The sequence below is a fragment of the Cydia splendana genome, chromosome 27 (assembly GCF_910591565.1).
Source record: "Cydia splendana chromosome 27, ilCydSple1.2, whole genome shotgun sequence".
In the NCBI taxonomy this organism is placed as follows: domain Eukaryota; kingdom Metazoa; phylum Arthropoda; class Insecta; order Lepidoptera; family Tortricidae; genus Cydia; species Cydia splendana.
In genome coordinates, this window is record NC_085986.1 from 4080044 (window position 1) to 4350411 (window position 270368).

The 270368-nt window shown below is 38.2% G+C and overlaps 8 protein-coding genes across 19 annotated transcripts; 4 read left to right on the forward strand and 4 right to left on the reverse strand.

The window, feature by feature from the left end:
* The first annotated feature begins 14157 nt into the window (after positions 1–14157).
* Positions 14158–107492, forward strand: LOC134803726 (scavenger receptor class B member 1-like). Of its 2 annotated transcripts, none has more exons than XM_063776539.1 (13): positions 14158–14351; positions 34603–34678; positions 34947–35026; positions 70169–70279; positions 72469–72613; positions 74429–74570; positions 97693–97887; positions 99526–99645; positions 100010–100133; positions 103280–103420; positions 104665–104783; positions 105678–105806; positions 106708–107492. In XM_063776539.1, exons 2-13 carry the CDS (start codon positions 34614–34616, stop codon positions 106963–106965), a joined length of 1629 nt encoding a protein of 542 aa, XP_063632609.1. In that variant the 5' UTR covers positions 14158–14351; positions 34603–34613; the 3' UTR covers positions 106966–107492. The 2 variants fall into 2 exon arrangements, with proteins under 2 accessions (XP_063632609.1, XP_063632610.1); XM_063776540.1 differs by having other exon boundaries at positions 14158–14309.
* LOC134803757 (gamma-glutamyl hydrolase A-like) lies at positions 74793–84506 on the reverse strand. Of its 2 annotated transcripts, none has more exons than XM_063776594.1 (7): positions 84457–84506; positions 80883–81102; positions 80045–80095; positions 78483–78715; positions 76191–76297; positions 75351–75448; positions 74793–75112 (listed from the first exon to the last, which is right to left on the reverse strand). In XM_063776594.1, the coding sequence occupies exons 2-7, from the start codon at positions 81089–81091 to the stop codon at positions 74839–74841; spliced, it is 972 nt and encodes a 323-aa protein (XP_063632664.1). In that variant the 5' UTR covers positions 81092–81102; positions 84457–84506; the 3' UTR covers positions 74793–74838. The 2 variants fall into 2 exon arrangements, with proteins under 2 accessions (XP_063632664.1, XP_063632663.1); XM_063776593.1 differs by lacking the exon at positions 84457–84506 and adding an exon at positions 82139–82205.
* Positions 107493–107724: 232 nt separating the features above from the next.
* On the forward strand, positions 107725–121075 carry LOC134803705 (uncharacterized). Its single transcript, XM_063776506.1, has 10 exons — positions 107725–107941; positions 108581–109328; positions 110163–110296; positions 112594–112693; positions 113957–114088; positions 115389–115474; positions 116044–117833; positions 118274–118393; positions 119728–119826; positions 120622–121075. Exons 1-10 carry the CDS (start codon positions 107792–107794, stop codon positions 120809–120811), a joined length of 3549 nt encoding a protein of 1182 aa, XP_063632576.1. The 5' UTR covers positions 107725–107791; the 3' UTR covers positions 120812–121075.
* Positions 121076–125033: 3958 nt separating this feature from the next.
* On the reverse strand, positions 125034–137199 carry LOC134803889 (coatomer subunit gamma). The gene is made up of 2 exons (XM_063776712.1): positions 136583–137199; positions 125034–127912 (listed from the first exon to the last, which is right to left on the reverse strand). The coding sequence occupies exons 1-2, from the start codon at positions 137126–137128 to the stop codon at positions 125867–125869; spliced, it is 2592 nt and encodes an 863-aa protein (XP_063632782.1). The 5' UTR covers positions 137129–137199; the 3' UTR covers positions 125034–125866.
* Positions 137200–137458: 259 nt separating this feature from the next.
* LOC134803716 (protein suppressor of forked) lies at positions 137459–157824 on the forward strand. The gene is made up of 19 exons (XM_063776523.1): positions 137459–137669; positions 137759–137950; positions 138554–138586; positions 141206–141303; positions 142638–142791; positions 143791–143884; positions 145206–145345; positions 146197–146388; positions 147872–148009; positions 148518–148660; positions 149461–149618; positions 150340–150424; positions 150859–150940; positions 151871–151978; positions 152572–152660; positions 153491–153591; positions 154422–154556; positions 156386–156492; positions 157616–157824. The coding sequence occupies exons 1-19, from the start codon at positions 137622–137624 to the stop codon at positions 157718–157720; spliced, it is 2202 nt and encodes a 733-aa protein (XP_063632593.1). The 5' UTR covers positions 137459–137621; the 3' UTR covers positions 157721–157824.
* A 6006-nt stretch (positions 157825–163830) lies between these two features.
* Positions 163831–173235, reverse strand: LOC134803747 (isocitrate dehydrogenase [NAD] subunit gamma, mitochondrial-like). The gene is made up of 7 exons (XM_063776582.1): positions 172881–173235; positions 172366–172480; positions 171572–171723; positions 170181–170325; positions 169434–169576; positions 168371–168522; positions 163831–166280 (listed from the first exon to the last, which is right to left on the reverse strand). The coding sequence occupies exons 1-7, from the start codon at positions 173117–173119 to the stop codon at positions 166048–166050; spliced, it is 1179 nt and encodes a 392-aa protein (XP_063632652.1). The 5' UTR covers positions 173120–173235; the 3' UTR covers positions 163831–166047.
* Positions 173236–173645: 410 nt separating this feature from the next.
* On the forward strand, positions 173646–191626 carry LOC134803746 (transcriptional repressor protein YY1-like). Of its 10 annotated transcripts, none has more exons than XM_063776574.1 (12): positions 173646–173925; positions 176252–176339; positions 178353–178464; positions 181528–181714; positions 182985–183049; positions 183452–183589; positions 183830–183916; positions 185208–185309; positions 186675–186776; positions 188229–188349; positions 189843–189962; positions 191422–191624. In XM_063776574.1, the coding sequence occupies exons 2-12, from the start codon at positions 176265–176267 to the stop codon at positions 191549–191551; spliced, it is 1239 nt and encodes a 412-aa protein (XP_063632644.1). In that variant the 5' UTR covers positions 173646–173925; positions 176252–176264; the 3' UTR covers positions 191552–191624. The 10 variants fall into 10 exon arrangements, with proteins under 10 accessions (XP_063632644.1, XP_063632641.1, XP_063632642.1 ...); XM_063776571.1 differs by having other exon boundaries at positions 173647–173925; positions 176252–176351; positions 191422–191621; XM_063776572.1 differs by having other exon boundaries at positions 173647–173925; positions 176252–176351; positions 178353–178452; positions 191422–191621.
* A 9378-nt stretch (positions 191627–201004) lies between these two features.
* LOC134803725 (scavenger receptor class B member 1-like) lies at positions 201005–257210 on the reverse strand. The gene is made up of 12 exons (XM_063776538.1): positions 256948–257210; positions 233394–233485; positions 232586–232749; positions 219603–219741; positions 218758–218873; positions 217393–217492; positions 216513–216640; positions 210217–210337; positions 209480–209630; positions 207680–207830; positions 207002–207098; positions 201005–206177 (listed from the first exon to the last, which is right to left on the reverse strand). Exons 1-12 carry the CDS (start codon positions 257195–257197, stop codon positions 205953–205955), a joined length of 1734 nt encoding a protein of 577 aa, XP_063632608.1. The 5' UTR covers positions 257198–257210; the 3' UTR covers positions 201005–205952.
* Positions 257211–270368: the final 13158 nt, after the last annotated feature.

A 270368-nucleotide genomic window follows, 5' to 3' on the forward strand; every position in this document is an offset into this window, starting at 1 on the left:
GAGATATGGAGTAACAAATATAAAAAAAAACCACAATGGAATCTCCTCCTTTTGAGATTTGGAAGTCGGTTAATACCCGGTCGGCGCCACTTTCTAGGTAGCTGTCACATTTTTGACGTAAAATGCTTACACATGGCACATCATGGCAACAATTTATAGTCTGTCCAGTAGAAAAAAGCGGCTAAAAAATGTAGGCGCGAAGGGTTATCGTCCTATAGAAAATTTGAATATCGCGCCTTTTTCTACTGACAAACTTGTTTGACCGACTATAGTAAGGAAATTTTATTATTTTATTTAATTTCTACTATTTTATGTCCCACTATATAGGCGGCAATGAATCAAAAATCGCGTGGATTATTACAAGACAAGGTTTATGGAGCCCTTAACTGATACTGTATATGTGGTAAGCCGAAATATTTCCTGTCAAATGTCAAATACCTATATTATGTTTATTTTTATCTTGCTAATTATTTCAAAATGGTAAATTTAAAAACGATATTATAAAAGTGCAAGCCGAGCACTTTCATTTGATACCAAACTCGACCATACTTTCTTGCAAAAAGATGACCAGAATAGCAAGACCCCTCCCAAATAGCTTTTTAGCCTTCTAAGCTCTTCTAGCTCAATAACCCCTTGATCGAGCCTGCTCATAATTTAATGACTAAAATATAATGCCCTCAACTACACGTTCACCCAATTTAATTTAAATTAGAACAAATTTACTTAAGTTCTTGAGTATCAAACTATCCTCTGATAGTTCAGCTTAAAAACATCGAAATGCTGGGACGTGCCCCTAGCCAACCGCGTGTCCCAAGTCGAATGTAAGAACTTCGTTCGCTTCGCTCGCTCGTTCGATAAGAACTTCGTTCGCTTCGCTCGCTCGTTCGATAAGAACTTCGTTCGCTTCTCTCGCTCGTTCGATAAATTGTTTTATAGTTACAATATTAAACTTTGTGATTATTAGATTCCTCCCTCTTCTCAGTTTACTTTAGAACCTTCTAAAGACTAGGTACAATATGAATATTCATTCAAAAAATAACATTTTTGACAGCTTTAGACTTGGAGTCATGGCCCCATGTTTATTTTTAGGTACCATAGTAGGTACTGCATGGATACGTGTATTGCCTTTATTATGTTATATTGTTTGTAGGTACTTAATAATAACATTGAGACGTTATCATGAGTGAAAAAACAATTAAAAAATCAGTTCCTACTTATTATGTAAATAAAGGGAGAGGGACTACAATTATTTTTTTCACATCACCTAATCGAAAAAGGGCTTTTTCTTCCCCGCTAGGAGGGATCAAAATGGCACTTTTCTTCCCTCCTAGGAGGGATCAAAGTTGTACTTTTCTGTTCTAGGACACGATTTTTACTTTCTTGCATACTATTTTTTTTTTTGTCAAATAATACATATTTTGGGCAACTTCCTCCATTTCCTCATAGTTGATGTGAAAAGCAGTTTACTTATTTGAACAATAAAATAAAAATAAAATAAAATAAATAAGGAAATAGTAGTTTGTGCCACACGGTATCAAAATTATTTCGTCTTAATTGGGCGTTAACACTTGAATCCCTCATTACGCTCAGGATTCTACTTTAGAATCCCTCACTACGTTTGGGATTATATTGTAGAATCCATCGCTTCGTTCAGGATTCAATGTACGCCCTTGACGGAAATATATAATTTTGATCCCTTGTAACACAAACTACTATTTCCTTATTTATTTAATTTTTATTTTATTGTTCAAATAAGTAACACAGCATTACAGTAAAACCAAGGCACTGTGAAACTACACTATGAGACAAAGAAAAACAACTTAACCAGCATAACTATGGTCTAACAGTAAAAGATACAAGTGGAGTGGCAAAAAGTAGGTAGGTTAGGTTCGTTAGGTAGCTTCAGATGCCCGAAGGGCAAACCGCCCAGAAATAGAGGCCCCGCGAAGCGGGGCTCCGTCTAGTTACGTCTAGTTACATAGACAGCCGGTTCCGTATGGACATTTTGACCCCTGCATTTTCCAGCGTTTGAACATTTTTTCACGTTGACTGCCCACTCCCGGAATGGTTATTTCAACGTAACAACGATAAAGTAATGAGATTCCTCCTTATTTACTCTATATTCATATTTATTCTATTCCTTGGCCCGATACCAAACGCACGTGTACAGGCCACCTGCGCTAGTGCGCAACCCTGCCCTTATTGGATGAAGGGCAACTGTCCGCACGTTCTTACGTAATGCTAATGTCACATTCTCGTAATACCTTATCGCGAGTGCAAAAAATTACTAGTTTAACTAATCGTACCTACATTATTTATTTAACCGCTCCGTTAGATACAAAAAATTCTATATAAAAAAAAATGATAGAAACAAAAGACTAATTGGCAACAGGCCAACAACACAAAAAACATAACAAACAAAAACATATTTTTTTTTTAACAAGAAATAAATAAACCTTCCTTCTGTCATGTTTTAATTTATCGCCACTCGTTGCGATTTTCCTATTTTTCGCACTTGTATCGTAATGTATCGTAAAATGGGGTGAGTAGGGTCAAAACTGAAATTCAAACCTCAATAACATTTTATTTTTACATATGAAAACTGAATGGTGTATATAATAAGTGTTCCGGACGTTTGTATTTTAGTTTTTTCCATTTCATAACTTTGACGATAAAGAGGAAAACCCACCTCACCCCGTAGTACCTCGTATTTGGGGTGAGAGGGGTTTTCATATAAAGGTGATTTTGGAAGATTGTTGGATCGATTTTTTTTTATTATGCGTATTACTATAGCTCCATTTTAAATTGGAATACATTATTTTTGTAGCAGTAGCCTTAAGATCCCTTCTCACCCCCCTCTCAAACCTTCTCTCCCCATTCATAACCCACCTCTCCCCGCGAAACCTACTCACCCCGTTTTACGGTACTATTTAATTAACTTAGCCGAATTCAAAATTTCGTAATGTAATAGGTAGGTACGAGGTTTTCAATTCGTAGGGAATTTTTGGTATGGTATGGAAAAAGGGTGACACTTTTTGTATGGAATCCTAATTTAATGGGCCGTACAATAAATTTACACTTATTATCTATATTATTTAGGTACAATTGTTCGGTATTCGAAATAAACTACAAGTAATGAATTGCATAAATACTTCAACATACTTTTTCTAGTCTCACTCTTCAAGATAGACGAATTAAGTAGGTACCTATTAAATATTTCATAATCAATAGTGAATCAATATACCTATCTAAACATTATTGTAGGTCACATAATCATTAATAACACACACATACACCAGCTTAGAAAGATAGTAAATAGATAAACAGGGTATACAATGTGGGTACACACTTGTTGTCAATTAGTAAACAAATTCTAATAGATATGTAAGCACAAACTTTAACTACGAATTTAATTTACACATTTAGTGACTTGGATAATAGCGAGTGTGGAAACCAACTATTATAACGAAAGGGGACGGCCGTCTCGAAACCGGTTTTCCATACAATCGTAGGGTCATTGCGCTAGTTTTCGTCCGGCTCCAGTTTTCGTCCACTTGACGAAATTTGAATATAAACCTTCATTGCTGCACAAATTTGGACTTATTGCAATCCTTAATATCTAAACAATTTATCTATCTACATAAAAAATAAGTATATTTCGCAAGTAGCAAATTAATAATGAAATGTATTATTTGCTAATCCGTCAAGTGGACGGAAACTGACACCGGACGGTAAACTGACGCAATTATTTCCACATTTTTCCCTCTGGATATTAGGTAACGTTATTGAAAATATTTTTACAGTAGGTACATATGGTTCTATTTTCCCGCACTAGTGCGTAAAATAAAGGGCCATATGTACTGTAAAACGTTGTACGATACACGTGCGAATAGGTAATTCGCAACTCGTGTCGATTAAAAACAGTCCCTTCGGTCGTGTTTTAATTTATCGCAACTCGTTTAGAATTTCCTCTTTTCCGCACTTGTATCGTAATAGTACATTTCGATGCTAGTGCGGAAGGTATGTCATTACTTCACGAGTACCGAGATATCTTGCCACGAGCCGCAGGCGAGTGGCAAGACTCGGGACGAGTGAAGAATGACATTTCCGCACGTGTATCGAACGAGGTTTTTTAATACAGTTGCGAAAAAATAAGTAAAACATTGTTAATCGTACACTAAACAAAAGTGGTAACAGTGACAGCTCGCTTAGACGTCGTCTTTAAGTATATTATATCTATGGGCGTTTGGCAGCTATTCCGTTCCATTCAGACAACTTATTAAGAACGGAATTTTCAATATTCAATATTAAAAAATAAACGTGTTATAATGATGAAGAGGTAAGTATTAAAATATGAAATATGTATATTTTTCACATTCTTACAATAACAGTAGGTTTTTATGCTGATTACGACGTTTAAAGGAAACGAATATTAACACTCATCAATAAGTAGTCGTGAATTGGAACAAGTATAAATTTAAAAAAATTGGAAAAGTAAAAAGCACTAGTTCGAGATAACCAACTTTCCGCACGCTAAACAGCTACGTAAAGTAGCACTTTTTGAGCAACTGTATTAAAAATAACTATTACAAAATTTGATGTATTTTAATTTTTGGCATAGGCAATGCCTACCTACTACAAAATACCTACATCAAATTAAGTAAAAATATTTTTCATAATGTCTATATCCAGGCTATCCAGAGAGGAAAATGAGGACTACGTTTGTATGGAGAATCGTCCCCTTATCCTCTTAACAGCGGCGGAGCTTTTGCAGTAACAGAATGTGTTGGAGCTACCTACTAACACTTCAGGGTTTTCACCATTGACATAGATATCTAGGGACTGGCTTTACGGGCAATAATAATGAGGCATGACAGGGGCCAGTACAGCGGTGTGACACCGGTACAACGCGATTGGTCGATGAGTTCGCATCACGCGCGCGATTGGTCGCAACTAGTTGCGTTAGACTGCACGATTGGCTGGAATTCGTGAATCACACCGCTAAACTAGTACCATTTTTATTGCCCGTAAGGCCAGTCCATAGATATATACGTTAATGGTGTTCACAGGAATTCGACGTTATGCCGAGTACAGGCTCCAATTTCACCACGGTGACAGGTGCGACAATTGTAAAACATCACTGTTGCTGACGTCACAGGCATCCATGGGCTACGGTTACCGCTTACCATCGGGCGGGCCGTATTCCTGTTTGCCGCCATCATTGTTTTATTAAAAAAAACTTTATTATATCGGAAAAAAACAGATTTTTCTCTTGCTAAGTTTATGACAATTGTCACAAGAAACACTACAATTGTCACGAAATTCCGACATTAACTCATTACCTGCCAAGAATTACCTACAATTCTTCTAAATCTTGACAATTATCAGAAACTTCGCAAAAGAAATATCTGTTTTTTCCGATATAATAAAGTTTTTTTAAATGATACAATGATGGTGGCAAACAGGAATACGGCCTGCCCGATGGTAAGTGGTAACCGTAGCCCATGGATGCCTGTGACGTCAGCAACAGTGATTTTACAATTGTCGCACCTGTCACCGTGGTGAAATTGGGGCCAGGTAAGGGCTCGGAACCGGTATTTTTTTAAAACCCCGAAATACCCCAATATTTTGAATTATTTTATGCTCTGTAGGTAGGACTGAATCATGTAGGTATTTAAAAAGTTACAACTTCGTATTATTAGATTGTCCCATTAAAAATGAAATAATAAACCAAAGAACGAAAACGAACGTAATAATACCGATATTTTTTAACGGAGCAAATACCGCTTTCCGACCCCTGGTACAGTTAGATGGACCGGTTCTAAATGTATTAGTACGGTCTCTGCTTAATACAGTCGTGCAGAAAGGAAGTAAATTAAAGACATTTTGCTCCGCTTGTTTTCGATCGATAATCAATAAGGTAAACGTACTAGTGCCAATGACCTTTTATTTATGTAGACGTGTGACGTTCATAGTTGACAAAACTAAAATTTGATCCAACGATTTTGACAACTTGACAGGTTGGCGTCACCCATACGACTAACTAAATATAGGTTCCGGAACCTATATTTAATGGCTCCCCAACTAGCAAAAAAGTCTCACATTGCGCACTTTATAAGAGTAGTGAGCTTATAGCGCTCTTATTTTTGTTTTGAACTTATCATCGGTCTTATATTAGTCTTAGACAAGCTAATACGCACTTTAGTAAGTTTAGTCTTATTACCTAGTCTTATATATGTATATAAGAGCATTTTATAATACCATTATAAGCCTCTCGCTCTTACAATAACATTTACTAAGTCTCATTGAACTTGAGAGTACCTGGTCTTATATCCACATTCTCTAAGTTCATTTGATCTTATAATAGACTTTCTAAATGCTATTATAAGAATGTAAGACTAATATCAACATGGCATAATACTATTATGAGCCTCTCGCTCTTACAATAACATTTACTAAGTCTCATTGAACTTGAGAGTACTTGGTCTTATATCCACATTCTCTAAGTTCATTTGATCTTATATTAGACTTTATAATTGCTATTATAAGAATGTAAGACTAATATCAACATATCATAATACTATTATAAGCCTCTTGCTCTTACAACAACATTTACGAAGTCTCATTGAACTTGAGAGTACCTGGTCTTATATCCACAGTCTCTTAGTTCATTTGATCTTATATTAGACTTTCTAAATGCTATTATAAGAATGTAAGACTAATATCAACATAGCATAATACTATTATAAGCCTCTTGCTCTTACAACAACATTTACGAAGTCTCATTGAACTTGAGAGTACCTGGTCTTATATCCTCATTCTCTTAGTTCATTTGATTTTATATTAGATTTCTAAATGCTATTGTAAGAATGTAAGACTAATATCAACATAGCATAAGAACACTGTAAGTACGTACTTTTCTGATCTTACTAAAGCTATAATAAGATCAACAGCAGCACTTTAGTAAGATATTAGAGTGATATAAGATCAAGACACTTATATCACAAAAGAGAAGATCAATATAAGATGGTTTGATCTTAAATCGTTTTTGGGAACACTATTGTTAGTATAAGTAAAGCAAGGAACCGTTATTTATTCAACATGGCCACATCATTTGTATTCAGAATGCTTAAAATACTCTAATAGTGCGCTTGAAAAATACACCTACATCAATGGCTGACTATCAATACAAAATAAAGAAATAAAATAATTATAAAAATATTCAAACACCATATTTGAGTAGGCGCATGAAGTTTGAAGTGTAAAACAGGGTCTACTTTACAATAAATAATATTTTCCCATGTGAATACTTACCCTGAAACATAAACAGACGATGATAAACAGCACGTTATTATATTTAAACATAATTCATAAAAAGTTTGATAAACACTTACACTAATATGTTTTTGTCACGTTGCAGTTAATTTCACCCGTATATTTATACTTCACAAATATAATGTTTCAAACCAAAATAAGCTTATTTTAGGCTTACAAGATTCTAACGTTCGACCAATATAAAGCCTATGTAGGCTTACAAGATACTTACGTTCGACCAATATAAGCCTATGTAGGCTTACAAGATACTTACGTAAAAGCGATATTAGCCTAAAGCAGCTTAATATAGTTTTGAAAAAGATTACTGTGAATGCAAACAACATTCAATTAGACTGATATTAGAGCGATATTAAAATAAATACGCTTATGCTTTGTGCCCAAACCCGGGCTTATACGATGATATAAAATCAATATAAGAGCGACAAAATTGTAGTCTAGAGACTGTTGTTAGCGTGATTTTGCTAGTTGGGTCACGATCGTGCGCCTGGTACCATATCTACCTCAATTTACTTACATCTATGACTAGTGCTCGATGCTAATTTCCAATAGATGACACCCTGCTGTCACCTCTATTGACAATGACGTAAGTTTAAAGGGCTTATTGTGTACAAATCATGCGAGGTTCGTAGAGGGTAGGGGGTTCACGAAAAAATCACGATAGATCAAGTTGGGGGAGGGGGGATTTAAGGAAACCTCACGTGTATTTTTCTACAGTGAACGAAACTAAGAAAAAAAAACCTACCACATGAGTAGATACGTTTTCTCGGTTTCGTTAAGGCGCTCTTATACTCGAGTTTTACGTTTTCAAGGGGGTGAAGCAGACGCGTGGTAGAACGGGCAGGCGGGCGCCCCGCGCGGCGCACCGCACCATTCCCGCGCAGCACGTCTACGTCCTTATTCTGACGACATCGGTATTCTGAATTGTCAGTTCCGGGATTTTTTCCGGCAATTAATATTGAATAAGATTTATTAGCAAATTCGAATTTTGATGAGTACTTAATGAAATTAAAAATGGTGAGTGTAAATAATTATTAATTATATACAATATGAGTGTATACCGCGACAAACTGAGAATCTAATCAAATGATACCAAATTATTATGAGACAAATAATAGTTCTTACTAATAGACATTAAAAATGTAATAGAGCTAGACCAAGAAAAGTCTGCAACGATTTTGATTGCACACGCAGTGCAAGTGTTATTTTAAACGTCAAACTTCTATGAAATTATATATAACACTTGCACTGCCTATGCTATCAAAATCGTTGCAGACTTGGTCTAACTCTAGCAGTCAATTTCGGGCAAGTAGGTAGTGAAAATAAGGAAGAATACTAGCAAAGCTAAGATAATTTAGCTATCTTCACAAAAAGAATTATAACAATTTATAACTCTAACTGTAATTACTTACTATTTTTCTAATTTTGAATTGACGAGTAAAAGTCAAGCATTTAAAGATTGTAATGACAAAAACACTTCTACTTCGACATTCGAGTTAGTTAATAGCTCATGAAAATAAAAAAAATCTGCGGAAATAATTCGTATAATTTTGAAAATTGGCACAGTTATACCTTGTGGTGTCCAGATAACCATACTTAATGTCCTCGAGCTTAGCGGGTGTGCTGAGGGTGTAGGGGGGAGGGGGGTGAAGGTACCTTTTTCATATTTTTGCTCATATCTCGAATATCTGTACGAATAGCATAGGTACAAAACAATAACAAAAGTTTTAACATAAAATTTCCTACAAATTTGGATCTTTTTATTTTTACGTTACGATCAATACTTTAGGGTTGTTAAAGTTAACAAAGAGATAAAAAGTTGATTTAAGAAAACGTTTCGTCGTTTCAAATATTGATCCTAGAGAAAAGTGTTATGTTTTTCGTAGAAAATTGTATGCCGATTATTTATTTACAAGAACATTAAGAACTTATTTTGCTATGAGCCTTATTTTACGAATCATTTACGAAAACCTAAAAATAGGGACCTGGAAATTGATTCTAATTAACTTACCCCCTTTAATACCTCTTTAAATATTGATCGTAGCGCAAAAGTGTAAAGAACCTTTTTTGTGGACAATTTTATGTTCAATATTTATGTATAATATTTTTTTGCAACGGGCCACCGTTTACGAGTTATTTACGAAAAACTAAAAAAAAAGTGACCTGTGAACTGATTGTAATTAACTTTCTTCCTTTAATATCGTTTTAAATTTGATCCTAGAGAAAAAAAGTTCAAGATGTTTTTGGAGAAAATTTTATGTAAATTATTTATTAATTAAAACCTATTTTGCTATGGGACACCGTTTACGAGTTATTTACAAAAAACTAAAAAGGGACTTTAAAGTTGATTATAATTAACTTACCCGCTGCTTTGTCTTTTTTAATATTGATCCTAGCGAAAAGTTCTACATGTTTAGTAGGAAATTTTATGTTTATTATTTATGTATAAGATGCAATGAATTCAAATTAATTCAAATTATTAACGAAAACATACAAACAATGAACCTTAGAATTTATTATAATTAACTTTCCTTCTATATTATCTTTTTGAATATTGATCCCTGCGAAAAGTGTACTGAATCTTTTTGGTACAAAATTTTGTGTAGATTATTAACGTTTTATAACATTTTTTGATATTGGCCACCGTTTACGAGTTATTTACGAAAATCTAAAAAAGGGGACCTTAGAATTGATTATAATTGAATTTCCCGCGTTAATATCTCTTTGAATATTGATCCTAGCAAAAAAATGTACTAAATCTTTCTTGTAGGCAATTTTATGCAGATTACTTATGTAATAGAATATTTTTGCTATGCGCCACCGTTTAAGAGTTATTTACGAAAAACTAAAAAAAGGGTCCTTTAATATCAAATATCTCACTTCCGGTCAAGAATTCGATCAAGCAACCAGCAATTTCGGATTCAGCGGGGTCTAATTAGGTTAAAAAACCCGGTTGCCAAAAAGTAATACGATTTGCCAATTGAAATCGATTTTATGAAAAATATGACCAGTTTAAAAATTATTCAATTTGATTAATTTTATAGCCTTTTAAAATATGTTTACACAATTTATCAATCGTGACTGAAGTCCGGATTGGTTAGATGGGTGTGTGCCTTTGCTGCCCAACTTGCTATAAAATGACAATATGACGGACGAATGTCTGAAATGTCACCGTATTTAAGAATTATTTTGCTTTTCTTCGCAAGTATGTTGAAAAACATTGTGTGTATAACATATTTGCATATTTATACTGTGATTACCCATTTTATGAAACGTCCGCTAAACTAGCATAGGTCCGACGCTGACAGTGGTCACGGGCGTACTGGCGTGAGGAATGGGCGCAAGGTCTTGCCGCGTAGGATGTAATTTAGTAGGCAAAATGTTGAATTCATCAAATGATGAATGAAAAAATTAACGTATCGATAAAAGGACAAGCAATAATGAAGATTTACTTAAAAGCCATCGACTGAAGTAAGTTTCATATACATTTTCGTCGTAGTACTTCTAACATAAGGAAATAAAGACAGTGTTAGGCATGTTTTCAACTTAAGATTCTATCGAGAAAATAATGAGCCGTCGTGTTTCTGACAAGCAATAACGTAGTTCAAGGACTGAAGTTATACATACTAGAAAATAATGCATGAAATCCTTGTAAAAGTCTGTAAATATGGTGACAAAAAAGCGCATTTTACTACACACCGCGCCTTAAACATAAATCTTCACTCTGCAAATATAAAACGAAAATATAAAAATAAACAAGATTTTCTATATACTTACAATACTATTTATGTTAAAATTAGGTCGAATTAAAAAATTTCAAAAAATACACGTGAGGTTGTGTGGGGGTAGGGGGGTAGCCAAAACCTCACCAAATATCACTAGTGGCTCTGTGAGCTGTAGACCTCGCGAGCAGAGCTTGAAATAACATGGTGCTAAGAGCTTTAAATATGTATAGTAAATTAAAGAAAAACAATACGAAATTTATGTGTAAAAAAATACAAAAAGTTATAATATCCCAGCATACAATTACTGGGGATCGAACCCAGACCCTCTGTGCAAACAGAAAAAGCGAACGTTTACAAACTGAGCCAAATAGTTCTTAGATGGGTTGACGAAATTTAGCTACTCCTTCTCAAATTAAAATTAGTTAAAATTAAATATCGAAATACCGCCTAAACCAGCGATATTTTTTTTCTGCATTTTTTGCTATTAACTCTGTAAACATGTCTCAAAAAGAAAAAAGTCTTATGATACCGATACGACTATTTGTTTAGGCGCCAGGTATCAGGTATCACCAGGTATATCTCCGCCATTTTTAAAAATTTCCAAAAACCGGATTGACAAAAAAATTTTATTTAGTCATAAAATTCGGTCACAAAATTTCACGAGAATCGGTTAAGAATTGCGACCTGTAGAGGAGAACATCCGGACATACGAAAGCAAAATGCCCGAGTCAAAACGTAGACCTTCGCTTCGCTTCGGTCAACCAAGGGGGAGGGGGGATCAAAAAGTAGCCGAAAACACCTCGCGTGATTTGGGCACAACTGTACTGGGACAGTAAGACGAGCACTAGTACGTTTACCTTATTTATTACATATTAAATTCGTAACACACATTTGCAACATAAAAAATTACAGGCAATTTTACAGTGATTTTTACTACTGTGAGCTACAATTTGTTAACTCCATGAACAAGAACTTAAAGATAAAGATCATTTATTTGCATTAAACATTACCAGTTACAAAGATGTTCATAATACTTATGGTAGGTTTACATGTTTAACCTCATATGGTATGCAAAATGGTATCTAAAAACTAAAATTTTACAAATTAATTTAACCTGTGTCAAAAAATTCACTCATACTATAAAAGTTTTTGTTGTTAAGTCATTCATGTAATTTCTTTTTAAATAAAATAATATTCATAGTGCGGAACTCGACAGGTATTTTGTTCTAAAATTTCACACTATTAACCAGACAACTTTTTTAATGTTTTGCGAATCGAGAATGGGCATCAGGTAGTAGTCTGTCTGGGTCCCGACAAGACCGAGGATGACTGTCACATGCTTTTTTAAACATGGACTTGTACTCATGGACAAATATGCACATTTCATATACGTAGAGCGCTGGAAGAGGCAAAAGACCGAGTTTCTTAAATAGTGGTCGGCAGGATCTGAGCGAAGCGAAGACCAAAATAGTAGACGAGAGTAAAAATGGACATTTATGCCCTTGTTGTACACTCTGCTTTTCACTTCGATTGCGAGGAAAATATACAAAAAATCAAATACTTTTAGGTTATTTTAACGTATTTATTCAAGACTAAAGAAAATTGTTCTTGGGCCGGTCGGAGGCGCGGGGCACGCCGATCGGGGGCGCGCCGGCAGGGCTGGCAGTTTGTATGGCAGAATTTGGACTTTATTGCTAAGTCAATAAGGGTCGTAATAGATGATTTTACTTTATGAGCATAAAATGCGATTTTATGTCGTCTACGCACGACATAAAGGTGCACTTTTTGAGCATGAGAAGTGAAAAATAATTTATAAACCTCTTTACGATTTACATTCATAAACTACTTTCTTAATGAGACGTTTTTAGTGTTTTTACTAGTCTGATTATCGCCGTTAAAATATACAACTGTTTTGTTAAGTACCTATGCCTAGTTATTGCAAAACTTATCGGCGACTCACCAATATAAATGACTCATGGGTATAAACTATAAATTGACCGACTAGCTTTCCCAATGCGATGTCAATATTTAAAACACTCAGGCCAATTAGAACGTACTTACACATCAGAATTAATTCGAAGTGGCCTTTCTGTTAGTCATACTCATACATAATTGATGTAAAATTCCCTTAGTGAGAAATTCTTTTTACCTTAATACACCTTAATATTAAGCACTAAACATGCATGTAAACATTTACCTTAATATTAAGTAAGAGTTGAGTGCGGCGCGCCAACAAACTGGTTACTCCAGTTTGGCGCATTTGTTGTATATGTGTAACGGTGTAATTGTTTATATGAATAAATGAATTAATAAAATAATAAATAGGTAATAATTTACGTTTTTCATACGAGCCCTACGAGTGGTTTCTCGGATCTAAATCCAGTCCCATTAATACTAGCATGGTGCTTTTCTATAGCGTATTATAGGTAGGTACGATCACCTGCATTAATATCTTACACAACGAAGGCCGCAAAAATATCTGACACGATTTTATTTGTAGAGCCACAAGAGCGTGTCACATATTTTGGCGTCATTCATGGTCATTCGAAGAGTAACATATTATTATTGCAGGTGCAGACACCTGCAAGTCAACTAGATTGAGTCATCTGAGAATCGAGAAAGGCTGATTTTAAAGCATAATATTTTCATCTAATGTTTGTTTAAACTTTGTTCCGTAAAACTATAATTACAAAGATAATTTTTAGCGTTGCTTACCCAAAGGGTAAAAACGGGACCCTACTAAGTACTAAGACTCCGCTGTCCGTCTGTCTGTCTGTCTGTCTGTCACCAGGCTGTATCTCATGAAACGTGATAGCTAATAGGCAGTTGAAATGATATATTTCTGTTGCCGCTATAACAACAAATACTAAAAACAGAATAATAAATATTTAAGTGGGACTCCTATACAACAAACGAGTTTTTTTTGCCGTTTTTTGCGTAATGGTACGGAACCCTTCAAGTCTGACTCTTACTTGGATGGTTTATATTGAATTATGTTAACAACCACCGTCCACTATTATTACGCATCCATAAACCATCACTATTGTTTTTGTTGCTTAATTGTCATTAACTCATTAATGAGTTGGATTATCTATCCTTAAGGCCACGGTCCACGGGTGCTGCGACTGAGCGTCCGCAGTCGCGATCTTGCGTTCTTTCGCAACGGCGCGTGTTTCGAAATTAAAAAAAATAACGTTAGGACGCGTTCAAAATATGACGTTCTGAGTGTTGTGTTTTTTTTTCGTGAAATAGGTCAGTTTAGAGTTTTAAGTTTATGGTTATTGTGAGTGTAAGGTTGGTGTTATTTTTTAATTGGTTTTTAGTATGTAATTATTTTAATTGCATTATAATAATTTACAGCTTAAGTTAAAATAGTGGGTCAGGGATTTTCTTACAATCCTTACATTATAATAATAACTGCTAGAGCGCTTTTCGTTTGACATTTTTGTATAATATAAAGTATTATAAAAACCCATAATTGCTCTCAATAAAAAATATTGTTATTTTTTACATATTACCATAACTTTGAAATAACCGTTATTAAAAAAACAGATGAAAATCAAAAATTAAATATAAATATTACCATAACTTTGAAATAACCGTTATTAAAAAAACAGATGAAAATCAAAAATTAAATTAATAAAATAAAATAAATAGTGTGTCATAAATACCGTAGCAGCATTATTTAATTTTTTGTCTTTTAATAAGTATTTAGAATCGCTGTGTGCCTATACATTTTAACCGGTATTCATGAAAATAATATGTCTTTAAATGTTCTACCCGGATCATCTATTGTTTATTTTTTAAGTAATTTGTGACGTTATCTATGAAAAGGGACCTTATTGTCGATGGCGCTTACGCCATTATTAACGAAGCTCCGATATAAATACCTACTATGCCGCGCGACGCTGTGCGGCGTAAGCGCCATCGACAATAAGGTCCCTTTTCATAGATAATGCCCCATATGTACATTGTACATGATACAGCAACAGTGATTTAATAATGATCTGCGCACGCGCCTTGAAATTACTGAGGTTTGGTTGTCACTTGACATAATGTCATCACTTAATATTCTTGAAGAACTTATGATAATAGTCACGAGAAACACAACAATTTTTAACAAAATTCCGTCAATATTGTCACCTAAAAATTGCCAAAAATTCATTAAATTACACAATGTGTATACTACTATCTGGACGTTGACCGAGATTCCGAGTAGAGTTCATTCTCAGGAATGTTCTAATATGGTAAAATATTTTATCAGATGAACATAAAAAAATATTATAAAAGTAAAATTAATTAATATAAATCATCAATACATAGGAGCATCTTGTATCAGTCTCTCACAATGACTATATAGATTAAAGTGACACTTAGCGCCACTTGTACCATTCTACTAACCCGGGGTAAACCTGTTAAACCTAGAGTTACCATGGTTACCAGTACAATTTGACACTGGGTTAACGGTTTAACCGCTTAGCCCCGGGTTAGTGAGTTGGTGCAAGTGGCGCTTAGTGACATGACATACTCTTTAATTATCGTGTATCTACATACAGGCTGTTCCGAAGTATTAAATCGTAAATCATTAATTTCTCCGTTAATACTGCAGCGTTTGGAATGAGAATTTGTACAGTCAGCGCACAGGATTGTTATGCCATTTATTTAGGGTTTTTGTTAAATTGCTATATTGGAAATTCTATAGCGTAAGTATTTAACAACCAATTTAACTAGGGCCCTAAATGGCGCAACAATCGCGGAGCGTGATGGTACTTACATGTTAGAAATAGTCTAATTGACACGTCCTGTTCATCTACATATGTCCAGAGGGTAGAGACACGTTGTATATTATATCGACATCATCCTCTTGACTCGCGATGATGCTACTCGGTATGGAGATGGAGTAAAACATGTCAATAAATTTTCGACATATAAACACGTGACGTGTATACATAAAACACGTGAGTGACCGTTTGAATGTATTTAAATATTTACGTAATATGTCAGTGTCTTACGGAAGTTCAGTTATTAAAATAACCAAAAAATTGTTGTTGTTCGCATTAAGATTGTGGAGTGTCCATTGTGGAGTCAACGGCCTGTAGTCCACGTGCTACTTGTAAAGTCCAGCTATCGCTTTACAAGAGCTAATAAAATCACCGTACACTGTCTTGTACTAACCGTACATTTTTCGTACCTATTTAAACTTTTAAAGCTCCTGACTTGATACTGCATGGCGAAATGGTCCCACTGGACTGATCTAAGTATGTCCTTTTTTTAGGGTTCCGTACCCAAAGGGTAAAACGGGACCCTATTACTAAGACTTCGCTGTCCGTCCGTCCGTCCGTCCGTCCGTCCGTCCGTCTGTCACCAGGCTGTATCTCACGAACCGTGATAGCTAGACAGTTGAAATTTTCACAGATGATGTATTTCTGTTGCCGCTATAACAACAAATACTAAAAACAGAATAAAATAAAGATTTAAATGGGGCTCGCATACAACAAACGTGATTTTTGACCAAAGTTAAGCAACGTCGGGAGTGGTCAGTATTTGGATGGGTGACGTTTTTTTTTTGCTTTTTTTTTGTTTTTTTTTTGTATTATGGTACGGAACCCTTCGTGCGCGAGTCCGACTCGCACTTGCCCGGTTTTTTCCGTATATTTCTCGCACTCGCTGTTATTTTGCTTATGCAATTCAATTACTGCAAGTTTTTAATTATTTAGTCGTTTTCAGGGTCAGAATTGTCAGAAAAGTTGTCTTAAAATAAATGGCAAACAGGTTAAGTCACTAGACATAAAATGTATGTTCGCTTCCGTGTTTTGATTTATTAAAATATAAAGAATGAATAATAAATGCGCAAAAGCCGATAGAGTTATACCGAGGTACCTAAGTCTGCAACGATTTATTTTACGCAGTGCATGTGTTATTTTAAACGTCATAATTTCATAGAAGTTTGATGTTTAGTTTAAATAACACTTGCACTGCGTGCGCTATCAAAATCGATGCAGACTTTTCCTGGTCTAACTCGTATATAGTCTGTAACTCTGTATCTTTACAAAACAAAAGACCCAAAAGAAAGATGAATTTGGTTTTTTTGTTCTAATTTACTGACAATTTGGGTTTGCCAGACCAAAGGAATTTTGTCATTAGGTAATTGTGACATTGCCACATTTTGTCATTGCAAATGGCACGCAGAGTAGGTTTGGTCCGACCGACTCTAGCTTGCAATAAATAAAACTTGTATAACAATTTATTGTTTATTGATTCCAATAAAAATACAATATTTTTTATCACTGTTGCTGTATCATGTAATTCATGTACAATGTACATATGGGGCATTATCTATGAAAAGGGACCTTATTGTCGATGGCGCTTACGCCACACAGCGTCGCGCGTAGGGTTGCCAGATCGAAAGGCGCTATTATCGGGAAACAATATCAATTATTCGGGATTTTGGAACTTAAGTCGGGAAAAAAAAAACATTCAAATTAAAAACAGTAATTGTATTAAAAACAACGATATTTTACATTATTGGCACTACGTCAGCTCGCTCACTCGACGACAGTTCGGAACTTGAAATTATTGTTTTATAACGTGAAGCTGTTTTCGGGACAATTTTCACTTTGTCGGGAATCGGGAACACATGCTAAAAATCGGGAGAATCCCGCCAAATCCCGACCATCTGGCAACCCTAGTCGCGCGGCATTGTATTTATATCGGAGCATCGTTAACAATGGCGTAAGCGCCATCGACAATAAGGTCCCTTTTCATAGATAACGTCACATATATAAGAATTTAATTTAAAATAAATCAACACAGCGACGAAAATATTCGTCAGGTGAAAAGCAAAATCCATTAATTAAAAAAAATATATTTAACAAAAATCAACCTTATTAGGTATCAATATGGTTCACTATGGCCATTAACTTGTGGTAGTAATTAGTGAGTTTTGGTTGTCACCTGGCTCAACTGGTAAATATCAAATGATATTTCGTACATAAGTTCCGAAAAACTCATTGGTACGGGGTTTGAACCGGCGGCCTCCGGATTGAAAGTCGCTCTTACCGCTAGGTCACCAGCACTTGAACTCTATGATTGTACACCGTAATTAAGTGCACTCAGAACATCTTTTAAGTAGTAAAAAGTAGGCGAAGGATCCACCTCAGCCTTAGTCTAGATACTAGATTTTTTATAGTCAATTAAGAACAACTGTTTTCGTGTTGGCATTTTGCAAATGGTTGAATCAAGTTTTTAATGTCACCTGTTGCCATAGTTACGGTTAGTTGTCCAGGGGAAAAACAACTCAACATCCTGGCGGTCTAGCATAATAAGTTGCTGGACTGGATATCATTCGATACCTCTCTATTAATAGAGAGGTATGGGAGGCCGTGCCCGCCTTTCGGCTGCGACGGCTGTGGCGGGTCGCTCCCCACCGCGTGGGGAGGTCAGTGGACGTCAATTTGAGGACGTCAGTGCTGCTGGTGTAGGCCAGCTTTTTCGCCACCGATCGTTTATCCAACCCCGCGACCCCTAGCCCGGTGATACCGTTTGAGCGGGGCCGGGCATCGGGGACGCAGGGAAGGCGACCGGCAGCTTAGGCTGCTCGTAATAAGTTGCGTTCTCGCGCGCGAGTCCATACTTGAAGTCGCGCTAGATGTATGAAGTCGCGCGCGAGAACACAACTCAAGCTAGCAGGTCTGGTTTTATTGCACAGACCAACCCCTATAGACCGAGCTTATAGGACGACTCGCGGTCACCGCCCGTATGGTGTATAGGTCAAATATAAGATTGTTCGCGCGCCGCTCCGATCAGTTGCGCCCAAGGTTACGACCTGTTAGCAGTGTGCACGAGTCTAAGAAAATAAATCGTAAACTATTGAATTCATTGGGAAATCATGGGATATTGCAGCGTAATATGGTGTGGCAAGTCATCTAAGACATCTACTTACGAAACAGATGGAATAACATCCCACGGGAAAGTCAAATTCATTATTTCATTGAATAATGTTTCTTGTCCGCGGGGTTCATTTTATACTGGTCAGTAAGCAGAGGCGAAGTATGTCCGTCCCTTTTCGTCAACTTGAAAATGCAATGCGCTATCCCTTTCCCTTTCGACTAGTGATGTGACGATGATGGTTTTTCAGTTGCGGAAACTTCGTGCTTCGTCATACCGTATTGTACCATTTTAGACATAATATAGGTAACATGTTGTGTAAGTTTTTTTAGAATCCTATAGGCCAGCGGAGCAGTTAGGCCGCATGTCACGAGGTGGACCTGATGATGAACTTCAAAGAAGTACCTACGAGGGAACTCGGTGTTGGTTTGTGATAGACATATGTTGTATGGGTTATTTAGAATCCTCTAGGTGAGCAGTTAGGCCTCATGTCACGAGATGGACCTGATGATGAACTCCAAAGAAGTGCGAGGGAACTCGGTGTTGGTTTGTGATAGACATATGTTGTATGGGTTTTTTAGAATCCTCTAGGTGAGCAGTTAGGTCTCATGTCACGAGATGGACCTGATGATGAACTCCAAAGAAGTGCGAGGGAACTCGGTGTTGGTTTGTGATAGACATATGTTGTATGGGTTTTTTAGAATCCTCTAGGTGAGCAGTTAGGTCTCATGTCACGAGATGGGCCTGATGATGAACTTTAAAGAAGTGCGAGGGAACTCGGTGTTGGTTTGTGATAGACATATGTTGTATGGGTTTTTAGAATCCTCTAGGTGAGCAGTTAGGTCTCATGTCACGAGATGGACCTGATGATGAACTTCAAAGAAGTGCGAGGGAACTCGGTGTTGGTTTGTGATAGACATATGTTGTATGGGTTTTTTAGAATCCTCTAAGTGAGCAGGTAGGTCTCATGTCACGAGATGGACCTGATGATGAACTTCAAAGAAGTGCGAGAGAAGTCGGAGTTGATTTGTAATAGGCATATGTTATTGGTCCATTTGAATATGTTTTCAATACAACCTTCTATGACCTTAATAAAACGGACAAAAGAAAATAATTGTATGAGATTTTGGCGACACTTTTTTCGCGTATCGAAAGAGATTGCGATTCTGAGTAGAAATAATATAAAAATTCTAAACTTTAAAATTCATGTTCTGGGTACTTTAAACAGAAATGCCCTAATATGTTAAGTAAAAATTTCAGGTACATTGTTAAATTACTTAATGAAATATTAAATTAATCAATATAATTATTAAGTAAGTTTACTCTAAGTATACTAAATTGGTAACAATTTTACCACAATAAATTTCGGTGTCACTGGTAGCAGTACCCACTACCTGTAATGAACATGTCCCATCCCTACGCTTACACGTCTCAGCGCGCCATGTTTGAAACGACCAATCGCAACGCCGTGAGCACCCCTCCCGCACCTCACAGTTTGGTGATTTGCGTCGGGAACAAAATGGCCAATATTAGGTTTCTAGAGGCGGTGTTCTGTGTTTTATTGTAATCTAATTTCCAACATGCATTTTTGTGGTTTTATAAGTCATAAGTAAAAAAATTAAAAAATAACCAATTTCGCCACCTGTCCCCAACTTCGCCAAATAATTTTATTTATTATGAAAATTAAACTAAAACTTATTTCAAATCCTAATGTTGAATTACGAAACGCCCATGTTATAATGAATTTATGATTTATTGTAAGTTAAGGTGAAGTTATGACTACAGGCGAATTTAGGGTACCTACGTATTTGTACCAACCCCTATTTTAAATGAACCGTAACAATGATAGCGAGGTTACATTAACGATAACGATATTAAGTTATGATATTACACTAAATAAATAAAACAAAAATATATTTGTGTAGAATCGCGAATAGGAAGAAACAAGATTGTGAAGAATTAATGACTGTGAAGAATAACGCATACTGAGATAACATTGAACTGTTATTGTGTACAATCGAATAGCAATAAACAATAATGGCATTCATCATCATCATCATCATTATTCTTAAGAGCTCTTGTCGGTGGAGTAATCGCCATTCCGTTCTTCTCTCTGCCACTGCTTTGAGCTCCTGATACGTTACTACGTTAATTTTCTCTTTGCCCTGATCAATATATGCACGTCTCGGTCTTCCTCTGCCTCTCTGTTTTTCTATTCTGCCTTCAATTATAGACTTTATGTAAGTAATAATGGCATTAACATTGAATAATCCATTTATTTACCAACACAAAAAACATTGTTCGTTTATTAGTTACTTAGTTCAAAGTGAAGTTGATATAATTGTGCTAAAAGTTGAAGGCTTTTAGACTTCAAAACAAATCGACCGACAAAATGCAATATAGCAAATTTGCAAACTCGTTTGAAGGATGGCTTGTTATGAAATACCTACCTGAATTTTATGAGAAGATTCACATCTAGGCTACCTTACTACTTGCGACATTTTATTATTAAGAGGAAAGGTGATGGCCGCTTCTCTGTGCCGCTTCTTCATACTAACGTAGCCCCATTTTCCTCCCTGGATAATATTTTGGTCTCTATTGTTTCCCAAAAAGTCTTAAGTCATAATCATAATGTATTGCTTGCCCGCATTTTCGTTAAGTCATAGTTTGTTTTTCTCAGAAACGCGTAACTTTTCAGGATTGCCATAAAACAAACCTAACCTAACGTAACCTATCTATAGGATAACCTTACGAAAATCCTGAAAAGTTAACGGTTTCAGAATTATGACTAATGATAATTAATATGTCAAACAATACATTATGACTTAAAACTTTCCGCAAACAAAGGGATCCCTAATATTTTTACATAATTTGTTGTAGGTATAATAAACATAGCTATGTATGCCCTTACGTTTGAATTTTTTTCATTTTTAGATTATGGTAAAAATTAGGAGCGAAAAACAGATTTCATAAAAAAATTTAAATGCTCCTAATTAATAATTGGAAAAAAAATCAAACGTAATGTGGTTGATATACAACAAACTGTGCCAAAATATTATCAATAAGTAATGTTAATATCCAGAGAGGAAAATGAGGACTACGAGCTACGTTTTAAGAAAATGCGATACGTCCTCCACTTTCGTCTTAAGAGTCGCACGAACTTGCCGCCAAAAAGAAAGTACAGTGAAACCTGGATAAGTGGGATCTCAAGGGACGAGCAAATTTGTCTCACTTAAAGAGGTATTCCACTTACACAGGGTCTCAGTTAGCCAGGTATAAATAAATTTCTGTCTCATTTATAGAGTGTTCCATTAATAGAGGTGAGAAAAGAGGTTATTTCAGTTATAGAGGTGGTAAATAAGGTATTTTGTCAACATTATGCATGAGTTGTAATCATCAACAATAAACAAAGGTAAAATAATCCTTGCTCTTGAATAGTTTTTTTAAGTGTGTTCGAAGTTTAATTAGAATTAACTTTGAATTATTTGTATTTCTACAAAGGATGGATTTTGTTAAATTAAATTTAAAACGGACTTCATTGCGTCTTAGAACTTGAATAAATGAAAATTAATTTGGTTGGTTTTTCGTTTCGATAGTTTTAACTACTTACTCAAACTAACTATAAATAAAAAGTCGTTTAGACACAATTAACCGAATGCGGATTTTTTGGTTAGGTCCAAGATCTTCAATAAAGTCCAAGTTAGAGAGGTCATATATTGACGTTACCTCAGATACAGAGGTCAATTCCTATAACATTCTAAAAAAACAATGATGCAAATGTAATCTTTCAAATATAGTCTCAGTAAAAGAGGTAAAATACCCTCTCTGTCTCAGTAATAGAGGTAAATTTGACTATAAAATCGAAACAACTAATCTCAGTTATAGAGGTCTGTTTTATCTCACTAACAGAGGTAATTCAGTGCCAAAGTGCCGGGACCGCACCATGAGTCCCAGCTATAGAGGTTTCTCACTTATCCAGGTCCCACTTAACCAAGTTTCACTGTACCTATGTAGGTATGTAAAGTATGTTACCATAGTTCAAGATTTTTAAGTATGTTAAGTATGTTCAAATACTTAAATTTGTTCCCATTACAAAAGTCTTCCTCCGCGGAAATAACAAAAATAATCGACAATATAATAAAAATCGGTACAATATAATGTTCTAGAGTTCCGTAGTCAACTAGGAACAGTAGGAACCCTAAAAATATTGCCGTAATAACATGAAGGTTTTTCAAAAACCATGTCGATTTTTTTTACGTTTTCGTTTACACGGGCTCTGTTAGATCCATAAGTATTTATGGGGCTACCCGAGGTTTTCATCGATTTTTGACAAGTTTTGAATCGTACTCCTTTTTTTGCACAACAGATAGAATTATAAGACAAACGGTTATCGGTTCTTCAATCTTTTATCTCCGTTTTGGTCTACCGGGTTTTGAAAGAACTGAATACTTAATTTTTTATGATTTTTTTAAACATTGTCTAAAACTCTGTCTGTGTTTGCTGTGAAGGATCTTACATGTACGAAATCTACATATTTGGGTTCGTCTTTGACGTCTCGAAAAACGTGTCTAGACACACTAAACACTTTTAAACAAACTAATTAACACAAAAGTTATGGCCAGAAAACCAGTTTAAGCCTAAAATTGTTCAACTTTGATGCCAAATTATCTCGAAGACAATGAACTTTGAAGAAATATGGGATACTATATTGCTTAAAGCCGTTGTTTTAATATGATAGATAAGCTACAAAAAACATTATCTAGAAAACTAAGGGATTCAGATCGAAGGTCACTGGCGTGGGGGAGCCCCTTAATTAACACATTAAAATTGACAACTTGATCAGATAAAAGTTACATTTTGTACGGTAACGCAGCAGAAAAAAGCTGTCATACAAAAATCAGGGACACACCATTACCAACACTTGTATAAGTTAATACGAATTGAAAAATCTCCTTCGGAATTTGGAAGTCTATTAAAAATTACTCTCCATACAATGCAATCACTGCAACACTGATGACGTCAATTATAAATGGTGAATCAATTGCTTGGCCTGAATACAGGGTGACCCATATTAGAACTGACACAATTGGAGTGATTGTTTTGCACTATACCAATCTATGATTTGACCTAAGTCTAGTGTGAAATTGGCCTGAAGAAACATTCATATCTAGAGCTGCTGGGAAGGCTTTCAAAGAAGGTTCGGTTTTGGGCCGATTTTTTTTCTTGCGATGTTTTTGTTAGTTTTTGATAAAATTTGAAAATATAATTTGACAAAAGAGTAAGGAGCGAAAAACATATCCCGTACCAATTTTATAATGCTTCTAACTTTAATTATAACAAAAAAACTCAAAAGCTTCTTATAGCTACGGTTAATATACAATAAATTGTGTAAAAATATTCAATAATGTCAATACCAAGAGAGGAAAATGGGGACTACGTTTGTATGAAGCAGCGGTCGTCCACTATACCCTCTTAAGGGCCACTTGCACCATCCCACTAACCCGGGGTTAACCAATTAAATCTGGAGTTACTATGGTTACCAGTACAATTTGATACTGGGTTAACGGTTTAACCGGTTAACCATGGGTTAGTGAGATGATGCAAGTGGCGCTAAGTATCTCAAATAAAGTTAGTCTATTGTACACAATCTTTTCTAAGAAAGCATTCGCGATAAAAAGAATATGTAATTAGATAAACCAAACCAAACCAAACCAAATTTGTCAGTAAATAAGAACAAAAAACTATACTCATCCTTTTTTTTTGGGTGCTATACTCTGTATCTTTAGGTATTTAAGTAAAAGTAAACAAAATCTACCCTCAAATGGCTCCTTAAGCCAGTTGAGGGTAGATGAAAACATTACATGTTCAAATAATGTAGGTTAAAGTCATGTCGTTCAGTGACTGATTCAGGCGGTTTTGTAATTGGTCGGTTAACCAATAAATGTTTTTAACTACCCGAAAATATACAAATTGTTTGTTTACTTTTATTTAAATACCTAAAGATACACACTATAGTGCTACTGTAACATAAAGATAATATGATTCTCTCTATCTATGTTTGAAATGAGACAGTCCTTTGAAAATATGTATGTTTTGCTCATGCGTCTGTTAGATATGTTATTTGCGCATCATATGATGTCAATGGCGGTCGTTGACGAAATAGATAAAGAAATAGACATAACATTGTATTATACTGTCTTCTGATTACGTTAATTGTAGTCATTAAGTACTGGTTATATTAACCAACAATGTTTTTCTTGTTGCAAAGTATAGGTACATATCTTGATAACCATAATATGACAAAACTTCCGTGAGACACAGACATATTAAATATATTAAGAACGGGTCACTCACGTATTACGGGTAGGTACGGAGTGAAACATGTCGAGCGTTTTTCGACTTAAAATACGTGAGTGACTCGTTCTTAATATATTTAAAAAATCCTAATATTATTAAAGTCCTTTTACATATTGTAAGTGATTTTAAGTTAATTACATTGATTTTTAGTATTAACTACCATGTAATTAAGTTTTTAACTTTTTTAAGTATTGCTGTTTAGTTTTTCTACAAGCGTTTCTCTTGCCCCATAGTTTCTCTTACCCCATTTAATCTGAAAATGTTTTACAGTACATCTGGTGCTACATTACGACACCAGTGCTATAATAAGAGCATTACGTAACTATGTCAAAAATTTAAAGGGCCATATGTACTGTAAAACGTTGTACAATACACGTGCGAAAAGGTAATTCGAACTCGTGTCGATTAAAAACACTCCCTTCGGCCGTGTTTTAATTTATCGCCACTCGTTCCGAATTTTTATTCGCACTTGTATCGTAATCAATACACCTTATAAAACAAAGTCCCCCGGCGCGTCTGTTATTTGTGTGTATGTATGTTCGCGATAAACCCAAAAACTACTGAATAGATTTTTTGCGCCGCCAGTGCAGCACAAGGCCGCACTGGCAGGATCGCCATGTGAGGCTGGGCGTTAATGATACAACCGATAGGTTATAAGTACGGCTTTATTGTGGATAATATAACATAGCACTTGTACCTATATATATATATATATAAGGCTACGCTCAGAGAGTGTGAGTGTGGCGTTGCACACACACACCACACGCTTTTCACCTATCATTAGAGTGATTCTTGGGGAAGGTTTAGGTGTATAAATGTTAAGGTTTTGTGTAACACGTGAAGCCGGGGTGGGTCGCACTAGTGTACTATAAACGTAGGTACAGTCAGCAGCAGAAGTTGCTAAGCGGACCAGGGGTTCAAAGTGATCTTGCCGCGACATTATTGTTAAGAGAATAAGAGCGTGTCAAGGTAATTTTGATCACCTCGCCCGCGTAGCAGCTTCTGCTGCTGACTGTACCTACATTTATTCTGTGCGTGTATCACGTGTAAGTTTAGAACTACAAACTGAGTTGTTATCAGAGTTCGAGCGAGGTCAAGATTATCACAGCAATGAACTTGTCCGATAAAGATTTTGTGCGTACATGTATATATGTGGACAGCGAAGTCACTGAAGGTTTTTAGAATATTATAAACCGTAAAAGGATCTATAAGCGTATCCAGATTAATCAATTTTTCGCCAATCTGATTAAATTGCCCGATCGAACGCCAATTTGGCTCGCCGAATTCAACCGCCGCCGATAATGACTGATATTACCAATAAAATGAGGTGCGGACACGGCGGACGCAAGAATACCAATTTGTGACGCCAGTATTTTCGTTCTGGGGCATTTTTTTCAATTTAGAGGGCTCTAATATCACCATAAATCTAAAATTGGTGATTGAATTGGAGATTGACGCCAATTTCATTTCTGAACAATCGACCGATTTGATCAGTCCCGTCTGGATACCGCTTATTATGTAAAGTCAATCTGTTAATATTCAGTCCGGAGCCCATCGGTCTGGCTAGAGAAGACGGCAAGAGGCTCGACTGAATGACACTGGTGCCTTGGAGCATGGGTCGGCCGTTAGTATTGGGACGCTACTTTTGATACCCTGGCAACGTCCCATGTACCAAACACCAAAAATGCTGCTGGCGCTGCGGCTTCCTCGGCCGAAAGACTCAAGCGCCGCAAATATGCAGCCCTAGGAAGGCTAGGAAGAAGCTACATTAGTTTGCGGGGTTTGGCGTTGAAACTTTAGGGCCATGGGGGCCAAGTGCGTATTATTGTCTGTATAAAAAAAATGTCGGTAGAGGGTTGACGAAAAATTTCGCACAGTAAGTATTGCCATTCAGCGAGGAAATACGGCCAGCCTTCTTACGGCACGTTGATGGCGATTTGGGACAAATTTTCTATCTAGGTACTTAAGATGTAGGTACAAACTACATCTTCCTACTTAGTAAATTATGTCCGTTAATAATTTATGTAAAAGATGTTTTATTAAAACCATAAACATAATTAATAACAAAAGATTAGCTAACAAGATTCAAAAGTGCGTAGAAAAATCGTAATGATGTCAAGTTTTTCAATTCCGTTATTCAGATTCAGATGTTAAACACGATTTTTTTAGACTACAAATTTTATACAATCAATAAATCTTCGCTAAAATGTTGCTAAAATGATGTAAATCCGCAATGTCACGCGGCGAATGACCCGCGGGCCAATATCGAGAGGTGAGTGGCAGCCTTGAAGCGGCTGCACCGGTGCAGTGTTATGCAATATGCAATATATCGTATTTGTAGACTATTTGGGATTTGGATGAATAACTGTTCGATTCATATTTATAATAACGAAATGTATTTATTTAAACAAGAATAACAATAATAACTACAATGAAAATAACTAAAACTAAAAATTTCAAATACTTACCTATCAAAATTTGGTCAGGGGTGCGAAACTCCTCCCTTCGGGCAAACTCGGCTCCGTTCGGCTCAGCATTGCTCCGAGCAATTATTAGGGTTGACACAACTGGACGTCCGTCCCTTTGCGTGCACGACCACAGAGATAAGATAATGGCTTGAATTTTGACAACCCTAAATAGCCGAAAGGGATAGTGGTATATATTAGAAACAGACAGCATGATTCGTCCCTGAACCGCTGTCAAACTTCGGTTTTGTAGGAAGTTTCCTTTCTGTACGATAGTACTATTATTTATTCTGTGACTTGGTGCCCTCGGGATATGTTTATATGTAGGTATATTAACTGCCTTGAATAAGGATCCATAAATGCACTACAATTACTACAAAGCACGTCGACACACACGTTGGCACTTAGTATCTTTGTCACAGAAAAATACCTACCTAAGCTATTTTTTATGTTTAGCGTTGAGATAACATTATAGGTAATTTTTAGTTTTGGGTCATTATATTATCATTAGATACAACTAGTTTTAAGAGATTAACGTTTATTTATAAGGTAGATACAAACATTAAAAATAAAATTAACTAACTTATCTATAAAATAAAACTAAATTAAAACTAAAAACTAATACTAAATAAAATAAAATTAAACTACGTCTAAGAAATTGGGCCCCTTTGGCATGCTGCCGAGGACGCTGGCAGCATTTCCCCGCTGTATTGCGAAGCTAATACGTTGAGCGAGAAAGCTGCCAGCTCTTCGGTCACCAGTGAAATCGATAAGCCTTTTTGAAAGGTCTTTAAAAAGTTGTAGGGCATTAGGACCCCACGGGCCAAGGGTCTCAACCCCAAATGGCATAAAAATATACTCGGGGCCGAGACCCCTGTACTTATGGAATTTGAGCTTGTCGGCCGCTTTAGCCGCCGCACCTGCTTGGTGACTGGTTCCCGTGAGGTGGGAAGGGGCCAGAGTGTCAACGCAGGTAGCGTCCCACACTAGCACCCTTCCCAAACTCCAAGGAACCAGGGACATAGCGTTTAGGTGAAATTAAATATTAAATTAATACTTTTAGGTATGTACAGTCACCTGCAATAATATGTTACTCTTCGAACGCCGCAAAAATATGTGACACTCTCTTATGGCTCTACAAATAAGACCGTGTCAGATATTTTTGCGGCCTTCGTTGTGTAACATATTATTGCAGGTGACTGTACCTAATCCAAATACTAAATAAAATTAAAATAAATTTATATTGACAAGTATTCATTTGTTTTAATTAAATGTACTGGTTACCTAAATGTATAAAATCTCCACAATCGTATTAAGCCGGGTTTAAAGGGCTAATTAGGTTTTATTTATCGTTAATGAACGTTTCCTGTCTGTAGATATCGCAACAGGAATTGTAAAGGGCCTTCTAATTTAATCTAAATGTATAAATTCCTTATTTTACTATGGTACAGTACATATTTACGTTTATCAGATTATAAGTAGGTGTTATGTTCCGTAAACACATGGTATAATAATATACTCCGCCTGGTACTCCATTCCCGTCTTTTCTAGGTCACCTAACTGACACGGGCCTACGTCATCATGCGACAGCGCTATATGATAATATGCGATAGCGCTATATATAGCGGCCATGTTGTTGTGACGTAGGCCCGTGTCACTCTGGGAATGGAAGACCATGTTTTATTAGACTATGCGTAAACACAACTGCGGGTGTTAGTTCTACCTATAGGTACATGGTACATATGTTACATAATTATATATTTAAATTATTATTTATTTACTTCGACTTAAGTACTAGCTTATCCGCCAAAAAGCCACTCCCATACAATCGAAATCAGCTTGAATTACATGAAACTTTGCATAAATATTTTCATAACATAATTATTTATATCTATGTGTATGTAAAACTTCTATTCGCTCTAAGGAAAAATCATTTATTTACATACAATATATATACAGTGGTACTACTAAAAGAAATTAATAACTAGCTTAAATCTAAAATATGCCCCTGAGGCACTGTATAGTAGTATACCCTATAATGGACACGGAACCAGTAATGGGACAAAAAAACACAATTCCTCTAAAATAAGTATATAAAAGTAGTTTATAAACACTGGATATATTTTTATCATAAATAAGAGTCCTAGAGCTGATTATGTTTGAATTTTTATTAAATTCGGTTATTTTTTAAGAAATGTGCGTCAACCCAAAAGTTGTCGTGCCACTGAAAAAAAATATCACTAAAAATTCTTAACAACTTCGCTAAGAGAGGTGAGTTAATTTATTAAATTTTAATTAATTAATACTTGATGAAAACTAGAATGTGTTTTGTTAATTGCATTTACCATGAGATAAGGTATACAACACACTATGTTGTGACTCCACAGATGTAAAAAAATAGTGGTATTTGGCCCAATCCCATTATAGGAGCTGTAAAACTGCATACCTCCTATGATGGGACAATTGACATAATGATGCTTGCCATGCCATAATTTCATGTTTTAAACAATACAGAAGTAAAATGTAGTTACGAAATATGTCAACCAGGAGGTATTCTCGGACTTAGGATAAATTAATATCGTTTTTCCAAACTTTTATTTAACTTGCCTTGTTAGTTAGTGTGGGTCAAATCTTGGTAGCTGAATTTGACCCACTTTTCGATTTCCTATTCAGTTGAAATTTTGTGTAAGTACGTAATTAAGTATGCAAATCGGATGATAATGCAATATTATGATAACATGGACTTGATCTGATGATGGAGACAGGAGGTGGCCATGGGAACTCTATCGCAATAAACCCTAACTAATTGTGTTTGGGTATATTAGAATTGTCTCGATGAATCTAATACAATAATAATTGGCTGTGGAAAGAAAAATACATTCAGCGATAAAAGCTTATACCAAAAATTGATTTTTTTGCCATAACTTATTCCCCATTTCAATATTTTATACTGATAGAGCAATGTCCATTATAGGGGGCCCATTACTGGATCCACGTCCATTACCGGGGGCCCATTACTGGAGCTTTGGTGTCCATGACTGGAGAAAAAAAGCATAGTTTTAATTTGATAATTATGTGGAAACTCATTGCAGTATCTTTGATACAACACGCTTAAAACATGAAAGGCGGATAGGACTTTCATCTTTTAACACGCTAAGCGGAGAGAGTTTACATGTACAAGGGAAATATCATAAATACTCCAAATTTCCTCTTAAATGTCCCATGACTGGTGCTGTTACTATACCAAGGATGCTGGCGGCATTTCCTCGCTGTATCGCAATGCTGATACGTTGTGCGAGGTAGCCGCCAGCTCTTCGGCAGGCCTCTGTCACACGCTCAAGGCCACGCGTTATATGCCTACCGCTCGGCGTATCGTCGACGATACAACCGACAGAGGGCCGCCGAACGCCCGCCTGAACGCTCGCACCGCACGTTTCCCGCGCTTACGCTTCGAAATGCCGAAACCACGTAATTATTGTGCAGTAAATGGGTGTAAAAGTCAAAAAACAAAGGAAAAAGCCTATAATAAAGATTTATCTTTTTATGGCGGGCTAAAGGTCCCAACTGAAACGTTTAACCAGTATATTGAAGGGTTAGAAAAAGTATATTTAAATAATTTTGACGACGTAATAATTAATCGGCCTGGTAGCACCGAATTACAACTTTAAAAACCGTTGATTTTCCGTTGCTTTGCTCCTGAGTATTTATTAAAATTATTTACGCAATTTAGAATATTTACAACTATAAAATTTAATAACAGAGAATTCCGAGAAGGGAAAAAAATATAAATCATTATATAAAACTAAAACATATTTGATTGACTAATAAAAATATGGTTGATCCGCAACATTCGTTTTATTACAATAATCATCATAGGTAGATGCCTACAACCCTAGCGCATTCTTACGATGACGCGTTAGCACGTGACTCGCACGGCGGGCAACACAGTCTCGACTCTTTGTGCGCGTACTTATGGTACATTTCTTCTTGTCCTGAGCAGCAGGTATTATTATTAAGGTTTTGTAGGCTATTATAGCGTAGGTATTTTCGCTTTTGTTTGGGAATGAAGTATCTGTTACGTAGTAACTATTTATTAATATCTGTGTCTTCGGTCACCAGTTACGTCAACCAGACGCTTCGCGATTTCTGCAAACAACTTATGCGCGCTGGGACCCCATGGACCTAGAGTTTCAACTCCAAATGGTACAAAATGGTACCTCTACCGAGGCTCTTATATTTGTAACGTTTTAAGATTTCGGCGCTTTCGCTCTTATATATTTGTATTAAATACAATTTCAGCAACGAAAACTAATAGAGTTAGACCAAGTTAACCCTGCAGCGATTATCTAACACGGATCGTGAGTGTCATGATAAACGTGAAATGTCATGAAAATCTCACGCTTTTTATAAAAAAAAAATTTACGCACTTTATTTATCTTCACTGCCCGTATTGTATATGGGGATTTTCAGAAGAAAATGGTACAATTTTGTTTTTTTTTAAACCATCTACTTTTGGGTTATTTAGACTCAGATTCACGAGTAGGTACTATTGAATGAGACAAAGAAAAAAAGTGTCTCCATTTTTTCATATAAATTTTGGGTGTCAGTTTTGTAACGTTCCGTACTAAATGCGTTACAAAACTGTCATTTTTTATGGGACACTTTTTATTTCATTTTAAAGGTAGCCCTCGTGATTCTGAGTAGAAATAATCCAATAAAAGTGTGTACTTATGAAAAATATTTTTGACGGTTACTTGTTTCTACTGACAAAGTTGTTTGACAGACTATAGTACAGTCACGAGCTTTAATTTGGGACCCATTTCCGTTAAATGTTGTTTTAGAACATTCGTATTTCAATAAGGTTGAAACTTCAGTTCGATGGTGTTGAAATGTCAAATTAAAAAGTCATAGCGAATCGACCCTTTAAATATAATAACCCCTTTGCAAAAAGTTATCACTCCGGTTTTATAATCTGTTTAAAGAGACATTTTCAAAAATATTATTTCACAAATTGACGTAATTGAGTGGTTGCCCCTAGAAACGTAAACGTAAGTAAATGTCGATGGTAAACATTATGTCAAGTCATGTCAATCAATTATAACACTGCGTTAAAATATTAGCTCTAAATAGCGTCAGTTTGCTACACGATATTCAACCTTAGGTGGGTCCCAAATTAAAGCTCGTGACTGTTCTTATAGGTACCTACATAGAAAACGTCAATATCTTCGTTTCTTCCTGTATTATATCATATGTTTATTACATGCGTGTGATTACTGATTGTTGTTATTTCAAGTTTTATCTTTAACGAGGTCACGATTTAACAAACAAACAAGTTATCGTGCCCTAAATCTATCTACCACTAAATACAACTATATCCTCTTATACAATTTAATTAGGTAATATTAAATTAAACGATAATTATAGTCATTCATTTACATACAAGATATATACAGTGGTACAACTAAACGAAATTAATAACCAGCTTAAATCTATAGTCTGTTTCTTTAGGTATTTAAATAAAAGTAAACAAACAATTTGTACATTTTCGGGTAGTTATAACATTTATCGGCTAACCAACCAAATACAAAACCGCCTGGATCTGTCACTGAACGACCTGACTTTAACCTATATTATTTGATCGTGTAATATTTTCATCTACCCTCATCTGGCTTAAGGAGCCATTTGAGAATAGATTTTGTTTACTTTTATTTAAATACTTAAAGATACAGACTATAGAATACGCCCCTGAGGCATTGTACCAAGGATGCTGGCAGCATTTCCTCGCTGTATCGCAAATGCTGAATACTGATACGTTGCCCGAGAAAGCCGCCGCTCGTCGGTCACCAGTTACGTCAACAAACTATATATTAAAACTAAATTAGAGCTAGCAGACAAGTAATAGTCAGAGATCGGACAAATTGGCGTCATTGCTCGCAATAATGTGGACATGACTCCAAAATTGAATAAAACATTAATCTTTTAATTAATTTCTTAGGTTTAATTTTGATTGCTAATCAATAAATAACACAAAGAGTTCTTATAATGTAAATTTATTACAGAAAATAATCAGTATTTTTTCCAAATTTTCTGTAGGTACTAGGTACTCATTTTTTTCATAAAAAATATATTTAAGAGCTATTTATTGACTAGGGAACAAAATTAAATCTCAGGTAAAAAAATAATTGAATGATGAATTATTTAATCAAATTTGGAGTCATGTCCACATTGCTAGTAATGACGCCAATTTGTCCGATCTCTGGTAATAGTAGGTACATTACAAATGCGACAAATAAGAAATTCACAACGAGTGGCGATAAATTAAAACACGACCGAAGGGAGTGCTTTAAATCGACACGAGTTGCGCATTACGTTTTCGCACGTGTATTGTACAACGTTTTACAGTACATATGGCCCTTTGAATATTTGACATAGATGCGGATTGTGCTAATTATTGCACTAGTGCGGTAAAGTAGTTCCACATGTACTAAACATATAAAAAGATAATTGACAATAACAATATGACATAATATACATAACAGTTTTCGTCTTTAAAACCTTATTGTAGAGTTGCCCGGAGTTAAGGATGACTCACGTTAGACCGCGCCGTGTCCGGGCTGGAGCTTCCAGCGCATCGTTTTCTATGTATCACGTGATCGCCTGTCATGTCATAGAAAAGTAAAGTAAGCGCCGGAAGCTCCGGCCCGGACACAGCCCGGTCTAACGTGAGTACTCCTTTACTTATTCTTATTAATTCGCGAGTAAGATCATGGTTTATAATGATGCAAAGTAAAGAAAACGTAATATATATTAATTTTAAAATATAATTTTGTTCACAGCAAAACCAAAGATGTCCGAGTCGTCGACTCGGTGTGCGGACGACTCCGATTCGGGCCCTCGGGACTCGCTCAATAGGTAACTATATATTTATTTTTCACTTCTCACTCTTGTAAAATTAAGGGTTAAATAAAGGGTTAAAAGGGGCGAGCAAGCGACACAAAGTTGCTTATTATGCTTCAGAGCAAAAAGTAAGTAAGTTTTCTTTCAAGCGGATGTTACGTAAGCATTTATTTGCTAAAACAAGAGTTCGAATATAAATGGTACCATTTTTTCTGAAAACCCCCTATTTCGAACACAGTGTTTTATATCGACGTTCTTTTTACAATGTATTTTTTTTCAACAGTCTTCTTCAAAACTCCGAAGCCGGCAAAAGTGAGTGCTCAGCACAGTGCGAGCCAGAGAAGCGGAGAGCGTACTGCTGCAGTGAGTTTATATTCTAGACCTAATTCAAGCCTTAACTGAGACCTAAAAAACCGGCCAAGTGCGAGTCGGACTCGCGCACGAAGAGTTACGTATTACGCAAAAAACGGCAAAAAAATCATGTTTGTTGTATGGGAGCCCCACTTAAATAATTATTATATTCTGTTTTTAGTATTTGTAGTTATAGCGGCGACAGAAATACACCATCTGTGAAAATTTCTACTGCCTACTGATCACGGTTCATGAGATACAGCCTGGTGACAGGCAGACAGACGGACAGGGAAGTCTTAGTAATAGGGTCCCGTTTTTTACCCGTTGGGTACGGAACCCTAAAAAAAATTATCCTATTTTCAGACCCGTAAGCATTGCGACTCACAGAATCCTTTCTAAGTGGACTAAAGTGTAGCTCTACATCATTTTATAATATTACAAGAAGAGAAGATACGGTTAAGACTGCTTTTCCACCAGTGATGTGCGAGGATGCGTAGCGAAGGATGTGTTTGTTAAAAACCAATTTTAAATAGAATGTGCTGACTAAAGGGGCCCACTGATTACCAGTCCGCTTACGATATCGGCCTGTCAGTTAAACGCAAAATTTGACAGCTCCAAACAACTGACAGGAGTGACAGGCCGATATCGTCCGGTGGACTGGTAATCACTAATCAGTGGGCCCCTTAAGTAGAGCTGCGCTGAGCGACGATATAGGTAGGTAAATTACCTACGTAGTTCTATTGGTTCCTAACAAACACATACCACGCTACGCATCCTCGCATATCTCTATTGGAAACACAGCCTAATAGTTTTTAATCACTTCGACTTATAGCGAGTCGCGGGCTGAGGCTAATTGACCGAGCGTTAGCGAATGTCTCCTTTTCAGCTTAGGCAACAAAATTGTTTTCGTATATCTGTGTTTGATGTTCTCCTCTACAGGTTGCAATTTTGAACCGATTTTGTGAAATTTTGTTAGCTGGTCAATTTTTTTTTGTCGATTCAGTTTTTGGATTTTTTTTCCATACATTTATTCAGTTTTAAGCTAATAAGCTCGCGAGGTCTGGAATGAAACTTTTTACATTAAATGATAAAAATATATTTCTTAGGCTCAAGAAGGAGTTGTCTACATAAATCAGTCAGAATTTTCGAAGGAATTGTGTCTTCAGGGGATTGCCACCTTACCTTTGTTTAGGCCCTCTGTCCTTATGAGGAGGTCATTCCAAGATGACATGCACATTTGATCTGCCAACCCGCTGGGGACGCTCGCTCGCATGAGCCCTATTTTTTGTAAGACCACGCATACGCCAGCTCAAAGAACCACTTAATAATATCTAAATGACCTCAGCGACCTACTTTTAATCATAATCACTAATCAGATGATCGCTCAAATGAATTATTTATAGAACACCAGGTCTTTTATAGTGCACAATGAACGACCTAGCATAAGCCTTTCAAACGCGAATTGCATACTAAAACGAACCTTTAACTACCAAGACAACTTTGCTGTTCGAGAAATGAAAGTCATTCGAAATTCAATCTTATTGGAAAGGAGTAAAGTTGTTGGGTAGTTTTCTTAGTTTTTTAATGTAGCGATTTATTTGGTTAAGAGACGTCATTGCGTGACTACGTCATAAAAGTGGCACAGGAAAACCTTTGTCATAGATAAAACAGTTGCAAAGCTACACTTTTGATTTCCATACAGGCGGCCTAGCCAAGGTGACAATCGCTTGCGCTTCGCTATCGAATCGCTATGTGTCTCTCTATCACTCTTCCATATTAAGCCCTTGCTACACGGTCGCCGACAAGTCTTCTAATCGTCTGCCTTGGTCTGTCCTTGATCAGTTTTGGTCAAATTTTGTTGGAAACAATTAACTGTCTACACGGTCCTGGGCGGACCAAGGCCACGCGGTCTGGAGGCTTGTCGGCGACCGTGTAGCAAGGGCTTAAGTGTGACAGTGACAGTTGCGTTTCGTTCGCCGTAGCCGTAGAACTATTTCTATGGTAAGTTACGCACTAGATCCGATCTCCGTCATCCGATTTCTTTCCGTCATTCAACGTGTGCGGTGCGTAACTTACCATATAAATAGTTCTACGGCTACTACGGACCATATTTTCTCGGGTTCGGATCGGATTCGAATCGGACGTACTGCGAAACCGCTCTTAGGGGTGAGCCATTAATTACATCACACGAATTTCTTGGTTTTTTGACCCCTCCCCCCCTCATTGTCACACATGGTCTCACTTGGCAAACCCCTCCCCCCTGGTGTGACGTCACATTTTTTCAGCGAAATCGGCAAATCGAGTTAGTAGGTTGTGCCCTATTATTAATATTACTGAAAAAAGAAATATTAGTAAAACTGTTTAGGAAAGGAACGAATAAAAATTATTATCACTGATTTAAACTATCACGATTTTTAAATATTATTAAATTGCACAACGGGACTTAATCGCGTATTTAATTTTCACGATTTACCTCCGACGTTTCGAGGACGGCGTTGTCCCCGTGGTCTTGGACAAAGAGTAAAGTAAGTATATAGGTAAATGGTTTAGCTAGTCTTCTCCAAGATCACGGGGACAACGCCGTCCTCGAAACGTCGGAGGTAAATTGTAAAACTTAAATACGCGATTAAGTCCCGTTGTGCAGTTTAATAATGTAAAAATAATTATCGTTCCAAAAATTTTGTTATTTAACTGTACAGCGAATAAATAAACTAACTGTAAATAAGTTAAAGTGACGTCACAAATGTTTGTGACGCCCCCCTCCCCCCTGTCACAACATGTCACATTTTCTTGACCCCCCCGTTTAGGGAAATACGTGTGATGTAATTAATGGATGACCCCAAGGCTAAATGCTGTATTGTAATAAATCTGAGATGGTTGTTAGGGTTCCGTACCGTACCCAAAGGGTAAAACGGAACCCTATTACTAAGACTCCGCTGTCCGTCCGTCCGTCCGTCCGTCCGTCCGTCTGTCACCAGGCTGTATCTCACGAATCGTGATAGCTAGACAGTTGAAATTTTCACCGATGATGTATTTCTGTTGCCGCCTTCGAGCAACACGGAAGGGAGGCGGCATTCGCACTATTTCCCCTCTGCCGAGGTACAAGATTAGCGCGTCAATCTAATCTAGCGCGGGTAATAAAACTAGTTGCACTTGGATTTTTCACTAGACCGAGTCCAGACGCGCGCGTGAACACTGCTGCACAAAAATGCCTTTTTGCTCGGTTTTTTGTTATAAAAAGAGGTCGGGGACATCAAATTTACAAAAAGAAAGTGTTACATTTCACATGTAATATTTATTTTACATATCATACGTTTAATGACATTCAAACACAATTATTATATTTTAGTCTCATGTAATTGTTGGATTTATCGATTTTGCTCGCTCAGTACAAATTGCGGATCGGTCGAGCGACAAATCCGACTTCTCATCTCTCAGAATACAATAACATATACTTCAACAAAAATGTGTTAGTGTGCGTGTTGTGACACTTGTCACTCGTCCGTACACAAAAAGAGATCGAGGTTTGCAAGATTTGTCTTTGACGTGTGTCATTTTCTATGTATTTGTGTCGTCATTACAGATTGGTTTTGTATGTAAGTGTGTGAGAAGTGCGACTGTGTGCACCTTTCCCCCCGCGAAAAATGGCAGAAAGATTTGTACGGTGAGATATCGCTTGGGCCCCTCCCTTCCGATGTGTCGGAAGCCGGTGTTGCTCGAAGGTTGCCGCTATAACAACAAATACTAAAAACAGAATAAAATAAAGATTTAAGTGGGGCTCCCATACAACAAACGTGATTTTTGACCGAAGTTAAGCAACGTCGGGCGGGGTCAGTACTTGGATGGGTGACCGTTTTTTTTTTGCATTATGGTACGGAACTCTTGGTGCGCGAGTCCGACTCGCACTTGCCCGGTTTTTTAGCGTTTAAAAACCTCCCTATACGGAAATGATTCAACCAACCCGCCCGTTTAATCGTAGGGCTACCAACTACTACCAACTACTACCAACTACTCATCGTCAATTAAACCTTATTGTAAATGACATAAGGCCCACCGAATCCAGTCGACTATAATCGCTGCCCCAATATCACAGGGTTCTATGTTTCACTTTTATCGAACTGAAATTTGAACATTGTCATAGTGACATTAAGTCGAATTTCAACTATCTTGAAAATGTATCATAGAACCCTGTAACATTGGGGCAGCGTATTGCTGTCTGTACTTACTTATTACCAACTACATAATATTAGCTAATAGAAAAACATACGTTTTGTTTCCTCTGATGAATTCCGCAAATAACTGACCTTCTCAATAGAGGTAGGTGAAGGCCAGGCCGGAGCCGAAAAGGATATAGGTGTCTACTGTCTAGACTAGACCACGATTATTGTTTCTTTTTATACCTACATCCTAAATTGAGTCGTTTAAACTTCAAACTCGGGTAAATCTATCTGTCAGATTATAGGTAGGTACAGTCAACAACAGAGCTATGAATACAGGCAAAGTGCCAAAAATATGTATACACGACCTTAATGTACAGGCAATAAAGTACTGTATACATATTTTTGACACTTTGCCTGTATTCATAGCTCTGTTGTTGACTGTACAACCTACTTAATTCGATTTGCCGATTTCGTGGAAAAAATGTGACGTCACACCATGGGGGGAGGGGTTTGCCAAATGTGACCAAGTGTGTAATTAATGGATGGTCCCTTTGAAATGCGATTTTGGTACATATTGTGAAAAGGTAATACTTAGGGTAGATATTTGTTGAGAGGGTATAATTGGATTTAGGTACCCGAGTTTGAAGTTAAGCGATCAATCAATGCATTTTCCATTCCAGCCTATTCTGGGCCTTCGTTTTTAGGGTTCCGTACCCAAAGGGTAAAAACGGGACCCTATTACTAAGACTCCACTATCCGTCTGTCCGTCTGTGTGTCACCAGGCTGTATCTCATGAACCGTGATATGAAATTTTCACAGATGATGTATTTCTGTTTCCGCTATAACAACAAATACTAAAAAGTACGGAACCCTCGGTGGGTGAGTCCCACTCGCACCTGTCCGGTTTTTTTATTTCTTGATATGAGTGGCTACAGCACCATTCTTTTATCTGTGTCATGTATGATATTCTGGGTCTTCCTCTTCCTGTTTTTTCCTCAATTATGCCCTCCAGTATGATTTTATTTAACCCTTCGTGTCGGAGTATGGGACATATACATTTAGCTCTACACGTTGGCGTATATGTCAATGTTGACACAGTCAGTGACTGTGAGTGTGTGAGTGAGTGACTGTGGTGTACGGGTACTGATGATGGGATCTTGGACACATCCATGGTATAATAATATACTCCGCCTGGTACTCTCTACCCGTCTTTTCTAGGTCACCTAACTGACACAAGCCTACGTCATCATGCGACAGCGCTATATGATAATATATGCGATAGCGCTATATATAGCGGCCATGTTATTGTGACGTAGGCCTGTGTCACTCTGGGAAGAGAAGACCATGTTTTATTAGACTATGGACACATCGAGGCAATTCTTCAACATTGACCTTCAAAATGACGTACCTAATTTGAATATTTTAGCAATAACCATTGGTTTTACCGAAGCAAGTAAATTATAATTATGTGAACGATCGTTTATTTATAGATGTACTAATGACCTTCGCTCGGTACGATACCATTTACATACTTTGTAGGCCAATCAAATTAGATTTTTTGCAGGAAGTAATTCCCAGCAAGCTGGAAATCGTCTTAAGAGCCAACGGGAGTGGTCATTTCTCCATACAAACGTACTCCTCGTTTTCCTCCGTGTATTTTGAAGCTAGAGCAATGATTTTTTCAACACAGATTAATATTGTCAATATCTGTGTCGGACCGTTTTGCTTTTTTTGATATTTTTGTTTTTTAAGGCGCTAGAGCCCTTCAAAAATGGCCAAAATGGACTAATTGACTATGCCGCAATGAGAGGCGTGGCATTCAAAACTGATATCAATTAGCCAAAAAAGCAAAATGGTCCGGCCCAGATAATTTCATAATCATTTAGATTTCCAAATTTGGTTACGATTGGTTAAGTTTTGGAGGAGGAAACAGAGACCTCGATTTTTGATATTTTTACGCAGGATTTTTCGCCTTGTCCTTATCGCACTACTTTTAGGTGCCGCTTCCGTTAGCGAGACGGGTATATTTACCTAAGATATTTAAAACTCAGCTCCTGTTTCGTCTTATTTGGTTGCTTCATTCCAGGAGTTGAGGAAATAATTTTGCTCTTTTTCAGTTTTTTGCTTGTAGTTCAAAAACGGTACTTGCGTCCGACGGAAATCTTGCTCTAATCATGATGAAAATTTACATCTTAGGATCCGAAAGATACCTTAATATGAGTTCGTAGTCAAAAATTGAAAAATATGGCTGCCACTTTGAATTTATTTTTTGTCAAATCGTATCTAAATCCGATTTGTTTTTACCAGTGTCTGATCCGCAACAAAACCTTGCTGGTAGTAACATTGATTTTGACGGTGGGTTCCTTCTACATCGAGTGGTTTTGTCAATCCAAGGTAAAATGTATCTCCCAAAACCCCCAAAATGCTGGGATGGAGCAAAGGCGGATTATACGAATTTAGGACCTAATGAAGGCATTAAAATGATTTCTAGCTTGCTGGGAATTAATTCCTCAAAACGTTTTTTTTTTTATCTAATTTGATTGGCATTTAGCCATAGCATAGGTAAAGGTTATGTTATGAAAAGACATCCGTGTGTAGGTACAAAATATTTTTTGATTGTAGGTAGGTATAGGTACTATTATAAAACCAATTTGTGATTCGAATTCGACAGCTAATGTAAATTGGTTCCAATAATATTTCATGTGTTTGCACCTAGTTGCCGCTACCCTAATATAGTTTGTTAGCATTAGATAAAAGGTAAACAATCTTGACGTGTCTTCTTATTGAAAAACACTTTAGAAAAATATTAAGTCACGGCAAATATGTAACAATTATGAATCATATACGATTATTTACATTATTTTGCTTTCATAGTTAGTTACTGATAAGAAAAAACGTTTTTCAATAGTCATAAACATTAATACATAGGTACAAGACCCTTCGGCGAACCCTACACTCAAGATCCATATTGTGATCCGTCAATATAAAGTGTCGGATTACGATATTTATTGACGTGTAGGCACGTGTAGGGTAGTGTATTGACGGATCACAATATTTCGCTGGATTTCTGGAAATGCTTGTGATCTGATCCTAGATCCTGGATCGTGATATTTATCTTGCGTGTAGTGTCGCGATTGATATTTATCGCGTCAGTACGCGTACAAAGAACGCTTCAGTACTGACGCGATCCGTATTGATGGTGTAGGGTGTGCTGTGATCCGGCCTAAGATACATAAGTAAATATCATGATAATTATCACAATACTTATTGACGTGTAGGGTTCGCCTGCGATTTCTTTTAAAAGACACGTCAAGATCGCTTAGTCTTTTTCTAATGCTAAAAAAACGAACTATACCTACCGCATCGCGTATGTGCATTTAACTTTTTAAGAGCAAGGGGCCGATTTTTGAATTTCGAGCGCACGATTTCGTCACTCGAAAATCGGTGGAAAACAGAGAAATGCTAATTTTTGAAATACGAGCGATATAAATTGGGAATCGAGTGGTATTGACCACTCGTTTTCAATTCTATTAGTAGAATTTTAATGCCGGGTACTGGAGAAATTATTGAACGAAATACACGAAATCGACCGGTCGAAATTCAAAAATCGGCCCCCAGGTGTGATGAAAATTAAAATTAAATTAAATTACCACTAATTACAAGTAACAATTTGTCAAAATTAATAATGTCTAGACGGTACTAATGGTAATGACACTCGAGGATGCGATGCAGTTTTGGCTTTTTCTGTAGTAGAGAATTGCAAAAAATTTTTACATAAGTAATAAGCGTATTTAAGAAGCAGTGATTCTGATTAGCCTTAAGTTAATTGATTCATTTGTGTTACGAAAAATAACCATGTAAATTGTAATGTATTGTATTTATTGTACTTAATCCATACACATATAAGTCTATATCATACGCTAACACACTTTCCTGGATATAACCTAAATATAAATGGCTCCAGTGGCGGATTTGCTCTAAGACCCAGTAGGCCTGGACCTAGGGCTGCAAAAAATTTTGAGCGGCAAATTGTGGCAAAAAAATCGCTGCTGATAACGAGAAATAACTTAAAATGTAGTCAATATTATGATAGGTGCGATAGGGGCGGCTACAGGGGCTGGGGCCTAGGGCGAAGACTGCAAATTCTCCACTGAATGGCTCATTTATTTATTTATTTATTTAGAAATTTAATTCAGGCTCTTGTGTCGGATTCGGCAGTTTGCCCCGGAACCTACGAAACAAGACACCTTTCGGCCAGAAGTCGGTGCACTCGATGGTCCCCTGCAGCAGTCGCGGCACGCGCACCACAGAAGAGTTGAAGTGCACGTAGTGGCGCGATCGAAGCTGGAACACCCTCAGCGTGTAGCCGGTCTTCTGGTGTACGTACTCCACCACTTCAGCAGCCGTGGCGGTATAATGCAGGCGCAACACAACACACAAATACAATCACACACACAATGGAATCAATTAACTTTTGACTAATTAGGTAGGTACAGGTCCTGAATTATGTACAATTTTTTGCAATTAACTCATAGATACGTTTTTTGGGTTCAAGTACCTACTAATGATAATGGTCGAGGATGTAATTTTTTAGCATTTTTGTCTTTTTCTATTCGTCACGTTTTTTGAGTTCACGTGTAGGTACCAGAGATTAGTAAATAATACAGACTTGTGTTTGCGAAGTCGTGCTTTTCATCACGCTTGGAACGAGAGATGATTTTCGCATTTATTTAAATAAACAAATATATGAATAAATAAAATACATATACCTATAGTCTGTATCTTTAGGTATTTAAATAAAAGTAAACAAAATTTACCCTCAAATAGCTCCTTATGCCAATTGAGGGTAGATGAAAACATTACACGATCAAATAATGTAGGTTAAAGTCAGGTCGTTCAGTGACTGATCTAGGCCGTTTTGTATTTGGTAGGTTAACCAATAACTGTTATAACTACCCGAAAATGTACAAATTGTTAGTTTACTTTTATTTAAATACCTAAAGATACAGAGTATGATAACCGCAAATATCTTCCTTCCTTCCAATTAATGCTTCATCTGAGAGCCATTGATGGAGTTTAGAGGTTTGGCTACAACATAACAACAGTAAAAGCCGTAACAGACTGGCGTACAAGACCGCGACCTTAGTCCAGTCAGCATATCTTTCGTCCTTAACATCGTACGGCGGACCTTCACACGATCGAACAGTCCTCGGGCCGGACCAAAGTCGGTGTTATACGGCCGTCTGTTACAAGACCGTCTGCCAAGATCTTAGAGCATTTAGTAACTGGAGAAGTCATCGCATAATGGCTCATTTGTCATTTGCCCAAGATATTAAGGCCCCAGTACACAGTGGTGAAGGATGCGCCATGCCACGCCTTCGCCATTGTGTACAGGGGGCAATGGTATACAATGGCGGACGACTGGCCGTCAGTTGTCACCCGTGGTGGGCAATCGGGAAGTTGTCGGTTTTTTTGGCACACTTCAAAGGAATCGTGGCGTACCGTGGCCTGTGGTGTTCATGTCGTAGTCAGATCGTATAATCCGCCGTATTACATTACGGCTAGCCGTTATCAAAAACAGGGGCGTTTTGAAATGCGGCGGTTCGACGATTAGCCGGATTGTCATTGTGATACGTTCTTCAATAAGGCGGCCAACGTTTAGCCGCATCGTACTACTATTTTAGATTGTAGAGTGACCAGTTCTTTCGGTCGCCCACGTAACCGGAGTTTGTTTGGATGTTTGCAATTTAATTTATTTTTACCATGGTCCCACCGCACTACATGTGTTTCTTTTCCAAAACATTTCCTTCACAACTTAAATAGACGGAGCCCCGCAAGCGGGGCTCCTATTTCTGGGCGGTTTGCCCTTCGGGCATCTGAAGCTACCTAACGAACCTAACCTACTTACCTACCTACGCTTTTTTCCCCAAAGTGTAATGTTTTCACGGACGTCTCACTAAATCAATAGGTAGGTAGGTTAGGTTCGTTAGGTAGCTTCAGATGCCCGAAGGGCAAACCGCTCAGAAATAGGAGCCCCGCGAAGCGGGGCTCCGTCTAGTTAAGTTGCGAAAGAAATGTTTTTTGAAAAGAAACAGTCCGACGAACTCCATTTTTGATGGACACCCCAGCGTTTGTCAGGCAGCGCCACGGGTGTTAAAAATGGGAACTAAAAACTGTCAAAGCGGCGGCTAATGACTCGCTGTATTACATTACGGCTAGCCGTGTTGAAGAACGTATGGCGCCGAATACATTCCGGCGGATTTTCATTCAGCCGCATTCAATCCGGCTAATCGTTAAACCGCCGCATTTCAAAACGCCCCTGTTTTTGAAAACGGCTAGCCGTAATGTAATACGGCGGATTATACGATCCGACTGCGACATTCACACAGTCGCCGTTGTTTGTTTAGTTTATTACTGACAGCTTGAATTTTTGACCGCTTGATTAAATGTTGATAGCCCAAAATGTCATTATCGTGGAGCAATGAAGATACTTTTCAGTTTATAGATTTATATCAATAAGAGCCTGCAATTTTGTTTTTTTTTTGATGCCCCATTGTGTGAACATCTACGTGATATAGGCCTACAGTTGCGCATTGCAAAGCATGGCTTAGCATGGACCATCCTTGACCACTGTGTACTGGAGCCTTTACTTACGGGTAAGTGTGGCATAGAGATAGTATGACTGGCCTTCATATTGAGGCCTGTTTACAATTGATTATTGTTTATTGCGAGTTCACACAATAAAATTGCTACTTGCGTTTAGTGTCAACTCGTACTTAATAAACACTAATCAATGTGTAAACCGAGGCCCAATGTGACACTTACCCGTATGCCACACATTTATTGATTTATTATTTATTTAACCTTTATAAATGCACAAAAGAAAACCTTACAGTACAAAAGGCGGACTTAATGCCATGAGGCATCTTATTATTTTTTAGGGTTCCGTACCCAAAGGGTAAAAACGGCACCCTATTACTAAGACTTCGCTGTCCGTCTGTCTGTCTGTCCGTCTGTCTATCTGTCCGTCTGTCTGTCTGTCACTAGACTGTATTTCATGAACTGTGATAGCTAGGCAGTTGAAATTTTCACAGATGATGTATTTCTGCTGCTGCTATAACAACAAATACTAAAAACAAAATATAATAAATATTTAAGTGGGGCTCCCATACAAAAAACGCGAGACCGACTCGCTCTTGGCCGGTATTCATTTTTTTTCTAGGCATTTCTAGGGATTATGGGTTTCTTCTAGGGATAGGATGGTCAGCTACCGAATCTCGCGCTGCATAAAAGAAACAATGCGTTTTGTTTAACAGATTAAAATTCACCTCAGAAAATTTCAACATTTATAGCTGGCTATTTTAAACCTTATTAAAAAGATTTAAGATCCATCAATAATCATGCAGTTACATATGTAGTGCATAATTATTTTCCATCGTATTTTCACGGAAACGTACGAACGTGTCTATTTCTGTCAGTCTCGGCACAAAAAGTACTGACGTTGACTGAAGTAGCATCACAAACAGTACCGTCTTTACCATAAGGGCACACGGGGCCCGTGCCCAGGGCCACCATTCTCATCAGGGGGCCCCGAAGGACAGACAGTAACAGTATATTTGATTACCCATAATAAATACTTAGATCATTAGTATTCGGTTTCTTTACTTTTAAAAAGGGCCCCACATTCTTATGTGCCCCAGGGCCCCAGCATAGTTTAAGACGGCCCTTATGACAAATACGAACGTTTCCGAGAAAATACGATGGAAAACAATTATGTGGCACTAACATCTGTAATTCCGTTGATCAGAGATCATGCAGATACTTATCTCAAACTATCAATAGGTCTGTTAATTTATTAGCATTAATGTAAATGCGTGCACTTGGCCCCGATACCGACTCGGGTTAAAGGGGGTAATGTGTTTTATGCAATATGTCGCGGTTAGCGCATATGTGGCATACATTAACGAAGACATGACGTAGGTATTGTTAAGGCCAGGGTCCCCTATTTCACCACGGTGACAGGTGCGACAATTGTGACAATTGAATTGTCGACATCACTGTACTGACGTCACAGGCCTCCATAGGCTACGGTAACCGCTTACCATCGGACGGGCGATGTGCTTGTTTGCCACCAACATTTTAATTAAAAAAAAACTCCATTATATCGCCAGTAAATAAGTAGTTATTTTGCGAAGCTAATGACAATTGTCACAAGAAACACGACAATTGTCACGCAATTCCGACACAGAACTCATTTCCTGTCAAGAATAGGCCTGGGCCCTATTTCACCAAGCCGACATTTGTTAATGACATATGTCGAGTGACAATTGTCAAGTGACAGGTGACAAGTGACAATTTCGTAAACTGTTTTTGTATAGAAGTGCTTATAAACTTGACAGGCATTTAGTTACAATTGTCAATCTTTCATTTAATGACAATGATTTGGTGAAACAAGAGTAGTTTTTATACGTCGACATGTTTGTCAATTTGTCGGTAATTCTTGACATGAAATCGGAGCTGTGTCAGGCTTAGGTGACAATTGTAGTGTTTTCGTTGTTAGCAAACCCCGTTATTAGCAAACGTTGGCAAAACTTTGTACCCTAAATTCGCCTTTAGGGTACAAATAAAAATCGCTTTAAATCGCTTTTAAATTCTTCTTAACAAGCATGAAATCATAATAACACTATAAATAGTAATTGTTGCCTACGAAGGCGTTTAGTACTTCAACATTTAGGATTTGGATTTGGAATAAGTCTCAGTACCTATAGTTTTGATTACGTTCGGCACCGGTAGCGAAATTAGGTAGGTATTGTTTTTTTTTAATAATTTATTTGGGCGAAGTTGGGCACTAACGGTAAAGTTAGGGTTTTGGTTAGAAAATGAATCTCCGCGAAAACAACTGAGGTGATATATAAAGTAGGTACGAATAGATTTCTACTTTGACGTCACTGCACTTTGCATTTGCAGAAAAAATAACTTAAAAGTAACAAAAAAATAATGCTTTCACGCCTTGTCAACAAATATTTAATGTAGGTATACGCTGCATTAGATGGGGTTGGGATCTCAATCAATATCATGTTAGTGATGACAACATGGCACATTGAAAGCAACTAACGATCTCTTGTCAAGAATTGACAAATATATCGACTAGTAAAAATTACCCTTGTTTCACAAAATAATTGTCATTAAATTTAAGATGGACAATTGTACCAAAATACCTGTCATGTTTATATGAAATTCTATACAAAACAATTTACGAAATTGTCACCTGTCACCTGTTGCAACAGGCCTATTACCGAAAGTTCTTTTAAATCCTGTGACAATTGTCATCATCAATATCATCATCATAAACTTCGCAAGAGAAATAGGTACCTGTTTTTTGCCGATATAATAAAGTTTTTTTTTAATAATACAATGATGGTGGCAAACAGGAATACGGCCCGCCCGATGGTAAGCGGTAACCGTAGCCCATTATTATCTATTATATTATTATTAGCAACAGTGACATTTGTCGAATTGTCACACCTGTCACCTTGGTCGGAGTAACCGGTTAGTGCAGTGGTGGGCAAACTTTCTTCATGAGGGGCGAAAACTTGAAGGAATTTCAGAGGAGGGCCAGATTTACAGCAAAAATGTATTTTTATTATATTGCTGGCCATATTAGGGCGTTTCTCAGAGATGACCTTCGGTGCCTGACTTCGGTGCCAAATTTTTTTTTTAACTTATTTGATATGCGACTTTATTTCCTAAAATCTAGCCTTAATATAAAAAATATTGGTAGTGGAGGCCTCCATTAGAACCTTATAGTTTTTAAGATATTTGAGATTTAAAAAACACCGAAATCATGTGCAGGCACTGAAATCAATTGGCGTCACCGAATTCAATAATGCATACACAAAAATCACATTTCAGTTTTATATCTCAATCATATTACATTTTAATCATATTTTTCATTCTTATTTGATTATAAGCGATGTAATAAGGCTAATGATCTCGAAAGCTTACATAAATTTAATAGATATAGACCCAAGATTTTAAAATAACCTAATTACGGCTTGTAAAACAACATCTCTAGAAGATATATCCCACACTATTTGACTGTCCTCTCATATAATAGGGTGGTGGGCGATGTATGGTCCTGGAACGAGTTTCAGACATGTCGACCACAAATTCGCACATTAGGGGTCATCCATTAATTACGTCACACGTTTAGGGGGAGGGAGGGGGTCCAGAAAATGTGACATATTGTGACATGGGGGAGGGGGGAGACACAAACTTTGTGACGTCACTTTAACTTCATCAGTAACCGAATTTTTTTTTGATTATTTTATTCGCTGTACATTTAAATGACAAGTTTTTAAAACGATAATCGTTTTTATTCTTTTAATTTTCTTTCCTAAGCAGTTTTGGGTTATAAAATTACTAATATTTATATCGTCAAAAATATTTTGATAAAATATTAATAATACTTAGGTACTTACTTAATTCGATTTGGCGATTTCGTAGAAAAAATGTGACATCACACTAGGGGGGAGGGGTTTGCCAAATGTGACCAAATGTGACAAGGGGGGGGGGGGGGGAGGGGTCGAAAAACCTAGAAATCCGTGTGACGTAATTAATGGATGACCCCTTAGTGCCATAAAGGAGAAGATGTTTGTTTCACACAATCCGACCGCACATGCATCAAAAAGAAACTTATGTTACCTACACTCGATAAACAAGAAACTTTTGAGTGGTGTTCAATGCTCAAAAAATATTTAATGCACTTATAACAAAGTTTTAAAGCGTGAACTCCATCAATTTAAAACTATTTGTACTGGTCGACTAATGCTTGAAGATCTAATAACCTGTTAATTATTTGAGGGTGCTGGAGACCTCCAGCATTCTGAAACACTTGAGCTAATTTGTAACTCCTATAATTAGACATAAAGACATAAGACATTGAGGATTGTTAAAACATTTGCTATGTTCAATTTGTGTCTATGGCTATCCTTTAGAAATATCGATCAGTAAGGTACGCTCAGTGCCTTTGAAGCGATCTCGACATTAGAAGGCCACTTTATTTTTAATCCCTTGTTCTGAACATCCTGTCCCTTGGGTGCACCTTGCATAATACTTACATACACAAGTTATTGTAAAAGAAGTGGGATCTGCATTCATTTAACATGGCTATCACGTTTAAAGTTATCGAGGTGTAGGGCCTCAGGTGATACAGAGGACAATTAACATAATTTACTTCATTGGTTTGAAGAGCACATCAAGACAGAGAAAGAAACATTGGGTCTACAAGTTTCAACACACGTCTGGTTTAAAAAACTACTCATAGTAAACTAGTGATTTTTTGTACCTATTATGACTTAATTTACTTACAAACATAATTTTACGTTTATACAACGTATCTTGCACTTTTTAGGTGTGATAAATTAGTACAACAAACTAGTTTACAAAGCAGGATTTGAATTCAGTGATCACTTTTTTGATATCGGTGGTCAAAAAATCCACCGAATCCAAGGAAATCAACACCAGTGATGTCAAAATTAATCGCTTTTTAGCAATTACAGAAATAGCATGAGTGATACAGAGGAGATGTAATAATGATGGATTTACGTACTTTCGAGGATTTCTTAAGCACTTGCATAACGGTAAATGCACTAAAACTTTCGGAGTAAATTGCACCACCGATCTCAAAAAAACATAGAACCAAACCCACCGAAGGACGGTGAAACCTTAAAAAAATCACTTTATTATACTGTGACTGTACCTCTACTCTATTCAACGGTTAAGGCACAACTAAAGCATACTATGTTTGAGACACTGAGTTCCTGGTTTACAACTTTGAAGGAGTACCGACATGTTTTGCAAATTACACCGAAATCAGGCACTAGCCCGGGACACATCGTAAATTTGGTTTTATTCAATGAGTTGAGCAAACACATTATTGTGATATAAAGAATATGATAAGTTAACTAATACCTTATGCGTGAATACCCATAATAACTCCGATCTAATGCCCCATCTTGAGTAATAATTTTTTGTTTCATAAAATCTGGGTGCGGGACACTCCCACCGAACATCATTTTAGGCATTTGAATTTTTTTTTCTTGTATTATATAAATAATAAATAAATAATTTGATAGTGTCCCAGACAGAATATAGGCTGAAGATCATGCCTAAATTAATTCAGATTTATTGCCCCGGACACGTAAAAATGGCCCTCCTGAGAAATGCCCATTATACATTTTTTTAAATGACTGGCGGCGGGCCAGTAATATCCTTTCGCTGGCCGCACCTGGCCCACGGGCCGTACTTTGCCCACCACTGGGTCATAGTCTAATAAAACATGGTCTTCCATTCCCAGAGTGACACGGGCCTACGTCACAACAACATGGCCGCTATATATAGCGCTATCGCATATTATCATATAGCGCTGTCGCATGATGACGTAGGCCCGTGTCAGTTAGGTGACCTAGAAAAGACGGGAATGGAGTACCAGGCGGAGTATATTATTATACCATGCACTGGGTTAGTGGGATGGTGCAAGTGGCGCTAAGATGTTAATTAACATTTAATTTAACACATACAAAACCGTTATACAAACAAACGGACAACATTATTGTTATTAGTGATCTTCTTACGACATTAAGACTTTAGTTGCCTGGCGGATTGCGACCTTAAGCGTTCGTATGATTTGTATATTTGAACATCATTTTAGTTTAACAAAGGCCTATTAAATAAATTGTTGTCGAAGTGCAAATTACAGGTGTTTTTAGGGTTCCCTACCTCGAATTTATTTTTGTGTAAATTTAAAATGTATTTGAACTAAACATAGCTATTACATCTGTAAAACAATTATGCTCCACAGATGTAGTGTATAATAGTTTCCATCGTATTTTCTCGGAAACGTTCGTATTTGTCATGCTACTTCAGTCAATGTCAGTTACATTTGTACCGAGACTGACTGAAATAGCAAGACACGTTCGTATGTTTCCGTGAAAAACTATGGAAAATAATTATGCACTACATCTGTATAATAATCGATTTTAAACTGGCGTGAATTATACCACAGATCAATAAATAGTGATTATACTCACACTATTTAAGATAATTATACAGTAAAAATATGTGACTCAATCACGTATCACACATTTGTTTTTTGTGCAAATTTGATGAAAGCTATTTGGGGCATTATCTATGAAAAGGGACCTTAATTGTCGATGGCGCTTACGCCGCATAGCGTCGCGCGGCATTGTATTTATAACGGAGCATGGTTATTAATAACGTAAGCGCCATCGACAGTAAGGTCCCTTTTCATAGATAACGTCACATTTTTAAAAGAAGAAGTTTGCTCTCTTGTTGCACAAATAACTAATATCCACCGGAACCCTTCAAAAGGGAGTCAGACTTGTTCTTGCAGTAACAACAAATCTTGAACATGAACCAGCAACCATTCATCAGTTTAACTGAGCGTTACATACTTTTGTCAGTTTTGTCACAATGCTATGTTTTCTTTTCTAATTTTTAACGGAACCCTTCAATAGCGAGTCAGACTCGTTCTTGCAGTAACAACAAATCTTGAACATGAACCATCAACCATTCATCAGTTTAACTGAGCGTTACATACATTTGTCTCAATGCTAGAGTCATTCGACAGTTCCGTTAACACGTCATGGGATATCAATTATGACGTGATTCATACGTTTTTTGCCAGTTTTATAATTATATTGTGACCTTTTTGCCACTTTTGTGACCAGTGTGAAGTTAGCAGCCTAAAGTTATCTGCCTATGATAACCTGACCAAATAAAGAAGTCGAGTTTTATAAATTATACAAAACAGTAAAATATACGGTTTCAAGGTCAGGGACAAACCTAAAAAGCAAATAATGACTTTTCTGATCTCCTGGCTAAATGTGTGAGATAAAATAGGAAAAATATTGCAACAATTACATAGGCAGCTAACTTCACAAACGGCAGCCTTACAAATACGATCAAATTTCCACATGAAGCTGTCTAGATTACACTTTGTGTTTGGTACCAATAGAACCGCCTTGTTACCAGTTATAAACGAGGTAAGTTTCATAAACTTTGAAAGAAAATGACTAGCCCAAACTGACTGAAAATACATATCTGCCTAAGTAAAAATGTCAATTTTCTGCAATTTCCACATAAAGCTGTCTAGATTACACTTTGTGTTTAGTACCATTAGAACCGCCTTGTTACCAGTTGTAAACAAGGTAAGAATGATCAAGATTAAAACAACATGACTACCCCAACCTGACTGAAAATACATATCTGCCTAAGTAAAAATGTAAATTTTCTGGAATTTCCACATGAAGCTGTCTAGATTACACTTTGTGTTTGATACCAATAGAACCGCCTTGTTACCAGTTATAAATGAGGTAAGTTTCATAAACTTTGAAATAAAATGACTAGCCCAAACTGACTGAAAATACATATCTGCCTAAGTAAAAATGAAAATGTTCTGCAATTTACACATAAAGCTGTCTAGATTACACTTTGTCTTTAGTACGATTAGAACCGCCTTGTTACCAGTTGTAAACAAGGTAAGAATGATCAAGATTAAAAGAACATGACTACCCCAAACTGACTGAAAATACATATCTGCCTAAGTAAAAATGTAAATTTTCTGGAATTTCCACATGAAGCTGTCTAGATTACACTTTGTGTTTGATACCAATAGAATCGCCTTGTTACCAGTTATAAACGAGGTAAGTTTCATAAACTTTGAAAGAAAATGACTAGCCCAAACTGACTGAAAATACATATCTGCCTAAGTAAAAATGCAAATTTTCTGGAATTTCCACATGAAGCTGTCTAGATTACACTTTGTGTTTGATACCAATAGAATCGCCTTGTTACCAGTTATAAACGAGGTAAGTTTCATAAACTTTGAAAGAAAGTGACTAGCCCATACTGACTGAAAATACATATCTGCCTAAGTAAAAATGTAAATTTTCTGGAATTTCCACATGAAGCTGTCTAGATTACACTTTATGTTTAGTACCATTAGAACCGCCTTGTTACCAGTTGTAAACACGATAAGAATGATCAAGATTAAAAGAACATGACTACCCCAAACTGACTGAAAATACATATCTGCCTAAGTAAAAATGTAAATTTTCTGGAATTTCCACATGAAGCTGTCTAGATTACACTTTGTGTTTGATACCAATAGAACCGCCTTGTTACCAGTTATAAACGAGGTAAGTTTCATAAACTTTGAAAGAAAATGACTAGCCCAAACTGACTGAAAATACATATCTGCCTAAGTAAAAATGATAATTTTCTGCAATTTCCATATAAAGCTGTCTAGATTACACTTTGTGTTTAGTACCATTAGAACCGCCTTGTTACCAGTTGTAAACAAGGTAAGAATGATCAAGATTAAAAGAACATGACTACCCCACACTGACTGAAAATACATATCTGCTTAAGTAAAAATGTAATTTTTTGGAATTTCAACTTGAAGCTGTCTAGATTACACTTTGTGTTTGATAGCAATAGAATCGCCTTGTTACCAGTTATAAACGAGGTAAGTTTCATAAACTTTGAAAGAAAATTACTAGCCCAAACTGACTGAAAATACATATCTGCCTACGTAAAAATGTAAATTTTCTGGAATTTCCACATGAAGCTGGCTAGATTACACTTTATGTTTAGTACCATTAGAACCGCCTTGTTACCAGTTATAAACGAGGTAAGTTTCATAAACTTTGAAAGAAAATGACTAGCGCAAACTGACTGAAAATACATATCTGCCTAAGTAAAAATGTCAATTTTCCGCAATTTCCACATAAAGGTGTCTAGATTACACTTTGTGTTTAGTACCATTAGAACCGCCTTGTTACCAGTTGTAAACAAGGTAAGAATGAGCAAGATTAAAAGAACATGACTACCCCAAACTGACTGAAAATACATATCTGCCTAAGTAAAAATGTAAATTTTCTGGAATTTCCACATGAAGCTGTCTAGATTACACTTTGTGTTTGATACCAATAGAATCGCCTTGTTACCAGTTATAAACGAGGTAAGTTTCATAAACTTTGAAAGAAAATGACTAGCCCAAACTGACTGAAAATACATATCTGCCTAAGTAAAAATGCAAATTTTCTGGAATTTCCACATGAAGCTGTCTAGATTACACTTTGTGTTTGATACCAATAGAATCGCCTTGTTACCAGTTATAAACGAGGTAAGTTTCATAAACTTTGAAAGAAAGTGACTAGCCCATAGTGACTGAAAATCAGAGATGGGCAAAATGTAATCGACTAACGATTAACGATTAAGACTAAAAGAATTAATTGCGACTGACGATTGAAAACGTCGACTGATCAATCGTAGTTGTATAGAGTGCAACTAATTTAGTTGCAACTAAATTAGTTGCCGATTGATTACGGACAACTAATTTTTGTAATCGACTAATTAGTTAGACTATTTTTTCCGCGACTAATGTTAGAAGCAAATTAAATGGATAACCTCGGTATGGCTATGTTGACAGCCAGCAGATTAGGACATCTTAACAGATGTAGAAAAATGAAATACCACATGTGTTACTTGCGATATTTTGACCATTTTTATGGAGTGTAAAATTTATCTTATCTAAGCCTTTGTATTTTGTTTTTAATCAATGTCAATAGTAAAAATAATAATTAAAATAAAAAAATATCAAATCAACGTTCTATATGCGATAAAATGTTCATTTATTATATGATGATTTATAGTCCTTGTGCTTCTTGAATCGTTGACTTCAGTGAAATCGTTGACTTGGACGCGACATCTTTTCTGCTTTTGATCTGCAGAATGTTGTCGGTACTCTGCAACAGCATCTTCTCCGTGTTTTCTTTTTAAATGACTTAAAAAGTTTGAAGTCGTATTTGCAAGGCCGTTTATTTTCACCACTTTTGGCAAACACTTTACACATGTACCAGTTACGATAGTGCTTTTACCATTTGATTTCTCCGACTCCTTATTAAAACATTTGCCGTCTAATATGGTCAATGCTGACTTATTTCTTTCTTCAGGAACACTAAATTCATCGGAGGAATTCAAAGAACTCTTCCCACTAGAATCCTCATCGTCACTGATGGCACTTATTTTAAAACAGTTTTATACACAAGTTTTTGACGCGAAAGGCTTTGAACGTTGTATTCGATTCGAGTGAAGCTTAGTGATTAATTAGAAATTATTGCATTTTCAACTATAACTTAACTAGTAAACAACTGATAAGACGGATGAGTAAAGTAGCTGTCTCGCTCTTTCATATATTGTTCTCTTTCTATTTTTTTACCTGAACTCCTCTTTCTTAATTAACCCCTTATCAAGATTTGCCATGCAAAATTTATGACCAGTTTTAAGAAGTAATAACTATCCAGTATTCTATTTTTTATTATTTCGGTATTATATTTCCGTGATAAGTAATATGCACCTAGAATCTAAAATGATTCATGACAACATGTTCAATACATATAATATAATATGACCTAGAGACCTCAAACCATCTATGAGTATGAATTTATGAAGCATGAGTCTTACATCGAGTAGCCTGTTCGATCAATTTGCTACCGCTTCAATATATTGGCAATAGCCCTAATAAATAAAATATGTATGTTGATTGATATATTTGAATGTAGAATGACGCAAGGAAAATGTACAATAGTTAACGCTGAGAGTTCTTTACAAAGAGGTTGAAATATTTTTAATGACCACACGTTGAAAACAAATTTGACCGCATAGATAATAAACAACATGCAGATGTCTCATACAATAAATAGAACGTGTTTTTTTTAGAAAATGCGTCGGCACTTGCATCAAAATGCAATAAACAACTTCCAGGTAAGCAGGATTATCCCATTGTTTTGTCGCCGCGTGACACTAAAAAGAGTTTAATTATTGAAAGCGACAGCAGAATATTGATAATTTCTTTGTCTAAGATTTACTCAGTATCGTGTACAACTTAAGTATTAATAATGCACCAATCTACATTATTGTTTGCGACTTGTAAACATTGCAGTTTTTCGCTATTTACCTGTATTCATAATATAACTATATATACTACACATATATCGTTATATTATTGCCCATAATATTACATTGTCATTCAAGCATTTCAAATTAAACGTGTATACATAATTTTAGCTCAATCGGTTGAAGGTATCTGCTTCGAAAAAAGCTGCAAGATTCTACCCAAACCAACACAGGTACAACATACGAGTACCTCCAATGTATACATACATACCAACTTTTAGTTACATATTGCAAGTTAAATAAAAAATGCAAAAACCAGCGATGACATAGTTTTAATATAGATTTAACCGTGAAATTTAGTCGATTGAAACTAAAACTAATTTAGTTGTTAGTTGTACATTCTCACAACTAATTTAATCGCAACTAAATTAATCGCGATTAAAAAATGACGATTGATATTTTTAATCGATTGATTAGTTAACTAAAAAATTAATCGCTTAATGCCCATCTCTGCTGAAAATACATATCTGCCTAAGTAAAAATGTAAATTTTCTGGAATTTCCACATGAAGCTGTCTAGATTACACTTTGTGTTTGATACCAGTAGAATCGCCTTGTTACCAGTTATAAACGAGGTAAGTTTCATAAACTTTGAAAGAAAATGACTAGCCCAAACTGACTGAAAATACATATCTGCCTAAGTAAAAATTTAAATTTTCTGGAATTTCCACATGAAGCTGTCTAGATTACACTTTGTGTTTGATACCAATAGAATCGCCTTGTTACCAGTTATAAACGAGGTAAGTTTCATAAACTTTGAAAGAAAGTGACTAGCCCATACTGACTGAAAATACATATCTGCCTAAGTAAAAATGTAAATTTTCTGGAATTTCCACATGAAGCTGTCTAGATTACACTTTGTGTTTGATACCAGTAGAATCGCCTTGTTACTAGTTATAAACGAGGTAAGTTTCATAAACTTTGAAAGAAAATGACTAGCCCAAACTGACTGAAAATACATATCTGCCTAAGTAAAAATGTAAATTTTCTGTAATTTCCACATGAAGCTGTCTAGATTACACTTTGTGTTTGTACCAATAGAATCGCCTTGTTACCAGTTATAAACGAGGTAAGTTTCATAAACTTTAAAAGAAAGTGACTAGCCCATACTGACTGAAAATACATATCTGCCTAAGTAAAAATGTAAATTTTCTGGAATTTCCACATGAAGCTGTCTAGATTACACTTTGTGTTTGATACCAGTAGAATCGCCTTGTTACTAGTTATAAACGAGGTAAGTTTCATAAACTTTGAAAGAAAATGACTAGCCCAAACTGACTGAAAATACTTATCTGCCTAAGTAAAAATGAAAATTTTCCGCAATTTCCACATAAAGCTGTCTAGATTACACTTTGTGTTTAGTGCCATTAGAACCGCCTTACTACCAGTTGTAAACAAGGTAACAATGATCAAGATTAAAAGAACATGACTACCCCAAACTGACTGAGAATACATATCTGCCTAAGTAAAAATGTAAATTTTTTGGAATTTTCACATGAAGCTGTCTAGATTACACTTTGTGTTTGATAGCAGTAGAATCGCCTTGTTACCAGTAAACGAGGTAAGTTTCATAAACTTTGAAAGAAAATGACTAGCCCAAACTGACTGAAAATACATATCTGCCTAAGTAAAAATGACAATTTTCTGCAATTTCCATATAAAGCTGTCTAAATTACACTTTGTGTTTAGTACCATTAGAACCGCCTTGTTACCAGTTGTAAACAAGGTAAGAATGATCAAGATTAAAAGAACATGACTACCCCAAACTGACTGAAAATACATATCTGCCTAAGAAAAAATGTAAATTTTCTGGAATTTCCACATGAAGCTGTCCAGATTACACTTTGTGTTTGATACCAATAGAATCGCCTTGTTACCAGTTATAAACGAGGTAAGTTTCATAAACTTTGAAAGAAAATGACTTGCCCAAACTGACTGAAAATACATATCTGCCTAAGTAAAAATTATAATTTTCTGCAATTTCCATATAAAGCTGTCTAGATTACACTTTGTGTTTAGTACCATTAGAACCGCCTTGTTACCAGTTGTAAACAAGGTAAGAATGATCAAGATTAAAAGAACATGACTACCCCACACTGACTGAAAATACATATCTGCCTAAGTAAAAATGTAATTTTTTGGAATTTCAACATGAAGCTGTCTAGATTACACTTTGTGTTTGATAGCAATAGAATCGCCTTGTTACCAGTTATAAACGAGGTAAGTTTCATAAACTTTGAAAGAAAATGACTAGCCCAAACTGACTGAAAATACATATCTGCCTACGTAAAAATGTAAATTTTCTGCAATTTCCACATAAAGCTGTCTAGATTACACTTTATGTTTAGTACCATTAGAACCGCCTTGTTACCAGTTGTAAACACGATAAGAATGATCAAGATTAAAAGAACATGACTACCCCAAACTGACTGAAAATACATATCTGCCTAAGTAAAAATGTAAATTTTCTGGAATTTCCACATGAAGCTGTCTAGATTACACTTTGTGTTTGATACCAATAGAATCGCCTTATTACCAGTTATAAACTAGGTAAGTTTCATAAACTTTGAAAGAAAATGACTAGCCCAAACTGACTGAAAATACATATCTGCCTAAGTAAAAATTATAATTTTCTGCAATTTCCATATAAAGCTGTCTAGATTACACTTTGTGTTTAGTACCATTAGAACCGCCTTGTTACCAGTTGTAAACAAGGTAAGAATGATCAAGATTAAAAGAACATGACTACCCCACACTGACTGAAAATACATATCTGCCTAAGTAAAAATGTAATTTTTTGGAATTTCAACATGAAGCTGTCTAGATTACACTTTGTGTTTGATAGCAATAGAATCGCCTTGTTACCAGTTATAAACGAGGTAAGTTTCATAAACTTTGAAAGAAAATGACTAGCCCAAACTGACTGAAAATACATATCTGCCTACGTAAAAATGTAAATTTTCTGGAATTTCCACATGAAGCTGGCTAGATTACACTTTATGTTTAGTACCATTAGAACTGCCCTGTTACCAGTTATAAACGAGGTAAGTTTCATAAACTTTGAAAGAAAATGACTAGCGCAAACTGACTGAAAATACATATCTGCCTAAGTAAAAATGTCAATTTTCCGCAATTTCCACATAAAGGTGTCTAGATTACACTTTGTGTTTAGTACCATTAGAACCGCCTCGTTACCAGTTGTAAACAAGGTAAGAATGAGCAAGATTAAAAGAACATGACTACCCCAAACTGACTGAAAATACATATCTGCCTAAGTAAAAATGTAAATTTTCTGGAATTTCCACATGAAGCTGTCTAGATTACACTTTGTGTTTGATACCAATAGAATCGCCTTGTTACCAGTTATAAACGAGGTAAGTTTCATAAACTTTGAAAGAAAGTGACTAGCCCATACTGACTGAAAATACATATCTGCCTAAGTAAAAATGTAAATTTTCTGGAATTTCCACATGAAGCTGTCTAGATTACACTTTGTGTTTGATACCAGTAGAATCGCCTTGTTACCAGTTAAAAAAGAGGTAAGTTTCATAAACTTTGAAAGAAAATGACTAGCCCAAACTGACTGAAAATACATATCTGCCTAAGTAAAAATGCAAATTTTCTGGAATTTCCACATGAAGCTGTCTATATTACACTTTGTGTTTGATACCAATAGAATCGCCTTCTTACCAGTTATAAACGAGGTAAGTTTCATAAACTTTGAAAGAAAGTGACTAGCCCATACTGACTGAAAATACATATCTGCCTAAGTAAAAATGTAAATTTTCTGGAATTTCCACATGAAGCTGTCTAGATTACACTTTGTGTTTGATACCAATAGAATCGCCTTGTTACCAGTTATAAACGAGGTAAGTTTCATAAACTTTGAAAGAAAGTGACTAGCCCATACTGACTGAAAATACATATCTGCCTAAGTAAAAATGTAAATTTTCTGGAATTTCCACATGAAGCTGTCTAGATTACACTTTGTGTTTGATACCAGTAGAATCGCCTTGTTACTAATTATAAACGAGGCAAGTTTCATAAACTTTGAAAGAAAATGACTAGCCCAAACTGACTGAAAATACATATCTGCCTAAGTAAAAATGTAAATTTTCTGTAATTGCCACATGAAGCTGTCTAGATTACACTTTGTGTTTGATACCAATAGAATCGCCTTGTAACCAGTTATAAACGAGGTAAGTTTCATAAACTTTGAAAGAAAATGACTAGCCCAAACTGACTGAAAATACTTATCTGCCTAAGTAAAAATGATAATTTTCTGCAATTTCCATATAAAGCTGTCTAGATTACACTTTGTGTTTAGTACCATTAGAACCGCCTTGTTACCAGTTGTAAACAAGGTAAGAATGATCAAGATTAAAAGAACATGACTACCCCACACTGACTGAAAATACATATCTGCTTAAGTAAAAATGTAATTTTTTGGAATTTCAACTTGAAGCTGTCTAGATTACACTTTGTGTTTGATAGCAATAGAATCGCCTTGTTACCAGTTATAAACGAGGTAAGTTTCATAAACTTTGAAAGAAAATGACTAGCCCAAACTGACTGAAAATACATATCTGCCTACGTAAAAATGTAAATTTTCTGGAATTTCCACATGAAGCTGGCTAGATTACACTTTATGTTTAGTACCATTAGAACCGCCTTGTTACCAGTTATAAACGAGGTAAGTTTCATAAACTTTGAATGAAAATGACTAGCGCAAACTGACTGAAAATACATATCTGCCTTAGTAAAAATGTCAATTTTCCGCAATTTCCACATAAAGGTGTCTAGATTACACTTTGTGTTTAGTACCATTAGAACCGCCTTGTTACCAGTTGTAAACAAGGTAAGAATGAGCAAGATTAAAAGAACATGACTACCCCAAACTGACTGAAAATACATATCTGCCTAAGTAAAAATGTAAATTTTCTGGAATTTCCACATGAAGCTGTCTAGATTACACTTTGTGTTTGATACCAATAGAATCGCCTTGTTACCAGTTATAAACGAGGTAAGTTTCATAAACTTTGAAAGAAAATGACTAGCCCAAACTGACTGAAAATACATATCTGCCTAAGTAAAAATGCAAATTTTCTGGAATTTCCACATGAAGCTGTCTAGATTACACTTTGTGTTTGATACCAATAGAATCGCCTTGTTACCAGTTATAAACGAGGTAAGTTTCATAAACTTTGAAAGAAAGTGACTAGCCCATACTGACTGAAAATACATATCTGCCTAAGTAAAAATGTAAATTTTCTGGAATTTCCACATAAAGCTGCCTAGATTACGCTTTGTGTTTGATACCAATAGAACCGCCTTGTTACCAGTTGTAAACAAGGTAAGAATGAGCAAGATTAAAAGAACATGACTACCCCAAACTGACTGAAAATACATATCTGCCTAAGTAAAAATGAAAATTTTCTGGAATTTCCACATGAAGCTGTCTAGATTACACTTTGTGTTTGATACCAATAGAATCGCCTTGTTACCAGTTATAAACGAGGTAAGTTTCATTAACTTTGAAAGAAAATGACTAGCCCAAACTGACTGAAAATACATATCTGCCTAAGTAAAAATGTCAATTTTCTGCAATTTCCACATAAAGCTGTCTAGATTACACTTTGTGTTTAGTACCATTAGAACCGCCTTGTTACCAGTTGTAAACAAAGTAAGAATGATCAAGATTAAAAGAACATGACTACCCCAAACTGACTGAAAATACATATCTGCCTAAGTAAAAATGTAAATTTTCTGGAATTTCCACATGAAGCTGTCTAGATTACACTTTGTGTTTGATACCAATAGAATCGCCTTGTTATCAGTTATAAACGAGGTAAGTTTCATAAACTTTTAAAGAATACATATCTGCCTAAGTAAAAATACTTAGGCAGATATGTATTTTCAGTCAGTTTGGGGTAGTCGTGTTCTTTTAATCTTGATCATTCTTACTTTGTTTACAACTGGTAACAAGGCGGTTCTAATGGTACTAAACACAAAGTGTAATCTAGACAGCTTTATGTGGAAATTGCAGAACATTGACATTTTTACTTAGGCAGATATATATTTTCAGTCAGTTTGGGGTAGTCTTTTTCTTTCAAAGTTTATGAAACTTACCTCGTTTTTAACTGATAACAAGGCGATTCTGTTGGTATCAAACACAAAGTGTAATCTAGACAGCTTCATGTGGAAATTCCAGAAAATTTTCATTTTTACTTAGGCAGATATGTATTTTCAGTCAGTTTGGGGTAGTCATGTTCTTTTAATCTTGCTCATTCTTACCTTGTTTACAACTGGTAACAAGGCGGTTCTATTGGTATCAAACACAAAGCGTAATCTAGGCAGCTTTATGTGGAAATTCCAGAAAATTTACATTTTTACTTAGGCAGATATGTATTTTCAGTCAGTTTGGGGTAGTCATGTTCTTTTAATCTTGATCATTCTTACCTTGTTTACAACTGGTAACAAGGCGGTTCTAATGGTCCTAAACACAAAGTGTAATCTAGACAGCTTTATGTGGAAATTACGGAAAATTTTAATTTTTACTTAGGCAGATATGTATTTTCAGTCAGTTTGGGCTAGTCATTTTCTTTCAAAGTTTATGAAACTTACCTCGTTTATAACTGGTAACAAGGCGATTCTATTGGTATCAAACACAAAGTGTAATCTGGGCAGCTTCATGTGGAAATTCCAGAAAATTTACATTTTTACTTAGGCAGATATGAATTTTCAGTCAGTTTGGGGTAGTCATGTTCTTTTAATCTTGATCATTCTTACCTTGTTTACAACTGGTAACAAGGCGGTTCTAATGGTACTAAACACAAAGTGTAATCTAGACAGCTTTATGTGGAAATTGCAGAAAATTGTCATTTTTACTTAGGCAGATATGTATTTTCAGTCAGTTTGGGCTAGTCATTTTCTTTCAAAGTTTATGAAACTTACCTCGTTTATAACTGATAACAAGGCGATTCTATTGGTATCAAACACAAAGTGTAATCTAGACAGCTTCATGTGGAAATTCCAGAAAATTTACATTTTTACTTAGGCAGATATGTATTTTCAGTCAGTTTGGGGTAGTCATGTTCTTTTAATCTTGATCATTCTTACCTTGTTTACAACTAGTAACAAGGCGGTTCTAATGGTACTAAACACAAAGTGTAATCTAGACAGCTTTATGTGGAAATTGCAGAAAATTGTCATTTTTACTTAGGCAGATATGTATTTTCAGTCAGTTTGGGCTAGTCATTTTCTTTCAAAGTTTATGAAACTTACCTCGTTTATAACTGATAACAAGGCGATTCTATTGGTATCAAACACAAAGTGTAATCTAGACAGCTTCATGTGGAAATTCCAGAAAATTTACATTTTTACTTAGGCAGATATGTATTTTCAGTCAGTTTGGGGTAGTCATGTTCTTTTAATCTTGATCATTCTTACTTTGTTTACAACTGGTAACAAGGCGGTTCTAATGGTACTAAACACAAAGTGTAATCTAGACAGCTTTATGTGGAAATTGCAGAGAATTGACATTTTTACTTAGGCAGATTTGTATTTTCAGTCAGTTTGGGCTAGTCATTTTCTTTCAAAGTTAATGAAACTTACCTCGTTTATAACTGGTAACAAGGCGATTCTATTGGTATCAAACACAAAGTGTAATCTAGACAGCTTCATGTGGAAATTCCAGAAAATTTACATTTTTACTTAGGCAGATATGTATTTTCAGTCAGTTTGGGGTAGTCGTGTTCTTTTAATCTTGATCATTCTTACTTTGTTTACAACTGGTAACAAGGCGGTTCTAATGGTACTAAACACAAAGTGTAATCTAGACAGCTTTATGTGGAAATTGCAGAACATTGACATTTTTACTTAGGCAGATATATATTTTCAGTCAGTTTGGGGTAGTCATTTTCTTTCAAAGTTTATGAAACTTACCTCGTTTGTAACTGATAACAAGGCGATTCTGTTGGTATCAAACACAAAGTGTAATCTAGACAGCTTCATGTGGAAATTCCAGAAAATTTTCATTTTTACTTAGGCAGATATGTATTTTCAGTCAGTTTGGGGTAGTCATGTTCTTTTAATCTTGCTCATTCTTACCTTGTTTACAACTGGTAACAAGGCGGTTCTATTGGTATCAAACACAAAGCGTAATCTAGGCAGCTTTATGTGGAAATTCCAGAAAATTTACATTTTTACTTAGGCAGATATGTATTTTCAGTCAGTTTGGGGTAGTCATGTTCTTTTAATCTTGATCATTCTTACCTTGTTTACAACTGGTAACAAGGCGGTTCTAATGGTCCTAAACACAAAGTGTAATCTAGACAGCTTTATGTGGAAATTACGGAAAATTGTAATTTTTACTTAGGCAGATATGTATTTTCAGTCAGTTTGGGCTAGTCATTTTCTTTCAAAGTTTATGAAACTTACCTCGTTTATAACTGGTAACAAGGCGATTCTATTGGTATCAAACACAAAGTGTAATCTGGGCAGCTTCATGTGGAAATTCCAGAAAATTTACATTTTTACTTAGGCAGATATGAATTTTCAGTCAGTTTGGGGTAGTCATGTTCTTTTAATCTTGATCATTCTTACCTTGTTTACAACTGGTAACAAGGCGGTTCTAATGGTACTAAACACAAAGTGTAATCTAGACAGCTTTATGTGGAAATTGCAGAAAATTGTCATTTTTACTTAGGCAGATATGTATTTTCACTCAGTTTGGGCTAGTCATTTTCTTTCAAAGTTTATGAAACTTACCTCGTTTATAACTGATAACAAGGCGATTCTATTGGTATCAAACACAAAGTGTAATCTAGACAGCTTCATGTGGAAATTCCAGAAAATTTACATTTTTACTTAGGCAGATATGTATTTTCAGTCAGTTTGGGGTAGTCATGTTCTTTTAATCTTGATCATTCTTACCTTGTTTACAACTAGTAACAAGGCGGTTCTAATGGTACTAAACACAAAGTGTAATCTAGACAGCTTTATGTGGAAATTGCAGAAAATTGTCATTTTTACTTAGGCAGATATGTATTTTCAGTCAGTTTGGGCTAGTCATTTTCTTTCAAAGTTTATGAAACTTACCTCGTTTATAACTGATAACAAGGCGATTCTATTGGTATCAAACACAAAGTGTAATCTAGACAGCTTCATGTGGAAATTCCAGAAAATTTACATTTTTACTTAGGCAGATATGTATTTTCAGTCAGTTTGGGGTAGTCATGTTCTTTTAATCTTGATCATTCTTACTTTGTTTACAACTGGTAACAAGGCGGTTCTAATGGTACTAAACACAAAGTGTAATCTAGACAGCTTTATGTGGAAATTGCAGAAAATTGACATTTTTACTTAGGCAGATATGTATTTTCAGTCAGTTTGGGCTAGTCATTTTCTTTCAAAGTTAATGAAACTTACCTCGTTTATAACTGGTAACAAGGCGATTCTATTGGTATCAAACACAAAGTGTAATCTAGACAGCTTCATGTGGAAATTCCAGAAAATTTACATTTTTACTTAGGCAGATATGTATTTTCAGTCAGTTTGGGGTAGTCGTGTTCTTTTAATCTTGATCATTCTTACTTTGTTTACAACTGGTAACAAGGCGGTTCTAATGGTACTAAACACAAAGTGTAATCTAGACAGCTTTATGTGGAAATTGCAGAACATTGACATTTTTACTTAGGCAGATATATATTTTCAGTCAGTTTGGGGTAGTCATTTTCTTTCAAAGTTTATGAAACTTACCTCGTTTGTAACTGATAACAAGGCGATTCTGTTGGTATCAAACACAAAGTGTAATCTAGACAGCTTCATGTGGAAATTCCAGAAAATTTTCATTTTTACTTAGGCAGATATGTATTTTCAGTCAGTTTGGGGTAGTCATGTTCTTTTAATCTTGCTCATTCTTACCTTGTTTACAACTGGTAACAAGGCGGTTCTATTGGTATCAAACACAAAGCGTAATCTAGGCAGCTTTATGTGGAAATTCCAGAAAATTTACATTTTTACTTAGACAGATATGTATTTTCAGTCAGTTTGGGGTAGTCATGTTCTTTTAATCTTGATCATTCTTACCTTGTTTACAACTGGTAACAAGGCGGTTCTAATGGTCCTAAACACAAAGTGTAATCTAGACAGCTTTATGTGGAAATTACGGAAAATTGTAATTTTTACTTAGGCAGATATATATTTTCAGTCAGTTTGGGGTAGTCATTTTCTTTCAAAGTTTATGAAACTTACCTCGTTTGTAACTGATAACAAGGCGATTCTGTTGGTATCAAACACAAAGTGTAATCTGGGCAGCTTCATGTGGAAATTCCAGAAAATTTACATTTTTACTTAGGCAGATATGAATTTTCAGTCAGTTTGGGGTAGTCATGTTCTTTTAATCTTGATCATTCTTACCTTGTTTACAACTGGTAACAAGGCGGTTCTAATGGTACTAAACACAAAGTGTAATCTAGACAGCTTTATGTGGAAATTGCAGAAAATTGTCATTTTTACTTAGGCAGATATGTATTTTCAGTCAGTTTGGGCTAGTCATTTTCTTTCAAAGTTTATGAAACTTACCTCGTTTATAACTGATAACAAGGCGATTCTATTGGTATCAAACACAAAGTGTAATCTAGACAGCTTCATGTGGAAATTCCAGAAAATTTACATTTTTACTTAGGCAGATATGTATTTTCAGTCAGTTTGGGGTAGTCATGTTCTTTTAATCTTGATCATTCTTACCTTGTTTACAACTAGTAACAAGGCGGTTCTAATGGTACTAAACACAAAGTGTAATCTAGACAGCTTTATGTGGAAATTGCAGAAAATTGTCATTTTTACTTAGGCAGATATGTATTTTCAGTCAGTTTGGGCTAGTCATTTTCTTTCAAAGTTTATGAAACTTACCTCGTTTATAACTGATAACAAGGCGATTCTATTGGTATCAAACACAAAGTGTAATCTAGACAGCTTCATGTGGAAATTCCAGAAAATTTACATTTTTACTTAGGCAGATATGTATTTTCAGTCAGTTTGGGGTAGTCATGTTCTTTTAATCTTGATCATTCTTACCTTGTTTACAACTAGTAACAAGGCGGTTCTAATGGTACTAAACACAAAGTGTAATCTAGACAGCTTTATGTGGAAATTGCAGAAAATTGTCATTTTTAATTAGGCAGATATGTATTTTCAGTCAGTTTGGGCTAGTCATTTTCTTTCAAAGTTTATGAAACTTACCTCGTTTATAACTGATAACAAGGCGATTCTATTGGTATCAAACACAAAGTGTAATCTAGACAGCTTCATGTGGAAATTCCAGAAAATTTACATTTTTACTTAGGCAGATATGTATTTTCAGTCAGTTTGGGGTAGTCGTGTTCTTTTAATCTTGATCATTCTTACTTTGTTTACAACTGGTAACAAGGCGGTTCTAATGGTACTAAACACAAAGTGTAATCTAGACAGCTTTATGTGGAAATTGCAGAAAATTTACTTTTTTACTTAGGCAGATATGTATTTTCAGTCAGTTTGGGGTAGTCATGTTCTTTTAATCTTGATCATTCTTACCTTGTTTACAACTGGTAACAAGGCGGTTCTAATGGTACTAAACACATAGTGTAATCTATACAGTTTTATGTGGAAATTGCAGAAAATTGTCATTTTTACTTAGGCAGATATGTATTTTCAGTCAGTTTGGGCTAGTCATTTTCTTTCAAAGTTTATGAAACTTACCTCGTTTATAACTGGTAACAAGGCGGTTCTATTGGTACCAAACACAAAGTGTAATCTAGACAGCTTCATGTGGAAATTTGATCGTATTTGTAAGGCTGCCTTTTGTGAAGTTAGCTGCCTATGTAATTGTTGCAATATTTTTCCTATTTTATCTCACACATTTAGCCAGGACATCAGAAAAGTCTTTATTTGCTTTTTAGGTTTGTCCCTGACCTTGAAACCGTATATTTTACTGTTTTGTATAATTTATAAAACTCGACTTCTTTATTTGGTCGGGTTATCATAGGCAGATAACTTTAGGCTGCTAACTTCACGCCGATACTTTTGTGTTATTTCTACTCAGAATCACGAGCTCTCTCAATCCTAATGGGATAAAAAAATGTCCCAGGGTTTTTTTCCTATTTTGTTACCATTTCCCCATATTACTTTGTATGGCGGTAACAAAAAGGAAAGTTTGAAAAATGTATGGAAATATTAGGACACTTTTTTTCTCCTACAAGGATGAAAAGGACTCGCGATCCTGACTAGAAAGTGGCAAAAAAGGTCACAATAGGGGCTGTTCATAAATTACGTCATCGATTTTTGACGATTTTTGACACCCCCCCCCCCCCCCTATAATCATCCAAAAATCATGCTTCAAATGACCCCATTTCCTCCTACTTCATGCTACCGTCATCCGATGTCCAGACCCCCCCCCCCCTAATTTGAAATGACGTGTAATTTATGAATAGCCCCATATATAAAAATGGCAAAAAATAAAAGAAACTCTCACATCATAAGTATTTATTTTTGTTAAAAATATACATACCTGTACATTCCTTACTGCCTATTGTAGGGCCATTTTACCATTTGAGCGTCGGGGCAATAAAATAAAACCACCTGTCAACAAGGATGTACAAAAAGTATAAAGGGGCCCACTGATTAACAGTCCGCCGGACGGTATCGGCCTGTCAGTTAGATAAAAATTTTGACAGTTCCGAACAACTGACAGGCCGATACCGTCCGGGGGGACTGTTAACTAGTGGGCCCCTTAAGGCCCACTTGCACCATTCCACTAACCCGGGGTTAACCGGTTAAACCTGGAGTTGCTCTGGCATGGTGCAAGTGGGCCTAAGTCATTAGATTTGTAGCTGGCCCCGAGCTGCTAATCCTTTGTTTTGTTTGTCTATTGTTAAGTAAAACCGCTCGTGCTAATTAAATCAATTTTGTTGCAGATTCCGTAGCGCAGTGTGTTTGGGGAGTCCTGCTACTGATCATGTCAATAGGAGGTCTCCTGTACACGCCCCTAGACCTGATGCTGTGGGAGAAGCTTAACATGAGGCCAGGTAACATATAAGCCCATTCCAAATCAACCGATCAATAGATCAGAAACGAAATTGCCGTCAATCTCCAATTTCATCACCAATTTTAGATTTGTGGTGAGCCAAGTTAAAAAAATACTCCCAAACGAAAATACTAGCGACGTAAATTGGTATCCGTCGTCCGCACCTCCATTTTATCGGTAATATCGGTCATAATCGGCGAGTAAATTGGCGTTTGCGTCCGCACCACTCGATTTGATCGGACAATTTAATCAGATTGGCGAAAAATTGTTCTCGTCTGGACAGGCCTTAAAAAGTAAACACACGTGAGTTGAAACCCATAGTCTAATAAAACATGGTCTTCTCTTCTCAGAGTGACACAAGCCTACGTCAAAATAACATTGCCACTTTATATAGAGCTATCGCATATTATCATATAGCGCTGTCGCATGATGACGTAGGCTTGTGTCAGTCACGTGACCACGAAAAGACGGGAAGAGAGTACCAGGCGGAGTATATTATTATACCATGTTGAAACCGTAATATTAGCTTAAGCTCTGATTTCGTTGTATACTTAATGCAGATAAGCGAATTAGAACGAAGTAAATGGTGCCATTAGATAATATTTCAATACTTTAACCCGGCATGATTATTTTTATCAAAATAGGGTATTGACCACAATGTGTTATTTCCGTACACGTGTAACTACCTACTGTGTGTATATAAAAGTATACCTAATATAACAACCTCCATTTTTAAATTTAATAATAAATTAAATTGGACACGGCGCGGATAGTCCGGCGGTTCCTCTCTCTGCGGCCCTGATCACCTGGCAGCTAGGGCCCTTAGGTGTTTTTATAAGTAATATGTATTTTGTATTGTTTTGTATGTGTTTCGTGTTTCTATATTTTACTTTTATATGCATATCGTAAAAATCCTAACCTAAGAAGGGCGGACTGAGATGCAGGATCACTAATATCAGTATCGCCGTTTTAAGTCCACTGCATGCCAGGTGGCTTGGGTTCGACGACGGTGCCGCCCTTCCACACATCGATTGAAACCCCTTTTCTACTCTAAATTATTCAATGTTTATTTGCCTATTATATTCTTGACAAGGTCCTTTAAAGGACCTTACTTTTATCACGAACTGTATTTGCACATTTTTTACATCGGCGGTAAAATCACAATACACCTGTACGAGCGACTCATCGGGAAGTGTCACCGTGACCGACGCGTGAGTGTTTTCCAATGGCAGTAACTTTGGCGACATGCGTTAGGAACAGAGCGAACGCGGGACGCTGATTGACTGGCTGTAACTAACCGCGATCTTTCAAATTTTACAGAAATGCTTATTTTGATCCGATTTCCCCAGTGATCCGAATCGCCTCGGTCTACCCTACATCTGTACGCTTATGTTACGAATGTTATTTTCAAATGTGGTGAAGTGGAAATACTTACTTACGTCAATTATGTACCTACTTAACATATACCTACTAAAAAAACGTTAAAAACCAAGAACCTTCACGGTTGTTTAATTATTGTAAAACGTTAACAAGTGCGTTAAAAAAATTAAGAACGATTTTCCGGTTGGTCATATTATTATAATAGTCCCTATATCCTTTTTTTGTGGCGTTAATATTGACATACTTGCAAGAATAGCATCATCATGACCTTCGAATGTACCTAACCGTTTTTTTAACACGATAATAGAATTGTTTGTTCCTTATAACTGTGAGCAAAAAATTAACTTTAAAAAAATTAAAATATCTTTATCACTATCACTACCTACTTACATCTTATAAAACAAAGTTCCCCACCGCGTCCGTCTCTTTGTGTGTATGTATGTTCGCGATAAACTCGAAAACTTCTGAACGGATATTCATGCGGTTTTCACCCATCAAAAGAGTGATTCTTTAGGAAGGTTTAGGTGTATTTGTTAAGATTTTGTGTAACTCGCGCGAATCGCTAGTATCTTATAATAATTCTTGATTCAAACTGATTTTCGATTAGCCTATTTTTATTTATTTATTATATATTACGCGTGTTACCATCACGCTCCGCGATTGCTGCGCCATTTAGGGTCATATCTAAATTGGTTGTTCAATACTTACGCTATAGAATTTCCAATTTAGCAAGAACCCTAAATGGCGTAACAGTCCCTTGTGGTGACTGTATGTAGGTATACAGTTGTTTATAAAACTATTTCTTTCCAGGGTTCCCCCCCTACGAATGGTGGGCAGATCCCCCGGACGAAGTTAAACTGCGGGCATACGTATTCAATGTGACAAACCACGACCGATACATGCGGGGGCTGGATGACAAACTCAATGTACAAGAGCTGGGGCCTGTCGTTTACTTGTGAGTATACATAATTCATTCACTCGTTCACTCACTCCTTGAGGTGACGAACCACGACCGATACATGCGGGGACTGGATAAAAAACTCAACGTGCATGAGCTTGGACCTGTGGTTTACTTGTGAGTATCATTCATTCATTCATTTAATGTAACCAACCACGACCGATACATGCGGGGGCTGGATGACAAACTCAACGTGCACGAGCTGGGACCTGTCGTTTACTTGTGAGTATAATTCATTCACTCGTTCACTCACTCCTTGAGGTGACCAACCACGACCGATACATGCGGGGGCTGTATAAAAAACTCAACGTGCATGAGCTTGAACCTGTCGTTTACTTGTGAGTATCATTCATTCACTCGTTCACTCACTCCTTGAGGTGACCAACCACGACCGGTACATGCGGGGGCTGGATAAAAAACTCAACGTGCACGAGCTGGGACCTGTCGTTTACTTGTGAGTATAATTCATTCACTCGTTCACTCACTCCTTGAGGTGACCAACCACGACCGATACATGCGGGGGCTGTATAAAAAACTCAACGTGCATGAGCTTGAACCTGTCGTTTACTTGTGAGTATCATTCATTCACTCGTTCACTCACTCCTTGAGGTGACCAACCACGACCGGTACATGCGGGGGCTGGATAAAAAACTCAACGTGCACGAGCTGGGACCTGTCGTTTACTTGTGAGTATAATTCATTCACTCGTTCACTCACTCCTTGAGGTGACCAACCACGACCGATACATGCGGGGGCTGTATAAAAAACTCAACGTGCATGAGCTTGAACCTGTCGTTTACTTGTGAGTATCATTCATTCACTCGTTCACTCACTCCTTGAGGTGACCAACCACGACCGGTACATGCGGGGGCTGGATAAAAAACTCAACGTGCACGAGCTGGGACCTGTCGTTTACTTGTGAGTATAATTCATTCACTCGTTCACTCACTCCTTGAGGTGACCAACCACGACCGATACATGCGGGGGCTGTATAAAAAACTCAACGTGCATGAGCTTGAACCTGTCGTTTACTTGTGAGTATCATTCATTCACTCGTTCACTCACTCCTTGAGTCGACCAACCACGACCGATTCATGCGGGACCGATACAGACGTTTTTCTTTGATATAATTTTGTTTCATCTTAATGTCCAACTTAATGCTCATCTATTTATAGGTATATGAGTGTACTTACTTAGTCCGAGTCGTGATGATGGTTATATTAATTGTGCTTAATGCAATGAATAGAAACGCTATATAATATTATAATGTGATCGTGCATAATCGTTTATCAGAGTGGCCCCGTTAGGTCATACGAGTTATTACAATCATGTGTGAAGCTTAGGTAGTAATAAAACTAATAAATGATAATAATAATAATTTCAGCCTTATACTCGTATACGTCCCACTGCTGGGCATAGGCCTCCTCTCATGCGCGAGAGGGCTTGGGCTATAGTCCCCACGCTAGCCCAATGAGGATTGGCGACTTCACATACACCTTTGAATTTCTTCGCAGATGTATGCAGGTTTTCTCACGATGTTTTCCTTCACCGAAAAGCTAGTGGTAAATATCAAATGATATTTCGTACGTACCTAAGTTCCGAAAAACTCACAGATAAGATAATGACTTGAATTTTGACAACCCTAAATAGACGAAAGGGATAGTGACATGCATTAGAAAGCGATATCATGATTCGACCCTGAATCGCTGTCAAACTTCGGTTTTGTAGGAAGTGTCCTTTCTGTACGGTAGTACTATTACTTATTCTGTGGTTTGGTTAAATAGTCGGATGACGTCGTGGTTTTTGTTACAGAGAGAAACTTCTTCACTCAAACATTCACTTCAATGAGAATAACACGCTAACCTACACAGCGAAGCGATTCGCCATCTTCTTGCCCGATGAGAACGATATAGATTTAAACGCTACTATCTTCGTACCCAACCTAGCGCTACTGGTAAGTTCAAATTACCTAGTTCTTATACTCTATACCTTATATCTTTAGGTATTTAAATAAAAGTAAACAAAATCTACCCTCAAATGGCTCCTTAAGTACCCCCGTGAAATGCGACTGATAATTATAGATAAGGTACTGATTTTCTTCAGCAGCGTCAGTAAAACGTGGTAATTCTTTCAAAATGTATAAATAAAACACCAATGTTACATAAACTGCCATTTAATTTTCAAAACCACTTAGTTGGTATAACCGCCATCTATTGACAAATTTACGCAGCAATTCCTCTCGGTTCAAACAGGTAGCACTCATGGAACGCGCTGCCCAGTACCCCCGTGAAATGTGCCTCATAATTATAGATAACGTACAGATTCTCTTCAGCAGCGCTAGCGAAAGCGTGGGAACTCTTTCTACATTCGTCGACGAAGAAATCCATGAAGTAACGGTTGGCTTTAATGGCTGATTTGTCGGAGGGATGGTACTTGCTGAGTTTCCATTCGTATGCGTTCTTTTCGGGGTGGAATTGGACGCCGTAGAAGGGGTACCTGAAAAAAATAATTAGTATATGGCATTGGCCCACGTTTATCACAAATCAAAATAAATTTTGGCTACAATTCTGGCCCTCCACTTAAATGTCCTAAACTTTCTGGCCCCCCATGAAGAAAGTTTGCCCACCACTGCTCTGGACAGTCTAGACACGGCTACTACCGACTACGTTAGGCGTATTTGGCATCTGAAGGATTGACAACTAATTTAATAATAGTGAGTTAACTGGAAACGTACCTATTATGTTCAACGGTAGCGATGAACTGAACGCCATAGTAGTCGTCACCGTGTGACGTCACTCGCCAGTCCTCAGTCAAGTTGTGGGAGATCAGGTTCTGAAATAGATTGATCATAATAAATATTTTTATCCGAATAACAACACAACCAACACATCACGATCCAACTGCGAGTTGCATCCTTCGAAAAGTAACCTCTACAATTGTAAGCAAGGCTTTCAAGTGCGAGTGCGGAGCTAAGGGCCTTGCCAAGATGACAACCGTACATCAAATTATTTATAAGCATTTGTCATTGCCACACCTGATTCGGGTGCCATGCAGGTATTGAGACAAGTGTTACCGAAAGACCTGATATACATATGTACACCCATTCTTACCAAAACGCGAGTTATTTCGTAGTCGATATCTAACGTCAAGTGGTGGAACTATCAGTACCGCTACTTGACACCAGATGTCACAAGTGTCGCTACTGACGAAAAATGTACTACTAACTAATATTATAAGCAGAAGGAGTTGAAAATAGACTTCCAGTTAATCCAGTTATAATATCCCAATAAGGCCTAGTTTACCCTCTGAGTTGAAAGTCAGATAGATAGCAGGCGCTTTCGTAAAAACGAGTGCCTACGCCTATTCTCGGGATTAGTTGCCAAGCGGACCCCAGGCTTTGAGCCGTGGCAAAATGCCGGGACAACGCGAGGAAGATGATGATGTACCATCATGCTCCGCGATTGTTGCGCCATTTAGGGTCCTAGCTAAATTGGTTGTTCAATACTTACGCTATAGAATTTCCAATTTAGCAAGAACCCTAAATGGCATAATCCCGTGTGGTGACTGTACATGCCTCATCGACGATGCAGAACTGGTGCGCGTTGACAGTCACATCTTGTGTTGCTAGTATCTCGACGACGTCCTCATCAGCGTCTTTGAACATCTTGCTGTCACGGAAATCTGCAACAAATGTTAACTTGAAACACTTCCTCACTTCGCGGCGGCTCTGGGCAGCCAGACATCAGACAGACAGGCATATTGACAGACCGTCCTGTTCGCGATCCCAGGATGCCTGCTCAAACGGCATATTGTGGGAAACGCCGGTGTGGGTTTAATGGGTAATAGGCTCCTCCTTCTCTTTTCACAATTGAAAAGAGCTAGGAAGCGAGAGTCCTACATACCCCCCCATAATGAGCCCACCTCAGGGCCAGGCGGACGATGCGTAACAGCATTCCCACATCGACATAAAAAAGGCATATTGACAGATTCTCAGTTCGGTTAGCATTTAGCAACACAATATTAAGTGTTTGCAGGAGCATACCTCTAAGATTGATCTTAAAGTAAACAATACCAGGCGTAGCTCACTCCGCGATTTCGTCGTGTCGCTACAAGTACATGCGGCCCACACCAATTTTGGTGTCTAGCCATAGTAGTTGTCGCGCACCGCTACGGAACGGACGCCTGCTCGCGCTTGCGCCACCTAGCGGTCATATCTGTCGTAATAGACGCGTATTGTTAGAGAGTGAATCTTCTGTACGTAGTACTATTATTTATTCTGTGACAATACTTAATTTCGTGTAATTTTGCTTGTAATTTTTAGATAAATATACATTTTGGACATTTACAAGACCCCCCCCCCCCCCCTCTCCAAATTCGTTACGTAATACTTGAACGCTCCCTTTGAACATACCTAATTGTGACTTGTGTAAAATTGGCCTTGACAGTCAATTAGTGCTGGAAAACACTATGTTTTATCTAAAAACTACTTACAAGTCGGCCAGCTTTTTACCTATATCTTATCACTAAGTAATTAATACGTATAACTTGTAATTATAAATCAATAATCAATTAATCATGTGGGTACTCGATGAAGTAATCCATGAGTCATACACAGAGGGTTCTTCTAAAGAGGAACACAGTGAAGACACAGATAAACCAATCGAGCGACAAGAGACAGGCCGAGAACGAGTGTAGGTACATACCACTCTCTCGCCACAGAATAAATAATAGTACTACCGTACAGAAAGGAAACTTCCTACAAAACCGAAATTTGACAGCGGTTCAGGGTCGAATCATGCGGTCCCTTTCTAATATATGGCACTATCAATATATTAGATTATGGTTGTCAAAATTAGAGTCATTATCTTATCTGTGGTCGTGCACGCAAAGGGACGTCAAGTTGAGTCAACATTAATGATTGCTCGGAGCAATGCAGAGCCGAGCGGAGCCGAGTTTGCTCGAAGGGAGGAGTTTCGTACCCCTGCTTTCACGTAAAAAAATCGAAATCGGTCCATCCGTTTGAGAGTTACGATGCCACAGACAAACAGACAGACATTGGCGTGAAACATTAACACCCCTCGTTTTGCATCGGTACGGTTACCATAAGTTTGTCACTGACATAAACGCCGTCGAGAACGTAATTTACTTTCTATACATCCCGTTTGCACTAATATGCGAGTGCGAGCGAGATGTATAGAAAGTAAATTACGTTCTCGACGGCGTTTATGTCAGTGACAAGCTGATGGTAACCGTACGGGATAAAAAAGGAAAAAAATAGTCACCAGCAGTAAAATCCAAGGGCAAATTATCATAAGAAGAACTAGTAATCCGATTTTCCGGTTCCCCCATCCGGAGGCCAAAATAAGGAGTAACTCAAAGCCACAGACAAGTGCCGAAAACCGGGAAAAAAATTACCAAAAACATTTACCAGCAGTGAAATCCAATGGTAAATTGTCATAAGAGTAACAGGTGATCCGGTTTTCCGGCTCCCTCCGTCCAGAGGCCAGGATCAGCAGCAGCTCGAAGCCAAGACACGTGCCGAAGATCGGGAATAAAGTTACCAAAAACATTTACCAGCAGTGAAATCCAAGGGAAAATTGTCATACGAGTAACAGGTGATCCGGTTTTCCGGCTCCCCCTGTCCGGAAGCTAAAATAAGGAGTAACTCAAATCCAAGACAGGTGCCGAAGATCGGGAAAATCGTTAGCAAAAACATTTACCAGCAGTGAAATCCAGGGGTAAATTGTCATAAGAGTAACAGGTGATCCGGTTTTCCGGCTCCCCCCGTCCGGAGGCCAGGATCAGCAGTAAGTCATATACAATACAGGTGCCGAAGATCGGGAATAAAGTTACCAAAAACATTTACCAGCAGTGAAATCCAGGGGCAAATTGTCAAAAGAGTAACAGGTGATCCGGTTTTCCGGTTCCCCACGTCCGGAGGCCAGGATCAGCAGCAGCTCAAATCCGAGACAGGTGCCGAAGATCGGGAAGTAATCTCCAGCATCGTTCAGCTCCATGGCTAACTCGTAGATGTGCTGGCCGGCGTCAGCGTAGCCGTCGGACTGATTGAAATAGGTGGCACCGCCGGGGATGAGGACCCTGGAAATGTTAAGTTTTTGTAAGAATTTACGCGAGAACTTAACAAGTAAAGGATGACTCACGTTAGTTAGACCGGGCCGTGTCCGGGCCGGAGCTTCCGGAGCTTCGTTTTCTATGGAAAGCATCACGTGATCACCTGTCATCTGTCATAGAAAAGTAAGCGCCGGAAGCTCCGGCCCGGACATGGCCCGGTCGGCCCGGTCTAACGTGAGTCATCCTTAAAACTCTAACACGTCAGTTTAAAAAAAATACCCCTTTCAGTGGGTCGATATCAAAACAACCGGATCTCAAAATGACCGGTTCTGCATGAGGACGGGATCGCAAAACGACTACAATTGCAGAAAGCCTATATCTCAAAATAGTAAAAGCAAAACGATTACCTTGCTAAAGGCCTTCGTCTCAGAATGGTTTTAGTTAGTAGGTAGGTAGGTAGGTTAGGTTCGTTAGGTAGCTTCAGATGCCCGAAGGGCAAACCGCCCAGAAATAGGAGCCCCGCGAAGCGGGGCTTCGTCTGGTTATGTTGTGAAGGAAATGTTTCTCCTATTTCTGGGCGGTTTTGATATCGACCCCTTTGAAGGGTGTGTGTGTTATGTGTGTCTGGGTTAGCGCTGTTCATGACTATGTCAAATTTCAAATCGAATAGCTTAAGTAGTTCTCGAGGTATTTAGCAATGTTACAGACGGACGGACAGACAGAGTCGCACTATAAGGGTTCCTTATGTAATCCTATGTATCCTTTTTGGAGCGGAACCCTAAAAAATTACCTCATCATTCAAAATTAGTGTGCGATGGAGTTTTGGTTTTGATTTCGGCAAGTTTACCTAAACATAAGAATCTTATTTCGGCCGAAAGTTCGTTTTCGGCCAAAAAACTGCCCATCCTTTCGACCACGCCGTACATTGTACTTTCGGGTCTATAATGATAAGTTAATTTTAAGCGTGATCCGACTTGCACTGCACTTTGTCGGTTTTTTTACCACTTGCACGAATCATGGGCATTTAATTATTCGTACCATGCCCTCCCATCTCGAAGGCGGTTTTTTAGCTCGGTGCGCCATCTAGTTTGATACTATGAACTAAAAAATTGCCTACAAGTATATGCTACTTAGGACGGTGCGCTATGGGATTGGGTATATGTACAAGTATTATATGATCTGTGTTCGTACGTATAAAAAGAAGGGCCACCGTTATAAACACTAATCGCTTGAAACCAAAACGGTTCTGCAGATTTAGGACCATAGGTAAACAAATTAAACAATTTGATGAGTCAAGTAATCCGAAGTATCCGAACTTATATGAGGCTGTCAAAAAATCTAGCCGACTTCACTCACCCGTTTATCTTGGACATGAGATCTGCATAGTAGGCACGATCTTTACCAATCCTGAAAAAAATACAAAATTAGTATCTTACCCATTACTTTCAGTCAAAGCTTTATATCTACGCCTATTTCGTCAAGAAAACATGAAACTTTAAGACGATCTTCCTCGGTTCAATATAAAAACCGATTTGTATTTTTACGTATAAATACCTAACTTAGGAGTGTTTTTTTTTTGATATTTATATGTTAGTTTCGGCTCATACTATACCAAGCTAAATTTCATCGACTGAGAAATTAATGCATGGGTCTTCATACAACAATTTGCTTCATTTCCTACACTAGTAGGCTGAAGTGATCATAGCACTTGCTGTCAAAATCATTGCAGTCTTTTCTTGGTCTAACTCACACTACTGTACGTATTTGTGTGTGTGTACGTAATGTATATTGGAGGTACGAGTATGTGTGTGACCCGTAACTTACATAATAGGCACAACTCTAGCTCCAGCCGCCTCCACATCCTTCACATAAGAAGATGCGATGTAACTAGTATAGTTCTCCTCCGGATACTTCGTATGGAGATACGCCGACTGCTCCTGAGCTAGTACTCCTATAATCGGTTTGTTGTTCACGCTGTCCGTTCTTACTTCGTGGAAGAAGTATAAGAGAGACAGAAGCAGAAATTAGTCTTCTATTCCTCCAGGGATTTCGTCCCAGTCCTGAGGGTTTCAAACATGTACCCAAACAGAATATAACCACTACGTTTAACATGTATTTATTACCCTCTAAGATGGGAGATGGTATGTGCTATGTGTGCGTGTGTGTATGTTATGTGTATCCTATAGGTACTTACATAATAGGCACGACTCTAGCCCCAGCCGCCTCCACATCCTTCACATAAGAAGACGCGATGTAACTAGTATAGTTCTCCTCCGGATACTTCGTATGGAGATACGCCGATTGCTCCTGAGCTAGTACTCCTATAATCGGCCTGTTGTTCACGCTGTCCGTTCTTACTTCGTAGAAGAAGTATAAGAGAGACAGAAGTAGAAGAGGCTTCATTGTGAACGGAACTGAAATAAGAAGTATGTGAAACACTGATTTAAACTTCCACGATTTTTACACATTAAGTATTGACATCTTTAGGTATTTAAATAAAACATGAATCTAGGATATACCTGGATCTGGCATGAGTGGTGGGGGTACCTGACAGAACGGGATAGTCTTATGTATCTTTCAGTAGGAGTAGGAGCGAAAGAGCTATTATTGTTTGTCCTTGTTACAGTCTCACATTTTATGTGTTCCCCACCTTTTTTTTAGGGTCCCGTACCCAAAGGGTAAAACGGGACCCTATTACTAAGACTTTGCTGTCCGTCCGTCCGTCCGTCCGTCCGTCCGTCCGTCCGTCCGTCTGTCACCAGGCTGTATCTCACGAACCGTGATAGCTAGACAGTTGAAATTTTCACAGATGATGTATTTCTGTTGCCGCTATAACAACAAATCCTAAAAACAGAATAAAATAAAGATTTAAATGGGGCTCCCATACAACAAACGTGATTTTTTACCAAAGTTAAGCAACGTCGGGAGTGGTCAGTATTTGGATGGGTGACCGTTTTTTTTTTTTGCTTTTTTTTTGTTTTTTTTTTTTTTGCATTATGGTACGGAACCCTTCATGCGCGAGTCCGACTCGCACTTGCCCGGTTTTTTATTTTTTGTATGGATAATGGTGGGCAACAAATGAATTCGACCAATCACAGTGTCGCATTTGCGTATGTTTTGTCCCTCACGGAGGCACGGGTATACCACTTCTAAACGATCCTACCTTCTATGAAATAAAATTAAACAAACAATTTGTAAATTTTCGGGTACTTAGTTATAACATGATTGTATTGGTTAACCAACTAAATACAAAACCGCCTGGATCAGTCACTGAATGACTTGACTTTAACCTATACATATTATTCGATTATGTAATGTTTTCAATTTCATCTACCCTCAACTGCAGGCTGAGCCATTTGAGGAATACCATTAATTCGCATACAATTTAATCTATAATTAATACCTAATAATACCTATGCTAAAAAATTACGTTACGCTAAACAAACTCACAGCCTATGTCACGGAACGGTCTCAGGACACCACTCCACTCCACTGATTTTCCGTGTAGCTCTATCAGTCACGGAGGCGGAATATAAGCAAATCTCGAAAGTAGGTAACATTTATCTTAATATTAATCGCTAATTAGACTATCAGCTGATGATAACGCGTTTGATTTTTGCCGATAAATTATTCTGGAAAAGCAATTTGATTGCTAGATTTTTCTTATCTATTTTTAGAGGGTCATTCTATAAAAATCTCTTACACCTCTCCCATCCCTGCCCTGCTGTACCTATGTTTGTTTATCTGGTGGTGTCTGCCTGTGACCACACACGTTAAACGTCACGTTCGAAACGTCAGGCCAAAAATAAACGTAAGGTCCCGTGTTAGTTATAAAATTATGAGTGAAAATAGTGTTAGTTTAAAATCACTATATCTCATTCCCCTGGCCATACCTATTCGCAAATTCCCAGGAAATTCTGCTATATTAGCAGCTCGCTTTTGGTGACTGTATAACCCATGCCTAGTTCTATGTACAACCAAAACTGCTTGGCGGAATCTCCTGGGAATTTGCGAATAGGTACCTAAGTATAGCCAGGGCCCAGGGGAATGAGATTGCTGTAGAATGACCCTTTAACTATGACTACTAATGCCTACTAGTATTATGTATTAGCAGATGCGGTTCGTGATTTAGATTTACGTAATGTGATTGCGTCACTTTAATTGTGTCTTTCAAAGAAAAGTAATTTAAATAAAATGAAATAGAATATTTCGGTGGCCTAGCGGTAAGAGCGTGCGACTTTCATTCCGGAGATCGCGGGTTCAAACCCCGGCTCGTAACAATGAGTTTTTCAGAACTTATATACGAATTATCATTTGATATTTTCCAGTTGCTTTTCGGTGAAGGAAAACATCGCGAGGAAACCGGACTGATCCCAATAAGGCCTACTTCCCTCTCTGGGTTGGAAGCAGATGGCAGTCACTTTCGTAAAAATGATCGCCTACGTCAATTCTTGGGATTAGTTGTCAAGCGGACCCCAAGCTCCCATGAGCCGTGGCAAAATGCCTGGATAACGCGAGGAAGAAAAAGAAAATAGAATATTTAGGAAAATCTTGATAATAAGTAGAGATGCACCGGATATTCGGTTACTATCCGGTATCCGGCCTACCCGGCCATTATTTTAATATCCGGCCGGATACCGGATAGTGACCTACTATCCGGCCGGATACCGGATAGTAACATTGCTTGATTTCGGAGTACAATTTGAATTTAAGAAACAGTCACGGTCATAATCGTACTCGTTTATTATTTAAAAACAATTTAAACTTTCAATTGACTTGCACGCGCACTCATTTCGAACCTAGAAATGAGTCCGCGCGAACGTTCACTAGGAAACAGATCAAACCTGCACAATGCGCACCTGAAAAACCGAAATGAAGGTATAGTTGAGCCGGCCGAATATTCGGCGGCCGGTTACCGGATATTCGGCCGATGGTTAGGCCGAATATCCGGTATCCGGCCAAACAACTATCCATTGCAACTCTAATAATAAGTTACGCAAGGAATGTGTAGAATCCGTCTAAGTTACCTTTGCACTTGAATAGAACAAGGTGAGGTAGTGTCATTATGTAAGTAATGTTTTCATAGAAATTTGTCATTAATGATGACATTATTACACTTTGTATAGAACCGGCACTGAGACCAGTATTTTCTATTTTGCGCCATGAGTTGCTGTCGTTTCGACAACAAACGTAGCGGGGCGTGAATCTTTTGCGACCTAAACGTGTAAGCGCCTAGAATTTCACGGCGTGATACATATTTTTTTTATTTATTTATAGTAATAATAACTCGATATTGTCAGTAAACTAAATCTGCGGTTGCATCTAATCGCAAACGCAATCGTTGCATCTGTCTATAAAAGTTAACCGAGGTCGTGGCAATTAGAATGAAATATTTTCTAAGAGCGTCCCATTTATTTTACTGAAGAATTGACTGATTCAAGTGTGGTTTTTCGAAGGTTATAGGTATTATTATTATTATCAGAAATGGTTGTTAGGAATGTTTTATAATAAGGACTAATAGTTTAATTGACACATTTTGTAAAGAGTGGCGGTAATGTGCATCGGATAGGATAGGACCAAATGGGGGGAAAGAGGGGAGGCCTTTGCCCAGCAGTGGGACACTCCTATAAGCGAGTAAAATAAAATAAAAACAATAGTATAATGACCATACACCAGTCACTTTGCGACTAGAAAAATCGCGTTACTTAGCTATAAGTGTATACTTATATTCTAAGCCACGATTATATGTATTTTATTTATGTACTTACCCGAAAGTTTTTAAACTGTTCAAGGTCCAGTAAGTATGTTTTTTTTTACACCAAAATAAACAATCACATAGGGTAAAGGCACCAGTAGTCAGCCTTATAACGACTTTTTTAAGTTTGAACGTTCGGCATTTCTACATGATCAGTCGGATAATTAAACGAATCACATGGTTAGGTCAATTGTTTATTATAGTTTCAAAACAAAATAGTTAAAAAAATAACAATCCTCTTTATAATATCTATAATTAAGTTTAAACACAAAGTGGCACTTTTCTCCAGTAGTCAGCCTCCAAAATCCAGTAAGCAGCCTTTGTCTACCCAGTACTCAGCCTATAAACTATTCATAATAATGGGATCAAAATCAACGACATTATAATATTTATTATTTCTTATAAATACATACAATTCTTATGAAACGAAATTTGTTGGCCATAACTTGGCACTTAACTAACTAAAACTGAGAATCGCAATATTTATTTTCTAATAATTATTCCGTCAAAAAATTAACTAGGTAAGTCAGGTAATATATAATATGTTCCTAGTATTCGGTAAAAAATAATGAAACGAGTCTATGCAGATCTAATTATCATTAATAAACAAACATACATACATTTTACATATACCTACCAGGTAAAAACAAAATATAATTCAATTACTTAGGTACTACAGAATCTGTATAGTTACCGTCAAACTATGTATACAGTTTTGAACCTTATTTCAATGAGATAGAGTTTTAAAATGTGGACAAATTTTTGGCGGTGACGTACCAAGCAAGGTCAATGGCCGAGTACTGGATCCGCAAAATCCAGTGGTCAGCCGCATTAAAACGTTATTTCAAATGCGGCTGACTACTGGGTTTTACTTTAAATTGACTAGGGCATGCCTAACTAAATTTGAAAATGTAAATTTAACGGTCCTAACGGTCGCATTGGTTCGAAAATAATAAAATAAACGAATAACCCAAAGGTCAGCCGTGGGGGGCTGGGCACTGGATTTTTTGTAAAAAAGTGTTATCCAGTGACCAGCCCCCTCAATTTATAAGTTAAATATTGATATTTTCATTCAAACATAATGCAATTTAATAGATAAACTAATAAATAAACCAATCATTAACAAAAAACAATAACTTTTAACATCAAAACATAGTTTTTCTCACCTGTTAAGAGAACACCACGTGCAGTAAAAAATATGGCTGACCACTGGTCCCTGGCTGGCCACTGGTGCTGTTACCCTATGATCAGAACATCGTTATTCTAACCAAAGACGCGTAAAAAGAATGACGTATAGGGAAATACTTAACAGTATCAAATCAAAGCACTTCAGAATACTAACAAGCCATATTCGATGGATTGATGACTCACACCCACAGTTAGATTATAGGCAGAGTGAGACGAAATTGTGATTTCATATAAACGCGCAGATTTCCTTGTATGTAAAATAGGCCCTTGCCCTTGAGGCATTGCACCAAGGATGCTGGTGGCATTTCCTCGCTGTATCGCAATGCTGATACGTTGTGCGAGGTAGCCGCCAGCTCTTCGGTCCCCAGTTACCTACGTCAACCAAACGCTTCGCGATTTCTGCAAACAACTTGTGCGCGCTGGGACCCCATGGACCTAGACCGCTTCATCAGCATTGCGATACAGCGAGGAAATGCCGCCAGCTTCCTTGGTACAATGCTTCAAGAGCCTATTTTAGATCTATGCTAGTTCTTAATTTCGTTTAGTAATACCACTGTATATATCTTGTTTGTAAATAAATGATTAATTGCACGTTATTTTAGTTTATAGATACATTGCTGGCTTTAACTTATTGGCCGAATGCACGATGGCAGCGCCTCCTAGCATCCGCAACGTTTCCGGCGCTATCAAATTATGAGCGCATCAAAATACCTAGATTATATTTCTTAAAAAATATTTACTATAATGCAGATGATAATGTGTGTAAATTATTCGTTTTTAATTAACACATTTGGTTATGCAAAATGTCGGAATTTACAATCGCAGCGACGCTGCGTTTATTTTCAAACGAAAATTACCGTAGCGTCCAATCTATGCTAATTTGAACTAGGGCAAGTTATATATCATTTTCATATAATTTAATATGAAAGGCTTTATCTCGGAAACTATTAGATCTACAGTTATTAGCGTACCTAACTGAGTCATTGTGCATCACTTTGACATGCTTCTTTCATTATTTCACAATAACTAGGCCTTAATGGTTTCCCAAGTAGCATTGCAAGCTGTATATAAGCTGTATTAAAGTTTATTTGTATACTATAAGCTGTACAGTTAGGCTGTACAAAGGCTGTATAAGCGCTTATACAGCCCTTATAAGTAAAAAAAGGGCCCAAATTATACAGCCTTTGGCGTTATTAGAGCTGTAGAGTAGCTGTATAAGCAATACATAAGCTGCATAATAGCTGCATTACAGCTATATTTCGGTGTAACAGGAAACCTTAACACTACAGATAATCTCTTATAAGTACGATATAATAATATAAGTTTTAAATGAGTTATAAGAAAGAATTACAAAAGAATAATAATCATTTAAGAAACTAAAATGTCTTAATCTTGTTCATTCGTAATATAGTAATGGCGACAATAAAGTGTTATAGTGGATGGTAAAAGTAAAAGTAAATATTATACAGGACTTGAATGGAATTTTACATTATTGGTAAGTGCGGATTATTATTTATTGTGAACCTGTGTATCTTTTCTGGCAAAATATTTACGCGCCTGCAAAATAACAAAGAGAAACCATAAGGAAAATATCAAAAATCGGCAAAGTTACTGTTTGTTTTTAGGTTAGAGTATCAAAAATATTTATAAATATTAATTCTAAGGCTAAACAATTTATTTTAGCTGGTAATCATAACACGGCGTTAGTCTGCTAAATATTTGCAAGTATTTCTTTAATTATATTTACAAATATGTTTTTTTATTTCTTGTAAAATGGCGACAATTTTTAAACAGCCTACAGGATAGTTGGAGAGCATTATAATCTTAGTAGCTGTGCTGTGTAATAAATAGAGTGTCTTTTACAGCTTTTGTAATTAAAACAGCTTTATAATAGAATATTTGTATTCGTTTGGCTGTATTTCAGTTCTCCGTACATAAGTTATAATTCTCTTTAGAGATCCGTATAACAAATAAAAAACCTGTACTGTAACTGTCATTCATTAAAAACATTCGTAAAAACTAAAAAACTAAAACTAGTGCCTACGTCAAATCATGGGATTAGTTGTCAAGCGGACCCCAGGCTCTCATGAGCCGTGGCGAAATGCCGGGACAACGCGAGGAAGAAGAAGACTGTAACTGTCATATATTCCTTTAGTTTTATAATACACTTATTTTCAGAAATCATTACACTACTATACTTATACGAGTGTAAAATTACGCCAAAAGATTGTTATAAGCGACTCTATCAGTAATACAGAAAAAAACTGTACTATAGCTGCCATTTATTCATTTGGTTTTATAATACCCTTACAGACAGAAGTTATACAACTACTATTCTTATAGGAGAGTAAGATTACGCCATAAGAAATAGCTTTAAAACGGGGTTGACAGATACATTTGTACAGCTACAAGTGCCAAGTGATACTACAATACAGCCTGTATACAGCTTTTACGATAAAATTAGCTTGTAGTGTTTCATAACACTTAATGTTTTAAAACGGAGTTGACAGATACTTTTGTACAGCTAAAAGTGCCAAGTGTTACTACAATACAGCCTGTATACAGCTTTTACGATAGAATTAGCTTGTAGTCTCTCACAACACTTTTAGTTTTATAGTAGATTTTTTATATTCTGATAAAGCACCCCATGCTTCCGCAGAATCCTTTATAATGATTTTATACAGCTTGAGCTGTATAATGTCTGTAAAGTACCTTTTATACAGCTTAAATCTTTTCTGACACTCTTATACGTCCCTTAAATCACTCTAAGTTCTTAATTGGCTGCTATATTGATGTTGCCGACACTTCCATGCTACTTGGGTTACAACTGACAACAATGTATAAGACGGAAGAATATCATTTGTAATAAAGTTTTGTAGCGGCACTTAAGAAGTAGATATTCCGCGTATAGCTTTTTCAGGCAAATTTGTTTATCATCAAATTATTTACATTTTACTGAGGTACTGATATCGACTCAGTTACGCTCTTAACTGTACCTATGTCTATTCTAATCTCATATTGTAGCAAGTCTTCTTTAAAAACGTCTTGAGAAGGTACTACCTACCTATCAAAAACTATTCCTTTAGGGTTATAATCGCTCAAATCTAAAAAAAAACGAGAAACATCCACCGTACGCGGTACGATCCCATCCTTGGTGATGACTGATGACAAATATCTTAAAATCCCATCGTCCGTTCACACGTGTAAGATTGTAAAATACATTGTAAAAACGTTGACAAAGATGTCAAGGTGCACGATTATGTAATTGCAACAATGAGTGTTGATTATCAGTTATAATTCACGACGTTCTCTTGGCTAGTATAACTTGAACCGTAAATCCGGTTAGCAACTGTCAAAGATTTGTTTTTATTGGAAAAAGTATTTTTAAAGATGTCTTATAGATGGCTCCAGCATAGGTTTTACCACACGAAAGCGACTGCCATCTGACCTTCCAACCCAGAGGGTAAACTAGAGCGACTGGTAAATATCAAATGATATTTCGTACATATGTTCCGAAAAACTCATTGGTACGAGCCGGGGTTTGAACCCGCGAGCTCCGGATTGAAAGTCGCACGCTCTTACCGCTAGGCCACCAGCGCTTCACGTAATGATTATGATATATGTTGAATAAGATGAGTGAATATTAAAGACTGCTTATAAATCTATCCAAATTAATATTATGCGAAAGTAACTATGTATTTTTCCGTCTATATATTTTCAAGTTTAATATTTAATCGATTCTTAAATGCTGGATGTAGGTGATGTAAAGGTTATTGACTGAGCGAGTGCGAAATGTCTCCGTGTCAGCTTGGGCAAAAATTGATTACAGCCATTGACAAAAAAAAACAAATCAAAACAATATAATTATTTTTATTTGGGTGCAGCTGCCAGGGCTCGGAATCCGTATTTAAAAAAAATACGAAATAGCCCAATATTTTTAATTATTTTATGCTTTACGTAGGACAGAACATGTATTTAGGTAACAACTTTGTATTATTAGATTGACCCATTAAAAATGAAATAATAAAGTAAAAAACGTAATAATACCGGTATTTCTGTATGGAGCAAATACCGGTTTCCGACCCCGGAGAACTGCAACTCTGTATAATAAACAGTCCTTGTTATTTACTTATCTTTGGTAGGTACATGGATGTAATAACAAACAAACAAACAAACAAAATTTTATTCGCAGAAAAAGGGTAAAGATTACATGTGTTAGTGTAAAAATAAAATATGTTTCACCTTTTTCAACTGTTTTAAACAGTATGCAAATATTATAGAGGATATTAATTAGAATTACATACAACATAAATTAATCCGACAAATGGTAACTTAACATCAGTAAAAAAGAGTCAGTGATATAAAAACAGTTACATTCGAATTTGAATTAGAAGACACTGAAATGGTTGTAATATAAAACATCACTCCGTATGATTCATAAAATCCTTTACAGTATAAAAACAGCGTTCCATGAGCCAAAATCTCAGATTTTGAGTAAATTTCTTGTCCTCGAGTGCTTTTATGTGGACGGGTAATTTATTGTATATTATAATACTCGCATTGTAAGCGTTTCTTCTGTAAATGTCGGTCATGCAGCGCGGTTGGTTTAGAATGTTTTTGTATTGTGGTCTAGGGTTACTTGAACAATATATATCAGAACGTTTAACATAGTATTTTGGAAATCTTTTAACAAAATTACAAATTTTTAGAATGTAAATACATGCTAAAGGTAATATATTGAGTTTTTTAAACAATGGTCTACAGCTACTACCAATTTGAGCATTAGAAATTGCGCGAACACATTTTTTTTGTAATTTAAATGCCCTTTCCACATCCACAGAGTTACCCCATAAGATGATACCATAGTTTAGAATAGATGAGACGTGGCCGTGGTAAGCTGTAAGGGCTGCTTCATAGGACACACATTGACGTAGCTTTCTTAGGGCGAAAATGAAACGGTCTAGTTTTTTACACACTGAACTAATATGTTCTCTCCAGTTTAGTGAGGAGTCTATATTTAAACCCAAAAATTTAATGGTATTACTTTTCTGTAAGGGAATGTTGTCTATATTAATATTAATTAGTGGCGGCGTTGTTCTGGAAGAATGAAATTGCATGTACTGCGTTTTATTCAGATTAATTAGAAGATTATTATCAAGTATCCAATCATTCATGTCTGTCAAGGCATCATTGATATCAGACTCATATGTGTGTTGGTTTTGACTCCTGACTACGATGGTTGTATCATCTGCAAAAAGTATGGTTTTAGGCTTTGTGGCTTTAGGAAGATCATTGATAAAGAGTAAAAATAAAAGGGGCCCTAAGTTACTTCCTTGAGGTACTCCTGAAACAACCGTACGTAAAGGTGATCTGTATACTAATTTATGCAAATTATTTTCAATTTCAACAAATTTTGATATTTCAGTACTTTGCTGTCTATTAGTTAAATAAGATCTAAGCCAGTCATTTGTTTGACCTCTAATTCCGTAATTGTCTAATTTTTTAAGCAGCTTTGAATGATCTACAAGGTCAAACGCTTTTGTCATATCAAGGAATATGGACATAACAGGTGATTTATTATTGATAGATTCAGTTATATATTTAATAAATTCAAAACATGCCAGTTCTGTGTTAAGACCTTTTCGGAAGCCGTATTGATCAGGATGTAGGATGTTATGTTTTGTTAAAAAGCTATCTAATCTGACACAAAAGGCTTTTTCCACTATTTTAGACAGTATCGGGACAATTGTTATTGGTCTATAATTTCCGGGATCGTTACGTTCTCCTTTTTTATATATCGGTTTTATAATTGATGTCTTTAACTGCTCAGGAAAATAGCCATGACTAAAAGACAAATTGATTGTGTGTGCCAGAGGGCCACTTAAAAACGATGCGGTTAATTTTACTAGTTCAGTTGATATATCATCAATGCCTGAAGTTTTGCTGTTGTTCAGAGACATAATAATTTTATAAATCTCATTTGAATCGGTTGGCATCAGGAACATAGTGGATGGACAATTTTCGATATTTATTTTTGAGGGCCTTATAGTATTAATATTAATTTTATTTACGTTGCTTAATTCAATGAAATGATTGTTAAGTATAGTGCAGATATCATGAGGACTGTCATAAGTCTTGTCATCAATTTTTAAATATTTTATATTAGTTGAATGGTCTACGCTTGATACCTGCGAGGCTATGACATTCCAAGTTGCTTTACATTTGTTTTTATTTGCAGATATGTATTTATTGTTGCTTATTTGTTTTGATTTATTTATACACTGTGCAAGTAATTTACCATATTTTTTTAGAGTAATTTTATTATGGTCTATACTGTCTCCACTTTTCCGACTTAGGAAGAGCATTTGCCTTTTGACCTGACAGGACTTACGGATACCTGTAGACAGCCACTTAATTTTCTTTTGTCTATTGTTAATTTTAACTTTAATAAGGGGAAAGCATAGATCATAGAAAAGTTTCAATAGATCATAAAATATTTTAAAAGCCTCCTGTGCATTGTCAGAACTTAAAACCTCACAAAAAGATAGAGCTTTAATGCTATCATGAAACTTTCTGACATTATCACGGCTATAGTCCCTTTTCATCTCAAACCAGGTTGTATAAGATTTAGTTTTATTAATATTTAATGTGATGGATTGGGCTCTATCGTGATCAGACAGCTCAAGTTTATGGGTCTCAGGTTTAACATTACGCATGTTACTAGCAATTTGGTCTATACAGGTATTGATCCTAGTGGGTGTATTTATATGCATCGAAAAGTTGTAGCTCCTTAATATACTAGTTAAATCCTTCGTAACTGTATTATCTTTAAGGATATCTATGTTCCAGTCACCGCATACAACAATTTTTTTCTTTTTATATTTTAAGGCTAAAAATTGGAGCAAACTCTCAAGTTTATGTAGAAAAACACCGTAATGCGACTGAGTTTGTTGTGGTATCCTATAGATGGTAATTATTATTAAATTAATACTTGTAATTTCAATACCACAACATTCAAAATAAAAGTTAGATGCTAATTTTGGAACAATATTGATGGACTTAACTTCTAATGACTTTCTAACCAATATTGCTGTACCACCTCTACATGTCTCTCTACTGAATGATGCTGCTAGTTTAAAGTTATTTAATTTTATGTTTTGTTCAGTGCCTTTTTTAATAAATGTTTCACTAAAACAGAGTACATCAATATTGTCATAATTATTTTGAAATTCATGCAGTGTAAATTCTAAATTATCCATTTTGTTCAATAGACCACATATATTTTGATGCAAAATTATAAATTTACCTATATTTTTATTACTCTCTATATTAATTTTCTGCTGTGTTAAGGTGTAGTTAGAATGAGTAGTGGCGAAAAAACTTTTTAGCAACCGTCGTTTGATTACCTGTGTTTGACATATTATGCATAGTACGTTCAGTTCCGTGGGAAGCAGCTTCAGCAACGTACCGACGTTCACATTCTGCGTACATGTTTTTATTTACATTCATATTGCTCTGTAGCAGTTGCAGCTGGTAAGAATTAGTGTACAGCTTACAGGCTATTTCGTGAAACATTTTTGTCGCCAATTGTTTTAATAATGAAGTCTTACTGAAATTACTACTGATTGGCTTATGATCGCATGTTACATAAATACAATGGTTAAATTGTTCGGCAATAAATTTAATCATGTTGTTCAGTGGGATTTCATTTAAGTAATTATTGTAAGGCACTTGATGAATTATAATGTTAGTATTCTCTAGATTTTGCACTGAATAATACAAATTCGCGTATAGTTTGCTGGGGTTGTTATCATTGGTTCCGGTCATAATAAATAGGAAGTCATCTTTGCTCAACAGTGCTTCACTATTCGGTAGTGATTTCAATACATTCATCGTGTCAGCTCCAGGGTTTGAGTAGCACTTAATATCGAAGTAAGATCCGTACATTGTGTTCATTGATGAGCCAAGATTTCTTCCTTGCTGGTCAGATAATATTACAATTTTTCGTTTAGACAATCCATGCGCCTTTCTTTTTTCAAAGTCATCTTGAAACTGCTTGTTATAAATATTCGAGTATTGATTTTTGTTGGGTGTACGAGAACAGTTTTTATTTTCGGTACTATTAGATTTTGCTGTTAACTGCGATGGTGTCCTTTTATTAGAAGTATTTGCGATTTGGGTGGGCTCTGGTGTTTGTTTTTCAAGTTGGTCAACAGATGGCGCTGGAGTACTAACATCTTTCGGGGACCGCAATATACTCCCGCCAATGTTCTCATGCGGGTCCTGGTTTTCGTCAGCCGATGAAAAGTTCAGCTTGGTTCTTTTAATTTCGTTTTTCTTCTTATTTTCAGATTTATTTGGGTTTTTTGTGTTCAAACTGCTGACAGGAGTTAACGTTTTTAATTTTGTTTCACACTCAGTAAGCCTCTTAGTTAATGACTTATTTAAAGCTAGTAATTGTACAATTTCAGAGTCCGCTGAATTCAATTTATCTTTGAGTTCACTAATTTCGTTTGTCATTTTTTGGAGTGTGTGACTGGTGTTTAAACGTAGGTCACGGTACGACGGATTTAATACTGGCGACTTCAAAGGTGAGGCGTCTTCATACTCATCTTCAGATAATCCAGAAAAGGAGTTCTGTGTCTGGATATTTATTTTAAACTTCTTGCGGATTGTAACATTGTCACAAGAGAATTTTGGTGATGTCAAGTTAGCATCCAAGGTGGATGTGGACATGCAGGATTGACATGTGAATATTTTCTTGTCTTTTTCCATCAAATTGAATCTATGTATAGTTACGTGCGTACAATCCATGTGGTATGACTTTTTACAATTAACACATTGCAAGCGATATTTATCCTTAATAATATCATCACATTTGCTGCATTTAGTCTCCATCTTGCAGTAGTATTATAAAGCTCAGTCAAGTGATTTAGCCGGAGGGTAACAGATGGCGTTGTATCAACAAATTAGAGATCACTCAGATAACAGAGTAAGGACAGAACCTCGACTACGAAATTAGAAAATAATTAATACACAATATTAAACAATTTGAAATGCACTGAACATAGTTTTGGTCATAGATACGGCATTAGGGTTAATGACCGGAATTAGTTTTTAAGCGGCAACTTTAAGTCCAAATGTTCTGCTTTATTCACTTTAGTACCTAATAATGTCAAAATACACTAAAATTATAACTACACTTTACTTATAAACAATACTGTCCACCTATATTAACAATATTCACAAAATTCTGGCTGAAGTTCATTGACCCTACTAGGTAGCGTCCTTTCAGCGGCAGTTATGTTGTTTGAATTTTTACGATATTTACACTACTTCCGAGTATAAATCCTTGTTTATGTAAGTACATAAACACTGTTTTTGATCACTGTAATGAGTAATAACGCAAGTAAAGTAATTATGTCAAGTTTTTAGCGACACTTTAAGTTCGGCGATATTAAAACTTCTTCAAATGTTTTGCTTAAGTAATTCACTTTATTAATGATGTCAATATTGTCAAAACACTGAAATTACAATTACACTGCACTCTTAAACAATCCTGTTCATCTATATGGTATTTATTTACAATATTTACAAAGTTTTGGCTTAAGGTCATTGACCGTAGTAGGTAGCGTCCTTTCGGTGGCAGTTATGTAATATGAATTTTTCCGATAATTACACTAATTGTGAGCATGAATCTTTGTTTATTTACGTATTTAAACACTGTTTTTCTTCACTGTATTGAGACCGGTGGAATAATAGTATAAATATTACGTAAAAAGTCACAGATTCAAAGCTTCAAGTAAGGGTACAATATTTGGCTCGCAGCGTCTTTGTATCCCTACTGTTTTTTTGAGATAACATTTACTGTTATCAATTACACTTTAGTCTATTGTTTAAAACACTTTTTTGCCACTTTAATGTAACTTTTACCATTTTTACGAATTAAATAACGCGCGGCTAATAACGCGCGGCGACAGCAGCCATAAAACCACGTAGGTATATAATAAAGAGTTAAAGACCCTTTGGGGTCATCCATTAATTACGTCACACGTTTAGGGGGAGGGAGGGGGTCAAGAAAATGTGACATGTTGTGACATGGGGGAGGGGGGAGTCACAAACATTGTGATGTCACTCTAACTTCATCAGTAACCGAAAATTAATTTATATTTTTTTATTCGCTGTACAGTTAAATAATGAGATTTTGGATGTAACTTTCGTTGTGTTATAAAATTACTAATATTTATATATCAAAAATATTTTTTTATTAAAAAAATAATGCTGAGTTAATATTATTGTCGATTTCGTTGAAAACAAAATTGCCTAAAATGTGACGTCACACCAGGGGGGGAGGGGTTTGCAAAATGTGACCAAGTGTGACAAGGAGGGGGGGAGGGGTAAAAAAACCTAGAAATTCGTGTGACGTAATTAATGGATGATCCCTTTGAGATGATGATGTGTTGACGTTTATTTAAATGTTTTCCGCCATTTAAGATAAGATAAGATAAGATTTCTTTATAGTAGCTGTACATTTTGATTGCGCTCTCACGTTTTAAATGTCGCTCGAAGGGCGCTGGAACATCATTAGACTCCATTCATTTATTACGTAAGTCGATTTAGAGGGGGGGGGGGGGGTCGACCGCGTCTTATGTTTTCTTACAAGGGGATATAAGATAAGATCACAAAAATGCGCAAAGTCAAGTCACAAGAGCGAAAAAGTCGTCGTTCGGCTCGGCTCGCATCGGCCGGCGCCTGTCGACGCGTCAACAGCTTTTTCGCTCATATTGCGCAAACAAAGCTTTTTCCTATCGGCTTTTGCCGATCGCGCGTCGATATATCTGGGGAGACCCTTAATGACCAAGTTTGGGCGCCGTAGGTTAGGATACGCAGGATCCACATGTCGACAAGTTATCTTAGAAGAAAAGAAGAAAATAAATTTATTCAGGACGCTTACAGTATTGCTTAAAACTAATACAACACTTTTATAAGTATAGAACATAAACGTCACTGAATAGGTCTCCCCTCAGCTTGGTGACAAGTTACCTTTCAGGTATCTTGACGCTGGTCTTCCGTGGAGACCTGTCCAAGCGATCGCGTCAGCACGTAAACTTAACTAACATTGGTTAAACTAAATTGAGATCAGAACAAAAATCATAAATAAATATTAGGTACTTCAATTTGACCTATTAAGTATATACAAGATGTCCCAAGAAGTAGTGATATACTAAAGCTGGGAGGTAGAGGACCTAGAGGGCTATCTGAATCACCCCCATGTATGTTCCGCGATTTTTAGTTTTTTTTTTTTAATTCCATTCAAAGATCTAACGATAGTAAATGTTACCATACTGAATTGGCCTATCTATCAGCTTAGCAAACAAAAAATATCAAGCATCTACCGCAATAATTCACGTCACCATAAATAAAAATCTCATCGTACTCGGCGATAGGTGCAAAATTAAAAAACTCATAACTCCGAAAATACGAAAAATCGCGGAACATACATGGGGGTGATTCAGACAGCCCTCTAGGTCCTCTACCTCCCAGCTTCAGTATATCACTACTTCTTGGGGCACCTTGTATAATATACGGCTTATTTAATATCTAACATATTTGTAAGACTTAAAATTTATCACGTATTGCATTAAACCATTAAACCCGAAAAGAATAAACTTATGTCAGATAAAACTTTTTTTTTTCTTCTATGGACTTGAGGGCGGTGTTGCATGGGCAACACTAAAAAAAAGGTCAAGTAAAAGGGTAGGAAATTAAACGCAGAAAGGAATAAAGGAAAATTCGGAATTTGGAAAAAGTGGTCAGGTCAGGTATATAAATAAGAATACAATGTGATATACTTAATATGATAAAGACTATGCTTTTATAAAGATGAGAGATTGGCACTTACGCGTGATCTACTTACTCTTTGAGCAGATTTCTGCATATTCAAAATATACTTTTTGTATTTTACTTTGAAAGGCAAAATGGAGTTCTTAGCTACTACCTACTACTTACCTCCAAATAACTGCATTACCACATGTCATTAAACATAACCTCTTTATTCCAGGGCATATCCTCCTACCTCTCGACGGCGCCGTACATTGCGAAGCTACTCTTCCGCGGCATCGCGTACCAGAGCGACTTCTTCTTAAAGAAGACCATCTATGAGTACCTGTGGGAGTACAGGGAACCCATCCTGGACACTTCGAAGAGTATAGCGCCGGGGCTGGTGCCAGTTAATAATATGGGGATGCTGGCCAGGGTAAGCCCATATCAAAGCAATAACATTTTTTAGGGTTCCGTACCCAAAGGGTAAAAACGGGGCCCTACTACTAAGATTGCACTGTCCGTCTGTCTCTCTGTCACCAGGGTGTATCTCATGAACCGTGATAGCTAGACAGTTGAAATTTTCACAGATGATGTATTTCTTTTCCCGCTATAACAACAAATACTAAAAACAGAATAAAATAAATATTTACATAAGTGGGGCTCCCATACAACAAACGTGATTTTGCCGTTTTTTGCGCAATGGTACAGAACTCTTCGTGCGCGAGTCCGACTCGCACTTGATCGGTTTTTTAAACTTTGTCTTACACCCGGTTTCTTAAGCCATGGAGTCCCAGGGGTATAAATTTCCCAGTCTAAAAATGACCTTGAGTTAAAAAGTTTTTACTGAATTCCGAATGTAATTTTGGAAGCGATCACGTCCGTGGGACTCTAAGGGAATCTATTAAATATATTAAAAACGGGTCACTCACGTATTTAATAATATATTTAATATATTTAATATGTCTGTGTCTCACGGAAGTTTTGTTTCTAAGGGAATCTCTGAGAACGAAGGTTAAAAATAGACCACCATGTCACCCATTATCCAGAAAATCCAGTGTCGTTTATCAGCCATTTGCCTCCATTGGACACGTGGCCAGACGGGAGCCGGACAACTTTGAAAAGCGCATTATGGTTGGCATGGTGGATGGAGGATGGGGTAGTAGACATCCACCAACCCGCTGGGTGGACACTGTAAAGAAGGCCTGCCAGGGATCTACACAGGCGCCTTTTATTAGGAAGGCGGAAAATCGTGCAGAATGGAGAGCCTTGGTGAACAAAATAATGACCCGATGTGGTCGCGACCCTTATGAGGAATCGAGGAAGATGTTACCCCTATAAAGGTGTGACAGAGGAGAGGAGGCTTTAGTGTTATCTCAGATCATTCACATCAGATCATGAAGGCAATCATCCAAACTCATATAAGAGCAACTTCTCCTCAAGGGAAAAAAACCGGCCAAGTGCGAGTCGGACTCGCACACGAAGGTTTCCGTACCATTATCTATAAAAACGGTCGCACATCTAAGTACTGACCCCGCCCGACGATGCTTAACTTCGGTCAAAAATCACGTTTGTTGTATGGGAGCCCCACCTAAATCTTTATTTTATTCTGTTTTTAGTATTTGTTGTTATAGCGGCAACAGAAATACCTACATCATCTGTGAAAATTTCAGCTGTCTAGCTATCACAGATCACGAGATACAGCCTGGTGACAGACGGACGGATAGACGGACAGCGGAGTCTTAGTATTAGGGTCTCGTTTTACCCTTTGGGTACGGAACCCTAAAAATTACGAGCTATACCATACCAAGTTTTCATATCCGCTCGATCGTGAAAGTACCTATATTTTTGAAGTGAAAACTTCTTTAGCGGCGCTGTGCACTTTTTGTGATGTAATGGGGAAACAATGTTAAACTCGCGACAGGTCACGTGACCGTAAGATTCGTATATAAGACGAAGACGGACACGTGACCTGATCGAAAAACTGTTACAATGTCATTGAGTTTTCACTTCTGCCGGCACTCCCGGAGTGCAACCCGTTGTTTTTTTTTACAGAAGTGTTTATTGTTTTCAGATCTATGCAGATTTTACAGACGAGGTAACAGTAAAGATAGGCCCTCAGTGGGGCCATGGACACTTCTTCCAAATCGACCGGTTCCATGGCGAGCCGCAGTTGCCTGGTTACGACCCTCAAGTAAGTTGACCCCAACGTCGACGATGCCTGTTTTGGTGCGCAGCGTAGAGTTTCGGATCCGGTCAATCCTTTTCACCCCAAGCATGTAAATGCCGGCAAGGTCGGCCTAAGAGGAGATGGCGGGACGACCTGGACACATTTCTCAGCAACTGGACGGATACTGCAGTTAATCGGGAGGGTTAGAAGTCTAGGGGCGAGGCCTTTACCCAGCAGTGGGACACCTTATAGGCTCGTTAAAAAAAAGGCCGTGATAAATTCCTATACTTGACGTTAGATGTCGACTACAAAATAACTCGTGTTTTGGTAAGAAAACTGATGTATGGAGTTACCACTCTATGCTAACACCAATGAACATTGTCCTCAGGAATGTCCCGACCGCATCTTCGGCTCAACAGAGGGCGTGATGTACCAACAACACATCACCAAGAAAGACATACTTCTCTACTGGAGGAAGACCGTCTGCAAACTTATGCCTCTATATTTTGACAGTACGTACTTTTGACTATTATGTCGCACAGACCCACAGCGTGGGGAGACACTCCTGTCTTCGGGCAAACTCGGCTCCGTTCGGCTCAGCATTGCTCCGAGCAATTATTAGGGTGGACACAACTTCAGGTCCCTTTGCGTGCACGACCACAGATAGGATAATTACTTGAATTTTAACAACCCTAAATAGCCGAAAGGGATAGTGCCATAAATTAGAAAGGGATATCATGATTCGACCCTGAATCGCTGTCAAACTTCGGTTTTGTAGGAAGTGTCCTTTCTGTACGGTAGTACTACATATTACTTATTCTGTGCCCACAGTCCCACTTCCAATTTTGACTACGAATTCATAATAGGGTTCCCCCACATATTTCGACGCGCTATCGGCAAAATCCGATAGGAAAAAACTTTATGTCTGCGCAATAAGAGCGAAATAGTCGTCGTTCGGCTCGGCTCGCATCGGCCGGCGCCTGCCGACAGTGCCGACGCGTCGATATATCTGGGGAGGGGGAGACCCTTAAGGTACCTTTCGGAACCTCAGATATCAATTTTCATCATAATTAGAGCAAAAATTAAGAAATTCAAGATGGCGGCTGTTTCGTTAATCCCTCAAGATGAAAATTGATATCTGACGATCCTAAGTAACTTATTATGAATTTGTAGTGTGTCAAGTTGTGGCAGATACTACTCTATTAGGCACTAAGAAAGAAAGAAAGACGGGATTGTAAATAAACGATTTGTAGTAGTAGTAGTAGTAGTAATACTTTATTGTACAAAAAGAAACATAAAAAACCGGGCAAGTGCGAGTCGGACTCGCGCACGAAGGGTTCCGTACCATAATGCAAAAAAAAAAACAAAAAAAAAGCAAAAAAAAACGGTCACCCAGTACTGACCACTCCCGACGTTGCTTAACTTTGGTCAAAAATCACGTTTGTTGTATGGGAGCCCCATTTAAATCTTTATTTTATTCTGTTTTTAGTATTTGTTGTTATAGCGGCAACAGAAATACATCATCTGTGAAAATTTCAACTGTCTAGCTATCACGGTTCGTGAGATACAGTCTGGTGACAGACGGACGGACGGACGGACGGACGGACGGACGGACGGACGGACAGCGAAGTCTTAGTAATAGGGTCCCGTTTTTTTGTTTTACCCTTTGGGTACGGAACCCTAAAAATGAATGAACATGAATGATTTGATCGTTTAAACGAAGTAATTTATCGAAAATCGTATGTGATATCGGGTTGATTACTAGACCGTAGACCCCTCTTATTAAGTACATAGATAACTGTAGTGTCTATCAGAATATACGCCCCTAGTAGACAAAGAGTAATTATTTTTGTAGGTATTTGGAGACAATGAAATGGCTCCTTATCGTTATTTTATAGGTACAAAGTCGGCCCAAATAGCCCGTTCAACTACAACTGCGTTTGCGTACCTAATGTCTATCTTTGTATGGGTTTTTGAACAGCGCGCCAAGCGGGACGTTTGGAAACTCGATATCCCATACAAAATGACATTTGCAAACGCGTACGTCACGTCACGCTATAGGGACCGTGCGCGTTGGAGGGTCTGACATCTTGTGGCCTGAATCGGAAACATATGTGCACATGTACATTGCCAAAGCAAGTGCCGTTCTCGTCGGTACGTTTCCTTGTGCATAGTGCATAGTAGGTTCTACCATCTTGTGGGCTACATCGGAAGCATAAACGAAATATTTACGCGTCGCGCCATAAATCTGACGGCTCCTATGCTGCCCCCTATAGTTCATGCACGGGGCCTATCGAATGAAATTTACACTAGGTACAGTTTATAAAGTCAGTTAGGTTATCCAATTCGATGATATACAGCCGCCATCAAATATATCGGAGCGGCTAAGGCGCTCACAAATATCTGAACACGCCTATCTATTGTCAGGGCGTACAGTGCGTGCTCAATTGCTCATATATTGTGAACACCTTGGCCGCTCCGATATATCTGATGATATCTGATACCTACACTAAAGACGGTACCTACATTAGATAGTCTCCGAATAGATTTGCTTTTAAAAAACCGGTCAAGTGTGAGTCGAACTCGCGTCCCAAGGGTTCCGTACTGCACACATTTTCGAACGAGCGAGCAAAGCGAAGTTCATAAGTACATTCAACTGTTCATTCAATTGTTCCACACACGGCTGGCTATCTTTAATTTTGTTCGAAGTTCGCAAATTGCTGGCATGTCACTCTGTCACTCTAATTATATACGGTTTCATTGAAGTAAAAGAGAAATCCCCGCAATTTGCGAACTTCGGTGTTCGCGGTAGACCCTCTGATATACGGCAGTTCAACCTTCTCATATATATATTTGAGATCCTCAAAATAAGCCCTTTCATTTAATATGTAACACGATATGGTTTGCAAAACTTTGTTTTTTAATTTTCTCATATTCCCCCTAAAAGAGCCCCCTATGCTTAAAATTCATTTGTTTTTATTACATGTTCATCTTTGGGTCACAGACTTCCATATGTGTACCAAATTTCAACTTAATTGGTCCAGTAGTTTTGGAGCAAATAGGCTGTGACAGACGGACAGACTGGACAGACAGACGCACGAGTGATCCTATAAGGGTTCCGTTTTTTTCTTTTGAGTTACGGAACCCTAAAAAGCCTTGTAAGTGAGTACTTTGCTGGCAAAATGGCAAATTATTAGCGTCTATATATTGTTAGTTTCATCTGATTTCTTATATGTAATTATGTGTATGTATATATGTATTTTTATATGTTTTATACTTATACATATATGTATGTATTATACCTATTACCTATGTATTATTTGTTTAGTTGTATGAGTTGTGTAAAAGTACCTATTTTGTAATTACAACATGATGTTGCACCGCCTACAAGTTCTGCTTTGCCCGAAGGTTGACTGGTAGAGAATGCTTTGTAGCATTAAGAGTCAGTTGCACCAACCACAATTAACAGACTGATCAACGTCAGAGTTCAGCAGCAGAGAACTATGAAACTTTCCATACAACAAAATTTTGCGAACGCTAAAACGGTGACAAACGGTTTGGTGCAACCGACCCTAAGTCCGCCTTTGTACGTTTGAATTTTCCTTTTCCTTGTGCAATAAAGATGAAATAAATAAAGTCTAAAAACTGTTTATTCCAGGTGAACTGACCGTAGACAACGTATCTGTATACCGCTTCAACCTGTCAGAGAGCGTGTTCGAGCGGACCAATGGTACTGACTGCTACAATACAGAACCACCGCTGCCACCCGGGCTGAGTGACGCCAGCAAATGCTACTACAGTAAGACTTATAGTTCTCTTAAGTGTTGTATAATGAATTCATTATAGTTCCCTACAGTGTTGTATAATGAACTCATTATAGTTATGAATTATGACGTATTAGAGAGCGTACCAAATGGAACTGACTGCCATAACACAGAACCGCCGCTGCCACCCGGGCTGAGTGACGCCAGCAAATGCTACTACAGTAAGTCATTATAGTTCTGTTAAGTGTTTTATAATGAATTCATTATAGTTCTCCACAGTGTTGTATAATGAACTCATTATAGTTATGACTTATGACGTATTAGAGAGCGCACCAATGGAACTGACTGCTACAACACAGAACCGCCGCTGCCACCCGGGCTGAGTGACGCCAGCAAATGCTACTAGGTATAGTAAGTCATTATAGTTATCTTAAGTGCTATATAATGAATTCATTATAGTTCTCTACAGTGTTGTATAATGAACTCATTATAGTTATGACATATGGCGTATTAGAGAGCGTACCAATGGAACTGACTGCTATAACACAGAACCGCCTCTGCCACCTGGGCTGAGTGAGGCCAGCAAATGCTACTACAGTAAGTCATTATAGTTCTCTACAGTGTTATATAACGAATTCATTATAGTTTACAGTGTAGTATAATGAACTCATTATAGTTATGACATGACGTATTAGAGAGCGTACCAATGGAACTGACTGCTACAACACAGAACCGCCGCTGCCACCCGGGCTGAGTGACGCCAGCAAATGCTACTACAGTAAGTTATTATAGTTCTCTAAAGTGTTTTATAATGAATTCATTATAGTTCTCCACAGTGTTGTATAATGAACTCATTATAATTATAACTTATGAAGTATTAGAGAGCGTACCAAATGGAACTGACTGCCATAACACAAAACCGCCGCTGCCACACCTGGGCTGAGTGACGCCAGCAAATGCTACTACAGTAAGTCATTATAGTTCTCTTAAGTGTTTTATAATAAATTCATTATAGTTCTCTACAGTGTTGTATAATGAACTCATTATAGTTATGACTTATGACGTATTAGAGAGCGTACCAAATGGAACTGACTGCCATAACACAAAACCGCTGCTGTCACCTGGGCCGAGTGACGCCAGCAAATGATGCTACTACAGTAAGTCATTATAGTTCTCTTAAGTGTTTTATAATGAATTCATTATAGTTCTCTACAGTGTTGTATAATGAACTCATTATAGTTATGACTTATGACGTATTAGACAAAGTCTTTCATTCCAGATTTCCCGATGGTGGTGTCCTTTCCCCATTTCTACACCGGCGGCCTACCGAAGGACCATTACGTCACGGGCCTGCAGCCAGACAGATACAAGCATAATTCTTACGCCGTTGTTGAGCCTGTAAGTATTATAGGTAAAAACTTAGCTAATACCGTTAAACTGGGGTGGGGTTAAGGATATGACTCACGTTAAGGCGTAAGTATCCAGATTAGTCAATTTTTCGCCAATCTGATTAAATTGCTCGATCGAATCAGGAGGTGCGGACGCAAACACCAAATTGGCTCGCCGAATTCAACCGCCGATAATGACCGATATTACCGATAAACTGTCTGACCAGTATTTTCATTCTGGGGCATTTTTTCAATTTAGAGGGCTCTTATCACCATAAATCTAAAATTGGAGATTGACGCCAATTTCATTTCTGATCAAATCGGTCGATTTGATCAGTCCCGTCTGGATACCGCTTTAGACCGGGCCATGTCCAGGCCGGAGCTTCCGACGCTTACTTTTCTATATATATTATTAACCCCTCACAATAGACATCAAAGGTCACTCGTTGACACCTCACGGTCACGACCAGCGAAGAGGAAAGTGATCAATAATATCTACACGATCGCTATGGATCCAGAATGATAATCCGCGAAGGACTTTTAATTGACATCTCATGATCAAGAGCCGGCTGATTAAGTATTCTATAGTGTTTTAAACACGATTTGATTTAGAATACTAATTAATTTGATTCGTGATAAAATTGGTGACAAAATTGTGTACGTTTGGACGCTATATGAGATTGACGCCAATTTATTTTCTGATCAAATCGGTCGATTTAATCATTCCGTTTGGGCTGGCCTTCTACAATGCAAATTTTCATTAAAATTTATTCTGTAGTTTAGCCGTGGAAAGGTAACATATGGAAGACAGACGACCTTTCTTATTTATGTAACCATCAGCTTTAAGATGTAAATAATTTAGCATGGATTTGATAATAATTAACAAAAATATTGTCTATTTCAGTTAACCGGCACTCCATTCCGCTCCGTAGCTCGCATGCAGAGTAATCTACACTTGAAAGACCTTTCTGGTTTTTCTGAGGGCTATAACAAGTTCTCCAACCTGATAATACCTCTGTTCTGGGCCGAATATGTTAGTATTTATTAATAATAAGATACAAACAACTTTGTCAGTAGAAAAAGGCGCGAAATTCAAATTTTCTATGCTACGATTACTGGACAATTACCCTTCGCGCCTACATTTTATAAATTTGCCGCGTTTTTCTAACGTTTGACGGAACTCTTAGACGGTTAGCCCCCATTCGCACGAGAGCTCTTTCAACGCGCGTTAAAAAAGCGCTTGAATCTGTCCGCACTCTAAATTCGATTTAACGACCAAGACCAAGGCTTAAAATCGAAAATCCAACAACGCTTGATAAAAAGCGCCACCGCTGTCGTGTGAATACCACGTGAATACATACATGGTTATCCATTTGTGTCATTCATACGCTTTTTTAACGCGCGTTGTAATAGCTCCCGTGCGTATGGGGGCTTAGTTTCTTTTTAAATTTCGTGGCAAACTTTTCAGCCAATCTGCTGAAATATCATTGGTTGACATATTAGTGTTGCCATTTTCCTCGAATAAATTTAGCTCGTTAAATATAGATGGTCAAGCAAATCTTGTCAGTAGAAAAAGGCGCGAAATTCAAATTTTCTATGGGATGATACCTACATTTTTCAAATTTGCCGCCTTTTTCTACTGACAAGATCAGCTTGACCCAGTATAGCTCGTTTCATTAGCTTAATAGTTGTTTATTAAATCTGTAGTATGACAATTACAGCAAAAGCTTAATAAACTGCTCAATATCATTCTGGAATTAAGTAGTGCGTTTATTTTATAGTAACTTTATTTATTAATACCAAATTGCACGGTGCACCTATAGCTTCAATTGTTTTTAAGAATTCCGTGTGGTCTCGAAGCTGCCACTAAATTACTCAGTTTTTATTTTAAGATAATTTAAAAAATTGTAAGTAAATGATTTTCTTTGTTTCAGAATCAAGAAGGCTTACCAAAGAGAATTCAGGGCACGATTTTTTTTATGACAGTTATTCTACCTCCTTTAACAACTGTAGTTTTAACAGCAACTTTATTATTAGCATGTTTTATTATATTTAGACAAATTTACATTCACAACTTTAAGAATGATAGTTTGAACTCTGTATTACAACTTCAATACAACCAAAATAAGGTTATAGCTAGTACAAAATGGTTTGCCAATGAAAAAGAAGTTTTCCTGAAGTCTTCTAGCTGAGTAAAACCTCTTTTACATGGTCCATGGTTTATTGATTAAAATAATACATTTGTTTGATGTAAACGTGTCATTAGTGTTAACACAAATAAAAATCAACGAGTAAAGACTGAAAACCATACTCGCATTTACAATATTATAGCATGAATTATGCGCTGTTGTTATTATATGCTATGAACATAAATTCTTCATTAAGTATATATATTTTTATAACTAGGTATCTATTCTATGACAGGAATATTTTTTTGGAATACCTAATACTTATACACAATTTTTTAAAGTTTATATATCCAGGGCTAGTGTTACGCTGTGATTGTTCCTAAGATAAGTAAATAATTTGCTCACTTCTAGTTTTAAGGTGTAAATAAATGAATAAAAGTGAACCTCATTTTTTTTTTATTTTCCCCTAAATTGTAGCAATACTCCAATATACTGGTATCATTATTGCGTTCTGTTTCTAAACTGCATTGAAGCAGTCAAATATCAGATACTCTTACTAAAATAAAACTAAAAACGAGGGCACATACAGCTTCTTTCAAATCTTTCAATTAACAATAATTGTGATATAACAACACCTTAATCTTCATGCATATTTTATTTTTATTGTTAACAGTTCGAAGAATATTTTATTTTATTTCTTGCTAAATTGCTAAACATTAAACACACCCGTTGCAAAAATGCAAAAACGAAACGCTTTGAAAGTTGATAAGTTGATATTGTTTAGATTTTTGCGGCGGTAAGCAAAATTTAATGCGATTGTATTTCTCGTGCTAGCTATACAATCTGTAATTTCTCTGTTTTATCTCAAACAATGCGACGATGTTAAACGATGATTCCGAACAAGAAAGTACAGAATTCTAAGAGCAATCAAGCCCAAGCAAGTCCATGGCTATTGTGCCCATCGAAGAGTTTCCCCGGAAAGTTTTACTATTTCAATGGTTCAACCGGAGAGACCGCGTGGAGCCTTAGCGATACAGATGTAAGTTGATATAACATAATTACAAATAGCCAGAGGCTTTATAGTTTTACATATTTCGTATATCGAAACGGAACTTAGCAATGCGCGCTCCGAGGAATTACGCACCTTCATAATCGCGTTTATAAATTGATACCTACGTAAATCCATGATCCAAGAAACCTAAAATGAACATTTAAAATCAAAGTAGTCCATCTTAAGACATCTGTCTGTCTGTCTGTGGTCTGCTGGTCTGTCAACTTGTTGAAATGTTAAAAATATTAAATTAGTTGGACATAGGTGCATTAGTCTTATCAGGTTCTAAATGGATTCATTTCAACTAATAATACAATTTAGCAGGTTTTTTCACAAACTTCAGAAGTTCAAACTTCAACATTTATTCAGCAAATAGGCCACAAAGGCACTTTTAACATTAAATTTACATAAAATAATAAATGTACCCGTGAATTGGTTCCAGCAGGCATTCTACATGACATCAAATCTCTCCAAATGGCCTCTATGTGTTGGATCCATATCCCCACACACGCCTTATAAATGACCGGGCTCGAAAGACCCGAGAGTTTTAAAACGAGATACATCAACAATTATAAAAAAAATGAAATCATTACTACACTTAAATTTGAAAATAATGCTTGTCCACAGAAAAACTTGAAAAAGGGCCCAATCCATAGAGTAACAGATAAAGCTCACACCTATCCTGAACCTTTCTACCCACCCTTAGATGACAGTCCCAACACAACAAACTCCTTCTTGTCTCTTAAAAACACTGGCAACACATTCACCCACAATGCCTATGTCAGGCCTTCACCATTATTCGGGCAAGCGGTGTTCCCAAAATATGTCCCACCGGACTTTACACCCAATTTTATATGGGCACTAACTCCTATGTATGTGCCGACTCAAATGCCACAACACAGGCAAATGCTGGATCAAATAACACAGACGTATGAGCCAGAGCAATCAATGTTTGTCCCGTCTTTACACAGCCGTTTTCAAGCATTGAAAAGACCAACGTTCCCTCCAGAGTTCCAATTTCAGCCGTTTAAAGAAAAAACAATTTTTGCTCAAGCGTCAAACTTTGAACCAATTACCAAACCTAAGATGAAGGATGAAGCTTGTCAAACATTCGTACCAAGACCCCAAAGACTTAGAACCCAATCAGAAAGCGATTCAACACCAAAATCAGCTCTAAAACCAAGCAGGTCTGTGGAAAATCTCTCATTAACTAAAGATGTGGAAACATCAACTCTAAGTCCTCCGAGTAAGGTTGAGAATGGAAGTGATAAGTTCAGCGAGCTATGTAAGAATGATTTGAGGTTCAAACTGGTGGCTAAAAATAAAAAGAAGAAAGTGGAAACGGTGGTGGGAGAGAAGCCAGACACATCAATAGGTATTTTTTTTAAATACTTATCAGTTAGTACCTATAGTCTGTATCTTTAGGTATTTAAATAAAAGTAAACAATTTGTACATTTTCGGGTAGTTATAACATTTATTGGTTAACCGACCAATTACAAAAACACCTGGATCAGTTACTGAATGACCTGACTTTAACCTACATTATTTGATCATGTAATGTTTTCATCTACCCTCAAATGCCTTAAGGAGCCATTTGAGGGTAGATTTGGTTTACCTTTATTTAAATACCTAAAGAAACAAGGTAATACTTCACTACTACATCATTATGACTATTAGATCTCATAACGTGGGTGACATTGTCACTGCGTGACAAAACCCCTTTAAAAAAAAAACAGATTAAAAAAAAAGAATATACCTATTTGACATTGAGTAAATATTATGATTTGTAATTGTATCATTTTCTATGTAAGGTCTAGTATCAGTCATACAGTTACATAAAATATGTGGCATTATCTATGAAAAGGGACCTTATTGTCGATGGCGCTAACGCCGCACAGCGTCGCGCGGCATTGTATTTATATCGGAGCATCGTTAGTAATGCTAATGGCGTAAGCGCCATCGACAATAAGGACCCTTTTCATAGATAACTTCACATATAAGGTTTTATAACAGCACCATCTAGTGGAAAACTGCTATTTTTAATATAGGGAATACGAAATTTGTCATACTATTTCATAGGAATCATCATTTTCTATTTCCAAAATGAAAGTTTCATTTAATCCGAGAACTTTTCCAAGTTTATTTCCGCATCTTGCATACATCTGTAAGTATATGTTTGATAGTCCAATCATTGACTACTTTTTGTAGACCAATCAAAAGCAACTAAAATACGGGAAGGCTTACCACCAGAAGGCATATTGCCAAAGAAACGTGTGACCTTCGACCTTCAGGAGCCAGGGGCCAGCCATGCCAGCTCTGAAGATGTACAGGTAACTGACCAGGTATGTAAATTATGTAATTATTGCTGTTAACCACTATTGTAACTTTTCTCTTAATATCGACAGTGGGGAGACACTCCTCCTTTCGGGTAAACTCGGCCCCGTTCGGCTCAGCATTGCACATTGCTCCGAACAATTGTTAGGGTTGGAATGGAACCAGTTGACGTCGTTTTGCGTGCACGACCACAGATAAGATAATGACTTGAATTTTGACAACCCTAAATAGCCGAAAGGGATAGTGCCGTACAAAATAGATCAATAGTTGATCGATCATGTTAACCGTGAAGTTATCGATAGACGATCTATCGATTTTAATGCCTAAGACCTATACTGTAACACTAAAAAAATTTTTTTTTTTCAAATAGACGTTTTTATATAACTGTGAGGTGTGCGATAAAGGGTACTAATTGTTTTTATCAAACTGCAGGTCACTAGATGATAGACGTTTTAAGTAGTGTCCGACCGAAGGTTCGGTTTCGGTTTCGGCCAGTTTCGGCCAAAAAATCATGTTTCGGCTGTTTTTTCGGTTTCGGCCAAAAAACGGCCGAACCTTTCGGCCGGGCCGAAACTTACGAAATGGTACTTCGTACTATGAAACTAAACTATTTGACAAAGACCAAAAGTTGGGGAATAAGTAGGACAACAATATTAATATGTACCTACATATACTGATTCATGTATAGGTACAGAAATTAATTGGTTTATTATAAAACACAATTCCACTAATGAGGGCGCCACTATATAGACGGTCGATGCAGTCTTAAGAGTCTGTTAATACCTATAACGCGCACACTGTCTAATTGTATCGGAGTAAATGAGATAGCACTGTCGTATGTTACTGGGCCTGGGCAAAGGAATAATAAGAAAACTCTTTCGGAATTTTTGCCACGGCTCATGGGAGCCTGGGGTCCAATTGACAACTAATCCCAAGAATTGGCGTAGGCACTAGTTTTTACGAAAGTGACTGCCATCAGACTGACCTTCGAACCCAGAGAGTAAACTAGGCCTTATCGGGACTAGTCCGGCTTACTCACGATGTTTTTCCTTCACCGAAAAGCAAACAGTAAATATCAAATGATATATATATCAATTTCCGAAAAACTCATTGTACGAGCCGGGGTTTGTACCTGCGACCTTCGGATTGAAAGTCGCACGCTCTTACCGCTAGGCCACCAGCGCTCAAGGAAATATCTCGCTTTTTAATACAATGGACATTGGTTGGAGTCTGTGCTCAACTACTTATCCTGCAGCCTGAAGCACGAAAGTTCGCATGAGAGTTCGCCTCACTGGGGCACTTCGGACGTTTAGGCCCAGGTGAAGATCGGTACCCGGCCTTGCGATATTGTCAACAAAAAATTCGCGCTCGTTGCGCTCGCGTTTTTGGTTGACCCTGTATCTACATGTTGGCTTGACTGGTGAATGAATAGAGGTAGACCAAGAAAGTTCTACAATTATTTTGATAGCATACGCAGTGCAACTAGTGCAAATGTTATTTATACGTCATAATTTCACAGAAGTTTTGACGTTTAAAATAACACTTGCACTGCGTGTGTTATCAAAATCGTTGCAGAATTATCTTGGTCTAACTCTAGTAATTTTCTTAAAAAACTGCTTAAGTAACATCAATTTCAAGGACATTGGGTGTTGACAGCCCCATAATATATGTGTGTAAAAGCGGTTTTATGACATTTTTTCAACGATTTTAACAAGTCTACAAAAGGTTCGGTTTCGGTTTCGGTTTCGGCCGAAACTAGAGCCAAAGCCGAACATTCGGTTTCGGTTTCGGCAAAAAAACATGTTTCGGTCGGACACTAGTTTTAAGTAAAATGCAAATCTCTATTAAACTTGTGTGTCCACATATTCGTGCGAAATGAATGAGCTGCTCTATGTAGCGGACGTACACTCTGTTACAATGGAATTTCAACTTATATAAAAACCGGACAAGTGCGAGTCGGACTCGCCCACCGAGGGTTCCGTATTTTTTAGATTTTGTTGTTATAGCGGCAACAGAAATACATCATCTGTGGAAATTTCAATCGCTATTAGCTATCACGGTTCGTGAGATACAGCCTGGTGACAGACAGATAGGTTCCCGTTTTTACCCTTTGGGTACGGAACCCTAAAAACAAATAAAGTACCATTTCTTGTTTCATAAAATTTTCGAAGAAATGAAATGTAACCAAATTAAAAATATAAATACATTCAAACTTCCCTAGCTAAAATTTTGCGTGGTGGGTGGCACGAAGCTAGACTATTTTTCTTTTTTTTCTGTAAAGTATTAACTGGCCAGTTTGTTTTAGAGCCCCGATCCTCACACAGAAGGCCCTCTATGGTACGTCGCTGCCGACACGGAAGCACTACTGTTGGGTTTGCAATGTATAGAGGAATTCGTCAAAAGTGGTGAGTCAGTCGTTCAAACTTATTTAATTTAATATATATATTTCGGATATCTCGGAAACGGCTCTAACGGTTTAAATGAAATTTGCTATATGGAGGTTTTCGGGGGGAAAAAATCGATCTAGCTAGGTTTTATCTCTGGGAAAACGTGCATTTTTGAGTTTTTATATGTTTTCCGAGCATAGCTCGGTCTCCCAGATATTTCATCATTATAGATCATCAGTTCCAAAACAGGGCCTTTGTAACCCTGTGGCCCCTGTGGGGGGTAACACAGCCATTCCATAGGACTGCTATGATAGGAGTAACAGAGTCGGTACCAACATTTGTTTTATTCCTTGTATATTTCATTTAATTTCATTTATTCACTTCTATCAATCAGCACTTACAGATAAACCTTACGTGGTAATTGGCATTACATTACTTAGTATCTAACATGCATTAACTGCAATAAATACAATAAAATAAAGTTGGAATAAATCAAAACTTACATTATATGTACAATACCGAATAATTATGGAATTAAAATTAGGAACAATGTCAATGTCCCAATTTTCAAATTAAAATTAAAACAATAATAGCGAAAAGCCTCGACCAACATCTTGAGAGACTCTCGCTAGGTGGTTGGATCAAGGGACAGATGCAGAAGGCGGTGATCTTGGACACGGCGCGTATAGTACGTCGGTTCCTCTCTCTGCAGCCCTGACCACCGGTAGCTTGGGCCTTGCCCCGCTGCTGGCGGCACCCTAGGTTAGGTTTTTTATAATGTGTTTATATGTATTTTTTATTGTTTTGTAAGTGTTTTTATATTTTACTTTTATATTCATATTATAAAAACCCTAGCCTAAGAAGGATGATGAATAAAGATAATTTAAATGAAATCGATATTGAGTGCTTGATCGACTTTTTAATTTAGGAAATCAGGCATTACAACCTGTGTTGTCACAGTAGTATAGAGACAATGCTATCTTTTGTCTGTCATACATATTTGTTTACTTTTCTTGTAATTTCTAATTAACTAGCGACCCGCCCCGGCTTCGCACGGGTTACACAAAACCTTAGCAAATTATACACCTAAACCTTCCTCAAGAATCACTATTGATAAGTGAAAACCGCAAGAAAATTCGTTCATCAGTTTTGAGTTTATCGCGAACATACATACACACAAACAGACAGACGCGGGTTCACACAGACCGAGCCGCCTCGCGAGGAAATTGCCTCGTTCTGTGTATTCTTCGAATGTCATTTCACGTTATTTATCTATTCCAGATGCCAGCTGTCGATTGCTAGTCCCACACGCAGTATACTCAGAGCTGGAATCGCTGGGCCGGGGGGACAGCGGAGCGGTGTCCGCGCGACAAGTGCTCAGGAAGTTAATCGCCCACGAAAACCACATCGTAGGTAAGATTAGACCTACACAGACAGACATACAGACAGCCACACAGCAGACAGACAGACAGACACACACAGACAGACAGACAGACACACACAGACAGACAGACAGACACACACAGACAGACAGACAGACACACATGGCAGCCGATGATTAATAAAAAAAAAATCGTCCCTCAAAAAAGACTTTCTTCATAAAAATAGGATTTGCAAAGCGGAATGCTGTATTGCTGTGCTGAATGCTATTAGTTTTTTAGCTGTGCAATTAGTTTTTTGGTTAGGTAAATATTAAGAAATCAATTTCCCGTAAAAAAGAGCTACTAACAGCCTTCAAATTTTTTTTGGTGATAAATACCGAAGAAAAATAACAGATAATAAAAAATAGTATAGATATATTATAATAATAAAGGTATATTTTTATACTAAAACATGGTCGGTCTGCCTATATTCACAGCATTGTAAATTGTAATGCCGCTCAGGGCCCTTCATATAAATACTGTCTTTTTGCCGATCGTTTAAATAGTAAGTACCCAAAAACAACTATAGTTGTCAAACTGCGTCTCGGTAATTTAGTTGTAGACTAGCGCCATCTGTTGTGAAAGTAGCATCAATCTCAACTCAATCGATCGATGATCGATGTGTCGATGCTAGAAATAATAGATGCTGGCCTAGTGCGGGACTCCTGGAATCTCCGTAAGTCCAACTTACTGTTAAAAGAAGTACTATAAAGTTGTTTGTGCAATAAAATATATTTTTCACCTCAGCAGCTCGAACAAGGGTACTTTGCTTCTTAAAAACAGTGAGCAAAATGCGATTTTGCTCACTGAGTCATTTTGTCTCACTCAGTGAGACATTTTGCTCACTGATTGTGTCTCACTAAGTGAGCAAAATGCGATTTTGCTCACTGAGTGAGACAAAATGACATTCAAGTGATCTTTATAGTCATTTCAACATGCGGGGTCTAATACAAGTTCGATATACTTGGGTTCTAATGGTTCTATTATCTCTGTCCCTCTAGGTATGTTCTCACTGCTTAGGGTGAAAAATTTTGTGTACTACACGAGATCAAAGTTATTTACATCTCGTGCGCTTTTGAATCCCTTACTACGCTCAAGATTCTAAATTAGATTCACTCGCTACGCTCGTGAATCTATTATAGAATCTTTCGCTTGCACGGGACTCAAAATAAGCACTCGAAGAAATATCAAACTTTGATCTCTTGTTGTACAAATAACTATTATCTTTATTTAATTATGTTTTTTGAGTTTGGTTATTTTGCTTTAGCTCACTGTAGCAACCTTTTTTTTAGTACAAAGTAAACCAGAATACGATCTGTCACCTGAAGACAGCATACTACAGTGCTGCTGGAGTCTGCTACAAGAGCACTGTCATGTGGTAAGTTATTTTTAATATTAGGTACTTACTTCGCTGGCTCAGCGACCCGAAGTGGATCTTGGCCTCCGAGATTTCGCAATTCTTTCTTATCCTGTGCGATCCGACGCCATTCAGCCGGTTGGATGTCGCACAGGTCTTTCTGGACCTCGTCGATCCAAGGCCTTAGGCCTTCCGACCGGACGTCTCCCAGTTGGTCGCCGCAGATAAGCTGTCATAGCCGCACGATCCCATCTATCTCCCATCCAAGTGAGGAGGAACTTGGAGGTAGAGGGATATTAGGTGGCTAGTAAATATTCTGCTTGTATGGATATACCAACCAAATATTGACAACTCTTCCCGATTGTTTAAAGGGGCGACTAAAGAAAAATAATCCCCCCTTTTTTGTAATTTAAACTGTGGACATTATTTTCTAGATCATAATATACACATTCAAATTTAATTTTAACTTGTTTGGCTTAAAACTTATTACTGATGTTTTACTTTCATGCAATTGAATTATTTAGTTCGTTCTTAACCATGAATTCGCTGCCGATTTCTATTAATTTTAATTCTAAATAACCGTTTTACAGATTCTTATAACAAATAACAACAACATAAGAAACAACGCAAAAACAATTAATTTAGAATGCCATACTCTAGATGATATCACAATGGAAGAAAGCATCGATAACGAAATCGATCCAGTGCCCATAACTGATCTAGCAAAGTTGAAAATTATAGTAAATAATGATAACAAGAAATCAATAATAGTAGAAAATCATACAGAGATATCTGAAAATATTTTCATGCAAACTTTGAAAGTAATAAACGGTGTTTCTGTGGCTAGACCCAATGGTGTTAAAATGCGTCCGTCTAGAATAAACTTATTTACCGCTGAAACTGATAACGATAATATATTCAGCAATATCGACTCTAGTTCTGATAAACTAATAAATTTGACTAGACCAAAGGAAAAAGTAAAAACTGTATGCACTTCAGAAATAAACAACGTAAAAAATCAAATTGTGAAACTTAGTATAACAGAAAATAGTCCTGTACAGAATCGAACTAAAAAGATTATCGAAAATGTGTTTCGGAATACGGGGCTTAATGATAATATCGGTCAAAACCTATCGTTTGATCTAGGAAAACATTGTATACAAAATGCCAGTGCAAAAATAAATATAGATAAAATAAATCAGATTAAAAGTGTACCAAAAAATGTTGAAAATATTGACGCAAGCGATTTAGATATAAGACTGAACATGATAGAAAGTAATCAAGAAAAATCTAGTGAAGTAAGCGGTATTACCAAATTGAATAATCAATTCAATTTGGAAGAGGAATTAGGGAGATTTTGCATTAAAAACTCTGTAATGGAAACCAGAGTTAAAAGTAGATTAGACGAATGGGTTTGTCGCTTGGTTCAACCCTTGGAAGGAGCTTTAGCAGATCTCCTTTTGGATGAAAACACTAAGGCTAAAAGAATGAACCCACCTAAGAATCCCCTGTTTGAAGCAATACTAGGAACAGATGAAATATTCAATAAGCACACAAATATAAAACTTATTATGGATCAGTTTCCAATAGAACTAATAAGTTGCAATTTTAACAATGGAAAATTAAAGAAAGATTTAAAACCAAACGAATTTATGAAACTGGTGGGTTTCAGTGTGATTCTTATAGAACAATTGAAAAAGATTGTCAATTGTGAAGAACTGTACGAAGCAGACGAAAAGTTAAAATATTTGATAAAAAACATAGAAGATCCTAAGAGCGATATAGAGCTGTCTTTAGAAAAAGTTAACACGCCTATATTTAGTAGGGGTGAAATTGAAGACCCAAAAACACCGACAGCTTTCAGAAAGAGTCGAACGGAAGTTCTAGAATATTTGAAAAAACATTTTGCGGAGTTCCAAAGTGAAACAGATACGACAGATGCTTTTGATGGTTTTGATAATGAGCCAAATATACTTATAACTTCTGGTAAAAACTTGAATACTGTAAAAATTAATAACAGTAGAGCTATTACTGTAGAAAATAACACACTCAACACACAAACAAACAATGAAAATAATGAGAAATTAAATGCCAATAATCAACCAAAAGTTATAAGAAACGTTAAAATCATAGATGCTTTTGAAGAAAGACTTAAAAAGCAAGCACAAATGGAATCAGATGAGCTTGATTATGAAGAATCTGTGTATACTATATCAGATGTCACTGAGATTAAAAGTGAAAAACCGGATGATTACAATGTTATAGATGACCTATCTGTGTCAGAAAGCGACACTGGTTCAGAATGCACCCGAGCGTACCAATTAGTCAAGATATTTTTGGTTAAGGTGAAGAGTACTTTAATACGGATATTTAACTTCATGTAAGTATTTAGAAATTAAAGTTTTAAATAGACTTGGCTTCACCAATAGATCAATTGATCGATCATCTTGAGCCTTGATATGTAGTCGATAGATGATCGATTGATATGTAAGGCATTTATAGATTGTATAGGGTATTTCCATGCATAATTTTGCGCCTGGGACTAATTTTTTTGTAATTATTTGTTTTTTAGACGCAGATTTGTTTTTATTGATTTATCTTTAGTTTGATTGATATGTATTTACATAAATACGAATATACTCTTATTAACCGACTTCCAAATCTCAAAAGGAGGAGGTTATCAAGACGGTTGTATGTTTTTTTTTTACGGTTAAAGATTCTTTATTCTCATAAGATTTTTTTTATGTTTGTTACTCCATATCTCCGTCATTACTGGACCGATTTTGAAAATTCTTTTTTTTGTTTAATGTTTGCTTACAGCGAAACAAGCATACAAGAGTATCAAGAGGGCGGCATGTCCTTGGACAAAAAAGATGATATAAACAGGAAAACTGAACATGCTCGTAATTACTTGCTGAAAATTTCTGAAAGATTGAAAAAGTAAGTGGTGTAACTCTACTGCTGCTACGAATATATAGTGCAGTAGAAGAAGAGTATCGTATGTGTGTGTATGTGTGGCTCTAGGTAAATCGTTAATATATAATAGAAACAATATCGGCCCCAGTATGCTGCCCTGTGGCACTCCGCATTTATTTACCACGTAGGGTGAGTTGAGTTATATGACTCATTGTGATTATTCACCATTTTCGTAACTTCAACACATTGGTGCCGTCCATTGAGGTAGCTTTCCAACCACAGAATAGATATGCTTGTCCCCTTTTGCCGTATTTATATAATTTTGAAAGTAAGGTCTCATGGCACACGAAGTCAAACGCCTTAGAGATTTTAGTAAAGTTTGAATGATAATAAGGGTCGTCCATTAATTACATCATATAAAATTTCAATTTTTTAGGCCCCCCTCCTTTGTCACAATTTTTCATATGAAAAAGACAAGTCTTTATTACGTGTCACACTTACCCCCAAACCCTACCATGTGCATTGTCTTTTCCCAAAAATGAATGATACTGAAGACTTGTATGTGACTTATATAAGCTGATAAAGTCTAGGCCTGCGATCAGTACCGTCTTTACCATAAGGGCACACGGGGCCCGTGCCCAGGGCCCCCATCCTCAGGGGGCCCCGAAGGACAGACAGTAACAGTATATTTGATTACCCATAATAAATAGAAGATCATAGTAGAAAAATGTTAGTTTAATTAGCTTTCTTTACTTTCCTTAGGGCCCCAAATTCTTATGTGCCCAGTGGCCCCAGCAGAGTTTAAGACGGCCCTGCCTGCGATAATATTTTAGATATTCTTTTCACCTCTGTTGTTAGCTTTCGGGAATAGAAATTACATTAGCTGGGTCACACACAGCGAGCATGCATACGCGCCGAGCCGTCTACGAGCCACGTCTCCACTGGCGGTTTTGTGCGCGAGGAAATTGCCTTGCGCGTATGCTCGCTCTGTGTGGACCCGGTTATTGAAATCTAAATGAAAGTACGAGTATGACTCATGAGCGTTTCTTTTATTTTTTGCCATTTTTATATATTGTGACCTTTTTTGCCACTTTTGTGTTATTTTTAGTCAGGATCGTGAGCCCTTTTCATCCTTATAGGAGAGAAAAGCGTCCTAAAATTTCCATACATTTTTCAAACTTTCCTTTTTGTTACCGCCATACAAACTATATGGGGAAATGGTAACACAATAGGAAAAAAAACATTTTTTTATCCCATTAGGATCGAAAGAGCTCGTGATTCTGAGTAGAAATAACACAAGACAACACACACACACACACGAACACAAGAAACGCTCTCATGAAGGTGTTGTTTTTTAGTATAATCGCAAGAGAATCTGGCGACGGGATGACCCTGAAACACCTCCTTATCAAAGCAGGGGATTATGTCGAGGACGATGTTATGATAGCTAATTACAAGTTAGTATTACTTACCATATAAGGCGCCATTCATTTTACGTAAAACGATTTTTGCCAGTTTTATACCCCCTCCCGCCCCTATGTATGATAAAATAAGAATAGGCCACCCCCTCCCCTCTGTATTACCAAGTATTACGTAAGAATCTGAAGGAAAAAAATAATACAAGTTTGGTTTGTTATAGACTTTTTTTTATTCATTTTGGAAACGTTTGTTCGTTCCTACAAAGGTACTGGAGCCCGTCTAAGCTAACTCTGCACCGTGTTTGATTAACCGTGGAAGTATTATTTTAAACTACAAAATTTTATAGAAATTAAAAAAAATCGCATCTTTGGGATCTTACGTAAGAACTATATATGAAAACCCCCTCCCGCCCCCTTGTAAGAAAAAATAAGATGTGTTCGAACCCCCTCCGCCCCTAAATCGTCTTACGTATTTAATGAATGGCACATAATTAATGTTACCAAAGAGACATTATACAGGGTGGCCAAAAAATAAGTGCATTCCCGTTGCCAGGGTGGTTTTGGGATTATACTGAGCAACTTTTCCTATGGGACAAACCCTAAAATCGCGAAAAAAAAATACCCTCCCATAGAAAATGGACCAGCCAAAATGTATGAAACAGCCAAAATTTTTTTTTCGGTTTTATGGGGTTGGTCCCATAGTAAAAGTTGCTCAGTATAATCCCAAAACCTCCCTGGCAACGGGAATGCACTTATTTTTTGGCCACCCTGTATAAATAGGACGAACCAAGTTGACTGACAATATTTATTTACACCATTTATTTTTTATTTCAGACCAACAGTCACCAAGTTCCTTGAGGAAGTTCAAATACTGGAAGAAATTCTACAATATCTGCTATCTGTCTCTAACGCTGGGAGTTCGAAAGAGAGCGACAGAACATATTGTACCTCTTTAGATACAGCAAGCCCGATTCTTCCCTCTCGGGTTCGAAATAAAGTGGTACAACCAACCAATAGCAGTTAAGAGGAAAGGGGACGGCACATCAAGATTGTTAACCTTTTTTCTAATGCAAAAAAAACGAACTATAGGTACAGACGGTTCACTCTCTAACAAAACGCGTCTATTACGACAGATATGACCGCTAGGTGGCGCAAGCGCGAGCAGGCGTCCGTTCCGTAGCGGTGCGCAGCAACTACTACTGCTAGACACCAAAATTGGTGTGGGCCGCATGTACTTGTAGCGACGCGACGAAATCGCGGAGTGAGCCACGCCTGCCGAGGTGTTCATTACCCGGGGCTGGAATCGTACAGTCAGCAGCAGAAGTTGCTGAGCGGGCGAGGTGTTCATAATTACCTTAACACGCTCTTATTCTCTTATCAATAAAGTCGCGTCAAGATCATTTTGAACACCTCGCCCGCTTAGCAACTTCTGCGGCTGACTATACCAGAATTGTTATTGTTACCATGACTACGTGCCTTAAAATATTGACTGTGAATATTAATATAATGTTTAACAAATAATAAGTACAAAGACTAGCTATTAAATATTCTAAATATATATTTACTGTGACAATTTGTTGTTTTAAAATGATTAAAATATTTTTGACATAAGATTGGACGCATATAGTAGACTAGCGACCCGCTCCGGCTTCGCACGGGTTAATTATACACCTAAACCTTCCTCAAGAATCACTCTATCGATAGGTGAAAACCGCATGAAAATCCGTTCAGTAGTTTTTGAGTTTATCGCGATCTACTGATTGGCTTATCTGCCGATAACTGACAATGACACTTGTTTTGTTAAACCGTACCAAGTATTATTTAGTTATAAGAATATATTAATATACACGGTGGGTAAAAAATAACTGCATTCCCATTGCCAGGGATTGGGATTATACTAAGCAACTTTTACTGAGACCAACCCCGAAATCGCGAAAAAAAAATTACCCTCCCATAGAAAATGGACCAGCAAAAATGTATGAATCAGCCAACTTTTTTTACGCGATTTCGGGGTTGGTTCCAGAGTAAAAGATGCTCAGTATAATCCCAAAACCTCCCTGGCAACGGGAATGCAGTTATTTTTAGCCATCCTGTATAAATGTTGACTGAAAAAAAAACTATCAATTAAAACTGATATATGTAGTAATATTTAATCAAAACTATTGTTGAATGAATATTTTTACCAATCAAAAAATATTCAATCAATAGATCATCGATCGATCGATAAAATTATTTTTGTCAATCAAAAAATCGATTGTCGATCGTTAAGAGTCACAGTAACTACTATCGTTAAGTTTGCATAGATTAGTATGAGATTGACAGATGATTTTAATCTATTTGTCTATTTTTTCATAAATAAACTATAAAGTCTGTTGATCTTCTGAAAATGCTTGTCCTTACAAGCATTTCACACATTGTATTGGTTGGTATTCCACTTGTTTCTTTGTCCAATGTGCATTGCGTCTCACTCTCTCATTAAGCAACATGTGAGAAAAGAGAAATCTAATACCTAATATAGATTTTATGACTATTAAAACAAGATACACAATCAATTGTACAAAAACCATTCTGACAAATCTGTAGCATTATAAAATGTGGAATGTAATTACGTAAGCAGTTTAGATTATATTCGTTACATTACATTGATATTCTATTGTTTGTTAATTAATTATAACGTTGTTTTCTGACAAATATAATTGGGGCATTATCTATGAAAAGGGACCTTATTGTCAATGGCGCTTACGCCGCACAACGTCGCGCGGCATTGTATTCATATCGGAGCATCGATAATAATCGCGTAAGCGCCATCGACAGTAAAGTCCCTTTTCATAGATAACGTCACAATTTTGACAAAAGACTAAGCTAATCAAAATTATTAGGTTGATATGACTATAGCCGCGCGCGTCAGTTGACATCTTTGGCGGTCAAAAGGTTAAAAGCCCGTCTTGTTAGGCCCACTTGCACCATTCACTAACCCGGGGTTAACCAGTTAAACCTGGAGTTACCATGGTTACCTGTACAATTGGTTAACGGTTTAACTCGTTAACCCTGGGTAAGTGGGATGGTGCAAGTGGCGCTTAGACTATTAAACTCTGTACCAACTTTGAAAGAACACAGTGGAAGGTTAGTGTAAGTCATATTGTCATGGATATTTGACACATTGCAAAGTCTTTCTGTGCAGAGTTAGGTTGGTCTAACGTCGAACAATTTTTTTTTTGACATTTGAGATTTAAAAAATAGTTTTCACGGTGACTATGGGGCTGTCCATAAATTACGTCTTCGATTTTTGACCCCCCCCCCCTAAAATCATCCAAACATCATACTTCGAATGACCCCGTTTCCTCCTTCGTCATGCTACCATCATCCGATGTCCAGACACCCCCCCTCCCCCATTTGAAATTACGTAATTTATGAATAGCCCCTATGGAGACCTATTAATGTAGTATACAGAATATTGAAACCACAGATTTGACAGCTGTCGTAGATGGCGCCTAGCGGTCTCCCTCATAGTGTTACCCTATGAGTGAGACGGGCTACCACATGATAGGACCATGTGCTTGGCCTAATGACTGGCGCGATAGTATCTCGCGGCGAGATAGACTACCCGTCCCTCTTTTATTAACATAGTTAGAAAAGGACGTATAGTCTATCTCGCCGCGAGATACTGTCGCCCCAATCATGTTAAGCTTGGCCTTGTTAAGCGTTGGACAATCCAGTTGCCTCCAAATAAACTCATACACAGCGCCATCTATTTCAGCTGTTAAATATGCGGCTACATTATTTAGCACAACTTTAGTCTAAGCATTTTTTGACTGTGACATATATCTGATATAGATCTTCGATTTCTGTGAAACTCGATATGTTTAATGTTTTTTTTTTGTACTATTTTCAAAGTTGATTATAAATAAAAAATCGTTTAATCATAAATTGTTTTATTTATTGTAAATATTTTTAAGATTACGAAATATATTAATACATAGTTTGCTAGGCATTCTGGAATGCAGAATAATACATATAATAAAATTATAAGAAAACAATTTGATTGCTTTAGTAAATGCTTATTTTTGCTGATGATACTTTTTAATGCATTCTCTATGAAACACATATTAATTTAAAATTTAGAAAGATACTATGTTTCAATATTGATTCACAAGAGCTGGCGCGACTGAAATGAATGAATGAAGAGATCTATGTGTGTATCACATTAACAACACATAAAAAATACAAAAAATGGTGGCTCTGACTGCATACCGATACATGTGTCACTCGGATAATGAGAGTTTCGTTCATTCCGTTCATGTGATTCGTGCCAGCTTTCATGAATCAACCTTATTACATACCTACCTAGAGCAGTAAAGTAATTGTAATTGTCAGAGCGAAGCCGATAACAGCCGAGGCGAAGCCGAAGTCGACAAACGAGTGAGGCTTGTTTACTGGCCGAGGTGTGTGTATAGGGTCTATATTAATTCGCATAACGTAATACTCCTAATTCAAATTGGCAGAACATAGATTACGCATAACTTTTAAATCGCATAACTGAGTACGCATAATGCTAATGCGCATAACGTATATTGTCATAACGATCACTTAGGATAAATGTAATAAGCATAACGTTACTTTGCATAACCGATTTATAGGTATAGGTTCTATTTATCAGTTAGAGGTACTGACAAATGTAATTTTAATTATATATATTATTTTATTTATTTAATAGCTCTGAGGAGTTAATCAGGATGTGAATATATCGATTACCGGGCTGTTATAAAAAAAAACCTAACATCGAAGGCTAAGGCCTTCTGAACCTAACCTAACCGAGTTGGTTAAGTTGGTTTTGCCCTGATTCATCTAATACGCTCGCTTTATAAAATTATGCTAATTCATTTTATGACAGTTAAAGTTATAGTTAATAATGTTATGCATATATAAATTATGCGGAGTCATTATTATGCGTAATAAGTGGTATGCTTTTTTATTATTATGCCTGTTCAATGTTATGAATAATTATTTTATGCCAAATCTGTTATGCGAATTCATATTATGACAATTAATGTTAGGCGCATTAAGGGGCACCCGTGTGTATACTATTTTTCTGCGCCACGGAGCCGGAAAGTGTCTGTTTAGCGCAGCGGGCCGAAAGTTCACGCTTTCCGGCCGGTGGACAGAAAATTTTAACATAATCAAAATTAAGTATACAGAAATTTAACTCATTTTCAAAACATAATACTAATTAAGCTTAGAATATATTTAAAACAGCTGCAGCTGGATTATCGATCCAGAGGCCGTGAGTTCAAGTCTCACCCAAGACAGTAATTTTTCCACTTTTAAATTTATTCTAAGCTTAATAGCATCGTTCGCAGACGTTTCTGCTTGTTAAAAATTAAAATAATACTAATTTTTAAATTCTCTTACTAGTAGTAATTTGCTGTTTAATATATAAAGAACGCACATTCAGAAAAATAATAGCGGTGTAATTTTTATGCTACATATGGGTCACTTTACTTAAAGTCAAAATTTCCATACCGTTACCGCCATACAAAGCCTATGAAAAATAGCAACGTTATGGAAATAAAAATCTTGGGACACTTTGTTTTCTCCAAACGAAAGAGCTCGTGATTCTGAGTAGAAATAACATAAAACATCCAAATAATAAATAAAATGGCCCTTAATAGTATGGTGGAGTTCTAGTTATGTATGTAGGTACGATAAACGATTCTCATTAACCGCAATCAAAGGAACTTGAATCTTTGACCTATGTACAGTCTTAGAGGATATAACCAAACGGAGTAGCCATTAACAGACGTTCCCCTCTGTCGAAAATAGGCGGCCAATGGCACATTGTATGGACTGACGTTTATCTGACATGGTTATTTTTTACGTTACGTATACAGTTGACGTGCCCCTCCCCCGCAAAAATCGGCAGACTGTTTTGTACCGAAAATTACAAACAAGGCGTCTCCGTTTGGTTATATGTTATATCCTCTAAGGGTAGTAGTTACCAGACATACATTTTGTGGCAATTTCCTCTGTTATTGATGAAAATGACATCTAATGTGCATTCAGGCAATTCTTAACATTTAATCTAAATGGCAGCCAGTAACAGCTGAGCTACATCCTCCCTCGGCGACCGCGCCGCAAGCTTCATAGTAACAGTCTCCCCTCCTGCAACCAACTTGCCCCTGACCAACACAGGCGCCCCTCCCCTAAATATACCCTGCGCCCTAATCTCCTTTACCGCATCCCCTGAGACTGAAGCCTTAGGGAGCCCTAGATGTTCACACACAGCAGATACGGCGTCGTTTATATTGTTCTGTGACAGACCAAATGTGTCGCTGGCTTCAGGGGCGTTTGCAGCTCTGTCCCAAATTTGTTCCCAATCATCTGTGGCTGGGCGCGCTCGGATCTGATCGCTGCAACCTATACCGAACTCCTCTAACGGGTAAGAGTCAGCGTATCCTTCGTGGGAGTCAGGGACACCTGTAGTCGGGTCGCAATCCCGAACCGTGAACTCCAAAGTCGCTCCAAACAGTCCCAAGCTGTCTATGAAAGCGCTTGGGAATTCTAAGATGAGAAAAACGCTTCCAGGCTTGTCGTATTCAAGCTTTTGACACGGTACTATGGATTTTACCTCGTATTCTGGTGGCGTTTCCAGACGCACGTGAACGTGCTCTAAAAGCTGATCGTTTAAGGTATTGACACACTCGAATTGTAGAATAACATGCCTGGCGAAGATATGTTTAAGGAGGCGGACTCTGTACTCAGTTTCAGCTTCTGTTAAGTCGAATGGAGGAACTGTCTTAAAGATTGGACCGAGACGCTCAATTCCTGGCAGTTTCGAGAGCTGCTCAGAGTACAACTCCTCAATAGATACAGGCACAGGTTTACGGACTTCAATTTCAACGACAGCCTCCTTACTTTCCTTCGGCTCTTCCTCTGTAGGCACGGCCATGATGTCAAAAGGTTCTTCAGGGCGGGTAGCCAAATGATCGCGCAACGCACGCTCAAGCAGTACCGGGTTTGGCTTGGGCACGTTCACGATATAATCGTTGATAAGTTGCTGATCACCAGTGTCCAAAATCGCGGAGTAATATATAGCTCTGTCACGTACTTCGTCATCGTCATCCATTTGACACCTAGACAATAATACCCTTATATTGGGAAGTAACTCTGGTCTTTGAGCTCCGAATTGAGCTACAGCTGACACAGCAGCTGCCCTCACCGGCCCGGATTCAAGAATAACTCTATTGTAAATAAAGCGTATGTAACGCGAAGGTTGACGCGATTTTGGACCTTCACGACCGAGCAAATGCAAGATACGGACAGCCAAAGCCGTGTGCTCGCAATCTTCGATGAACTCACAGAGATGCGCTAGACCTGTTTCCTTTGCATCTGGGTTTTCTTCGACCAGAGCTATAATAGCATCCGCTATAGCCGCCTTGTATTCCAAGCCTCCTTCATCTCTCAACATGCCAGCCAGAAACGCTGCAAGTGACTGATGTTTCCTTGGGAACTTAGTGCAAAGTCGTCTTATAGCTCGGACGACAACGATTTTAAATTCATCAGATATCTCCGATACAAAACTAGAGATCTGCTTCATCAATCTATCTACCGAACTCTCAGCACCGGTAGCTAGCAAAGTTGTAACCGCTAGAGTAGCTACAGAGCGATTCGGATCCGAAATCAAGTTCTCCAAATCAACCGCACAGGCAGCGACTGCTGTAGGGTGTTTAGCGGTAAGTCTGGCTAAAGTTCTAGCACCAGCCAGCCTTAAAGAAGCTTTAGAAGAGCCGCAGAAGAGTTGCAAGACTGATACAGCCGGGGCTAGGTCCCTAGCGGTTTTCCTTAGGTTAACAATTGCATGGGCAGCCTCGTAAATGACCATTTCCGACTTATGTCTAAGACAGCACTCGATAAACTCGATGTAAGGTTGTGAAGCGTCTGATTCGTCATCTTCAACCAACTGGGCGGCAAGGCGGATGAGTAGGCAGAGGGCGTAAGGGGACTTCAGAGGGGCACGAGCGAGACGGGTGACCAACTTGACGGTGGAGAGCTTGTCGTTCCTGCGCGAGCCCGCGACGACGCCGAGCGCGTGGTACGACACCATGGCGTTGTCGGAGCTGATGGCTTCCTGGAAAGGTAAAAAGTAACCTATAAATCAATAAGCGACAGACACAAACTATTATGGACACGGCTAGAGCTGCCAAATCAATTGAAGGTCTGCAATTTATAGAGCTCTGTGTTTGGTGTGATATCATAGCTAATTATGTATTTAATTAAAATATAACAATGTCAGGCGTTTTATTTGGGGGAAAAGTAGTGCCAGGTGATGAAAGTACACAAACCACTTGACCGCCTGCATGAAGACCACGAGCAAATTGCACCTGACTCACAATTGCTTTACGCATAGTCCTATATGTCTTCTACTTTTTGTACTCTGTCACAGAATAAATAATAATATTACTCTGTTCAATTACGCCTAGGTAAGTGTTAAGAAAAAGTAGAAGACATAATATACGACTATGCGTAAAGCAATTTACGCATAGTCGTATATGTCTTCTATTTGAATTAAATACATAATTAGCTATTATATCACACCAAAGAGCTCTATAAATTGTACACGTTCAATTGATTTTACAACCCCTTTGTTGCCCATCCACTCTCACACCCACCGCTGAACAGCTGCCAGGCGCCCGGATTAACAAATAATGATAGTATGGCACACTAACTAGAGGTCTCTATAAATTGCATACCTATTTCCGTTGCTAGCTCTTAGACTACTAGTTTGGAGGCCGTCTGGGGGGGTTTTCAAAAAGTGTCCGGGGGAAAACACTTTTTATATGTGAGGAAACACCTTATTGAATTTAAATGCGATTTACGCCAAATATCTGGGCTTTTTTAAGTCTTTGTCGGGGTGTGGTGAATTTAGAGATGGCAGCCCTATAACTTCGTGCCGAGTAGGGATAACTGTTCTGCCTTCATACACCAATTAACTGTATTTATTTAGCTGGTAGTACAAAGAAAAGTCTCATTTTAATTGCCAATATAAGGCAGTAAAAAAGTTAATATAGTATAAACAACATTATTTGCGGTATTTGACACATTATGACTGACGTATATAGAGATGTAACTAACGCTGTTCACTGACGAAAGAGTGGACTGTAAAGAGGGGACGATAGGGGATAAGTTTAGGGGCTGGTTGAGCAAGAAAGTTGTTGTATGCTAGAATTAACCTATGAAATTCAATTTAAGTGCGAAATAGTGTGAGACGAAGTTACCTTTGCAATCCGGTGGTTGTGGGTTGAACCGTTGGTCTCCGTTGTGGACTGTTGGTGGTGGTCCGGGCTGCCCTTGTCGCCAGCTAGAGGTAAGCTCAGAACCGTTACCTTCAGTCGGCCAACTTAGACCTAGGATTCTCCACTGCACAGATGGGCACGGCGTCCTTCGGCTACACAGCACTGATTTTAAAGAGTCTAGAGATTGGCAGTAGTGCTTTTAACAAATTGCGAGAAAATTAACGAGAATAGCGAAAGGCGATGCGAACTGGTATTCGTTTCATGACATACTGGCTCTGACAGCTTGTGACAGAGCAATATTTAAATTCGAACCGTGACTTTGGTGTTGCCACAGTATTTACAAAAAATAATCCTAAAAATACAAAGCCAAAGCTGAACATTCCGCCCACCAAAATGCATTGTATTTTGACTAAGCGAAAAGGAAACAATAAAGTAAGGTAAGTGCGATAATATTAAGACTAGAACGAAAAAATGGACAACACGAAGGTAGCGCTCTAAAGCGACTACGCAGGCAGTGGGCACAGTTTGACCACAGGCCGTTTGTACAACCCTGTGGCCGTGCGCACAGTAACCACACGACAGATCCCGTCGGATCCGGGGTGTGTGTCGATGATGCGACCCAGGGGCCATTTCATTGGGCTCGTCTGCTCGTTCACAACGAGCACTAGTGCACCAATTTGGACGTTGGGCTGCCTATCGTGCCACTTCATCCGCTGCTGGAGAGTATGCATATACTCCTTCGACCATTTGTTCCAGAAGTCCTGGTGCATCTTCTGAAGCAGCTTCCAGCGTTGGAGAGGGCTAACACGAACGTCTGATAGGTCTTCCTCAGGCACGACCGACAGGGGCTCCGTGGTGAGGAAATGACCGGGAGTCAGAGCCGTCAGGTCGTTGGGGTCGGTGCTAAGAGGAGTGAGGGGCCTTGAGTTGAGCAAAGCCTCGACTTGGGTTAAAATCGTCGAGAATTCCTCATACGTCAACCTTTGGTTCCCGACAACACGCGACAAGTGTGTTTTCACGGCCTTGATTCCAGCTTCAGCGAGCCCTGAGAAATGTGGGCTACCCGGCGGGTTGAATTCAAAGTTAATTGAATGGTGTGCGGCAGCATCCTTCACTAGACGTTGCAGGATGTTGTTCGCACCGACAAAATTTTTGCCTTGGTCAGACACTAACCTGCTGCACCGACCACGACGAGCGACGAAACGCCGAAGTGCGGCGAGATAAGCATCCGAAGACAACTCGGTGACGAGCTCAGTATGAATGGCCTTTGTTGCGGTACAGACAAAGACGCAAATATAGCCCTTGTACGTCTTGTTACCGCGTCCGCGACCGAGTGCGATGTCGAAAGGCCCGCCAAAATCGACCGCTGCGCTCGAGAAAGCCTTGAGCTGGGATATTCGATAGGACGGCAGGTCCCCCATGAATGGCGCAGGGGCACCCAGTGGCCGCACCCGAAAGCACTTCATACATTTCGATACCACTGCGTAGATAGCCCGTTTTGGACACATGATCCAAAAATGCTGTGACAACAGGTTGTGAAGCGTTTGGATGCCTGGATGCATGAACCGTCTATGATATTCGTCTATAAGAAGGAAGGTCAGACGATTGTCGCGAGGTAGAAGCAACGGATGCTTCACGTCGAAGTCGAGAGAAGCTCGCGACAGGCGACCGCCCACCCTTAAGAGACCCGCTTCGTCTATGAATGGGGACAATTTTCTAAACGCTTTGGGAAGAGAATTCGAAAGCTTGTTGGAAATCTTTTCGATTTCCTGAGCAAAGCTGCGCTGTTGCACGAAGCGCACGAGAATCATCAGTGACTGTTTTACTTCGAGAGGTGTCAAAGGTCCGCGTAACAGCTTTCCAGTCGTCTTTTGGTTCTTCGCGTTGTTCGCAAAGCGGCGACAATACGCTAAGACGCGTTGAAGTGTTCCTAGCGACGAGAACTTCTCTAATAGATTGTCAACTAGTGCGTTGTCATTGGACACTACAAGGACCGTAATCCTTTGTTCGTCGTGAAGAACATCCCTATCTGGCGTCAGCACTGACTTAGGCCAGCTCTCAGTGGGGTGCCTGAGCCAATCAGGCCCGCTCCACCAGCAAGTTTGGTTGACCAAGTCTTGGGGAAGCAAACCACGCGATCCGCAGTCAGCTGGATTGTCAGTGGTTCTGACATGATGCCAGGAGTCGGGCGGAATGACGTCTTGGATATGACTCACACGGTTGGCCACGAATGTTTTCCACCTGGATGGACACGACTTGATCCAGGTTAACGTCACACTTGAGTCCGACCATGCGTAGATTCTATCTACCGAGTGGAAGGGCTTCAAAGCCTCCACGACCGAAGCCATCAAGTCCGACAACAGAACCGCTGCAAGCAATTCGAGACGCGGCACTGACAATTTGCGTAACGGCGCGACCTTGGACTTCGCACACACTAGCTTGACGTCAACGTCGCCCTCCCCAGTCACTGTACGGCAATAGATTACGGCACAGAAGCCACGTTCTGATGCGTCACAAAATCCGTGGACATGTAGCACGTCGAATTCCCCGACTAAACGGCGAGGCACAGCTACAGCACTCAGCGACGAGAGTTGAGTTTTGAATTCCTGCCATTCCAGCCTGATGCTTTCCGGGACATCTCCATCCCAGGAAACGCCCGAAACCCAAAGCAACTGCATCAGATACTTGGCGAGAAATGTTACAGGCGAGAGGAAACCCAATGGATCGAAGATTCTAGCTATCTCCGACAGAATGGTGCGCTTCGTGCACCGACCATTAGGTGTAGATGCTACACGAAAACGAAAGGAGTCAGATTGAGGTTGCCATAGCAAGCCCAATATCTTTAGAGAAATGTCAGTCATTTCTTCGAAATGTTTAAAGTCTTCCGAGTATAGATCGGAAGACGGTAGGCTCTCCAGGAACTCACTACTATTGGAGGTCCACTTCCTGAGATGAAAACCCCCCGACGACAGTATTTTCGTAAGTTCCGCCTGAAGCGAACGCGCCTGCTCGACAGAATCCGCTCCGGTGACGACGTCGTCGACGTAGATGTCACGAGCGAGTACGGTTGAACCACCTGGGTAGCTGGCTGCAGAATCACTGGCAAGTTGAGCCATTGTACGAAGAGCCTGGAATGGCGCAGCAGAAACCCCGTAAGTGACCGTTTTAAGACGATAGTCGCGCACAGGACCGACAGCAGAGGGCCGCCACAAGATGCGCTGAAATTCAGCGTCCTCTTCAGGAACCAGAATCTGCCTGTACATCTGTTTCACGTCACCTGTGAAGACGACGGCATGCCAGCGAAAGCGTGTGAGCAGATCGAAGATGTTGGTCTGAAGCTTGGGCCCAGCGAGAAGAGTAGCGTTTAAGGACGTCTCGTTGGCGTCCGTAGCGCTTGCGTCGAAAACTACGCGAAGAGGAGTGGTGACGGAGTCACGCAGAATACCATGGTGAGGTATGTAATAGAAGTGGCCTTCACTTGTTGAAGGAGGTTCCACTTCCTCCAAGTGACCTCGAGACTCATAGTCATTCATGAATTCCACATACGCCCTTTTAAACTCGGGGTTGGAATTCAATTTGCGTTCCAACGACGTGAACCGCTTGAGAGCGATTTCGCGCGAATTGAGGAAGGTAGGTTTGTTCGTGGGGTCGACAAATGGTAATGGAACTACGAACCTGCCTTCTTCATTGCGATAGTATTTTCCACGAAAATAGTCTTCGCAGCGTTGGTCCTCCTCAGATACGAAAGGTTTAGTCGGAGAACTAACGTTTTCTAATTCCCAAAATTTTTTTATAGAATCGTCGAGCGACAAAATTTGCGAAGGACTCGACACGAAAAAACAATGTTTATTATTGTTGCGAGACGATACGAAAGCGCATGATGTGAGCTGACTCTCATCACACTCACCCATTACGACCCATCCATAGATGGTTTTCAACAGAGTAGGCTGTCCAGGCTCCCCGCGCCGTATACCGGGCAACAACGACGAAACGAAGACCTGTGCGTTAAGCAACAAGTCCACCGGCGCCGGACGGGCAAAATCAGGATCAGCCAGCGATAAATTTTTGGTGTGTGACCAACCCGACGAATCGACAGGTTGTGGAGGTTGGTCAGCACATACCGGCGACAAAACGAAAGCTTCGAGTTTAGTACTCAGCGAAGAGGGTTTATTACCCATTGGCTTGATCTCACATGAAAGTGAGCCAAATGTTTGATTAGGCGAGTTACCGATGCCAAACACAGTGTGTTGGCCAGAAATCTCAAACCCTAGCATTTCAGCACAAGATTTCGATATAAGGTTGCATGCACTAGCACCATCCAGAAGTGCACGCACTGGGCGGAAGACACCAGAACTGTCCCGAATCAACATCTTGGCAGTAGCAAAAAAGATTGTATTATCTCCTGACATAGCAGTTAGAACCGTGTTACTACTACTACTGCTAGTACTGCTCATGCTATTGCTAGGTGGTGCAGTAGCAGTCTCTGTGACCGTGGGTGCTTCAACATTCTTAGTAAAATGCAATAAGTTATGGTGTGAACGATGACACACACTACAGCGAGAAGCCCGACAAGTTTTCACCCTATGTGCATTCGAGAAGCATAAAATACACAAACCCTTCTCCTTAACTAGATTAAACCGGCCATCATTATTGAGATTCAGAAATTTGTTACATTTGTCGAGACTATGTTGACCCGAACAACAAACACAGCTCGGTGTTGACGGAGTCAAAACGACCAGGCCGTTTTGTTTTTAGTCAACGGTTTAACATTCTGAGATTGAGGCCTAACACTAATACTTGAGTTTTCCAAAGCCCTGCTCCGCTTTTCAATAAAACTTTTCAACTCGTCAAACTTTGGAACCTCAGTATTAGAAGTGAGTTGTAATTCAAATGCTTCCCGGGTAGCGACATCTAACTTTGCCCATAGCAAATAGTACAACATAAAGTTTTTATCGGGGAGGTTAAATTTTGACAAAATATTTAAATTTTCATTGAAAGTTCTATAAACCCGTTCCAAATCTGTTTTGTTCTTGACTGGCTCACAATTTAGCAGTTTTTCATAATACATTACAGCAATTTGCCTCTTCCTATCATAATAATTGGACAGCGTCTCATATGCACTGCTATAATTGTCACCTGACAGAGGAAAACTTTTAATTAAATCATATGCGGAACCCTGAACGCTTGACAATAGGTAATGTAATTTCTCAACATCACTAATTGTGCTCCGACTATGTATGAGGGAGTCATAAAGCTCTTTGAAAGACACCCAGCCTTCCAATTTTCCATCAAACGGCTTAATCGCTATTTTAGGAAGCTTGGCTAAATTATTTTCAAGCGTTAAAGGCTTCACATCCGACTTATCACTTATCTCACTCTTAGCCATTTGTCTTAACCTACATTTCACTGATTTCAACTTACTTTCAAATTCCCTCGTAACTTCGTACTCTTCCACACGTCTTTCAGGTTTCAGCGGACGTAAAATCCTTAACTGAGCATTGTGAAAGTCTTTTTCTAAATCCTTTATGTCCGATTCATCATAACCTTTTAAGTCCGAACTTTCAATGTTCTCTAATCTAAAAATAGCATACCCGCGCGCGACCCGGAACATATCTACAGTCGCGGGCTCTGTATCACTATCACCATGTACACTCATATTGTTTTAAATGCAATTAATCACACTAAAACGACGAAAATAAACACAAAACTATTTGCAAAATAACGTTGGCTAAGTACTGACTGACACGAGTGACACTGACAGCTGTCGTCGACACTTGACAACTATGAAGATGTTGCCAGCAGTATTAACCACGAATGAACGAATGGTTTAGTAAAAGCACTACTACACGACCACCAACTTTCTTGCTTACCCACGACTTTTTTTATAAGTCTACCCTAAATTTAGAATTAAACAGATGATATGACGAAACGAATTTGAATAAGCAACAGACAACGACAAACGAAAAACCAAAGGTCACTTTTCAAATTATGCGGCTCGAAGACCAAAATGTTCACTGACGAAAGAGTGGACTGTAAAGAGGGGACGATAGGGGATAAGTTTAGGGGCTGGTTGAGCAAGAAAGTTGTTGTATGCTAGAATTAACCTATGAAATTCAATTTAAGTGCGAAATAGTGTGAGACGAAGTTACCTTTGCAATCCGGTGGTTGTGGGTTGAACCGTTGGTCTCCGTTGTGGACTGTTGGTGGTGGTCCGGGCTGCCCTTGTCGCCAGCTAGAGGTAAGCTCAGAACCGTTACCTTCAGTCGGCCAACTTAGACCTAGGATTCTCCACTGCACAGATGGGCACGGCGTCCTTCGGCTACACAGCACTGATTTTAAAGAGTCTAGAGATTGGCAGTAGTGCTTTTAACAAATTGCGAGAAAATTAACGAGAATAGCGAAAGGCGATGCGAACTGGTATTCGTTTCATGACATACTGGCTCTGACAGCTTGTGACAGAGCAATATTTAAATTCGAACCGTGACTTTGGTGTTGCCACAGTATTTACAAAAAATAATCCTAAAAATACAAAGCCAAAGCTGAACAAACGCAAATCGATTGTCACAGCAAGCAATTACAATCGGATGGCACGAAGACTGAGGTATCGAATTGTGACATATAATGAATTTTTATTTGAGATTTAAATAAAGCTAAATAAAATAAGCTGTAAGAAATAATTTTAAAGTAAATATAATAAATTTAATAATGCTTTGTTGCAACCTAAAATGAAATATTCATATCAATTTACTTAGACGACTACCGATTCATAGCGGTGGTGTCCGGCCAACCCTAAAATTAAAAAAAAAAGATGTAGAACGTAAATGTTCGCAGTGCAGTTGTTTTCCTTTGTGATTTCGATGTGCAAGACATTTTACGTAGTATTGCTGTTGTGAGTGACAGACGTCAAATACCGCAAATAATGTTGTTTATACTATAGGCAAAGAGAATAGATAGTATAGAGGGGTCCTGTCATAGTAAATTTTGTAGTCACAGTAAATTTACTGCCATCTATCGACACACGACCTAAACTCAAAATGAAAACGTATAAAACTATCAAAAAATTAATATATATGGATAAATGATTTTATTATTTTTATATCATTTTGACCCATGTTCATTCACTGATACATATGTGTTAAAATTGTTAAATATGAAACGGTGTTGTCACCGCCATCTAGCCGAGGATGGGCCAAAGGTGTATGCGCCATCTGTCCGAGAATGACTTTTTCTTGACTTCCGAGGCACGTTTTTTCCTTAGACTTTATTCATCTTATACGGAGTTACATATGTCTTTGCTATAGGTAACTAGGTAGTTAGTTGTACATGAGGCCTAGTTACCCCATAGGGGTTAATGGTCAGCATTTTTACTTACTAGTGCTTAACCCTAGTTTCATCTGATAATGTGACAGGGTGTAAGATGTTTCTATATAGAAAATTAAGGAAGAAAACTTTTGGTGAAAGTGATAGTTGAAACAAAGTATTACATTTAAGCAGTATTAACTTACCTGAGCTTCATTGGCCCATCGGCGCACGAGATCGGGCGCGCTCGACGACAGATGCAGTGCAGACACCAGAGCCGCTGAGCTCACTGCCGGATTCTTATCAACAATAGCCTGCTTCATGTATCTCTCGATGGCTTGCAGCATCGTACTGTCCGTAATACTGCACAGGGCTCTTATAGCCGCCGCCCTGTACAAATCCTCCTTCCCAGTCATGTCTTTAGTCAGCGAAGATGTCACTATGATGACATCCTGAGCCATACTGCTCAATTCCTTTATACATAAGTATACCATACGCCTCAGCATCACATCTTTAGATTGGAACAACTTGGTGGTCGCGAAAAACGCATCGGTAGCTTCTTGGGTAGTCAATTTCTCTCCCTGATTGAGTAGGAATAGTATTTTCGACAAAATATGCGTGCATTTTCGCGGATGGACCGAACTCTCGTTGAAGTATCGGGATTCTTGTAGCACGATGGTTTTATCGAGGTTCTGATATGGGTTTCCGCTGCCATCTTCTTCTTCTTTCTTGTCGCGTTTGAAAGAGCTCATTTTGAGCTTTTTCTTGTGGGTTATTAGAAAACTGTGGGGCGCCGACGAATACACTTTACACGTCACTTCGATCAAGATGTCAAACAAACGTCAAACTTTATGTTTGTCAACTGGATGCGGAGTATTTTGGGCCAATTAAAAGTAAACGATTGTCTATGAGCATCCTTTTTATTTTAAAATGTGTATTTTTTGCCTTAATCAATATCTAACTCAATTTTAATTACCCGTTGATTTCAAACAATGAAGGAAATACTTTTATTAATAAGATGTTAATAAGCTAAATAAAATTGAACGCGGTCTTAAGTCATGCAAAAAAAAATTTGTATTGTCTATAGAAAGCGGCGTTGCTTGGACGTTGACGTTGTGCGTGCCGATTATTTTATTGTAGCTATTAGTGATAAAAGACGCTCGGAAATGCAATAAACTAGCTTGCAGTTTCACTTCGGAGACAGTTTATTATTTCAATTGCTAGAACTATAATTTTAATTTCGAAATGGCTAACCCAGCCACTGCTCCCGTGGTAGAAGAGAACCCAGAAATTGTGAGTATTTCCGTGTATTTACCATGAAATATTACATTTTTGTGTAATCACAAGGTTCTCAAGATGTTAATAATGGTTTTTACATCCAGGATTGGGGTAACGAGCGATTACAACGAGCGCAGCGGGCCGTAGAAGCCAACATATACGATGTGGATTCGTGGTCTCTGCTGATTCGGGAGGCCCAAACGCGGCCTATCAGTGAAGTGCGGTCGGTGTATGAGAAGCTGATCACAGCGTTCCCGACGACGGGGCGGTATTGGAAGATCTATATTGAACAGGAGGTAAGTGCTAATTTTTTATTACCTACACATAATTATTGGAAATTTAAATTGGGAATTTTATGTTTAAAACGCCTCCTATTTCTGATCTGCCTGTCTAAGAATATTCACAAAAAAATACAGAATTGCTGAGCTGTTTTTTTTTAATGTAGGTTGTTAATACCTAGAGTTATACCAAGGAAAGTCTACAGCGATTTTGATAGCCCACGCAGTGCAAGTGTTATTTACACGTCATAAATTCATAGAAGTTTGAAGTTTAAAATGATACTTGCACTGCTTTGCCTATCAAAATTGCTGCAGACTTTTCTCGGTCTGACTCTACAGTTTGGTTTAGGCCCTGTAGACCACACGCCAATCACTAACGCTCTGTAGCGAACGAAACGCGACTGCCACTGTCACTAATATGGAAGAGTGACAGAGAGACAATGCGATTTGATGGTGAAGCACAAGCGATTGTCACCTTGGCTAGGCCTCCAGGACTGTCACATTTCAAACATAAACAGAGAGAATCCGACTGTCTTTGTCTTATGCTGGTACTTTCATTTTTAACAGCCCCATGTAAAACGTTCAGCACTCAAGCTAACAGCACTTGTATTCTGATTTCAGATGAAGGCACGAAACTTTGAAAAAGTGGAAAAGGTTAGTACTGCAAGCGTAAGTCTAAATAAAGGGAAAAAAATAAAACCTCTACTCTATGCCACAAGCGCTGGTACAGATAGACATGTAAAAGTACTTTTATTGACTACTAAGCATGATAAAAGTACAGAAAAAAGTATAAACAATTTTTACTACTTTTTACATGTTCATAGTAATCAACACCACTATATTAAAAAAAAAAAAACATTTTTTGGGACTATACCCAATAAATAAACTAGTTTTAAGACAAACATAGCACCTATAAGAAAGGATAGTTTTTAAGAGACAAATATAAGATTATTTTAGTGTGTAAGACAATAAAGATGGTACATTAATGATATCTTTTCTTTCGGTTAGGGTGTGTTAAATGTGTTCAGACATGTTGGAGGTGATTTTCTTTGGCAAATACGCTTAATTATAATATAAAATGGGTCACTTTGATGTACATTTCGATGTTCCATGTATTATGTGAGATATTCTGCATATAATGTGGAAATTAAAACTTATTATGTTTGAATTAACAAATAATTAAGGAAAAAGTTTAGTTTTCCTGTTTTATCTATCTGGGGATCATATCTGAAATGTTTCATTGTATAAAATGTTGCCATAGAAGATCACTTTTGACATGTAATATCCCTATTTACCAGTATACTACAAATTAATTTATGTATATAATTTGAATAGTAAAATGGGCCACTAACAATTTTCGCATACGAAGCCATATATGGCGGATATGATATTCAACTTTATTGACAACTATTTAAGTTCAAATTTAAACAAATATTTTACACGCAGTAAGGGGCTTATATATACATTAGTGAAAAATCGGTAGTAAAATTGATCATGTGTATGGCACAAAAATATAAATTAATATCTAGATTAAAGGGCTCCTTGATGACTATTAGTGGTTGGGGAACTAAAATCGATCAGCGTGCTCGTCGTGGCATAAATGTGCAATTTAGTTGGCTTAAATTTTCGTACCTTTTATCAACAAATAAAAGTTTTCCATAGCCAACGTCATGCACACTACCAATAACAATATTAATGCCATTGTTAGATTGAAATCGTAAACAAAACCCGCCCAACTGCGTGTGAGACCATGCACAATCGAGGATTCCATAGATGTAAGGCTGCGTTTCCACCAGAGATATGAGAGGATGCGTAGCGAGGAATGTTTGTTAAGAACCAATAGAATCACTTCATTTACCTATATTCATGCACTCAGCGTGATTCTTTTGATTCTTCACAAACATCCCTCGCTACGCGTCCTCGCATATCTCTGGTGGAAATGCAGACTAAATAGTGCAAAAAAAACTACAAACACCATACAAACAAATGGCCGTGGATAGACAGACATAGTTCCTAGTTGACTACAGACTCCTAAAAATTTGCTCAATAATAGCCTTTTGTAACGCTTTTCCAAGCGCATCAATCTAGGTTTTCCCAAAAAATGTAAATAAAATTCGAGTTTTGGGGAGTTCTGTGTAGATGACCATAGTGTAGGACTTTAGCTGCGAGCGTCCTGCGGCAAAGAACTTTGTGCAGCGTGTACTCAGTCAGGCGTCTTTCATACGTTTTCTTACATACACACTTTACGCACCACGCTCACGTCGCGCTGGCCTTGTGCTGCTGTGAGGCTTCACAGATCTTCGATTTTTTTTAGATTAGGAAGCTATCAGCCTTTGGACATGACAGGCAAGTAAATTGTAGTAAATGTGAGTTTTCTATTTAGTATTGTTTTTTTTATGAACATACATTGAGGATTTTGGTGCGGGAATGATTTCGTGTATTTACAACTTTGTTTATTGTAAAATAATTATCAAACTAAGAATTAAAAATAGGTAGGAAGCTCCAAATGTGCGTAAAAATGTTCAAATAGTACCTATAGTGTATTGAAAAACACTTTTGAAAAATAAGTAATGGCAAATATGTAACAATTAAGTCAATTATGAATCATATACGATTATTTACATTCTTTTGCTTTCATAAGTAATAGTTAGGTACTAATTCTAAAAAAACAAACTATAGTGTAAAACGTTCCCGCACCAAAAACCCGATGTATGTTTATGAATCATGATAAAATATATATATAGTGCCGTCGAACATTTACAACAAAATTGTAAGAACTTGGTCTCTGATTGACGCTGTACGCTGCGTGCAGCGTCAGATTGTTAGCAAAACGTTATTAACATTTAGAAAGTGGCGTATTGTTCAGTCTACAATCACCAGAGAGCTAAAAATAACTAGGGGCGTGGTCAGACATTTGTGACGTTATCCATGAAAAGGGACCTTATTGTCGATGGCGCTTACGCCTTTATTAACGATGCTCCGATATAAATACAATGCTGCGCGACGCTGTGCGCCGTAAGCGCCATCGACAATAAGGTCCCTTTTCATAGATAATGCCCCATTTGTGTGCATCTTAACCTCTCCAATATATCTGATGGCGCCTATCTACGATAGATTCATCAAGTCAAGAACCAAAGCCTTATATTTACAATGTAAAACACTTAACTGACCGCCGGTGGTCCCTATGTCTTTAAAATAAGGTTTACGATACGAATTATCAATTAAAAGTCTTATAGTATATTTTATGTGAATGTCTATTAATTGTTTGTGTAGCTATTCCAACGGTGTCTGATGAAGATTCTAAACATCGAGCTATGGCGGCTGTACCTCAACTACGTGAAAGAGACGAAGTGCATGTTGCCGACATACAAGTAAGTGTCATATGTTTGTTATTTACGCTCGACGCTGCTAGCGTAAGCGTCAAGCTAATTTGCTAAGCGTTTTAGGGTTCCGTACCCAAACGGTAAAACGGGACCCTATTACTAAGACTCCGCTGTCCGTCCGTCCGTCTGTCACCAGGCCGTATCTCACGAACCGTGATAGCTAGACAGCTGAAATTTTCACAGATGATGTAATTCTGTTGCCGCTATAACAACAAATACTAAAAACAGAATAAAATTAAGATTTAAAATGGGGCTCCCATACAACAAACGTGATTTCTGACCGAAGTTAAGCAACGTCGGGCGGGGTCAGTACTTGGATGGGTGACCGTTTTTTTTTTGCCGTTTTTTGCATTATGGTACGGAACCCTTCGTGCGCGAGTCCGACTCGCAATTGCCCGGTTTTTTTATGAAGAGGTTACACTTTTAGCTAAGTTTGTAAAAAGGAGTTTTATCCTCCTAAGGCCCAAGGTCCTGCCTATAGTAGGTACTTATCCAGTTCGATGAAATTTAAATCATATTCAATTAGAACAGAGTCGCATTTCTTCTGTTTCGCTCAATTTTTAAACAAAACCAAAATAAACTCTATTCCCTGCACTAAAGGTTCAAATTTCAGTGGCAAATTCTGGATTTTTCATTTGTATGGCTGGGCCTTAGTAGGCTAGATACAAGTAAGTGTACAGATGTAGTGCATAATGGTTTACCATCGTATTTTCACGGAAACGTACGAACGTGTCTTGCTATTTCAGTCAGTCTCGGTATAAAAATTACTGAGGTTGACTGTAGTAGCATGACAAATACGAACATTTCCGAGAAAATACGGGATTCAGTTGAATAATGCCACACGTAGCAGAGAACAGCCGATATACCTACGAACGCAGTGGCGGCGCAAAACCAACATTTAATGTGGGCAAAGTACATTTTGCGAGACCCTCTGGCGGTCGAATTATGCTTAAACCATTGGGGCGCGAGGCCACTCGGACCGCGAGGCCATAGGCGGTGGCCCACGCCTAACGCCGCCTCTGTACGAACTACGAACGCATTTTTGTCCGACCTGAAACACGATGGGAGCTCGCTCCGTCAAAAATAATGTAGGAAATTCAATAAAATTTGATGAGAAATCAAAATGGTTTATTTTGTGAAGTTTCACAATTGGTCTGTGTAAGATTGCCCTAAGGCTCGAGTAGACCCGGGCCAACCGGGCCTAGGGTCTACATAGAAAGGTGCTGAGAAAAGGGCGATTTGTACTTAATAAGGGGCCCTGGGCCTAGGGCGGTCAAGGCTGCAAATCCGCCACTGCATTTTTTTTCTTTCTTTTTTCCCAGAGAAAAAATGGCTCAAGCATACGACTTCGCCCTGGACAAGATTGGACTAGACATCCACGCGTATCCCATCTGGAACGACTACGTCACGTTTCTCAAAAGCGTCGAGGCTGTCGGATCGTATGCTGAGAACCAGAAGATATCTGCTGTCAGAAAGGTATTTCAATTTATAGAAGCATTAAATAATCCGAAATCGCTACGCCGAAATATTAAATATACAGGATGCTTTTTATGACTGACCAAACTCTGACGGATAAATACCTACATAGGTCATACTGAATAAATTTTACTATGGAGCCAACCCCGAAATCGCGAAAAAATTGACTCTCCCAGACAAATATTCCATTCTATGGAAAACATTGACTCTGATTCACCGAAGTGTATGAGACGCCAGAATTTTTTTTCGCGATTTCGGGATTGGCCCAATAGTAAAAGTTATTCAGTATGACCTACATATTCAACCCCCAGAGTTTGGTCAGATAACAATCTACTTTGACTCCAGAAAATTATTTCTCATTTGATGGTCTCATCGGAAGATCTGGGGGCCGATTTTTGAATTTCGACCACTCGATTTCGAGTATTTCGTTCAGTAATATCTACGCTACTAGGCATTTAAATTCTACTAATAGAATTGAAATCGAGTGGTCAATACCACTAGATTCCAAATTTCGATCGCTCGTATTTCAAAAATTAGCATTTCGCCGTTCGCCACCGATTTTCGAGTGACGAAATCGAGCGATTTAAATTCAAAAATCGGCCCCCAGCGCTGAAAGTCGCCAGCAACATACTATGATGGGGCCATTTCGTGGCACGTTATATTCACTATGTTCATTTTGTGTAGGTATGTAAATTGTCTGTGTTTATGAATAAAAACATTATATTCTATTTTATTCTAAAATGGCACCCTAAGCGCCACTTGCACCACCCCACTAACCCGGGGTTAAGCGGTCAAACCGTTAACCCAGTGTCAAATTGTACTAGTAACCATGGTAACTCCAGGTTTAACCGGTTAATCCCGGGTAAGTGAATGGTGCAAGTGGCCCTTACTCAGGTTGTGCTGTGAATCCCATACTCGTACCGACAAGGAGTACTTATTTTACTATTTTATTTAACTTTACGCAACACTCTGTGATCTAGATTTTATTTCTTTTCACAGGTGTATCAGAGAGCTGTTATCACCCCCATAATCGGTATAGAAACATTGTGGAAGGACTACATTGCATTCGAACAGAGCATCAACACTATTATTGGTAATTTATAATGTTTGTAACATCATTCATGTCATCATGCGAAATATCTTTTGACAGTTACCAGTTGCTTTTCGGTGAAGAAAAACATCTTTACAGTACATATGGTCCTATTTTCCCGCACTAGTGCGTAAAATAGCACTTTTAGTGCGTATGTCAAAAGTTTAAAGGGTCATATGTACTGTAAAACGTTGTACGATACACGTGCGAATAGGTAATTCGCAACTCGTGTCGATTTAAAACACTCCCTTCGGTCGTGTTTTAATTTATAGCCACTTGTTTCGAATTTCCTCTTTTCCGCACTTGTATCGTAAATAACTATTAGTTTTCAAAACATGATAAGACTATAGTGAGCTATGCAGTCAATATTTACATAATAGTTGGGGAGCCCAAGAGGGGATTTTTGTATTTGTACACGTTAGGGTGGTAGGGGGTTCAAAAAATCGTTAAACAGATTGTGGGTTTGATCATTTTAGTCAAAATTAATGCTATAACTGTGCTATTACTACATCTGACCATTATTTGTACGCATTTCCTTAATCTGACGGTTACAATGTGAAAATTCGGGCTTCGAACTTGTGATCGTCAGATTAAGGAAATACGTACAAAGAATTGTTAGATTAAGTTATAGAAAAATTCTAGCATTAACTCGGACCAAAACGACCAAATCCACAATTTACTTACCGATTTCTTTTAACCCTCCACCAACCCCCCGAAATTTAAAAAAATCTGTAGATGTTTCCTGCTCGCTGGAAAAGAAAACGTTATACAACATTTGTATAACCTTTTCTTTTATCCAGTAGATAGGGTATTTTCCTACTAGTCAAATCAGTTACTTTTTTAGAACTTTCAAAACGATTTGCTAATATGGAATTTATATGAAACATTACATCGTGACGTCACGGTCAACTCGTTTACTTTTTATACTTCTATCCGATTTATTAAATAGAACTTGTGTTTAAAAATAACTCCTATCTGTGTTTTTCTAATAATTATCTGGTGCTTTATTTCATGCATGGTGTAAAATAATTTATTTTAAATACAGTATAATACCCTATTCCGATTCCAATAAGTCTCTACGACGCTCGCGCAACTCGAGTAACTACACATTTAGCATCGCCGGCTCCCCCGCTATAAAATTGAAATCCTCTTATCGCCACTTTCTTACTGTGCTATGAAGACTCCGAGGCCTGATTATGACTTTTTTTTAATTCTACTGATTATGACTTTTTTGTATTCTACTGATTATGACTTTTTTTTTAATTCTACTGATTATGACTTTTTTTTTAATTCTGCTGATTATGACTTTTTTTTAATTCTACAGCCGAAAGAATGGCTATGGAGCGTTCCCGTGAGTACATGAACGCGCGTCGCGTCGCCAAAGAACTGGAGACAGTCACCCGCGGCCTCAACAGAAACATGCCGGCTACGCCCCCTACCGTCGATCGGGAGGAAATGAAACAGGTACCTTATACTACTCGCCAAAGAGCTGGGAACAGTCACCTTAGGTGACCTAGGTCTAGGAGGAAAAGGATCCGGTATATAGTACAGATATAGAATAGAATAGAATAGAATAGAAATAGTTTATTCGTGGCATAAAAAATTGGTAACAGACAAAAGAGAAAAAAAGAACGAAAATTAAAATTTACACTTAACATTACAACACATATCATTACATAACAGAACAAGTAAATAGCCACGAAATGGTCCCGACTCAGCATGGTGTCAGCCTTGATGGGCCAACGCTGGTCTTCCGTCGGGGCCATGGACGAGTGAATCACGGAAACGGAAAGTACACAACATTTAAATAATGAACAGTGGCAAAAAAACAAACGAGTTGGAAATAAATAAATAACAGTAATTCATTAAGTAATATTATAAAATAATTACATTTTATGGAAATAAAATAAAAACCAAAAGAAATAATGGCGAAAGACTAAAATGTGAACGCGACCAATTGTGACATAAGTGTCGAGCAGTTGGCGCCATCTGTTACAACACAGCAAGGATTAGGATAGTGCATAATTGTTTCATTATTTCAGTCAGTCTTGGCACACAAAGTACTGAGATTGACCGAAGTGCATGACAAATACGAACGTTTCAGAGAAAATACGATGGGAAACAATTGTGCACTACATCCGTATGTAAACTTACGAGTGTATTATTGACATGCTTTTTACAAGCTTCTTAGCATGTTTTGCGAAAAATTACTTCAGTAGTCACGAGAAAAATAATTAGACATGGATCCTAGTTTCGTTTTATATTAAAAATGTTGTTTAGTCAACTATTATTTTAATCGTTTATCTCTGTTCCAGGTGGAACTGTGGAAAAAATACATAACCTGGGAGCGTTCCAACCCGCTCCGTTCAGAAGACACAGCTTTGGTCGCTCGTCGAGTCATGTTCGCTATAGAACAGTGCCTCCTTTGCTTGGCACACCATCCCGATGTTTGGCATCAGGCGGCCCAGTTTCTGGACCATTCGGCCAAACTTTTGACTGAAAAGGGGGTAAGTTCAATCTAGTCCCACAATTAGCTTAATTGGTGTCTCTAAACCTTTTAAAAAATACACTTTTTAACTTCTAGCCGCCCATACGTCAAACCTTGCCAAGCAAAATGAAATTTTATTTTGTCAACACAAAGTTCAAATTAGAATGGAACAGGAGACCTTTTTATAGGTCTCTGGGCGGCTAGAGGATATAAGGTGGGTTGGGCATACTATGCTTGCGTACACGGAATATTTCAGTATGGGATAGCATTGTGGGGAAACTGTATAACTGTTGAAGCCATATAAGGTGGTACTGGTGCTCGACGCGGTCCCAGTACATGTCATCTTGAAACTTAAGTCCTTGTCAATAGAGGTGACAGCAGGGTGTCATCTATTGGGCATTAGCATGTCGAGCACTAGTACCACCATCTTAGGTAGTGTAAATGTTTGATATACTTAGAGTCCCCTTTTTCTGTCTGTCGTATCATCCTTAAGTTGCCAAGGTTCTCTCAGGCTCAGGTTCTTGCCAATTTTAGCTTATTAGGGTTCCGTACCCAAAGGGTAAAAACGGGACCCCATTACTAAGACTCCGCTGTCCCTCTATCTGTCACTAGGCTGTATCTCATGAACTGTGATAGCTAGGCAGTTGAAATTTTCACGGATGATATATTTCTGTTGCCGCTATAACAACAAATACTAAAAATAGAATATAATAAATATTTAAGTGGGGCTCCCATACAATAAACGAGATTTTCTTTGCCGTTTTTTGCGTAATGGTACGGAACCCTTCGTGCGAGAGTCCGACTCGTACTTGGCCGGTTTTTTATTCACACGAGATACATCTACACGCACATTTCTTGTGCGAGACAATAATCGGTGCCTATACTTTGTTTTTTTTTAAGCATTAGAAAAAGGGTAAACAATCTTGACGTGTGTTTTTATTGAAATACGCTATTAAAAATTAGTAACAAACTATGAACTCACTCACTAAACTGGTATCGTCTTGGGTCGTCCCATTCGTTTTTCGTCAAGTTCTTAAATTAGTCCTATTCTGATTTCGTCACTCATTCTAAATTCGTCATATCGTCGGTGGCTTTCAATGTAGAATGAGTGACGAAAGCAGAATAGGACTAATTTAAGAACTTGACGAATGGGACGACCCAAGACGATACCACTAAACTCACTCACCACTCACTCAATCCAATACTCATTGAAACCAAAAAAATGTAAATGATCATCATTTAAAATGCCATATAATTGTTACATAATAGGTGCAACTTATTTTTCAAGTGTTTTTCTATAAAAAAGACACGTCAAGATCGCTTATCTTCTTTCTAATGCTAAAATAAAACGAAGTATATTCTCTTTGCCACAGGGTCGGGAAGCGTATTAATCTTGTTGTGTTAAATTGTCTCAATTTCTTTATCAGTATAATGTATACTTTTAAAACTATCTAACACTAAATAAGTATATTATTAAAGAAGTTTTTTTTATACTTTTTCAGGACTCAAACGCAGCCCGCCTGTTTTCTGACGAAGCGGCGGCGGTATACGAGCGCGCCACCAGTGGCCCTTTAAAAAGGTCCACGTTGCTGCACTTCGCCCATGCCGACTATGAGGAGAGCCGGCTACATTACAATAAGGTGCGCCTGCAATGGATTCACGTACTACATTACCGGCCTAGGCCGTAAAATGACGAAATCTCGAATAATCACAGATCACGTTGGGGGAGGGGGGGTATAAGGAGACCTCACGTGTAGTTTTCTACAGTGAACGAAACTAAGAAAAAATACCTAGCACATGAGTGATACTTTTTCTCGGTTTCGTTAAACAAAAATCTCCAGCACTTCAAAATATCGTCTATTTTACGAAATTTTGGAGCGCGTGGCCTTGACCAACGTGGCAAAAATTTCAAAAAAATACATGTGAGGTTATGTGGGGGCAGGTAGCCAAAAACCTCACCAAATATAAGGGGGAAGGGGGTCAAAAAGAAGCCGAAAACACCTCGCGTGATTTGTTCACAACCCCTAAGTACATCCGGTTGGGATTGGAATCGGCGGCTCGTTACGCTCGGCTCTTTTAGGCCGGAAATTCCTATTTTCCCGGCCAGCCATTCCCTATTATTGTAGTAATGTACTATTTTCATTACAGGTGCATCAAGTATACACCCGCTACTTGGACATGGAAGACATCGACCCAACATTGGCCTACGTACAGTACATGAAGTTCGCGAGGCGCGCTGAAGGCATCAAGTCAGCCCGAACTGTGTTTAAACGAGCCAGAGAGGATCCTAGGTAAATATCAGTCACTTTGTTCCGAATCAGTTACTTTTATTAGGGTTCCGTACCCAAAGGGTAAAAAGGGACCCTATTACTAAGACTCCTGTCCGTGTGTCTGTTACCAGGCTATATCTCTTGAACCGTGATAGCTAATTAGCTAGACAATTATATAACAACAAATACTAAAAAGTACGAAACCCTCGGTGGGCGAGTCCGACTCGCACTTGTCCGGTTTTTTTTACTGAAATGCCAGTCTTTATTAGAATCTTTTATTATTACAAAAAAATTAAAGTAGGTACAAAAATAACTCTTGTTCCTCGCGCTGTCCCGGCATTTTGCCACGGCTCATGGGAGCCTGGGGTCCGCTTGGCAACTAATCCCGAGAATTGGCGTAGGCACTAGTTTTTACGAAAGCGATTGCCACCTGACCTACCAACCCAGAGGGAAAACTAGGCCTTGTTGGCATTAGCCCGGTTTCCTCACGATGTTTTCCTTCACCGAAAAGCGACTGGTAAATATCAAATGATATTTCATACATAAGTTCCGAAAAACTCATTGGTACGAGCCGGGGTTTGAACCCGCGACCTCTGGATTGAAAGTCGCACGCTCTTACCGCTAGGCCACCAGCGCTTAGCGCAAAAATAACTAAGAAGTGTAAATTTATTTTATCCGTATATCTGAATATTTGTTTCAGTGATTTATGTTTAAAAGAATAGTCCCACAAAAGAATAATAGGCATAATGGTTGTCGATTTGCGGATGCGAAATGCTCAGCAAAACTAACTATAGTCCTACAAATATAAAATATTATTGTAGATCAGCCTACCACGTGTTCGTGGCGGCAGCCCTTATGGAGTACTACTGCTCGAAAGACAAGAACATCGCCTTTAGAATCTTCGAGCTGGGTTTGAAGAAGTTCTCGCACATACCGGAGTATGTGCTGTGCTATATCGACTACCTATCCCATCTTAACGGTGAGTAAAACTATCATATTAGCTGAATAATGATCTGTCCTGGATGTAGACCGTCCCCAAGGATCTCCACAGCGACTGGTCGGGTGCTGTTCTCAAAAGGATCGCCCCAAGACAAGAACATTGCCTTCCGGAATCTTCGAACTGGGTTTGACTTCCTATAGTATCTTAACGGTGAGTTAAACTATCATATATCAGCCATAATACGTCTACTGCTGGATATAGACCGTCCCTAAGGATCTCTACAACAACCGGTTGTATGCTACTCTCAAGACACAAGGATATCGCCTTCAGAATGATCGAGCTGGGTTTGAAGGAGTTCTGTGCTATATCGATTACCTGTCGCATCTTAATGGTGAGTAATAGTTATTAGTTTAACAAGGAAGAAACAGTAAATTTTGATAAAAAGCGATTTTATCCACTGTTTGCAAAGAGTAAAGAGAGCCTTGCCGAGCAGGTGTGGTAACAAATAGTTAATTGAGGTCCTTTATAAGGGGTCCCTTTGTTTGACATAATTATTGAAAGTCATAATGTAATGATTGTCAGATTATCATTAGTCATAATTCTGAAACCGTTAACTTTTCAGGATTTTCGTAAGATTATCCTATAGATATGTTAGGTTAGGTTTGTTTTATGGCAATCCTGAAAAGTTACGCGTTTCTGAGAAAAACCAAATTATGACTAACGAAAATGTGGACACTTTATAAATATAATTTGTTTTCAGAGGATAACAACACCCGCGTACTGTTCGAGCGAGTGCTGTCCTCCGGCAGTTTGAAGCCCGAGAGCTCTGTGGATATCTGGAACAGGTATAAATATAGTACTTATGAATTTTATGAAATGATTTTTCGGCTCGGACCCTAACACACACACAAACACAATGTGTTTAACAGATTAGGGTCTGTGGCGTAAAAATCATTTCAGGAAATTGAAATGATTATTTATCATACTTACCTGTGCCAAAATGCTCTTATTTCCACCCAAAAAAAACAATGCGTAAAATTAATTCTGTATGTAACTAAACGAAATGATATGAAATTTATTAATGTATGTGGAGAATGGGTTACATATTAAGGTTAAACATATTTTCAAGATCTTTTGTATTCATAAAAACTGCAATACTAGTTAAATTAATGTTGGTAGCCCGACTTAACGTTTTGCAATAAATTAGTCGAGATATAAAATTTACCGAAAAAAATAATATCTGATGTACTGCGGCTATAAATATTGCATATTTTGTTAGATTTTTAGAGTTCGAGTCCAACATCGGTGATCTGGTGTCCATCGTGAAAGTGGAGAAGCGACGGCAGGCTGTGCTCGAAAAGGTACACACTGGCAAAAATACTACCACCCAATGAATATTTTTTATTCTAGAATCAACGCCATCCATTAATTTGCCACTTGCACCATTTTTAAACCTGGAGTTACCATGGTTACCAGTACAATAGGTATTTGACTGTAATTAAAATATTTTACACCATGCATGAAATAAAGCACCAGAAGATTAATAGAGAAATGTAGACAGCAGTTAGTTTTAGGCACAATTTCTATTTTAAAATCCGCATAAAACTATAAAGAGTAGGTGATTTGATTGTGACGTCACATGCTAGTGTTTCATATAAATTCCATAGTAGCGAAATCGTTTTGACAGTTCGAAAAAAGAAACTGATTTGACTAGTAGTCTAATACCCTATAAGACACTGGGTTAACGGTTTAACCAGTTAACCCCGGGTTAGTGGGATGGTGCAAGTATACTTTACTTCTCTTAGGCAATTGATGTCAACGCAAAATCGTGACAACGACAGCATTTGACGTCGATCGTTTTTTGATGAAAATCTACTATAAAACACCCCACTTTTAGGTTGGCATTATTTATTCACAAAACTAAATTTTACCCCCGTGGCGTCAGTGGCACGGCAAATGGAGGCGCCGTTTGGCGTTCAAAAGGTTAAGGTTTTCAAGAAACTTCTTTGACATAAAAAAATTATGCCTACATACCAGATAAAAGCAATACTTGCGTACTTGTTTATAGTCATTTTCAGGGTTTTTTGTGCCAACTCTGTGGAAAATAAATATTGAATGAAAATGAAAATAATTTATTTGAAAAAACACACAAGCTTAAACAAAAAATAATATTTATTTACATACAAGATATATACAGTGGTACTACTAAACGAAATTAATAACTAGCTTAAATTTAAAATAGGCCCCTGAGGCATAAAGCTTAAACTAAAACATACAGTTTTTGTCCTCAGATAAAAGAGTTCGAAGGCAAAGAGACGGCACAACTGGTAGACAGATACAAGTTCTTGGACTTGTATCCTTGCAGCATCGCGGAACTCAAGTCCATTGGCTACACTGAGGTGAGATATAGTTATACTCTGTATCTTTAGGTATTTAAATAAAAGTAAACAAAATCTACCCTCAAATAGCTCCTTAAGCCAGTTGAGGGCATTGGGGTATCTCAGGACTGGCCTTACAGGCAATAAGAATGGGGCATGACAGGGGCCAGTACAGCGGTGTGGCACCGCTACAACGCGATTGGTTGATGAGTTCGCATCACGCGCGCGATTGGTCGCAACTGCGTTGCGTTAGACTGCACGATTGGCTCGAATTCGTGAGTGACACCGCTGAACTAGTACCATTTTTAGTGACCGTAGGGCCAGTCAATGGTTGAGGGTAGATGAAAACAGTACATGATCAAATCCGTACACGGCGGGGAGAAGTTGATAACTCGCGGGAAAAAATTGAAGAAATTTTAACCGTATGTCATTTTATTTTAAGTTCAAATTTCTTCGGTAGAATATCTCGAGTTATCAACTTCTTCCCGCCGTGTACGGAAATAATGTAGGTTAAAGTATAGATAAATACAGATAAAATACGAGTTTACAAATATAAATGAGCTAATCTAAAATAAACAAAGTGGCTGCATATGTAAAACACTTATTTTTTGCAGGTGGCGTCAATGTCGAACAAGTCTTGGGCCCTCGGCGGACCGTTAGCCGGGATATCGCCTGAACTGGCAGCAGTTATACTGGGACAGAAGTAAGTTTCGCTATATCACAATAAGAAACCGGATAAGTGCGAGTTGGACTCGCGCACCGAGGGTTCCGTACAGTTCTGCAAAAATATTTTACTCTTCGAAGTCCGAAAAAAAAGGCCAGATATTTTTGCGGCCTTCGTTATGTTATATTATTGCAGGTGACTGTACCATTACGCAATATACGGCAAAAAAATAACGTTAGTTGTATGAGACCTCCGCTTAAATCTTTTTTTATTCTGTTTTTAGTATTTGTTGTTATAGCGGCAACAGAAATACATCATCTGTAAAAATTTCAACTGTCTAGCTATCACGGTTAATGAGTTACAGCCTGGTGACAGACAGATGGACTTCTTAGTAATAGGGTCCCGTTTATACCCCTTTACGGAACCCTAAAAAGTGACTAACACCGTTTACCCAATGGCTAATACTTTCAAAGAAGTAACAGGAGTCACTTAAGTTTTTAAAGTCGAAACTCTGAGGATGAGTGACCTGCTCGTAAGATATATTGAAATCAGGTTTTTTTCTATATATGAAACTAGTATGAGTTTTAGCCGAAATAACAAATCACGTGTTCATTACTTTTTCATGTTCTCCAACATATATTCAAACCAGTAATTAACTAGCAATTTGTTGGAACAAAACTAGAGGGTTTGGTCACTTCTCAGTACTTCGGAGGACAATTTATCCCAATAGGTTGTTTGGGCAGTTAAATAAATACGTGTCTATTAGTTTAGAGTACTCTATAACATATATAAAAATAAATCAAATAGGAACCGGACAGTAGGGTATGTTTCCTTGTAAGATAGAATATGAAAAATACCAATATTTGCAGAGATAACGACCCGAACAAGGACATAGCTCGTCCGGACACCAACCAGATGATCCCCTACAAGCCGAAGGCCAACCCTCTGCCCGGCGAACACCCTATTTCCGGTAAGTTAATTATTATTGTAGATATAACGAGTTTTTCGAAGCGCTGGTGGCCTAGCGGTAAGAGCTTGCGACTTGCAATCCGGAGGTCGCGGGTTCAAACCCCGGCGCGTACCAATGAGTTCGAAACTTATGTATGAAATATCATTTGATATTTACCAGTCGCTTTTCGGTGAAGGAAAACATCGTGAGGAAACCGGACTAATCCCAACAAGGCCTAGTTTACATACCCTCTGGGTTGGAAGGTCAGATGGCAGTTGCTTTCGTAAAAACTAGTTCCCACGCCAATTCCTGGGATTAGTTGCCAAGCGGACCCCATCAGGCTCCCGTGAGCCGTGGCAAAAATGCCGGGACAATGCGAAGAAACCTAGAAATCATTTAATTATACATAATAAACAATTTTCATGAACCTCTGGAGGGCTATTTGCAGAATACAGATTTTTTTTATTCAAGTTTTGGGGTTATAAAAAAACACCTCCCTTACGGCTTGGCCACGACATTGAGCGACTTGCGACGGCGGCAGCGATAACCATAGGTTGGAGCGAGATACAGCGATCGGACCTTTCGTTCCCACCTATGGTTGTCGCTGCCACCGTCGCCAGTCGCGTAATGTCATGGCCGCCGGAGCCGTTAACTTACCTTCTTTATTGCCCCGAGTTATCGAGACTAACCCGCGGACCTTGAACTCGCGCAACACTGACGCCGAACGCTATATATTAGCTACAAGCCATGTAATATCAAAGATAATTTAATATAGAGGCGTATTGTCAAAGTAAATTTAGTAGTCACAGCATGTAGGTAACTCTGCTGAATACAATAAATATTTTTTCCAGGTGGAACTTTCCCGCTGCCACCCGCTGCAGCTCACCTCTGCACCCTCATGCCGCCGCCAACTTCCTTCAGAGGGCCGTTCGTAGCCGTCGACAGGCTCATGCAGCTGTTCAACAGGATATCATTGCCTGACAAGCGTGAGTATAGTATAGAGTATAGCGTAACAATGACTGAACAACTTTAAAAGTGTCTCCAAGATAGAATGTGTGCGTTGAACTGTCTGTCAGTTTGTGGCCTAAATGGAACTTAAATTTGACGTATAGGTAAAATTTCTTGAACTGATCTTGTTCACTTACCTGTACTAACAATGGCATTGTTCTATTACAATCCTATTATCTGCTTTTGTTCTCGTAGGCGCCAACCAATTTACTTACAAAATAAGTTAGAAGTACATTGCATGTATATTGAATTCTAAACCTTATTTCTTGTTGAATGGGGTTAAAATGGTCTAAAAAGATAATATCATATTCAATCTTTTGGAAAGTCACATGCACCTTAGCCACGACAGGGACGTATTCTGGTGTTAAATAAAATATGTAGAAAGATAAAAATGTATAATTATTATACATATTAGTTAATGTCCACTTGTACTCGCATTGACCCACGGTCGCCACATAAATATTATCAAGTCCAGTAAAACGTAGCCAGGGTCGTTAAAATCACAAGGTACAAAATCCAATCGAAAGCAGGGAATGTATATATATTTGTATATATTTATATATGTGTATATGTCTTTGTGTTCGTACAGGTACGTAATTGTATCATCAAAGTATACCACATATTTTTGCACCGCCTACAACTTATCTGCTTTGCCTGAAGGTTGACTGGTAGAGAATGCCTTATGGCATTAAGTTCGCCTTTTGTACAGTGTGTTTTCTTATGTGCAATAAAGTTTAAATAAATAAATGTCCGGTAAAACTTAGCCAAGTTGCGTAAAAGATCAGTAGGAATTGAATAAGAACACATGTACTGAACGAGCGAAAGCCAGTTAGACAGTAAGATTTAAAACTACAATCATATCATAATGTGTCCCACAATTTGATAACAGGCCAGGTATTTTTTTTTATTGGTGTCTCGCTCGCTCTTTTATTGCAATTGCAGTTAGGTATAGGTCAGAAAAAATTACCACTAAATAACATTCCGACATAAACAGATAAACCACGTGCTTATCAATTGCAACAATGCGAGTACGACCCTGGCGGCACATCTGTTATCTCTAAATGCAAAACGTGTGAATGTTATTCTTACCTTCAAAGCATTTTTATCCTTATGGTAAGACTATAGAGCCGAAAATATAATGGAATTTTATGGTATCTCATAGCTGTTTTTCTACTGAGTGTGTTCTTTTTGAGTGTCGATGGTTGTTAAATGCAAAAAAGTTAGGTTAGCCATTATTTAGTTAGTGTATTTTGTAGTCTATTGTTTAAAGAAATAGAGTCGTTAATCTATACTAACATTTCAAGGCGGTTATAATCTGCTTTTACTACGAGGTGGTTATCCTAATTTGTGGTTTACCACTCAATGGTATTGTATTCTTGAGACTATTTGAGTAAACTAGATCAGATCGTCGGATTCACACTATACACACTATTCCTTATTATTCCTTGAAGTAGCCAAAGAATTAAAACTACTTAAGAACCGTCCCCTCATCAGTTGTTGTTAGAACTACACATAGACTAGGAATCCTCTAGACGGAGTTTAGAGCAATTATTTGATGAAACCGATGCTGCCAAAAATACGGGGGTGCGGGGGACGAGGTGAGCGAGGTCCCGTGCCGTGATTGATCCGTTCAAAGACACGGACGCCACACAAAGACATTCGACTCGAAAATGGAGTAAAACTACCGTATATTTTGTGGCAGAGGGGAGAGTGCTACTATGCTCAATCTGGACGATGTCTTGTCTGTGGAACTACATCACGAAATAGATATTTTCTCTCATTGTTTATAATTGTATCTGTTCCACAGCGCCAGCGCCAACGCAAGAGAACGGCTGCGACACCAAACTCTTCGATTTGGCGCGCTCCGTTCACTGGATTGTGGATGACGAGGGGATCACTACTGTCGCCAATAAGGTATGCTATAGTTTGGTTTTTTTAGCATTAGAAAGAAGGTAAGCTATCTTGACATGTCTTTTAATTTAAAAACGCTATTAAATAATCAGTAACTACATATTACTTATGAAAGCAGAAGATTATACCTAAATGATCGTATTAGATTCATAACTGTTACATATTTGCCGTGACTTGTTTCTGATGGCTCCTCTACACGATGGGTCAGCGCCGGCCACTCCAAGGGACGCATTTATGCGTTAGAGGGAGCAAGTGATATTGCTATCTCATTCTACCGCATGGCTGCGTCCCTTGGAGTGGCCGGCGCTGGCCCTTCGTGTAGAGGAGCCATGAAATGTGTTTTGCAATTAAAAGACACATCAAGATTGTTTACCTTATTTCTAATGCTAAAAAAACGAACTATAGTTAGATAATAGAGTTAGACCACAGAATAAGTAATAGTACTACCGTACAGAAAGGACACTTCCTACAAAACCGAAGATTGACAGCAATTCAGGGTCGAATCATGCTGTCCCTTTCTAACTTATGGCACTATCGCTTCGACTATTTAGGGTTGTCAAAATTCAAGTAATTATCTTATCTGTGGTCGTGCACGCAAGGAACGTCAAGTCAAGATAAAATAAATTAAATTAAATGATTCACCTTTTAACGTGAATGACATACATGAATTTAGTAACATACTAACAGCAAAGAGAATTTAGTAAATTATCTTTACTAACAGTTACCAGTAGAATCTTTAATTTGATTTGACAAATTTCATTCTAAATAAATTACTACATTAAGGGCCAGTTGCACCAACCACATTTGACAGACTGATCAACGTCAGCCGGCGCGCCACTATGAAACTTTCCATACATAAAAATTTGCGAACTCTTTAACCCTTTACCAGGCTAAGGGATATATATTTCCCACATACGGTACTTCAAACATGTGTTCTATTTTCGATCAGTAAGACTGACATTCGATTGTCATTTTTGAACTATCAGCCTGGTAAAAGGTTAACGATACGAACAGTTTGGTGCAACCGACCCTAAGTATGTATAAAATAGTGGTTTTGATAGCATACTAACAGTTACCAGCGGATTTCCTCGACAACAGTGTCAATGATATAATTATGTCATTTCAGTCTCGCAGAAGAAAGGCCGGCGAAGACTCGGATGACGATGATTTGAGCGTCGCACCGCCCGTCAACGATATCTACCGCGCCAGGCAGCAGAAACGAGTCAAATAAACTCACTAACTACACCTATAGTACGTTTTTATTTGTATTAGAAAGAAGGTAAACAATCTTGATGTGTATTTTTATTAAAAAACACGTTTTAAAAATAAGTCACGGCAAATATGTAACAATTATGGATATAATACAATCATTTATATTCTTCTGCTTTCATTAAGTAATAGTTACTGATTTTTAAAAAGCGTTTTTCAATTAAAAGACATGTCAAGATTGTTTACCTTATTTCTAATGCTAAAAAAACGAACTATAGTAATAGATAAAGAAACCTGTTAATTAAACATAATATATTAGGGGTTTAAGGCAAAAAAATCATCTCGGATGATTCATACTATACTCGTATAATCAGCAAAGTGTACAAACATGTATTCGGGGGCTGCTGTGACGGACATAAGATTAAGTTCAAAATGTGAAATTTATTCTCACTGGCCTTAGAGCATTTAGTAACTGGAGATGCCTTGGCTGTCATTTTCTGTACAAAACAGTCTGCCGATTTTTGCGGGGGAGGGGACGTCAAATGTATTGCTATCTCTTCATGAATTGTAACGTAACGTCACAGGAGAAATAATAGGACTAGGTACAGAAGACTCACTCTCTAACAAAACGCGTCTGTTAAGATCAGCACAGATATGGCCGCTAGGTGGCGACAGCGCCACGCGCGGCTTATGGCAAACCCCAAAATTGGGGCCGAACGGATGTACTTTTAGCTACCTGTAGCAAAGTGACGAAATCGCGGAGTGAGCCACGCCTGGTAACGTACAAATAGCCATGTCAGGCCATACAAAAGTTTGCACAATTGTGCAAAGTTTTCGGCAGAGAGCTAAGCTCTTAAAGGCGACTCCGGTTATTAAATGCTCAAAGTCACTGCCACTTAATAGGTTATCTAAAGATTCCTCTGACATAAAATAGTGTCAATTCGAAACACCTACATTGGTGTATGACAGACATTTTATCAATTCATGTGAAATGATTTTTTACTATAATTATTATGAAATGAATAAAACTTTTTGTAATATTTTGGTAGTTTTATTTACTCACCTACAACAATACTCTCTAGCAAAATTCATCATAATATTGTCATAGGGACTATAGAACAATACGATAACATGATTTAAATATCTATTAATAATATACATACTTCAGTCGCTTAAATCTCGGGTAAATCCATCTGTCAGATTATGCGATTTTGGTATTAAGAAAAGGTAATAGGGTAGAGATTTGCTGAGAGGGTCGAATGGATTTACCCGAGTTTGAAGTTAAGCGACACACTTGTAACCAAAGAGAATTTCGTATAGAGGCGTATTGCCAAAGTAAATTATGTAGTCACGGTAAATTTACTGCTGTGGCAAAGGTATGGCCTATACTCGTGTAGATGACCTTTTGATATTTAACAGATATCAGTGAAAGAATAAGGATCAAAGTTAAATGGCGTTCTAAAAGTTTTAATCCTGTGTCGAAAGATGGCAGTAAAGGACTATGCGTCAAAATGGTCCCAAAACCAACAGAGTTGAGGGTTAGGTCATTAGATAGGTATTTCTATGTACTTCATTTTGTTCTATGGGCACCAAGCGGAATTCCATTGCAGAACGGAGAATTTGGTATTTTAGTAAAAATGTCGTCACCCTTATTACCTAGGCCATAGAGTCCACCGCCGGGCGAGCGCGGCAAATCATTCGGTGTGCTCGCCCGGCCGTGCGCGAACATTACCCTGCAGCAATTCATTTACTTACTTGGACTCTATTGCCTAGGTAATAAGGGTGACGACATTTTGGCATAAATACCAATATCTCAGTTTTGCAATGGAATTCCGCTTGGTGCCCATAGAACAAAATGAAGTACATAGAAATACCTATCTAATGACCTTACTCTCTTCTGTTGGCGTTGGGTCCAGGCTCCATACAAAGTTACCCATGGTCCTTTACTTTGACAATACGCCCATTAAAATGTTCTTTGCTTGTAACATAAGATTTAAATTATTGTGATGGTACTTAATTAACTTGAGACTCCATGAAGTGTCTATTCTTGAAACCATGTTCGATGTTACCTGAAAAATAGACAATAACGTCCTGTGGAAATGTATAGCCCGTAGTTTCTTAACTATTAACCTTCTGAACGCTGATAACACTAAGGCCACAGAATAAATGGGGTTGGCCGGTAGCAGATGGCGCCATCATAGCTTGCCCCGTCAATCCCTAGAATTGTGTCAAATTTTTGTTTTTTTAATGCCCTGGATGCCAGCCCTTTAAGCCAAATCTCATAGAAAAAGGGGCAAGCTATGATGGCGCCATCTATGCAAACCGTTGACAGTTGCCAACCCCATTATAGTACAGTCACAGAATAAATAATAGCACTAGGTACAGAAGACTCACTCTCTAACAAAACGCGTCTGTTACGATCAGGACAGATATGGCCGCTAGGTGGCGACAGCGCCACGCGCGGCATATGGCTAGCCACCAAAATTGGTGTGGAGCGGATGTACTTTTAGCTACCTGTTGCAAAGCGACGAAATCGCGGAGTGAGCCATCCCTGGTACAGTCACCTGCAATAATATATTACACAACGAAGACGGCAAAATTATCTGACACGATCTTATTTGTAGAGCCATATGAGCGTGTCACATATTTTTGCGGCCTTCGTTGAGTAACATATTATTGCAGGTGACTACTACCGTACAGAAAGGACACTTCCTACAAAACCGAAGTTTGACAGCGATTCAGGGACGAATCATGCTATTCCTTTCTAATGTATGGCACTATCCCTTTCGGCTATTTAGGGTTGTCAAAATTCACGTCATTATCTTATCTGTGGTGGCACGCAGGGACGTCAAGTTGTGCCAACCCTAATAATTGCTTGGAGCAATGCTGAGCCGAACGGAGCCGAGAATGCCCGATAGGAGTTTCATACAAAATATAAGAAAAGTCAAAAAATAGTGCGACATAAAATAGTAGAAATTAAATAAAATAGAACTAAAAAATTTCTATACTAAATTGTTGCCATGTTAAAGCATTTTACGTCAAAAATGTGACAGTTACGTAGGAAGTGGCGCCCTCAATAATCTTCCACAATTTATTGTCGGACTATACTTTGGACATTTCGCATTATCTGTGGCTGGGACTCGAGGGGTTAAAGCAGTCGTGACTTGTGTCGTTACATTATTTAAATAATATTTCGTGATTTCAATTAGATTACCTACTTTTACCAACTACGTAGGCGTGTGCGTGACAATGGGGTTGGCAACTGTCAAAGGTTTGCCTAGATGGCGCCATCATAGCTTGCCCCTTTTTCTATGAGATTTGGCTTAAAGAGCTGGCATCCAGGGTATTAAAAAAACAAAAATTTGACACAATTCTAGGGATTGACGGGGCAAGCTATGACGGCGCCATCTGCTAAAAACTTCCACCGGCCAACCCCATTGTATATGAGAAATGGCGCTCAAAAGGCTTTAACTTGTCCACTCCCACGGCTCATATATGAGCCGCAACGCTTATGGTGTAGACGTGCGCGCCGCCGCGGCGCGCCGCCGCCATAGAGTCAGCGCGCCGCCGCCGCCGCCGGTAGTCTAAAATTCGCGCCGAATATTTTTTTATAAGACAGTATTATGCAGCGTTAAAATATGTAATGCGGGCGCCACTTCCTACGTAACTCTCACATTTTTGATGAAAATACTTACTTACTTGGCAATAATTTAGTACGGATTTTTTTTGGTTATTGTATAATTTATTTTCTACAATTTTATGTCGCACCAACACAATACTAACAATTTCTTATGTGGCAGTATGATTTACATAAAAATGTGTTGTATGTATGGGTAAAACACATTTACAAAGTATAATGTCCAGTGTTTTAACCGTTCTCGATAACACGGCACTTTTGCTAAGTCCAGTATGTTGGACATTGCCAAGTATGCGAAGAGTAAAATTATCAAATTTTCTGGTAGTTTTTATGGTAAATAAATTAAACAGAGGTATGTTAGGTGTTTCAAAACGTTTTAAAAATTCATTACTTGTCGGTTTACAACGTAATGAACGAATGAACCAAATAGATAAAAAAATATTTTTACGGATTTTTTTTCCTGTGCGTTCATCAAGACATCAAGAGACAGACCCGATTTCATTTGAGAAATTTCTTAGGAAAATATTGATAAAATTGCATGCATTATTGTAAAAACCATTGCTCAGACTGCCTCCTAGTCCTCCTACGATACCCCGCTAAGTTTGATAAATGACAGTAAAATTTTACCACCTACGAGCTATAAAGTTTTTGGAAAAATATAAAAATAATAGGTTTGACTTTAATTCATAACATAAGTTGACATTATCAGTAAGTGTATTTGTAATTAAAAAATGCAATTATTCTATATTTATTAAAAACATGAATTTGACAAAAAAAAACCTTATGCACATAAAGTACTGTATGTATCCAAAATACTGGACGTCTTTTCATTATGCGGCGTATCTTTTTATGTACACCGAACCTGGCAACATCCAACATATTTAACATACGTATGTTTTTTTCGGAACTATTATAAATATATTTTTTTCATGATTTTTCTACAATAAACAACCACATAATAAGATAATAACACCAAAAAAATTATACTAACACAGTTTTTTGAGATTTTTTCCCTTGTCGAGGGGCTACCCGAGGTTTTCATCGATTTTTGACAAGTTTTGAATCGTATCTCCTTTTTTTGCACTACAGATAGAATTATAAGACAAACGGTTATCGGTTTTTCAATCTTTTATCTCCAGTTTTGTCCACCGGATTTTGAAAAAAATGAATAAGTACTTATTTTTTTATGAATTTTTTAAACATTGTCTAAAAAACACTTTTTTCGTATCTAATTTGCGGTGATCTTACATGTACGAAATCTACATATTTGGGTTCGTCTTTGATGTCTCGAAAAAGATGTCCCGGGTTTTAATTTTAAACTAATTAACACAAAAGTTATGGCTATGGCTGGTATATGTTCAACTTAGATGCCAAATATCTCGAAGACAATGAACTTTGAAGTAAATATGGGATACTATATTGCTTAAAGCCTTGCTGTTAATATAATAAGGTACAAAAAACATTAGAAAACTAAGGGATACAGATCGAAGGTCATTGGCGTGGGGTAGCCCCTTAAGGGTTAAGCGTAACTTTTCATTATACGTCTTAATGTTGAAAAGTTGAAAAATCCCACGTCGCCGCCGTGGATTTTTTCGTGGCGCGCCGCCGCCTAATTTTTTTCGACCGGCGCGCACGTCTATTATGGTGACGTCACAACGTGGGAATGGACAAGTCACCTTTAACGTAAATACTTAAATGTGACGTTCTCAGTCAAAAGGTACCACTTTGTCGCTTACCATAAAGACGAAATTTGCTTGTATCTTTATACAAATAACCTGTCAGTGTCCTTATAGCAAGCGAAAATGTGGTGCATTTTGATTGCGAACGTCACAAATTGTAATTAGCTATTTAATTACGCGCCGATAGTATGGATAATGATTACAACATTTAGAACTCTACTTTGGTATGTCTAGTCGCCATCAGATATATAGGAGCGGCCAAGGTGTTCACAATATCTGAACACGCACTCTAACGCCCTGACAATAGAGGCGTGTTCAGATATTTGTGAGCGCCTTGACCGCTCCGATATATCTGATGGCGACTGTACTTACTTATAGCATTATCTACGATACAGTACTTATTTCTATAGTCTGTATTTTTAGGTATATAAATAAAAGTAAACAATTTGTACATTTTCGACTAGTTATTACACTTATTACTTATTAGAGGTAGTTATAACATTTCATTGGTTAACCGACCAATTACAAAACCGCCTGGATCAGTCACTGAACGACCAGAATTTAACCAACATTATTTGATCGTGTAATGATGTAATGATTACACGATCAAATAATGTAGGTTAAATTCTGGTCGTTCAGTGACTGATCCAGGCGGTTTTGTAATTGGTCGGTGTAATGTTTTCATCTACCCTCAACTAGCTTAGGGACCCATTTGAGGGTAGATTTTGTTTACTTTTATTTAAATACCTAAAGATATATAGTATAAATAAGGATAATCTAAAATTCTAAAGTTACAGCTAAAATGAAACGAGCCTATATAATACTGGCTTTTATTTCCAATATTAAAACAATTGAAATAAATAAATATTATCTACTTACACAGCGGTAACTGAAATTCTATTTTATAATTACATCTTGTACTTAAATTTTCGAATGCCTCATAACAGATCTTTGCTAGTCAATATTCGACCTTAAAATATAAAGCATAAGGTTTATTGTAAGATCAGTGACAAAGCAGACGATAAAGGCTATTCAATTTTCATTTTTTTACAAATTGTCTAAATAATATCTACAGAAATAAATTAGTGAAAATTTAATACAAAAATGGTAAAATAAATACATGATTTCAAATTATTGTCGACACATGGAAACTATTTAGCGGTACATTTTTGACACAATTGTTACATAACAAAAAATAATTGGCTGATTTACTGTCTATGGTCTACATCTAAAACTCCAAATAAATAAAAATTGTCTATGACAAAGCGTACAGAACTAAAATGGTACTATTAAGTACTACAATTGTATTCGAACATATTTGGTTGCTGTCTAAAGTGTGGTAGAATACTGTATGGTTCAGCTAAAATTAAGAATAATGAAATAAATAACAATTAGTACATAAAGGTATGTAAGTAATATTTCACGCTATAATTTCGTGTTTCTCCGGTGTTACACCATAAATCGTCTGCAATAGACGAAAAGGCCTATGATGATGATATGATGAATTTCGTATTAATTTTTTACTTTACAAATCGGCCTAAATCTAAAAAATATTCTCAATTTTAGCTCACCAACAAGAAAAATGATGCCTATAAAGATTCAAGTTATCACTTTTCCAAAATCAAACTAAGAGACACTTTGGCCTTACCTAAGTCCCAAAATTACCAAAATCGATTTAATTTCACACGTTCTAATGACGTATTTGGGATTTCACTAATTTTGGCGCTTTGGTAACAGATGTCGCTACTGTTATTAAATTTCTTATTAACAGTGGCGTCATCTACAATGAAGTTCTAAGTTTTAAATCTCATTAAATGGATCGATTATTTTTTCTTATAACCCATTGTGTTTCGTCTTCCAACTGGTTTAAAACCATGAATTCACAGGTTTTTTTTTTAGTAAACACAATTTTTTGTAGTAATTTTGTCAAAGTAGGCTTCTGTAAAAGTATAAGCTTAATATTACACCATCTATTAGGGAACAAGTCACATCACAACCAACTTACACATACTCGTTTTGGCTTACGGAACAAAATAACAAGAAAAAATTGATCGACCCTTTAAAAGCTTGATACTACTGGTTGTCATAAGGTCATCTCTGCTTTTATATCCCAGTCACTAAAATGATTATGTTATTATTGAAAGATTTAGGAAAAAATTCACCGCATCAAGTAAGAACTTGCGATGAATAGCACCAGTGATCGCCCTAACCAACTGCGATGACTATCGACAGATTTTCGATTATTTTCTACGTCTAGTTTATGTAGTATCTGTGACGTAAAGACAAATCAGCCCTACCATAGAGAAATATAGTAAGCATAGAGTGCTCACTCCATACATCAGTTTTGGTACCAAAAGGACTATTATTTTCGTTGTCGACATCTAGCATCGAGTAGCGGAATTATCAGTACTGCTACTCGACACTAGATGTCACGTGTGTCGCGAATGACGGAAATTGTACTGAACAACAATTTACAATTAATATTAGAAGCGGAAGGAGTTGGAAATAGAGTTCCGGTTAATCCGGTTATAATATTAGCTGAAAATTGTTGAGCATTAGACTTTTCGGTCGGTGCTACATCTATTGTCAAGTAGCAGTACTGATAATTCCGCTACTCGATGCTAGATGTCGACTACGAAAATAATAGTCGTTTTGGTACCAAGACTGATGTATGGAGTGAGCATTCTATGTATTTTTCATCACACTCGCTCAGTAAATGTGGAATTGCACGCAGGCATAGCGGGAGTAATGGAAAAAGCGTTTTCCCTTGGGAGTAATGAAGTTTATAGTACCATAATTAACAGTTTTTTGTCTTTATACTTCATTTTTGTATCGCAAGTGTGAAGAAAAACATTGTCAAAACAAACAAAGTGTTGTGTAAAAACAAACTCGGGGCGTAATAATATTGCAAGCTCGAGTCTATAAATCGCTCCGGCAAGCCGTTGCGATTTAACTTACTCTCGTTTGCAATATTTAACTTACGCGCCTGCACAATGTAATATTTTTTTCTATGGCCCTACCAACAACCAGTATCTAAAAATGTCCGAGCCCCTGTCCAATATTACCCATAATGGCCTTGACCACGTCCGTGCTGGAGGCGGTCCCCCCCACGTCGGGGGTGAAGATGCGGTCCACGTTGATGGTCTTGGTGACGGCGCCGCGGATCAGCTCCGCGTGGAAGTGGTGCCCGAGGTGCTCCAGCATGTCGACGGAGGCGTTGATCATGGCGATGGGGTTGGCTATGTTCTTGCCGGCGATCGCTGTGCCTGGAGTTAAAAATTGTTGAATGAATATTACAAATTGGTATATACAGGGTGGAAAGGCACGACGATCCTTTCCGGAAATGGGAGATAGTTTAGCCTAAGCTCTATATTTTCTCCATAGAAACTATGTTAATATGGGCAACCGTTTATAAATTATGGCCTTTTAAACATCCATGCAAAAAACTACTTTGTTCTAACCCTAACAGGTGACAGGGTCAATGAACTTACTTGTAAACAATCAGTATACGACAGGAAATTATGCTAATTTGTTGCCATCTAACCATTTTTAGGTCTGCTTACAACACGGTAAGAATCGTTGCAGGATTTTCGATTTTTTAGTGGTTCCACTTGTTCAATACTTGAATGAAGTAGTTATGTTATTCCTTAATATTAATAATACTAACCACAACATTGATTACAACGACAGTTCAAATGGTGACATTGACAACCACTCAAAAGTACGCAATCGTCTTATAAATATCTCTGGTTTCCTTGACTGATAAAAAGGTTTTAGTTTCTTAACACGTTTCACAAAATTATTTTCGAATAAATAGAAACTATCTAAAATAATAAAAAAAATTTTTTTTATTATAAGTAGGTTGTGTTTGATGCACCAAATGTAGGTACATGCAAAACAGAACATTAGAATAAATCAAGAATAAATACTCTTCAATACCAAACTAACAAACCTTCTTGCGTGGTAGGAAATAGACAAGACGTCATCAGACGTCAAACAAACATCAGTTTGAAATTAAATTTTTATTGAACTTTACTTATTTAATGTCATATTTTTCAAATAAAAATGCCGTTGTTAGATGCTCGTGGCTATTTAAATTTGTGGGGCTGTGTAAAAGATATGGTGTACCAAACGGAATGTGAAACTGCGGACGAAATGAGACAAAGGCTAATTGGTGCTTTCTGCGGAGGACAATCTGCGGAGGAAAAATGACGAAGAGCATACACTATCGCATGTGCATCGACATACTCGGGCACGGGCTGCGGCGGCCTTGTAAGACACGGAGGTACATTTGAACACCGTATGTGAAGAGAAGATAGTGTTAAATATTGGCAAAAAATAATTATCTAAGAAAGTAATAAAATTGTTTATAATATTTTTGCATTCATTTGATTTATTTGACATTTATGCGACATTCATACATCATTGCGATTCTGTCAACGATCGGAAAAAAGTGTAAAGTCCCGAGCTTTCCCGACGGAGATCCTTAATCTATAGCCGTGATGTGCACATGCTATAGGGTTGTCACCACAGTTAAAAAGTAGTAAATTTGCTATTTTTATTTTTTACTCAATTAACGATTCTTACCATTACCAATCGTCTCTGTATCACTTAAACGACCTAATACTTCCGGGAAGGATCGTCGTGCCTTTCCACCCTGTATATTCACCCCTCAGCGTATAGTCAAACATAACAAATTCACCCTGTAGATAAAGTGTTTTTCTTAAGTGTGAAATATGTCTATGACTTAAGACGAAAGTGGAGGACGCGCGCGAAATCGCCTTTTCATGCAAACGTAGTCCCCATTTTCGTCCCTGGATATTAACATTATTGAAAATATTTAGACACAATTTGTTGTACATCAACCACAGCTATTGAACCTATGTTTGATTTTTTTCGAATTTTTAATTATTATTAAATTTAACATCATTTAATTAAAAAAATGTTTTCATGTTTGAAATCTGTTTTTCGCTCCTAATTTTTACAATAATCCAAATATGGAAAAAAGTAAAACGTGGGGGCATAGCTATGGTTAATATACATCATGTTATGCAAAAATATTTTGCATAGTATCAATATCCAGAGAGGAAAATGGGAAATACGTTAGTATGGAGAAACGGCCGTCCCCTTTCCGTAACAGGTTGAAATGGAAACGAAAATTACTTCCGCCACTGGACGGACGATAGCCTCATAACCCTTTGCCAGGCTAAGGGATATATATTTCCCACTTGCGGCACTTCAAACATGTGCTCTATTTTCGATGGCTAAGACTGACATTCGATTGTCATTTTTGAAATGTAAGTCTGGTAAAGGGTTAACGCGTTCCCACTTATCCCATTTGGTCCAACTAACGTACCTGTGTTTCTAGTGCCAGGTTCGAACACCGCGTAGTGTTCGCCGTAGTTTCTTCCAGACAACAGCCCGGCGCCGCCCAGCAGCCCGCACACCACGTTGGACACGATGGAGCCGTACAGGTTGGTCATCAGCATCACGTCGAATTGATGAGGCCTGCGATCAAATTGAATTGGATTTTATAACACACTTGCTGGTAAAGTGGTAGTTATTTAACCGCTTAATAATCCTCCTAAATATTAAACACGCGTGATTTTTCGTTATATTATAGCACTTGTTAGGTTATGAAAGAGGTACAAAAAGTACCTACTGAGGTTGACTGAAGTAGCATGACAAATACGAACGTTTCCGAGAAAATACAACGGAAAACAATTATGCACTACGCAAGCACTAAGCATTATGCACTACGTAGCGGGGCACTATCGAACAAGACAAATGTTGGGTAGCTCCGGGATAAGTGGCGTACACAAAGAGAGAGGTCTATGCTGGAGGCTATGGAGGCTAAGCTGATAATGGTAAAATAGCTGTACTAAATTGGCTACAAGCTGCATGATAAGATAAGATAAGATAAGAATACCCTTTATTGACCAAAAAAAAAAAAGTTCATTACATATTACATTTAAATTAATTCACATTTCATTTATATTAACATTTTTCCTTAATTAATTTTAATAAATATATTTTTGAATGTCATTGCTTTTTATTCATTATTCAGTCTGCCTTCTTGGCATAGGCCTCCTCCAGCTCTCTCCATAGCTCTCTATTCTGTGCTGTCCCAATCCAATTTACTCCCGCATGCTTCTTGATGTCATCCGACCACCTCATTATTGGTCTCCCTTCTCTCCTCTTTCCATCTCTAGGATACCATTCCGCTACCTCTCTATCCCACTTATTTTTACCTTCTCTTGCCTCAAGCTGCATGAAGCAGTTATCAATAATCATGTTGTTGTGTTCCAGCTCCGGATACTCTTTTGCAAGACGGCGGGATTTCTCTAAGAACAGACCATCAGATATCCACTCACTCACTCACTCACTCACTCATTCATTCACTCACTCGCTGCACTCACTTGGCTACAAGCTGCATGCAGCAGTTATCAATGATCATGTCATTGTGCTCCAGCTCCGGATACTCTTTTGCAAGACGGCGGGATGTCTCTAAGAACAGGCCATCGGAGATCTTCATGATGTTGGCTTTGTGGACCGTAGTCACCTGAAGTAGGAGGAATTTAATTAAATATACACTTGTTGACTAGATAGCCCTTTTATGACAATCAGCCATTTCATTGGATAATCTGCGTTAAAGCAATATGTGGATTTCCATTAGAGAAGGATCCTTATGCTTCATGTGCATAAGATAAGGACCTTTGCATCAGAAAAGGGTCCTTATGCACATGGATCTGATGGAAAGTCACATATAAGTCGGAAATGAGAGTCAAAGTTTATTTTTACTCTAGTGATGTTTAATATTATTTATGTATTTTATTTGTTGACAACATGCTAGTTTACTTTTGAAATATTATTATACATTCAGTAAGTTTGACTAGGTTTTTCACTCATCTACATACTCCCAAGTTTAGCTGGAAGAGATCCCTTAATAACGATGAACCTTTGTACATCAATTTCTGTAAATTTTATGTGATCCTGTTTTTTTTGTTAATACATACTACAAATAGTGACATTGCTCGCGCGCTCGAATTGTTCATGATAAATTACACTTGAATGGTCAGTATTGAAAGCCGAGCCACAGTGAGGCCGTCTAAAAGCACGAGTATCTTAGGCAAAAAACATCCGTAGTGTCTATTTTCTTTACCTACCTTCTTACGTCCGTTCTTCTTGGCATACTCGAATGCGAACCTGGCCACCCTCTCGGAGTTGCTGGCGGTCACCACCTTCATGGACTCGATGACGCCAGCCACTGATTCGTGTTCCAACATGGCGTATTCACCTTCTGTGTTCTGTCTGGAAATAAAAACATACAATTTTTTATTTTTATTTAAACGAGCAATTCTTGTTTATATATATATTTATTTATTTTTATTTTTTATATATTTATTTATATGTATATGTATTTCGGGGATCTCGGAAACGGCTCTAACGATTTCGATGAAATTTGCTATATGGGGGTTTTCGCGGGGGCGATAAATCGATCTTGCTACGTCTTATCTCTGGGAAAACGCGCATTTTTGAGTTTTTATATGTTTTTCGAACAAAGCTCGGTTTCCCAGATATTATTTTTTTATTACAGTACATCTGGTGCTACATTACGATACCGGTACTATTATATAATCTGTGCCGGTGCTATAATAACTTAATAAGCACATTACATAACTACGTCGAAAATTTAGAGGGCCATATATACTGTAAAACGTTGTACAGGTGTAATGCATAATTGTTTTCCTTCGTATTTTCTCGGAAACGTTCGTGTTTGTCATGCTACTTCAGTCAACCTCAGTACTTTTTTTACCGAGACTGACTGAAATAGCAAGACACGTTCGTACGTTGCCGTATAAATACGATGGAAGATACTTATGCATTACATCTGTAGCCCGAAACCAAATTGAGGACCGGGGTCATATCACTTTCTCTCATTTCTCTCGCTCTTGCCACGATCAGGCAAGGTTTTATGACCATAGTCGTCAGTTTGGTTTGCGGCTACTATAGTGTCTACAATTTGTGCCATTTTCAACCAAAAGGGTACTTATTGTAGGTTAGGTTGTCAATAAAGCGCTATTTCTATAAATTTCAATTTGAAATCAATCTTATTGACAACCAACAATGTGGTACCTTTTAGTTGAAAACGTCACACTTATTTATTTATGAGCCTATACTCTGTATCTTTAGGTATTTAAATAAAAGTAAACAAAATCTACCCTCAATTGGCTCCTTAACCCAGTTGAGGGTAGATCAAAACATTACACGATCAAATAATGTAGGTTAAAGTCAGGTTGTTCAGTGACAGATCCAGGCGGTTTTGTATTTGGTTGGTTAACCAATAAATGTTAAATCTACCCGAAAATTTACAAAATATTTGTTTACTTTTATTTAAATACCTAAAGATACAGACTATAGAGTGTGCAATTCCTGGGCAAAGGCCTCACTCCTCCCTTTCCACGTATCCCGGTCTTGACCCATTTCCCATCAGTTCCTATCAGGCGTCAAGGTTATCTAGCCAACGCCGTCGAGGTGTTATTACTTAATATTTTACCTGATAATAGCGACATCAATGTCCTTGTGCCTCGTGGTGAGTCCGGGGTATGACTTGCAGTGCATCACGTAAGCGTACATGTCTAGTTCGTTACGCAGGGCTACGTTACGTGAGGTAACGTACGCAGCTTCGCTCTTGGTTTCGATGTTGCCCTGCAGTTAAAAGGTTGGATTACTGGCAATATTGGTTTTGTGGTAACACTGATGATGATGACGTATACTCTGTATCTATACTTAAATAAAAGTTAACAAATAATTTGTAAATTTTCGGTTTGTTATTTACATTTATTGATTAACCAACCAAATACAAAACCACCTGGATCTGTCACTTAATGACCTGACTTTAACCTACATTATTTGATCATGTAATGTTTTCATCTACCCTCAACTGGCTTATGAAGCCCTGTTTACTCTTTTTTAAATACCTAACTACACTACTACTACTGACTATAGTGTAATTATTGATATTAGGAAAAGCAACTGCAGCAGCCATCGCCATATCGGGCCATATCAACTGCCCCCCCCTAGCACATCAGTAGACATGTGTAAGTAATGCTCGTAATATTACAAATGAGATATCTCTCGCCCAAAAATCAACCAATACTTCAGATATCATTCATTATGTGAGTGTGGACGACCTGCCGAAGCGCGTGTAATCGATTCAATGTAGATTAACACACAGTAGCGCTGTTCACATTGAGTGATGTGATATCTCAGTGTAATATTACGTTTTCGAAAAAGTGATGTGATATAGCATGTCTACCCATCAGCTGGTGGTGCCCTTGTCATACAAACCTTAAGTCCAACACCATTCCTCTTGATGGTGGTGATGGCATACTGCACATCCTCATCATTGTCCACATTAGGGTCGATATCCACAACTTCAAAGTCTACTGGGGCTCCAATGTATCTGTAAAATTAAATTTTTCCAAGTGATAGAAGACAGTTAAAATATAGACTTGGATTTTAATTAGTACTATACAATCAACAAAAATATATATTGAGATGTGTGCAGAGGCACATGACAAAGATAACAGTGTTGAAAGAGCATATTAGCGTATGTGTCATTAATTATAATCCGACATACGATACTTACAATCTTCTAAACTGCGCAAATTGTGACCAAGACATATTAGCCTTGAAATGGTAACATAAATTCCATTATTTTACAAATATTCGACAATAATTTACGCCATAATACGTTAAAATTAATGAATATACATAAACAGTCAATTTAAGACCGAAATAGGCACAGGGCCGCATCAGGTATGGATAAATATAACCAAGAATGTCTGTCCCAAGAAACTTACTTGAATATGTCTCTGACGTAACCCATGCACTCCGGACCGATACCGCCGCCTGGAAGCATCGTAACAGCGTGTCTTCCTCCATAGTGAGCCTTCGGAATGTGGGACTGTTTCCTAATAACTGGTGTTTTGTGCTGGATATCGAAGTCCGACACAGTAGCAGGTGCTGCGGCCGAGCTCGAATACGCGGCACCTCCCAATTCTGGGATAAGCTTTAGTTTAGATAATAGCCTCACTGCCATCGTGTATTTTCTTCACACAAGGCCGTAGAACCTTTTTAAATCGCAAATAATGCGGGCAGGTTGTTGAATAATCACAGGAAAAGGAAGGTGGAGGAAGTTGATGGCTCTTGCACGTCAGATGGCGCTGAACTGTCAAATGTTCTTCATGATGGCGCCACTGTCCATTTGTAAAGACTATGCACACGGATATACAGTACATAAATGGATTCTATGAAAATTGTACTGTACAACTACACCCCATGTACACCCGTCTACAGCGAAGTCAAAAGGAAGAGTTATGATTTTAGTTTTATATGTATACGTTAAAATAAATGAGCCGATTCTGATAATTTAATTGAGATTTATTATATGGCTTAAATCCTAACTATATATTATGCTCCTGTTTGGTCCTAACCGTCCGTCTCGATTGCGAGTACCGAGTTGCGAGGATCTTTAAATAATTTTTAAAATCAATTTTGTAATCCCTATTACCCGAGTATATATTTTATTATAGCAACATTCTGAATATATTTTTCAAGTGTGTCGTGTGTGTAGGCTTTATCTTTTCGCCATTGCTCGGGCGGCGTCCATTTTGTACGCCATATTGAATTTGGTCGGACATCTTTGACGCCATGTTTAGTCGGACATATTTTATAAACATTTTCGCGTAAATTTCAAATATTTTTGAGCCTAAATATCGAACTTTTTTTCACTGAAGTCTGGGGGATAGATAGGGGCGAAGATTACTCGGAAAAATTCCGTACCTACGCAGCAGTCCAAATTTGTCTCCAAGTGGCCGTGCAGCTTTTGTTATAAGATAAATAAAGGTAAATTATTTCCACCTAAAACGTTCATACGATTTGACACATTGTAACAAGTGCTTTGTATTTTCTATGAATTTACGGTGTCGGGTGTGTTCTGAAGGTGAGTAGATGAAGGTCAAATTGAGGGGGTTTCATCTGGTTAACGTTTGGCGTGGTCGTTTTATAGATATCCCAAAAAAATTGATCATATTCTGTCCGCCGACCGCCACTGCCGGCAGCGGCTATCGCCCTCAGTGTAACCGCTAGTTGTTTTCCTGCATCAATGCAGTAATTTATGCGGTATTCACTGCATTATAACGTTACGGTCACGCCAAGAAATAGTGACAACCAATTCAATTACGTAGGCCGACTTCTGTAATATGATATCACCTAGTTAATTGTTTTCGGAACTAGCCACTGTCCATTGACGTGCATTTGCGCGTTATTTATAAAGTTTTGGGCATTTTTACGTACATTACACTAGATTTCGGTATAACGACATTCATTTCCCTTTATTTGATGTGTTTAATAGTTTTAATTTTATCTTCCGACCTCCCGTCCCGTTGGTCGGCCAAGGAATGTGACCAAACAGACGCACCTGTCAAAGTTTTTTTTTAGAACAGATACCAAACAAACCACTTTCCGTATTTGTTTTTATTTAATCTTGCATGCTTATCTAATGGGTGATATAGAAATGTTAAATTAATGACTACTCATTAAACATGCTGATAAATGATAATCTTCATTCTTACTAGAAAGTTATTTTGATTAAGCTTCAATAAAATAATTGTATACATGTTTATTATAATTATGGTCTATTAATTATTTTAAATGTTATTTTTAATCAAATTATGTTTACCCAGCAGGTAAAAACATCCACACACATTGATATCTACAATGTTTGATATGTGTGTAGTGTAGGTACTGTATTAAAATTATCACCTTGTATAGGTTAATACTCTTTATATGTACTTATCTAATTTTATTGTTTTTGGAAAATTATCATTCTGAATTTTCTAACCTATTTTTGTAAGTTCCTATTTTGTAACCAACAATTAAAATAACAGTTTCCACTTTGAACTAAACAAAAAAATATATAACCTTCAGAAATTTGTATTAGAGTCTGTGCGGAAAAAGAAGACTCGTGGAATGTATGGGGCCCAATACATTCCACGACTCTTATCTCTTTTCGCATAGACTCTATATACTATTCAATATAAAGCTAAGTTATCAAACTTTATCATGTCAAATATCGGCTTCTGAGCTTTATCAGAAATCAGAAGTGCTTAAAAAAACCAGACAAGTGCGAGTCGGACTCGCCCACCGACGGTTCCATACTTTTTAGTATATGTTGTTATAGCGGCAACAGAAATACATCATCTGTGAAAATTTCAACTGTCGGATACAGCCTGGTGACCGACAGACAGTGGAGTCTTAGTAATAGGGTCCCGTTTTTTCACTTTGGGTATGGAACCTAAAAATAACATTTTTCAGACCAGCCGACCACCATTTAAAGGCTTTGCGACTATTGTGAGGAAATTGCCGCGCGAAGCAGCTCGGTTGGTATAGACGTGCCTCAACTCAGGCCCGGATTTAGAGACCTAGGGCCCATTGTACGGCACTTAAAATTTAGGGGGGGGGGGCCTTCCAATGTCAAAACCATTCCTATACTCTGTATATCTTTAGGTATTTAAATAAAAGTAAACAAAATCTACCCTCAAATGGCTCCTTAAGCCATAAAAACATTTACACAATCAAATAATGTAGGTTAAAGTGACTGATCCAGGCGGTTTTGTATTTGGTTGGTTAACCAATAAATATAAAATTTATTGGTTAACCAACCAAATACAAAAACTACCCGAGAAAGTACAAATTGTTTGTTTACTTTTATTTAAATACCTAAAGATACAGACTATAGGCCCGGGCTAGGGGCCCATCAGGCAACCTAGCAATGGCTTTATGGGGAAATCCGGTCCTGCCTCGCCTGTTGGTCTGGGGCGAGGCACGTCTACACAGACCGAGCTGCTTCGCACGGCAATTTTCCTACTAGTCAAATCAATTACTTTTTTAGAACTGTCAAAACGATTTGCTAATATGGAATTTATATGAAACATTACATCGTGACGTCACGGTCAACTCACCCACTTTTTATATTTCTATCCGATTTATTAAATAGAACTTGTGTTTAAAAATAACTCCTATCTGTGTTTTTCTAATAATTATCTAGTGCTTTATTTCATGCATGGTGTAAAAGAATGTATTTTAAATACAGTATAATACCCTATTCCCTCGCGAGCTGGTTCGATCTGTGTGTACTGTGGACTATATTGAAAACATTTCATCTTTCCAGGGCGCGGTTCACCATGATGAACCAGGAGATCATGTGTGAGGTGGAGATAGGCACGCACGGCGGCATTGAGATAGATGGCGACGATCAGGTCGGCGTCAAGGTAACACTAACACCCCCCTCCCCTCCCTCTACCTTTACAGGGCGCGGTCCATCATATACCAGGAGATCATGTGTGAGGTGGAGATAGGCACGCACGGCGGCATAGAGATAGATGCGGACGATCAGGTCGGCGTCAAGGTAACACTAACCCCTCCTCCCTCCCTCTACCTTTACAGGGCGCGGTCCATGATGTACCAGGAGATCATGTGTGAGGTGGAGGCACGCACGGCGGCATAGAGATGATAAGGTGGTCGTCAAGGTAATACCTAATACTAACCCTCCCTATTCCCTTACCCCTATACTCTATTTCCATATGTTTAGGCGTGTACTGTATACGGGATTTTATCGAATATCGTAGTGACAGCAAAATTTGTTACAGTAATTTTCATTTCATTTTTAAGGGCATATTCGGTATCGTGTTCTGATTATGAATAAGTAGATTTTTATATTAATAATATTTATTTAAGAAATAATATCTAAAAAATCTAGAACCTTATTTATACCAGTGTCAAATCAAAGATTACAATACCCTATAATAGAATATTCTCGTACCAGTCTAATCAATTTCTTTTTAGAACATTTCAAAACGATTTGCTAATATGGAATTTGTATGAAACATTACACAATGACGTCACGGCGCGTCACGGTCAACTCACCTACTTTTTATATTTCTATCCGATTTATTAAAGAGAACACGTGTTTAAAAATAGCTGCTAGGGTGATTCGCCAGTAACTGGCCACCGGGCAATAACTGGGCACCCTAAACTAAATATGAATTGTATTCACCTATGAACAGAATTAATTAAGGTTTCAATAACTGGCCAGCCTTCAATAACTAGCAACCTTATTCTAAAATGAATTCTGTTTATAGGTGAATAGATAGTAGATTGTACAACAAGGGCATAAAGTGACCCATTTTTACCCGAGGCAATTTTTTGGTCTGAGCGAAGCGAAGACCAAAATAGTAGACGAGGGTAAAAATGGACATTTATGCCCTTGTTGTACATTCTGCTTTTCACTTCGATTGCGAGGAAAATATACAAAAAATAAATATTCAAGACTAAAGAAAATTGTTCTTGGGCCGGTCGGAGGCGCGGGGCACGCCGGTCGGGGGCGCGCCGGCAGGGCTGGCAGTTTGTATGGCAGAATTTGGACTTTATTGCTAAGTCAATAAGGGTCGTAATAGATGATTTTACTTTATGCTCTAGAGCATAAAATGCGATTTTATGTCGTCTACGCACGACATAAAGGTGCACTTTTTGAGCATGAGAAGTGAATAGTACATTTCGATGCTAGTGCGGAAGGTATGTCATTACTTCACGAGTACCGAGATATCTTGCCACGAGCCGCAGGCGAGTGGGAAGACTCGGGACGAGTGAAGAATGACATTTCCGCACGTGTATCGAACGACGTTTTTTAATACAGTTGCGAAAAAATAAGTAAAACATTGTTAATCGTACACTAAACAAAAGTGGTAACAGTGACAGCTCGCTTAGACGTCGTCTTTAAGTATATTATATCTATGGGCGTTTGGCAGCTATTCCGTTCCATTCAGACACCTTATTAAGAACGGAATTTTCAATATTCAATATTAAAAAATAAACGTGTTATAATGATGAAGAGGTAAGTATTAAAATATGAAATATGTATATTTTTCATATTCTTACATTAACAGTAGGTTTTTATGCTGATTACGACGTTTAAAGGAAACTAATATTAACACTCATCAATAAGTAGTCGTGAATTGGAACAAGTATAAATTTAAAAAAATTGGAAAAGTAAAAAGCACTAGTTCGACATAACCAACTTTCCGCACGCTAAACAGCTACGTAAAGTAGCACTTTGTGAGCAACTGTATTAAAAAAATTATTTTTAGTTTAGGGTGGTCAGTTCCTGGTGAATTACCCTATCTATGTTTTTCTACTAATTATCTGGTGCTTTATTTCATGCATGGTGTGAAATAATTTATTTTAAATACAGTATAATACCCTATTTGTTACAGTATGAAGAAATAGAAGCCGGCCAGTACGAAGAGTATATCACTGACGATCAGTATGAGGAAGTCGAGGAACAGGTGATCGGCATGCATCACTTGGAGGAAGGTCAGTTTAGTAGTGCGTATCATCTCCATTTCATCTTATACATACACTTAATAAATACTCTGTTATCACATCTGAGGCCGCAGACAGTACGCATGCGGCGAGCGATACTATAGAGTATAGAGACCGGGAAATCCGGTTTCTCGCCGAGATTTGTATAGTGCTTTTCTCAAACTTGCAATGAAATATCCATAGGCTACGGTGGCCAAAATCGAGAAAGAAAACTGTCTAAAAATGTAATTTAGCGCTACATAAGTACCAGGGCCTCATGAGTTACGAGAAGGTGTCGTTGACCAACCCGCCGGGGCGCGCACGAGTATGAAGGTATCGCGGGCCGCGGCTGCTGTTAAAAACCAAAGAATTGGTTTACAGGCCTAGCCGCAGTGGCGGATTTGCAGTCTTTGCCGCCCTAGGCCACAGGCATTGTAGCCGCCTCTTTCTCAGCACTCATCATATCGACAACATTTTGAGTTATTTCTTGTTATCATCAGCGAATTATTTGTCACAATTTGCCGCCCCCCTAGGGACGGGCCTACTTGGCCTTAGGGCACAGAATAAATAATAGTACTACCGTACAGAAAGGAAAGGACACTTTCTACAAAACCGAAGTTTGACAGCGATTCAGGGACGAATCATGCTGTCCCTTTCTAATGTCTGGCACTATCCCTTTCGGCTATTTAGGGTAGTTAAAATTCAAGTAATTATCTTATCTGTGGTCGTGCACGCATAAGGACGTCAAGTTGCGCCAACCCTAATAAAGGAGGAGTCTCCCCACTGACGACAGCAGCGGCGGCTCATTATTATTATTTATTTATTTAATAAAATACAGAGGTATTCTTAAAAATAGTCATAGCCCCACAAAACTTAAAAATTTGTTTGACTGTGGGGTCATCAGTCTCTAGTTATTAACTTAATAACTTATAGTATGTAATTAAATTACTACAATACATTATGTTAGTGTTTTTTTTAACATATGTAGTTTTATAGGTTTTGTAGGCTTATTATTTTCACGTCTTATGGCTTCAGGCAAACTAATAAGTAAGTAAAGTATGCTTGCCACGCCGCCCGCCCGCGCGTGCTTCCAGTCTGCGGCCTGATGTGGATCCAATGATGTTATGAATCTATTATATAGTTGGTCAAGCAGATCTTGTCAGTAGAAAAAGGCGGCAAATTGGAAAAATGTAGGCGCGAAGGGATATCGTCTCATAGAAAATTTGAACTTCGCGCCTTTTTCTGCTGCCAAGATTTGCTTGGCCATCTATAATTAACAAACTTTGTAATGTTTTTCAGTAGGTACATCTGTATAATTTAGTCATTTATTTTTACTGCATCACTTAATTTTTAACAGCACATGGACACCCTTTCCGATCTTTCATCAAATCATCAGTATCATCACTATTCATCAGATTTTTGGGTGTCCGTATTCTCTAGATCAGGGTTTCTTAAACATTTTGCAGTCACGGACCATTTAAACAATTCCACGGACCCCGGTCAAAAATATTTTTAAATAAAGTTTCATTATACTTAGGTCTCGTCATGTTTACTACAATATTTCCCAATAACTAAGTATGTTTACAGTAGGTAGGACCTACTGTGGACCCCTGATAAACATGCTACGGACCCCTAAGGGGACTTTAAGAAACCCTGCTCTAGATTATTTTATTATTTTGAGTTATAGTTTAGACAACGAAATACTAAGACGTGTAAAGTAGTGCCAAACAATTTTAGCCGCTAATTTGACAGCTGATGTAGATGGCGCACGACGCCATATTGTTTGTGGTAACCGAATTGGGAGAGCCTACGAACTGGATGCACGCTCGCGCCGCGGCCGATCATGAAATTCCTAGGCATATCGTGAATCGTGAAAATCGTTGTGTCGGTCCTTGAGTACACGGAGCCCCGCGCGGGGCTCCTATTTCTGGACAGTTTGCCCTTCGGGTATCTGTAGCAACCTAACGAACGTATCCTACCTAGTACCTACCTTAATTTCTTACAACTATGTAGGTGGTGTGCTGACGTGCCCAAAATGCGCTCAAGTATTTAGCAAGAAGATAGGGTCCGTGAGCCACCTAAGGGCGCATCAGAGAGTGGATCAGCTACACTCTAATAATACGAGCTAAAAATTGCCTGTCCAGAGCACACAGTCGCTGTGGCCGAAATCGGTCAGGAGAGCATCATTTGTTTAATCTGACTACTGTCAAAACATTACACAGGAACTCTACGATCGGCCGCCGACATATAGATTTGAATGAATCCGTTTTGGACTCGAGCGTGCGTCCAGTCCGCTACACAAGCCACTTATCACCAGAGTTCGGACAATTTATCGCAAAAATATATAAATATGGTATGGAACACGATACAATTTTTTTAACAATTTTAAACTGCAGTTTTTGAGTATAATCTGGAAATTTTATAAAGATACTGTGTACATAATATGAGTTTAATAAATCTTGTCCTATTTTGAGATATAAATGATTTTTGATGGTTTTGCGATGATTTGTCCGATCTATGCTTATCACATAATGCGGGGGCGATACAACGCTCTTTAACTGTCAAAATTACAGCTTAAATATGTACAGATGTAGTGCATAATTATTTTCCATCGTATTTTTACGGAAACGTTACGAACGTGTCTTGCTATTTCAGTCAGTCTCGGTACAAAAAGTAATGAGGTTGACTGAAGTAGCATGACAAATACGAACGTTTCCTAGAAAATACGATGGAAAACAATTATGCACTATAGTCGTATTTAAGTAAAAGTAAACAAAATCTAACCTCAAATGGCTCCTTAAGTCAGTTGAGGGTAGATAAAAACATTACATGATCAAATAATGTAGGTTAAAGTCAGGTCGTTCAATGACAGATCCAGGCGGTTTTGTATTTGGTTGGTTAACCAATAAATGTTATATATACCCGAAAATTTACAAATTATTTTTTTGCTTTTATTTAAATACCTAAAGATACAGAGTATACATCTGTATGTTGCACTAATTTACACGTCTTCGTAATCTTTTAATTTCGTAACTGTTTTTATTAATATATCTACTCGCACCCAAAAATCCTATCACTTCTCATCAGCTCACAGCCCCTTGCACCTATCACCATCATCATCACACCCCATGTCAGCGCTGCTGACAGATTACAAACTTGCAGTCGGCAGCGAGGAGGTGATCCTGCCAGGGATGTCCGGGGAGGAGGTCCTTGCTGCCAACGACTCTTATGATCCGGTGTATGCTACTCCGCCTTCTACTAGTAATAATAACAGGTAAGTCGGTCACCATGGTTACTCTCTACTAGTATCTCGCGGCGAGATAGACTACCCTTCTTTCTATGTTAATTAAAGAGGAACGGGTAGTCTATCTCGCCGCGAGATACTGTCGCGCCAATCGTGTGCTAGCCCGGCTGGTTTGGAGTTTAGGGCCGCGAGTTGTTTTAGATTTTACACTGCATAGCTTTAAGCTATGTTTTCCTAGGATAGCGGTGCCGTTATATAGCGGTCTTTTCCATACAAAATAATACGGCTAAATATGGATGGAGTAGTATTTAGTTTGGAGACGGCCGCTATATCACGGATATATCCTAGGAAAACAGAGCTTAAGCGCTCGAGACGTCTATACACTACAGATCGTCTTATTTAGCGCACGGATTTCTTTTATTTTGTAACAAATTCTCATAACTGTGTTCTATCCAAATATAGTAGATTGTACAACAAGGGCATAAAGTGACTCATTTTTAGCCGAGGCAATTTTTTGGTCTGAGCGAAGCGAAGACCAAAATAGTAGATGAGGGTAAAAATGGACATTTATGCCCTTGTTGTACACTCTGTTTTTCACTTCGATTGCGAGGAAATTAAAATTATATTTTTCACGGAAATTTACACCACGAAATTGTCGTAAAGCGAAAGAACATAATACATAACCAATTCCCGCCAACTAACTTTTTAATTATTTTTTTTTAATTTGCAACATGTGATCAGAGTTTCAGACGCTTGGTTTTCTGCCAAGTCAAACATTTCGGAGCATTTTTGAACGATAATGGACTCCTATTTTATGTGATTTACTAAATTGAATGACAGAAAATACGGATTTCTAATAAATTATAGCAAAAATAAAATAATATAACAAGTTTTGTCATCTACACATTTTTATTGCTCAGTAAAATTGTGCAATATGTTTTAACTGTTTGGCTGTTGAGACCGATTACCTTAGTCTTAGAAAAAAATTTACTTTTATGCTCTAGAGCATAAAATGCGATTTTATGTCGTCTACGCACGACATAAAGGTGCACTTTTTGAGCATAAGAAGTGAAAAATTCATTTAATCTTTGGATTAAACTATACTGGGTCAAGCAGATCTTGTCAGTAGAAAAAGGCGGCAAATTTGAAAAATGTAGGCGCGAAAGGATATCGTCCCATAGAAAATTGGAATTTCGCGCCTTTTTCTACTGACAAGATTTGCTTGACCATCTATAATATGTATGCTTAAGAAAAATAATTAGAAATGATATTTTTATAATAAAATGTTCTAAATCCACAGAGGTCGCGGCAGGCCCGCGGTCAAAGCCAACAACACCAACAACGTTCATCACCTTATGCCTATTGGTAAGCAATATTTACATTATTTACTCAATTATTTTGAGTAATAGGGAATATTACGCAAAACTCTGCGTAGAGGGCGTTACAAACGCAATCACAGGGCCTACCGCGAAACACGAAAGTCGAAAGTTCGGTTTCTGCCTTCTATCACTTATTCGATCGATAGATAGGCAGTAAAGGAAATTTCGATTTTCGCGTTTCGCGTTAGGCCACCTGTAATAAAACCGCCTTGGTGCATCAATGTCATTGTGAAAACTTGTCAAAAAACTGTTTAAGGCGTAGTATGTATAGGTTACTCTATGGTTTACTAAACAATATAGTGCTGCACTCTGGTGGCAGAACATTGCACTAATACTCCCTATTGGGAATGTACAATGCATAATAACAGTGTATACTATGTGGTTCCAGGCGAAGTGCCCATGGGCCTCATGGAGGGCGTCAGCGGAGGCCGAGGCACGGCGCGGCGCTGGGAACAGAAGCAGGTGCAGATTAAAACCATGGAGGGCGAGTTCAGCGTCACCATGTGGGCCACGGGGGAGGATGACGGTAATTTACTCCTCATCTTAATCGTATAGCGCAATGGTTCTCAAACGTTTTTCGTGACGGAACCCTTTTGGAAAAAGAAATATTTGACGGAGCCCGAAACTAAATAATTTCCATACTAAATTGTTGTCATGTTTAAACATTTTACGCCAAAACTGTGACAGTTACGTAGGAAGTGGCGCCCTCAATAATTTTCTACAATTTCTTGTCGGACTATACAAACTTCCATTTTGTACTTGACAGATGACGGTTCCAACCCCGAGCCAGACCCCGACTACACGGAGTACATGACCGGCAAGAAGACCATACTGGGCAACGAAACCATGCCAGGTAAATACAGAGAATCCATTATTAGGGTTCCGTACCCAAGGGGTAAATACTGGACCCTATAGGGACCGTGCGTGTTAGAGGGTCTGCCATCTTGGGGCTTGAATCGGAAACATATTTGCACATGTACATTGCCAAAACAAGCCACCACAAACCAAACAACCATCCAAGCTACCATCTACCGTTCTCGTCGGTACGTTTCCTTGTGCATAGTAGGTTCTGCCATCTTGTGGGCTACATAGGAAGCATAAACGTCACATTTACGCCTCGCGCCAAAAATCTGACAGCTCCTATGCTGCCCCCTATAGTTCATGCACGCCCCCTATTACTAAGACTCCACTGTCCGTCTGTCTGTCACCAGGCTGTAAAAAAAAAAACTCATAAACCGTGAAAATTTTCACAGATGATGTATTTCTGTTGCCGCTATAACAATAAATACTAAATAGTACTTCTCTTTGGTAGTACGGAACCCTCGGTGGGCGAGTCCGACTCGCTTTTGATCAGTTTTTTGTGCAATGAAAGAGATGAAACATGAATATTTAACAAAACGACAAAATGCCCAGGCCTTGAAAATATTTTATCGTAATTTAGGGGTACGTACAGATGGGTCTCTATTGTTTCCCATAAAGTTTTAACCTTTAACGCCACAGACTGCAATTGACGTCAACGCAAAATCGTGACAACGGCGCCAAAGACGGCATTTGACGTCGATCGTTTTTTGATGAAAATCTACTGAAAAACACCCCATTTTTAGGTTGGCATTATTAGGTCCTTACCTATGAAATTGGCGTTTTTGTTCATAGATATAAGTCTGATCCTAGTTTTTTTTTTTACAAAAGTACATACACAATTACAATAAAACTACAGTGCACTCAATAAACAACGATTTTACATACAATTAATTGTTATTTTTTATTGTTAAGTGTTCAGAATTAAGCCTTGAATATAGGTCTTTTCATGTGCTGTCGGTTCGAGTATTAAAATTACTTATATTTTTCTAATGGTACCAATTTTCAAGAAATGGAGATATTGAAAACATACCTTAAAGGTGTCAAAAATTACTGGAAAAATTTTGTTTGGTTTGAATTAGCCATCAAAAAAATATCCGCAAAATTAATTGTATGGAAATTCGTGTTTCGTTGAAATTCTCCGGACAAAACGCCAATTTCATAGGTAATGACCTAATATTTATTCAAAAAAACTAAATTTTACCACCGTGGCGTCAGTGGCACGGCAAATGGATGCGCCGTTTGGCGTTCAAAAGGTTAAGACGTTTTCTGTATTTTATTTTCAGGTTTAGACTTATCAGACCCCAAGCAGTTGGCGGAATTCGCACGACCCGGCCACAAGATCAGACTAAAGAAACCCTCGCCCGAATCATCGGACAGAACAATAGGTGAGATGTTTTAAATTCACTCGAATCAGGGGTGCGAAACTCCTGACTTCGGCCAAACTCGGCTCCGCTCGGCTCAGCTTTGCTCCGAGCAATTATTAGGCTTGACACAGCTTGACGTCCCTTTGCGTGCACGACCACAGATGATATGGCTTGAATTTCGACAACCCTAAATAGCCGAAAGGGATAGTGCCATATATTAGAAAGGGACAGCATGATTCGACCCTGAACCGCTGTCAAACTTCGGTTTTATAGGAAGTTTCCTTTCTGTACGGTAGTACTATTATTTATTCTGTGCTCGAATAATTATTTTTCTATCTCGAAATGTATAAATGAATAATACCAAAAATTATAAGCAAATATACACGAACCTGGTCACAACATTTCACGAGAATCGGTTGTAAAATCCGATGAGTGATCAGTTTTTTCTCGTCATTCGTTGCCATTGTTATGATCTCCTGGGTTGTTATTTTAAATAACATTACAACAAAGATTTAAAGCATGAAGGAATATCTATTTTGGACTTCATATTAACTATTTTTAGGGTTCCGTACCCAAAAGATAAAAACGGGACCCTATTACTAAGACTCCGCTGTCCGCCTGTCTGTCTGTCACCAAGCTGTATCTCCAAGTTGTATCAAGCTGTGTCTGGTGTGTGTGTAAACCGCGATAGCTAGGCACTTGAAATTTTCACTGACGATGTATTTCTGTTGCCGCCGTTATAACAACAAATACGAAAAACAGAATAAAATAGTAAATATTTTAGTAGGGCTCCCATACAACAAACGTGATTTTTTTTTTGCCATTTTTTGCGTAATGGTACGGAACCCTTCGTGCGCGAGTTCGACTCACACTTGGCCGGTTTTTATGAAACTGTCAGTACCTTGAGCTAATATTTGGCAGAGGGGAAAAAATTTGAAGGAACTGATGAACATCATAAAATTGTGAAATATTAGATTGTTATGTAAGGCTTGTGTTATGTCGTCTAGTACCCACGACACAAGCCTTATTGAGCTTATTGTGGGACTAACTTGATCTGTGTAAAATTGTCCTATAATATTTAATTATTTATGTAAACTTTATTGTTAAATATTATAACAAAATCAATTTACAGTACATGTGGTCCTATTTTCCCGCACTAGTGCGTAAAATAGCACTTTTCGCGCGATGGCAAATGTTTAAAGAGCCATATGTACTGTAAAATGTTGTACGATACACGTGCGAATAGGTAATTCGAAACGAGTGGCGATAAATTAAAACACGACCGAAGGGAGTCTTTTAAATAGACACCGAGTTTTTTTCCGCACTTCCTCTTTTCCGCACTTGTATCGTAAATAACTATTTTAATGTGTTTTTTAACGATTTCAGCGTGTCCACACAAAGGCTGCACGAAGATGTTCCGAGACAACTCGGCGATGAGGAAGCATCTGCACACGCACGGGCCACGGGTACACGTGTGCGCGGAGTGTGGTGCGTATTATGTACACCCTGTACTTTAAGGGTTCTGTACCCAAAGGGTTAATGTCGTGTCTTACAGGGACCTAAAAAACCTGGCCGAGGACCGCGAAAACTGGCGCATACTCCACCGACAAGAGCCATGCTCTTAAATTTGGATGATGACCCAAAGGGTGAAAACGGGACCCTATTACTAAGACTCCGCTGTCTGTCTGTCTGTCTGTCACCGGGCTGTAACTCATGAACCGTGATAGCTATAGTTAGTTTTTTTAGCATTAGAAAGAACTTGAAAGAAGGTAAGCGATCTTGACATGTCTTTTAATTGAAAACGGCTTTTTTAAAATCAGTAACTATTACTTATGAAAGCAGAAGAATATAAATGATCGTATTAGATTCATAATTGTTACATATTTGTCGTAACTTATTTTTAAAATGTGTGTTTTCAATTAAAAAACACAACAAGATTGTTTACCTTATTTCTAATGCTAAAAAAACGAACTATACACAGTTGAAATTTTCACAGATGATGTATTTCTGTTGCCGCTATAACAACAAATACTAAAAACAAAATAAAATAAATATTTAAGTGGGGCGTTTTTTGCGTAATGGTACGGAACCCTTCGTGCGCGAGTCCGACTCGCACTTGGTCGGTTTTTAGACGACCGATAATGTTGTACGTAACATTTTAGACCTAGTGATTACAGTTACCTACAGATTTTTTTACTGACACTGCTTTATAGTACTGACATGGATTTCTTCACCACACCTGCTGGAGGCTCTCTTGATTGTTCAAAAACTGACGAGCAAGTTGCATTTTATCCACTTGTGGGGCAAAGTAATCAAATGCAAATTTTGAGTTGTTTTCTTATGTTTGCTGGTAAAATTGACTTTTAAATGATGATTTTGAATGTTAAATATTTAATAACATTAATTTAGAATCGATTTGCTTTGATATTGCTATTTTACTGTTAGTATTGTCCTTGTGTTGTGTGTGAACAATGTTGTGTTTCACTCGGTTGCAAAATTTGTTTAACCCTCGTGCCTTGAAACTCTCGCAACGCTCAAGATTTCATTTTTCGAAACTTTTCAATTCAATTTTGGAAACTTTCGCTTTCTCGGGTATCAATAATTGCACAACTGGTTAAACAACTTTGCCCCCTTGTAAAACAAATAACTATTTATATTGACGACTGGGCTGGCCTAGTGGGTAGTGACCCTGCCCGCGAAGCCGATGGTCCTGGGTTCGAATCCTGGTAAGGGCATTTCTTTGTGTGATGTGCATAGATATTTGTTCCTGAGTCATGGACGTTTTCTATGTATTTAAGTAAATACTTAAACAAACAACAAATGTATATTATAATATATATCGTTGTCTGAGTACCAACAACACAAGCCTTCTTGAGCTTACCGTGGGACTTAGTCAATTTGTGTAAGAATGTCCCTATAATATTTATTATTTCGTTTCAGGTAAAGCGTTTGTAGAAAGTTCTAAACTAAAAAGGCACCAGCTCGTGCACACCGGGGAGAAACCGTTCCAGTGCACATTCGAGGGCTGCGGGAAGAGGTTTTCACTCGATTTTAATTTAAGGTGAGGTTACTTTTAAAGTATGAACAAATGAGACACTTAACTCCAAACTCGGGTAAATCCATCTGTCAGATTATGCTATTTTGGTATTAAGAAAAGGCAAAGAGAATATAAGAATCAATCAATCAATCAATCAATATATTTATTGCTTACTTTACATAAGAACTTAACTTAGGTACAAAATGCGGTGTGGTAAATTGCTATACATATGGATATATTTTTACTTTTATGGATATGCAAGGTATAGCGAAAGCAAGCTACCCTCCGTACTAGTTTACACTGTATTACGGCAAGGTACCCCCTTCCCCTTCTGCCCGCGGTCCATGATGTCATAGTTGGTCACCCCATATAGGTAATGAATCAGAGTAAATACATTAAAATAATAAAAACAGGCTATGTTATAAACTTAAGTACTAGATTTACATGCAAAAAATGTATAATTTGAAAGTGCTATTTAGTGTATATTGTGCGTGTGATATGTCTGTGAAGTCATGGTGTGTCTGTGTGTGTGCTATATAAATAAATGTGTGTAGGTATGTATATAGGTGCAAATAAAACTTAACGGTCAGCAAAGCGTAACAATACACAGTATAGCCAGACAACAGTGCTCAGCAGGAAAAACTTACTTCTACATAAAATCAATTCGAGGTCTTTGGTTATGTTATCTATATATGTTGTTTCATGTTATCAGGATGATATCTTAAGCAGTGATTCTGTATCTTCATAATTTTGTTGCTTGAGGTATGCAGTTACAGCAATTTTGCAATTTCTGTTGGTGTACTTCTGCAGATCTATATGTTTAGCTAAGCGGTTGTACAAGAAGGGTCCTAAGAAGAACTGAAAGTTATGAGCGAATTTTGTTTTACAGGGTGGTATGTTAAAGACTCGATCCCGTCGTCTTTGCAGAGTTTTTACACCAGAAGTGTTTTTGTGTTGTCTGGAAATCAGAGCCACGATGAATAGCTGTCTAACAGAATAGAGTGTATAGAGGCGGATTGTCAAAGTGAACTATGTAGTCATAGTAAATTTACTGCCATCTTTCGACAGAAGATTAAAGCTGTTAGAACGCCATTTGACTTTGATCCTTATTCTTTCACTGATATGTGTTAATTTGTTAAATATTGATATTAACGCCATCTACTCGACTGTAGGCCAAAGGTTACGGCGCCATCGCTCGATAAAATTGCACCATTCCTTTGGCTTACTCTCGAGTAGATGGCGTTAATTTCAATATACCCTATATCAGCCATTCTCTAAGTGTGTTCCGCGGAACCCTAGGGTTCCGCGACACCCCTGCAGGGGTTCCGCAAGAATTTAGAACACTGCTTTAGTCGCCTCGAAAAATTTGACTATGCAAAAAACACACTTCTAAAAACTATTGTTTTATTGTAGGGTTCCATCAAGTATTTCGCTTTCCAAAAGGGTTCCGTCAAAAAAAAAGATTGAGAACCGCTGCCCTATATTATAGGAATAACCTCAAAATCCATTACTTACAGAACACACGTGCGGATCCACACGGGTGACCGGCCGTACGTGTGCCCGTTCGACGGCTGCAACAAGAAATTCGCGCAGAGCACCAACCTCAAGTCACACATACTCACACACGCGAAGGCCAAGTGAGTAATATTGGATTATCTTTCAATGTTATGTCAAAAATATTACTTGTAAATTTTATTTTTACTGATTGACCGAATTTGAGCAAGAAAAGTGTAGTTGGCGATAAAAGCCAGGGATGTTGCGAATATTCGCATCCGCATCCGCGGAACTTCTGCATTATTTTCAACATCCACATCCGCTTAAATCGATGCGGAGCTTATAGTGTAGTAAATGAAGCAAGTTGTTGTATGGAGACCCATGCATTAATTTCTCAGTCGATGAAATTTAGCTTGGTTATTGTATAGTATGAGCCGAGACTAACATTATAAATATCCAAAAAAAAAACACTCCTAAGTTGGGTAAAAACACAAATCTGATTATATATTGAACCGAGTAATTGCTCAGTCCAAAACTATTTTACAAAATAAGTTATTTGTATCAGTATGTGATACTAGAAAAAAATCTAAAAGTTTTGTCAAACATGAGAATATTTTTTTATGATACTTCCTTTTTTTGACGCTCATTTTCATCGGAAAATTGCTCTGTCATTTTTTTCTTCTTATATGATCTTAGAATATAATTTGCGCAGTGGGTAAAAAAAAAAAATGCGTATCGAAATGTATGTATTATAGAACTATTAAAAACTGAGAATGGTAAATTTTTAGATTTTCATTTTGTAAGTATAAAACGGCAATAAAATGGCATTCCAGTGAAAAAATTAGACTGAGCAATTTTCCGGTCCAAGACACGCCAAAAAATTTTATTTTATTAATACTGGTATTTCTGCTGGGATATTTTTTTGATATTTCATATATTGTTGCAATACGTTACATGAATATGTCTGGTGAAGAAAGTTTGAACGGAGCATTTTTCCGTAAAAAGATATTAACGATTTAAGACTTTAGGTATTTACTTTAATTCTATTATTATTATTCTTTGGAAATTTACACAATACTTTTTATTTATTGATACTTTATCATACTGTAAAGTTTTTTCTGGCTGAGGAATTACTGCGGGGTCCACTACCTTTATTTACTACACTATTATGCAGATGCGGATGTCGAACAAGTCAGGAACGTCTTAGCGGCGGCGTAATTGCTAGGTAATTTCGTCATTACCTATAACGAAATCGTCTTGATCCAGAAAAGTCGGCCAAGTTACTGTTTATTAAATAAAGAATATAACGCACCTATATTGTTGCTCAAATACTGTTTCGTTTTTTTTTAAATAAAAATGTAATATTTTATGTTTTTTAAGTACCTAATCTCCAAGTAATAATCCGCGGATGTCAAAAATCTGCATCCGCAACATCCCTGTTAAAAGCTATCAAAAATTAAATTATAGTCTGTCTATTTCCGTCAGTAGAAAAAAGCGACAAATTTAAAAAATGTAGGCGCGAAGAGTCAACGTTCCATAGAAAATATATTTATACTGACAAAGTTGTTTGACCGGCTATAACATGAAACCTTTCCTCAACAGATCAAGAAACTCGCTATCCCGCAACGGCGGGGGTTCGTACGAGTCAGCGCGAACGACGCCTCAGTTCGTGCAACTCGAGATGTCTCCGGACGACTCCAACCACCAACTCATCTTCTACACGCACGAGTGAACATTGTGAAACGGTGTCATGAGTGAACTTAGTGGAGTCATGAGTGAAATGGGGCCCACTGATTAACAGTCCGCCGGACGGTATCGGCCTGTCAGTTGTACGGAACTGTCAAAATTTTATTCTAACTAACAGGCCGATGCCGAGGACTGTTAATCAGTGGGCCCCTTTAGAGTGGACAACCATCACCATACATCGTTATCGCGGGAGCAAATATAAATTTATTAAAGAAGTGGTAAAACAGACTGCCCGTTTAGTAAAAACAGACCTTTCTGCCTACACATTATAAGCCTCCAAGAAGTTCATCATACATAGCACGAAGTTTTTGTTGCATAATGTTCATAAACCTTGCTTTACACTCTATTTTGTCAGTTCCAACCTAAAATCTTTTTTGAGAGAAGTGTGTCTTTCAGAGTTAAAATGACGTTTCACGGAAGATTTAGTTTTACAAAAACTAATATTGCACTTCGAGCAAAATAGATTTGTATCGCGAGCCTCTAGCTCAGGATAATCCTGTATAAACAACCCCACAAATTCATCACATGTTATTTTCCTTCGAGGCATTTTAAAGGCAACTTCTATTTGATTATGTTGTTACAAATAAAGATCAGTCAAGATTGACAAATGTCTAAATTGACTGATAAGGTTGCGTACCTAATAGGTAATCTTTTTAAGTTCCAATCAAGTCAAGTATGGAGGTAAGATAGCATTGATATTCAATAAAATAATTATACATTTTAAGGTCGTAGGTATAAACGTTTCTCTATACGAATGTCATTTCTGTTTTTGACTGTTTTTTATAATCTTTCAGTATTGTCAAATCGTATTTGCTCCCGCGATAACGATGTATGACCATCACTCATGCGTAGTGAACAAAGTGACTAGTGAAGTGAATTGAACTCAATGTGAGTCAATGTGAAGTGATAGTGAATGTAGGTGAAGATAGTGAAATGTTGAGGGGAAAGTCTGAGGATAGTGAAATTTTGCAGAACTGCAAGTAAACGGTGTTTGTAAAGTTATCATGGAACAGTTTAAAAAAATACCGGACGACAAGTGCGAGTCGGACTCGCCCACCGAGCGTTCCGTACTTTTTAGTATTTGTTGTTATAACGGCAACAGAAATACATCATCTGTGAAAATTTCAACACGGTTCATGAGATACAGCCTGGTGACAGACAGATGGATAGAGAGCTATTTGGTTGGTTAACCAATAAATGTTATAACTACCCGAAAATGTACAAATTGTTTGTTTACTTTTATTTAAATACCTAAAGATAGAGACTAGAGCTAGAAAGTCTTACTGGACCATGGTAACTTTACAAGCCTATGTGGCAAAATAAATCAAGTAAAAGGTACACCTTTGTCAGAATGGTACCATTTGATCGAAAATGTCACATGTTAGAAAATTATGATAAATTGTTGAGACCAAGTCCCCGGGAAAGCTGATATGAATTTTGCTAAACATTGCAAGTGTGATAAAACAAAAACTAAATAGTAAATAGACTATGGAATGAAGGGAGTTTTTACACTACAATTACTTAGTTTTATAAAGTCAATAAACATTGGATTTAAACAGTTTAAACCAAAGTTTTAAATAGATTAAATTTTTATTTCTGTATGCATACAATTCTGATATGTTTCCGTAGGTGCTGGGATGACTTCTAGAACGAAGTATTTTTTGAATACCGAATATATACTTAAGAAGAATCACTGTACAGTCGCCATCAGATATATCGGAGCGGCCAAGGTGCTCACAAATATCGGAACACGCCTCTATTGTCAGGGCGTTAGAGCGCGTGTTCAGATATTGTGAACACCTTGGCCGCTCCGATATATCTGATGGCGACTGTACTTTAGTATCAAGTAGGGTAATTCGCCAGTAAGTGGCCGGTTTTAGTAATTGGCCACCAAATGAATTCTATTCACCTATAAACAGAGTTCATTTTAGTATAAGGTTTCAATAACTGGCCAGTCTTCAATAACTAGCCGTCTTATACTAAAATGAATTCTGTTTATAGGTGAATAGAATTCATTTTTACTTTAAGGTGGCCAATTATTAACCGGTGGCCAGTAATTGAGAAGTTATTGACGAATTACCCTACCAAGGCATAGGGCCCAAGTATTCTGCTATTCAATTAGTAGTAGGTATTTGGGCCATTTATACCCTATTTCGATCCTAATAGCGGAAAAAGAGTTTTTAATTCCGTTACTATTTTTCATAGATTTTATGGCGGTAACGGAATGGCAAGATCGAGAAATGTATGGATATTTTGACACTTATTTCTCCTATTAGGATGGAAAGAGCTCGAGATTCTGACTAGAAATGACATAACATATCCGAAAATTAAACTTAATGGCCCTTTTTACAAAAACTACCCAGTATCTGAACTTATCCCAACGCACCTCGGCTTGATCTCATATTATTTTACTGATCATCATTTATTCTGATCTATTTGTCCTTAAACTTTTATCAATTATATTGTAATCACCATAGAGTCTGTCTAAGTGTAAGGCCTGAGTGGACGCTCGAGTTGAGTCGGCGTGCATGTTAAACAAATGCAAACGTGTAGGAGCGGCCTTACTGCACGCTGCTCACGTCACGCGTGAGCCCGGCGCCACGCTGCACGCCCCGCCGAGCGAGCGTCCACTCAGGCCTTACACTAAGTAAACTTTGCACAAACTTGAAAAGAACAAAGTGTGAAAGTGTCATTAAAACATCTTATTTTCATAGAAATATGATGACATGGCCACACTTTGACATTACAAATGCCATGCAGAGTTAGATTGGTCGTACTCTATTTTATCATTGGTGCTATTTGATTAGACTATAATGATGGTTTCAATAAAATATTAATTTGATCATGATCAGGTGAGGTAAATCGTCAATTACTGGCCACCGTTGTTAAACATTCAGTGGCCAGGTGCCCAGATATTAAACTGGCCACCCCAAACTAAAAATGAATTCTATTCACCACTATATACCACATTGGTATAAGTATAAGGTGGCTAGTTATTGAAGGGTGGCCTGTTAATGAAACCTTATACTAAAATGAACTCTGTTTATAGCTGAATAGAATTAATTTTTAGTTTAGGGTGGCCAGTTATTAGCTGGTGGCCAGAAATTGACGATTTACCCTACATATTTCTCTTACAAAAACCTATCTTTATCAAACCTAGAGAAAGATTATTCTTGTATTTTATAACTATATCGAGGTCCTACTTTTTACGAATAAAAATAGAAATAAATTTGTCTCTAATCAACTACTTAATCTTATAGGGTAATTCTGACTAGTTACCACCAAGTTGTTACCAGTGGTAACAACTGAGACTCTTTTTTCTCACTTGTCACCATTGGTAACAACTGAGAAAATTCAAAAAAGAGTTTAAAGTACAGAAATTTAATGAATGTGCAACGCGCATACTGTAACACCTCTGGAGTTGCAGGCGTCCATAGGCTACGGTGTCTGCTTACCAGCAGGCGGGCTGTATGCTTGTTTGCCACCGACGTGGTATAATAAAATGAGAATTTTTAGTATCAATTATGTACCACCAAAATATTTCAATGTTCAATATTGAAAATACCACTGGTAACAACTTGGTGGTAACTAGTGGGAGTAACTCATCTTATATAATTTGTAATTAAATTAACTTTTCATTAAGCTTAGTTAATGCTTTTCGTTTAAGGGTTAATTAACCCCTTTTTAATGTCTTCTCTTTCAATCGATTTCAAGGACCTTGAGATTTTCATAATAAAATAATATTATAATTTTCGTCTTTATTTTCTATTTTAAATGGGACTTTATGCAAAAATATGTCTTGGAATATTAAAGATACAGGATTCTTTTTAGTCATTTTAGCATTATTTAAACAGCGTGGGTACGGTAACTGATGTCACCTCTCTTATTATGCGAGAATTTGCGTTATAAAGTTATAAATGGGGTTGGCAACTGTCAAAGGTTTGCATAGATGGCGCCATCATAGCTTGCCCCTTTTTCTATGCGATTTGGCTTAAAGGGCTGGCATCCAGGGCATAAAATTCCATTAAAAAAATTGACACATTTCTAGGCATTGACAGGGCAAGCTGTGCTGGCGCCATCTGCTAAATACTTCGACCGGCCAACCCCATTGCATGGACATGACATATGTCACCGTACCCATGGTGTTTGAAAGACTAATAACCACAACTATTTTATCTCTAAAGAAAAGATAATTTCAAGACATACATTTGCATAAAACTATTCCTATAGGATTTAAATATTAAACTGCCTGAAATTACGCTTGTTGATAAACGGGTTGGCTATTCACTCTAAACTCCAAATTATAACATTTTAAAACTGAAGAAAATAAGCATGTTTTGTATAAAAACCCTATAGGGTAATTCGCCAGTAACTGGCCACCGGCCAATAACTGGCCACCCTAAACTAATAATGAATTCTATTCACCTATAAACAGAATTCATTTTAGTATAAGGTTTCAATAACTAGCCACCTTATACTAAAATGAATTCTGTTTATAGGTGAATAGAATTCATTTTTAGTTTAGGGTGGCCAGTTACTAACAGGTGGTCAGTTACTGGCGGATTACCCTACACACATACAAATTTTCATTGGTTGTAATTAATTCATAATATAGGAAAAAAGTATTAAAGAGACCCTTTAAGGCAGAAATTAAATAAAATAATTAATTAAAAATAATTAAATTGCAGAAATGTAAAAAAATAAAAAAAACGGGAAATGGGTCATTTCTGCATCTGTATTTCACCCATAGAAACCTCAGCTTCGCTCGGGCTTCTATTTCAAGCCCTCATAGAAACTAAAGTGCATAGCCACCTGAAACTTGTATATTTTGTAATATAGATATGCCAAATATAAGGGAGTGTCTGTAATATAGATTTAATTAATTCTTTTTATATGGAGAATGTATGCTAATATTTATAAAAACCGGCCAAGTGCGAGTCGGACTCGCGCACGAAGGGTTCCGTACCCGAAAACGGCAAATAAAATCACGTTTGTATGCGAGTCCCAGTTAAATATGTATTATATTCTGTTTTTAGTATTTGTTGTTATAGCGGCAACAGAAATACATCATCTGTGAAAATTTCAACTGTCTAGCTATCGCGGTTCGTGAGATACAGCCTGGTGACAGACGGACGGACGGACGGACGGACAGCGGAGTCTTAGTAATAGGGTCCCGTTTTACCCTTTGGGTACGGAACCCTAATTACACCACTGATAACGGGGTCCGTTTATGAGGTTAACAAACATACTTGTGTACCTAAAGCTTTTTACCATTTTAAACAAAAGGGGTCATCCATTAATTACGTCACACGAATTTCAAGGCTTTTTGACCCCTCCCCCCCTCCTCGTCACACTTGGTCACATTTGGCAAACCCCTCCCCCCTGGTGTGACGTCACATTTTTTCAACGAAATCGGCAAATCGAATTAAGTATTATTAATTTTTTGTCAAAATATTAGTAAATTTATAACCCAAGACTGATTATAAAAAAAATTCAACTAATAAAAACGATTATCGTTCCAAAAACTTGTTTTTGAACTGTACAGTAAATAAAATGATTAAAATAAAATTTTGGTTACTGATGAAGTTAAAGTGACGTCACAAAGTTTGTGACTCCCCTCTCCCCATTGTCACAACATGTCACATTTTCTTGACCCCCTCCCCCCCCTAAACGTGTGATGTAATTAATGGATGACCCCAAATAAACAAATCAGTAACATTCAAGCCTTTGATTATCGCATTATAAATGAAAAAGAGAGATTACAAATATCAGCATGCTTTCTCTATGTGCACTTGTCAGTTAAAACAGACAGACATAGGAATTTGATGGTGACACTACCACACTGTCGTTTGCCAAGTGGGTGTAAAGGCTCAGTTTCATTGGTCGATAGGGCCCGCATGCGGGGCACGGGAGATTTCCATAAAGCATGCCATAGGGCCCGCAAGCGGGGATTGCTAAGTTGGTGCAGAGTTAGGCTCAGTTTCATTGAGATTTCCATAAAGCATGCCATAGGGCCCGCATTCGGCGGACTGTTTTCATTGGTCAAGAGGGCCCGCATGCGGGTGCGGGATGTTTCCAAAACGCATGCTATTTTGAGTTTCACTAGTCGTACCGCCTGCGGGGTGTCGGTCTATATACGGTCTATCGACTGAGTTATCGGCCAATGAAACTGCCGGCCTAGCCTAAGGTGACAATCGCTTGCGCTTTGCCCTCGAATCGCTTTGTGTCTCTATCACTCTTCCATATTAGTGTGACAGTGACAGTTGCGTTTCCTTCGATATGGAGCGTTAGCGATTGGCATGTTGTCCACGGGGCCTGAGCCTTTAGCTTGGTCTGACTTTACCACCATGATAACCAAAGGGTTAAATAATGATAGTTTCAATTGTCTGTCTGTTTCAGCTTTTAATCCTTTTGACGCTAGGGACGTCTAAAGGCTTCGTCACACAGGCGTGTTTTCCGGGCGGCGCGTGAGCGGGGGGCGCCGCTTTTACATATAAAACGCTCACGCCCCGTCCGGAAAACGCGCCTGTGTGACGGAACCTTAAAGTACTCACAACGCCAATAACGCTTATTATTGTTAGTTATGGCGGACATTGTAGAAATAAACTTACACTTGAAATAAGAAACATACCTTGAAATAAGGTTCATGATGATGTTGGCGTGCGAGTGCCATTTTTATGACGTTAGGCGTTAAGGGTTAAAGATTAATCATCATTATAGTATTTTTCATACAGCTTGAATACGGTGACTAATGACATTTTGAGTTTAGGTTATCAATTGCATGGAGACGACATCTGTCACCGTACCCAAGGTGTTTGAAATATAGTATAGACACAAGTGCACGTAACATTAAGTGTTTATCGGAACGGTGACTTCCTTAACTAAGATTTTGTAATATGACTGATTGTATATATTATTATGACTGTTTTGTTTTGCGGTCCAAAATTATGAGTTATTGCTACATTTGAAGACTTTTTGGTGTCTAGATACTTTTTAAATTATGTAAAGATGATTTTAAATAATACTAACGTTTGTAATTTATATATGTGGTTTTTTTAATTAGATTGTGGCAGTATTTTTGGTAGTAGCTCGAATATTATATTTTCAAGTGTAGCAATAATGTTTTAAAAGTGAATGTTCTCAAGCGATGAGGGATGAGCGAGAATAAAATGTAAATATTTATATAAAATGTGCCGTTTTATTCACTATTTTTGGATATTTCCTCTTATGGTAACATTCCATTTCTAACCGCAGCTGCATTACTGTCAATTTTACTATGGAAATTGACAATGACAGCGACGAGTTCAGTACCGGTAGTGCAGCTGCGGTTAGAAATGGAATGTTACCATAACTCTTACTAATCTAACTCATACGATTCGCTGCACGCTTCGTATGCGGACTTGTTTGACCTTACGTTACGACGCCGTGTGCTGAGGGCATAAATTCCAACCTAGAGTTGGTCGTCTATTACTAGCTATTAGCTTTACATTACTAAGTGAAAGGGTTTCGGTTTAGAAAAAAACTAACTAGGTAAGTAGTCAGTAAAGAAAAAAAAAATAACAACCAACCAGGTAGACAGTAAGGAAAAAAAAAACTAACTAACTAGGCTGTTGGTTAGGAAAAAAAAATACCAACCGTCCACCTAGGTGGACAGACTGGTTTGTCGGCTAGTAATAGACGGAGTTGGTCAGAGGGCGCCGCCGTAACCCTTTTAGGGCCTGTAACACGAGCAAATAATGAAAACATAGATTGTACTCCTCAAACGGTGACACTTTTGTTCAACAACTTTTAAAAATTATGAAGTAATTAGACTCCCTATTTTTCATACAAAATAAATATTATCTTCAATGGACGCCATCGCCACGCCATATCATTGTGATTGACGTTGCTTGTCATGCCTTAAACATAACAAAATTCGCAATACATTGCGTCTTAGAATAAACTTTAAAGTGTATTAAAATCAAACCGCAAGTTATTTTTAAAAGTCGCTGAACAAATGTTGGTCAGTATGAGGAGTACAGCCTACAGTTTATTTTTTTTCACCTCAGCAGCTCGAACAAGGGTACTTTGCTTCTTAAAAACAGTGAGCAAAATGCGATTTTGCTCACTGAGTAATTTTGTCTCACTCAGTGAGCAAAATCGCATTTTGCTCACTAAGTGTCTCACTCAGTGAGCAAAATCGCATTTTGCTCACGGAGTGAGACAAAATGACATTCAAGTGACCTTTATAGTCAAATGTCATTTCAACAAGTTCGATATGTGGGTTCTATTATCTCTGTCCCTCTAGGTATGTTCTCACTGCTTAGGGTGAAAAATTTTGTGTACTACACGAGATCAAAGTTATTTACATCTCGTGCGCTTTTGAATCCCTTACTACGCTCAAGATTCTAAATTAGATTCACTCGCTACGCTCGTGAATCTATTATAGAATCTTTCGCTTGCACGGGACTCAAAATAAGCACTCGAAGAAATATCAAACTTTGATCTCTTGTTGTACAAATAACTATTGTACAACAAGAGATCAAAGTTTGATTCACGCAAAATGCGATTTTGCTCACTGAGTGAGACAAAATGACTCAGTGAGCAAAATCGCATTTTGCTCACTGTTTTTAAGAAGCAAAGTACCCTTGTTCGAGCTGCTGAGGTGAAAATAACTATTGCTCATATTACAGGCCACACCCGGTATGGGAACTGCACGCCAACGTTGTGCAGTTCCCATACAAGTTGCAGTCGGGGTGCAATCCGTATGTACCGGTCCTTATGTTTTAGCGATACACGTACTTATTGACAAAATTAAACGAAGTATATAGTTGATTTTATTTTATTGTTAAAAACATAGCCCGCATATCACAATAGTTGTTCATTATTTTTGTACATGTCATTGTATTGCACATTATAAGCCTTACGGAAATCAGAGACTGGCAATTTTAAATGTACAGACCTTAAATTCTGAATTCAATAGCTACCTAATTTGGTCATATTTAGTGATGTGCCGTTCCCGGGAAAATTCCCTTGGTGGGAAATTTCTCGGAAACGTTCCCGGGAAATTTCCCATATGATGGGAAAGTATGGGAATATGATGAAGTATGGTTTTATTATCAGAAATTCAGCCAACACTTAGCATCTTAAACTTTTTTTAAAACATAAGCTCTATCTCATCCGCGTACGAAAATTCCCTATACTCCCGGGAAATTTCCCATTCTTCCCGGGAAATTTCCCATTCTTCCTGGGAAATTTCCCATAGTTGCTGGGATTGATTTATCGACGAAAATATTTTTTTTTACAATAATACGCCATTATTCAACAAAATCGATACAAATCATCACAGTTTAATCAGGGTCAAAATAAGTTAGGCACTAATAAGAATAGTGGAGTTCCGTAAGCTTTTTACCAAGAAAATCTTCTACATACGAGTGTTAAGGACGGGTTCTTGTGAATGTTTTTGCATTCCATTATCAAAATATTTAATAAAAAAAATCTATCTATTTGTATGGAGAAAATTTCGAAATGATCTGACTTCGCATTCAGGTACATCGGGGGCTGAAAGTGATGCCATATATTTTTTTGAAACATCCAAAGTGTCGAATGTTGTAAGCAAATCCACTTTACAAGTTTTTTTTGGGATGCCACTTTGCATTTTATGGTTTTTGGCTACTTTATTTTACTAAACGCAGTTACTTGTCGTTATAGCTAGCTTTAATTAAAATTGTAATACACTTAATCTGTTTCAATATTATCCTGTTTGGGGAATTTTCCCGGGAATACCGGGTCATTTCCCAGGAATTTCCCATATGGGAATATTCCTTGTTCCCGGGAAATTCCCACGGCACATCACTAGTCATATTCAAACCAGGTGGCCGATTTTTGAATTTCGAGTGCTCGATTTCGTCACTCGAAAATCTGTGGAAAACGGCGAAATGCTATTTTTGAAATACGAGCGTTATAGATTGGAAATCTAGTGGTATTGACCACTCGTTTTAAATTTTATTAGTAAAATTTAAATGCCTTGTAGCGGAGATATATTGAAGGGAGCCACACGAAATCGAGCGCTCGATACTCAAAAATCGGGGCCCTGTGCTAACTCAGGTTCAATATCATGTCTAATATCGAGCCTCCTAAGGTAAAAAACTTTTCACCACACCAGCTCGGAAAGGCTTACTTTGCACTTCAAAAACTGATAGCAAAGTTGCATTTTATTCACATGTGAGGCAAAGTATCAAATGTAAATTTTGAGTTGTTTTCTTATGTTTGCTGGTAGAATTGACTTTTAAATGATGATTTTGGATAATAAATATTTAATAACATTCATTTGGATTTGATTTTGTTTAATATTTTACATTTATTATTTGCTTCGGGTTGGCGTGGTGAAAAATTTTGTTTCACACGGGGGCATATTTTGTTTAACCCCGTGCTTTGCACCCCTCGCAACGCTTTCCATTTTTCGAACCACTCGCTAAGCTCGTGGTTCAATTTTGGAATCTTTCGCTCGCTCGGGTATCAATATAGCCCGAGCGGTTAAACAACAACTTTGCCCCCGAGTGAAACAAATAACTATTAATACTTGATATCTCTTTAGTGTTCGTGTCCCGAGTTAGCACAGGTATTAATCAGCGCAAATGATTTGACTAAAAAATAAAAATAAGGCCGTTTATACATGGTGTCTGAGATATTTAATATTTACATCTTGAGCTACCTTAGAACTATCAGATCTTATACTAATTTTATATTAAACTACCTAAACTCTAACCTTGGAATTTCTACACTTATCCTAAGTACAAATTGGAATTTCACATATTATTCTTAAGCCCAGTCCAGACGGGATGATGAAATCGACCGATTTTTCAGAAAATAAATTGGCGTCAATCTCCAATTTAATCAAGCATTTTAGATTTATGGTGATATTTGAGCGCTCTAAATTTAAAAAATGCCCCCAAATGAAAATATAGCGCCACTAATTGGTATTCTTGCGACCGCACCTCCATTTTATCAGTAATATCGGTCATAATCGGCGAGTCAAATTTGTGTTTTCATCCGCACCACCTGATTTGATCAGATAATTTAATCAGATTGGCGCAAAATTGTTCCCGTCTGGACAGGCCATTATTTTACTATTCATATAACTAAATTACACACAACAGAGGAGAGAGTAATAGGTAAATAATAATATTAATAATAATCTCTGTAGCCAATTCTACAATCACAAGAGATGGTGCTAACCTAACAGTAGGTATCTCAGGATATTTATACGTCATAATTTCATAGAAGTTTGACGTTTAAAATAACACTTGGACATTCTGGGCTATCAAAATCGCTGCAGACTTATCTTAGTCTAACTCTAAAGCAAGGATCCATCACCAAACGTGTATGTGACTCTGTATTCGATACATTTTTTACAAAGAATCCCAAGAACAAGATGGAAGGCTCGATAATTTAATAATAATTGAACGAAATAAATAATCTATATTTAATTAAAATCGGTGTTCGATATAACTTTCTTATTAACTGCTTTGTATCATAGTGCATTCACCATATTGAGGGCATTATTTTATTTGTACACATTATTTTGTTTAACCGCTTGATCTTAACCTTTTGACCGCCACGCCTATTGCGCACGGCGAGACATTGTGAGGCTTGTCGGAATACATGAAGGTGTCTTTGGCGGTCAAACTACATAAAATAAACATATAATCACGCCTATTTCCCGGAGCGGTAGGCAGAGACCACGGATTTCCACTTGCTACGATCCTGACATACCTCTTTCGCTTCCTTCACTTTCATAACATTCCTCACACACGCTCGCCGGTTTAGGGTGCTCTTGACCTGGCCTTTCTTCAGGAAAGACTTGGCGGTTAAAAGGTTAACAAAATGCAACTTCATTCCATTGATTTATTTAACCTACTTAAAAATATACCAATAACCCCACAACAGTAAGATATAATGTATTAGTTATATTAATTATTATATACACATATGGTAAACATGTATAATTATACATACCTACTTAATATAATATTTACAAAACATAAAATTATGATACGCAATACTTACGCGATTGTAAAAATGCTGTGTAAATCAACGGTCTAGTCTATAGTTCGTTTTTTTAGCATTAGAAATAAGGTAAAATCTTGATGTGTCTTTTAATTGAAAAACACATTTTAAAAATAAGTTACGGCAAATATGTAACAATTTTGAATCTAACACGATCATTTATATTCTTCTGCTTTCATTAAGTAATAGTTACTGATTTTTGAAATGCGTTTTTTAATTAAAAGACATGTCAAGATCGCTTACCTTCTTTCAAGTTCTTTCTAATGCTAAAAAAAACGAACTATAGTTTCATTTGAAGTTCACCTTTGCATTTCTTCGCAGATGTATACAGGTTTCCTCACGATGTTTTCCTTCGCCAAAAAGCTAGTGGTAAATATAATGATATTTCGTACATAAGTTCCGAAAAACTCATTGCTACGAGCCAGGATTTGAACCCGCGACCTCCGGATTGAAAGTCGGATGTCATATCCACTCGGCCACCACCGCTGGAAAATATACAGCTTCCCTTTAATAAAATACGTTGCCAATGAAACGAATTTACCGATCACTTTATAAAATAAAAATTAATGGAACACTAATAAAGCGAATAATTGTTTTCCTAGGTACTAATTAACATACATAACTAATAACACATGGTTTCACACATCACTGTGTGTTACATATAAATGCAGACAACACTCCAAAAGAGCGAAAACACTACATTAGTGACGTATTTTTGGTCCCAGAGGCTAAAAATTGAAATTTCGTTATCTACCTTTCGCTATAGCTATAGAAGAGCAGATAACGAAATTTCGTTTTTCGCGGAAGCCCCTTGGTTGGCCACTTAGTGCGTCGTCTCACACGTCACTCATTTATTACACATGTAAAGCGTTATAATATTTACGTCACCCTAGGCCCGTAAGTGGGATTTTCTTCCCACGGGACGGGAAGAAAATCTCACTTCCTGGCCAAGGCAAGACGTAAAACTTTATACAAACCACGGGCGGTAATTCGTAAAGCCCCAGATCGCATATTTATCAAACACCTGCGATCTGGAGCATTTACGAATTTACCTCCCTAGGTATGTAATGTACTATTACAGTACATATGGTGCTACTTTACCGCCCTAGGGCAATACCTACGTGCCTATAGCAAAAATTTAAAGGGCCATATGTACTGTAAAACTTTGTACAATACGCGTGCGAAAAGGTAATTCGCAACTCGTGTCGATTTAAAACACTTCCTTCGGCCGTGTTTCAATTTATCGCCACTCGTTGCGAATTTCCTACGTTTCGCATCAGTATCATAATTATATTTCTAAACCGATATATATACAACGTGTCCCAAAATTCAACGATAAGCTGGCACCAGAAGATAGACCTGCTCATGACTACTCGAGGAAACATAATAAAAAAAACTGAAAAAAAAAAATTAAAAATTGTAGACAATTGGAAGGAATTGTAGGGGTGTCGATTTTAATTTTTTCTTGAAATTCTATAATAAATTGAGATATATTTTTTTATGATTTTTCCTCGAGTTGTCATGAGCAGGTCCATCTTCTGGTGCCAGCTTATCGTTGAATTTTGGGACACGTGGTATATTGAACGACGTTTAAACTCCTGGGTTTTATATATTTGAAATTCAAATTTTGAATGGCATTGAAATATACCTATAAAAAAAAGGAATATGATCCGACTGATAGAGACAACTTCATAAAGAATCCAACCAATGCTTCTATATACAATTCAATGATATATTTTTTCAATAATTAAAAATTAATATATTAAACATGACTTCTTAATAACGTAAAATAAATTCGAAATCCTCCAGCATTTTGGACGGGACATGGCACTTTCTCCCGGCAACACCGTCTTTACCATAAGGGCACACGGGGCCCGTGCCCAGGGCCCCCATCCTCAGGGGGCCCTGAAGGACAGACAGTAACAGTATATTTGATTAAGCTGTGCTGGGGCTCTTGGGTACATAAGAATTAGGGGCCCTTTTGTAAAGTAAAGAAAGCTAATTAAAGTATCATTTTTCTACTATTATCTTCTATTTATTATGGGAATAGAAGATAATAGTAGAAAAACGATACTTTATTATTATCTTCTATTTATTATGGGAATAGAAAATAATAGTAGGAAAATTATACTTTAATTAGCTTTCTTTACTTTACAAAAGGGCCCCTAATTCTTATGTACCCAAGAGCCCCAGCACAGTTTAAGACGGCCTTCTCCCGGATAACACAAATCTTGTTTAGTATAATTTTAAATCTTTCAACGCCAATATAGGCTTATAAAAAACGTCCATAGAACCTCATACGGCGCAATAAATTGGAACACAAAAAGTCACCCAATATTTCACGAAACGGACTTCAAGCCCTTCAGCTCAGCTTCGGTCGGAAGCACTTTCTTCAACGTCACGCAAGGTTTCTGTCTCCGCCTGAAGATCATGATGGACAGGCAGATGGAGGAGATGGCGAGGGCGATGATGCAGATGAGGGTGAGCGCGAGCTGGGCTGCCGCCGTCGAGAATGTGCCGTGGTAGATCATGGTGCGGAGAGATTCTGGTATTTCTTCGACAGTCTGTGAACGAAAGATATTTGAACCATTAGGAATGTATGTACTTAGCTTATCTTTAATAAGTCTTTGGGTTTATAGGTGTTAGAGTTAGACAAAGATAAGTCTACAACGATTCCGATACCACACGCAGTGCAAGTGTTATTTTAAACGTCAAACTTCTATGAAATTATGACGTATAAATAACACTTGCACTGCGTATGCTATCAAAATCGTTGCAGACTTTTTGTTCTGACTCTAGCAACATGGATTACTAATTATGACAAATCAAATTTGCATTTTGTCTTGGTAAGTTTTGATTTGTGGACGGCTAGAACTAGAGGATATAAGTAGGTATTTAATTTACTTCACAAAATTTACAAGTTTTCCCGTATATGTTATCTCGCCTAAGAAGCAATTAGTTGTAAACCCGCTTGGGACTATTAAAGCCCAAGATCCAGGTCATCCTCCTCGCGTTGTCCCGGCATTTTGCCACGGCTCATGGGAGCCTGGGTTCCGCTTGACAACTAATCCCAGGAATTGACGTAGGCATTAGTTTTTACGTAAGCGACTGCCATCTGACCTTCGAACCCAGAGTCCAGAGGGTAAACTAGATCTTATTAGGATTAGTCCGGTTTCCTCACGATGTTTTCCTTAACCGAAAAGTGACTGGTAAATGAATGATATTTCGTACATAAGTTCCGAAAAACTCATTGGTACGAGCAGGGGTTTGAACCCACGACCTCCGGATTGCAAGTCGCACGCTCTTACCTCTAGGCGACCAGCGCTTCCCAAGATCCAGGAGATCCAGATCATGCCCGAAAAGTCAGTAGAATACTGCTCATGCTTACCATCTCGATCCACGCGATTGGCAGGATAGTTCCTTCCTCGAGGAAGCTGAGCGCGGGGAACATGGGCGTTTTCTTCACCTGGATGTTTATCTGCATGCTGCAAAGATAATTAATAGATTTAACTTATTGTATCCCAAAACAGGTCTATAGTAAGTTCTTCAAAAAACCGGCCAAGTGCGAGTCGGAGTGCAAGTACGGTTTCCTCACGACGTTTTCCTTCACCGAAAAGCGACTGGTAAATATCAAATGATATTTCGACACAAGTTCCGAAAAACTCATTGGTAGGAGTCGTTGAACCCACGACCTCGGGATTGCAAGTCGCACGCTTTTACCGCTATGCCACCGGCGCTTCTTGAGGTGTGCAATTAGGGACCGTGCGCGTTGGAGGGTCTGCCATCTTGAAATGAAAAATCCTCTTCCATCTTGAAATCTTGTGGCCTGAATCGGAAACATATGTGCACATGTACCTACATTGCAAAAGCAAGTGCTACCATCTACCGTTCTCGTCGGAACCTACGTTTCCTTGTGCATAATAGGTTCTGCCTGTGGGCTACATAGGAATCATAAACGACACATTTACGTCTCGCGCCAAAAATCTGACGGCTCCTATGCTGCCCCCTATAGTTCATGCACGGGACCTAATGAGTTGTTTTTGTGTAGGTACTACTAGGTAGGTACCTGGATCTGCCATGAAGCGATATGCCCAACGTCGGATGTATGTCCACATAGGAGTCGTGCAGCGCAGGGTCGGGGTTCAATCCGGTCACGTTCTCAAGCAGTCCTGGGTCGCCGAGGTAGAAGTGCGGGTGAGACGCCAAAGCGGGTGCACCTGACAAAAAATAATAAATTTACACTCATTGCAAATATGATTCCTTTAATATTTTATGAATGTGATCGTAAAGCATCTAAGATGGTAGAAAGTGACAACAAGACATCTTTCTCTTTTCTTGACTCTACATATACGGGGTGTCCCAGAAATCACCGTCAAGCCGTAAACGGATGATAGACCAAGTCATATCAGTTATCATAAAAATACAAAAAAAAATCCAACTCATGTTCTTTAAAAATTATGGTCACTTTAAAAATTCACTAAAAAATCCACACCCTGTAATTATTCAAGATTACATAATAATAAAAAAATTAGAATAAATTATGGAATTTGTAGTAACAAGAGTTAAAGAACCATTACAGGGTGTGGATTTTTTAGTGAATTTTTAAAGTGACCATAATTTTTAAAGAACATGAGTTGGATTTATTTTTTGTATTTTTATGATAACTGTTATGACTTGGTCTATCATCCGTTTACGGCTTGACGTCGATTTCTAGGACACCCTGTATGCTATATATAATTATATGCATTTGATAAATTGTGTCATCTATTTTCGATTGGGAGAAAATTGTTTTCCAACTTGATAAAAGATGGCGTTAGTAGGACATCTTCATTCCATCGCCATCTTTTGGACAGTTGAGGAAGTTTTTCCAAGTAAGTTATGTATGACATAGCCAGATTAAAGACATACATTGTATGTTTTTAATCTGGCTCAAACGGAGTCACAGAATAAATAATAGTACTAGCAAAAATAATAGATAGTATAGAGGGGTCCTGTCATTGTAAATTTTGTAGTCACTGTAAATTTACTGCCATCTATCGACACACGACTAAAACTCAAAATGAAAATGTATAAAGTTATCAAAAAATGTATATATATGGATAAATGATTTTATTATTTTTATATCATTTTGATCCATGTTCATTCACTGATATCTATGTGTTAAAATTGTTAAATATGAAACGGTGTCGTCACGCCATCTAGCCGAGGATAGGCTAAAGGTGTGTGCGGCATCTATTCGAGAATGACTTTTACTTGAATTCCGAGGCACGTTTTTTCCTTAGACTTTATTCGTCTTATACGAAGTTACATATGTCTTTGGTACTAGGTACAGAAGACTCACTCTCTAACATAACGCGTCTGTTACGATCAGGACAGATATGGCCGCTAGGTGGCGACAGCGCCACGCACGGCTTATGGCTAGCCACCAAAATTGGTGTGGAACGGATGTACTTTTAGGTACCTGTAGTAAAGCGACGAAATCGTGGACTGGGCCACGCCTGACGGAGTAAGTTATGTCTATTTTATAGTACTTAGCCATAGTTGAAGACACTCCGCGGTGTCTCTAGTTTCTTTCAATCATTGCGGCTCTAACTCCGATTGAACGTAAAATAAAACCATCTACCTGCGAAAGCTGTTGACTTACCCATGACACAAGCAGTGACGTTGATGACGCCCATATGCGGACTTGTGTCCGGGTCAAATTCGCAGCTAGCTTATAAAACAAACTACCTGCGAACGCTGTCACTTACCCATGGCACAAGCAGTGACCTTGATGACGTCCCTCGGCGGGCAAGTGGAGTCAATCTCGCAGTAGCACTAGTGGGTTAGTTTAGAAAACCAACTACCTGCGAACACTGTCCCTTACCCATAGCACAAGCGGTGACATTGATGACGCCCCTCGGCGGGCACGTGCCGGAGTCAATCTCGCAGTAACACTGGTTGGCTGGGTTGCTGATGTGGTCATCGAACACGTTCATTGGCATGCGGTAGCGGAGCAGCTGGATACCGTCTGCGGTCTATAAAATAAGTGGAAGTTAGAAATGGGATAAATAGATTTAGTTTGCTGAATGGGTGCGAAAGAAAAGGTGATTGACGGCTCGGCCACGACATTGAGCGACTTGCGACGGCGACAGCGATAATCATAGGTTGGAGCGAGACACAGCATTCGGACCTTTCGTTCCCACCTATGGTTGTCGCTGCCGCCGTCGCCAGTCGCGTGATGTCGTGGCCGAGCCGTAAGGCCTCCAGTGTCCAGTACGGATACTATGGCCGTTCACTTTCTATCCCACGGTGTTAAAAAGTGACAGTTATTTTCTTTTATCACGTGGATAAAGCCCTCCATAATACGTCTGCTGGGCAGGAATCGAAGTTGACCTCAAAAGTAAACCCCGGATGCATTAACAGGGTATTATATTATGTTACAAGTTTAACATGTATATCTGTATATCAGAATTCTTTTATTTGTTTTTGTGTGTCTGTCTGTTCCTCCTGCCCATTCCTCCTTCTAACCCTTTCTAAGAACATCGACGATAATTCTCAGAAGGGGTTCAACTCACTAGATGGCGCTGTTATTTCGTGCGAGGTTTTAAGTAAGTAACTTACCACGACATCTTTTTCGTAAACGAAAGGCAGTCGTCGGCAGAGCTGGGGGAAGAAAACATGTAGAGTTGTCTTGCGGTCCAGTAGGGAGGGGGGGAAGATCGAACCGTCGGTTGCTTCGATACTGTGAACAAATAGACATTTTATTATTAAATATAGTTTATCAAGCAAAGTCTGTCAGTAGCAATGTACAGTAAAGTGAAGTAGGGCAACACTCAAAGAGCGGTATTGCGCTAAGAAAAGCAGCAATGCACATCGAACCAAAACATTTAATTATCATAACCTTATTATTATTATCGTATGGCTTTATTGAATAACCTTAAATTTTACAAATATTTACGATCATCGAGCATGATTGTACATTGTAGGCACCGTTGACTTTACTTCAGTTTATGCACAATCTTATTTAATATATTGGTATTTAATGGTGACAGCAGAAAATTCTCTTGAAATAGCAACAATTTCAGAATGTAAACTATGGAAGGTAGAGGACTTCTACTTACTATACATATATTATTATACTCTTTGACTTGACACTCCATAATGTGTCTAAAGAAAAAACATATCTAAAGAAGTAACACCTATCATAACGCATTTGGTAAACCTTAGCTTCAGCCAAGGTATTTTCCCAAAATCTCTTATTAAGCAGTCCCTAATCACCCCAGTGTATAAGAGTGGGGACAAAGAAGACATCAGTAATTATAGGCCGATTTCAGTCCTACCCGCAATTTCAAAGATTATGGAAAAGCTTCTTAATACCCGACTGTTAGGCTTCTTAAATAAATATAACCTACTCTCAGATGCTCAATTCGGTTTCAGGCGCGGTATGTCCGCGGAAGACGCAATAACTGCCCTCACATCTCTTGTAGTTGAAAACTTGGATAGGCAAAATAAGTCCTTAGCCGTCTTTCTGGACCTGAAAAAAGCCTTCGACACTGTCTCTATTCCTATTCTCTTATGCAAACTTCAGAAAATCGGTGTTAGGGGAACGCCACTCTCTTTGTTTAAAAACTATCTAACAGAAAGGAAGCAGAGGGTAAAACTCACACAATACACCGGTGAGGAAGAGGAAGTCTCTTACGGTGTGCCGCAGGGAAGCGTTTTGGGTCCTACGTTATTCCTGGTCTATATTAATGACCTATGTAACATGACTATCCCTAATGCAAATCTGTTCTCTTATGCTGATGATACTGCGATTGTCTTCACAAGTAGTTCATGGGAGCATGTCAGAAACAGCGCCGAACTTGGAATGGCTGATATCTCGAAATGGTTACGAATGAACCTACTGACGCTTAACACCAGTAAAACTAAATTTATGTGTTTTAGCATCACAAGTTGTACTCAACCCACTGGGAATATGGACTTAAAAATACACGATTCTCAACCTTGTGATATAACTCATTGTGTTTGCCCATCTATTGAAAAAACTTCCCAAATAAAGTACCTGGGAGTTCAATTAGATGAGCATTTAAATTGGTACTCACATATTGATCAGGTCATCAGTAGAATTCGAAAGCTGCTCTGGATATTTAGGACACTGAGACACGTTGTACCAAGGACAATAATAACAACACAAACAAAGTCTCGTAATATACTCAATGAAATATATACATCTCTGGCACAGTCTCTCTTAGTGTACTGCATATCCGTTTGGGGAGGTGCAGCAAAAAGCCGTTTTATAGACTTGGAACGAGCACAAAGGGCATTAGTTAAAGTAATGTAAGTATTTTAAAAAGATTACATTTCCTACTGATTTACTGTACCAAATCAGTGGACTTATGTCGGTTCGGAAACTATATATTCTGCAAACAACCTTAAAAAAGCACAAGATTCTGCCATATAACCCGAACTATAAAAAAAAAAGAAGACTAATGCCGAACATAGCCATGCTACCTAAAACCATTAGAACCAAATTTGCTAGCTCACAATACCAGATACAAGCCTCACATCTCTATAATAAAATAAATAAACTTCTAGACATTCACTCAAAACCACATCATGAGTGTAAAAAGCTCATAATAAACTGGCTAAAAACAAAAACATACGATGAGACAGAGAATGTAATTCGGTAATCCTTCAGACACACGCGAGAACAGAAACACACGCTCACACACGCACACTCACACACACACGCACACACACACACACACACACACACACACACACACACACACACACACACACACACACACACACACACACACACGTAGGGATAACACACACACACAGACACAGACAGAATATCTCTAAGATGGTTTTTTGTTAGTAGAGTAAGGCGCTTTATTTGTATGCAGAAAAGGTATTATCGCTTACTTTAGTTAGTTAAGTTTAGTTTACTATAAGAATAGTTTACTATGTAGTTGTAGTTAGTTACCTATGTAAGGAAGAGCGGTGTCTCCCAACACAAGCATTTATTTTGCTTACAGGGAGACTCCATCCCTTTGATCATTTGTACGTGTTTTTATTGAATAAATAATTTTAATTTTTTTTTAATTTTAATTTTTTAATTTTTTTAATAATGTAAACAAACAAGACGGCTGTCATTCACGATCCACATTCCACAGATAAAACACAGATGACACGCGATTTTTGAATTATTCCAAAACAGTTGTGTAATTCGATTTTTCAAATTTGCCGCCTTTTGCTACTGACAAGATTTGATTGACCAAGTATAAGCTAAGTAAAACTTAGCTATTGACATTATTCATTGTGTGTATGTGATATCCAAGGAATATCGACAAATTAGGATACTAATTAGTATGATAACAAATTAGCGATGTCTTCCAGACAACCTTAATAGTCCTCATTAGTAACATCCATGAATTTTATCTCAGCGCCGCCTTATCAAGCCATTTACAAAACAATGTCCTATATTATGTCTACAATTTTACATATATATCTCCGACATATGATGTAAACTTTACACTCTAAGCCGCTTACACCATTTTCGACTCTGTTGCCATAAGAATAAGGCTTAAAATAACTTAAGTGACAGTATACTTAAAGTCACTATAAAGGCTCTTATGTTTTTTACACGTTCCACTCGCTCGGCATATTTTGATAAACTTGTGAACTATGATAAGACGCTGATAAGGGAGCTAGCACTTTGCCGTGGTTTTGCCTTGATAATGCTTGTTTATTTTGCTAAAGTCACAATCAAGTAGGTATTAGTATATGTTTGTCTCATTGGTGAATGGAACAGGAAAACCTTCCCTTCAAACTTAATGACAGAGAAACATAATGTTTTAGCAACATAGTTATAAAAAAGCAGAAAACGGATGTAGTTAGTTTTTAGTTAAAACACGTAATACCAACTCTTGTATTTTGTGATTAGGTACTGTATATTTTACCGTTAATAAATGATTATTGTCCTAAGTTGTCCGACGCCATTAAGCGACCGCAAAAACGAAAATTTAAGTTTCCTTATCGGCCTCCCTATCATTCTTGCATATTCGAGCGATAGAGGCAGATAAATAAATTTACATTTTTGTTTTTATCTGTGCCCACATAGCCCGTCTTGTAATTTGAGGTTGCCATCTCAAATTGATGCAATAGGGTATTATACTGTATTTGAAATAAATTATTTTACACCATGCATGAAATAAAGCACCAGATAATTATTAGAAAAACACAGATAGGACTTATTTTTAAACACAAGTTCTATTTAATAAATTGGATAGAAATATATAAAGTAGGTGAGTTGACCGTGCGGTCACGATGTACCTAATGTTTGATATAAATTCCATATTAGCAAATCGTTTTGACAGTTTCTAAAAAGTAACTGATTTGACTAGTAGGAAAATACCCTATTGGGTGCAACCTAATTCACCAATATAGTTCAAGATACGAAGAAAATTATGAACGACAAGAGGTCACAATCTGCTTATTGCCCACTGATAACCTGCAGTAATATTACATATTATGAATTCTATGTAATATAACATATGTATAATGTACTCTAAGGGGTCATCCATTAATTATATCACACGTTTATGGGGGGAGGGGGTCAAGAAAATGTGACAGGGGGAGGGGGAGTCATTGTGACGTCACTCTAACTTATTTAAATTATTTAATTCGCTGTAGGAGCGAGGAAATGCCACCAGCATCCCTGGTACAATGCCTCAGGGGCCTATTTTAAATTTAAGCTAATTATTAATTTCGTTTAGTAGTACCACTGTATATATATATTCGCTGTATAATTAAATAACAAGTTAATGGAAAGATAATAATTTTTTTTTCATTGAATTTTCTTTCCTAATCAGTTTTGGGTTATAAAATTACTAGCTAATGTTTATTTTTTCAAAAATATTTTGATAAAATATTAAGAATAAGTACTACCTTACAACCTACTTAATTCGATTTGCCGATATCGTTGAAAAAATGTGACGTCACACCAGGGAGGGAGGGGTTTGCCAAATGTGACCAAGTGTGACAATGGGGTTAAAAAACCTAGAAATTCGTGTGATGTAATTAATGGATGACCCCTAATTAGCCGTAAAGTGAGTGGGGCGGCCGTTTTAGGCGCTAAATGCCTAAAATGGCAAATGTGGGTTTTAAAAATCGAGGAAAACACAAGAGGCACTACTTATTAGTGTGCCACGGACGGGCGCGCATAAACGAGGAGTGCGGGGTGGGGAATTATACTAAAATGGCATAAATTGACTTACCTACTTATGCCGAGACTATAGTTAAAATACTTTAAGTTTAGTTTCCATGCCTTGCAATAAGATTGTATTTTTTTTCTCTTACTTGTATTTAAGTGCTTCACTTTAAGTTTGTTTTTTTGTAATTGTAACCTTATTGTGTAACTAGTTCAATAATTTTAACTGTAACAATATTCTGTTATGTGTTTTAATTGATAATAAAATTTATTCTTATTCTTTATAAAACAACTCAAAAATTGGGTAAAAATACACCACAGAAGTCGTAATGTAATTTTATAGTGGTGTTGCTAAGGGCTTGTGCACAAATCACGCGAGGTTCGATAGGGGGGGTGGGGTCACGAAAAAATCACGACAGAATACGTGGGGGGAGGGGGGTATAAGGAGACCCTCACGTGTATTTTTCTACAGTGAACGAAACTAAGAAAAAATACCTACCACATGAATAGATACTTTTTCTAGGTTTCGTTAAACATAAATCTTCACTCCGCACTTCAAAATAGAGAGTCTATTTTACGCAAAGTTGACCTGACCGGTCGGATGGAAAAATTTCAAAAAAAACCCGTGTGGTTATTGGAGGAGGGGGGTAGCCGAAAACCTGACCAAATATCACCAAGGGGGAGGGAGGGGTCAAAAAGTAGCCGAAAACACCTCGCGTGATTTGTGCACAACCCCTAAAGTTAAACAAACAACTTTCCACTTTGATTAAGATGAAATAGAAGTTGTCCCAGTAAGTGAAATAGTTCTCCCCCGTCTTGTTGGTGAAAAGCTTTACCCTCTCTTTTGTAAGTCGGGTAAGTAATGTTTATATCACTACACCTTATAAAACAAAGTCCCCCGCCTCGTCTGTCTGTTTGTGTGTATGTATGTTCGCGATAAACTCAAAAACTACTGAATGGATTTTCATACGATTTTCACCTATCAATAGAGTGATTCTTCAGGAAGGTTTAGGTGTATAATTTGTAAAGATTTTGTGTAACCAGTGCAAAGCCGAAGCAGGTCGATATAGTCTGTATAAAAAGTATCTTTCTTTAGGTAGGTAATTAAATAAAAACCGGGCAAGTGCGAGTCGGCCTCGCGCACGAAGGGTTCCGTACCATAATGCAAAAAATGGCAAAAAAAAACGGTCACCCATCCAAGTACTGACCCCGCCCGACGTTGCTTAACTTCGGTCAAAAATCACGTTTGTTGTACGGGAGCCCCACTTAAATCTTTATTTTATTCTGTTTTTAGTATTTGTTGTTATAGCGGCAACAGAAATACATCATCTGTGAAAATTTCAACTGTCTAGCTATCACGGTTCGTGAGATACAGCCTGGTGACAGTGGTGACGGACGGACGGACGGACAGCGGAGTCTTAGTAATAGGGTCCCGTTTTACCCTTTGGGTACGGAACCCTAAAAAGAGTAAACAAAATCTGACCTCTAATGGCTTCTTAAGCCACTTGAGGGTAGATGAAAACATTACAAGATCAAATAATGTAGGTTAAAGTCAGGTCGTTCAGTGACAGATCCAGGTGGTTTTGTATTTAGTTGGTAAATCAATAAATGTTATAACTACCCGAAAATGTACAAATTATTTGTTTACTTTTATTTAAGTACCTAAAGATACAGAGTATAGTTTTATATTGTACCTTACCTGTTGCACTCCGGGTTGCCCCAGTAAGTGAGATGGTCTTCTCCATTGAGCTTCTCGATGACGTTCATCCTGTCCATGTCGCGGTCACCAGTGTTGATCGTGAAATGCTCGTCTACGGTGCCGTTTTTCTGTAAAACCATATAGATTTATACTCTAGAAAATCAAATCCTGAACTTTAATAGGGAATATTACGCAAAACTCTGCGTAGAGGGCGTCACAAGCGCAATCAAAGGGTCTACCGCGAAGCACAAAAATCGAAAGTTCGGTTTCTGCCTCACCATCACTCTTGCCTAATCGATCGAATAAAGAAATTTCGATTTACGTGTTACGCGGTAGGCCACCTGTAAACTAACCGCCTTGATGCAATAATGTCATAGTGAAAACTTGTCAAAAAACTGTTTAAGGCGTAGTATGTATAAGTTACTCTATGGTTCACTAAACAACATAGTGCTGCACTTTGGCGGCAGAACATTACAGTAATACTCCATAGCCACTCACTTGCTTTTGGTAACTGTAGCTACCAGCTGTCACCCTTATTTTATAATAATAATAGAGGTCACTGAAAAATATCAAGCATGTGACTCATGTGAGTGGCTATTACATCCCAAGCGAACTAGAACTTTGGCACCCATATAGATCTCAATTCTTTCTCCGGCGAAGTCAACAACGACGCATAGGTACCTACCTATTCTTAATATTGAACTTGGCTCTCATTTCACAATTTTATGTCTTTGATGGGATATTTATTTACATTATTTGCCCTTTTTATTGAACTCCACTTTAGTTAGATTTACTTAATTAAATCAGAGCCTAAAAAACAATTAGGCTCTCAATTCCTACAGTCATGTCTGTGGCAGTCCTTAAGCAGAAAATTACTCACCGTGGCAAGCAATCCGAAGTTGGTAAATTTCAATTGCCCTTGCAGACTTAGATAAGTCTTCGCCGTGTTGATGATTGAATCATCGTAACCCCACAGGAACCTGCCAAAATAATAAAAAAACAATAGGAACATTTTTTTATGATAAGCAAAAGAGCAGATAAATCGCTTGATGGCAAGCAATTACCGTTGACCAAGGATACTAACAACACCAGAGGGCTTGCAAGTGCCTTTAAGATGGGCGTATTCGCTTTTTTCTTGAAATTTTGAAGGTTGTATCGGCCCGGATATACCGCGGCCGACAGTTTCCACAGTTTATCTGTGCGCGGCAGGCATTGACGAATTATATCTATGGACTAGCCTTACGGGCACTAAAAATGGTACTAGTTCAGCGGTGTGACTCACCAATTCGAGCCAATCGCGCAGCCTAACGCAGCTAGTTGCGACCAATCGCGCGCGTGATGCGAACTCATCAACCAATCGCGTTGCAGCGGTGTCACACCGCTGTACTGGCCCCATTATTATTGCCCGTAAGGCCAGTCCTGAGATTTTATACGTCAATGGCGACAGGAAGTTTCTGGAGAAACGCACAGTTGGGGACTGTGCTGCCAACCTAAGTGGATATCACTTACAGCAAAATAACGCTATCTTCGGTAGGGAATTGAATTAAATATTTAATATATCCATATCGGCCTCGGTTTTCTCAGCCCATCTCACCATAAGGCCACTAGATATAACGCAATTTAATGGGAAAAATTATGCGCATTTAAAAAAAAATATACGACTAACTACGCACAGTTGAGGGCTGCCAACCATCTAAATGGTGGAGATGGAAATGTAGGTATTGTATACAGGCTGTCCCATAAAAGGTATTTGACACTAGAATTTCGCCGACATTTCAACTTTTTTTCCAACGCAGCGATCGTGGAAGGAAAGGAACGTTAGGTGTATTTATTTTATATGTGTAACAACAAATTTTACCAATAAATAAATAAATCAATCAATATAAAATAAAATTAAAAACTACATAAAGCTACAACTAACTACAAACATAAACTAAAATTATAAATAAAAAACTGGCTCCAGCTCTGTGCCTGTGGGCAGGGTGCCAAGAAGGCTGGCGGCATTGCCGCGCTGGACGGCAATACCAATGCGTTGCGCAAGGTAGGAGCTAGCCCTCTTGTCACCCGTCGCCTCCACGAGGCGCTTCGCCAGCTCGGAGAATATGCCGTGGGCGCCAGGTCCCCACGGCCCAAGGGTTTCCACCCCAAACGGCTCAAACATGCAGCCAGAATCAATGGCTGCATATTTGCGCCGCTTGAGGTGTTCAGCCGCGTTGGCGGCCGTTATATGTGTATAAGTATTTACCTGTGAACTGGTAGTTCGATGAAGGCATCCTTGTGATTGGCGTAAAACAATGCGCCGTTCAAAGCAACCTGGCCAATGGAGTTTATGTTCATCTCTCTCACTTTTGACACCACACCCTGAAAATAATATAAAATAAGTTTGCGATACAACTCAAAGGGCTAAGTTCGCCTTTGTACCTACTTCCTACTTATTGTATGCTATTTTTAATGTAGTCACAGACTTTTACACAACTGCCCAAAAATTACAAACATTTCAAAGAAGACACGAAAGTAGTACCGAGCAACTAACAATGGCGATGTATGCAGCTCGGGTGCGCGCGACCCACCTCTCGCCCCTCGCACCCCGCACGATTGCCCTGTCTAGACGGCTTCGTCGAATGACTGTATTGTTTTAGAGACTGTGCTATTACTCATAATGTGTACCTATATAGAATCTCTCGCTTCCTCAGGACCACCAAAAACTAACTTTGCTCTCTAACAAACAACTATTATTAGGTACATATATGTATGTATGTACATACCAAGAGTATCACTTACTAGAGTAGGACTTTCAATCCGGAGGTCGCGGGTTCGAACCCCGGCTCGTACCAATGAGTTTTTCGGAACTTATGTACGAAATGTCATTTGATATTTGCCAGTTGCTTTTCAGTGAAGAAAAACATCGTGAGGAAACCGGACCAATCCCAATAAGGCCTAGTTTCCCCTCTGGGTTGGAAGGTCAGATGGCAGTCGCTTTCGTAAAAACTAGTGCCTAAGTAAAATCATGGGATTAGTTGTCAAGCGGACCCCAGGCTCTGAGCCGTGGCAAAATGCCGGGATAACGCGAGGAAGAAGATATGTACATACCAAGAGTGGCAGGTTGGGTACGAAGACCTTGTCAAACTGTGCCCCTTCCGTCTTGTCTGGTCTGTACCGGAAAGTATTCCTCTCCTGGTACGACAGCCAGTCCTTCTCAAACTTAATGTTCACGCGCTCCACTTTCTGTCTGCAACAAACACATGACATTAATTAATATATGTTATTAGCGACCTGCCCCGGCTTCGCACGGGTTAACAAATTATACACCTAAACCTTTCTCAAGAATCACTCAATTGAACGTGAAAACCGCATGAAAATCCGTTCATTAGTTTTTGAGTTCATCGTTAACATACAAACAGACAGACGCGGCGGGGGACTTTGTTTTATAAGGTGTAGTGATTTTGAGTAAATATCTTACGAACTTACTCTTCTTCTGTCGTATTAATAAGAGGGCGTCGTATTAATAACTTGTGCAAATGTGCGGTAATGTTATGATTATCGAACGAGTGCGGTAATGCATGTCCACACTCTTTTTTTCTAATTTTACTTTTACTGTTTTAACAATATTTTTTTTATTAATAAGTATATAAGTACTGTTTTTCCTAGCAAGTGTGTTGAAAAACATCGTGAAACAAGTCTGCTTTGGTCATTACACTACACACATCGGCTTTCTTATTGCGCGGTCGCTTCCTCCTTTATACCAGGCGTGGCTCACTCCGCGATTTCGTCGCTTTGCTACAGGTACCTAGCTAAAAGTACATCCGTTCGACCCCAATTTTGGGGTTTGCCATAAGCCGCGCGTGGCGCTGTCGCCACCTAGCGGCCATATCTGTGCTGATCGTAACAGACGCGTTTTGTTAGAGAGTGAGTCTTCTGTACCTAGTACTATTATTTATTCTGTGCTTATACTACGTCTCGAGTGTAGTGTGTCGAACGTAGCACACTTGAATCATATGACACTCCTTTTCGCACTTGTATCGTAAACAACTAATTTCCAACCTCCTCGTTAAACAGTAGTGTAGGTACCTAATACACCTATAGATAAAACCGTATGATAAAGTCAATTGAAGATGATGATGTCCTCCCAGACGTATATCCGTGGACGACGACAACCGGACATATCAGTATCAGGTATTCAGTCACACGTTGTTCCAAATTATGGGGTCATCAACTCATCAGCGCGTGAATATATTATAGTGGCCGAGTAGGTATTTGCGCTGACACAGTGGACTTGTCAAGTCCACGTAAAGTCAAATCGGCTAGGAGAGACGCTGACACAAGTCCACGTAAAGTCAAATCGGCTAGGAGAGAAATGTTTACGAAGATATTGTAAAAAATAAGGAAATTTACACCACAATATTCAAAACGAATATTAATGAGACATAATTTCTTTGAACACATTTCTCGTATCTCACTGGCATGGTGACTTCGAAACCGCCTTCCATTTTGTATAAAGCTTATATAATATCATTATTATCGTGTCTTAGGCTGTTTATATTATAAATGACATAAAAGTGATAACAGAGGTCAGTATAATTAGAGCAGTGCCGTTATATGACAAGCGGCATAAATATGTACTCGTGTTAACACTTATTTCAATGTGTTAAGGTTCAAAATCCTCTGTTAAGTTGACAAAATATATGTTTACATAGTTGCGTGCGTTGTATGTCAGATTAGTGTGCTGCGTGATTTAGGATGAACACTATAATAGATAGTATATTATCATCATCTCATTAGCGTGTATCCACACGGTGTTTTTTTAGGGTTCCGTACCCAAAGGGTAAAAACGGGACCCTATTATTAAGACTCCGCTGTCCGTCTGTCTGTCCGTCCGTCCTCTGTCTGTCTGTCTGCCTGTCATCAGGCTGTAACACAAGAAACGTGATAGCTAGACAGTAAAAAAATTCACAGATTCTGTTGGCGCTATAACAACAAATACTAAAAACAAAATATGTAAATAAAACGTGATTATTTTGCCGTTTTTTGCGTCATGGTACGGAACCCTTCGTGCGCGAGTCCGACTCGCACTTGGCCGGTTTTTTTAATACGTTATTGACACAATGAAAGACTTAACCTTTAACCTAGAATATACCTATGCTGTAGCGATCGACATCAAAGTGATTTGTTAAGATATTGTTAGAACCGTTTTCTCTCGAAATGGAAATTTCATCAAAAAAGTACCTAGGATCGGAAAGCTATTCTTCCTTAACGGCTCGGCCACGACATTGAGCGACTTGCGACGACGGCAGCGATAACCATAGGTTGGAGCGAGACACAGCGATCGGACCTTTCGTTCCCACCTATGGTTGTCGCTGCCGCCGCCGCAAGTCGCTCAATGTCGTGGCCGTGCCGTAAAGCTGATTGGCCCCACCCAGTCGATATTAACATTATATTGCCCCCTGATAGCATCTAATTTGGGATATCGTTTCACAATTTCTCCTTATCTACGAGTATTTTTATGAGCAGCGGTAACCTGAAAATAAACATCACGGCACAAACATTTAGTACCTATCAGTAAAGAGAATAGAGTGTATAGAGGTGTATTGTCAAAGTAAATTTTGTAGTCACAGTAAATTTCTTGCCATCACAAATGAGGATTAAAATAAAACTAAAAAAGTTTTTGGCAAAAATTACATTTTTGGTACAAGCTTTTATCGCTGACTGTACTTTTCTTACAACAGACAACTAATACTCGTCGAGACAATTCTAAAAACCCCTAACACAATTAGGTAGCGTTGTTTCATCACACAGTTCCTATGGCCACCTCCTGTCTCCATCATCAGAACAGTTCGACAGTACCATATTATTGTATTGTCATCAGAACTACATACAGCTTATAACACTTTAAACTCTCGCGTTTTGTACACATATTTAATTACACAAACGGGTCTACCGCGATATAATTTCATTGTTTTTACCTTTAATTCCGACGTTTCAGCTGAGTTGCACCAGCTGTGGTCACGGAAAGACTGACGTCCCAACAAATGTCAACGGAGATATTAATAAAACACCACTAAACTACCCGAAATTAGTTTATAAAAATGTTCGGGGTAGACAAAGAAATTGCAGCTACCCGTTAAAGTTTAATGTTTATTGTCCACGGCACGACACGCAACACTCACAGTATCCGTACACTGGTCCGAAGATATATCCGCTGGTTTCAACATTTGAATCACTGGTCCCCAAGTAGACGATAATTTGTACCCGTCCTCACGATTGAAATTTTTAGGGTGTTTTTTAGTTTTTTTAGGAGATTAATAAAAAATCACCGACAGGAAGTATTTGGGATACAGAGTGAGTTATATAGTTTGCATTTGGAGTGCAGTAGTTACTTGACACCGGAGGATTTTCAGTTATGCGACCGGGTAACGTATTTGCAAGCAGCAAGGAAATATGACCTATGCAGGGATACACATGAGCGGAAATTGAACAGATTAATCGTGAGACAGAAACGTAGACGTAATGATGAACATGGGGTTTCGTCAATGGACAAGAGCGAAACTGTTATTAATCTGTCAAAGGAAACGCTAGATCAACCTACAATAAGTCTATTATCAAAAGGCATGAATTTTGCGCTAACTCCAAAACGGGTTCCGTACGAAAACATCATATGTAGCGTAGAGGAGGCGTTAATCCGTAATAAATTACCGGTTAATGACGCGGAAACTGTGCGCCAAGATGTTTCGGTATTGCTACGGAAGGTCAGACTGCCTTCAAGCAACATTTCTACAGCGGAGCGTCAGGCGTTAAGAACCCTCCGGGACAACGAGGATTTACTTGTTTTAAAAGCCGACAAGGGTAATGCTACTGTGGTTATGGATAGGCTAGACTATGACAGCAAGATTCAAGCGCTTCTTGCGGATAAGACTGTGTACAAACCAGTCAGCTACAATCCTACCGCTAGGGTCACCACACGTCTGAGGAAGCTCATTAAAGATCACGAGGAGTTGTTTACTGAGGACGATTTTACCAATCTTCACAGACCAAAAGCTGTCCAACCACCTAAATTGTATGGACTACCGAAGGTGCACAAATCGAACATACCCTTACGGCCGATTGTTAGTCAGATTGGTTCGCCCTCATACCACTTAGCGAAACATGTTGCGGGTGTACTGCAAAAGCTAGTGGGGAAGACATCGTCCTACGTAAAGGACTCTCGTCATTTTGTTGACATTGTTAAGACCAGGAAATTGGAACCGGATGAGATAATGGTGAGCTTCGATGTGGAGTCGTTGTTCACCAATTTTCCATTAAAAGAGAGTCTGGGCATTGTCAAAACGAAGCTTATAGATAACGAACTTCCAGAAGAGTATGTCACTTGGTTGGAGCACTGTCTAGAGGGAAACTATTTCCTCTACCAAGGGCAGTTTTATGTGCAAGTGGATGGAGTGGCGATGGGCAGTCCAGTTGCCCCCGTAATTGCCAACATATGGATGGAACACTTTGAAGAGTTGGCATTACGTTCCGGACCGTCTGTAATTACAATGTGGAAGAGATATGTAGATGACGTGTTCTGCATTTTAAAGGGCAACGCCGACACAGTTGAGCATTTCGTCGGCCATTTAAACTCCATCCACCCAAAGGTAAAGTTTACATTTGAGATGGAGTGCGATAGATCCTTACCCTTTCTGGATGTAAAGTTAAGAGTGAAACCAGATGGAACCCTGGCACACTCCGTGTACAGGAAGCCCACACACACTGACAGGTACCTACAAGCATCTTCCCACCATCATCCGAGGCATCTACAATCCGTGGTCACATCTCTGGTTAACAGAGCACGAGACTTATGTGACGCGGAACACATTGATAATGAGTTAGCCCATGTTCAGGAAGTGCTAAAGAAAAATGGGTACTTGCAGAAAATCCCACGCACGACTAGGAAAAAAGAAAGACATCCGGAGGTTAGTAGGCAACCAGCCTTTTTGCCGTATGTGAAAGGGATAACGGACAAAGTTGGATCAGTACTGAAGAAATTCTCCATTAAGACTGTATACACGCCGTTATCTAAAGTAGCAAGTCTTTTACGCAGCCCAAAGGATGTCATTCCGTATCAGAATCCGGGTGTCTACAAGATAGAATGCAGTTGTGGAAGTGCGTACATTGGCCAAACTAAGCGCAGCGTTCAAGAGAGGGTGAAGGAACACATAACAGCTGTTAAAAATCGCCATGTAAACAAATCCGCAATAGCTGAGCACTTGCTGACAACAGGAACGAATCACTGGATTGAGCTACATAAACCCAAAGTCCTCTCCAACGAGCGACACTATTATCCGCGGATCGTGAGAGAGGCGATTGAAATTAAAAAACACCCTAAAAATTTCAATCGTGAGGACGGGTACAAATTATCGTCTACTTGGGGACCAGTGATTCAAATGTTGAAACCAGCGGATATATCTTCGGACCAGTGTACGGATACTGTGAGTGTTGCGTGTCGTGCCGTGGACAATAAACATTAAACTTTAACGGGTAGCTGCAATTTCTTTGTCTACCCCGAACATTTTTATAAACTAATTTCGGGTAGTTTAGTGGTGTTTTATTAATATCTCCGTTGACATTTGTTGGGACGTCAGTCTTTCCGTGACCACAGCTGGTGCAACTCAGCTGAAACGTCGGAATTAAAGGTAAAAACAATGAAATTATATCGCGGTAGACCCGTTTGTGTAATTAAATGGGTCAAACAGATCACTGTGTTATGTCTTTCCTGTAGACATACACAAGAGTTAAGGGCTATAAAGGTTAATTTTCTTATTTAACCCTTATCCACGTGAAAAGGTCCTCCTTTTATTTAGAGAACTATGATAAAATCATTGCTTAGATGCCCACAAGCTGTTAACTATTGCCCACAGGAGAGAAAACTAGTGTGTTATCGCGAACAGCACATTTTTCTCTCCTGTGGGCTATAGTTAACAGCTTGTGGGCGTGTAAGCAATGATTTTATCATAGTTCTCTAAATAAAAGGAGGACCTTTTCACGTGGATAAGGGTTAAATAAGAAAATTTATCTTTATAGCCCTTAACTCTTGTGTATGTCTACAGGAAAGACATAACACAGTGATCTGTTTGACCCAAATATGTCTACATACAGCTGCCAATTTTCATGACGCTACGATCCTTGGAAGATGGTTAAATTAGTTACCTTAGATTCCATTACATAGTTACATACAGGTCGACCTAATAAAAGCTTGTTAATGAGTATATATCAGTGGTATATATATTATATATGTATATATATGTACATATATAGTTAATAGTTAAATGTTTTTTTTTTTATCACTTTGACCCATGTTCTTTTACTGATGTGTTAATTTTTTTAAATATCAAACGGTGACGCTATCTAGAGTTAGACCAAGAAAAGTCTGCAGCAATTTTGATAGCCCACGCAGTGCACGTGTTATTTTAAACGTCATAATTTCATAGAAGTTTGAAGTTTGAAATGGCACTTGCACTGTGTGGGCTATCAAAATCGCTGCAGACTTTTCTTGGTTTGACTCTACACGAGTATAGGCCAAAGGTTGAGCGTCTATTCGGGTATAAATTTTGCTTGATTTTTGGAGGCACGGTTTTTCCTCAGACTTTACTTATCTTATACGGAGTGACAATATCTTTGGTATCAGTAAACGCATGTTTAATAACCGTAATACGAAGCCATTGTTCAGCCTTTAACAACCCATGTGTATGCTCTAGTTATTTTCTACAACACTTACATTTGCTGAAATTTGCTCTTTAATTTTCTTATTTTCTTATAAGTAGCACAGTACTAGACGTGTGCGCCGCGCCGGCGCGCCGCCGCCGCCGGGCTTTTTTGCCACGCCGCCGCCGCCGATAACTGATCGGCGTGAAATCGGCGTGACCTTGAGTGTTATATTTGGATTACAATCTGGATTTTTTTCATTATATATGTTACCGTTGTCAAATTTATATCAATTATTTATTAAATGAAACAGAATAGCCAGTGACTAAAACTATTTGACACACCGATTAACCCTTCGGGTGGTAGCACCTCCGGTTGAACGGAAGGAGAAATGGCGCGGCCATTTTTTTAAATATGCCTCTGCGTGGCAGAGGCCGCGAGAAGGTTCGGTTATAACAAGGCCGTAATTGGCAGAGACCGTCTCGCGGCATCTGTACGACGCTACATTTCGCGCCTAAAATAAAACCGTTATAACTATGCCTTGCTTGCTCACTCTTGCAAGATGCATTCGTCAATAAACAAGGATGGTATTCCCTAACGGTCGCATTCCCGCGTTTGTTACAAAGTTTGTTAGAAATGACGACGTGATGTTCCTGCCCCACCTCGCCCATTACGCGCCGACCGTCGTCGAGCCGCGAACATTCAAACGGAATACGCACTGATAAAAAGTGAAATAAACTGTGTGAATCGTGTTAAATGTATTGTTTTGTCATAAAGACTGCTTTTTCTACAATCAATTGATTTATTTCGTAATTATACGTATTTTTACATGAAAGTAGAAAAAAATTGGTAATATGAGATTAGAACAAGTCTAGCATAATTCACATAATTAGAATAGAATTCATTGGTATACAATCAAATAACCCATTTTATGCTGAATTCAGTGATATATAGTTTATATATATCATTCATACATTTTTTTGGGAAACGGTCATATTTCTAACACGCGCCAAATTCGCGATGATCACCTGTTGAGGCCCCGCCACTTGACGTATATTTTTCCAAAATGGCTGCGCCTCTCAACGGGCTTGTTATGTCTGTCCGTCTCGCGGCCACCGCCACTTACCGTAGAGACCTCGAGGAGGACAATGCCACTCGAAGGGTTAAGTAATCCTGTGTTCAGTGTCAAGAAAGATGAGGGAGCGATACATGAAGTAGTATTTTTTCCTATTAATTGTGAATTCACTTTCAACTCTTTAATTTGAATTTTTGAATGAAATACATCGTAATGGCGGCTCTTCTGATGAAAATTGAAGATGAAAGTTCTAAAGAGGTCTTAACATCAACCATTCCAAGACCAAAGTAAGAGCAAACATGCTCCCAGTTACCGATGCACTCGGCGATTACAGAAAAGTGAGCTAGTATATCTTGGGATGATAACCAGTGCCGGTGGTTGCACCGCCGAGAGACGCCGCAGAGCTGGCATGGCCAAGGGTGCTATGGCTAACCTCAACATGATCTGGAAGAACAGAAGTATTCGACGTGCAACTAAAGTGCGCTTGGTACGAGCTTTTCAATATTCCAGTATGGTGCCGCAAATGGGAGCCTCAAACATGTGACGTGCAAAGGTGCTTTTGAGATGAGATGTTGACGAAGACTGCTGCTTCTACCTAGGACAGCTAGAAGAACAAACCCCTTAATCCTTAGAGAGAATATTGCCACACGGCTCTCCACAACATGCCATGGGCGAGCCCTTAGATTCTTCGGACATATTATGCGGTTTCCAATGCATGATATATGAATTTAGGCCGAATGAATGGCAAACATGCTCGGAGTGGAGCATGTGTGAGATGGTCGGACGTTGTGAAGAAGTGTGCAGATGTGCAGTGCACACGGCTTATGACCGCACAAAATGGAGACAAATTTCATGTCGTGATCATCAGCAATGCGAAAACGCAAAAAAGCAAAGAAAAAAAGAGAAAGAAGAAGATACATCTCAGTGCATGAGCCTGGTGCTTGTACACCAGGAATACCATAGCAGTCCGCATGTCTAGCAAATTTAAAGGATATCTGGAGTTCTATTTTGTTACAGTACTTAATTTTTAATACGATAACTCATGGAAAGCAAGAAAACGGAGAGTTACAGATCGGATCGTAGGTCATTGGGACCAGGTGACCGCTTACAGCAAGCCAGTTACTAGGGAAATCAAGTTATTATACCTATCCTATATTAATTTACAAACTCTATTTTACTCACAGCCTATTCAAAACTATACGTAGATTACGTAATTTACTTACCAGCAACCTGAATTGATCAAATTTTCAAGAAAAACAACAAATTAATGATTTTTCCTACGAAACCTGAAAGTCAAGGTCACGCCGATTTCACGCCGAAAACACGCCGCCGCCGCCGATTTTTTGGCAAACGCCGCCGCCGATCATTTTTTAATCGGCGCACACGTCTACACAGTACAGTCAGCAAAACTATTAGCTTAGCATCCCTGCATACAAAAAAAAGGTATATAGTAATAAAATATATAATTGTTTTACTGACCTACATCAATTTCGAGTAAGTAGGTACCTATACCTACCTAATCTATAGATTTTTAATACCGACCAGGGAGCCGATTTTTGAATTTCGATCGCTCGATTTCGTCACTCAAAAAACGGTGGAAAACGGCGAAATGCTAATTTTTGAAAAACGAGCGATCGAAATTTGGAATCTAGTGGTAATGACCACTCGATTTCAATTCTATTAGTAGAATTTAAATGCCTAGTAGTGCAGATATTATTGAACGAAATACACGAAATCGAGCGGTCGAAATTCAAAAATCGGCCATTGGACATTTTTTTTGTTGTAAGTTGATGTGTGCTCTTTAGTATTTCCAGAAATTTAAGGTTATTAGGAGAAAAAACAATTCTATTTTTTCTCCAAATAATATTTAAATTTCTGATTGTAAGCAGACACCCTAACCTATGGTTTTTTTAATACAAGCATATGGCCCGCCTGATGGAAAGCAGTCACTGTAACCTATGGTATATTTATGTCGGCGGCCGATCGTAAGATCAGGCATATCGTGAAATTCCTAGGCATATCGTGAAACGTGAAAATCTTTCCCTGAGTCGACGGAATTTCTGGGCAGTTTGCCCTTCGGGCATCTGAAGCAACCAAACGAACCTATCCTACCTATGTAATGGTTTAATGTGACTATCGTCAAAACATTACACAGGAACATTACGATCTGCCTGATCTTACGATCGGCCTACGACATTTATACCACGTCGGTTTCATTTTTGCCAAAGCTGATAAGGAGACCTTCGCTAACGCTCAGTAAATATAATTTGCTGAGTGTTATAGGTACCTATTCTGTATGATAATTTTCCGGACTATCCTAAAGGCCTAATAGTGGAAATATTTGCTATACATGGGTGAGGTCTTGGTAGCTCAGATGGCAGAGCACTGAGCTAGTCTAGTGCATCCATTAATCGTGAAAGTTTATTCAACGTACATAAGAGTAATATTGTCTTCGGTTACCGCGATGGTTACTCATGAAATAAAGTCACCCACCCACTCGTCACCCACCCAGTCACCCGTTGACCACGAACGCTGTATGTAAAGGGTTCGAAACGTCGGGATGTAGGTAGTATGTATTCAATATACGCGATATAATCCGTTTCAATAGTTTTAGTAAATAATTGTATTTTTCTTATTTTTCCATGATAATTATACGCTGGACTTCAATGAACGTGAACTGATAAGTCAAATAACATGACGTACCTAGATAATGTAATCTCCTTAACGTGATTCGCCAAGCAGAGAAGTCTGATCAATTGAATCTGGTTTGAACCCACTACCCCTGCTCCAAATATGAGGCCATCTTGATACTAAAGTGACACTTAAATTATACAATCAAATCAACATCTTTGTTCAGCGGGAAGAAAGGTATAGTTTCGCCCACGCTGTCTCACAGGACCACTACAGTCTACACCTTATAAAACAAAGCCGCGTCTGTCTGTTTGTGTGTATGTATGTTCGCGATAAACTCAAAAACTACTGAACGGATTTTCATGCGGTTTTCACCTATCGATATAGTGATTTTTGAGGAAGGTTTAAGTATTTCTTAACCCGTGTGAAGCCGGGGCGGATCGCTAGTGAGTAATATGAGCATGTCGTTTTAAATGAGAGCGTAAACTCCGATTGTACGGGAAAGTGCGTACATATTTTTGGAAGCTCTTTTTAACTCACATCCATTAATTCGTTCATTCTCCACACTTTTTGTAGGTAATTAGCGTATGCAGATGTAGTGCATTATTGTTTTCCATCGTCTTTTCTCGGAAACGTTCGTATTTGTCATGCCACTTCAGTCAGCCTCAGTACTTTTAGTACCGAGACTGACTGAAATAGTTTCTTTGAAAAATCGATGGAAAATAATTATGCACTAAGTACACGTACCTGTGTGTAATCATTTACCTTAACTTTCCCACCGATATGTAATGTACCTATACCTACCTCACGAATCTTTTCGATTAATTGAACCACATTGGCCACTTATTTATCAGTAATGACAGTAATTAATTAATTTAAAAAAATCAATCACATCACACCTACGCCTGAAGGTGACCAAAATCTAGATTAACATTATGTTAATTAAAACAAAAATATGTTTATGTTAATGCGATAAATGTAACTTACCTACTTAAATATAGGCATTAAGCAAGTTGCAACAATATAGTACATATCAAAGTTACCTAACTGATAAGCTATCGCGCTTGCATTACACCGCCACGGCTGCTGAAGTGGTGGAGTATGTACACCAGAAGACCGGTTACACGTTGAGGGTGTCCCAGCTTCGATCGCACCACTACGTGCACTGTGCAACTCTTTTGTGGTGCGCGTGCCGCGACCGCTGCACGGGACCATCGAGTGCGCCGACTTCTGGCCGCAAGGTGTCGTGTTTCGGAGGTTCCGGGGCAAACTGCCGAATCCGACACAAGAGCAGCCGATGCAATGGAGCCACGCCGTTTTGTCGACTAAATAGTGTTTAGTTTAAAGTTTATAAAATACCTACATACATATGTATCTTAGTCTGTAAGGTATTTGTAATATGGGCTTTGTTGCCTGATTTAAATTTCTAAATAAATAAGCAGGGGTTAGCCCATTACATTTTTATTTAACCCCACATGTTACCGATGTCACGCGCGATGGCATTCGACTGAGTAAATCATTGGAACCTCATTATTAACTTAGAACATTATGGACAGGCTCAAATCTTTCTTAAACCTTTATCTTCATATTTTAGTGATAGAATACAAACTGTTGTTTTAAATAAAACACGGTCGATCAGAGCCTTATTAAAATTAGGAGTACCTCAGGGTCCTATATTAGGGCCATTGCTTTATAATTTTATACATTGATTCTGATAACTAATTAATGGACGTCTTCCACATGCAGATTCCTATCATAGCCATCCCTGACCCGCTCCTAGTTGGTTTAGTTGAAGTGATGCCGTTGATCAAAGCTTAATTATGAGGGGTACCTCAGGGTCCTATATTAGGTCCATTACTATTGCTTTGCAAGTGATTGATAACTCAAGAATAGATAAATGGTCCGACGTCCTCCACACGCAGCATCCTGTCGTAGCCGTCTCTGACCCGCTCCCAGTTAGTGTAGTTGAATAGATACCGGCGATCAAGGCTTAATTAAAAATTAGGGGTACCTCAGGGTCCTATGTTAGGTCCATTACTATTGCTTTATAATTTCATACAAGTGATTGATAACTCACGAATACATGCACTATTCTTGAGTTATCAATCACTTGCAAAGCAATAGTAATGGACCTAATATAGGACCCTGAGGTACCCCTCATAATTAAGCTTTGATCAACGGCATCACGTCAACTAAACCAACTAGGAGCGGGTCAGGGATGGCTATGATAGGAATCTGCATGTGGAAGACGTCCACATGCAGATTCCTGTCGTAGCCGTCTCTGCCCCTCTCCTTGTTGGTGTAGTTGCAGATATGCCGTCGATCAAAGCTTAATTACATATGAGGAGTACCTCAGGGTCCTATATTAGGTTCATTAATTTCATACAAGTGATTGAGAACTCACGAATAGACTAATGGTCCGACCTCCTCCACATGGAGCTTCCTGTCGTAGCCGTCTCTGACCCGCTCCCAGTTGGTGTAGTTGAGACTTGAGAGATGCCGTCGATTAAAGCTTAATTACATATTCATGAGGGATACCTCAGGGTCCTATATTAGGTCCATTTGCTTTATAATTTTATTAAATTGATTCTAATAACTCACTCTTCCATTTGGTGTAATTGAAGAGATGCTTCAGAGGGTACCTCAGGGTCCTTTATTAGGTTCATTAATTTCATACAAGTGATTGATAACTCACGAATAGACAAATGGCCCGACGTCCTCCACATGCAGCTTCCTGTCGTAGCCGTCTCTGACCCTCTCCCAGTTGGTGTAGTTGAAGAGATGGACCTTCATCAGGGGCTGCACGGTGGGGGCCCGCCAGAGGGAGAAGGCCATTGAGTTGTTTCTTATTACCATGTTCTGTGAACAGAAATATTTGTATAAATCCATACTATAATAATATATATAATATTATAAAGGCGAAAGTGTGTCTGTCTGTCTGTTACCTCTTCACGCTTAAGCCGCTGAACTGATTTAGTTGAAATTTGGTATAGAGATAGTAGTGGACCCGGGTATGTCCTTAAACTACGTCCAAGACCACCGTGGACGGGCAGCAGCGTCCCTCAAATTCGGTGTACTCGACTGCGATCGCCAACCCGCCTGCCAAGCGATTATGGCATACAGCATACACTCTCCAAAGGGGGAAGCCTATGTTCAGCAGTGGACGTCTTATGGCTGAGATGATGATGATGATGATGATGATGATAGAGATAGTTTGAGTCCCGGGGAAGGACATAGGCTAGTTTTTATGTCGGAAATCATCCCCGAAGAAAGTGCAAAGGGGGATGGAATTGAAAGAGTTAATGAATTGCCTAATCATTGAAGTACTTAAGCAATGGGCGAATTTAATGATTGCTATTAGCGTTATCCAGGCGCTATACCTACTTTAGCTGCTGTCACTAATTCCACGCAGACGAAGTCGCGGGCAAAAGCTAGTATATTATAATTTGTTAAGGTTTACCCGTGCGGGTCCGGGGCGGGACGCTAGTATAATTTATACTTACAGATAATATAGCATTGTTGAGGGTATTAGTGAAACAGAAGAACACGGTCCCGATGAGGCTCAGCACGAACGTCGCAGACAGGCTCACTAGCACTGAAACAAACATACGAACAAGTTTAAAAAATAGTAGGTACATTGTTCAACGGGGAGGGGAAATTAAATATCGGAAACGAGGGCGACAGCCGTAGGCTGGAGGGAATTAAAGGATCGGGTTTACAATATTCTTACCCCAGGAGTTACATAATATTTTTCCTAAGCACTTGCGAAGAAGAAACTAAATTTTAAGCGAAATAAATACTTTGACATTTCAAACATTCGTCCGCCATACTGTCATGTTTCGACAGGTTAGGCATCGAAGGTACACTATTAGAGTTAGACCAAGAAAAGTTTAGCAACGATTTTGATAGCAGTGCAAGTGTTATTTATACGTCATAATTTCATAGAAGTTTGACGTTTAAAATAACACTTGCACTGCGTGTGCTATCAAAATCGTTGCAGACTTATCTCGGTCTGACTCTATTCGCTTAATTTTTTCTACATTTCAACATCACTTGATGATCACTTGTTTACGAACTTGTCAGTTTGACCACTGACACCGATAAGAGATCGTACGATGGTTGTTGTGACTTACTGATTATAATTTATAAATTTTGGGGGCGTTTTTACTTGATAACAGACGTTGTTATGGAAATTATCTATGTGCTGAGTAGAGATGCGCAAAACGCTTGAGTTGAAGATTGATTCATATCTTTCGCTCGCGGTGATATACGCGGTGTGGAAAGATAAGTCGGGCCCTGGAGGGAAACTACCTTAAATCCTTAAGCTGGCTCAATTTACTTAAACGAGAGATTCCTTTATTTTTTAAAAGAAACAAAACTGCATTCAAAGATTTTTCTTTTTATTCTTCAATTTGGCTTTTCTAAAAAAATCTTGAGTATCTAAATATTCGATTTTATGGATATTTTGTACGACAGACGAGTGTAAGATCTAATGTTTCTTGGAGAAATGTTATCATTAACATTAACTGTATCGACTATTAGAATAAAATTGCGAGTGTTTATTTTTTGGAATTTTTAGTTGGTTCGAGTCCCGGGCGAGGCAAGCGAGTTTTAGTAAATCTTTGAATGCAGTTTTGTTCCTTTTTTTAAATAAAGGAATGTCTCCTTTAAGTAAAATGTGCCAGCTTAAGGATTTAAGGTAGTTTCCCTCCAGGGCCCGACTTATCTTTCCACACAGTATCACTCATTTCGCTCAGTGGATCTGTAGACTATATTGTTCAAGAATGAGAGGGAAATGTCAATCAATCAAATACACAAAGCCATAAGTGCGACCAAGATGGCGAATAACGCGATACGATCCCGCCATGTTTTCCCGACACCTCCCGAATTCTTCCGAACCGCTCCGAAACCTATTCGCATCGACCCCCATGGTTTTCGGGGGCGAAAAATCGATCTAGCTAGGTCTTATCTCTGGGAAAACGCGCATTTTTTCAATCCAATGTTTAACTTGTATTTTGTTCTCATGTATTGTTTCTTTGTATTGGATTTTATTTTGTAGTTTCACAGTGCCTTGGTTTTTTCTGTAATGCTATGTTACTTATTTAATTGACTAATAAATAAATAATATATAAAAAAAATAGTTTTTATGTGTCCAAGCAAAGCTATATATTATACACGATGATTTTTAATCGGTGATCAGGATTAGAAAAATATTAATATCTAGCCCAAATTAAAGTTATTAGGCTAGGTCTCACGCAATTATCTCATTTTAACTCGTTTTAACTTTTAATTAATTAAAAGTTAAAACATAATTAAAACCATACGATATACATACTTGTATAGATAAATACATACTTATATACATAGAAAACAACCATGACTCAGGAACAAATATTAGTGTTCATCACACAAATAAATGCCCTTACTGGGATTCGAACCCAGGACCATCGGCTTAGCAGACAGGGTCACTATCCACTAGAACAGACCGGTCGTCAAATCTATCTAATCTACTCATGTGGTAGGTCTTTTTTTCTTAGTTTCGTTCACTGTAGAAAAATATACGTGAGGTTTCCTTATACCCCCCTCCCCCAACGTGATCTATCGTGATTTTTTCGTGATCCCCCCTCCCCCTATCGCATCTCGCGTGATTTGTGCAGCCTAAGCCCTAACCACTAAATACATGGTTATCCTACATGAAGTAACTACGATACGTGAAGTGCCATCGATATGGCGGGAAATTTGACGGATCTATGACTTTGTTTATGCATATGACAATGACAATGTTATTACCTACTCATAAATTATCAATTGCCATTAAGTTTGTAAAGAGGCTATAACTCATAGATACCGAATAGTAGAGTGACAAGGATTTTAGGATAAAATTGATGTCAAAATTAAAATTATGATGAAAGAAAAAACAAGTTTGTTTCCATGTAATTGCGACTTCAACGTGATCTACATCAATTACTGAGTTAGGAAAAAATGTTCCTGATCACCGATTAAAAATCAACGTATTATTATTCCGGAATCTATAATCGTGTTTTCAATAGAGTCAACATCATAATTTAGTTTTTGACGTGAAACGTTAGGTGAACGTCTTTAAAAACCCGTAGTAGAGGTGCCGGACCAAAAACCAAGTGTAACGAAAAGTGTTATGGCGCGGAGGCTTATATCTCCATAACTATAATACCTATATCTATAATTTTGACATCAGTGTATAGAGGAAAGTAGCCATTACTCGGAATTACATGTGCCGCTGACATAAATGGCGCCGATTCTACGCTAGAAACGGCGCATTCAGAGCTAAAATGACCCCTATTTTCAGTGTTCATTTAGGAATGACTCATCAGCCCATTAACCGATTTCGGTAAAATTGGTGTCATTTGATAGATCTTATTTTACTTTAATGAAACATGAGTAAAATAAAGCACGCGGAATTATAATAAGCTTCTAAAAAATAAAAATGTGACAGTTTTTACAGAATTTTTATCACTGCTCTTGTTTGAGGCCACCGTGTGCGAAAAAAAGGGCACAAAACTGACGCAAAATACCTGAAGTAATAAGATAAAGCAAAAACGGTTCTTTACATACCACTTTTACCCTAGTAAAACATGCTAATCTCCTCAAATAATGCATTAGAATCTATGGCGGCGCGGCGGCGCGAGTTAGTTAGATAGAACACATAGAACGTATGACGGCTGCTTTACAATCTCGAGTTCCTATTGCTAATTACTATCTTAGTTGGGTACTTTCTGATGTACCTATGGGAAAAACATATTTTAGAAAAGGTCACTTCTGTGGACAATACTATAAAAGGTCACGCGACTCTGGTACATATATATCCCGTTTTTCTCATTTGAGTCTCAATTACTGAAAAAATTTATTCCGCATGTAAAGGTGCTGCGTAAAATATTGCTTTTAAATTCCCTTATATTTGCGATGGCTACAGGAAAGACACGAACGATTTTGCTATAAAACGTGTATTACCCGTATAAAATATCTATTCTCGTAATTTTGGGGTGTTAATTACAAAAAAATAGTACCTAATCGTTACATTCATTACTCCAAAATGAAATGATCATGTAATTAAATAGGTGTGACGCTGTAATTAATTGTTTTAAAATTACCCATCAAATGCTGTATTCAAGTTCATTTAGATACAGTGAATCATTATGACCCCAAATAATCTTTACAGATAAAATTTAAGATATTACTCAAAATAATTATAATACATCAAGCATTCGCGAGATGCGCGACACTTCGGTATGGAAACACAAAGTAATAGTACAAGGGTCTCACTAAATGCGAAGGCCGAAGGCTGAGCTCTGCGTAGGACCGATTCGAAGGTCCGAAGCGTCCGACAGACGCGCGCCTCCCGTAACTTTTCCAAGTAAGTATTTTAAAGTACAAGTGTCTAAATCGCATGATCCAAAGGCTGAAGTCGCGTAGGGCTGAAGGCCCGAAGCATCCAGGAGGTCAGTTCCAAACACAGGTCAATAGTACAAGTGTCTAAATGCGAAGGCCGAAGGCCGAGCTCCGCGTAGGGCCGAAGGCCCGAAGGGTCCAGGATGTCAGTGGTTAAACACAGAACTGACAGCCTGGACGCTTCGGGCCTACGGCCCTACGCGGAGCTTAGACACTTATACTATTGTTCTGTGTTTAAGCACTAACATCCTGGACGCCACGGGCCTTCGGCCCTATGCTATGCGGAGCTCGGCCTTCGGCCTTCGCATTTAGATACTTGTACTATTGTTCTGTGTTTAAGCACTAACATCCTGGACGCTTCGGGCCTTCGGCCCTACGCGGAGCTCGGCCTTCGGCCTTCGCATTTAGAAACTTGTACTATTGCCCTGTGCTAAAGAACTGACATTCTGGACGCTTCGGGCCTTCGGCCCTACGCGGAGCTCGGCCTTCGGCCTTCGCATTTAGACACTTATACTATTATTATGTGTTTAAGCACTAACATCGACGCGTCCAGGATGTTAGTGCTTAAACACAGAACAATAGTATAAGTGTCTAAGCTCCGCGTAGGGCCGTAGGCCCGAAGCGTCCAGGATGTCAGTGGTTAAACACAGAACTGACAGCCTGGACGCTTCGGGCCTACGGCCCTACGCGGAGCTTAGACACTTATACTATTTTTCTGTGTTTAAGCACTAACATCCTGGACGCCACGGGCCTTCGGCCCTATGCTATGCGGAGCTCGGCCTTCGGCCTTCGCATTTAGATACTTGTACTATTGTTCTGTGTTTAAGCACTAACATCCTGGACGCCACGGGCCTTCGGCCCTATGCTATGCGGAGCTCGGCCTTCGGCCTTCGCATTTAGATACTTGTACTATTGTTCTGTGTTTAAGCACCAACATCCTGGACGCTTCGGGCCTTCGGCCCTACGCGGAGCTCGGCCTTCGGCCTTCGCATTTAGAAACTTGTACTATTGCCCTGTGCTAAAGAACTGACATTCTGGACGCTTCGGGCCTTCGGCCCTACGCGGAGCTCGGCCTTCGGCCTTCGCATTTAGACACTTATACTATTATTATGTGTTTAAGCACTAACATCGACGCTTCGGGCCTTCGGCCCTACGCGGAGCTCGGCCTTCGGCCTTCGCATTTAGACACTTATACTATTGTTCTGTGTTTAAGCACTGACAGCCTGGACGCTTCGGGCCTTCGGCCCTACGCGGAGCTCGGCCTTCGGCCTTCGCATTTAGACACTTGTACTATTGTTCTGCGCTAAGGCACTGATGTCCTGGACGCTTTAGACCTTCGGCCCTACGCGGAGCTCGGCCTTCGGCCTTCGAATTTAGACACTTGTACTATTGCTCTGTGCTAAAGCACTGATATTCTGGACGCTTCGGGCCTTCGGCCCTACGCGGAGCTCGACCTTCGGCCTTCGCATTTAGGCACTTTTACTATTGTTCTGTGCTAAAGCACTGACATCCTGGACGCTTCGGGCCTTCGGCCCTACGCGGAGCTCGGCCTTCGTCCTTCGCATTTAGATACTTATACTATTGTTCCGTGATTAAGCACTTAAATCCTGGACGCTTCGGGCCTTCGGCCTTCGCATTTAGACACTTATACTATTGTTCTGTGTTTAAGCACTGACAACCTGGACGCTTCGGGCCTTCGGCCCTACGCGGAGCTCGGCCTTCGGCCTTCGCATTTAGACACTTGTACTATTGCTCTGTGCTAAAGCACTAACATTCTGGACGCTTCGGGCCTTCGGCCCTACGCGGAGCTCGGCCTTCGGGTTTCGCATTTAGACACTTGTACTATTGCTCTGTGCTAAAGCACTGACATTCTGGACGCTTCGGGCCTTCGGCCCTACGCGGAGCTTGGCCTTCGGCCTTCGCATTAGCTGTCCACACCACGTTTCACGTCACCCATAGCGGCTGTGTCCCTGATACAGCCTATCTCCATTTTTTTATAGTTCTATAGACTTCAGAAATCCTTTGTGACTGTTAATTATTTATAACAATCTGTCTCATTAGAGTGAAATGCAAAACATTTGTACGTAATTATAATTAAGCGTAGTTAAGATGCTATTTATATACACGGTGTGGCCTGTAACACGAGCAAAGAATTAAAACATAGATTGTACTCCTCAAACGGTGACACATTTGTTCAACAACTTTTAAAAATTATGAAGTATTTAGACTCCCTATTTTTCATACAAAATAAATATTATCTTCAATGGACGCCATCGCCACGCCATATTATTGTGATTGACGTTGCTTGTCACGCCTTAAACATAACAAAATAAGTACATTGCGTCTTAGAATAAACTTTAAAGTGTAATAAAAATCAAACCACAAGTTATTTTTAAAAGTCGCTGAACAAATGTTGGTCAGTATGAAGAGTATAGCCTACAGTTTAATTTTTTGCTCATGTTACAGGCCACACCCGGTATAATGGCCTCCCAGCCTAGTCGGTAGTGGCCCTGCCTACGAAGCAGGAGGTCCCAGGTTCGAATACTGGTAAGGGCATTTATTTGTGTGTTCATCACTAATATTTGTTCCTGAGTTATGGATGTTTCCTAGGTATATGCATATAAGTATTTATATATATATGTGTGTACCTATATTATATGTCGGACCCTGACACCAGAAAGATGTATTGCAGCGTTATAGTTCATTATTTTAGACGCCTGTATAAAATCGATTAGCAATGTTGAGCTACGTATTATTTGGTTGTAACAAAATAAATAAAGTTGTGTAGAGAGTAACTCCGTCTATTGGCGCATTGTTGAAATAAAGTTGCGTAGAGAGTAACGCCATCTATTGGCGTGTTGTTGAACTGAGATGACAGGTAGAAGGCTTTGGAACGTCGAGAGGTTTCTCTCGAGTGAGCGTAGGCACGAGTTGGCGTTTTTGTCGGTATGTTGGTAGACTGGTCGAGCAGGTTTGCCAACTTGACTGAGGCGGGAGCGGAGAGGCTCCGCCGCTGGTAGTTCTTCTTGATCGGACCGCGCTAGAGATCGGACGTACTCGTTAGCCAACCTCGTGCCTAACTCGCTACGTTTCTGAAGGTTTATACCTGAAGGATTATTCTGATAGCTTATAGAATCCCGCGTTCTTTAACCATTTAGCTAAGTGTTTTATTTCAAGTGTTATTTTGATTTCTTATGTTTCATTAGAAGCTTACTTTTGTGAAATAAAGAAATGATGTGTTATGTGTTGTTTTAACTTGTTTTGAAAAGATTTGTCCCTCTGAGTTTGTTGCCAGTCCCATATAGGGCCAAATCTTCTCAGATATGTAGGGTTGGAGCCGGCCTAGTTTGACTTGAATAAAGATTTAAACGGTTTCTTTTTACTTTCATATCGCTCCCTTGAGTTAAAAATAGCAATTAGTTCTTTTAAACATTTAGTACTGAAGTATAGTAGGCCCTAGTATGGTTAACGAGTCCGAATGTTTATTTCATTCACTGGTAGTCTGGTAGCAATGGTAGGTACTGGCTTAGCTGTGAAGTAATACATCGAGATACTACCCCACGCACCCACCGCCTTTGAGACCATCGGTATTCGATATATATATATCGTCGTCTAGTATCCACAACTAGGTCGATCTGTGTAAAATTGTCCTTTAATATTTATTTATTATTATTTATAAGAAGCTGTGATTAGTCTGAACTTAATTAATTCATTTTTGTTACGAAAATTAACTATGTAAATTGTATTGTATTGTACTTAATTCGTACACATAAAAGTCTATAGCATACGCTAACACACTTTCATGCATCTAACTTAAATAGAAATGGCTTAACTGTCGTAACAATGGAATCAATTAAGGGTCTCCCCAGATATATCGACGCGCATTCGGCAAAAGCCGATAGGAAAAAGCTTTATGTCCGCGCAATAAGAGCGAAGAAGTCGTCGTTTTGCTCGGCTCGCATCGGCCGGCGCCTGCCGATGCGCCGACGGCTTTTTCGCTCTTATTGCGCGGACATTAAGCTTTTTCCTATCGGCTTTTGCCGAATGCGCGTCGATATATCTGGGGAGACCCTAACTTTATACTAATTACAGGTGCTGAACTATGTACAATTTTTTTGCAATTATGTTTTATGATGCTTACATTCAATAACAATACAAATTGATACCAATGGTAAACATGCCATAACAATTTAATTGTCTAGAAATAATTTTTACTATTTGTGATTAATATGTACTAATTACGGAAGTAGGTATTATCAATGTCATCTCATTTCTTATACCTAATTATTTAAATAGCGTCAAAGAGAATAGAGTGTATAGAGGCGGATTGTCAAAGTAAATTATGTAGCCACTGTAAATTTACTGCCGTCTTTCGACAGAATATAAAACTGTTAGAACGCCATTTGACTTCGATCCTTATTCTTTCACTGATATGTGTTAACTTATTAAATATTAATATTAACGCCATCTACTCGACTATAGGCCAAAGGTATGGTGCAATGTTTTCGAGCGATGGCGCCATAACCTTCAGCCTATGCTCGAGTAGATGACGTTAGTATTAATATTTAACAAGTTAACACATATCAGTGAAAGAATAAGGATCAAAGTCAAATGGCGTTCAAACAGTGTTAATCTTCTGTCGAAAGATGGCAGTAAATGAACTGTAGCTACATAATTTAACTACCATGACAGTAGCTATCTACTTCAAATTCTCTTTAATAGCGGTAAAACGCACATGTATGTTTCCGATTCAGGCCACAAGATGGCAGACCCTCCAACGCGCCAGGTCCCTATCAATTACATTAATTGTAATCTGTACCACAGAATAAATAATAGTACTAGGTACAGAGGGTTCAATCTCTAACAAAACGCGTCTATTACGACAGATATGACCGCTAGGTGGCGCAAGCGCGAGCACGCGTCCGTTCCGTAGCGGCGCGCGGCAAATACTATGGCTAGACACCAAAATTGTTGCGGGCCGCATATACTGGTAGCGACGCGACGAAATCGCGGAGTGAGCCACGCCTGTCTGTACTTAGTTAAGTATACTTATCGAATATTGCGTGCAATTTCTCGCGCTGTGTAAATGGGGCTTAAGTATTATGTCACTTGCGTCATAAGAAGCTAGGGAATTAGGGATACAGTGAAACCTGGTTAATTGGCACCTGGATAAATGGAAAACCTCAATAATTGCAACGAAAGGTCCGGTCCCGGTCCCTTGAGACCAAAATGCCTCTATAATTGAAAGTTTGGAACCTCTATAATTGCAATTTAGATTTTAGTTCTTTTCGTAATTTTGCGTCTGTAATTGACCACATCGCAACTAAGACCTCTATAATTGACACTGTGCTAAAAAAATCCGTTATTTTAGCTCTTCTTATTACCTCTATTATTGAAACGAGACTTATTGATTACCTCTGTAATTGAAATAATGTAGTTGTAGACAACAGTAACAATATTTTAATAGCAATGATCATTTTATTTTAAATCTTCATCCAGAATTCAATTTATTTATTGGGTATCTAATATCTATCACAGCCAAATAGGTAGGTAGGTGAAATAGTTTTGATTAAATCAAAAACAAAGTATGCTTTTTACATTCCAATAAAACTTTCTTCTACAATTCAAGGGTTTTTTTAAACCCAAATGATTAATAAGAAAATAAAGTAGTAATTAATGTAGTATAAAAGTGCAAGTCATAGACCAGAAACCCAGAAAGTAAGCTTGTAAATCTACTTTCAATGGTTATTTGCACCTCCATAAAAGAAATTTGTCAGAACGCAACCTCTATTAATGAAAACCTCTATAATTGACACAACGAATTTTTGAACCTCGTTAATTGGCACGACCTGCTTAAATGAAAAACCTGGTTAATTGACAAAAAAATGCCGGTCCCTTGAAATTGCAATTATCCAGGTTTTACTGTATATAGTTTGTCAAAGAACTGTCTCATTTCAAACATAGACAGAGAGAATCATACTATCTTTGTCTTACACTAGTACCCAAAAGAAAAGGATGAGTATAGTTATTTTGTTCTTATTTACTGACAAATTTGGTTTGACCAACTATACATACGTATGAATGTGTTCCATATCTAAGATATATTTGTGGCATTTTGTATGTATACAGCCTTGTTATGTTAATAACCATGACCATGACACAGAAAAGCTAATATTAAGTATGTAAATAAGTAAAAATCCCTACAATAGCATAGCCCTATGTATAATATTACTTCGTAAGGACGGGCCTTACGAGCACTAAAACCGGGCAAGTGCGAGTCGGACTCGCGCACGAAGGGTTCCGTACCATAATGCAAAAAAAAAACAAAAAAAAAGCAAAAAAAAAACGGTCACCCATCCAAATACTGACCACTCCCGACGTTGCTTAACTTTGGTCAAAAATCACGTTTGTTGTATGGGAGCCCCATTTAAATCTTTATTTTATACTGTTTTTAGTATTTGTTGTTATAGCGGCAACAGAAATACATCATCTGTGAAAATTTCAACTGTCTAGCTATCACGGTTCGTGAGATACAGCCTGGTGACAGACAGACGGACGGACGGACGACCGGACGGACAGCGAAGTCTTAGTAATAGGGTCCCGTTTTACCTTTTGGGTACGGAACCCACTCATTGATTCGAATTCGTCGTCACTCACGAATTCGAGCAATTAGTGCAGACTAACGCAACTAGTTGCGACCAATCGCGCGCGTGATGCGAACTCATCAACCAATCGCGTTGTAGCGGTGTCACACCGCTGTACTGGCCTAATTCTTATTGCCCGTAAGGCGACGAGTCCTTAGACATACGTCAATGTACATTGTACAATAGTTAATTCCGATAACAGTACCTTGGAACATGCTAATATTTATAACCTTTGGCAGTATAAGCACATAATATAATAGAGACCCGTTAGGTACAGTACACCTAACGGGTCTCTATTGTTTCCCATAAAGTTTTAAGTCATAATAGTCATATATTTATAAAAAAAAAACAATACAGGTATTATGTTTGAAATACATGCCTGAAAACTAAAATTATTAACATAAAATAATGTATTGTTAGTCCGCATTTTCGTTAGAGTCAGAGCAAGAATAGTCTGCAGCGGATTTGATAGCTCACGCAGTGCAAGTGTCATTTTAAACGTCAAACTTCTATGAAATTATGACGTATAAATGACACTTGCACTGCGTGGGCTATCAAGTCCGCTGCAGACTTTTTTTGGTCCGACTCTAGTCATAATTCGGTTTTTCTCAGAAACGCGTATCTTTTCAGGATTGCCATGAAACAAACCTAACCTAACCTAACCTATCTATAGGATAACCTTACGAAAATCCTGAAAAGTTAACGGTTTCAGAATGGTGACTAATAAGGGAGTAAGGACAGTTTATTAGTTGTTGTTGTTTAGGCTAAGCTTCGCCTCCCCATAAAGATAACCAATTAGGATGCATCTTGGATTCCTTATCTTAATTTGCAAATGCCGGCCGTCACAAAGACAATGAACGGCAATAAACGTTACCTTGAGCTAACCTTTTTTTCAACTAATTTTTATAGTTGGTCAAACCAAATTGTCAGTAAATAAGAACAAAAAAAACTATACTCATCCTTTTCTTTTGGGTGCTAGTACTAGTGTAATGTAAAGTGTAATTCTTTCCGTCTATGTTTGAAATAAGACAGTCCTTTGACAAACTATAAGTGCCATGCTATTGGTCATCACTTTTATGATATCGCCTGACCGTCTGCAAGACGTTTAAACGATATTTGCCCTTACGGTGGTTCACCGCGACTGTCCCCGATTGTACTTAGGGCTTGTGCACGTATCACGTGAGGTTAGCCAAAAACCTCACCAAACATCACCAAGGGGGGAGGGGGGGTCAAAAAGTAGCCGAAAACACCTCGCGTGATTTGTGCACAACCCCCTACACGTACAGTATTCTCGTATTATTATCCTCCCTTGAGATGGAAAACATTGTCGAGTAACACGAAAGCCTTTAATCATGAGAAACTGTTCTTAACACCATGTGATTATATTTAATGAAACAGTGGAAAATGCCGCCAAGTTCCTTTTAATATTTTTTTAACGAGCCTATAAGGTGTCCCACTCCTGGGCAAAGGCCTCCCCCCTAGACTTCCAATCCTCCCGATTAACTGAGGCATCCGTCCAGTTGCTGAGAAATGTGTCCAGGTCATCCCGCCATCGGCCATCTTCTCTTAGGCCGACCCTGCCGGCGTTTACATTATGGCACCCACTCCGTGGCTAGTTCAGCCCACCTCTGTGGGTGCATTCGTCGTACATGGCCTGACTTTAGCCTGGCGGTTTAAACCCACCGGTAGTGGGTTGGTGGTGGCGGTTGGCTTTTTAATACATTATTATTTTATTTTAATAGTTTATTTTATACATATTTAGTTTATCGAACGAGCGAGCGAAGCGAAGTGAAGTTCTTACATTCGACTTTGGACACACGGCTGGCTAGGGGCACGTCCCGGCATTTCGATGTTTTTAAGCTGAACTATCAGAGGATAGTTTGATACTCAATAACTTAAGTAAAAATGTTCTAATTTAAATGAAATTGGGTGAACGTATAGTTGAGGGCATTATATTTTAATCATTAAATTTTGAGCTGGCTCGAACAAGAGGTTATTGAGCTAGAAGAGCTGAAAATGCTAAAAAGCTATTTGCGAGGGGTCTTGCTATTCTGGTCATTTTAATTGCAAGAAAGTATGGTCGAGTTTGGTATCAAATGAAAGTGCTCGGTTTACACATTTATTATTTTAGATTGAATTGTAGGAACAATAAATTGCTTCATAAGTCAGAAACGCGCATGTGACATCCTTATTATATGAATATCCATAGACTACGAAAACCGCTTAGCGTTACTTGTTAGTCTCCATAGGCTACGGTGGCTAAAATCGAGAAAAAAACTGTTTAAAAAAATTGAATTTAGCAAGGAAAAAGTACCAGGGCCTCATGAGTTACGAGAAGGTGTCGTTGACTAACCTGCCGTAGGGCGCGGGGCGCTGCGGGCGGCCGGGGCGCGTACCAGTATGAAGGTATCGCGGCTGCTCGCGTATGTTAGCTGTATACTTTTGGTTTGGTTTATTTGTATGATTCTACTAGTATTTATATGTAAGTTTAGTTTTGAAATAGTTTTATGTTTAGAATGTGTTATTTAATAAAAGTTATCTTTAAATGAAATGAAAGTGACATAACTATTCTGACAAGTCCGGTGAAAGGTATTAAAGGCCAGACCACGACCGGCTTGCGTGTGCGTGACGTGCACGTGCACGTGCGCTAAAATATTTGAGCCGCACACGCACACGTCACGCAAGGGATGTGCCGTCTCTCATAAGGATCTGTATACTACAACGCGAACGTGCACGTCTACGCACACGCATCCGGTGTGCACAGGCATTAAACCTTCAGGAAAAGAACGTACCCTATCTTAAACGCACGCTCTTACACTCCTCTGGTATTACAGGGTGTACATGGGCAACGGTATTTGCTTACCATCAGGCAATTCGTCTGCTCGTTTACCTCCAATAATAATTTATCATAAGAAAGACTAATTAGGTACTTTATGCACACAAGTTGTTTCGTAGGTGCTCATGTTGACATCAGTGACAATTTTTATATTAAAATGCCTCTATTATACACCACGGTGACAGGTGCGAAAATTATAAAACATCACTATTGCTGACGTCACAGGCATCCATGGGCTACGGTTATCGCTTACCAAGGTACATACAAGTTAGTTGAACATGATTACAATGGAATAAATGATATGATATGGTATGAAGTTGTTTCGTAGGTACTAATTGAATCTGATCCATTTAAAAAGGTAAAAAAAAAAGAATTTGTCCAAGAACTTGGCTAGCAACTCTACAGCGGCGATCTATAATTACCCACAGACATGAGGAAGTCCAGCCATACACTAATTGCAATAGTGTAACACATAATTAACTGATCATCTATAGACCTTATTCCATTGAAATTAGGTTTAAAGTTGTCAATTAAGCCTTTTTAAGCAGAAGGAAAATATTTCCCACAATTAATTTGAACTTTATTACAAAGAGATAAGGTTCAATTGAAAGTGGTAATATGGATGGTATCTTATTAGCATCGATGTCTGTGAAGATTTAATTGTACGGATGTCTTATAATTATCTATACCCTCCTAAGCCCTGAGTTCCTTTAAAAATAACAAATTAAAATCGAATTTTGAACTATAAGAATGGAATAAAAGAAGGTTCAAAATTAAAAACTGCAAAAATGACTCTGGGTCTTAGGAGGGTACTACCTAAGATGTCTCAGGCGGTAAGCAACACCGAGTTATAGGTACTTGTTATGCTCTGTCTTTATACCCCAATAGAAGCCGTCGTTTTATAGAAATATAAAAATAGAATTAGAATTATTTTTCATCAAGTGAAACAAACCATCACGTCACGTCACGTCATCACCAAACTTGAATGGAGCTGGGCAGGACATGTTGCCACGCAGAGTGATGGCAGCTGGGCCACAATGTTAACGGAATGGTGGCCGTTTGCAGACGAAAGGAGTGCCTGGCGTCCGTTGGCTCGTTGGGTGGACGACATTCGGAAGATTGCCGGTTACTTCTGGATGAGATTGGCTCAGGACCGGGATTAGTGGTGTACTCGAAGAGAGGCCAAGCAGTAGGCGATAAAAGGCTGATATGATGAGAAGAATTACGGAAGGTAACAGTGGTAACAGACAAATAGAAGAGATACATATTCGCCTCGCTCGTTCGCGGGCGACGGCTGCTCTCTCTCCCTCCGCGCCTCCGATTTCTCAATTGCTTTCTAGTGGTAGGACAGACAAGACCACGTGGATCCTGGGGTGCTCTGATTTGGTTTTAGATGACCTTTAGATTTTGGTAGCCTTAAGGATGGTGGTGTGGTATAAAATTTTATTAATTGATAAAACAGCAAATCATGATGGTCACCCGTCACCCTAGACAACCATCACGTTTACGTTGACACTATTGACTACTGTTGAGCGCACTAGAGTTAGACGGTCTAACTTAGACCAAGAAAAGTCTGCAACGATTTTGAAAGCCCACGCAGTGCAAAGTGTTATTTATACGTCAAAATTTCATAGAAGTTTCACGTAACAATTTTCTGGCAATTTGCATAACATTTCACGTCTGCAAAATGATGACGCCGTTTGTAAAAGGCCGAATCATACAATTTGACTGCGACATATCAATCGTTTTAAGTTTTAAGTCACGTTTTCATAGTCAGTCTCCTAATTAACGACAAGTTCCTATGTTGAAGCGTACTATGACTTGCGATATGCAAACGTGAACTGGTAAATTAGACCTTATTTTAATGATTATAAGGTTTTTAATTAAGTGGGTTAGAGCGGTCAATAATTAACCAGACTGATGTGGTGATTAACCGTTTAGATCTTAGTGCAGGCTCCCTAGAAATGTGTCTTATAGCCTCTCCAAACGACACCGATAATCGCATGTGATTTGCAATACATTGTATGGGATATTACCGGGTTGATGATGAAAACTGATACTTGTATTCATATTTTAACTTTATTCGTTTGCTAAAAACATAATAACAACCAATTTACAATAAATATTCCAGAAGTCTTCACTATAACTTGTCCGTACTCGAACTGGCCACTTGTCACTCCATACCCGCCTTTTTATAACAATTCAAATTGGCGGGGACCAGTGACAAGTATGAGTCAATTGATACTCTTTTATAAGCTAATCATAAATAAAAGTGAGAATGATCAAAATATAAGGTATTAATAAATAATGATCCTTACAATTGCGGCATTTGATTGAATGATTGTATTCGTTGCTTCTATTTAGCCAGCAATTATCTAAATTCGCATGAAATTTGTTGCAACGTCTGTAGAAGCCTTTATTAAAAGGGTGTTAAGCGAGGCGTAGACTATACTCTGTATCTTTAGGTATATAAAGAAAAGTAAACAAAATCTACCCTCAAATGGCTCCTTAAGCTAGTTGAGGGTAGATGAAAACATTACATGATCAAATAATGTAGGTTAAACTCAGGTTCAGTGACAGATCCAGGCGGTTTTGTATTTGGTTGGTTAACTAATAAATGTTATAACCATGTTATAACTACCCGAATATGTACAAATTGTTTGTTTTCTTTTATTTAAATACCTAAAGATACAGAGTATAGAAAATCATCGTATGAATTCGCGATAGACACGTCTATAAATGTAAGTTAATATGTGTTCAAAACGCGAATGTTTTAAGTAGGTAGGTATAAATATTAATTATCATCGTACAAGTTCTTCAGTAAAGAATCTTAACAAGCGCCTGAGATAAGGGTAGACCTATAAAAAAGCTTGTTTAATAAATAATCTGTAATCACAAAAATATAGTAACAATAAATCCGTGTTAAGGTAAGTAAATACGCACTTTTAAGTGACCCCAATTTAATCAGACACTTAATTAAGTCAGATTCGTGATAGTAAATATGTATTGTTTTGACTATTGTACCTAGGTAACTATGAACATCAGTTAAAAATAAAATTTAAATTGGGTACTTTCCTCTAGAAATTATTTCACGCCGTGCACGAAATAAAACACCAGATAATTATTAGAAAAACATAGATTGCAGTTATTTTTAACCACTAATTCTATTTATTACATCGGATTGAAATATAAAAAGTAGGTGAGTTGACCGTGACGTTACTATACACGTTTTCATATAAATTCCATATTAGCAAATGTTTTACAGTTAAAAGAAGCTGATTTGACTAGTAGGAAAGTAGCTAAGTGGTAGGTATACTTGGTCAAGCAAATCTTGTCAGTAGAAAAAGGCGCGAAATTCAAATTTTCTATGGGACGATAATCCTTCGCGCCTACATTTTTTAAATTTGCCGCCTTTTTATACTGACAAGATTTGCTTGACCAAGGGTAGGTAGGTAGGTAGTAGGTAGGGGAGAGGTAGGGTAACGGCACTTGGCCCCTATTTCACTGCCAATTGTCGTCTGACATTGACAATTCTGAAATTGAAAATTGCTAGTCCCACAAGTAAACATCATCGTTGTTTACTGGCCGTCGTTAAGGCCCAGTAGGTTCGTGTACTTCTCTCACTCTCACTGAGCGTTAGCGTGAGCGAGATGGATGTGCGGCTGTGCGTCTTCGGGACCGCGGATATCATGTTTTTTAATTTAATTTTTTATGTGTGTTTTAATATTTTAAAAAGTAATCGCTGAGTTTCCTCAAGTCAAGCATGATATTGCTTATTTTTTAGAAATAATTCTTAATATCTGGGTGACTGGGTGAAAACATACAAAAACACAAAAATGCGCGTTTTCCCAGAGATAACACCTAGCTAGATCGATTTACCGCCCCCGAAATCCCCCATATAGCAAATTTCATCGAAATCGTTAGAGCCGTTTCCGAGATCGCCGAAATAAATATATAAATATAGTATATATAAATAAATAGACAAGAATTGCTCGTTTAAAGGTATTAGATATTTTCAGTTATTGTCCAAAAAATATTATATTTTTTTAAAGTGCATTTTAGACCTAAGATCGTAATTTTCTCTATCGAGCGAAAGTTAAAAACTTAGGATTCCAATTGCTGAAGCGCCTAGAGAAAGGCCTCAAGATTGTTAATTACATTTTTGGTAACCGTATTGTGATCTAAAAAAGCGCTACGAGATTTCAAAAACTCCGTTCTTTAACCCTACTGCACCTTAAGTAGGTATGCATGTTATATCCATTCTTAATCATGCTAGACATATTTAGTTCATTTCATGGTAGCATGTAGGCGTCACAAACCCGGTTTCACCGAAATCGAAAAAACCGGAGAAACCGGGTTTACAGCCAATTGCAAAAACCGGGTCTTAACTTCGAATTTACAGTTTTCTAAACATAGTTTAATTATTTTGATGAGCAACAAGCACTTCAGAGTTTACTATTATATTTAGAACAATACAATTTATACAATACATTATAAGTACGCACTAATTGTATACATAAACAGCTTACTATTTTCACTAAATATCCCTTAATATGCCTAGTTTAACGTTGTAATAGTAACGCTCATTGATCTCTAGTTAAAATGTTTATTGGAGTAATTATAATCAATGCATGTTATCAACTCCTTTGGGAACCCTATTGTAAATAAATAAGATCTATGACAAACTGAAGCTACAATGAATCGAAACAATGTCATTTTCATTTAGGTCTAAAATTGTACTCAAGGTCACTAGGGATAGCAAAAAATCTGGCACTTGTACTAACTGAGACGCAAATTCAAATTCTTTCTTGACAATTCATGACAACAAATATCTTTGTATGATATCGAGGTAACAGATGACAGGAAAACCTATTAGAAATGTGCAGTCAAGCGTGAGTCGGACTTAATGTACGGAACCCTTGGAACGCAAGTCCGACTCGCACGAGGCCGGTTTTTTAAATCTAAGTTTTGCAAATTTTTGCAGATATATAGTATCTTGTTCCCAGCACGTTTTGGGGTCATTGACGTTGGCGATTGAAGAAAAAAAGAAGTCCAATGACTCCGTTAACATAAGTTGACATACGTAGGCTTGATATGTATGTATGTATGTATGTATGTATGTCACTTTGTTGCACATAAACAGGTTTACATGAAACGGACAAAACAAAACAAAAATAAAAATGTTATGTACAAAGGCGAACTTATCCCTAAGAGGGATCTCTTCCAGCTAACCTTTGAGAAGATCCAGGGAGATTCAGGGTATAGTATATGATAGGGTGATTTTTTAAATGTGGCACTGAGAGCGGCGACCGATTTTTGAAATTTCGAGCTCTCGATTTTGTCACTCGAAAATCTATGGAAAAGGCGAATTGATATTTTTGAACTACGAGAAATAGAAATTGGGAATCTTATGGTATTGCATGACCACTCGTTTTCAATTCTAACTAGCGACCCGCCCCGGCTTCGCACGGGTCATGGTATAATAATATACTCCGCCTGGTACTCCATTCCCGTCTTTTCTAGGTCACCTAACTGACACGGGCCTACGTCATCATGCGACAGCGCTATATGATAATATGCGATAGCGCTATATATAGCGGCCATGTTGTTGTGACGTAGGCCCGTGTCACTCTGGGAATGGAAGACCATGTTTTATTAGACTATGGCACGGGTTACACAAAACCCTAACAAATTACGCACTCAAACCTTCCTCAAGAATCACTCTATTGATTGGTGAAAACCGCATGAAAATCCGTTCATTAGTTTTTAAGTTAATCGCGAACATACATACACACAAACAGACAGACGCGGCGGGGGACTTTGTCTTATAAGGTTTAGTGATAGTAGAATTTAAATGTCAGTAGTGGAGAATGTGGAGATATTATTGATGTGAGCCACACGAAATCGAACGCTTGAAATTCAGCCCCCAGATCCTATGTTTCTGCGCCAAAATATGAGCGTTTCTTTTATTTTTTGCCATTTTTATATATTGTGAACTTTTTTGCCACTTTTGTGTTATTTCTAGTCGGGATCGCGAGCCCTTTTCATAGTTAAGTACAGGAGAAAAAAAGTGTCCTAAAATTTCTATACATTTTTCAAACTTTCCTTCTTGTTACCGCCATACAAAGTATATGGGGAAATGGTAACACAATAGGAAAAAACTCTGGGACATTTTTTTATCCCATTAGGATCGAAAGAGCTCGTGAATCTGAGTAGAAATAACACAAAAGTGGCAAAAAAGTTCATAAAATATAAAAATGGCAGAAAATAAAAGAAACGCTTATATATAGACCTTTCTTACCTTGGCGGAAATGTTTTTAATAGTGTATTTCTATGGAACTTGCTAAATATGTTTTAAACAAACCGCCATATTGAAATTGTCTCCAGTGCCGGATTAAGATATTTTGATGCCCTAAGCATTTCTAGACCATGGTGCCCCCTCTGCCTAGGGTCATCAAGATTACATTTTTACTGGTAAATTGAGTGAAGTTCATTGCCGCATTACAGCTGAGAATGGAAATCAGTCACATCATTTTATCACGAAAATTGACAGTGCCGCAGCAGTAATGTTGCAACAGAGTACCTAATGCTGCTACAGTCGCCACCCGAATGTCACGTTTAGCATACTTTAGAAAGTTATTGATAAAGCGAGCGAAGCGAGCGCGAAAATTTTTCGATATAAAAAACGCAATTTTACTTTTAGTCCCAAACAGGCGCGAATCCAGGATTTCATACAGAGAAGGGATGGAACAGTTTTCTATCAGCCTAGCTTCGCATAGGGCTCGATATTTAAGGGTCACAGCGAGGTTGTTTTCATGCATAAAAGATGCAAGAAAGCAGAGCTTGGCATTGACCAAGTGAATTGAATTGGCGAAGTGTGAGCAAGGCAGTAGGCCCGAAAGCCCGTAGCTGCGAAAGAGGAAAGCTTGGATTTGGATCCACGCCCAAGTGTAATTAAGGCAGAAGATCAACTTTGCCGTAAGGTAGAAGGCCTCGCATAAGAACTAACGCCGAACCGCAAAAGAGTGGGTTGAAATCGAATCTATGCATGTAATCACGACTCTTCTACTGCGACCGATTGTTTCCCAAAGAATTACGCGCCATTATTTTTGCAACATAGCTTTTGGACAGCTAAAAAAATCGTGTGGTAAAAACGATGTGTCTGTCCCTAATTTTAAAATTTGTTCACCTTTTTCAACCTGGCATTTTGGTGCCCCCCCCCCCCCCTGAACGTGGTGCCCTAAGCACGTGCTTGTTTTGCTTATTGGTTAATCCGGCATTGATTGTCTCTGAATGATGAATTTACTAGTGACTTTTGTTTACATAGTTAGCAAGTTCCATAGGTACTTTATCTACCTACCTACAATTGGCCACAAAACCGTCAATTTTGTTATTTATTTTATTCAATATTGAATTGCGTTTGACCTTTATATGCAACTATTTGCATATATTTATTAAGTAGGTATATTAAAACGGGTCACGTATTTTAAGTCGAAAATCGCTCGATATGTTTCACTCCGTACCGAGCAGCATCACCGGGAGCTCGCGTTGGCGGACCGGCGCAGACTCCGTCTCAGTCATCAGCGCCAGTCTGCGCCGTAATATGTTAGTGTTTTGTTATTATATTTATATATTTACAGCATATAAAGCTAAATTGAAGAAAAGACACTACAAACTAATGACATCTTCATAACATGTAGAATATACAGTGTGTAAATCCAATACGGGCAATAAATTAAACCAGATAGGTATAGAATATATCCGTGTAATAAGTAATTTTTAACAAGTTTTTTTTAAAGTTACACTTAATTATGACCCCTTAGTTAAATTCTGAAAATTCTCCGCGCAGCAATGTACTGCAAACATTACGAGACATACAGATGTAGTGCATAATTGTTTTCCTTCGTATTTTCTCGCAAACGTTCGTATTTGTTATGCTACTTCAGTCAACCACAGTACTTTTTGTACCGAGACTGACTGAAATTGCAAGACACGTTCGTACGTTTCCGTCAAAATACGATGGAAAATAATTATGCACTAAGTAGATCTGTAACATGACATACATGACACTTACTTATCTCGTAACTTGTGTGTTGCTTTACATTGCGGGCCGAATTATTTTGTATGGTTAATATTTTCGTTTAAGCAAAATTGATCTAAATATACTTATTAGGTCCTATGCTATAGTTCGTTTGTTTAATAGCATTAGAAAAAGACTACGCGACCTTGACGTGACTATTAATTGAAAAACGCTTTTAAAAATCAGTAACTATTACTTATGAAAGCAAAAGAATGTAAATAATCGATTAATCGTATATGATTCATAATTGTTACATATTTGCCGTGACTTATTTTCCTAAAGTGTTTTTCAATAAAAAGACACGTCAAGATTGTTTACCTTATTTCTAATGCTAAAAAAACGAACTAAGGTAATCGTACTAGTGCTCGACATGCTAATGCCCAATAGATGACACCCTGCTGTCACCTCTATTGACAATGACTTGAGTTTCAAAATGACATGTACTGGGACCGCGTCGAGCACGAGTATATACGTTTACCCATGGTATAATAATATACTCCGCCTGGTACTCCATTCCGAGATTCGCGTATGACCTAACTGACACGCGCCTACGTCATCATGCTGTTTACAGGTTCTCAAACTTTGAAATGTGGGAGAATTTTAACCAACGGTGAAAATTATTTTAACGGCATTAATTTTAAGTTATTCATGTAGAAACATAGTAAAATAAAACAAATCTAATGTATTAAATTAAACTTTATTTATCTATACAAGACAAACGTTTTAAAAACTAATTCACAGTTACACATTAATTACCAAGCTTACGACGTGAAAAGTTTGGAAAACACTGCGACTGCTGACACTGAGCGAGAAGGAAATAACAATTAACACGCGTTCGACAAGGATGACGGTCAGGGCATGAAGTTATCTAGATCCGAATTGTCAAATGTGCACAGCGCTATCCTGTGTTGCCAGTAGTATAAACAGAATTACCCGAAAGTCTGAAATTTCTTTCGTGAATCGGAAGATATTGCTAACGAGTAATTAAAAATGACGTGTTATTGTAAAATTTAAGCTAAAATTCATATAAATGAAAATTATAAAATTATAAAGAAATATTTTAACTTATTAACCATAGGTATAATGTACCCATGTAACATGTTATGTTGAAATAAAGTGGCAATGTTATTGTGACGTAGGCCCGTGTCACTCTGGGAATGGAAGACCATGTTTTATTAGACCATGCGTTTACCTTATTACTTATGAAAGCAAAAGAATGTAAATAATCGTATAAGATTCATAACATAATTGTTACATATTTGCCGTGACTTATTTTCCTAAAGTGTTTTCCAATAAAAAAACACGTCAAGATTGTTTACCTTTTTTCTAATTTTTAATGCTACAAAAACGAACTAGAACCACCGTTTAAATATTCGCCCGTATTGGATTTACACACTGTATATGTACGTTTGTACGTACGTAATAAGACCGCGGACTAAATATCTCTGCAATCAGTTGACTTTTGACACTCGCCGCTTCGATTACTAAGTACCGCGCCATTTAATATATCAGTACGGATATGATGGTCGTTCTTGTCTACGTGACAGCGTGATAAAACGGTGCCCGTCACCCCGCGATGTTAAAAAGAGACAGTTATTTTACCACGTGGATAAAACCATCCATAATAGCCTTCTACACGTAGGTATTCTTCTGTTAAAATATCAATAATATCGGCCCCTGTCACATCCTTACACTCTACAGTAACCAAAGTAACTAATTACGAAGGAGGATGCTTGTTTGCCACCGTCATAGTATTAAAAAAAACGGACAAGTGCGAGTCGGACTCGCACACGACGGGTTCCGTACCATAACGCAAAAAACGGCAAAAAAATCACGTGTGTCGTGTGTTGTATGGGAGCACCACTTAAATAATTATTTTATTTTGTTTTTAGTATTTGTTGTTATTGCGGCAACAGAAATAAATCATTTGTGAAAATTTCAACTGTCTAGCTATCACGGTTCGTGAGATACAGCCTGATGACAGACAGACAGACGGACAGTGGAGTCTTAAATAGTAATAGGGTCCCGTTTTAACCCTTTGGGCACGGAACCCTAAAAAGCACTGTACTTACAACAATAGTAATTCTTCTCGCTCCGTCTTCCCCAGCACAACGCTGACCACTGCTTCGTGACTCCAGCGCAAGTGAAATGTGCTCCTCCGCACCCGGCGCACCCCTTCAACCCTGACAGGACTGTATCTTCCCGTATCAGGATCCTGGGAACCTTCTCTTCCAACATTGGAGTTGATGACGACATTTTCCCAAGTGCCTGATGATCCGGGCATTCTGACTGTTCGAGAATTGGGACAGATTTTTCACCCATTTTTAACACAAAACTTTTAATTGAAAATGAACTGAAATGACATGTGATGAAAGGCGCGCGCGACCGTTCGCGCCCGGTGGTAGGATGAGACTGAACTGGACGAACTACGAGTTGACTGATATGTGAGATGTGATAATGTTGTCCATATTGCTAATAGACGGAGAGCTACGGAAATAGGTTTGCAATTTATAGAGCAACGAAATCCCTCTAGTTAGTGTGCCATACTATCATTATTAATTAATTCGGGCGCATGGCAGCTGTTCAGCGGTGGGTGAGAGGTGTCAAATAAATTGAAGGTGTACAATTTATAGAGCTCTGAGTTTGGTGTGATATAATAGCTAATTATGTATTTAATTCGAATATGTATAACATTGCCAGGCGTTTTATTTAGGGGAAAAGTAGTGTCAGGTGACTTATAAGATGCGCGAAAAAGTGCCAAGTCATTTCATTTACTGGGGTCAAATTGTATCGTGTTTCGTTACCCAAAGGGTGAAAACGAGACCTTATTACTATAAGGTCCCGTTTTCGTTCTCCTCTATATATTGCACACCTTCAATTTTTTTACAACCCCTTTGTTGCCCAACCACTCTCACACCCACCGCTGAACAGCTGCCAGGCGCCCGGATTGCGAATTTACAAAAGCTATACTATTTCAGTCACGACTCAGATTTTAATAGGTGAGCTTTTGTTTATGCATATTACTTGACAATATCTATACCGTTTCGGTAAAAAGTAGTCACTGAAATGGATTAGCTTTTTGCATACATATTTTCAAATATTATTCACGCCAAAACCTAGCCGAGTTTAGTAAGTTCAGGCACGTTTGAATGTGATATCAAAATTTTAATAATACTTATTTACTCAAATGGTTTAGATTTTGTCGCGATATATTTAAACATTAATGCTCTCACAATACCTAGTCGAGCGGAATCTCGCCGTCATTATTCAATATTATTCATCGAGTATTATTTGTACGACACTAAAGTTCACTGAATATTGATTTCAACAATTATTTTTTTACTAAATTACTTTTCACCTAGTATTCATGTAAATTGCCAAAAAAGTAGTTTAGGTTAGTTTGATCTGCAACCTCCAAGAAAACGAAATGTTGCTGGAAAAGTGGGTTAGGTTAGGTTAGAACTGCGACCCCCAAGAAAACGAACTGTTACCAAAAACGTGGGTTAGGTTAGGTTAGAACTGCAACCCCCAGGAAAATGAACTGTTGCCAGAAAAGTCGTTCTATGTAAAAAAAAAGTCGGTTCGCTGTTTGGTCGCAGTTCACCTAACACGCTCTTCCTCGCTTCGCTCGTCGTCGTACCTATCTTGACTCAGTGAACTCTGTCAAATGACTAGACGATATCGTATTAATAAATATCTAGCAAGTTGAATGATTTGACCATAGAAATGTACTCAAAACGTTGTACACATAGTAATAATCTACATAACAATAATTCTATAAAGAGTCGTTAGAGCTATAAGCTCCAGGGGTGGAAGTGAAATATGCATAAGACGCGAGTTGGCACAGTGGCTGTTAACAGCCACTGGGTAGAAAGCGGCGCACACCTCTCGACACCCCTGAGCCGCTCACACCGGTGTTGCCCTTGAGCCATCCTAGATGTCGCTTTTTGTGGGGGCCCATCTTGTGAGGGCGAGTCACCGTCTGCCGGAAATAAAATTGCATACCGTTTTATTAGGCAGGCGTCCGGTTTTTTACCCCATAGCTCAGTTCTTAGTCCATCGCTTTCACCCAATAACCTAGTTCATTTTAGATTCCATCAACTCTCAATAGTCCTTACACCCTGGCGGGTGCTGCCTCTGCGTGCGTCCCATGACACGGGCAAGGGCAGCCTCCGCTCGGTGTACCCCTTACATTTCATTAAAGTGTCAAAAGGGCCTCTACGTGTTGGCTTCGGCTCCGCGCACGCCTCCCAAAGGTCCGGAACACCATTGTTCCGTGATGGGAAAGACATTCTATAAAGTAAAACGTTGTCATGATGAAAATTTGGCGAATGTTGGTTGCCAAAGTAAATCATCTGCGAAAAGTTGTCTGGCAAGTGAAATTCGGACAATAAAACTTCGGAGAAAAGGCAGAACACCGTAGTAAATCTTGGTCCTTAAATAAATCATCTACTTCGTTATGTACCAATGTATTACAAAATACAGTCTACTTATAATTGTATTACGATTTCACATTAAACATGTCCTAATAAGAAAACTCAACTGATATAGTTCTTAAATGAAAAAAAAATTAGGCATTTTTAAGTAATTAGCACGAACGGTAGTTAATACAATACAATCGGAGTCATTACTAACATATTATTCAAGTTTAGATCGCAACAAACTAGCATTTGTAGCAACAATATCCATATTAATTTAGCCAACAAAGTCTATACGATTTCAGTAAATTTCTGTACTGTAATGGATTAGGGTTTGGTCAAGTTTTGTCCAAACAAAAGCTAATCCAGTTCAGTTCGCATCTGGACCTTATCAGTATAGGCTTTGTAAATTCGCGCCCGGATTAATTAATAATGATAGTATGGCAAACTAACCAAAGGGGTTTTGTTGCTCTTTAAATTGCAAACCTATTTCCGTAGCTAGCTCTTAGACCATAAGTAGTGTCGCCATCAGATATATCGGAGCGGTCGAGGTGCTCAAAAAGATCTGAACACGCACTCTAACGCCTTGATAATTGAGGCGTGTTCAGATATTTGTGAGCGCCTTGGCCGCTCCGATATATGTGATGGCGACTGTACCGGGTGTAAGTGAAACCAGTTAACGCGCTCGTATTATGAACCGACTTCCAAAAAATCTGTTCGGTCGTTTTTTTTTGTTTTTTACTTCAGAACTCCGTCATGTGTAAATCGATTTGGAAAATTATTTTTTTAAGTCACATTTATAGACGGGTGTATCGCGAATTTATTATATTACCTTTATTTACCGACGTTTCGACACAGGTTTCACTGGTCGCGGTCGCGGCTAACTCAAACAGCATAAAGGTAATAAAATAAATTCGCGATAGACCCGTTTATAAATGTGAGTTAATAAATATGTGTTCAAAACGTGAATTTAATAGTACATTATTGTCGAGGCTCGGAAGTAGCTACTTGCAGGCTGAGGATTCGTTTTAAACGGACGACCTTGGGAGTCCGTTAAATTGAATCCGAAGCCAGCAAGTAGCCTTCCAGCCGAGTCATATATATGTAGTGCTTTTCTAAGGATAAAGGCCTGTGCACAAAGGCTGCGTGTGCGTGACGTGCACGTGCGGCGTTGTAGTATACAGACCGTTATGAGAGACGGCACACCGCTTGCGTGACGTGTGCGTGTGCGGCTCCAACATTTTAGTGCACGTGCACGTTACGCAAGCGGTGTGCACAGGCCTTTAGGACTCTATTGAGAGTTTATGGAAACAAAAATGTACTAGGCTATTGGGTGAAAGCGATGGACTAAATATTGGCCTATGTGGTATAAAACCGGACGGCTGCCTAATATAAAATACATTTATTTTACTTATACTCTATATCTTTAGGTATTTAAATAAAAGTAAAGAAAATCTACCGTCAAATGGCTCCTTAAGCCAATTGAGGGTAGATGAAAACATTACATGATGAAATAAGGTTAAAGTCAGGTCGTTCAGTGACAGATCCGGGCGGTTTTGTATTTGGTTGGTTAACCAGTAAATGTTATAACTACCCGAAAATGTACAAATTGTTTGTTCACTTTTATTTATATACCCAAAGATACAGACTATAATTTTATTTCCGGCAAACGATGACCACAAAAAGCGAGATGACTCAAGGGCAACATCGGTGTGAGTGCTAAAGGGTCTAGAGGTGTCCCTGAACTTTATCCTCGTATAATCGTACGTCGTATCTCGTAGGTACGTCGGAATTTAAGGTAAAAACAATGAAATTATATCGCGGTACACCCGTTTGTGTAATTAAATATATTTATCCTTGTCCTCAAGCCACCAGACCTAATACGTGCTACTTGTTTTACACATTTTATTTGTTTTTTTTTACTGGTTAATTAACCATTTTTTTTATTTTGAAAGTAGGTAAGTAGTAGCACTCATTTCTCGACTCCACTTCAGCAAGAAGTACCGGCGTTCACATTTTACTTAGAGACCTTCACCAAGGAAGAGTTTTGGCCGAAGAGTGTCAAGTTCCGGCGGTTCCGCGGCCGGCTCCCTGAAACTGCGGGGTTGCGAACTGCATCGCAGCCATAATTGTGTTTTTAGTTTTAAGATATACATACATACATATAATCACGCCTATTTCCCGGAGGGGTAGGCAGAGACCATGGATTTCCACTTGCTACGATCCTGACATACCTCTTTCGCTTCATTCACTTTCATAACATTCCTCATACACGTTCGCCGGTTTAGGTTTAAAGATATATTTTATAATAATATGTATGCTAGTATTAAGGTATTTATCTATGGGCCAATAGCTGCCTGAAAATAAAGATTCACATTTCATTTCATTTATTATTATTACGTAATAATAACATTTTCACAGGTAGGTATCATCAGCCGCAAAAGTACATGGCGATATAAAAGATTATGCCATTATAAACTTTAAGGGAAAGTGGCATACGACCACGGCTAGCCTCTGAATCTCTGTAAATATATAAAAAAAATAGTAAATTATATAATGTTGCATTTTTTTATTTAAAAATGATAACATTAATAATATTTCCTGTATGATAATTTCAGATAAGAATTCTATCTTGTTTCATACTTTTTAGAGCGCGATTTGCAGTTGTCGGGTTTTAGTTTTTGAACTTATTTTTTTCCTGTTTTGTTTTGATTTTAGTACAATAAAGTGTTTTACTACTACTACTACTACTATACTACTCATGTCGCCATGTACTTTTGCGGCTAAAAACGACACACGCGGATAAATTTCAGAGCGCTTGTAGATTCGTAGTTCTAATTACCCGATAAATTAATGTTTTATCGGGTGCATGCACGTAAACCCGGATGCAAAAGCTAACAATTGAAATGTGCTAATTATGCCCTTTCAAATAAAAATAAGTAATGATGACGTGTTGTATATCACAACACGTCATGATTACTTATTTTTATTTTTTTGGTTCTTGACTTTAGGACCTCTAGAGGGCGCCGTGTCCATTTTTTGTGACGTCATGTAGCCTATAACCAGCGGACGATTAAGAAGATTCGAATGACACGTCGTTTGTCAAATTATAATGAATACTTTAGAAGTTATGAGGGAACAGATGAACATACATACATAAGTACATACCCACATACATACCGGTCAAAATCATAACCCTCCTTTTGCGTTGCCGTTGTCGGGTAAAAACTACAATACCGCAAACAAAAATCAAGTTATCATGCAATTAACTCATTCATAATTTCTCCATGCGATTCCGCAGCTCACCGGTACCTAAGAAGTTTGTTGTAACAAAACTGTTTATCTTTATGCTTTTGCGGTTTTTGAACGCATTATAAAGGCTTAGGTATGATATGTGTGTAGATAAAAGTTTTTTTAAGTGTTTAACTTGTGTGAAAAACACAGAGGGACTACCGAGAACACCGAAGTTCGCAAATTGCGGGTATATTTCTCTTTTACTCCAATTAAGGCGTAATTAGAGTGACAGAGAAATATGCCCGCAATTTGCGAACTTCGGTGTCCGCGGTAGGCCCTCAGGGCTCCATTTATCCATGCTGTATACTTATTTCGGAGACGATTACACCGGCAGCTGTGGTATAACAGCTCTTATCTCAATGCAATACAGTTCAATTTAAGGCAGCGTGCAGATCGGCATCTATATGATAACGCGTAAGACAAAACATCGATGCGTAAAAAACAGAACAAGCGCGAGTCGGACTCCCCCACCGTGGGTTCCGTACTTTTTAGGGTTCCGTACCCAAAGGGTAAAACGGGACCCTATTACTAAGACTTCGCTGTCCGTCCGTCCGTCCGTCCGTCTATCTGTCACCAGGCTGTATCTCACGAACCGTGATAGCTAGACAGTTGAAATTTTCACAGATGATGTATTTCTGTTGCCGCTATAACAACAAATACTAAAAACAGAATAAAATAAAGATTTAAATGGGGCTCCCATACAACAAACGTGATTTTTGACCAAAGTTAAGCAACGTCGGGAGTGGTCAGTACTTGGATGGGTGACCGTTTTTTTTTTTGTTTTTTTTTTTCGTTTTTTTTTTGCATCATGGTACGGAACCCTTCGTGCGCGAGTCCGACTCGCACTTGCCCGGTTTTTAGTATTTGTTGTTATAGCGGCAACAGAAATACATCATCTGTGAAAATTTCAACTGTCTAGATCACGGTTCATGACAGAGTATGTACTAGTAATAGGGTCCCGTTTACCTTTGGGTTACGGAATCCTAAAAAAATTAAAAACTTTCCTCTAACAACTTGCACCTGATTTGCGTCAACAAAGCGTCAACAAAGTTTGATAGAGTACTTACACTATTAGCATATTTTAGCCCAATAAAAAAACGAGCAAATATTTCCTTATTTTCGTAATGTAATACGAGCTATAGGTATATACATATTTATAGCATAGAGTAATATAAGTAGAGAAAGAGTGGTAACTCCATACATCATGCAGTTTTCTTACCAAAACGCGCGTTATTTCGTAGTCGACATCTAACGTCAAGTAGTGGAACTTTCAGTACCGCTACTTGACACCAGATAGTACAAGTGTGACGACTGACGAAAAATGTACTGCTAAAGCAATTTACAACTAATATTAGAAGCAGAAGGAGTTGAAAATAGAGTTTCGAGTAATCCGGTTATAATATTAGCTGAAAATTGTTGAGCATTAGAGTTTTTGTTCGCCGCGACATCTATTGTCGACCAGCAGTACTGATATATTCCGCTACTTGACGCTAGATGTCGACTACGAAATAACGCGCGTTTTGGTAAGAAAACTGATGTATGGAGTTACCACTATTTCTTTAATTATATTACTCTATGTTATAGGTTAGGACGTAAGTTAAGTAACCGGTACCTACTTAATAAGGGTGCTATGGGTGCTTGACGTCAAAAGATAATAATACTAAAAAAAAAAACGCACAAAACTCTGGCGTGGTTGACGCACTGAGGTTCCTGATTGGTGCCTTTTTCTTATTTTGTATGGACACCTTTTGTACCTTAATGTATGATTGTGACGTTAAACTTTTTTTTGTTTATAAAAATTCTTTCCTGTGCGTCACGCACATAAAATGATGGTCATTCTTAAACGTGACAATGGATTTGGCAACTGTCAAAGGTTTGCATAGATGGCGCCATCATAGCTTGCCCCATTTTCTATGAGATTCGGCTTAAAGGGTTGGCATCCAGGGCATAAAATTTCATTAAAAACAAAAATTAGCACAATAGGGTATTTGACTGTATTGAAAATAAATTATTTTTGACCATGCATGAAATAAAGCATAGTAGCAACAGCGTTTTGACAGTTCGAAAAAAGAAACTGATTTGACTGGTAGTCAAATACCCTATTCTAGGGATTGACAGGGCAAGCTATGCTGGCGTATTCTGCTAAATACTTCAACTGGCCAACCCCATTTAGAATTGGCAATTTGGGCCTAGTTCGGAAGTGCAAGGAATTTTAAGTATGTACCTACCTAAATTAACCTTTTCGACGCCGTGTCAAACACAAAAGCTGTCACTCGGACGCCACGTCACCCAAGTGTCAAAACTGAAATTGAACTTTATGCATACGTAGGTCTATGTTGCTCTGTGGTCTGTGGCCGATTAATCGATCTTTGGCGTTGAACCTGCGGTGCGGATATATCGGTCATTGGCGTCCAAAAGGTTAAGAGACAAAAAGCTCGAAAGGGTTTCACAGAACTAATAGCTGTGTGTGCTCATTACTCCGCCTTTTTTTTATATTTCAAATAAAATTCACGAGGTTCGGATGAGGTCGATGAGGATAGAGAAGAGCAGCCGGACGTAGGAAAGTAAGTTAGTAAATATCCTTTATTGCACCATAAAGTTAGAAAAATAAACACAAAAAACCGGGCAAGTGCGAGTCGGACTCGCGCACGAAGGGTTCCGTACCATAATGCTAAAAACGGCAAAAAAAATCGGTCACCCATCCAAGTACTGACCCCGCCCGACGTTGCTTAACTTCGGTCAAAAATCACGTTTGTTGTATGGGAGTCCCACTAAAATCTTTATTTTATTCTGTTTTTAGTATTTGTTGTTATAGCGGCAACAGAAATACATCATCTGTGAAAAGTTCAACTGTCTAGCTATCACGGTTCGTGAGATACAGCCAGGGTGACAGACGGACGGACGGACGGACGGACAGCGGAGTCTTAGTAATAGGGTCCCGTTTTACCCTCTGGGTACGGAACCCTAAAAGCGAAATAGGCTATTTGACTACTAGTCAAATCAGTTTCTTTTTACGAACTGTCAAAACGATTTTGCTACTATGGAATTTATATGAAACACTAGCATGTGACGTCACAATAAAATTACCTACTCTTTATAGTTTTATACGGGTTTTAAAATAGAAATTGTGTCTAAAAATAACTGCTGTCTACGTTTCTCTAATAATCTTCTGGTGCTTTATTTCAGGCATGGTGTAAAATAATTTATTTTAAATACAGTCAAATACCCTATACAAGCTTAAGACTAGGTAACAACAGGCGGTCTTATCGCTAAAAAGCCATCTCTTCCAGACAACCTTTGGGTAGCAGGAAAGTTAAGTACTTACAACTTCTTCTTGGAAAGTAATTTTATCCAAGCTGAAATAGAGACTGTTTGCCCTCGCTCGGTCAAAAATTGCTTGGACGATGATCGGTTCCTATTACACCGTTTTCTAATCTACTTAAGAGGAAAAGGGACGATCGCCCCGAAACCCGCCTTTCCATACGAACGTAGTTCCCATTTTCCTCCCTGGATATTAACATTTGATTCATCATTTTCCTCGCGTTATCCCGGCATTTTGCCACGGCTCACGGGAGCCTGGGGTCCGCTTGACAACTATTAATCCCAATAACTGGCGTAGGCACTAGTTTAACACTGATTTAAACTTTCACGATTATTAAACATTATCAAACTGCACAACGGGACTTAATCGCGTATTTAAGTTTTAAGATTTACCTCCGACGTTTCGAGGACGGCGTTGTCCCCGTGGCATGGAATCCAGTCATTAGTAAATGTAAGCGGAAACGAATATCGACAGTCGATAAATCGAATATCGTTAGTGTTGTGTGTCGACAGAGTGACATCCCTAGTGCGCAAAACGTTCAAACTGATAAACAAGACCAAGTGCGGGTAGTTCGGAAAACTCGCGCGGCTAGAAGATGTTGATGTCAACTTGAGCCAGTCTTCTCCGAGACCACGGGGACAACGCCGTCCTCGAAACGTCGGAGGTAAATCTTAAAACTTATATACGCGATTAAGTCCCGTTTTGCAGTTTGATAAGGCACTAGTTTATACGAAAGCGACTGTCATCTGACCTTCCAACCCAGAGGGTAAACAAGGCGTTATTGGGATTAGTCCGGTTTCCTCACGATGTTTTCCTTCACCGAAAAGCGACTGTTAAATATCAAATGATATTTCGTACATAAGTTCCGAAAAACTCATTGGTACGAGCCGGGGTTTGACACTTTGAACCCGCGACCTCCGGATTGAAAGTCGCACGCTCTTACCGCTAGGCCACCAGCGCTTTTCTGGATATTAAGTTATTAACAAATATTGAAAACAATTTTACACAATTTCTTGTATTTTAATCATATATAGCTATGCCCGACCGTTTGTTTATTTTTTATTTTTTCATTGTAAGAGTTAGGAGCATTTAAAATTTTGTATGAAACTTGTTTTACGCTCCTATTAACTTTTATAATTATTAAAAAATCTAAAAAAAATCAATCGATCGGGCATAGCATAGCTATGTGACTAAAATAGAGAGAGTACTCTTTATTGGCACAATTCAGTAAAAAGATACAAAAGAAAAGAACAATCGATTAAATGTAGAGGCAGACGATAGGCGGTCTCAATTTTGGGGAAAGCCATAAGCCGCGCGTGGCGCTGTCGCCACCTAGCGGCCATATCTGTGCTGATCGTAACAGACGCGTTTTGTTAGAGAGTGAGTCTTCTGTACCTAGTACTATTATTTATTCTGTGGTATTGTGGTGTTTTTACGTGGATTTTCTTAATGCCCCTTAACGCCTTAATGATGGACGTTTATAACATAATGTACTCATATAATACCCGAATGCATTTTAAGGAAAATTTTGATGCGAACGATATAATTTATAAATGAGCGCCTCACGAATGCAAGTAACTTGACAATACGGTCTCTCATCATCATTATCATCATCTGATCTCCATCATCAGTCTACGGGTGACCTTAGCCATTGGACAAACCCTGAAATCCCACGTAGGGTTACTTCTCAGAAATGCTCTAACGGTAATATTTTTTTAATTAGAACAAAAGATAAAAAAATAAATTTCCAAACAAAAGTTATTTCCAATAATCGACAACAAAAAGAAACATACTGTATTAATCATTGGCAGTGCTTTTGACAATTTGTTTGATAATGTGCGAATCTTATTAATGTCATAAATAAAAAAGATAATCAAAACGGTCGAAGAAGGTTTCATACTATTCATACTATTTATTACCTCAGGAGCTTCTAACACATGTTGCTCCAAAGTAAAAAAATCGTATTTTGTTAATTTCTTCGTAACCGCTACACCGATTATCATGATACTTTGTATACTGGTTCTAAATACCCTAATCACCCTAATGCATATGTGCATTTCGGCTTTGTCCAATGGCTGAGAGGGACACCATGTATACTGTAGGCCTTGTAGTTCAGTCAGCAACATTGTAGCGGTAGAAATAACGCGCCAAAAGTATCTGATATTCCGGATATCTTTTCCAAATATAATTAAATCTCAAAAATAGAGGGTATTACTGCAATGTTCTGCCGCCAGAGTGCAGCCTATCGTAAACCATAGAGTAACTCATAAATACTGTGCCTTAAACTGTTTTTTGACAAGTTTTCACAGATGATAAAATATGACATTGATGCATCAAGGCGGTTTGTTTACAAAGGGCCTACCGGGAAACGCGAAAACCGAAATTTAGTTATCTGCCTCTTTATCGTTCGAATATGCAAGAGTGATCCAACCTCTCTAGTGAGAGATTTTCTTGTTTCGCGGTAGACCCCCAGATTGTGATGGATAGTGGTAGTGGCGCCCCCTACGCAGAGTTCTGCGTAATATTCCCATTACTTCCTTACTTACAATGCGTTCACTGGATGTAGTGCATAATTGTTTTCCATCGGATAAGTTCGTATTTAATAATAATAAATAATAATAAATAGGCGTAGGGATGTGACGACCCCATCGCCCGCTGGTTTTACCAGTGCAATCAGTCAACGCAGGGCAGCCTCTGTGGCGAGCTGTTGGGGATTAGCGACCTCACGTACCCGAGTGCTCCTGGAGAGTTCTGTTACCCGCAAGGAGGGTGGGTGGAACAGGATTCTCTGCCTCTGGCTTGCCTTAGCCGGCCGGCCAGAGTGGAGTCGTTAGAGCTATACGCTCCAGGGGTGGAAGTGAAATATGCATAAGCCGCGAGTTGGCACAGTGGCTGTTAACAGCCACTGGGTAGAAAGCGGCGCACACCTCTCGACACCCCTGAGCCGCTCACACCGGTGTTGCCCTTGAGCCATCCTAGATGTCGCTTTTTGTGGGGGCCCATCTTGTGAGGGCGAGTCACCGTCTGCCGGAAATAAAATTGCATACCGTTTTATTAGGCAGGCGTCCGGTTTTTTACCCCATAGCTCAGTTCTTAGTCCATCGCTTTCACCCAATAACCTAGTTCATTTTAGATTCCATCAACTCTCAATAGTCCTTACACCCTGGCGGGTGCTGCCTCTGCGTGCGTCCCATGACACGGGCAAGGGCAGCCTCCGCTCGGTGTACCCCTTACATTTCATTAAAGTGTCAAAAGGGCCTCTACGTGTTGGCTTCGGCTCCGCGCACGCCTCCCAAAGGTCCGGAACACCATTGTTCCGTGATGGGAAAGACAAATAATAATAAATAAATAAATATTATAGGGACATTCTTACACAAATTGACTAAGCCCCACGGTAAGCTCAAGAAGGCTTGTGTTGTGGGTACTCAGACAACGATATATATAATATATAAAATACTTAAATACATAGAAAACAACCATGACTCAGGAACAAATATCTGTATCATCATACAAATAAATGCCCTTACCAGGATTCGAACCCGGGACCATCGGCTTCATAGGCAGGGTCACTACCCACTAGGCCAGACCGGTCGTCAATTTCGTATTTGTGTGTGTATGTCGTGTCGTATTTGTCATGCTACTTCAGTCAACGTCAGTACTTTTTGTACCGAGAGCGAGACTGACTGAAATAGCAAGACACGATCGTACATCTCCGTGAAAATACGACGGAATTAATTATGCACTACAACTGTACCTAACCAAAGCTAAAAAAAAAGAAAAAATGTAGATGGTTATGTTTACGAGTAAAAAATCATCATAATTTATTTAAGAGTTAGACTCTTGTCGGTTTAGCGATTTCCATGCATGTCGGTCCTCTGCCTTCTCCTTGACAGCCTGATACGACACGACGTTGAATTTTTCCTTTACTTGATCTAAGTACGTTCTCCCCCTCTCCCCCTCCCCTCCTTGCCTCAACTCTCCCTTCAATGATGTTTTTGATATATTCGTTGTGTCTTAGCAGGTGTCCGAGCATCTTTCCTCTTCTGCTTTCTATGGTTCTCAACAAACTCCTCTTCTCTCCTACCATGCGTAAGACCTCTTCGTTTGTTTTCTTCTGCGTCCAACGACCTTTGCCATTCGACGCCAGCACCACATCTCAAAAGCCTCCAGCCTTTCCTTGTAAAGTACAAAATTTATTTATTTAAAATTTTCAAAGATGAATGGATGTAACTAGCCCAAACATGACGGGTCGCCCGCAGGATCAAGGGTTTCTGATAAGATAGGGCCATCGGAAGTGGCCTATCATAACAATATTTTAGGGGTCTACTTCGTTGGTCTACTTACGTTAGACGTAAGCAAGTATAGTGCGACATAAAATAGTAGAAATTAAATAAATGGAACAAAAAAATGTCCATACTACATTGTTGCAATGTTTAAGCATTTTAAGTCAAAAATGTGA

Bases quoted from the DNA above. Each gene is read 5' to 3' on its own strand.
- LOC134803725 (XM_063776538.1), bottom strand. From the start codon at position 257,197: ATGGGTGAAAAATCTGTCCCAATTCTCGAACAGTCAGAATGCCCGGAT. The intron at 232,750-233,393 runs GTAAGTATAAAT...TTCTGTTCACAG, and splicing joins TCAACAATGCTATATTATCT to AACATGGTAATAAGAAACAA. The intron at 216,641-217,392 runs GTGAGTAATTTT...ATGGTTTTACAG, and splicing joins ACTTCGGATTGCTTGCCACG to AAAAACGGCACCGTAGACGA.
- LOC134803726 (XM_063776539.1), top strand. From the start codon at position 34,614: ATGTCCGAGTCGTCGACTCGGTGTGCGGACGACTCCGATTCGGGCCCT. The intron at 34,679-34,946 runs GTAACTATATAT...TTTTTTCAACAG, and splicing joins CCTCGGGACTCGCTCAATAG to TCTTCTTCAAAACTCCGAAG. The intron at 74,571-97,692 runs GTAAGTTCAAAT...TCTTTATTCCAG, and splicing joins TACCCAACCTAGCGCTACTG to GGCATATCCTCCTACCTCTC.
- LOC134803757 (XM_063776594.1), bottom strand. From the start codon at position 81,091: ATGAAGCCTCTTCTACTTCTGTCTCTCTTATACTTCTTCTACGAAGTA. The intron at 80,096-80,882 runs GTAAGTACCTAT...TATTTTTTTCAG, and splicing joins GCTAGAGTCGTGCCTATTAT to GATTGGTAAAGATCGTGCCT. The intron at 75,113-75,350 runs GTACGTTTCCAG...TATTTTTTTCAG, and splicing joins GCTACCGTTGAACATAATAG to GTACCCCTTCTACGGCGTCC.
- LOC134803746 (XM_063776571.1), top strand. From the start codon at position 176,265: ATGATGAACCAGGAGATCATGTGTGAGGTGGAGATAGGCACGCACGGC. The intron at 178,465-181,527 runs GTGCGTATCATC...ACTTCTCATCAG, and splicing joins GGAGGAAGGTCAGTTTAGTA to CTCACAGCCCCTTGCACCTA. The intron at 183,917-185,207 runs GTAAATACAGAG...TTTTATTTTCAG, and splicing joins GGGCAACGAAACCATGCCAG to GTTTAGACTTATCAGACCCC.
- LOC134803716 (XM_063776523.1), top strand. From the start codon at position 137,622: ATGGCTAACCCAGCCACTGCTCCCGTGGTAGAAGAGAACCCAGAAATT. The intron at 142,792-143,790 runs GTATTTCAATTT...TTCTTTTCACAG, and splicing joins AGATATCTGCTGTCAGAAAG to GTGTATCAGAGAGCTGTTAT. The intron at 153,592-154,421 runs GTAAGTTAATTA...TATTTTTTCCAG, and splicing joins CGGCGAACACCCTATTTCCG to GTGGAACTTTCCCGCTGCCA.
- LOC134803705 (XM_063776506.1), top strand. From the start codon at position 107,792: ATGATTCCGAACAAGAAAGTACAGAATTCTAAGAGCAATCAAGCCCAA. The intron at 109,329-110,162 runs GTATTTTTTTTA...TACTTTTTGTAG, and splicing joins GAAGCCAGACACATCAATAG to ACCAATCAAAAGCAACTAAA. The intron at 112,694-113,956 runs GTGAGTCAGTCG...TATCTATTCCAG, and splicing joins AGAGGAATTCGTCAAAAGTG to ATGCCAGCTGTCGATTGCTA.
- LOC134803889 (XM_063776712.1), bottom strand. From the start codon at position 137,128: ATGAGCTCTTTCAAACGCGACAAGAAAGAAGAAGAAGATGGCAGCGGA. The intron at 127,913-136,582 runs GTAAGTTAATAC...TTACCTTTCCAG, and splicing joins GATGGGCCAATGAAGCTCAG to GAAGCCATCAGCTCCGACAA.
- LOC134803747 (XM_063776582.1), bottom strand. From the start codon at position 173,119: ATGGCAGTGAGGCTATTATCTAAACTAAAGCTTATCCCAGAATTGGGA. The intron at 170,326-171,571 runs GTAAAATATTAA...TTTTATTTCCAG, and splicing joins ATTGATGTCGCTATTATCAG to ACAGAACACAGAAGGTGAAT. The intron at 169,577-170,180 runs GTAGGTAAAGAA...CTCCTACTTCAG, and splicing joins AGAAGAACGGACGTAAGAAG to GTGACTACGGTCCACAAAGC.